Source organism: Centrocercus urophasianus, unplaced genomic scaffold (assembly GCF_019232065.1).
Source record: "Centrocercus urophasianus isolate 14NV4802_14NV808 unplaced genomic scaffold, USGS_Curo_1.0 seq_15, whole genome shotgun sequence".
Classification (NCBI taxonomy): Eukaryota; Metazoa; Chordata; class Aves; order Galliformes; family Phasianidae; genus Centrocercus; species Centrocercus urophasianus.
The window spans coordinates 11,046,429-11,301,791 of record NW_024884697.1 but is presented as its reverse complement, the minus strand read 5'-3'; the positions used below and the strand labels follow the sequence as shown (position 1 = coordinate 11,301,791).

The window sequence follows — 255,363 nt, the reverse complement described above, 5'->3', positions numbered from 1 at the left end:
TTTTTTTTTTTTTTTTTTTTTTTTTTTTTTTTTTTTTTTTTTTTTTGCTACTTAAAACTCAAAAACAGATATCTAATTTTCATCATGTGCCTAATGCCACTGAAGTCACAGGAAACTTGAATCTGTAAGCCTTTGCTAAATTGTGTATGTAGTTCTAGTGCTGTCATGCACATACAACACAGGCAGACCTGTCACCAAAAATCAACATACTTTAAGTCTTATTGATGTCATCTGTATGATTTCCACTGTTGGTGCATATGGTTTTCATGAACGTGAGGTTGGTTTATTTTGGCCAAGTCCATCAACAGAGTCCATCTGTGCTATTTTCTTACTACTGGCTCATTCAGTAACCAGTGAATTTCTGCTGTCAAATGATTCAGCCATGGGCCCCATCCAGCAGCAGTGATATCTCTCCTGAAGAACTTGGGAATCATAACACTCATACCTCTAATTTCTCAGACACTGGTGCATGTTAAGGAAGACTCTCTAATCTGAGCTCCTCTTCCAAAACAAAGCACTCAAAGGGCAACGTTTCCTCCCATAGAAGTGTAAACTCCAATAACACAGAGGGAGAGATTAATTTTTGGTACGAGAAGTAAAACGAACAAAATTTGATCTACAGGGCCACATCCTAAGTTTCTGTTTCTTAGTATGATAATATTATATGCCAAAATATTATATAAACTACCACAGTATATAAGACATATTATATAAAACATTATTATTGCATGTGTCCACACCTATCAGACTTTTCATAACTGTGAATAAGTAATTGATCAAGTTCTCAGAAAGACTGAGGTCTGCAATAGCATTTTTCTTCATTAAAAAAGATTCTGTGGTAATGTAATCTTTCTGTTAGTTCCATATGAACAATATCAACAGTAGCCCTCCTTATTTTCCAGTTTGGGAGAGAGTTGTTTCTTTCTTCTTAATCCCCAAGCCCTGTTTTTTCAACATCCAAATTGTGAGCTCAAAGTGTGTTATTCTTATTTCTCTTCTGTTTTGACTTAGAGGCACTTATCTCAAAACAAAATCTACAGCAGTTACTTATGGCTTAAAGTTATTTACAGCTATATTGGACAGTGTATGTAAATCTCTGTCACAAAATGTGGGATTCAGCTTGTAGGCTGAGACCTCAAAAGACAAAATTCTATCAATAAGCCGAGAATTAGCTGAGCAAGCACAGCCGTTGCTGTGACCTGCAAATGAGCAGTGTGGTGTAGTGGTTTTAGTCTGCCAACTGCATCTTGCTTGAAGAATAAAATTATTGTTATTAATAGCTCAAACAAGAAGGAATAGCTATTTATCATACATTGCTTGTAGTTCTTTGGAGAGGGTAATGTTGATGGTGCATTCTTTTTCTTAGGTTGCTGGGATCCTTGGTACTTGAGGACAGGGTGGAGGAGTTGGAAAGACTCAGCCATGTGTGGGTGCTGCTGCTGCAGAGAATTAGATCTCTCATAATATGTGATATCTATGCACACAAAAGCCAGAATCCACATAAAAAAATGTGAGTGATAACTATTGAGTAGTATGCAGCCATTCTTTTTGATTAATGCTACAGAGCAGCTGTAAAAGTACAAAAAATAAGATTTATCTTCTGTTTACATACAAAATTAATTTTATAGCCATTATAAATCAAAAATACTGTCAAGTGTTACCTCAGTGGCTTAGCAGAAAATGTTAATGTTTTCCACTTCTCATGCAATTCCAACTCTGAGGTCTGGATCTGAAAAGCAAGGTAGTTTGCCAGCCTAGACATTGGTCCCAACAAAGAGAATGATTTTACGTGCACTTATGAGAAGAATCAAGTAGAAGATGAAAACAATAGTGATTTTTAATAGGAAATAATAAGGCATAAGAAAAAAAGTTGAATAACTTACACAGTTTTAACCCATATTTCTGTGACCCATGTATAAAGGTGTAACTCTAGGAAGAAGAATTATTTTTGTAATTATTTAAATAGTGTTTACATATCTAAAATCCAAAAGTGATACTTATTAAAATTTTATTTCATAAAATCATAGCATCATAGAATCATTTCAGCTGGAAGGGAGCCTTAAAGGTCATCTAGTCCAACTCCACTGCAATAAATAGAAACATAAAGCAAAATTACTTCTATCGATTGAATGAATTAAGATCCAGTGATCCAGTCTCTAAATTTAAAACATATCCATACAGTGATGGTTTAGTACTGCTTAACCACGGTCAATCAAGTTTTCAGTATTCAAATTCCTCAGAATGTCAGGTTTGCTGAGGATCACGGACCTGCAACTGTAGTTGAAAGGAAACTGTCTCAGCCCTTATTGTCATTCACTCACTCTTGCCCCAGCACTATTCTCTCCTTCGTGTTCATTACAGTCATTTATATGACTTTGTAGTGATCTGCACTGGGGAACAAGTCTGTTCGATAAAATAGCCTCTTTTCTCCTTCCACTGAATCAGTTGGTTCAGTTCCTTAGTCCAGCTGCACAAGCACTTAGTTGGTAGGGGAGAAGAGATGGGGAATGAGTAGGGGGGAAATGGGTGAAGGGGTGAACCTGCATCTTAGGATAGCAGCTGCAGATTTTGCTGATGCAAAAGCGCGTGTCCTACCTGAGCTTATTGGGATCCATCACTGTGACATTTCTTAGTGATGAGGCATGCTGAGCTGTCATGGGCTGTGCTGTGATGTATGGGAGCACAGCTGTAATACATCTTTCTGAGTGTTACCCCCAAGTGAAGCTGGGACACAGGGTAAGGGAGCCAATTCTCAGAGGTTGTTTTGGTGTAGAGAGGGTTAAGGACTGGAATAAACAAATACAAAGATATGGAGGCATTCCAACTAGGGGTGTGGCCTAGATGTGACCTGGAAGTGTGAGGCATTGGGTTGCACCTCTTGCAAGTTGTCTTAAAGTACATATGGAAGGACAGGTGGAGACAGCTGTGCTGGAAGTATTTTTGCAAGTATTTTTTGTGTATGTGATACAAAATAAATGGTACAAGCTATTACATAAGTGCTCTTGAAGGTGCCTGTGCCAAAAAATAATGGCTTTATTTATGTGTAAATTGTAGAGGGAACAAAAATTATTACAGAAGAGCTGTGAGCTGCCCATATACATTGAGAACTGTTGCTGTGGAGAAAGAACATCAAATCCTAATTTAGGTGCTTCCATCTTGGATTAGAAAAGAAAATACATCTTTCTGGTTCCAGAGAAAAGTACAAACCTGTATTTCTGTCACCTAGTTATTCAGCTGTGTTTTATTCAGTGCAGTAAATACAGAAAGAACTCTTCTGTTTACTAGCAACAGTGTCCATTTGCTAAATATCTGTGACTATTTGACACTGCTGAAGGAAGGGATGCCATTCAGAGGGACCTTGACAGGCTAGAAAGGTGGGCCAGGGTGAATGTGATGAGGTTCAACACGGCAAAGTGCAGAGTTTTGCACTTGGGCCAGAGGAATCCCAGGCATCCATACAGACTGGAAGGAGCAGTCCTTGAGAGCAGCTCTGTGGAGAAGGACCTGGGGGTCCTGAAGGCTTGGAAGGCAAATGGTACCCTGGGCTGATGACAAGACAGGTGGCCAGCAGAGACAGGGAGGTGATTGTCCCCCTCTACTCTGCTCTTGTGAGGCTCCAGCTGGAGTACTGTGTCCAGGTCTGGAGTCCCCAGTACAGGAAGGACAGGGAGCTGTTGAAGAGGGTCCAGAGGAGAGCCGTGAAGATGATCAGGAGAATGGAGCAACTTCCTTGTGAAGACAAGCTGAGGGAGCTGGGCTTGTTCAGCCTGAAGAAGGCTGCGGGGTGACCTCATTGCAGCCTTTCAATACCTAAAGGGAGCCTGTAAACAGGAAGGGAATCAACTCTTTGAAAGGGTTGATAACTGCAGGACAAGGGGAAATGGTTTTTAATTGAGGGAGGGAAGATTTAGGTTGGATGTCGGGGAAATTCTTTACAGAGAGAGTGGTGAGGTGCTGGAACAGGCTGCCCAGAGATATTGTGGGTGCCCTGACCCTGGAGGTGTTCAAGGCCAGACAGGATGGGGCTCTGGCAGCCTGGTCTAAATGTGGAAGTTGGTGGCTCTGCCTGTGGCAGGGGAGTTGGAGATTCGTGATCCTTGAGGTCCCTTCCAACCCTGGCCATTCTGTGATTCTGTGATTTGCTGCAGAAAGGCAGAGAACTCTCTTTTCCTGCCTCCATAACTACTTCTGTTCACTTTTTAGTAGATCTGTTTACTAGATACAATCTCATTTAACAAGAGGTTTAAATTGGGTATCAGTTTGGATGTCTTCCTTAAAAGCAGTAGATAAGCTCCAGCAGGGGAGGAAAACAGTCAAGCTGTGACATAGTTGTTGAATTTTGATGTAAGAGCTCAGCAATTTCTATTCATATTATGACTGTCAGATCCTTTGTATTCAATAATATTTTTATTCCTTGTTCCTCTATGGTAGTTTCCATAGAATTTGTTTTTAAGCATTCACAGACTGTGTAAAATAAAGCATGCCTGAGTTTCTTGATGTTTTGGAACTTATTAGGAGACATTACTGTATCTAACACTGCAGATGTATTTGTCAGTGGATCATTTGAAAACCACAATTGTTTTAGTGATAATCTTTATTAATGTGCTGTTATTTAGTGCAAGTTTCTGTTCTGCTTTCATGAAAAAAAAAAAAAAAAAAAAAAAAAAAAGCCTTGTCAGCTTGTATTTGATGCTGGAATAAAGTCTGTGTTCAAAGCCATCTGGAAATCATTTACTTTCTAAATGTCATCGTTTTATGATACAGTTTCCTAAGAACATCACTGCTGCAACAGTACCCTAATGCTGGATTACTGACAGAAAATTATTGCACTGCTTTAGAGCTGTAATAGCGGTCTTGACTTTACGTGAAATAGATGCTTCAGTGGGCCATTTCAGAACTGAAAATTCATAAGGTTGGAAAGTACCAAATCAAAAATTTGCTTCTGTTATTAGTCAATAAAACTAAGCCCTAATAATAAATAATAATAAACAATTCATTTTCTCAAATACTTCTGTGAGCTGTATCAAAATTCCTTGGAGTTTTAAGCTACACTGACTTTTGAAGTTAGAGAAATAATCCACATGAAACAGAGGACTGTGATGGTCCAACTGTAATTGTCGTGGAATTCAAGTCTTTGAAGATATGAGGTGTACAGAAGGAATTTACTGTTCTAAAGGGGCTGCACATTTCTGGTTGTTTTTTTTTTTTTTTTTTTTTTTAGATCAAACTGTGCCTAGCTGCATTCTGAATCACATAAATATCTTGAGAATTAGTATGGCTGTATCAATCAAAAGTCTGTACTTGAATTTCTCCATGCAGAAGAAGTGACACCCACTGACATTCACTGACACTTCTGAATGTGGAGACCAAGCAATGAAGGTGAGCACAGTGAGGTGGTGAGTGGTGCGTTTCAGCAGTGGTGACAGTGATAGTGGGTCACCTCCACTGGTGCAAATGTTTACAGGTACAGCATGCGTGCTGTTGATCATCGTTGTTGAACTTGCATAACTAATAGTGGTGACCATGTTGAAAAATAGTGTTTTGATAGTAAGAATTGTCTCTATTAAATACTGTTGTTGTGCTCTTTGTATCCGTTGTAGTTTCCATGGAAATAAATAGGAGGCATTACTTTTGGAGAGACCTAGATTATTGTGTAGTTATGAAAATAATTATTTACATTACAGGCATAAAACATTCCTTACATAGAAATTGGTTTAGGAAAAATAGTGTGCATTTTTTCTTACTATGCTTCTTTTAGGTGGTTTCTTTTTTCCTACTTTCAACTAAATATTTTAAACATTGAGTTTCATTTCAGATATTGTACTGTGTTTTGGCATATGGTGTAGTACTTCAGTTCTGCAAATGATATGGGTTGTGGGAGTTTTTACTATGTAAATCATAGAATGTCTTGGGTTGGAAGGGACCTTAAGGATCATCAAGCACAACCCCCCTGTCGCATGCAGGGCCACCAACCTCCACATTTAATACCAGACCAGGCTGCCCAGAGGCCATCCAACCTGGCCTTGAACACCTCCATGGACAGGGCATCCACAGCCTCTCTGGGCAGCCTGTTCCAGCACCTCACCACTCCCTCTGTGAAGAACAACTCCCTGACATCCATTCTAAACCCTCTCTCCTGCTGTCTTATATAATATTCAGTATATGGTCTTACTCTGAGTCTTAAATGTATTTTGTATTTTCAGATGATTAGAATATACTGCATGTTTTCTTCTGTTGCAATTAAATTTTACCATATTTTCTCTCATTTTGTTTACTGAGTTTCTTCTAAACTGAAACATTAATATTGTATTGGCAGAAACACTGTATGGAATTGGCCTTAAAATGACAGGTGAAAAGCTATGGAAAAAGATTGCCAAATGCTGTTTACTTTCAGTCTCTTATGGCTTGAGCTTGTTGCATCCAGTACTATCTATCTATCAGGGCAAGATCTTTTTGGAATAAGTAGGTGCCACAATCATTTAATGTTTCAGAATGGTGGTAACAATATTTTATACGCTAAACTATCAGTATAGCTTTTACAAGTGTTGTTTTAATGTAGATGAAACAAAACAGCTGACAGTCCATGGAGAACATCAGTTTAGAAACTCATATCCATCTTTCTCCATCACAGTTTTTGATTAAAGCCATCTTTTCTTATTTTTTAAGGCTGTTCATAAGAGCAATTATTGACATTCTGCCCACGTTTAAAGGGTTTAAAGAGCTTAAGAATACTAAGAAGTATTTAATTTAAAATTAGCTCTGGTTGTTTTTCTTCTTTTTAGAATAGATGTATGTGTATCATTTACTGAAGCTGTACTTCCTAATGAATAGCTTTCAATACCATGTTTCTCTGTTTTTCTGACCTAGACTTTCCCGTTATGTAAATATTGTTGATCTAGCAAGATGTGCTCAAGTTAGTCAAGCCTGGATGCTAGTAACTCAGAACAGTTCGTTATGGAGTGAATAAGTAAGATAATAATTGTCAATATTTTATTGTAACTTTATTTACTTTTTTAAAAGAATATAAAAATGAGGCAGGTTATTTTAAGAATGCTGAAGGCCTAGGATATAAATTTGATCCCACAGTTTGACCTATTCTACTTGGCTTTATGAATAAAAATGTTTAAGCAACTGAACCAAAGTTGCTTGTGCAATGTCATTATGAAACCAGTGGAACTGAAAGGACAATTGGCTGCTAATTCTTGGCTATAGTCCACTAAATTTAGACTGTTAAGTGAAGTGTCTTAAGCTCCATCAGTCGTCTGAACAACTGCTTGCATTTCCTACTTTCTGCTTCATGGCAGCTGCCTGTTGTCTGTGTAAGGTGTTTTTGTTTTTTTTAATTGAACTTCTGATGTGTTTTATTTTTGTGTGTATTTTGCAAAGTGCCTGCTCAAATTTGAAGCACCAACACCTAAAAGACACTGCAACGTCCAGCTTCTAAGTGCATGTAGCCTTTATTTGGTCAAATCTTAAATTACTGAGATGACTTTGTAATCTTAATGAAAAATATTAAAATTCCTGTTAATTTTAATGTAAGAAGAACAAAATCCTAATAAAGAAGTGGAGAAAATTCTGAATTCCTGTCTTTCTGACCTGGTAACGTCTTCTAAGTATCATACACAAAAATAATGGTGATTAATTTATTGAAGTATTTGGTTAACAAGCATGTATTATAAAATGCACAACAAGCAGATGCAGTGTAGCTGTAGCAGATTCTACAAAAAGGGAAGAAAAAGCTTTCCTTTTTTTTTTTTTTTTTTTTTTTTTTTTTTTAATTAAAAAGAAGGCATGGAAAAGTCTCTTCCAAAAAAAGCGACATTTCTTCTTAAGCCTTTTTATGTTGTCTTTCCTATTATTATTTGAAATACTTAGTAGTAAAACAATTTTTAGCATTTTTTAAAAACTTCTTCAGCTTGAACTTTTGATAGATACTACGAAATGTAATGTTTTTTAGTCAAAGATCTAGTTATCCCTAGCCTGCAGCTTGAATCAACAAAGGACTCTTCTGCTAAAAGTGAGATAACAGGTTGCCACTTCTTGGTACCTCGATATATCAGTAGGCCAGTAATTAGGAAAAATAATCTTAAACAGCATTAGGATTTTTTTGCATCTTAAAGACGAAAGATAAAGTAACAATTCAACTTCTTATTTTTATTATTGATTTTCATACTTATGTATATTTTGCATATGCACACATATTTTTAGTACTGAATTACATATGAATTACATATGAATTGCTTAAATTTTTAGATCAATTTTTCGTCAGTAAAGCATAAGGTTAAGGACAAAATAGTAGTGAATATATTGCAGAAGAGGCGTCCTTGTGTACTGTACTTGCACCTTCAAGGTTGCTATTCTCTTCACTGGCCAAGTTTTAAAACTATCAGTAAGTACTACACACACATATACATATTTATTTATTTTCACTCTTTCTTTAAATTAAGCTAATTAAATTTCTTTAATTTGAGTGAATATTTTCACTTTAGCTCATCTCATTTTGCAGCCTGTATTGTTTTCTAGAGTTCAAGTCATAATGAAATAAATGAGTATGGGATCTGTAAAATTAATTTAAATTTGTCCCCTCACTACAGTCTGTAAGCCCAGAATTATCCAAATGGCTGAATATTGCAGAGTAGTTTCTATTATGTGTGAAATGCTGTAACATGACAAATAAGATTTAAATGCAAATGTATGCTTAAATATATCAAAGTGCCAGAATCCAGCTACACTGAGATAACAGAATTGCAGAATCTTAGGTTATCTGAGGATGGTAGGGAGCTCTGAGTCCATCTGGCCCAATCCCTACTCAAGAAGGGACACCCAGAGCAGAGTGCACAGGGCCACATCTAGCAGAGATGTTTTCAAGCTGTGTGGCCCCCAGTGTGTCCTGGTGCCTAGGATTGTTCCTCTCCAGATGCAGGACTTTGCACTTCTCCTTGCTGAACTTCATGAGATTCTTGCCAGCCTTTCTCCAGCCTGTCAAGGCCCCTCTGGATAACAGCACAATTATCTGTTGTATGCTTGGGGAGGAGTGGCTGGAAAGCTGCCTGATGGAAAGGGACCTTGATGTACTGATGAACAGTCAGCTGAATATGAACCAGCAGTGTGCCCACGTGGCCAAGAAGGCCAATGGCAACCTGGCTTGTATCAGGAATGGTGTGGTGAGCAGGATTAGGGAAGTCATCCTGCCCCTATACTTGGCACTGGTGAGGCCTCACCTTGAGTACTGTGTTCAGTTTTGGGTGCCTCAGAACAGAAGGGACACTGAGGTGCTGGAGCAGGTCCAAAGAAGGGCAACAAGGGCTTGGAGAATATGCCCTATGAGGAGTGACTGAAGGAACTGGGGCTGTTTAGTCTGAGGAAAAGGAAGCTGGGAGGAGACCTTACTGCTCTCTTCCAATACCTGAAAGGTGCTTACTGAGAGAGTGGGATTGGTCTCTTCTCCCTGGTGGCAGGTGACAGGATGAGGGGAAATGCCTCAAGTTGCAACAAAGGACGTTTAGGTTGGATATCAGGAAAAACTTCTTTACAGAAAGGTTGTTGAGCACTGAATAGGCTCCCCAGGGACAGGGAGGTGGTTGAGTCACCATCCCTGGATGTGTTTAAAAACTGGTTGGATGTGGTGCTCAGGGTAATGATTTAGCAGAAGGACGTTAGAGTTAGGGTGGTATGGTTAGGTTGTGTTTGGACTTTATGATTTGTAAGGTCTTTTCCAACCAGCAATTCCATGATTCTCTGTTTCTATGATTATTCCAAAGTTGAGATGATAGCTATGTAACTACTTAAAGTCAAAGTCAGGAGATGAAGTTCATGGAAAGTTTTGATTCCTCAATACATTCCTCTTTTTAAATCAGAAATCAGAACAGATGCATAAAGGTCCACTGAAACTGTATGGTAAGAATTCATCCTTGTGTCACTTAGAGATGATAACCGCTGAAAATCTTTTAGAGAGGTGCCTGTGGAATATTTACAGTACACTATACTTATGGCAGTTTAAGATCAAGTCAAATTTTGTCTACCCTAGATCTTCAAGTGTGTTTTTCTAGACTAAAGAAACTGAGAATCCCAGAGTTGGCCAACATATTAATGTAGTGCTTGAACCTTTGTACAGATAATAGGCACTTGGTTCTGCTGTCCAAAGAGTTCCTCTGGATGTGGAAAAATATCTTATTCCTTCCTGATAATAATCGGAGTACATATGACCATGTGATCAGAGGTTAATTCTCTTTGTGATAGCATTTTTCAATAATTTCAAGCCAGTCCTCTTTTTCCCAGGGCAGTTGATGGCTCCATTAAACAGGTAAATGGGCAGGAAAATAAAAGCCTTTATGATCAGTGCTAAAAGTTCAGTACTAGCTGTGAAACTGTGCTTGGTTCATTAGGAGTTACCTGCATCCCAACCACTATTCAACTATTTTATCATGAATAGTGTTGAAGCATCTTTATAGTGTTTCCATGAGAAAAGTAAGCCCTCTGTTGCAACTGGGCAAAACTCCAAGGGATGTTTTTGATTCCCCTTTTCTTCAGTGTTTCTCTAACAGTAGAGTATTACCAATGGACTCTTTCCTAGACTGTGCTTTAATTGAATGCGTACGTATTTAAAAAAAAAAAAAAAAAAAAAAAAAAAAAAAAAAAAAGGAAAGGAAAATGTTTTTATTTTCCAAAAAAGTATGATTTGACATTTTGAGACTACATTTGAGTGCATTTATTATTCCATCAGATAATACATTATTTAAATTGTTGATTTCAGTGTGTTTTCTTTTCCTTTAGAGAGTGATTGTGTAACTGTGGATGAGAACAGTTTGCTCTCTCGAGTGGTGATGGAAAAGAACAGTTGGCCAGGAATAAAAAAATATTTGATCATGGTTTTGGCTTTTAAATCAGAGGATAGAATAACATTCTTGATGATATCAGCATGCAAGTTACTTAGTAAACTAATTGATTTAAATATTATAATGAACTTTGGCAGATAATAAAGCCAGAAAGCCAAGATGAATTACACACAGCTACACTGTTTCCTTTCTGGGCGCTGAACTTTGAAATGTTGCATCCTTTTATGATGTTGTTTTCCCTATGCATTTGAGTACAAAACTAAACCATAGTAGGGTTTATTGTGTGACATTTCCTACACTCTAACAATGTGCTTTTCAGCGTGTCTTCTGGAAAACATGTCCAATAGTATCCTACAATAATACATTCTTTTAAATTTTATGTATCATTTCTGAGTTCTCTCTGAGTTAAAAAACATTGTTTCACACTTTGCCTGTATGAAGTTCTGGGAACTAATTATTTAGTGCCTGTCATAAGAAAGACAGATTTTATTTTATTTTCTTCAGTTAAATTTTCATGAAGAGAATAACAGAACTTCTCTTATTCTATTCCTATTTTAGGACACTGTGTTATTGCTAATAACGTGTGTGTTGATATAAATCTAGAATTTCATGGCATTAGAGTTGTTCACAAATGTATGTACTGCCAAAAAGCCATGACATGAGTAAGGAGTGACTATAAAGTGAGAGATATTTCTCTCTGCTAAGAGAGGGATTATAAAAGTCTGGTAGACAGACATGATCAGATTTTTGAGTTGAATACCTGATTGTGACTCTATACATTAATTTTGAAAATTTGCAGGTTATATATTTCATAGAGTCATAGAATCATAGAATGATTTATTTGGACTGGAAGAAACTTTTAAGATCACATAGTTCCAACCTCCTGCTGTAAGCAGGGACACCTCCCTCTAAACGAAGTTTAGATCCACCCGAGAGTGCTGAGGGAACTGGCGGAGGTGATGGCCGAGCTGCTTTCCATCATCTGTCAGCTCTCCTTGTTGACTGGTGAGGTCCCAGAAGACTGGAGGCTTGCCAATGTGACTCCCATTTATAAGAAAGGTCGTAAGGAGGATCCGGGGAACTACAGGCCTGTTAGCCTGACCTCGGTGCCAGGGAAGGTTATGGAGCAGATTGTCTTGAGGGAGATCATGCGGCATGTGTGGGGTGAGCGGGGGATCAGGCCTAGCCAGCATGGGTTCGTGAAGGGCAGGTCCTGCTTGACCAACCTGATCTCCTTCTATGATCTAGTGACCCATCTGGTGGATGAGGGAAAGGCTGTTGATGTGGTCTACCTAGACTTCAGCAAAGCCTTTGACACTGTCTCTCACAGCATTCTCCTGCAGAAGCTGGCAGCCCGAGGCTTGGATGGATACACTCTTGGCTGGGTAAGGAGCTGGTTGGAGGGCCGGGCACAGAGAGTGGTGGTGAGTGGAGTCAAATCCAGCTGACGACCGGTCGTGAGTGGTGTTCTCCAGGGGTCGGTGCTGGGGCCTGTCCTCTTCAATATCTTTATTGATGACCTGGATGAGGGCATTGAGTGCACCCTCAGTAAATTCGCAGATGACACCAAATTGGCTGGAAGTGTGGATCTGCCTGGAGGTAGCGAGGCCCTACAGAGGGATCTGGACAGGCTGGAGAGCTGGGCTGAAGCCAATGGGATGAGTTTTAACAAGGCCAAATGCCGGGTCCTGCACTTCAGCCACAGCAACCCCAGGCGACGCTACAGGCTTGGGGCGGTGTGGCTGGAGGACTGCGTAGAGGAAATGGACCTGGGGGTATTGATTGATGCTCGGCTGAACATGAGCTGACAGTGTGCCCAGGTGGCCAAGAAGGCCAATGGCATCCTGGCTTGCATCAGAAACAGCGTTGCAAGCAGGAGCAGAGAGGTGATTGTTCCCCTATATTCAGCACTGGTGAGGCCGCACCTCGAGTACTGTGTCCAGTTTTGGGCCCCTCACTGCAAGAAAGATATTGAGGCCCTGGAATCACAAGAATCACAAGGTTGGATAAGATCATCCAGTCCAACCGTCTCCTCATCACCATTGCCACCACTAGTACTAAACCATATCACGCAGCACGTCATCCAGATGCGTCTTGAACACTGCCAGGGACGGTGACTCCACCACCTCCCTGGGCAGCATATTCAAAAGAGGGCAACAAAGCTGGTGAGGGGTCTGGAACACAGACCATATGAGGAGAGGCTGAAGGAGCTGGGAATGTTCAGCCTGGAGAAGAGGAGGCTCAGGGGAGACCTCATTGCTCTCTATAACTTCCTGAAGGGAGGTTGCAGTGAGCTGGGGGTCGGCCTCTTCTCTCGTGTCATTAGTGATAGGAACAGAGGGAATGGCTTCAAGCTACGGCAGGGGAGATTCAGGCTGGACATGAGGAAGCATTACTTTTCAGAAAGGGTGGTCAGGAATGGATGCCCAGGGAGGTGGTGGAGTCACCGAGCCTGGGGGTGTTCAAGGAAAGGCTGGATGTTGTGTTGAGGGACATGGTTTAGTGGGAGCTATTGGGAATGGGTGAACGGTTGGACTGGATGATCTTTTAGGTCTTTTCCAACCTTGGTGATTCTATGATTCTATGATTCTATGATTCTAAGTTGCTCACAGCCCCATCCAGCCCAGCCTTGAACAGTGTCTCACCACCCTTGCAGTAAACAATTTCTACTGTCTAATTTAAATATGCTCTCTTCCAGTTTAAAGCCATTTCCCCTCGTCCTGTCACTACATGCACTTGTAATTGAGTTGACTGAAAATGGTCTCAAGAATAAACAAAAAAACAAAAAAAAGACTTTTTCAGCATTTTTGAAATCTGGTCTCAAATTCCTTCATCAGAATGAAAAGCACAGCTGCGTATTCTTTGCTGTTCACAGGACTGTGATCAGCCTATGTGTCAAAATGCATAAAATTATTTGCCATAAAATTGAGCTGGCACTACTCTGGGCCCTATGCCATGGCTTCAGCCCAGGTGGGGTTCATATTGCACCAATGTTTGGTTGATGCTGAGGCTCAGTCCAGGCCGCTTAGTGGGGCAGAGCTGCCATCGTGATGGCTGGGGCAAAAAGCAGCCACAGTGTGAGGCCTACTGGCCATGGGTTGGATATGCCTGCTCTAAGGTGAGGTTTGAAGATAAAGGCCTGTATTAGAAACAGCTCTCCTCAAAGCTAAATCCAGATGTTGCCATAGCATTAAACTTTATTTATGCACTGTCTTTTCTATCATGTTTTAAGTGACTCATATCTAGATAAAATTATTGACCTTAGAAACATCAGCATGTTGGATATATCAGCTGGAAAATCAGTACGGTGGTTGCCATAATATACATGGATCATTATGTACTTACATCTTTAATCAAATATTGTGTTTATTTTCTTCTACTCAATGCTGTTTATTTTAAAGTAATCATGGTAAAATAGTGTGATGGTCTGCACTTTTAGAAAACAGTGAAGTTGTTTCTTGCAACTTTGAAGATACCCAGTAATTCCTTCTAAGAACTAAAGATATTTGTGCCAGTGTACTATTGCCAATTAGAGTAATAACATATTTCTTCCATTAAAAATCATTAATATTGATCATACATTCTATCCAATGCCATTCTTTTGAAGTTCTTGTGGGTGACTTAAAGTTCCTGCAGAATGATTTCTCTGTTTCCTTTTAGTGGTTGAATATCATATTGAAATTCTCTTCCTTTGACATTTCTTCAGCTAACAAACTGCCTTGAACTGTCCGTTCAGTTATATGCTCCAGATGTTATGATCCTTTCCATTGGAGCATCCCCCAGCTACAGTTCTGACCTCATATTTCTGAATAAATCCAAGATTACACAGATTTTGGCAATGGATTTTTATTGTTAATGGTAAAATCACAACGATGTTAGCTGCTTTTTAGGTCTGTTTGTCTTGGTAATCTTGTTAATATTTTTTGTTTGTAAATTAACTGCAATTTTTAAACATCGTTTTTATTTAAAGCAACATTGTTATGTATTATATGCACGAGATGGTAATCATTATTTAATGTCTACATATGAATGTTATGTGATTCCAGCCCAGACTGTCTTTGGCAAACGAATGTGTTACTGAGCCAAAGAAAAATGAGTACATGAAATACGTGGATTATAGCTCAGCTGTTTGTGGTGTTACTCCACCCACTCAGGGATCTTAGAGAATCGTTTCACCTCCATGCATGACTGGGAACTTTGTTTAAAAACTGCCATTCATGTTCATAGTGAAGGATCTGGGATTTCCTCAGAGGGATGTGAATTGCTTTATCCCCGTTAGTGGTCATAGTATTGACATATGAATTCATTTTTCTTTCACCTTGTCATGGCCAAAAGTGATGCAAAATAATCCTTTTTGTGTTTAATGTGTGCTGTGCAGAGAAGGGCCATGCTGCTTTAGAGTAGTGTAGTTGTTCCATCTGGACAGCACTCCTAGTGTATACCACGTTTCAAGAATACAAGCAGCACTATCGTGCAACTATTCCCTGGGTATGGACAGAGAAAGAAGGGGAATCAAGAGAGATTATTGAAATTAACTTAAAAAGCATGCAAAGGAAGAGAAAGATCCTTGGGTTGCTTTTAGATACGAAAGTGATCCCAGAGCCTTTTTAATTAAAGAGTAGGGAGATAAAGACATTTCAAGATTAAATTGTGACTGTGCTGTTTCATGGAGTGTATACTTTCATTTACAGTAGATTGCAGAGAAGCTCAGAGAAATAAAAAATAAGCTTGTAATGCTGACTCGCTTACCAACTGTTAATTGCTTGTATTTTTTTTTCAAATAGATTTTTGTTTCTTACCGTGGGCTGCTTCATTCTCTACTATCTTCATAGTTCCTATATATTTTTCCTGTTCACAGTCTTTTGTCCAAGAATTTGCTACTAGGCAATGTCCAGAGTACGTACACATACTCTGCATGTGCTCTTGCTCTTCTCTAATATTTCCATTCCTCTATTCCACTAACTGTCTGACACTTCCTCAATATGAAAATGCCAGCATATGGAAAACTGCTTTTTTTTTCAGGCCCTTTGCCTCCCTCTCTCTTAGCTCTTTTTGTTTCCCCAGTGGGTTGTACTTGAAAGTGCACAAATTCTAGTTACTTGTTTGAAGCTCTAGAGGCCATCTATGTAAAATAATGGCTGTGATAGAAGTTCCACATTCAGTGCTTCAGTCCATCCTTTGATCCACTTCAGTTTGGTATAATTGCATGAGTCTTTCTTTATTATCTCCCTAGAACTTGTGGGATGACACTGATTTCAAAATTCCACACTGAAACTGTTATTTGCAAGATAGTAGTTGAACCATGATTCCTTCCTGTATGCATTGATATGTCCTTCACTTACTGCATGTGTCTGAGGCACCACTAAACATCTTGTGCAGACAGATACAGCATGTTCACTTGATCACTCTCTTGAACCAAGGATCAGCAGATGCAACATTTTCTGGTGCCAGTGTTTGAGAACTTGTTATTTCCAACTGTTACACCACTGTTTCTGGTCTTCCTTTTACTCCACTGCTTTTCCAACTGCAAACATCCTGCTGACCAAAGATCAGAGAACTCTCACTCAGCTCTCCTCCTATACTCTCTCCCTGGATTGCCTTTCCCTCCACTGACTTTGGCCTATCTCTTCTGTTTTTTCTTTTCTTTACTTTTTTTTTTTTTTTAGCACTGACTCTGTGCAGAAGTTATCCTGACATGGTTTATAAACTCATTTTTTCCTACTCAGCTTTTCTCTCTTGGCTGTGTTGCTGCTAACAGATGTTCTACTGTGGTTCCATTGTCTGTCCTTTTCAGTCATTCCCAGTAGTTCAATTCTGTACTGAAAAAATCCTCCAGAATTTGAGATGAGGAGTTTGTTAGTTAATGCTGACCGTGATAGATTTCTTTCTTTTGGCACTTTTAGAAGTTTCTAGAAAATGTCCTATTCAGTGAATATTATTGGCCAAATGGGAATTTCATCAGTGTTCTGTCTTCCTAGGATTATCCTTTAAAAATTAGGATAATGCTTAAGATATTCCCAGAAACGGAGAGAGAAGTAATATATTGTAGTATTTCCCATAAAAATTTTTAAAGGTATATGCACATATGATGTCTATATTATTCAGTTTATCTGCACCTTAAACAGATTTAATCTCAATAGTGGAGATAATGAACGAATACGGTTAATAATAGCACGTTTTTACTTAAGAATTTTTTGGAATTTCTACCATGTTTAATTTTTTTCTAAAATTTTCCTTTATGCTATGCTTTTACTTCATGCAAGCATGAAAGTGCTGAGTACTTTGCATTACACTTCTAAACCAAAACATCTGACTTTTTCGGATTGTCGCTGGAGAACCAGAGGAACCCACAAACACCACACTTGCTTTAAAAGAGCAAGATTTCTCTCTGGAGTGTTCCAGAATTTCTTCCATAATGGCCAACAGATATTTAAAGTTTTGACCCTGAGTCTCTATCCTTCACTGCATATTTATTACTTGATCTAGGATTTCCTTGAGCTAGGAATATTGAAGTTTTAATCCAGCATCCCCCTACTTGTCTGGGGAGTTACTTATCCTTTTTGTGTGTGGAAGAGTTTATAATATCTATCTTTAGCAGGCAGTAGGTCTAGTTCAACATTAAATGGTGCAGAAATTAAAAAAAGACAGAAGCATTATGTAAAAACTAGTAGGCATCTTTCAGTAAAAATAGCTCATTTTGGTAAAGGAATACATAGCAAGGAACTTCAGAGATACTGACTGGTTAGCCAGGGCATTTCTATGGCTTTATACTAGAATAATCACAGGTTTTTAAGAATATGTGTTCACATAGACAGCTGTGTAATGAACAGATACTATAATGTGCATTTTTACAAATGAGTTTTGGGAAGGGTAAGCTGTGGCAGTATCAGTCTCTTCTACGAGCACTTAGATGCATACTCACCTTCAGTTTGTGTGGGCATCAGCATGTGGGATGCAGACTGCAGCAGCCTATGTGCTCTTCTTGATCTAGAAGGGAGGTTGTGTAAGCTGATATGACGACTGAAGTGCTTCCTAGGAAGGCTTCAGCAGTGTGAGCATGTGGAACTGAGTCTTGGGAACTGACCATGCCTTGGCTACTCCTATTTTCGGGCAGCTCATATACAGAAGAGGCAGAAGCTGGTTGTTGAGTTAGGACAGAATAGGAACACAGGTAAATCAGCAAATAGAACCCAACTTCTGAGTTTGAATGTAACTTAGTATAACAACCACCATTCCTGTTCTTCTAGAACTGTAGGTAAGATTTAAGTCTTCAGGTGTTTGTTTGTTTGTGTGTTTGTTTTTTTTATATATACACAATAAGACAGGAGGCTGATACAAAATCTTAAAAATGTTTTCTGGAAATATTTTAGGAAACTGATAGATACAAAGAACTGGCAATGCATTCAAGAAAGTTGAGTGTTGGTCACAATCCTGCAGCAACTCCACGTCAACACATAACCTGCATTCATATATAATGTTCATGCACAGCTCCTCCCCACATGTCTACATTCATTTCTATCTATTTATAATGCATAGTTTTGAATTTCTACCAGAAAATTTCACAAGAGAGCGCAGAACAAACTGTCAGAAACAACTACTTATTGAAGGATTCTGTGTAACTAATGCCATTCTGTACTTATTTACTGCATTAAACAGAAATCCTTGTAGGTAAATAGTCTTGCAATCTGTATAATTAACAAACATGTAAACAGTGTGTTGGGTTCCTTTTTTTGCCAGAGTACCAAATATTTGAATTTACTTTAAAAAAAAACAGGGTTTCCTTATTAGCCTAGCACAGTGACGATTACACTGTGCTTTTTAACTGTTTGAACTGACTTTTCTTTGTGTCGTTCCCATTCCTCATCGTCTTTGTCCAGATCAAAAGTTTCTGGATAAATGGGTAGCTTGTCTTTTGGACACTCCTCGTAATAACTCCGAACATATTTTCCAACAGACCAGCCTTTGTATTCCTCAGGCATTTTGCATTCTAGGCCATTGTAGTGGACATTGTAGTGATGCTTCAACCAGTAGAAAAGATAATGAATGTTGTAATCACATCTCCAAGGATTTTCTCTCAGCCACAGAACTTTCAGAAAGTAAAGATCTTCCAATACTCCATATTCAAAATTCTGCAAGCTGTTGTTAGATAGATCCAGCTCTTCTAAGTTATTGAGCCCTGAGAAAGCAGCTTGTCAAAAGAAAGATATTTATTTGTAACTTGTAAATATGAATTAGAGAAGATATGCTTATCTGCAACAAGAAATAACTTTTTCATAACTTTGTCTGTTTTTACTAAAGGCTATAAAAAGACATTTGAAACACAGATCTTTATTAAATGGTTTGTACCCTGAGTATCGACAGATATTATCCTGAAAATGTCAACATTAGAGTGGTTGTATTGCTGATAAAGTCATAAAACACTTACGAAAATGCATGAGTGTAGTGTAGTGCCAGTGGAGATGAATGAATATTTGATTTACTCATAGAATTCTTGTATTCTTTCCATGACACAAGGTTCTGAGTCATGTTTCAGGGAGCACTTCATACTTTTTGCAAGTTTTGTTTCATGATAGAAGACTTAATTTGAATAAGTATGTTGCTAAACCTCAGAAATACCCTTCTACTGATATTAACAGTTTCTCCTATTTAACCTCTAAAATACTACTAAAGAAGGCTCAATTGCTTCATTATTTCTATCTCTCCTTGTGTCTGTTTTCATAATGAAAAATCAAATACACATATGCAATAAGCAAACTGCTAAACAAGGTCACTTGAAGTCTAATAATACATAACTTAAGAGCAACTATGTGTATCATTTTTTGATCAAAAAGAGTTTTAATTATTTTGGTTTGTCTATTACTTCATATTCATTACTATTTAAAAGCAGCATTCATTATATTACAGCTTTTTTTTTTTAAATTGGAAATCATAATTCAGGATATTCAACTATTTGGCACTTTGGTAAATGGTTAACCTTCAGAATTCTATTTTTGCATTGGCTTGCTTAGTGTTAAAGAGCTGCTGAAATCAGTCACTCTTCATTGACTTGATGATTTATATGTCTTTTGTGATGATCTATGCAACCTTTGTGAATTGAATGCTACAAAAGGTTAAATTTGCACAGACTTCTAGATTTTTAGGTCCTTTCTTTCTTGCACATTTTTATGTGACAGAGACTTTACCAAAGTTTACAGTTTATGAAACACAAATAACTGTAAAATGAATATTTAAAATTATTCTTACCAGGATCAATGTACGTTATTCCATTACTGTTTAGGTTTAATATCTTCAGTTCACTGATGTCTTCAAACTCTTTGGGTCGCAGTTGTTTAATTTTGTTGTTGGACAAATCAAGTTTAACTATATCTGGAGGTATGTTACCAGGAACTTTCTTTAAATCTTAAAAAATGGAAAAGAGAGAATTTGTATCATTTTTAGGTTATTCTTATTGCTTAGGTTTCACACTTGCAAACAGCTTTGTTGGTCTCACTTTATTTCTTTCCCTTTCTTTTCCCCCATTACTTCTATCAATGTTTTTTCAGCTTCTGACTTTGGCTGCCTTTTTCTTTTCCATCTTTATGTTTCATATGAAAGTTGCATTCTTCACTAGTGTTTACAGCAAAGCCTCATTCACTGTTTTTTATTTTTCTTTTGGTAGTACCATATTATTCATCTGTGTAGGAATGGGGGTAAAGACACTAATGAAAGGTGTGTGTGAAACTTGTAAATAGGGAAAACAGTATGACGAGTAAATAAACGCTCATTGCCATGGGAACATATTCCGTAATCAAATTACAATGTGCTCTATTACATCTTTTGTTTTATGTTGCCAAGAGGTAAAATTTCATTAGCAATAAAAGTGGTAATAATCATAGTATTTAGTAAGAGGTATAGTTATAATTGTACTTCTATAATTATAGTTGCTTATTATTTATAAAAATACGTTTTGTTACAATGCTTATTTGCCCAGGTGATATTTCTAAGTATTCTATCTATCTACTTCTCTGTCCTACTTGTATCATTGGCATTTCCAGAGCAGACAAGCATGTCTCAGTCATTATTTTTAAAAACTACTTTTAAAAGAGTTACAGAAAGAACAGCTTCTAGGTTGCTAGTAAGGGCATGTCCTTGAGAAGAGCCAGGTGTGGTCTGAATCTTCTCCGGATAAAGTCATTAAACCTTATCTCCAGGCTTTCTGTCTGCTAAATGTAGTGTTCTAATCCTGGGCTGTTAGAACAAAATGAGTGGTAGTACCCCTACTTTAACTGTCTTTAAATAAAAGTATAATCCCTGAGTCTGTGCTGAAATTGGTGTTGTCAGTACACTTCAGAATTTTGAAGATGTCTCAAGCATCAGCATTCTTGAGACTAAAGCAACACATCAGAGACTTCCTGCCTTATATTTGAATTTCAGTAGAGCTTTGGTATGATAATACCTGTATTATAAATATGTAAATATTATAAATGCTCCTGCCTGCTCTGGTTGGAATGTTTCCTGCTTGTGCAGATGTCAAAGTTTAGGGTCTAATTATTGCCAAATGAATGAAAACAATGCTTGAATTTATGGACATTTAACATACTCTTCATGTCTGTGCTCTAGAACATGGATTTTTTTCAGCTGTTTTTGTGAGTCCAAATAATTTTGCAGAAAAGCAAACAACTTTTGTGGGTTTTGTTTTTTGTTTGTTTGTTTGTTTGTTTTTCTTTTTTATAACAGTCAAGGACACAGGATGCTTTTGTTCTGAAGTGCTTCCAGTTCTGGTGTATCACTGGTCTGATGAGATCTGAATAAGAAGTTCTTCAAAAAGGAGGAGATATGTGTATTTATATATTTATTTTTAAGAAACATTTACATTTTTAAGATGTCTATTCCATGAGCTTTCTGGCATTAACTAAAAGCTCACGACCAGAAGGACAAAGTGCAGGCCTTATAATTTCTCTACAGAAATGCACAGTAATGCTATCCTGCTTGTCACTCTGTCCCCTCAATTGTAAAGAAATAATGCTTCAGCTTTTGGGGGCATCGTCTGATTTGACAGGTGATGAATTCTCTTCCTACTCTGAAATCTTGTACCTATGGATTTAGAAGAAATTTTATTTTTTGTCAGGAATTTGAGTTTATTATACTCCTCTTTCTGATGAAAATTCCAGTGAAATTGTGCATCTGCTGCACAGTAATCATATGCAGGGACAGATAAGTATGATGCTTTCATCAAAGATTACCATATGTTTAGAAATCCCAAATTTTCATTAGATATGTGCATCCAGCTGTCAAGCATATGCACAGTAGATCTGGTACTTCCTAAATGAGACTTACTCAGGGTGTGCATGCTAGACATTCAGGATGTCCAGGAGTGATAGAGATAGCTCTTGACCTGAAGGAAGGAGTCCTGTACCCCTGTACACCAGAACTGCAGTACACTCCTGTGGGTGCTGATGTAACTTTATTTCTTAGCCAGTAATTTGTTTTTCAAATCCTGTGAAGCTCCCATAAAGAGCAGACATGATTGAAGGTCACTATGGAGTTAGGGAAAAAAAACATAACATTTTTCTTGCCCCAAATTTTTGAGTATACTAAGGTATTCAGCTCATCTCTTCTACACCACCGAATAGGAAGAGATAGAAAGTCAGTATTATATCAATATTTATATTATAATAAATGTATATGTATATGTACATGTATGTATATATGTACATGTATAATATATGTATAATACATGTATATAGTGATAAATGTACATAATAATATATACCTCTTTTTGTTCAGCTTTTGTTCAACAGTTTTCTAGAATCTTGAAGTAATTGATGCAATTAAGATCATGTGAAGGATAGTTAAGATCATAATCTGTGTCTAATAACTAAGCTCTTATTCACAACGAGAGGAAAGAGAGGAATATTAAGAAATTAATAAGTGTTAGCCAATAAAAACATAATTAATAAAAAAAGACAAAGTAAAAGAGGAATTTAGCAATGAAAAGAAGGTAAAACCATCAATATTTTTTATAGCATATGTAGCAGACAAACCGTGTCATCAAATGCTGAAATCATTAGTTCTTTCTGTTTAGGTAACATCTCCAACATCAAAGTTCAAGAGTAGGAACTCACAAAGAGTTATATAAATATAAGTCACTGTTAAATAAATAGAAGTTTAGCAAACACATTGCGAGATACAAGTAGACAAAATGTTCTACAGGATATACTTTGCAAAACTTTGGAAAATAGTTCTTCCAGTTTGGGCTACTTCAGGTAATGTTTTTTAGTACAGATTGTATAATGCTAAAGGGCAACTCTCTTCAGAATTGCTTTGTTCCATGTTTTGTTTCATTGTGGTGTAAAATATGAGAAATATAAAGCATGGATAAATGTACATTTTCATTTTGACACATGCCACAGTTGGTTTACCCTTAGGGCTCAACTATGGCTTTTAGCAGACTGAGATGCACTTGGGAATGGAATGGATCCAAGAGACTGAAAAATATTTCTTAAAGTCACTTCAGCTTTAAAGTGTTTGTTGGGTACTGAGAGGAAGAACAGAGAGGAGATATTTCTTTATGAAGAAAAGTGTACAATTTCTTCCTTAAGAAGAAGAAATCATGCAAATACACGTGGGGCTCTAGTGACTCTTCTTTGCATTTAGGTTCCTATGGGGATTGTTAGCACAGCTAGCTGGTCCAATCCTGCTTCACAATTAACTTTTGTGAAATCTTTGCATTTATACATGGGGAAAAATCAATCAATAAATAAAAATGCTCCATGCTTATTTTTGTCTGTGCAGCGATTTTTGCACAGCTGCAGTATGACTGATCAGTATGCTTACCACTGTAGTATCAGACAGTTGAGGTGCTGACGGTTCCATAATTTAAGCATAGGCTTAATTTAACTACTGTTGATTTTCATTGGATGTGTTATACTAGAGAACTAAAGAATATTTGTGAGAAAATTATTTATGTTTAACAGACAAAAAATTAAAGTGTTAGTTAAAGTAAGTCAAGAAAGAACTGGTGCCATATGGATTTGTCATAAATAATATGTGCAGCAGTAAGAGGGCAAGATTATGAAAATAATTCATTCAGTTAGAAGAATAGATACAAACCTTTTCTCTTGCAGTTCAGAGTTGGTACAGGAAACACATACATGTGGCACAAAGAAGAATCAAATTCTGGTTTGGTAGCTTCAGGCTTCTGCTTTATGTTTTGGGGATCTTGCCTGTCCTCTTCACTACACAGCTGCTCAGCTTTTATCTGTTTTAGCTTCTGATTTTTCAGTTCTATTGGGTGCACACACTTGGCATAGTTTCCCAAATTTCTGTTTGTTGGAACCTGTAGCATTGTAACAAGAGTTTCTAGTTCACAATTGCAATGCCAGGGATTATCATAAAGACGAAGATAGTTTAGACTGGGCATATAAATAAAAATCTCCTCAGATAAACTCTTAATTTGGTTATGCTGGAGTAGGAGTGTGGTAAGTTTATTCAAACCAAAGAAAGCCTGGCTCTCAATTTTTGATATGTCATTCTGCTGTAAATCCAGACTTTTCAATACTTTATATTTAGAAAACATATTATTCTTCAATTTACGAATCCTGTTTCTTGCTAGCAGCATGTGCTTCAAATCCTCGGGCCAATCAGGTGCCACAAAAACCAATTTTCTTTCCTGACAATCTAGATATTTCTCATGAAGGTAAACATATATATCACATGGTTGGGCCTGGGCGTTGCGCTTAACGGTGCTAGATGCTCTTCTTACGATGTTTTCATTTTTTCTCAGATTCCTATTCCTTGTCTTCCTAAAGTCAGATGCTTTACAAAGAAGAAGTAGTATTATAATAGTAATGACTTGCATCCTGACATTCAGCTTGCCCACTTATTTTTTTGTGACAACTGGGAGAGAAGAAATTTTTGGTTGTCTTAATCAGCGTTGTCCAGATCTGAATACACACAGCTGGCGTATGTGGTATCCCTGCAGTGGAAGAAAAATAAAACATTAGAACAGATGAAATAAACTTTTTGACAGAGGCTTGTGCACAGTGTGCAGCTTTCAGTACTCAGTCATTACACTACTTAAAACTTCACTGTTACTTTGATAAAGTTGTGTCCTTTTTCATTGCTCTTACTATCTGTGATCTCCTGTCATTTATTTTGCCAAAGCATGGAAAATTAGACAAACTGCTTGATAATTGATTTTTGTCACAAAGTTCTCCAGTGTATAAGAAACACCATCGGACAGAATCTTCTTTGTATTTAAATTCATCTTGGTAGATAAGCTTGAAAAAGGAGCTTGAGGCTGGTATTTTCCAGCTTTCTGGATACTGACCTGCTGGATGTTCTAGTACGAAAAACAACCGATAGGATATAGAAATTGTCCTGCATCCAGTGTTTCTATCACTCTCACAATATAAAGTGCATTTGTTTTCTGGTTGAGTCCCATTTTATCCCAACCAGCTGTGGTACAACCAGGTGTCTCTCATGGCCCATGTCAGGTAGACAAAGTTGCATAGACTGCTCTGTGAAGGACCCAAGTGTAGTAATTTTCAAAAGCGTATGTGGCTATTGTGTCATCTGAGGGTAGACAGGATGCCAAGGAACCTGGGGAACCTGACAATGGTCTGCTTCAAACCGCTCACAGGTCTGCCCACTTGAGAAGATAGAGGATAGAGGGGTAAGCCAGGAGCTTTTATACAGGGATTACTCTTAGAGGAAGATAAGAACCACACTATGCAATCACATCCAAAATTGCGTTAGTAAGTTTTCAGCTGATGTTTGCTCCTGTATTTCTTACAGTGGTCCTAAACTTCCCTTACTGCAGTTGTTTTCAGTAAATTTTGGCCACAAAGTTGCGCTTCCTCAAAAACATTTTCACTCTTGAGATTTTTATAGTCTGAATTTCTTTTTATCTCATTAATTTCCTACTTTCTGCTCATTAGTATCATTCCTTCTAAAACTTGCTTTTTTTTTTTTTCCAACTCTTCACTGTTTGAATTGTGTACTCAGTAATTTTTGCTCTGCCTATAGACATCTTTGTGTTATGATCTATCTTTTTTGACTTTAGTACTTAAGATGTAGATCCCAATCTTGAATGCAGTTTCCCAGATGTTTTTTTTTTGAAGCAACATTGTTTGGGTCTCAAAAACCTTGTCTTTATCTGTTGGAAAGATTCTATAATAAAAAAACTGGTATTAAATAAAATTTGTCAGCAAATTGATAGTTTAAACCTATTATGGACTAAGGAGCATTCTCAGTGTTTTTGTAGTTATAGCTTATTAAAAAAAACCCACAATCCTATCTGCATGCTGCTCTATTGTATCCCAACAGCTCTGGTACTATCAGGTGTCACTCATGGCCCATGTCAGGTAGTTAAAGTGCATAGACTGCAGTTTAGAAGTGTACCTCCAAACCATGTGACCCACTGTCAATATCAACTTTGAAAACCCCTTAACTGGATTCTCCATTTTTAATGCTGTATTTGCCAGTTCTCTATCGGCATTCTGATTCTGTTAACTGGTAGTGTGCATTACTGTCAACACGTTAACTCTTTAACTCCCAGTGCACTACATGATGTTATGATGTGGAATACTGCTAGCCAAAGATCATAAAACCATGACATTTACACTGATGACTTCACATGAAAAATGGGATTGTTACTTTTCAGAAGTTATATGCTAGTTGGTAGAAGCAGTGCATTATAGTAACATCAGTCATAACTGGGATCCTCTGTGCTATTTTAAACTTTTCAGCATTTTTCAATATTAAACATTCATATCCATGAGCGCTTGGAACTAGAAAAAGATAGGAACTTGGATGATGAAAGATAATAAATAATTATGAAATATTCTTTCTTCTTCCTTTCCATCTCCTGAATCTGAATTGGCATTTATTACCAGTATTATTCTGCCATCGAATTAAATTTTACTCAGCTGTAATATCAAAACAAGCAATTCCTTTCAGTAGCATTTATAAGTTCACATATAAAATATGTCTCCCTTATTCTTAGGCCAAGAACCATATAAGAGCTGTATCATTTCTGTGGCTTAGCAGGCTTAATGATGATTTTAACTGCTTACATTATTTTGAGTTGTGCAATCCCTGTCAGGGATCTTGAGGGATCAATGTCCTACTCTTGTAGGACAGACCTCTGGTTGCACTAATGCTTGACTACAATTGAGAACTTGCATTTGCTTACCATGTGAAAGTGGTTTTTTAAAAATACTTTTTATGTACTTCTAACTCTATAAATATTTCATACTGCATTTTCCATGTTAGGTATGTGTATCAGGCCTACTTTTTATTTTCATTTTAGTTTAGTCATATTGGTTATTTTTAAAGATTGGATTAAGGTAAAAACATTATAACATAATTACTTCTGAGGATAGACTTAAAATTTGGCAAAGAGAGTGGTTGAAAGGGTGTGGAAGGGCTGCTTCTAGTGTCAAACTTCCACATTTCATTATATAGTTAAAATTGCAAAGATCTCTGCAAAATAGATGTTATAAACAAGAAATTAAATGGACACAGAAGAGAATGTCCCAACTAAATTCTCCTAAATTCCATACCTGCAGAAGACAAGCAGAGCATTTTGTATATTTAGTTACTGCTCCTCTACTTGTCCAAGGAAAAAATAGTTCATATATATAATCAAATATTGGTATCATCATGTAACAGTGGGATGGAAAAGGCACATTTTAGACAACTTTATTCCATCATTTCCTAACTCTAAATTTCTCAACTAAAGAGCTTTCTTATCCTTTGGTAATGTAAGACAAAAAGCAGCTTGATTCATAAGCCAGAGATTGATGAAGTGTTAAGAAGGCATTTTTCCTCTGGACAACTTCAGCTTTGTATACTTTTTTGTTTGTTTGTTTGTGTGTGCTTTCTTCTCAGTAATCTGACACTGCAATAGTTTCAGGTAGGATACTGGCCTCGATGGACTGAATCTGTAATAGAAATACTTAAGTTTCTCTGGCACTCAGAGAATTCAAGCTTTTAACATTCAAAATGACTGGGTTTTTTAGGTGAATGTAGGAATTTGCAAGATTTAAATCTCTCTGAATGTCAGGGGTTGAATGTAAGTAACACAATCTTTATTTACGTACCTATTACAGATGAATCTGGCAAATCAACCATCCACTGTATTTTTTTCAAATGAATTAAAAAATAAGAAACTTTACAACAAGTATCAAAATTTGACAATAATTATTTTAGGATTATGCTTTTCAGGATTATCCAATTATCCAGAGGCTAAAACTTACACTATACTAAATTAACCTTGTGAATAAATATGTTCTTGTCATGTTCAGAATGCTCATTTGGCATGGTCTTAAAATTTCTGACTATATACAGTTTGCATCTGAATTCACATAACATAGACCTCAACCATCTCCTTGATATGATTAATTTCAGCACGTCTCTTCAAAGAGCAGAAAAAAATTGCAACTCTTTTTTTCAATTTCTGTCATCTTTTTAACAGGTATTAAATGTACTTGCTTATCTGTATTACTTCAGATGTGTAGTTTGTCATAGAATTTGGACTACTTGTTCTAAAATACTGTTAGAATTTTAATTATGCCTAGTAGGGCAGTGGCTTCTTACCAACCATTACATAGTAAATTTTGAAAGAAAATAAAAAAAAAGAAAAAAAAGGAAGAAATCAACAGTAACGTCACTACCACTGTAAACTTCCTAGTACTGTATTTTGGCAAACTCAGAGGACTGGTGAAATTGGTGAACTGTTGATATTTGGAAGTGGAAGATACTTAACAATATTTGCAAGGAGGAAGATGTATTGACCCTTGAGGGATGTCAGTTGCCACAAGACACCAATGGTACTTAGCGATATTGGTGAGAATGCTTTGGCCTAGCAGTCCAGGCAAATTTTCAGTCACTTTGAAATTCACTTATCCAGCCTACATTTTATCCTTTTGACTATGAAGGATACAGCGTTGAAGGCCTTGTTGTAGTCAAGATACACACACTACTGTTCTCCTCTTATCCAAAGATTTTGTTATTTCATCATAGAAAGCTATTACATCAGCGAGGAATGCTTTGTACTCAATAAATTCTTTCTGGCTGTTCCCTGTCACCTGTTTATCTTTCATTTGCTTGGTCATGGCTTCAAGGAGGGTCTGCTAAATAAACTTCTTAGGGACTTAGGTGAGGCTGAAAGACTCATAGTTTCCTGGATCCTTCTTCCCATTCCTGAAGGTGAATGCGACATTTCCTTCCTTCCAGTCATTTGACATCTCCTGTTACTTAGACCTTTGAAAAATGAGGGAGGACTCAGTGACAGTGAATATGCAAATGTGATACGCTTCAGCAGCACGTGCTAAAAATCCCATGTGCTTGATTGAACTGCATAGTGTTAAACATTTCCTTGAACTGCAATGTTAAATTTATCAAACTTCGTGTGAATAAAAGTAGTATCATATGTTTCTTAGTATTTTGCTTAGAGATTGAAGAAAACAGCTTTCATTTGTAAAAATAAATGTGGTAATTTAAAAACACTTGTTGAGGTGGGTTTTTTTTTTTGCTATTATGTAAGGGCTGCTCTGAAAGTAATGCCTCCTACTTAATTATATTGGCATGTGACATCAGAGGCTGATGTTGATAGTATGACAAAGGAGGCTGAAAAATATCCTGACAATATCCAGTTATGTTTTATTGCCATTCTACTCCTGAAAGCAGGGGAACAATCTGGTGGAATGGGATCAAAATGCATACGAAGCAAAAGCATGTCACTGAATTCCTCCATGCAGAAACAACGGCACACACTGACATCTCTGCAACATTTTTGAATGTTTATGGAGATCAAACATCTGTGCAGTGAGTTCAGTGAGGCAGTGGGTACTGCATTTCTGCAGTGCAATATTGGCAGTGGGTCACCTCTGCTGGTGCAGGTTTTTACAATCACAGCATGCAGGCTCTTGTTCATCACTGGCAAAAATGCAAAATGCTAGTGACAATGACTGTACTGAAAACTAATTTAATACCTTCTTGTGTCACTCTTGTAAGTGAGACTTTGTTGTGTCAAATAGTGTTACTGCACTCTTTGTAAATGTAGTTTCCATGGAAATAAATAGGAGGCATTACTTTCAGAGAAATCTACATATACACAAATGTAAGATAAATTAATGCAAATATAATCTGGATTTATTTTATTATTCAGGATGAATCAATGAGACTCAAATCTGAAGGCTGCAGATCTCTATTTAAATTTGCCATATACACATATTACTAATGGAACACTACAACTTTTGTCAAGGTGAAGTTAAAAATAAATGTTATAGTCTGCTTGTTTTACTCATACAGTAAGCTTAGAGGCATGAATTGTAGTAATACCCTTTTAAAGAGATGTACAGATTCTGTCTGTTAGACAAAATTTACAAAATACTCAATACATTTGACTCAGATGACAATTCTTTTTTCTTTTTCATTTTTTATTATAATTTTATTGTAATTAATATATGCCAGGCCACTCTGTATATTTCACAGATTTCTGCAGAAACTTTTAAGAGAACGTGGTAGTTAAAAAAATTCTGTGGCATGTCCAGCTACTCCTGATGATACAAGAAGTTTACACAAAGGAATGTTCATAAAAATCCTTTTTTGTGAGAGAAGATTGTGGGTGGGTCAATGTGAGCCAAATGGCTGTGTGCCAACTGCAAGAGTTATTCTAAGATCTAATTTGGAAGATCAGCGTATGGAAGACAAACAGTTAACACTGTTAGAGGTCTGTCATTCCTGGTTAGATGTGTCCCTCTGTAAGACACAAAGATTTGGTGAATAAGAGGTTGGTTGCTGCGTTAAAAGCTGACATAGAGGAAAAGCATGAGGGTCAAGGATGTGCCTCCACAAAGATGTACATAGATTCTGAAGATAGATGTATAATGTTTCTCTTTCCCATGAATAAAATCAATGCCATCCTTTCAGCGACACCCCCACGAAGTCCAAAAATCTCTTCTTCTTTTTCACTGTCATCACAATTTCTATTCTTCCCAATTTTGTGTGCTGCATCTTTGTATTACTAAAATGTGCTTTGGCAAAAATTTCTCTTGAGTGTCTCCAGTCTTGCCAGTCACCTCTTCATCAGTATTATTCTCATCATAATCTGTGTTTTTCCACAGTGGCTGATATTTTGTCTTTTTACATTTCCACATATTTTTGTTGCAGTTTGGAAAAGTTATTCTATAGGTAATCCCAGTCTATTTTATTCTGGTTATCTAAGTATCCTATTACTACCAAGAGTCAGAACCATATATTTCTTTTGATGTGTGAATCACACTTACAAAAGAAAAATGTCTCCAGAGTAGACAAAACTTTCAATGTAATAAAATAAATAAAACCAAAAAGGCAAGTTAAATACTAGTATATATTTTGCAGTTAACTTCTACCTCATAAATAGTAAATTTTTCTTTTCACACATGAAGCTTCTGGTTTGAAAGTATAAAATACCACCCTTTCTAGAGACCATTTTTGGACAAAAATCAAGGCTCACTGTTTCCAAGTTTACAAGGAAATAGAAAATGATGCTGGCCTGAGAAAGACTTGCTACAAGACACTTCTCATAAACACTTCATGTGCCATCTGAAAAGGCACATCTCACCACAGGTCTTGTGTAATAGTGTAACTAGTACAGAGTTCTTAAAGGTGGCAGTGTTGTATTTTGTAGTTCTGCGCATGAGGTTTGCCATTGGATATCAAATGTCCATTACTGGAATAAGGAACTACTGTGGGCTGAATGTGCTGAAAGCTGTTTGGTGATTTTTGATTCTCTCTTTTCCATGCTTTTCCTCCATACTGACACTGATTATTGGGTACATTTTCCCTCTGAAAAGTGCTTCTTTATATGACAGGCATGAATATTAGTTATTAAGAATAAGCGTGAGATGGTGATTTTATCAGATCGCATGAAAGAAATGAGCCTGAGATTGTTAATACCAAATTAATTTTAAAAAAGCCAGTAGGAGAGCATTTCTGCAGATTTCACACAAAGCAAGGATTAATAAGGAGTCCATGTGCTCGAGCTTAAATTCTAAGAAAACTGTCACTTCAAAGATGGCAGAAACACTCAAGTACTAAAATTCTCAGATCATAAAAATGAGTCATATGACCTATAAGGAAAATCATTGTCTCTTCAAGAGTACTGGATGGTTTTGTTCACAGGTTTCAAAATCCAGTAAGAAAGGCTTCCCTATATCTTAAGTTATGCATCCTTGTAGCACAACCTTATTTATAGAAGTCCATTACTTTATTATCTGTTTTGTTAGATGCATTTGGAAGCATCTAATCACTTGTAGTGATTTTTGCACTAAAATGCAAAAAAAGTATGCTTCTGTCAAGAAATATATTTCTGTATTCAAGAAGAAAGAAATGTTTCTGTTTAATAAAAAACAAACAAAAAAAAAACAAAACGAACACATAACCTCATATTTTCAGATCTGGCCTTGATTTATACTGCCTGTCTTCTATAGTGTTTTCATGAAATATAATCTTACATTTATTTTTAAAAGGTTTGTTATTATCTTTTTTTTAATGTTAACATTATTTTCCAGCTTCCTGTGTACATATACATATATGTATGTATTTACAGTTCAGTTCAAGTTACCATGTTTCCCCACTCTATGTGGAAAGTATAAAGTCAGCTCTGAAAGTCAATGCCACTCCCTAGGTAGTTAACTCCTCAGTGGGTGTTCCCGTGTTTCTTCAAAATGCTAATTTTTGCTGACTTGCAGATCTGCAGCACTGTATGCCTACATCTAAATATTTACCAGAGCAGTAGGTCCTAATTCTAGGCTCTGATTTTTTATATACTTTCATTTGTGGTGCTTGTGGCAATAGTTATTTATTCCAGTTAGAAATTTAGTTCAATAAAATGAATGGTTTTCAGTGTGCTATAAACCAGATCCACAGATGGAAACTTAAATACATCCCAAGTTTAGATTCTCAGCTTTTACAGAGTGCTGCAGAAAAACATTTTCCATTTATACAGTTTACTTTCTTTTTGCTAACATTTAGTATAAAAGCAATGTTTTCCAAAAGAACTGGTTAAAACTTTAGAAAGCATTGAAAGATAAAAGATGTAGGCACTTAATTCGCTTTTGTATCTCTATCAGTTTTTCAGGTTCTTTTAGTAGTATTCTTCTAAATAACTGCAGGAGCAGAGAAGCTCTTACTGTGCGTTTTTATTGTTAATGTTCTTTGATAGAGCTCTGGCTTTCATTTCCACCAGGCGCTGCTTGTAAAATCAATGGCAACGACAGTCCAGCAAGCTTGCACTGAAAAGCCAGTTAGTTTTCAAAGTATGCATACAAGAATCACAGTTAATGAAAAAAGTATGGGTTTGTAGTTATTCAAAATAACTTTAAAATGATACTGTTTTCATACAGTGAAGTATGTCATATGATAATGCTATTCTCTAATAAACCGGAGTAGAAAGTGCAGTGGAAAGAAGAGTCTTTTACCAAGAAGAAAATTCTGTTAAATGTCTAACACAATTCCTTTACAGTAATTTTCAGAATAGTTTAGCTCTGCTATTTTGTCTTTTTCTGATTCTATAACATACTCTTGTGATAATTTTCTCTCTCTTCTATTTCATCTTGAAAAGGAGCTTTCCCAATTTGCAGTACTTCAGTTTAGCTCACTGCAGAAAATACACAGACAAAGGTTTACAGTACCTGGGCACTGGCACAGGATGTCACAGGCTCATCTACTGGATCTTTCAGGTTGCATTCAGGTTTGTACTTCACGTCTTTCTTCCATTCTGTGAAGAAGAGAATCCTTTATATGACTGGCTGCATCCTGCATTCATGGTATACTGAAGTAGAACAAGCACTGCAGAAGTCTTCCAGGGTTTTGAATTACACGACTACAGCTGTTTAAATTTTACTGAGGAATAATAGCACTATAGGTTTGGATCGCTTCCAACAAACTGTCAGATCTATAAACAGCTAGTGCTTACTGCATAATGAGAACAAGGCTTGCTTTTTGTGGCTGTAAATAACTAATTCTATGTTATGATTAGTTAGGATTTCAAATCAGGAGATTTGAAAATGCAGTTTTTACTAATGCATTAAAAATAAAGCCATCGTGCATTGGAAAAATGCAAAGTTACACTTGAATTTCTGAGAAGGAAAGTAATTCAAATGTAATCTTTTGTTACTATTTTATAACAGTTTAAAACACACTGAAGTAGTGTTTATAATGATAATCTAAAAATAGTTAATGCCTTGGGTTATTTCAGTCTCCAACTAAGATTCTAAAGATGCCCAGTGTTTTAGAATCTGGTACTATTTTAGATACTTTCAAATATATTCTGTATCTCAAAACATACTATAAAAGCGAAATGAAATACTAAACCATGAGGCAGTAAAAGCCTGCCAAGGTCTTAATAAAAGCTCCCACATACATTCTTGTTTACACTGATAGGCTTCTCCAAAGCACAAAATATGTGGAAAATGGTGAAGAGTCGGAATCTGACAAACAGAATGGTTTAGCTTCCCATTTGACAGAGTCTTTCCAGAGCCAAGGATGAGGGCAGAGGGGGCAGAAGCCTTCTTCTGACTGCTTTTTGCTCTGAGTGTCTCTTTCCTTCTTTTTCAGAAGTGCAATCATGAACTGTAAGGATCTGCCTCTAGAAAGCATGATCTAACAGTAGTCAGAGAAAAGTGGTCATCACTGAACTAGGAAAACCGCAATCTTTCCACTTTCCAGAGGAATGAAGTGGGTTTGCTCACCAGTGTATTTGAGAGCTCTGAAAGTCATTCCACAGCTTCCTCCATTTTGGGTTTCCCTCTGATTCTGGAACAGCATTTAATGATCATGACTGAGCAATTAAGTAAACAGCTAAAACTAAAAAAGAGCATCAAATTGCATCACTGTTGCTGAAAGCCTTTCAAGAGGACAGAATGGTGGGTGTTTTTTTTTACCTCATTGGATTAACTAAGCAAAAGAGAACTTCTGTGTGGATAACATTTTAGAATTAGAAATTAGACCAGAAAATATGTTCTGTAGAACCCTGTTTTTTCCTTCATTTTAATATCTCTGTTCTTTTCAAATGTGTTCTTATATTACACCTTACTATTGTAGTACTTAAACATCTGTTTGGAAAACCCATCTGTAAAATAAGTGATTATGCTAATGGTCTTAGAGGTGGCAGTTCGGGGACCTGAGCATTTAAATAACTCACTAAAGCTTAATTAGGCAGAAAAAAATAGACATTAAGCAAATATTTTCCAAACAATTGTAAAACACGACAGCCTTTGTTCTGATTGACTATTATTATAATTCATAGTAATAATATATGGTGAATTCTAGCTATGGCTTTTTTGCATAAAATTTCAGAAGTTAAGGTTGTGTCTGTATTACATGGATGGTAAACATTTCATTAAAAAGTTTAATGCCTTTGTTGTGAAACAGAGATTTCCTTATGTCCTACTCAAAAGCATCCTAATATAGCACTGATAATCTCAAAGAGAGACTCAGAAAACCTTATTGCTTTGTCCTGCTTCTGAAGCAGAACAGTATAGATGGATTATTTTCTGCTATGAGTCACAAAACTAAGATAAAAAATGTAAAGAAATTGTATATCATTTACTAACATTATACAAGTAGAAAAGTTTAGTGAGAGATACTTTCATTTATATTAGAAACATGGAGATTTTCAAAGAAATTGACTTCTTTTTGGAGCCAAGATCTATGGCTTACTGATTTCTAGATGAACAACTCTGGCCCAAAATATTTTAGAGCAGCCTATCAATTGCTGTAATTAACAACAGCTGGCTAAGAGGTTACAAGGCACTGGGGAAACATGAATTTGACCTGTTCATCTCTTGACATGCCGTAGTGTCTGTGGGGATGACAGAGAAGCTGCTAGCAAATGTAGAGGCTTCACCACATTTCACCAGGTTCTTTCTGCTCTCACATCACTGAGAGAATTCTCTTTTTGGCAGCTACTGTCAAATTTTGGCTTCTTCAGACATATCAAGCAAGAAAACAGGAGTGCTTAAGAAGAAAATCTGAGCTGTGTTTATTAATTATCAAAGAAAGAGGACTCATTGTTTATATTTCCCAATTACAACCTTGTGTAACTGAAGAGTAAGTTACACATGCACTATTCTCTATTATTGGAAACGTGATCGTTTTGGAGTACATTAATGTAAGCTATTTTGGGTAGTGGAAAATGTAAGAAAATTACATTTTCATCAATGAAAGAAACCAAACATCCGAATGTATGTCACAGTTTGTTTTATCGTTCTTGATAAATTTGAAATTTAAAAAAAAAAAAGATAGTCCCTTGTACACTGCAGGAGTACTTCCTCAGTGTGGAACACTGATTTTCAAGATTCTTCATTCACAATGTGTTGACAATACTGGAATTGCAAAATAATGATTCTTTACAATACCTTCTATGCTGCGGAGTGCATTCTGCTCTGCAGGGTGGATTCCACAAAAACAATCTTTTCAGAGTGAGAACATAGGAATTTTAAAGCAGTGATAGTGTGTGATAACAAATAAACCAAAAGCCAAATAAAATTTCTGTGTTCCCATTGTTTGGAATTAAGAAAATATTTTTTTAAAAGACTCAATGAAACGAATTTTGACATTCTCACAAATATTTTTGCATTTCACTACATTTATTTTCTAAATCTGCGGGGACAGTTTATTAGGTCTTTATATTTAGCTGTAGTTTGCTCCATGTTGGCTTTAACATATTGTTTTAGACAACAGTATATTAGCATACAGTTAAGGAAAAAAGCAAACCATTTATATATCAGACTGAGAACTCGCAGACAAGGAATTACGTTTTCTGTAGGATCATTGTGTTGACTTCTGATCCTATAAATGATAAATCTATATATATATAACATCATACTGAGTCAAGCAGCAAAATTATGTTTTGCAGGATTTTATAACATCTTAGACTCAGAATCTTCTTTGACTTTGGTGCATCACCCCTCACAGTACATTTGAAGAAAAAGGCTTAAGTAGGATTTTCTCATCTAAAACAAAAAATGCGGTATTAAATTCCATATATGTTCTAGCAATGATTCCATGGTCAAACTGTAGTTCTTAAGTGAATCTTCTAAACATTGAAATTCCAAGTGAGTTGAGAAAGCAGTTGTTCTACTAAAATGTCCATTGGATTTCACATTATTTCAACGTCTTGTTTTCAAGAATGCCTGATGTTTCTTAAATAACCCACAGTGGCTTTACAAAGGAAATTCAAGATTAATACTTAAGATATTGCAACAGCATCTGAAGGTTGAGTAATGCAATTGAATCTTATCTGAATGCAAGAGATCTGTGTTAAAAAACAGTTTGAGTGAAAAAATTAGAAGCAATCAGTACAAGAGTTTTATTCACTGCTTCAGTACAATTGTTTTTGGCTTACATGGAGGAAAACACTAAATTGCTGCTATTTGTGGTATTAAATTGCTATGTTAAGCAAGCAGTGTTTTTCCAGACAAAGAAATTAAAAATTCTTTAGACTACAGTTGACATTTTCGGTCTTTACTGAATTTCAGAAACAGATATGCTACATCTGTCCCTAAACATTGTTGAGTTTGACCTGATTATCTGCTACCTTCTATCTCTCCTTTTGAGAATGGGAATCCCACTTAATTCTAGGTACCATACAAAGGGAAAATGACCATTTTGTTATGTTTGTGAAGACACAAATAATGTATTTCTTACTCAGATTTCAGTTGATGGCTTCAGAAATATTGGCAATGGCTGCAGTGGGATTCAAGATTTGCCAATCAGTGAAATGCCACCTCTTACAGACAGATGTATTCAAGTAAGTATTTGAAATCTGAATTTTGGGGGAATATCTGATGTTAGACCTGGATTATCATCTCAAGTGATTTTGAAGAAAGTATGCAGATAAAGATGAGAATTTCTTTCCTAAAGCATTTTTGAAAGCTATTGTTTAATTGTGTTTTAAAATCTTACTAACTCTTGTTCACTAACAGAAAATTTCAATTGTCTTGTCTTCTTTTGATACACAGGTGAATAGCTGAATTAAAAACTTCTCGTTTACATGGTTTTTCAGAGTTGCACAAAGTATAAAATATGGGAACATTCTGCTGCTAACTTAGCCCATCACAAGAAGTTTTTCAGGCTTCTGCAGAAGTGGTTGTTAACTATATCACTATCTCAGGTGTTTGCCAAACTTCACATCTCCAGTTACTTCTTTGCTTTTTGTTTCCAAAGATAATAAATATATGCAAAATTTCAACTATATATACTTAGAACTCACATGTTATAAGTTACTTTTGAAATGGGTTACAACTATTTGTTCAGAATTCCAACTACCAGTATTATATGCAGAATGTTTGCTGATCTTTTGTTATGTGACCACATAAGCATGTTAATAATTTATTTCACCTTTCTCTACAAAGGCTCTGGTTGAAAAATGTCGACGAATAACATCTGCAGTGTTTCTTGACTCTCCACATCTTTCTGATACAACTTTTAAAGCCCTTACTGAATGTAAACTTGTTAAAGTCAGGATTAAAGGTTAGTACAATATTTCACAAAATTATTTTGAGTGATTTTAAAAATTAATCCACTTTAATTGATAAGAAATCAAGAAGAATCTTTCAATTGATTTTGGATCTGGCCCTTAACGTATGCCGAATGTGTAACTTTATCTTCTGTATTTCAACAGGAAATAACCAAATTACTGACCTGAGTTTCAAGATGATGAGTAAATACTGCCAATACAAGATGCACATTCATTTTGCGGGATGCCAGAAGATAACAGACGCTGGTCTTAAGATGATTTCAAAACTGAAATATACTCTTGTTTTAAATGTGGCAGACTGCGTAAGGTACTATCTCACATCCAGTTTCCTAAATCATTCTAAAGAAATTTTAATAACTTTAATTGTACTCATAATAAGTCCTGTTAACATATCTTTCAGTTTTAAAAATATATACATTCTTATACTATTTATATATATATATTAGCATTTAAATGTATTTATTTATAAGTAGTTTTTTTTGTTTCTGTGTCATGTTTTCAAAAGTCCATTCACTATTACTCCAGTTCAAGCAAAGTAATCGACTGTAAAAGCAGCATTACTTAAAAATTAAGGCCTATTTTAATGCAGCATGGCAAGTATCACAGCTCTATCAATATTTGACTATTGTTTATTTTTGTGAATATTAAAATAGTACAATATATCTATCTATTACTAATATACAAGCAAAACTGCCTGTTTTTGACAACTACCAGGACAATATAGTGTGTTATCTTGTAGAGGAACAATATAGTTGATGTGGAGACTTTTCTATTTCAAGGGAGTCATGTATCAGCAGAAAAAGGACCAGTGATAAACCTTCCGAAGTTGAACACTTATTCCCACTCTATGGCATGGTGATGGAGTTGAGGATGGGAACAGGAAAGGCAACCTAGCCAGCATTTCAAAATCAACAGACATATAAAATATTATGAATAAAATAGAATTGCTACTGCTCTTAAAAAGTCTACAATCATGTTAAGTTTTAGGGATTCTGTTTTAATGCATAAAAATATGGACAGAATCTGATAACGTTGCATGTACATGTGCTGAGAAGTGCTGAATAAAACTGTGACATCATTTTGAAAGTTCAGTTGTAAGGATGGGACAATTGCCTGAATATTCTAGTTTAGCATTTAGAAGGCTGGATTTCCAGTGTGTTTGCTCCCCGTGCTGTGATGATGCCCACACACTTGTTCACTGCTTCTAATGCCAAACATTTATTGAATTATATTAACAAAATTTTAAAAACCATTATAAAGCTATTATAAAACTGTATTTTAAAAATTATATTTGCAGTTATTTGTAAAGTTTTCACCATTAGCAGAGCTATAGATTGTAACAAATATAAACTTTGCAAAGTGTTTCTTAAGAAAAGAGAGATGAGAATATAAAAGGGAATTATTAGCATTTATTTTTCTCTTATTTGGATAGTATGTGGATATAAAAATGCACTCTGAATCAGCAACATATAAGAATTTATCACAGAAATCAAAGGGAACACCATGGTGGTGGTACAATCTTGGGAACAGATTCTGAAATATGTTGTTTTTAAGATATTAGTACTCCTAATCAGTTCCCTTTTTTCGTTGTCATTTTATTTTTGTCCAACTTTTTCTAAATTAGAAGTCACATGGAGTTATTATTGTTATTATTACTTTTTGAGGAATGAATGGGACAGAAATAGCAAATCTAACAATTCAGAATTCTTAAAATTATACTAAGTGTTTGACTACATGTAAAAATGAAGAAAAAACTTGTCATGATTATTGGAATTAAGGAAAAATAGAGATGTGAGTAAAAAGCTGACTAAAAGCACAGGCAGTGCAGTGATTCAAACTGCTGGCATATTTTCTCCACTTACATATGTTGTCTTCTTGTATGTTAATCCAAGTAAAGCAGTGTGCAATTTGTGTTCTTACATGATTACTCAACTGACAAAAAGCTTAACATGTGTTCACTGCACAGTTATTTCAGCAGTGCTGTTCTCACCCGTATGTTTCAAATACTCTGGGATTTGCTGTGATTGTTTGTGCTCCAACAAACTGTACAGGATAAAATATGATTCTGTCCCACATACATTTTGGGTATTTTGTTTGTCTACTAGGGAACATAGAAGAAAAACTGAGAGTGAGTTGGAAAGCTAAGTGTGCAAGTAGTATTATCAAAGAAAGGAGCAGTACTGGAGCACTTACCAAGTTGTAGTGTTAGCCTTCCAAGCCTCTCAAGTTGAATGATGGATTTCCTGTTTACTAATCTTTCATAACTTATTTGTATGCTAGGAACTGGAGAGTTGTGTGTCTGACATGCAGTTGATTGAGTGGGAGACTCAAAGAAATGACTCTTCAGTCAGCGTGCATATACAGAATAGCTACTATGTGTACATACAGGTACAACCTCTGTCTTCTGCTTCTGTGCTGCAAGATTATTTTTCATTTAAATGATTTCTATTATTTAAAATTTTTTAAAAAAGAACAACCAATACCAAATATTATATCAATAACAAATATTACTCAAAATAAGGGTTAAAAGGGTTCTGATATTTCCTAGATAAGTTTTTCAAGCTGTCTTTTGAGGTGCAATCATATCTGAAAGATGGCAGTAATGGAAGTCCTCGTAATTTCCAGTAGACTTCATTTCAGTAAGTTCTGTTTTTTAGCAGTCACAAAAAGCAGCTGAATCAAGACATAAATTATTCTTTTTTTTCATTTGAAAGGGTATTTAAAATTATCAATATTCTTTTTTCCTTATCTATAATGTAGGCTACTGAACTTAAATTAAACGTTGAATTGTATAGAACAGGAAAAATACTTTCTATGGATATTGTTTGCATTTCTTATTTAGAATCAGCAATGGAGGTGTATGGCCATTTGTATGAGGTTCTTCAGGAGCTGAGCTGAGAGAGCTGAATTTGGCTAACTGTATCCATGTCACTGATGCTTCTGTCAAAGAAATAGCACAAAGGTACCATTGCCCAGTACAATATTTTTCTGATGTGATTAGACTTTCAATATGTTTCTAATGTCAAAGTTCTTATTATGTTAATAAATTAATATAAATACACAACTGATCATATACAGAAGTTTGCACTAGTCCCTTGCTAGTTTGTGCTAGTTCCTCGCAGTAGCCCCTTGCTAGTCCCTTTTGTTATTGTAAGTATCTTAAAATGATCCATTATACCATGAAGAATTCATCAATATAAATATGGAAACCTGAGACATCTTAATTTTATGAAGAAAGGACTTAAGAGATTGTTGTCAGTAACAAAACTGCATTAAATGATTAGTATGTCTGTGTCTCATTTTTGTAAGCCCAATAAATAATCATGTCTGTACAAACAAAAATTATTCAGTTGTTAAAGTCCTTCATTTCCTGGTTCTCAGAAGGAGTATTAGTATTGGCAATCAAAATATAATTTCTAAATCTCAAGAGAAGTTTGGAGTCAGTCTTTCCACTCATTACTTGATGTCTCAGCAGGCTCCTTGTTTATACTTTCATAACATTAGTTGTGAACAATTATAGCATGCTTGCTTGCAAGCGAATGCCATCTCTTTTTTTTATGGAGTCTTGCCCCTAAAGCTCTGAGCAGAGACGCATTAGCAGTTTGAAGGGGTAAACTTCTTAGACCTTTTGGTTTCGTAAAGGGAACACGCAACTTAATGTAGTTATTGAGGAAGTAAAATTTCGTCTTCCATGTGTACAGATTTGCAGAACCTTGCAATGTCTTCATGGTTTGAGGTATTTGCAATACTTGTGCATTATGAATGTAGTCTCTGGAAGTACCAACATAACATAGATGTCAAGAGCATGGTACAAACCCATGGGTCTAGAGAGTCTATTTTCATAGGCACCCTTAAAAAAATCACAGGGATTATTACAAAAATGTACTTGTTATACTACATTTCTCTTTAAAGAATGGAAAGCCAACAATTATGGTTTATTTATTTATTTATTTTTAAATTTAATTTAGATGTCATCAATGACCTACCTTAATCTACATCACTGTAAAAATGTGACTGATGCTGGAATTGAAGCTTTGGGAAATATGTTGTCAGTGATATCTATTGATCTCTCTGGAACCTGCATCTCAGATATGGTACATACATATATAATAATAAAAAAAATCTGTTTACTATTTATCTAGACTTCCAGAAAAAAACAGAATCACAAATCACAGAACCATAGAATGGCTTAGTTGGAGGGGACCTTAAAAATTGTCTAGTTCCACCCCCCTGACACCCACCAGATGAGACTGCCCAGGATCCCATCCAACCTGTCCTTGAATGCTTCCAGAGATGGGGTATCCACTACCTCTCTCAGCAATACATTCCAGCACCTCACCACACTCTGAGTAAAAAACTTCTTCCTAACATCCAACCTGAATCTTCCTCTTTCAGTTTTAAGACATCCCCCCTTGTCTTGTCACTATCAGACCATAATTTATGTCTATCCATCCCCCTCCTGCTTGTAAGCTCCCTTCAAGGCTGCAATGAGGTTTCCCCAGAGCCTTCTCCAGCCTAAACAAGCCCAGCTCCCTCAACCTTTCTTCATAGGAGAGGTACTCCAGTCCTTGGATAATCTTTGGGGCCCTTCTTTGGACCTGCTCCAACAGCTCTGCATCCCTTCTGTACTGAAGGTCCCAAACTTGCACACAGCACTCTAGATGGGGCCTTACAAGAACAGAATAGAATGGGACAATCACCTCGCTCTCCCTGATGGCTACCACTCTTTTTTATGCAGCCCAGGATACTCCTGGCCTTCTGGGCTGCAGGTGCATACTGCTGATTCATATCCAGGTTCTCATCCATCAGGCTCCCCCAAGTCCTTCTCCTCATGGCTGCTCTCAGTGAGTTCTTCTCCCAGTCTGTATTTATATCTGGGATTGCCTGAACCCAAGCGCAACAGCTTGCACTTGGCCTTATGGAACCTCACTGGATTCTTGTGCACTCACTTTTCAAGCCTGTCCAGGTCCCTCTGGATGGCATCTCTTCCTTCAGTTGTAGCAACTGCACCAGTCAGGTTGGTGTCATGGCAAACTTGCTGAGGGTACACTCAATCCCACTGTCTATGTCACTGGTAAAGATGAAGAGCAAAGTTCCCAATACAGACCCCTAGGGGACACCAGTCATGACCAGCCTCCACCTGGACATTAACAACAGTCTGGCTGTGACCATCCAACCAATTCTTTATCCAGCCTTCAAATACGTCTCTTCAATTTAAAGATAAGGATGTGACGCGAAACCATGTCAAAAATGTTGCACAAGTCCAGGCAGAAAACATCAGTTGCTGTTTTTTTTCCACCAATGCCATCACTCCATCACAGAAAGCCACTTGGCTGGGCAAGATCTGCACTTGGTGAAGCCGTACTGGCTGTGTCAGACCACCTCCTCATCCCTCATGTATCTCTTCCAGCAGGATCCACTCCACAATCTTCCCGGGCAGAGATTTGAGGCTCACCAGCCTGTAGTTTCCCAGGTCTTCCTTTCTCACTTTCTTAAATATGGGTGGGAGTGATGTTTCCATTTTTCCAATCACTGGGGACCTTGCCTAATAGCAACAGTTTTTCAGATGTGATGGAGAGCAGCTTGGCAACCACATCAGCCGGTTCCTTCAGATGTGTGTCATCTGGCCTCATTGACCTGTACACATTCAGCCTTGTGAAGTGGTCTCTGTCTTGCTTTGCTCTTACACTGGGAGGGATTTTGCTCCCCCAACCCTCATTTAGAAGTTCAGGGACACGAGAGGCTTGGAAAGCCTGACTGTGAAGACAAAGGCAAAGAACCTGTTAAGTACTTCAGCTTTCTCCATGTCTGGTGAGGCCAGCTCTCCCCTCTTATTTATCAGAGACTGACATTCTCATGCCTGCCTCTTCTGCCCAATATATCTAAAGAAACCCTTGTTGTTATTCACATTCCTCAACTCCATATGCACTTTGGTGTTCCTAATCTGATCCCTGCACCAATGGACAGCATCCCTATATTCTTCCCAGGCCCCCCATCCCTGCTTCCACTGCTTATACTTTTCCTTTTTTTTTTCTGTCAGCCTGACCAGTAGGTCCTTGCTTAGCCATGCTGGTTTCCTGCCTGTGTGCCTGATTTCTTATTCTGAGGGGATCAAGAGCTCTTGTGCTCTCAGAAAGGCATCCTTAAAGCACTGCCAGCTCTGTCCTGTTCCTTTGTCCCTAAGGACAGTTTCCCAGAGGATCTCATCCAACAGTTCCTTAAACAGCCTGAATTTCGGTCTCAGGAAATTCAGTGTCCTGACTCTGCTCTTTGACAGCCTGCGTTCCTTGAGATCACAAAATTAGCCAGTTAAAAACTCACATGTATATGAAGCAGTGGAGTTCCAATATCATTAAAACATATTTTAGAAATGTGTAATACAATGTTTTCCCATACAGAGGCAGTACCTAATAAAAGGTAATTCTCACTTTGGACATCTTTCATATTTGAAAGAGAGAAAAAGAAACAAACAAAAAAGATATTTGACAGCTCTGAATCTGATCTGTAAAAAATGTTCACTAAACCGATTTTTTTTTTTCTCCAGGATGATTAGGCCTGAGGAAAGCTGAAAAGTTGGTGTTTTTAAAGGTTAAATTTTCAAAAAATGTACTTTCCGCAAGATAGATTTTATGATTAAAGTATTAGTTCTAACAGAGGGACTGCACTATGCTGTGGTCTAGAAAAATAATCTCGCGTGAAAGAATTGCAAACAAGGTGTCTTCAAACTGTCAAGTTGCTAAGACTCTGGAAAGCAATATAGCAAGTGTAGGAGCCAGGTTAAACATAGCAGGCCTCCACATAAGATGTTCTTGGCAGATCCTGCCTCGTGTGCAGGGTTTAGAGCCAGCTCTGCTGTTACTTTCGCATTTCAGGGAAACTCTTCACTGAACACTGAAATCTAGCAGAAACTTCATGAAGAAGTGAATGATTCTATGACTTCATAAGAAAACTGTTGCTATGTTCATTCAATTGCTGTTCAATCAGAATTCTGATCCAAAACTTTACTGTTAGTGCAAACAGTAAAGTCTTTTTTTTTTAAAAAAAAAAAAAGCCTTTATCCCTCACAGAGGCCTGAAAATTATTTAAAAAACAAACAAACAAACAAAAAAAGAAACAAAAACAAACAGAAAACAAACTAAGCTAAAAAAAAGAGAACTGGGAAATCCAAGGAGACTTCATTTAATGTGCTTATTTTAAATATTATAAGATATTTATGTATTAAAATTACATTGCCTTCACAGGCCTTGAATTACTGTCCCACAGTCTTTCGACACAAATGTTTTCTCTCTTTCTGCAATCCATACACAGCCTCTTAAAGTGCTGCATTGTTTCTTCCTCTAGTTTTCACATAGCACAACCCATGCCGTCGGCAATAATCCAAGCTCTTCTGCTTACACTGCATTTTTAAGGCATTCAGTTTCTTCCCTCCCACAAGACAGATAAACTAAGCTGGATATTGACCATTTATCATACTTGTCATTTCTGATCTCAGTGCCTTGCTAACTAGACATCTGTAGGTTTTCACTGTTTAATGTGCTTAACTGTATAGCTCATATTTGTAATAAATACATTTCCTAATCTTACAACATGAGTTGATGGAAAGAAATAGATCAATCTGCTTTATAAAAGAACTATTATTTGTATGTTTTGACTTACTATTATTCATTTTATTAGCATATAAATGGAGTGTATTAAGATTCTTTTTCAAGTAGTGTGTCCAAATTGCTTGAAAAATGTAGTAGAAAACAGTTATTTACGTTCAGTAATTGACGCTATTACATTATGCTGACAGAGAGAAGTTGTAAGACTTTTTTTCTTTTTTTTTTTTCTATCTTGGTTTGTGATACATGCAGTACGTACAACATAAGTCTGCAGTATGCAGAGAATGTTCATTTTTTTGTTTTTCAGATGATGGCTGAATCATTCAGCCCACCAAAGCAGAGCAGAATTTACTGTAATGATAATACCAACATGTACTTAGGGGAAGAACAGGGGAGAAAAGATGCATTAGAGTTAGATTTTCTTACAGATTTTTACCTTGTGTATGACTGACTTAATTAAGACTATAATCAAAATGGAAAGGGTTGTTTTTTTTTCCCACTGTTGGTGCCTTTCTCTTCAATAGTTTCTTTGGGACAGAAATGTTCCTGTTGAAGTCTGTCTTTCATTCAGAGAATTTGTTGCATTTGGAAGAAATATATTGGCTCAAACTTTTGCCTGACGAGAGAGCTTGTTAATACAGAAAAATACTGTAGAGTCATTGTAGACTCACAGTTATAATAAAATATACTGCTTAGGAAAAAAAAAAAAAAAGGTAGTCTCTCATGTTTGCAGAAATGTATTATATTTGTCCAGAATCTATCAGTCAGTAGTAGATAAGTCAAGAAATTTCATCACTTACTTAACTTTGTACGTGTGCCTAAGTGTCTTGGTAAGTCAAAGCCAAAGACCATTCATTCATGAAAACAAATACCATCCTCAGAAGGGGATGTCAGCTGTATGTGTGTGAGGACTGCCTATTCTATTACTGTGACGGGAACACTGTCAGTCATCTCCAAACCTATTTGGCATATAAAATCAGTCCCGGTGATTCAGTGGAAATGCTTCCATGAGATGGTGAAGCAGTTCTAGTTATAAGATTTGTTCTGTTACTCTCCATATTTTTATTAAAATGTCGTAAACTATTTCTGATGCTTGATGTGATGCAGCCTTTGCAATTTTGCTCCAGTCGTGAGTCTGAAAGCGAGCAGCTGCGCAGTGTTCATCTTAATTCTGACACAAGTTGCTAATGCACATGGTCTGGACCACCCATCTTCTTTTGATAGAAAAAATCATTAAATATTGAAATATTGGGACTTTCAAGAAGTCAAGCAGGATTTAGACAGTCAGAGGAAGCATAACAAAGAATAAAAAAGGAATGGTTAAAGTAAATCACTTGACTCCTGACATACAAATATATACTGTACAGCAAGAAAAACTGTACATGCCCATCAGGGAAACTTGTTGTCACTGGTAAATCACACTCTGTGTAATAACGAGAGGGAATAAGACAGCCTTAAGTATAAAAAACAGATAAAATACTTTAAAAATTGAAAGAACTCTGATACATTTCTAAAATTAGAAGACAAAAAGTAAGTATGGAGTTTGTGAAGAAGTTTTCTACGTTATTTCTTCATCTTCTTCCATAGTGGCTGTTATGCATGAAAGTCTCTCTCTGTAATGACCCAAGGTCCCATTCTCTCTTCTGGTTGTCATTCCTCCTCAAGAATCATATGTGACATCAAGTCACTTAATCAGTCACAGATTTTTTGCGTCCTGGCCATGTCAAATTGGTCTTCAAATTTGAGGATAATTTGTAATCCTTGGGAACTATGCAGTAGTGGCTACATGATGGCTCTATAAAAAATTAGTTCTACTTTCTTTTCCTGTGTGTTTGTACTTAATGATTTTCGGATACTGGCTGTGCCTTAAGGCCAGGCTGCAACATAATATATATATTGATATAATATATCAATAAGATGTTTCTAAACAGTTCACAGTGGGAAAAATACATCTTGGCTTTATGCAGCTATTTAGAGTAATATTTTTTTTCTTTTTTTTGCAGTCTTTGCGGGATTCAGGATTTATGGTGTCATGAATCCATAGCCTGGCTCCACATTTTGGTCTGTTAGAAAATTAGAGTATTAGGACTGAGGAAGAGCCTTGTGAAGGTTAGGAAGAAAATATTATCTATAAGCAGCAACAGACTGCAAATGAATTGGCTGCATTCGATTTCTAGATAAAGCAGGCAGAAGGAAATGATAAACATTCAAGCAAGCTCCAAATTCAAATGCTAGCAGTCCAGTTTTCTTGGGAAAGCAGAGGAAGAGAATTTGGCCTGAAGAATTAGTAACTTACTTCTGCCTAGAAATAGGAGACTACCCCAGGGAGATATTGCAGTCAATTGTTTTGGGCTCAATGTTTTGACAAAACAATTAGTCACAGTAGAAGTCCCATTGTCCGGACTCAGTATCAAGAAACAATAGCAACTGTATTTCACAAGTCAAGATTTTGTCTAGCCACAAATGGTGTTAGATACAGAAATTAAGTAATTAAGTAATAATACATTTAAGGAATGTATTATACACAAAGTCATATAGGGAGATTTCTGCTAAAAATGTGTTTACTGCTCCTCTAAACAAATCTGACTCACCTTTATATTAGCTCAGGTACTGCAGACAACACAGCTACATTTGTTACAAATTTACCAGATTTCCAGAAAGTGTTATCAGAAACAGAAGAAACAGAACTCAGTTCTGCCATCTACAAATTATTATTAGCAAAATGATACTGCAAGATCTCAGTTACGTTCTTCTCTACTAGAAAGCGCTTGAAACTGGTGCTAGAGCATGGCTGGTATGTGCAGAAATCAAAGCATTTTAGAGAATGAGCTGAGCCATTTCAAATCAAATCTCTCTCAAATGGAAGGTGGAAGCTACTTCTTAAGAGCTCTTCCAGGATAGGGGTGACTTTGAAGTCAGTCTCTTTGATTTAGGGAATGCGCAGGAAGAGACATCTGTTTGTCTCTGGAACATGAAAAGATACATTACAGATGCTGACCTTTAGGGTTACCAAGAGATATGTGAACAGAAATCTCAGAAGTTGAAAATAGCATAGCACATTCACTGCACTCTGCAGTTGGAAGGCATACACTTGCAGTTGGTGAATATAGATAATAAAGAATTGTTCTCTGGTAAGACATAGGTGACTTTCATCTCAAACAACAAAAGATCCTCACCAGATGTTGCAGTAGATTGTCATCTTTTCATTTACAAAACTTTGGTGAAATAATAACAAATGATGTTCTGCAAGTGTCTGTAGGCCTTACATGAAGTAACTGAAATAGAACAATGCAATAAAACTCAGTTGCTTGGATAAAACAGGTATTAGCAAAGGGTGAAATATTTCTTATAAAGTTGTTTTCCAAATAGAGATGGCAATAAATATGCTATACAAGAGATGTGGGACAAAATATTCCCTTTCTCTGTGGCACTGGAGCATTGATCCAAGAGACATGAGGAGATTTCTTTATGCTAAAGAATGATGGTTTTGAAAGCCTGTAGAGCAGAAGTCATATTCTTTATGCTGCATTGTGTCTGTTCTGCTGACATATGTTTCCAGGAGTTCTGATGATAATATCATAGCTCTGACCATATCTTGTAAAAATGTCTGGAGGCTTAGTATAGGAGACAGAAGTCTCAGAAATAGGTCAGTATTCCAGATGGGAATCCCTGATGTTGTTTTTCAGAGAATACTACTGACCAAATCAGGAATTCTAGAAAAACTAGGGATAATTAGCTACTCTATACCTCTGTTAGATTTAAATCTGACTTCAGACTTTAGATTTAAATTTAAACTTCATGTAGATTCTTGCACTGAACTTGCTTGAAGAGGTTTATTGTTGGAAATGTCAGTTTTGTAATTTCTCTGTGTGATTGACAGTTCATAATGACATTCCTTGTATTCCATATCTTCAGCCTTTTCCTTTCTCAAATCTACTGTTATTAAAGAAACCCCTCAGAGGAGACCTTGATTGTTATCATAAAAATAATCTTACTGTGACACAACGTTAGTATCATCACATAAAATTATTGTAGATTAGCTTTGAAGTAATAGCAGCAGTCATTGTTGTCTTTTAGCAATATTATTTCATATTTCATTTCCAAATACCATGAAGTTGGGCCACTTTTGGATAAAGAGAATTGGATGAAGAAATTTTGTTCACAAGGTCACACCTATCACTGTCAGTCTCTTCTGTAAGGAATTCAAGTTTTGAAATAAACATATTTGGGGATAAAGTACATAATCTTTTGTTGCCTTGAATAGGACTGCTCTGGTCAACAAAACTTTGAAATCTATTGATTTTCATGTTGCTGTTGAAAACAATGGTTACCATATAAATGTGTCTGCTGAGGAAAAAATGCAGATTTCTCTGTTTTCATAAGCAGCCAGGATTGGAAATCTATTTCATTGTTCCATTTTTTTGTTTTGTTGTTATTCAGCCTGTGAGATTTCAGGCATTCGTAAAATCTGAACTCCAGGCGCACTCTCCCAGCATTCTCATTGCAGTGTCCACATCTGTGTTCCAGACACTATTTACATGTGCTTAGTTTTCCAGTATGATATTTGCTCTGCGCATCGCAGTTCACTGCCTAATTAGATAATTTTTTAACCATACGGACTGAAGCGATAACTTTTGTTTTTCAGTAAAGTTTGTTTAATGCTATGAAGAACACAGACACTCTGCTGTAAATATAAAAATAAATGTTACAAAAATCAACAATTCATTTTCCTTCAGATTTAGAGCTGAAATTCAGAACAAGGTCCTGTAATCTGGTGTACAAGCAGTGAAAAAGACAAAGCAACTTCTGATCCTTTTGCACTCCTGAAGTAGGAGTTTACTGAAGTTGCCAGCTCTCAATTGTCTTTAATACGTTTTGTTGTTTGGTTGTTTGGTTGTTTGTTTTTAAGTAGAATTTACCTATGAGTGTGACGCCACCATTTCAAGTATTGTCTTCTTGTAGTCAAAATTTGTAGTTGTAATCATAGCTGTAGTCATAAAAGCCCACAGATAAGCAAATCCTAAAGGCAGCAATTTTAAGATATTTCATGGTTGCAGCAAGTAGTATTTTCTTCTTTCAACAAAAGCAAAAAAACAAACAAACAAACCTATGAAAAGTACTTTCAAACTCAAATTTCGATGGAGATCCATAAATCTATTTTGTTTTATGATTGTGCTGTGTCCCATGGAAGTATTTCTCACGTTGTACTATTATTCTCCAGTTTCTTTCTTTCTGATTTTTTTTTTTTTCTTTCTCCAGTGCATTATTTCTGTAAAGAATTCTTGACCTTTTTGTGTACTTCAGGAAAAAATCAGAAGATAAACTACATGCATTCTGCTGAAGATGCTCGCAAGAATCTAGCATTTATGTGGTCCCAATAGAAGTAGATAAAATAAGACTATCTGTTCTGTTGGATTCTGTTGGATCCATGAAAATCCTGAAGAAATGCTTCAGAATCAGAGGTTAACTAGACAACAAGAATTACTTTTATTTTGATTTAGAAAATAATTCCAGCCAATAGGAAAGTTATTTCCAATATCACAATTGAATGGATATTCAATTGAATATTAGAATGGAAATTCAGACTACAGTTCTTACCGTGCAAGGATTTCTGTGTGTAACCTCAGGCAGCTCATTTATATAACATCTCCAATCCTCTTTGTAAAAAGCTGTGAAGTTCTGTGAAGGTGCTCTGTGGGATTATTTTTTTGTGTGTGTCTTAAAAGATGCTATAATTCTTAGATAGAACATTTAATATGCAAACACTGAACGTATGAGCATGGTAAAAGCAATTATATATAATTGCATGCTTTGATTTTTATTTTTTTCTGGAATTTTTTCAGGTTTGAGAGCCCTTGGCCACCATGGAAAAATCAAGCAGCTTTCTCTATTGGAATGCAAAAACATTAGTGACACTGGGATTCAGGTAAAGCTTAATCTCTTCTCTTGATGTTTCCTGGAAGCCTCTCTATTCTTCAAATTAACCATGTCCAAACAGATGATATTTTACTCTGTGCACCTTCATTCATTCTTCATTACACTATTCTACACTTTTATACAGTCATAGAATCATAGAATGGCCTGGGTTGAAAAGGACCACAATGGTCATCTAGTTCCAACCCCCTGCTGTGTGCAGGGTCACCAACCAGCAGATCAGGCTGCCCAGAGCCACATCCATCCTGGCCTTGAATGCCTCCAGGGATGGGGCATCCACAACCCTGGGCAACCTGTTCCAGTGCGTCACCACCTTTTGTGTGATGTGATTTTCTTTTTACAGTCCTTTTCATTTTATTTTTCTTTACTTCCATGAATTTTAATGAATTTCAAATTCTGCCCTCTGCATTGACTCTGAACAATTGTAAGACAGCTTTACATTCTACTGCACTGTACTGTGCAAATTACAACCTAAACTGCTACTATTATTCTCTTCCCCTTGCTCTACAAATCCTTTACCAAATTATATTTATTATATATTTTTCCTGCTGCTAATGTGGGTTTTCAGGTAACACTTTCTGTTTATTTAGTCAGCCTTTAGTTGAATATCATACTTACATGACCAAGCATGGCTAGCTCAATGGAATAGTTAAACTTCTTTTATTCTATTACATGAGGTTCTTCAAGTGCTGCTGATATATTGCTACATGCCATTGTCTCTTAGAGGCACAACAATATGCCTCAGTGTAATTCTGAAATCTATTTCTTACCAACAGAAATCCCTAAAAATAATAACTTATGTTTCAGTGATACGCACATGTGCTTTCTCCAGACTGCAGATTTCGTAGCTGCTTTACGAAAAGAACAACACAAATTGTACTGTGTCATTTTAAAATGTCCTATGAAAACATCAACTGAGTAATTTGTTAATATCTAATGATGAAATTAATCTGTTAGAAAATGGACTACGTGTATTTTAGCTAGATATTGTCATTCTTAGGATTTCATGCTCCCAGTGGGATATCTGTTGAATCTCTGTAATTTCCTTTTTACACTGTTTTTATTATGAAAATTATATGCCTTGTTTTGAAAATTTAAACAGCGGATCTCAACAATATGAAGCCAGATGTTGTTCCTAAAATAAGAGATTAGCTTGAACTATGCATTGTTTAGTGTTCTGACCTTAAACGTAGCCTATAAACTGAGAAACTTTCCAGGTCAGTAATCAGATAGGAAATTACTTCATTTTTTAAAAGACAACATACAAATTGAAGTTGTTGCAGAGGCAATTATTTACATTGATGATAAGTTAAGAAAGTTATACAGTGAGACAAACTTTCCTCTCCTGAATAATCAGCTATTTAGAAATTTTTAATACTAATATAGTATTTGAACTCCATTTACAATGCTTGTAAATTATTTTGTATTTATGATTTACCAGCTCTTGCTTTTTTAATTAGCTGACAATGAGATTTACCATCCAAATATTTATCCTACTTACACTGTCACTACAGTGGCAACTGCATATTGAATTCTGATTCAGTAGTACTCATTATCTTGTTTTGTTACACTGGCATAGTTGTGTTACTGGAAGTCTTTTTATGGGTAAAGCATTGACTGAAGACTGGAAGAGACTTGGAGGAGAAGCAGGGATGATCAGACGTACACACTGCTTTCCATAAAAGGAGCAAATAATCAAGCACAGAACCTGTGGTCTGGAAAGGAGAAGGCTGACGGAATACAGCTGAGATCTGTACAATCACAAGTGGCGCAAAAAGCGTATATAGGGGTCAACATTTTGCTGTTTGCTTTATATATTATCCATTGGGCATGAAGTGAATCCAGTTTGAGGTCTGAGAGGAAGAAAAGGACATGTCTCCAAAATGTACTGTTAGGGTGTGAAGTTCCTTGTCAAATGTTGATTCAATATGCTTGAAGCTTACTTATACTTCAGGAGATTCAACAGATTCAGTACGATTACATAGACTTACACCTTCATGTTTCAAAAAAACAGGCATTAGTTGGTTATTTGTCAGTGGAAGAAGGAATTATCTACCTTGCTGGAAAGAAGAGAGGTAGAATTTACATTCAAATAAGAGCAATTTCTTTTCTGTAACTGAGAATTGATTCTAACCATACGGAACAAAAATAATTAAATCCCGTTGCTCAGTAGTACCAATTTCGTGCCCATAAACCCTTGCAGATTGTCAGGCAAGGTACAGTGCAATCCCTGTCTCTGGCCTCTACATTTTTTCCATTATAAGGCTCCAACACCTATCATTTTATAACCATATATTATATGCATGAGTCAGTCGTTGTTGCACCACAAGGGATGCATTTGGTTTGAATCTTCTAGAGGCATATACATCAGGCCACTAGAATTTGCTTCTTTAGGAATAAATCTGACTGACCAATCATGAATGTTCTGTGTAAAGGTCTGTATTTCCATGTTTTTGTTTCCATGAAACAATGATCAAGTACATATACCATTTCTATTTCATCAAAAGTTGGTGCAGAGCCAGCACTGCTTCTTTCAGAGGAGAATGTTCAGTTCTGTGTTCTGCTATGATCATTCAGTATCTCAGTATATATTTCAAAAAAAGAACGTGGAAAAAAAGAAGCATTAACATTATCTGTATCTGCAATATGGATTTGATGAATTTGAGTCAAACTGATCCATCAGCAGCGAGCGCATGAAGATATAGGTGTAACAGAACCATGCAGTCATGGATCTAGGAAGGGCAAGTGGAAGAAGAGATAAGAAAGCAACTCAAAGCAAAATGGCACATCTTTATTTGAAGATGGAATCTGAGTTTATGGAAAAAAAAAAACGTAGAGAGTAACCTCACTGTATGCTGTATATCATGGTTATTCTTCGATGACATAAAGTATACTTAAATTATGTGAAAAAAATGCATATGGAGAGGGCTTTAATAACACAGCTAAGGTAAAATGCTAAGGGTTATAAAATGACACAACATAATGCTGACCTCACAGTGTTAATTCATTTACTTGTTCATAGGCATTATAATAGTAAATTATAATCTGATCACATGTTTTGTAAATAGGATTTCTTCTCATTCATAGCTGAGACAATGCTCACTTTATGTGCAGCAATTCTGTTTCAGATGTTCATTAGTACTTGTGTGCTTTAAGATCTTATTTACACAGAATTAAAACAGTGCAAACAAGATAGAAAATTATATATCCTTCTTATGCTATTCATTTATTTTAATGTTTTGCAAACTTTGTTTGAAATATTTTCATAACCTCTTCTGGAGATCTTAGGTATTAGACCCAAAGATACAGAGATGAAGATAACAAACCAATCTCCATTTCCTTTGATTGAAAATTATATCCTAATTGCTATTTGCAAAAAAAATAATGTAGGGGTAGACTTTAAGAGCAAATACAAATCCTAACTCTGAAGGATATATGAAGTATGGATGTAGGCAAACTATGCCAGTATAAAGAAGATAAACATATCTCTCAGGCATTGAAATCTTGGCTTCAGCTTGTGCTGCATACCCTAGCTGAGAATGTAGTGATTAAATCAGCATGTCTGAGGCTAATTCTGAAGGGAGTTCAGTTTCTCTTACACATGGAAAAAAGATATATCAGTTTTGGTGTTTAGAATATTTCTATATTGCTGTTAACACCCTGTAAAGCTAAAATTTAAATAGGAGAGGTACAGAAGCCAATTTTTATGAATTGTGACTTGTTCACTCTAACCCGTTCTATTTTAAAATAGTCACCATCAAATATTTTGTAAGAGCCCAAACCCAAGAAGTGTTGCATTGGTACAGCCATGGTGATGGAAAAAAAAAAAAAAAAAAAGCAAACGAGTTAGAATACAGATGAAAAATGCTAAAAAATTTGGTCTGTGAAACAAATTTTAGACCTCATAAGTTTCTTCGTATCTGTTAATGAGAGGCATTAAAATTACACACCTTTTGGTCATCACAAAGCTAGCATTTGCCACTGATCAACCATAGGCTGGTGCCTGGGTTCCTGCTTAATGCAAGGACAAAATGTCAGTAGTAAAATTACAATGGACTTTTTTTCACAGTGCTAAGTAAGTGCATTTATGCAGCTGGGTGTGCATGCACGTATTTACTTGTCCATGTAGTCCTTAGTCACTTTACTTCAGAAGTAATTCTAGAAAGTTCTGAAAAGCTTCAAGCAGCCAATATTTTCTATAGAGGAAGATTCTACCTATTGAAGTAGAATCTCTATTGCAGTAAATGCCAAATTGCACTGCCTTTAGACCAGGCATGGAAGATCAGCTCAATGACAAGTTTAAGTTATCTTACCATGGTTTTCAGCTGGAAATGATAGAAGAGGAGAGATATTCACTGAAGCTAATTCCACAAAGTGTTCTGCTGCACTTACTTCATGGCACTATTAAGTGAAGAAATAGCATTTTAGGTTACTCTGTTCTTGAGGAAACAAATCTACAGGCTCATAAAACAAAGATTTCAACACACTGAATTAGAAGAAAGGAACAGAATTTTATTCTAATGACCACATAGTTCATATCAGCTCCAGCAGTGGAAATAACTTCTTAATGCAGCTCTCCTTTTTCCAGTGAAATTCCCAGTCTATGGCTGAGAGAATTCACTGCTATGAAGGCTACATAGAACAAATGAAGTGCTTAAGGTGGACCACAGGATGGATGTAAATGTGTTGTGCATTGAGAAAAGCAGAGTGGACACATTTCCAAAGAATGATTGCTCTGTTTGTTGCTCTTTCAGGTGTTCTGCAAAGGCACTAAGCAGCTGGAACATTGTCATGTGTCCTGCTGTCATCAGGTGACAGATGAAACTGTGAAAGCTTTGGCATTTCACTGCCACAAACTGACATCTGTCAGCATAGCTGATTGTCCAAAGGTGCACATGAGAATTGGGACAATAGTTCTGGGGTTGCTATTGCAAAGGAATACACAGTATTTCATTCAGGAATTTGGCCTGCTGCCGTCTATATCTTGCCACAGTTCTACAATGCATTCATTTAATTTAAAAATCAGAGCCTAAGTTCAGCTGGTTTATGTTCTGAGACTTGGTTCTTGAGTGTGTTTGGCATTCTTCTAATGGTTGCAGTTAGAACATAAAGATGCCTGCACTTTATTAGGCACAAGCCTGTCTCAAGGAGCTGATGTCTGGGAATGAATAAATAGAAGGGCTTTTAGAGATGCTTCCTGCAGATACTGTCTGAGCTTCTGGTGTTCTGGGTGCTCCCAAAGCAGGGAGTCTTTGTTTTAATGTGTATTTTCATGCTTTGTTATTCCTCCAGTGCTCTTTCTGAAGGAGATCACTAGTCTCTACCTACTTCAGCTCTTGATACTGTCCAAAACCTCCTAATGCAACGTATGAGAAAAGCTAGAAACAGAGGAGTACTTTTTAAGAACTTGGCATTTAAGTGGAGAGCAAGCTTCATAACCAGGGATGAAGCACTGTTTGTATCAGATGAGCCTGTAGAAAGTGGCTGCTGAAGCACGGTGAAATGCCTTATGGACATGTTGTTGTGTATCTTCATATCCTCTCTAGGGTGTAGGCCAGGGATGTTGCTCCATGTCTTAGAACAGCCCTCAGATTCATATCTTAGGGATATCTACTACACAACATTAATTATTATATATATAGTTCCCACTGTTCTGTATTCTTTGTTTTTTGGTAGATATTAAGCAATTTTTCCAGTAATAACAGTAATAACAGAAATTGTGAATGTTTATCTTGCCAAAGTAGTTCAAGTTATATATTTTTGCAAGCCACACATTTCATTGAAATTTTTAGGCATCCACACACACATCAAATTTAGCATAAAATATCAGTGGATGCATCTAGGCTGGAAATTGCCTAAGTTTCTGATTATCAGAGCAGTGAATTGTAAAACAGAATCCTGGAAAGGGAGACAGGGACAAAGTGTCAGCTAATGTTAGGATGGCCCTTAATAACGGAATGAACTGGGTCATATTTTGTAGTTCCTTCAAATAGGAACAAGAACTAAACTCAGTAATCTAGTAGTAATCCTTTTCTAGTGCTTCGTTCCTAGACGATATCTTCCTCGTTAAGTGGTTATTGAGCCAATCTGTTAACCACTGTATTCAGAAAAGAACATCAAGGCTTTTTCAAATAAAACTACATGTAAGTTTACAAGTCTTCTTCTGACTTGAATCCAAATTGACGCTCCATAAAATGAAACTAATGGGTCATTCAAATCCTTTGGCAACTTCTAGTACAAATTGAAGAGGTCCAGCTGCTCAGTAAGGAGACATTTTCTACTCAGAGACTATTTAAAAATGGCTGGGAGATTAAAGTAAGAATGAACCTTTTGCAAAGGGTAGATGTTAATACATCTAGATCTAGTCAGTCATGTTGTGTTGTTGTGTCTGACAGCCATGTCCTACAACAGCAGGACCCAAACCCAAATGAATTAAGAAAAATTGTAGCAAAAGAACATGAAAATACAATATAGAAGCGTGTATCCAATAAGAGTGTTTTGGCATGTGCTAGGCAGGTTACTATAAAATTAGAGTAGTTTTTCACTTCAATCATATTCTGGGGGCAAATTAATTGTTTTAAATAAACCGCACTGGCTTCAGCGAGCCTTTCTATCTTCATGCCCCCAGGAGATAAAATTTTTGCTGATAATATAAAATATTCAGCAGTGCAGTTCTGAGTCTTACTCAAGGAATGAGCCTGATTCAGAAGTAATTCTTAACTTACTTCATAGGAAAAAAATGAAGTTGCTCTGGGAAACATATCTTATACATGAAAAAATACAGAAAGAATTGAATCTGATTGAGTGATTCAGGTATTTAAATAGCAAAGTTCTGAAGACACCATTCAGTGGACAGTGAATTCAATAATTCAGTCCTGTGGCAGGATTAGCATTTGGAGTTTGATGAATGTGGATTTCCCTTAAACTCATCTGACAGTGAAGTTCAGTAGCAACTTCTGTTTATTTCAGTATTAACCTCATTAACCATTTATTAACCTCTAAATCTGTTTGTTAACCTATTTTATATCTTATCACTGAGCACATAGCCAAACTTTAATTTTCAGACACTGAAATTGCGTGCTATTAAGTGGGTTTTTTTGTTTTTTTTTTCAACTTTTTTCTAATTTCAGGGTCCCTTTTGCTTCATTTACAGATCACTGATACCTGTATCCAGTACTTGGCCACAGCTTGCAATTATCTCCACTTCTTAGACATCTCAGGTTGCATTAATCTTATTGACAAAGCACTGAAATGTCTTTGGAAAGGGTGTTAGCATCTCCAGATTCTCAAGATGCTCTACTGTAGAAATATTACCAAGTAAAGATACTTCCTAATCTTCATTTAGTTTTAACCTCAAAGCATAAGATCTTTCTTCACTGGTATTTTGCTGCTCCTTTCATCTCCATCTTTCTCCTTCATCTGAGGAGTGGGAAGGGTGGGCAATGCCCACGTGGCTGCCTTAGGATTCTTATGGCTCAGTGTAGGCATCCACATGTCCTACCATCAGCCTGAAGTGAAGGGAAATAGGGAATCCATCTATCTTTATGGCAGAAAATGCTCTGTTAGAAAAGTTTAGGCAGACATGAGGTATCACATGAAGGAAATGTGGAATGTGAGGGAGAAAACCAGGCTGGGCCTCCTGCCCTCAGCCATCATTCTGACTACATACTTGAGCTTACTCAGTGTGTTTGTAGGAGCCTGGGGGAGCCCACATCCCAACAATTAAATGTCAGTGCAGGGATGAAGTGGAAGTGAGCGTTGATGTGGGACTGTGCTCGTAATGTAGCACAGTTACAGTGAATGAATCAAGGTACCATAAGCATAGTTTCATGAAGTGGAACATACTACAATTGGAAAATAGCACGTCACCTGTCACCATGTTCCCCCTCTGTTGTAAATGGACCAGCTCTGTTGCTTCTCCATGACATTCAACACCAGTCCATTTTGGTCAGGTTTAGATTTGAGTTTTCAGCCCTGAGTCTGCAAGATGCACACTTCCATTGTGTTTAAGAGCCCTGCAGAGTAATCACCTCACAGCTAGAGCTGCAAAGTGGTGGCCAGACACACCAAAGGTACTGACACTGCTTAGAAAAGAGCTAAAATCTAAGTATGGTTGATATATATGGGTATACAATTTTTTACTTAAATAACATTAAATACACTGGATTATAGAGAGTATCCAATAAGAAGTGTTAACCTCCACATAGAACATTTACAGGACTGCTGTAGATTGAGCACTCCCAGCTAAATCATTCCAGGGTTCAACAGTCATTTCATAGATAACAAAGCTAATGCAGATCCTTAGCAATTTAAAAGATATCTAGTGTGTTTCGTGCTTTCCAAACCCTCCTTGGTTTATTTTCCTGTTTCACCACAGACAATTCTGTTCTCATTACTTTAATTTTTTTTTACTTGTCAAGCCTCATTTTTGTCTCTCTGACTTAGTTTTCTTAATGTCATCTTAGAATTTCCTTCTCAAAATCTCTACTTCTTGAATTTAATTTAATTTAATTTAATTTAATTTAATTTAATACGTGTTAACTATGAAAAGTGTCTTGAAGGATTGGTATGCAACAGTGGTGATTGAAAAAAATCATTATAAATGAATTACACTTAATTCACACACACACACACCAAAAAAAAAAAAAAAAAAAAGAGCATTTGAAATACTTTTTATTTCTTCATAAGTTTCCAATCTACAGTTTTTCCCACATTAAACCTCAGGGGGTTTTCTCCTACTCACAGATTACTGGTGACTTGCTTTTTCTCTCTCTTATACCTCTCTATGGAGCACTAAGCAATATATCAGCCCTTTGGGGCTCCGGTTGCTTCTACATCTTTTTGTACAAGCAATAAGTAATAGGAATGGAAATTCAGTGCCTCCCAATTTGTTTGGTGAGCCACAAACAAAGGGCTGACTTGATTTCTCAGAAACTCACTTGCAGCACTGTAGCTTTTGCAGGATGACGAGGACTGTGGCTCTGCCTCAGAGTCCCCCATGCCACGAATTCCCTGACCATCTTGATTAAACTCTCCTGACTCAGCCAAGGAATTTCCCAATTAGCTATTTTTACTGTAAAGAAAGCCCTAGAGAGTTACAGATTTTTACAAAACAAAAAGCAGCCATGAGACACGTATCTCCACCCAGTGTCATCTTTCTAGTTTATTTGACTTTTCAAACCAGGAAAAATACCACTTTTATTTTCTTGATCCTGATATTTTGGTGTGTGACAGCAGTTGGTTCTTTTCTCAGCTATCCTCAGTCTCCGACCCTTTGCACGTACATTCAGTGATAGGAAAGTTTTACCCTGTGCAGCTTGAGTCAGGGACAAAAGCTATCAAGAGGCTCCAGGATGTAAAATAATTCAGCACTGATGCTTCTCTGCTTGTTCTTTCTAACACAGCCAAAGAGCCTCCCTAGACCTAGGCAGGCTGCAGAATGCACTGAACCTATTGGATCGGAGTGGTTTTTCAATTGCTATTAGATGGCATGATATGCAGAAAATAGAAAGGGGATCGCAGTCAGATTTAGATATTTTCCTGTATGTGTCAGACTTTCTAAAAAATCTTTTATTGTAATTCAAGGTCAGTGTTGGGAAGAGAACACCTCTCTGCCAAAAACTACATCAGAAGCTCAGTAAAATATAACAATGATTCTGCACTGTCAGTCGTCCTGCAGCACATTTTTACTGGTGACATCAAAAGCAATGACACTACTGTCACTTACATGTCATCTTATATATTTATAAATTGTGTTTTTTAGTCACAACCAATATTGCTAATGAATTGTAAGCAACAGATTGACATAAAAATAAACAACAGATCCCTGTTCCTTGTTTTCAGACTGACTTAAAACCTTCTGCTGGCCCTGTGAGTCACAGAATCACAGAATCACCAAGGTTGGAAAAGACCTTCAAGATCATCCAGTCCAACCATCCACCCATCACCAACAGCTCTCACTAAACCATGTCCCTCAACACAAAATCCAAATGTTCCTTGAACACCTCCAGGGTCGGTGTCTCCACCACCTCCCTGGGCAGTGCATTCCAGTTCCTGACCAATCTTTCAGAAAAGTAGTATTCAGAAAAGAGTCTCACAGAAGGTGTTGGAAAAGTCTGTTTTCAGGTGTATTTTGTATTCTGTTGGTGTGAAACACACATTTCAGAGACATTTCATTCCATATTCAAGGAGACAGAAGGGATGGATCTGGAGAACCTGCTAAAGCAATAGAAGAAGTATGCTTTTAATTTGAAGCTGCTCTGCAAAATTTATAAATCATGTATACTTCATTTTGCCAAAGGAATTCCCCATTATTAAACACTACCCAGTCCTAGCAGACATCTCCTAATAGATGAGCCATGCAAGCATTGAGGCATATCTCTCGTACTGTGTCATACACTTTTTCAGAGCTTTGTTTTTACTCTTTCCTGAGATTTAAATAGAAAACATATGGATCTACTCTATATGACTCTCGAAGCTTTGCAATGCAGCTTCTTTGGAAACAGTTACGAGCACAAAGATTGTCCACTCTTGCCAGTACTAGATAGCATTTGATAGCATTCTATTTGCCAGCATACTAGTCTCTAGTGCCAAGTTTAAAAAACATCCTATGAACTGATAGCCCGCGGTGTTCTTCAGTATCTGGAGGCTAATGACCTTCTAATTAAGCCACAGAGTGTCATGGATGATCTGCCTGCAGGATGAAGTGATGATACAACTTCTTTCTTCTACTAGAGGAAAACAAAGGTAACTCACTGGTCCTTAAAAGGTGGCTTCTGTAGAAAAGGCCGTGCCAGCTTTGATGTGCTTAGGAGTAACCCTGGGAGAAGTCATTGGTGTCTAGAGAAACACCGCTCTTCATTGTAACAGTCTCCTTAAACTTCATAACTTCGCAAGTACCACAGGAAGTCAGCTAAGAGCTGAGATAGCTGTAGGTCTCTATTAACCTTTCTGAGTGCCGAATGAATGAGGAAATCTGCCACTGCCATCTGAATTTCTTGCCAGCCAGTGTAGTGCTCTGAGCAAAGGGTAGGTTGTGTGCAACAGTCTGCTTCTGATGAAGAGCAAAAATAACTGCTTCCTTCTTTCTTGTCTGCTCTAATAAGGAGCCAGTTACATTTCTTTTAAAGTCATGACCATTTTGTTAACGAATGACTCATCAACAATTACATTTTTTTGTCTTTGAAATGGAAATGGCATTGGTTCTTAATAGCTGCAATACATCTGACACTTGGAGAACATTCTGGTTTTTGTTTCGGTTTTGTTTGGTTTGGTTTCTGATGGTTGCTGTTAGTAAGCAGATTGCAAGAGCTCTATTTTCTTGAAAAAGCAAACACTTTCAAATACTATCTAAATATTCAGGTCTCAGGAAGGATTTGGGCATCTGACAGCCTTGTAATCAGAAATGAAGGCAGCCTACACATGAGTTGGTGATGGACTAAGAGTACTCTTCAGTTGAGCAAGCAAAAATTATCATAGTGCTGTCTTCTCACTCACTGTTAAGTTGGTTTTCAGCTGTGACCTGAGTAGAAACTTCACTGCTAAGTGGGGGCTCCTGGAAAGCTACATTTCAGCTTTTGTGTGCACTTGAACTGGATACTCTAAAATAACACTACAGGGTTGACATAGACTTTGGAGCACTTTGGATTGTATGTGGATTTATCATGTTGTGTAACCTGGAGGATGCTTTCTGCTTCTCTTGTCTCCATTTGCTTCTGTAGCTTCACTACACTTTGCCCCCTGTTTAGGTTTTTCTTTTCAATCACTTTTTCTTGATTGTTTTTTTAACCTTTCCTCATTACCTTGAAATCTCTGCTTTTAATTATAATGAACCTGGTAAAATCTTCTGAGTCTTGGAACAGCTTGGAATTCAGACCATGAGGAAGAACTGTATAGCTAACTCCTCTTAGTAAAAGGGATTGAAGCTTTGGGTAAGGATAGAATTACATATTCCAGTACTGCTCAAGCCATGTCTGTGGTCTGAGCTTTATACCAGGAGACACTTGCTTCCAAAGATAATTGTAATTATTCACTGAAAAGATTTTATTCATCAGTGCATTCATTTAAGACTTTATATGAATGAATAAAGAGGCTCTATCATAGTACAGCACATCTTAAGTAAATGATGTATTTTGCCATGTGTTGGTGATTAACGAGTGGCTGTTTCTGGCAAACTAATCAGCTGTAGCTCCAGGCATGGGACAGCGTAAGTTTCCAAAAAAATAGTAACAGCTCCACTCATACACGCTTCAGCCAGCCACTATACATTGCAGTTTCCATGAAAAACAGGAATTTGGACTTGCATGAGTTGATTTTGTTTTATGGCTTACGGCTTATAGCTCACATAATTTGTGCACACATTCCTCAACGGCAAAGGCCTCCTTAATAGAAAAACAGCTAGAGCCTTGTGTTCGTGGGCTAATACAGAGTGTCAGTGTTGTTTTTTAAAAAATACAAATCCTGCAATGGTGGGAAAGGAGCCCTCCCACCCCACTGCTCGTGGCCCTTTTGCAGCCCTCCTGCTTCCCCAGCCTGCTGCAGGGATGTGAGCAACACAGCTGCGCATGGCTGGGGCTGCTGTAACCAGCTTCATGGTTTTCACTTTGGAAAAAGAAATACCAGAATATTACTAATATCGTAGCAGCATTAGTCAGATAATTTTTATTATCTGTCTACTTCAATTTGGATTTTTTTTTCTAGTACTGTCTAGATGCTATGTATTATAATCTCTTATTGGGCTCAGTGGGAAGGAAGGCGGCCTTGCTGTGGCCATGACACATAGATAGGTTGAGCTGCCTGCAGGCGATGCAGGGCTGGCCCCTCCTCAGCACCACATGAGCACGTTGGGCCCCAGGGAGCTTGCTGGCACGCAGGCAGTGAGGGGGAAGCCAGGGGAGGGAGCTGGGGGGCGGCTGCTCTGTGCAGCTGGGAGCAGGCCAGGAGCCAAGCTGCAGAAGGATGGAAAGAAACGGGCTTTCAAAAGACTGCAAGCATTGGGTCGAGTTTCTTCAGCTCAGGAAGCCAGTGGAAGCTGCTGGGCCGATAGACACTGTGTCTGGAAAGGAGGGAGAGTTGCTCTTGAAGGTCTGTCAGCCAGCAGTCCTGATTTTGCCCTGTATGTGTGTCACTTTATTCACTGTCTTGGTGTTCTAACAGAACACTGCAAAGGGGCATGGCCACAGAAGGGACAGACGAGTAGGAATGAGTGACAGCTACTGGAAAGGAGGGACGTGACACAGTCTGTGCTTTTGGACACCATAAATGATTCCTTCCTGGTTCAGCTGCCACAGGCTCCCCAGCCCAGCCAGACATGGGCACGCCTGAACAAACTGAGATGAGGACCATCAGGACTGCCACAGGGCTGGAGCACAGGCTGGGAAAGGACAGGCTGAGAGTTGGGCTGGTCCAAGTCTGGGAAGACTCAGATCAGAGTGGGAGAGACCATACTGCTGTCTGTGGCACTCTGATGAGAGGATACAAAAGAGAAGACAAGGCCAGACTCTTCTCAACAGTGCACAAAAGCTGGCATATTTGAAGCTCTGATTACACAGAAGGAAACCACCTTTTAACCGCAGGCCGGTCAAACGCAAATCCCAGAGAGGCTGTGCAATCTCCAGCCGTAGAGCTATTCAGAGCTCACCTAGCAGAGCCATACCCACCTCGTCTGGTGGATCTGTTCTGAAAAAAACACAACTACCATGACTTCCATGGGCCTCTTTCAACTTGATTTATTCCATGGCTCTATGATCTAACCAACTATCTTCTTTTCTAGTTTCCACACCCAACATCAAGAGATTCGGTTGAGATAAGGAAACTTTTAGTGTTCTTTGTAGAAACAACTTCTGCAAAATATTTTTTTTTGTCTTGTTATTTTCTTCTGTTATTGCAGACAAGCTGCCTTGAAATATACTGCCAAACTGGAGCAACAAGACCAAAGGAATGCTGACCCTCCTTGGCTCAGCTATGACAGGGATGGTAACATACCTTCCCCAAAAAGCACAAGTGAGAACCTGGTTGAATGAATTCTTCAAAAGTAGAAGTGAAGAAATTATGCACCATCTAGAGTTGAAGTTTGGGTTTGTTTTTTTTTTGTCTGTTTTTCACACGAACATGAAAAGAACACTGCATAATTTTTTCTTGAAATTAATCAGACTTCAATAACAGACCACATTGGATTAATAAGGATGTTCTGTAAATTTTTCTCACAGGGGCATGCACGCCTTCAAGCAAGACAGCTGCACTGAAACAACATTGCTAACTTTCACATGTTGATTCAAGCTGTCTTCATCTTTCAATATTAAGAGGTTTTTGTAGTTTCCTGCAGAGTAAGCAATAAATAAATCTGTATGTGTTTAGGGCTTATTTGCCATCAAGGTTCTCCAGAACATAAACACTCAGACTTCCCACAGAACCTCCCCCGTGACACGGCTGGTACTCATCAGGTGCTTCGTGAACGTGCGAGAGCGATGAGGAACGGTGTCCAGGTAGCGATGACCGCTTTGCTCATACACGACTATGCACGCACATTCAAGCCCTCTTCTACTTCTCAGCAGTCAGCTGCACACTCAGAGCACTAATTCTTATGAAGGCCTCTCGTGCTATGAATTCAGCTCTCTAAGCAAGCCAGTGCCTATACTTTCAGTTCTGAACTGCAGGCTAGCTGGCAGCTGACAAAGTCAGGAGCTTCAAAGGAAGGGGAGCAGATGGGAAAAGTGCTACAGCCTCATTTTTCTCCAGTTGTAAGAACTTGTCTTCCTATCAAAAGGACAAGAAAAATGACACGTGGGGCTTGCCATTTATATCCCAATTACTGATAACCCATTAATCTTTTCTTATCTAGAGAATAAAATAAAAGTTTCACCTCATTATTAGAACAAGACATTACTCAGATGTCTTTTGGGTAATCTCCCAAACATTTATTTTTCTTCAACTCATTCTTGACCTTAATGTTAGAATTCTAGTGGTCTCAACAGTTATTCATTTAGAAAGAATACCACCACAGTGGCTCTACTGGTAGTGCAACTTTTCTAATGGCTTATTTAAGCTTCTATAAGCAAATAACTAGCTATCCTAATGTTCAATCACAGCAAGTTTTAGAATGCATTATTCTGCTTAATTTTGAACGAGAGGAAATCACATGCTTTCTCACTATGCCCTCCTTTTGATAGCCAATGCAGCAGTACCCCAAAACAAGACCTTAATCACAGATGCTAACAGGCTTTGTAATTAGGGTGAATAATAGAACCAGTAGCAGACTCAATTCTGTGAAATATCTACTACACCTTTTATTTCCAGCTACAACAATTTAGGAGCACTTCTTTCACTTTGTGTCTGCAGCTCATAAAGTATTAGTTTCAAAACTTTTTGAGGAAACCATTACGCATTTATTAACTGTATATCTTTAAACAGTATAATAATATTTAGTAATATTATATTCCTTTTAGTAGTGACATTACTGTTTCATATACTAGAGTATCAAATACATATATAATTTGCCATAGACATCAGAACAAACTGAACACACAATGGGAAACAGAATGGAATTTTTAACCACTCTCGATTAAGTGAAAAAACTGCCCTTGATTGCTGCAGAACATTAGCAAGGGGCAACTACAGCCCCTGGGGAACATCATTTTATAATGTTATGGTCTACAAACACATATACACAATTTAAAACCTGAACCAATACTCCGAACTCTTCATTTCTTCTCTCCATCCATTCAGTTGGCAGGTAGTCCTGCATTTCAGCTGTAAAACACAAACTTCAGTACTTCTGTTATAAGGGGCCATATAGAAACAGAAAGACTTTTAAAAGCCCTTTTTAGTTTACTGTGCGTTTGTAATACGGTAACAAAATCCTCCTCAAAAATCACTGTCTCTTGTGCAGGGTGTATAAACTTCCCTTGCCTTCCTTCCTCCTCTGCCTTTCTGTCTCCATGAGCTTACAGTCCTGTCATGCAAGGCTGATGATAAATGGAAATGTAGCAAGGAGATTACAGCTCTCATTTATTAGCTCAGTAGCTTTCACTTTGGGGAACACTGATATGAACTCATATCCAACATCCTGCTTGGTGGAGTGTTCCTCCTTGAAATCAGCCACACCTGTTGCACTTCAGAGTATTTATATCAAAAGCTTTTCTTTATAGAAAAACTGCAGCATACACAGAATTGCTGAATCAGACCACAAGGAAGTGATTCAGGACAACATGGAACGTTTCTGTTTCATAGAAGCAGTTTTACACATACAATGCCTGCTGACAAAGCAGAAACAGCTCAGGGGTTAAAAACAAACAGAAAAACCAGTGATGAATTACAGTTTGAAAGTGGTTTTATCCTGCCCACAATACACGTAATTTGATTGAAAAAAGAATTCTATGTTTTGCATAAACAATGAAGTCCCACAGTAGAAAGATATTTTGCTAAAAAATATAAAATAGTTGGCAGAGCGCAGCTCCTTGGAAGTAAATTTTCATGTTTCCAAAGACCAGGAGGTGAAAGTGCTTTTTTTTCCTAATTTTCTTATTTTAAATGATGACTCCAAACTTTTGTTTGAAAGTTACCAGCTTTTAAGACTGATTTGGTGAGTGGGTCAGGTCACACAAATTCTGCGTATGTAAGGCCTTGTAGTTCCTAAAAGGCACAAAAAGGAAACCAGACCCATTAATCACCAGCACTGTCACCAGCAAATCTTGGGTTAAAAAGTCCTCATTTTTAATATCGTTTCTCTCTTACATTAAGAATATGTATCAACAAAGTTTCATAATTCCAGAGAAAATGTTCCTTTACAGTTTCTTGACTTGATTGTTTTGACTATTTCGCCTTTAAGAAATCTTCAGCTTGACAGACTGAATCCAGCTTTGGCTTTTAAGATACACTTTGCCACTTTGTGTGTCAGCCTTAATCCATTTGTCTTTTTCATTTCTTTGATTCATGTGACCTGGAAAAGAGAGTCCTGCTTAGTTCAATTTGTGTACCAAAATAGTCTTTATGCAATTTTAGCTGGGGCTTCTGACATTTCCTTTTTGATACAGTTCTTTGTATTCATCCCATTTCCCTTAATTTGTTGTTACATTTTTTACTGTGTTATTTATTATAAAATATCATAGGCTAGAAAATATGTCTACATTCAAGGTAGTTTGAAGTTGACATCTCTTTTGTAAGCATGGAAGAGAGATACTGGTAGGACCCAGTGACCCAAAGGACAAAACATGTTGCCAATATCACTGCTTTCTTATGTCAATGGCTTAAAAACAAAACAAAACTGAGATGTCTGTCTTCTATGTTTCATCTAAACTCAGTAAGAAGGGTCTGAAAACACTCTGAAAACCTCACTCTGTAACAAAGAAGAAAGTTGAACTTAACCCCATTTTACAGATCAGAAACTGAGGCCAAGAGAGATTAAGTGACCTTCCAAATTTATACAGAAGGTTTGTGACCAAATTGGGAATTAAACTGAGATCTTTTAGTCCCATATCTGTGCCTTTATCAGAAGATCAACCTTCATTTTGGTTTATTTTTACAAAGTGCCTTTTATTGTTATTTCAGCGTTCGTGTAACTGAGTGAATTCTAAGTTTAGAACTAATCTGAGCTTGGAATAGCATGTGAGATGGCAGGGAAGCAGATTCTGAAGCAACTTTGCAAACATGCTCCGCTCTGACCTGTAACAGAGCTGAAGTAAAATTCTGGCCGTGTCAAAAGCAGTGGCAAACCTCCAACTTACATCACTGCATTGGTTTCTACAACTCAAGCCAACATGCAGAATTTTTCAATAATATTTCAGCTTTTTGGTACAGCTAAGTGGGATTACTTCATGGCAATGGGCCAAGGCCAATACTAGCAGGCTGAAGCACGGTTCAGCAATACAGGATTTTCAGAGGAGTCCCACGCTGACCAAGTTCTCCCACTGAATGAAGGATTTCAGTATTCTTTCCTAACAGGCTGCAATGTGCCTTCAGGGATCTCCATGAGGAGGTCCCAGTACAACTTCTGCCCTCCTGGTTGCACAAGGTAGCAGAGGCCTCAACTACACCACTTGCTTACTGCATCCTTTCTACCTGAAGGCAGTGGCAGTACGGTAGAATCCACTCCATCTAATCAGGGATTTAAAATACATCTACGATGATCACTACAAAGCCAGGCAATGCACTGTATATGAAATCTGGTAACATCTGAAACAAGGAGAGTCTCCACGTATCAAAAAAAAAAGAACCAACAAAGTAACACAAAGGAAAATTTCACCTGATCCCTTCACAGAGTTCTGCAGCACTGAAAATGCAGCTGTTTTTCTAAGAGGAGAAGACACAGCAATTACAGGACAAAGACGTTTTCTCAGAAAGCGCCCATTGGAGTGCTTGGCCACAGCCATTTCCTCTCTCGTTTTTTTGTCACATGTCATGTTGTTCTGTGGAAGGAACAAAGGCTGAAGCACAGAACCAGCCCTGTAGATGATTTCACCCTGCCACATTTCTGCTAAAATTTTAACGGAGAGTCTTGGAGAAACACAGAAACAAACTGAGTCATTTCAAAGCTCAGTTGTAGTCTGAGCTCTGTTTCTCATTTTGTATTTGCTATGTGAACTTAGAAAAATGTTCTGTTCCTTGTGCTTCTTTTGGAGATTTGCCCATGAACAAATGCAGGAATATAAAACTGCCTGCAGCAAGCTCAGTATCAAATTCCATTCCCAGCGGATGCAGATCTTCAAAGTATCTTAAGGTTATTAATCCTATTGCAGTAGCAGCTTCAAATCAAGCTTAAGATACTTAAATTGTTTTGTGTAGGAGGTGCTAATCAAGCAACAAAACTTAAGTTGGAGATTTCTTGATCGCAGTTTGATCTTAATGATACCCAACTGCCTGTACTGTGGGAACGTTAAGCGGGTTTTGAGGATGACTTTTAGCATGATTAAATCACAAAAAAAAGCATTTCAAAACCCACCAGTCAACAGCATGAACTGAGGGAAAGACAGATGCATCAATATGCTGCATGGCCACCTTCTCAGTATAAAACTTAGGAAAAAGGAAGTTTTTCCACATGTGCCCAAGGCAGAGAAGGTCTTTGCAAAACTCTATGCAGTCAAGAATTGATCACTGATCCGTATGCCTTACTGTAGGCCAGAGAAACTGAAGTAGTTCTATGTTCATATCATAACACGTACAAAAATAAGCAAGATTTTAAATGCTTTTCTCTGGTTTTCTAAACACTGTGGTGCATCCCAAAATTGCTGCATACAGCTTGAGTTAAACACAAGCTGAAACCAATAAAAATCCGTAGGATAGCATCTCATCTAATGCGTTTTTTAAAAGTTGGATGAACTTCTTATTTGACTTAAAGGAATGTAATCTTTTTCCAGATACAACCTGGGCGTTTGTTTGTTTTTTAAGATACTGCTTTAAGGATCAAGGCTTCAAAGAGGGACAGTGTTTAGAGGGACACTGTAAATCTGCAAAACAAAGCTCTTCCCACTTGGACCTAGTGGCAAAGATTCAATAGAAAGTGCTTCTAGAAAAGAAGGGAAGTATTAAGGAAGTGCCTTGAGAACAAAGAAAATAACAAAGGACACAACAGCTAATAGGGTTACTCCTGGGATCAGAACTGAAACTTCGAATACAGCAGAGACAAATCAGCTGCAAAGTGTGGAAAAGGAGCGCTGTGCTTTCACAGCTGCTAAGTTTCAGAAGAAACTTAGGTTTCAGCTGAGGGCTGTGACACATGTTCTTTCAGTTATTTCCCTTTTAGAGGCAAGTTGCTTGCCTCACATTATTCACTCCCCCTTCTACTGTGTTTGTGTTTAACTCTGGAATTCAATGCAGCAAAAAAAATTATCTTAAATAATACAAATTTCTGATAACAAAATACACCCATAAAGCTTTGCAGATGGTGTACAAAGCTCATGGAGCTCATGCAGTCAGCTCTCTCCTCGCATCCTGGATAAACCAATCCTTGAAGCAAAACTAAACGTAAGCCCACAGTACTACATAGGCAGCTCTCCCACTACTGCTGGATGAGGAGCCATTCTGTGAGAGATGAGAAGACCTACGTAGGAAACAATCTGTCTAAATCCAATAAGGCCCAGACAGGAATCCAGTCCTAACCTCAAGCAGACATGAAATCCTTATTATTTCACTGCATGCCCAGTTGCTCTGAAGGTAAAGGTGCTCCTCACCACGGTCGTGTTGGAGAACCAGGCAGGGTAGAAAGACATGAACTGTGTTATAGGAGAAACCTGAGAAGTCAGAAATAGGATGGTGGCAGTGACACCCGTTCTACCAAAGGGATCCAGTAGTTGGAGTCACTTTCTCCAGAAGCAAATGAGGAAGGCGGGTATAGAATGTGTTCCTAGTGATGAAAGAATAACTGGAGATGGGTCAACGCATACTGTAGAGGCAACATGTGTCTGGAAGCTTTTACAAGAAAAGAAGATTAGAAAACAGGAGATTCTCTCCATCACCAGGAACAGATACAGTGGGAAAGGCCTACGTTAACGTGAAGGAAAGAGTCCTGGTTACTCTTGTGCATGGTCAACAGGTGACATGGCTCAGAGAAGCAGCCTTCAGATAAGGCTCAGCAAGGTGTTAGTGCTGTAGACTGATGAGATTAGACCCCAAACTACATCCTCTGAACTCTTGCAACTGTTGTCATGTTGGCTAAAATAAGGGAGCAGATATGCTTCTTGACTTGAGAGAAGATAAGCATTCACAAAGAATATGTTTGTTATTAGTAAAATAACAGAAAAGTATGAAGGGACTGGCTTGTCAGCTTGAGGAAGTAACAGTGGGATGTGGTAACATGTAAATACAAACATCCACAGCCACTGAGGAGCACCTGTGACACTGTGGGACTTGGACCAAAGACACTTGGTGCTGAAAGCCAGATTGAGCAACTGACCACCAAAGTTAAAAGCTCACTCAGCTCCAAGTAGATGGATGGCACCATGTCAAAGGTTGCTGCTGGATATCAGCTTGGCACTAGGACTGGGCCGGGGGAGAGAAAGATCTGGAATCAGATGAGTCACTGGCACCACTGAGAGACAGAAGATTTACATGTTGTAAAAGATGGATTATATTCCAGACTATTTGATTTGGAAATTGACACCATCAAGGAATGACTGCAAGACTTTTTTTCCAGGAAACTTAAATTGTCAAAACATAAGCTTGCAATGTAAGCATGTCAATAGCTGCATTCATTTACTCCCCAGATTCATCCACACACATGCTTCATAACCTTCCCTGCAATTACTTTGAAGTTGTGGGGAGCAGATGGCCACATCAGCTTGGAAGAAGAGGAAGTAGAGATGAAAGCAGTCTCCAATGTATTTTAATCTGACATGCTTGCCTAGGTCCTTCTTCAAAACCTGCTACAGCGCAAGTACTGTGACCTCTCCAGACCATTAGTTACTACTGAAAAGTTTATCCTGCTATTTAGCTAACCTTTCTTACTGTAAAATCAAATCATAATTTCTAGTTCCATCACCAGTGGACAGAGGACATTTTGTTTCATCTCTGCAGCAATTTCTGACATAGTAGAGAAGTGCATCTTCCCTCAGATTCCTTTTCTTAAGAAGAAAATAGCACTTTTTTTTTTCTTTTTAAATCTCCCTCCCATAAATGATGTTTTTGACCTCTGAGCTTATGCTCTCTTTAGGATTCCCTACGGTTCCTCATATCCTTTTTGAAGTGGACTACTCGAAACTGAACACATTCCAGCAAAGTATTACTAATGCCAAGTAAAGCCAAAGGATTATTTTGAGTTTTACAGAACAGTCCTGTTAATATACTATTATGTTTGGGTGGTTTTGTGTTTTTTCAACTGCATAACATTATTGCTTCCTGTTTACTCAAATACTCCTCATCTTAGGAATGCATATGTTCCTACCTCCACACTTCAAACGTAAAAATGATATACTGGAAAAACGGCTTAAAATGTAAACAAATCAGGATTATTTGAATGTTGATCAGTTAATTTAACATGTTTGTAGCCTCTTTGGCTTGAGAGTCTCCTAATTACCTTATCTTCTTAAATTACAGAATCAATTACTGGTACCTCTCCCGTTACCATATGTAGTTCCGGATGCTGTTCATGGTCTCTACAGGCTTCTTAGACAAGCTGATTCCTGGATAAAAGCAAGCCTGGAGAAATGGGGAAGGCACACACATCTGCAGGAAGGGCTATGAGGTGCAAGAAGCTACAGAGCCTACTTGACAAGGACATCCTCTTTTCCTACCCTCTTTGCTGTGTGAAGGAAAAAAAAAAGTCTTGACATGATTATTATTGTAAATTACTGGATTTACTTAAACATTCTCAAACGAGGCAGGAAAAGAAATGCTTTCACAGATGGAAGTTGGACCAGTACTTAGCATGAAAAATCTGTTTTTATAACTTTCATTGTACCATACTACAAGAGTGCCTACTGATGGCAATGGAAACAGATCCTTATTCCCGCAAATTACTCTGAGGAATAAAATACCCGGCATGTTCCCTGGTTCCATCCCTTCCCTGACAAGCATGCCAGCTTTGTAAGCAAGTCCCTTACTCTTCTGAAAGAGAAAACCTTTTGATAGTTTCATCACTCTGCATCTGAAGTGCTCGCTTCTTTTATCCTTCTGCTTTGATGAAATCCACATCATTTTTCCTCAGCTGCCTTGCAAAATCCTGGATGTGATTGCTCACACAGCCTTACTGTGCCACCTTCCTCACTCCTGTGGAAGCAGGAGCCTTGAAGCAAGATGAGGACATGGGTCATACCTGCCCTAAGAGCAGGAGGGAAGGCTGTGTCACATAGTGCAGGTGACAACCCAGGTGCATATTTACTCAAGTCGCAGAGTTCTCACTGGAAAACCTCCTCTCTCATATCTCACACAACACTCCCAGAGTCAAGAACAGCTTCCTGAAAGCAGCCAGTTCCCATCTCATCCACATGAAAACTGGCTGGTTTCTGAAAATACATCTATTTTTAAATTAATCTCTGAGCTCAGAGCTGCCATGCCTCTTGAAGTTTTTGGGTTTTTTTTTCTCTAGTTGGCAAAACTCCTCTCCCTTCCCCATTTGTACTTCTTTAGTTGCAGCAGAAAGACATCCGTCATCTCTGTACCTAAAACTTCAACAATAAACAATGTTTTCATGATATAGAAACAGCATTAAATCCCTTTTAATTATTTGAGAATCTACACTTAAAAGAAAATTCTCAAATATCAGCTTCTAAAAGAATCACAGAATCACAGAATTGTAGGGGTTGGAAGGGACCTCCAGAGATCATCGAGTCCAACCCCCCTGCCAAAGCAGGTTCCCTACAGCAGGTCGCACAGGTAGGCATCCAGGCAGGTCTTGAACATCTCCAGAGAAGGAGACTCCACCACCTCCCTGGGCAGCCTGTTCCAGTGCTCCGTCACCTCACTGTAAAGAAGTTCTTGCGCACATTGGTGCAGAACTTCCTATGCTGCAGTTTCCGGCCATTTCCCCTTGTCCTGTCTCCACTCACCACTGAAGAGTCCGGCCTCGCCATTCTGCCCCCCACACCTTAGATATTTATAGACCTGGATCAGGTCCCCTCTCAGTCTCCTTTTCTCAAGGCTGAACAGACCCAGCTCACTCAGCCTTTCCTCATAGGAGAGATGCTCCAGGCCCTTCACCATCTTTGTGTCCCTCCGCTGGACTCTTTCCAAGAGATTCCCGTCTTTTTTGTACTGGGGAGCCCAGAACTGGACACAGTAAAGAGATTGTTGGGAATGAGAAGACAGGTGCTTGGCTGCAGAAAGAACGCAGCATCCCTATGACGAGAAGCAGGAAGCCTCCCCCTTGCCATGTCAAAGGAACATTACTGGCTTGTCAAAGAAACAGAAAGTACAATTTTCAAAGGAATAAGAAAAGGAACCAAGCATACCTCAAAACCAATTAATTCATCTTCCTTTAGGTTTGGTGCCTTTTACAGAGAAGAAAAGGGCAGAATAAATCTGCTAAAAATCATTGGATACATAAGAAAATATTTAAGAAAGCTAAATGCCCAGTGTAGGGCAGATGAAGATGAGTCACTTCAGCCCAGCACTATACCCTGCAGAAAATCTGTTCCAGGGTCTGTTTTCCATTTACCTGTATTCTGACAAACTTATACGTACATTTTATAGACTTCTTGTGCAACTCCTCTTTGAAAGCAATCAGTGAGCAGTGGCCAAATGCTGCTGCCTCTGCGTAATTCCTGATTATTTCTGTGGCTTTGGGATACAAATATCTGAGAATTAACTAATTGGAGCTAACCTGCCAGAATCGTTTAGATACGGTATGGTAGGCTGAAAAATTGCTTCTGCTTCAGTGTTGATGGCACTACAAAAACACTGAGTGGACTGCAAAACCAGAGAAGCCTTTGAGCTGTGTATAGCTGAAACAGTAATTTTATCTTTAATGCTGCCAGAGTAGGAGGATGATTAGCAACAAGGAAATGCATTGCTCTGCTGCTGAGGCGCTTCACCACCTAGAGCCTTGTTGGAATCAAGGGCCCTTCCACAAGTTACTGAGGAGTTTTAAACAAGGTTTTAAAAAAATTATATTTAATAATCAGTAACAAATTTAGAAGCACATTACTGTTCAGTGCAGGAGGAGATATGTTCATACATTTCAAGAGCACAAGCAGGTTACGTACTATTAACATACATTTCTAACATTTCTTACCTGTGAGAACTCAGGAGTTATTACTTTACATGGGAGAGGAAAAGAAATTTTGAAAAGATTTTCTTAGTTTTCAAACAAAAGAAAACTCAGAGCCTCACCCGTCTGTTACTGTATCAGATCACACTGACATAATGCTTTCAAAAACAAAGCTGGAGCCTTCAACACATTATATTAGCATTGCCTCTTGAGCAAACTGAGTAATTGGTAACAGTAAGAGCCTCAACTTGGAGATGGACATGTCTGGAGAAGAGGAGACGTACACACCCAGACAATGAAAAGTGTAACTGCTTTCTAACGCAGGAATCAATAAGAGTTGGGATTCCCAAATGCAATTTTAAGTCTGTTAGAAGAATGTTCCCAGTAACCGCAGACACCTTTTCACGGATCCTTTATTCTGTATTTCAACTTCTGTTCCCAGCCACCTCCCACCCATCACTTCTCAAACTACCCCACCCTGTTTAACATTCATACTGTACATTTATAAACATACCTTTTAATTCATCCTCCTACCTATGCAGAGAAAACTTTTCAGTGTATTTTTAATTGATAGTCTCTGGCAATTTATTACATGAGTTTGCTTAAGGCAACAAAGCCCTGGCTTACATCCCACAAATTCAATGGAATAATGTTGAGAGTGAGTTTAACATCTAAGATGTTAAAAAAGCAGTTGTTTGCATTCACAATCATTTACCGAACAAAATGAAAGAGCCACCTAGAAACAAGGAGAGTTCAATGGCACAAGCAAATATCTGAAATCTGAAACAGATGAAACAAGAAGAGGCCAAGAGCAACAAGCTCATAAGAAAATGTGGATGTCTTTGACTGATGCCAGACAGACGTTTAATGGTAGCCAAGCTTAGTAAGCCTTACCGCTTAAAGTTACGTGATCATCTTTGGAGGCACGCCGTGTCTCTTTTAACTCGATCTCTGAGCTCACATCCACTTTTCTTCCAGACAACTCTAAGTAGGCTTTGAGAGAGGCAGGTACCTTGACTGTTATAGAACCTGACAGATTTAAATGAAAGCTTAGATTAACATTGAGATCAAAGCATGAAACAGGCCATTATACAGCAAATTTGAGGCAAACAGTCCTTCAGACACTGTAACCTCTTTTTTTCTGTCATGAGATTAATAAAGATAACTTCATTTCTCATAATCAGAATACTGTACGTCACATTTAAAATAGAACCGCAGTATTTCTTCAGGCAGCATGAGAATTCACACTGCCATACATTACCAGAAACAGCTCTTGCTAGAGGACGTTATTGCAAGGGAGGCCTAAGGAAGCAAATAAAACAAGTGACACAAGTATTATGACTCTGGTTTCATCTTACAGTTGTGTATTTGCACTCCTGAGCATGGACACAAGGTTTGATTTAATGAGTAATCCAGCTACTGCACGCAGCACAACACAAGAATGTTAGAGAAGAACTGCTCCTCTGCAGTGATGGGATCCTGCTTGTGTACTGTTAATGCTGGCAAAAAAAAAAAAAAAAAAAAAAAGGGTCTATATGTAGGAATCCTTTTTCCTCTAAATAAGTGCTTCTGTGCAGCAGATTGAATGCAAATACTGGGCCACCAACCTGCCAATGTTCATCATATTTGGAATTATTCAATTGCAATGTTTGGAAGCTGCACACTGCACACTAAAATACTAAAACTAGCAATAATCAAAATACGCATTCTACATACATACTCCTTAGTTTCTACCCAGCTCTAACATTCACTTTGGAAAAAAATAAGACATTTTCACACTTTCTTTAATTACATTCAAAAAGCTGAAGCAGATCACAGTTACAAAACTGATGTAATAGCTGCGTAGCAGCGTGAAAGCAACCCAAGCTATGCAGTTTACATTTGCACAAATCCATTGCCTGTCACACTCCTGAAGAAAAAATAACTGCCAAGACTTTAGGCCTAAATTTTGCTGGATGCACAAAAGCAATAGGATAAAAGAGGAAAAAGTCTTTTCCTTGGTCCTCCCCTCTGGGAGCAGCTCAGTGACGTGACTCATAAAATCCAACACATGCAACTCGTTTATCACAAATAGGACATTTTCTACTCGGCAGCTGTCAGCAGTTACTCCAAAGTTACATAGTAAATGAAAACAGAACTTTATCAACTCTGCCTTAACTAAACTGTGCTGCCAGAAGAGCCATCAGGCAGTGTTTCCAAAATAACATTAACTAGCTTTTGTTAAATACACTTTTCTTTGCTACTAAATCAAAGAGACATGACTTAGTGATTCAAAATGCAACTCAGATATAATATAAAAATAAATTTACTCAGACCAATGAAGCCAGAACGGCATATAAAGAAGAATGGCATAAATGATTCTAATCCGTTTTTTTCATTATTTCCCTTGTGATTAACTGCTACATGTAATAGGGCATAAGATTATCTCTCAGATTAGCAGAGGAAACTACCAAATACCACATTCATTTAAAACTGTCTGACATCATGTTAACATAAAGAGTGCTGTAGTTTTGGATTTCTTCGCTTGTTTTGCAAAGTTAGGGCTAACAAGATATCTTTAGTGCTTAGTTATTCACAACATCATCTCTTCTGAATGGCAAAAATGATAAACTCTAGGAGTGTGCAAAGTTACAGTGAGTAGACAGGAGGGGAAGAAAGCCAGGAAGAATGGTGGAGGGCACTCTCACATTTATTGTTCTGCCTTCCTGATTCAATAACAGAACATTTCATCAACAAAAAGCAGGGAAAAGAAATGTCAGTGTATGTTGGTCATCAGTGAATATGCATGTAATATATACCAGCAGCATGGATTACGCTGTATTCAAGACAAAGATAACCCAAGTCAACTCTGCAGAATTCTACTGAATAGATCACCAAGAAAAAGTATTTAAAGAAGTAAAAAAAAAAAAAAAGAAAAAAAAAAACCTGTAATCCGTTTTAAAGCATCATTGTACCTTGTTGAGTTTACTGCATTTTAAGTATCTATATACGTTTTTTAACCATGAGGTAAAAAAGAACACAAATTACCAAAAATCATGTAATAATCATTTTAAATAGACAAAAAAAAAAAAAAACCAACAACCCTAATCTTCTTTATTTTATATCATAAATTGCCATTAAAAAAAAAAACAAAAAAAAACGTGCTGCAGTTTTCTAACCTTTCTGGGATTTCAGATCCACTTCTCTTAATTGACTGACATAAACATCTATTGCCCCATGAAGTGTAGAAGCTTTTAGACTTCCATCTGATGAATCTACAAAAGAAAAAAAAACAATGAAAGGATTTGTGTACATTTAGAAAGGTGCTACTGTTCACTTTTAGAAAAAAATTTGCAATAATCTTATTTTTGCCCTTTGAACTAACTTCATAAATTCCTGTATGTTTAATATTCGCTGTTAATTTAATGAATCCTCATAAAAAGACTTGGGTTGGAAGGGTCCTTAATGCCCACACATCCCCACCCCCTGCTGCGGGCTGGCTGCCCCCCAACAGCTCAGCTGCTCAGGGCCCTGTCCAACCCGGCCCTGAGTGCCTGCAGGGATGGGGCACCCACAGCCCTTGAGTAAAGAATTTCCTCTCAACATCAAACTGAAATCTTCCCTTTCAGTTTAAAACCATTCCCCTTTATTCTGTTGCTATCTAACCACGTAAAAGACTCCTTTGAAGCACTGAATGTCAGACTTTGCTGAGAAAAACAGGCTTCTGATCAAAACTTCTCTTTCCAAACCAGAATTATAAGCATGTCCACCTCCTAATACAAGGATAAGTTCATATTTGTATGGACTATCTGAACTATTTTAGTTGTCCACTAAAAAACTGCACTAAAAACCACTCTGGGCAGGGCAGCTTTACCCACAAAAATACCATAAGCCAAGGACCAGCAGTTGTGCGTTGCAATGTGGTGACAGAAGAATTTCTGAAGTAACTGCTGCAATTTAACACGCATAAGAAAACAACATTCATTCTTTGCCCCGGAATAAATAGGCACACACTTTCTTCTATAGCTCACTAGCTGCCATTTATGAAAGCAGAACTTTCTCAAAAGCCCTATTCTCAAACAGAAAACATTTATTAAAGGCTACTTCTCAGGTATACAAACAATGTGCAATCTATTCCAATTGGATTTACACACAGTTTTCCACAATATTACAGAGTTCACTTTTGAGCTACCAAACAGACCTACTGCTGATAAAAATTGCAAAAGAATTACAAAGCAACTCTGGAGAAGTGTGAAGAAAAATCACATAATTTAAGTGAGCAAATTAGGAAGACTGCTGGAAGTGAAAATATTAACCAAAACTATCTTGAAACACAGAAGAAGAATATTTTCCTTAGTTTCCACTAAGTAAATAACAGAACAAGAAGCACAGTCATGTTTTCAGAGGTAGCTAAAACAACAAAATCAAACCTGACTAAAATTTGTCATTTCAAAAGTGAAAATATTCACTGGGGAACTCAATTAATCACAACAAAGATGTCCACCATTAATGCCTCAATCTCACATCTGGAGCAGATGTGGAAGATCAGTGTATTACAAGAAAACATGGAAAGGGATTATTATCCCTCAGCTAGAAGTGAGTTCTTTGGAGGGAAAAGCAACAAAAAAGTGGGCAATCCTGATTTAGACAGCTGAGAAACTGACACCATCTTTGGCCAACAAGAAACCTGTAACAGCTGGAACTGGCTGTGAATGTTTTTCCCATGCAGTGGATTGTATGTAAAAGGAATACTGTTCCAGCTCTGAAAGAACAAATAAACTCTTTGTTACCCGAAATTAATTAAGTGGATAAGAGATTTTGCTTGGGTAGGTCACAATTAAGCATTTTCTTGGTAACTTTTTTAAAGTTTGTAATATTTAAGTTTGAAAATGACAGTCACAGGGAAACAGTTAATGTTTACATGAGTCAAACTTCTAATAAAAAAAACTGGTACCAGCAGATAGACATTTTCCCATAAAAAACTATTTTACTTTTTGCAATCAAATGTAGTAACAGCCTATCACTGAATATCCATGAGTACAAGGGTGAATAGCAATAGGATAAGGAAGAATGGTTTTAAACTAAGATGGGAGATGTAGGTTAGATAGTTGGAGGAGGTTTTTCACACAGAGGATGGTGATGCACTGGAACAGGTTGCCCAAGGAGGTTGTGGATGCCTTATCCCTGGAGGCATTCAAGGCCAGGCTGGATGTGGCTCTGGGCAGCCTGGTCTGGTGGTTGGCGACCCTGCACACAGCAGGGGGGGTGAAATTGGATGATCGTGGTGGTCCTTTTCAACCCAGGCCATCCTGTGATTCTATGATCCATATATCCCTGACAGAGTTTGTTGTCAACAGATACAGGAAATATCCAATCTCTAATTCTTCTTTTTTAAACAAAGCATATTATTAGTTCTTTGCTCTGTAAAGAAGCACCATCCTGTTGTGATGGGAAACAGCTACTCCAGGGGGAGCTGCTCGCAGTCTGGGCAGCACAGCTAGCTGATGGAACTTTAAAGAGATCAACAGAAACAATAGGAAACATGTTTTAGGCGAACAACCAAATGTGATTGATAGAAAAAGTTTTATGGACATCAAATCAGACACTGAAAGACGTAAAGTTGCCCATGACTTCTACAAAGCCCATCTTTTTTAATGCTGCTTAAGGTTTGCATCTCTATATGTAAATAAGTGGGAAGCAGGAAGATGGCAGAACAGGAAAAGGGGTTAAAAACAGAGATGACAAAGTTCTACAACTCAAATAGGTGAATTCAAATAAATCAAGATTTTAACAAGAAAAATTACCTTACATTAAATAAGAGAATCTAGAAGGACAGAATAGTTAATAGAGACAATATACAGTTCACAATTCAGACACAACAGAAGTGAGACAATTAGTTTTTACGTGTAAGTATACATCCATCATTAACTGGGTTTTAATGCAAATAACAGGAGTAAAAACAAGAAAAGGAGCATACTTTAAAATTCAGTTTCCTAGGGACTGACAGTTCAAGAGGAAATACAAGGATGAATTGTTCTGCAAAAAGAACAGATGATTACTCTTGAGCAACCTCAACTATTTAAGAATTTACTACTGCTACTACAAAAAGTTAGTTTTTAAGCTTTAAGAAAAATAACTCTGTTGTAGTAAACATCAGCTATGCTACATTTATAACAACAGCAAATGGAGACAAATCTGTTGCTAACAAAGCTGTCCAGAACATTTTTCAACCCCTAATTTCCACACAGATTTTATAACTGTAACCATTGCTTTTAAAGGCCATAGTCTGTTGTGAATAACCTGTTCTGCTGGCAAAAAAAAGAAAATAACTGCACTCTTCCATCCTGCACCACAATACAATGTGTCAAGTATGACTTCATCTTGATAAGCCTCTGACCTAATGTAGGTCAGGTAGGATCTTTCAGAATATCCAAACTCATGAGGGAAGAAAGCAATTAAATATATATATATATCAATTGTTTTTCCATTTGTGGCAATTATGAAAAGCTTTCAGACATTGTATCTGTATGAGGGAAAATATTGCACGTTAGAGGTTACCAGAACTGGATCATACTTGGATGCCTAGTTTTATTTTTCCTGCCTGCAATTCAGACTAGTTAACTCTGCACTGGAACAAAAGCATCCCTTTGTGGGTGAAGCAATAGGACAAGGGGGAATGGATTTAAAGTGAAAGAGGAGAGGTTTAGTTTGGATGTTAGGAAGAAATTCTTCACTCAGAGGGCAGTGAGGCACTGGCACAGCTGCCCACAGGAGTGGGTGCCCCATCCCTGGAGGTGCCCAAGGCCAGGTTTGATGGGTTCCTGAGGAGCCTGATCTGGTAGACGTTAATCCTGCCCGTGGTAGGGAGGTTGGAACTAAGTGATCTTTGACTTTGTCCCTTCCAACCCAAGCCACTCTATGATTCCATGAAGTGTGTATACTTCATTTTTCACCTATAAAGGTATGGGTATTGACAACTGTTGCAAGATGTACATTCTGCAAATACATAATCTCTCATTAAAAGTTCTAAAAAATATATTGCTTCCAATACACTAGGTATCTAAAAGTTAATATTGTAACAATATTGGGAATTTTCATTGTCATTACGTAAGAAGCAATGAATCATCACAGCATCATCAGCATGGCTTAGTGTTTGAACACATCCAAAAGAAAAAAAATTGTGGTTTTCTAAGCTGCAAGGAAAATGACACTACACCCAGACAACACCTACTTTTACTGTATTCTCAAAACCATTAACTGTTTTCTCCAATACATAAGCTCTGTCCAAAACACACTCTACGTTCAACAGGACATAAAGAAAGGGAAGAGGAAAGAGAAAACAGAGGTAATAACTCAGTAAGTATTAACACGCAGCAGACTAAGTTTTTTATTATTAATTTTTTATTTTTATTTTTATTTTTTAATAACCTGGCACCTGAGGGATGAGAAAATGCAGCTGACTCCAGTCTCTCTCTCCGGAGAGCAGGATTCTTTGTAAAAGATGGTGTAGGGGAAAGCATGGGCACAAAGGAAAAAGAATTTGCCATCAGCAGAGGCAAGGCCAAGTTCTGAGACCAAGATCTGAGATAGGAGACTGGAAGACAAAGGCTGCTTAAAATGAGGACAAATACATTAACACATTTCATGTAGGTGGCAAAGACTAGATCAACTGAAGCACTGAGACACAAGGGTGTGCATGGTTAACAAATATGTATTTTAAAGTATATATGAACACTACTGTAGGATGGTACAAAAAAAATGGCCTCAATGGAATTCTGAAATCAGACTTTTTATTTAAAAATTCCCATAGAGTACATTTTAAAAATCAAATGCTCAAGGAGAGGGGAAAAAAGAAATAATCAGATGCAACCTTGCTAAATAAGCTGTTTATTGTTTAATTTTTCAGCTGTCCAAAACAAACAAACAAACACTGTTTTTCACATTCAAAGACCTCTGAAAATAAGATTCTGGTATTCTGCCTCAATGCTAGAGAAGAGAACTACCTTATGAGAACATTCTTAAATCAGAAGTCTTAGATACTTCAGCTCACTTTCATGTGAGGATCATTCAGAAATAGTAAGGAGATACTCTGCATATTTTCAAGAAAATTGAAACTTTGCTGTAATTGCTAGGTTTCAGGTCATTTAAGACAGTGAGTCTACCATAGGAAGTCACTGAAGCCTTCTGGTCTTCCAGTATTGGTTGCTGAAGAAAGAAGCTGGCAGAATAATGCCAACGGACACTGACATCCATAAAAGAGAAAAAACAAAAAGATAAGGGATTTCTTGGATGTTTATATACATTCCTGCTTTCCAGAGTAAGCTCCTGGTGTTTATAAACCAGTGTCAATTTGCCATCAAACCTGTAAGCCATTTCCCCTGAGTTAAAGTAATACCATAAGAATTTTCTCTTTATTTTTTTGAGCTGGTAGAGGAAAATCTGGTCTGGCAGCAGAGTAGAGAATACATAGTCAGACAATAACAATAACATTGAGGAACAAACAAGTTTTAGCTGGAGTGAACACAAGTCAGCCTTGCACCCTGGCAGAAAAGAAGGCCAATGGTAACCCTGACAGTATCAGCTGCAGCATAGCCAGTATACTAAGGGAAGGGACTCACTCAGTACTTGCTAGCCACATCTAGAACACAGCATCTAGTTTTAGGGCTCCTGATAAAGGAGAGACATCAATCAACTAGAGAGAACTCAGTGGAGGAACACCAGATAGTTGGGGTCTAAAGTATTTCCCAGTCAGGAGAGGCTGAGGGCTTATGCAGCCCACAGAACAGGCAGCTTCAGAACCTGACAGTTAGCTCCCTACTATCCACGAGGAAGCAATGAAGATGTCAAAGACAGTCCTCAGAATGGGAGATGACGAGAACACAAGGGACAAAAGGCTTAAGCTGAAACATGAAGGATTTCATCTGGATGTATGGAAAATCTTTTTCATCCTGAAGGCAATTACATACTGGAACAGTTTGCCCAGGGAAGCTGTATAGTCTGCATCCTCGGAGATCTTCGAAACTACAAGATAAAGCCCTGAGCAACCTCACAGCCAGCACTGCTCGAAGCACTTGGGTTGGACAAGACAACCTCCAGAGGACCCTTCTAACACTCACCATTCTGTGCCTGACTTCCTGAAGACTCTTCCAACCTCAGTTTTTCTATGAACTTCGCAAATAAGAGTTTTAAAAGATCAAAAAAATTCTTAAAAAAAAAAAAAAAAAAAAAAAAAAAAAAAAAAAAGCTGTCCACTGTTTTTTGTCGTTTAAATTTCTAATAGTTATTTTAAGTAGTAACATGCAGTAGACTTTAAAACAGTTGCTTCAAATTAAGTCATCCAAAATCCCCAGAACATGCTAGAAGTAAAATGCTTCTAGTGAAGGGTTGGCAAACAATTTAGTTAGTGACTAACAAAGCTCATGGTATGGGAAAAGGCATTGTCGCTACTTTCATATTTTAACAGTAACAGTGTAGAACACTAACACGTGCTAGATACTTAAAATTACACTGAAGTTTGGAGAGAATCTTTAAACATATATTTACACAAATATCCCAAAATAAAAAAAAAATACATGAGCTGGATAAAACTAGTCTAAAAACAACAATAAAAATTAGAGTGAAAGACAACATTGGTTTGCTGTTTCAATATAGGAGCATACAAGAGATTCCTCAAAATTGTGTTGTTTTTTTTCCTTGAATAGTTCGAAAATAAACACAGCATTCTCAACTGTGCTTTGCCTATTAAATAAACCTTCCAGAAGGGTACATCCTCAAGATCTATAAAGGGTTGTATTTTTCAGTTATCTGATAGAATTATTACTGCAGAGAATTAAATAATTATATACATATGAAAACCCAACTGAGAATGTCAGAAGATGCAAGTATTTCTTTGTATTTCTATCAGCAAATGTCAGTTTGTTGGACAGTCAGAGTTATCTTGTGGCATTAATTCCTCACGTACAAAAATCTAGCAAATAAATTTTACATTTTCAAGTTTTCAGAGTTGAAACACTGAATCGTAAAAGCCATTTGCCTTTAGAAAAGTTCATACAAAATTAAGAGGCATAATCCTCTTCAGGAAAAGATTAACTGTAATCAGCCAGAAATAAAATCTGAGAAATAAAATTAGTTCAACAATCACAAAGCTTCTAAATGTTTAAGCTGAACCAGGTTAATTAAGGGAAAATAATCATCTGTTGGTGGAAAAAATTAGCTCCTGTGTTAAGAAACCTTTAAGCAGTCTTCATATTCTATGAGTTTATTTAACAGAAGGAAAAACAGACTAGCAAGCTTGATTTAATTCTGTGGTTTAATGACTAACTCATGAGAATGTGTACTGCATTCATTTTCCAGGAATATTAATATAGATTGTTCAGAAACATAAGAGGACTTGTAACAGGACAGCATGTCCTGCAAGATGCTTAGTAAATGACTGTAATAACCATCACTAGTCTTATTTATACCTTCTGTATTTCAGTTTAATACCAGAGAAATAACAAGAAAGTGGTCAAGAAAGTGAGAAACTCAACATACAGAACATCAGGTTCTATATATCTATATAAGATTCTATATACATATATACACACACACACACGGTTTCTTAACATAATGCAACTGATAAGGTGTAACAGTTATTAACTGAGAAGAAATTTAAGACCAACTTTCTACTTCTTGAGGGGAGAGAGAGTCATCAATGTAATAGTTTGGAATCACTAGGCTCTCACAAGCTTTTTTCCTACCTCACAATACATCAATGATTAATGTTACATGATATGAAAATTACACAAAGCAAATCACTGATAACAAACATAAGACAGAGCTAGATTAAAGGCAAAATGATTACTCTTGACGCACGCTTAATATTTTCTTATGCCCTTTTGTCCAGTCTTAATCTATAGATACTTAGATTCAGTCTAATGCCTAAAGCACAGGGAGTATAGTGGCTTGCCTGCAAAAGGCTGTTAGAGCCAAGTTTGGAAAATATCTTTCAAATACACACTAGTGAATGCTGCTCTTGAAAATAAAAGGAATGAGGGCAGAAAAATTTGAAGATAAGACTATCTACTTTCTTTTTGTGTGAATAATCATATTTGAAAAGGAAAGAGTGAGAGAAAAATTATCTTAGAGAGAAGACATAACGTACCTACTGTGACACTCCCTGTTTTTGTCTCAAGGTTGGTGTTACCTATTAAAGAAAGAAAAAATAAGATTTTAATATTAAAAGTGGATTATTTGACTGGCTTCTCAAATCTTAATAGAGATTAAATAATGTGATCTCATAGTGAGATATATGCTTTGCATATAAAAGCAAGAGTATAAGCCAGTTATATTGCTTCAATATTATTGTTTTACAAACAAAAAAATCTTAACACATGGGAAAAAAAGAACTTATCCTGGATGAAAAAAAACTGGTCTGAGTAAAGCAAAAAAGGAAGAGAGGCACAGTATTTTTCTGCATTTTTTTTTTTTTTTTTAAGTTGGTCAGACGCCCACATCAACACTATAGATTATTTTAGTAGTTTAATAGGATGAATAACAAAATAGTTTCTATTCTCCTTCTTTTCCTGTGTGTCAATATGTATGTGTCCCTCATCCTCCAACACATGAATTTTTGCTTTATATTCAAAGGTTGTTTCCTAGACAATTGCATAAAGAATCACTGAACTGTACCTACTCCCTCCAAACTTTCTCTTATTACATATATAACAACCCACTGACAATGCTTTTCATTGAATTCAGTGAGATCTGAGTGTACTGTGCAGACTGGAAAATCAAACAAGAGTGTAGAATGCCTACGACACAGAATGGTCTCTTACTGACCCTGCATTATAGAATCATAGAATTGCTCAGGTTGAAAAAGACCTTAAAGATCATCGAGTCCAACCACAACCTAACCATACTACCCTAAGAAACAGCCCTCCACTAAATCATGCCCCTGAGCACCACATCCAAACACTTTTTAAACACATGCAGGGATGGTGATTCAACCACCTCCCTGGGGAGCCTATTCCCAGTGCTTACTTTCAACTGGCCCTGGTTTGTTATCAGTAAATCTCAAAATAAACATTCCTTCCACATTAAGCACCAAGATATGTGGAAGGATGAGGGATGTACCTCATAACAGCATGGGTGGCTCTTCTGTTAAAGTCTAAAAGTTGGTAGAAGCTCTCATATTTCCATTTATGCCATGCGTACTGCACCAGAAGAAAAGCTTTAAGTGAAAAAACTGAACCGTGACAGTTCACTCTTCCTACTCCCTCATTGACCCAGAAGGATAACAAACCAAAATAAAAAGAAAAGCTGATCACATTAATTTAGTCTAATTTAACAAGGCATAGTATTCACAGAAGTTTCCAGATCCTGATCAAGTTCTGCTCCTGTCTTCTGTAATCATACAGTAATTATATAGTCATTAGGGTAAAATGCATTCCACTGTATGATCTGTAATGTTTTCTTTAGCAGCCCACGAACTGAAAGCAAGAAAAGAATCCTATCATCAATAGTCTCGAATTCATTGTTTCAAGCACATACTGCACAAAATACTGAGCTGTTCTGCAAATTACATTTGAAACATAACAATTTTTCAGTGGATTTGAAAGAGGCTTGGCTTCATTGTTGGGTTTTTACTTTGCTTTTTTTTTTTTTTTTTTTTTTTTTTTTTAGAGCACACAATAATTACCTCATCCTTCTCCCCATCTTATCATTACTAGTATTTACTTTTATACAATCTACAAAACAACCCTAGCATTTCATCAGCCAGCAACTCCCAGAGATTACACACAATCTGAATATAGCACTCATATAGGACTTGTGGATTTGCCGCTGTTTGTTTTTGCAGTTTTCTTTCTCCCTTCTGTTTTGTTAAACAGTTCCTTGAAGAACATTAAATGTTTAGAAATCAAAATCATATCAATCACAAACACATTGTCACATTGCATATGACTAAAATTGCATAATGCACACATATTAGAGTGATAGGCTGATTTCAAACACCTAGTTAGAACAGAAGTTACTTTTAAAGGAGATGGGAGTTTCCTGCTGTGTCCACAAATAGTGCAGAGAAGCGTATTTTAGTCAAACACTGAAAAGTCTAAGACCTAATAGTTTCAACAGAAAATTTATTACAGTGGCTTAGTCGTTTTTGATTTGTTTTTCTTCTTCTGAAGAGCTATCTTTTCCACCACATACGAAAAGCTTGAGACTATATAGTTTTGCAAGACAGGGTCAGTGCAAGTCCAAGGAGAAAAGAGTATATATATATTCTTTATATATAATATTCCAGCTTTGGGAATATAAATAAGGGCATCACTTTATGTTATTTCTGTTTCTGCTTCCTCTCAAGGAAGCTGGGTTATGCTGATGAAGCATGCAGAAGAGGAATTAAGAATGCCTACATGCATATCATCCTACCTCTACTGTTATGTTTCCTTGCAAGACTGATTAGATTCAACTGGGACTATTTAATCCCTTCACTTCAGTTGTGGCTTAGACTACAGAAACAAACATGTACATTCAATGATATTTCCATGCAAACTAAAATCCCCCATTCTAAGGGCATCTTAATATAGTGACATCAGCTCCAAAATATTCTATAAGAGCATATTTCTGGACACTTCATTCTAACTGTCTAATTGAATAAAAGTTAGTTAGCTCTTATGTAAAAAGGTGCAGTGACCTGCAAAATCATAGAATTATAAATTGGTTGGGGCTGGAAGGAACCTCAAAGATTGCTTAGTCCCACCTCCCCTGTCACAGGCAGAGAAACCTTCCAAAAAATCAGGCTGCTTGAAGCCCCATCCAACCTGGCCTTGTGCCTGTCCAAGAATGAGGCACCCACAGCTTCTCTGGGCAGCCTGTGCCAGTGCCTCACAACCTTCATACTGAAGCATTTCTTCCTTATATCTAATCCATACCTACGCTTCTTTACTTGAAGGCCATTACTCTTTGTCCTATCACTACAAACCCCATAAATACAGCCCCCATCCAGTTTTCCTTTGGGCTCCCTTTAGGCAGTAGAAAGCCAATACAAAACCTTCTTAGAGCCTTATTTTTTTTCCAGGCTGAACAACCCCAACTCTCAGCCAGCTTTCATAGGAGAGATGCTCCAGCCCTCTGATCATCCTCAAAGCCCTTCTCTGGGCGTGCTTCAACAGGACTACATCCTTCTCATGCTGGGAGCCCCAGAGCTGAAGGCAGTAATACAGGTGGTGGTCACACAAGAGCAGAGCAGAAAGGAAAAATCACCTCCCTCAACTTGCTGTTCACCCTTCTGATACAGCCCAGGATATGGTTCACTTTTTGGGCTGTAAACACACTGCTGGGTCATGCTGAGTTTCTCATCAACCAACACCCCCAAGCTTCTCCTCAGAGCTGCTCCTAACCCATTCTCTAGCCAGCCTGTATTTGAGTTTGGGATTGCCCTTTCCCAGCTGCAGGACCTTGCACTTGCCCATGAGCCTGGCACAGGCTCACCTCTCATGCGAGTCAAAATCCCTCTGGATGGCATCCCTTCCCTGCAGCATGTCAACCACACCACACAGCTTGGTGTTGTCAGCAAACTTGCTAAGGATGCACCCAATCCAACCATCCATCTTGTCAACCAGGATGTGAACAGCGCAGGTCACAATCCCAGCAGTGACCATTTGTCATTGGTCTTCTCCTGGACATTCAGCCACTGACCACAACTCTGAGCACAACCATCCAGCCCACTCCTTATCCACCAAATGGTCCATCTGCCTATTCTGTAATTTTGAGACAGTATCATTCACATACCTCCTAGCAAGAGTGAAAATATACACCTCTGCAGACAAGCATTTTTAATTTAACATAAAAGTTATGCTTATGGCATAACTAAGTAAAATTTGAAATTCTGTTTAGATTTTTAATAACTACAAAAGTACAAACAACAGTCTTGCACTGAGAGAAGGAATAAAATCTCACAGACATTAAGAAATCAAGCTAATAAATTAGAAGTCAGGTGCTAATACTACTTGTATTCATCCTCCTAACAGTAATACAGGTGCTCTGTAAAAAAGCAGTTTTCATTCTCTAGCAAAACCGCCAGGTAATTTCAGCATTGTAAGACTTATGTAGACATAATACACACTCAGCTTGTTTAATAAGAAAAGGCCAAGACAGACTTTTGCCTCCTGCTTCTTTGTACTACTCTGGTGGTGTACTTTGTGTGTGTGTGTGTGTGTGTGTGTGTGTGTGTGTGTGTGTGTGTCTTTTTGTGACAGGGAATTATCTTCTGACGATATGCTCATGCCTCCATAATCTGAGGCACTGGAGAGCAAAAGTACTGAAGACAGAATTACCATTATGGGATTACTTGAGGTCTATAATACACGATCACTGTAGTATTTCTTTAGAGTTGTTTCTAGTCTTTCATTTCCTAATTTTAATTCAGTTCAGGCCCTTCCAGAGCCAAGGTTTCCACTCAAGCCACTAGGATTATACAACCCAGGTTTCAACTACAGAACAGGACTCATGCAGGTCCGTGAAATTTGAGTTGTGTGTGTGAAAACCATAAACTTTTTCTTAACCATAAACTATTTCTTTTTAAAAGAAACAGCTAAAATACTGTTAGGTGTTCCAGTCCCATTTAGTAGATTGCTCATGAAAATAACTCTGAAGTAATGTTAGAAATATCTTGCATAATTTTGAAACAGTTGAACTTGCTTTCACACTGTTCCTTAGTGAAATTATAATGAAGCATTACAAAGGGGGTATGTCATTAACAACAGCTGTTATTTCATCTTTGTATCACGATAAAACAAACTTCTGGATGTGCACAGAGGCATGAACACAAACTCGTTATTCCACAAAAGCATAACTAACAGAAGTCAGAAGAAAAAGCAAAAACCTCAACAGCTTACTGGCTGGAAGTACCAGTAGCAGAACAGCCCACACGTTATACAAATACAACAAAACAATCATTATTTCTGCCTATGCATGCTGAAGTGAACTTTACTTCACAGGTTTAGAAAACAATTTTGTCTACTATAAATGGACAATGGAGAATCATTTCTGGAACAAGATAACAGAAAACCGCTAAAAATTGCAGCAAATTGCTTATAAATGTATAGCTAGAAACTTGAACTTGGATGGGCCTCAGTAATTTTCACAGCCTGTAACATCTTCCACTTTGCTTTACTTGTTAAATCATCACAATTGCATTATGGTACAGTCAGGGAACTTCATTAAGTTAGAAAAAATAAACACTAGGTTACAATGCTGACTACTGTTTATATCAAAAGACTAATAAATAAATTAATAAATTAAGTTCTAGATAAATGACAGTAAAGGGCAGATGGATGAGAGACACCCTCCTCCATCCCCCAAGATAACAAAAGCTGTTACCACTCTGTTACTATACAGTGTCCGTACACACACACAGACAGAAAGAGACTGCTTTATTTTACTCATAGGTAAGGTAGATCATACAGCTTCTATGAAGATTTGTTATAGAACTTGGCTGTATGTCAAAGATTTTAGCAAAAATAGTCTTCTTTAGTATAATTGTCATTGCTTCTTTGAAAAATATTTTGACCTCATTAGTATATGTTTTATGTTTGTTTCCTATTCCATTTGTGTGCTTACAAAATTCTTTTCAAAAATAAATACAATATATTATGTGGTAAGTTCGCCCTTCTCAATTAAGTACCTAGCAAATACAGGATTGCTTTGCTCACATATCGTGCACAGCTGACTATACAGAGATAGACTACAGCATTAGTCCTTTTGTTACTGTGAACATTATGAATACCTTCAAAGCAGCTACATTTTTGACAGAATTTCCCTAACTCAGCTCTTACCATGAATACTTCCCAGCAGAATATCACCTGCTACTGAAGAGAGAGATGAAGATTCTGCATAGAGATACTTAGTTTTCAGGAGCCCATCTTCTGTGGATATGTTGATAGATGCCCCCTGCAGCTTCTCTATGTTAACGCTCTAAGAAATAAAAATAATGGAAAACATAGTGGTTTGAAAAGGCAAAGTGAAATAACAGAATTAGGAGAAAACAAATGGATAATTGTTGGTGCAGAACAAGCAAAGCTCCTCTTTACAAATATTTTCATCTAAGAGCTCTGACAAACAAGTTGGTAGTTCTTTACAGCATTTCTATGAATTGTTGCATCCATCAGACAAGTGAATAACAGATAAATGGAAAGAAAAGCTCAATTTATTTTAAAAAAAAAAACAAAAACAAAAACAACTTTGCTTTGGAAATTAGCTCTCATTATTAAAGCTACTACTTTAATGTTCATGCATCATTAGGACACTTAAGGCACTGGGAATCAAGTTTTCTGGCACCAAATACCGAAACACCCACGGGCTTTCTTGTTAACATAAAAATCTGCACAAAGAGCTGTAATTTGTTCACCCTGTAGGCACAGCTTTGGTGAATGTTTGAGATTACAAAAGAGCCACAGCTGCCCTTAGCTGTGGCTAACAATCAGCAAAACCATTCATTTTACTGTCCTCTATATTTGGAGGTAAGCCCCAAGCTACAAAAAGCCTTAAAAACAAGTGACAGCATCTGTTTCTTTTCAGCAGAAATGGAGAAAAGGGAGAACATTTCAAAAGTTGCACTGCGGATAGATCTGGGGAATGAAAAGTGATAAGAGTTACCTACATACAATTAACTAGTTGTGATACAATCTAAGCCCATTTGAACAGAACAAGTTGCATTCTCATATGTGACTACCATGTAATTTACTTCTACTCTTCTTCAGTTAAACTTGATTCATGATTCACGTGACAGGTCATATCATACTTAAACATTTTGTTGTTACTTTGCTTATACCAAATTCAAGTGAATTGCACAAAATTATTATCATGTGGAATGACATATGGCCTTTTTAATCAAGCTGTGCCTTAAGTCAATTGAAATTCATGTTGTCAATTTAACATTATCATCTTCTGGAAAAAAAGTCAGTACAAAAAAAGCAAGTCTGCTGCCCCTTTCCTTGTTATGTTATATACAGAGCAGGAGTAAGAGAGATTCTGACAAACTAGTATTACACAGATTCCACACAATACTGTGTTACAAGAGATTAGCTAAAGAAACTGATTTGGCATGGGACCGCATCACAGCTAAATTATACTGTGATCATAGCACTCCATACATAAAAAGTTTTATGGGGCCCTTTTCCCTTAAGCAAAGTTATAGAATGGAGCCTCGCAGTAAGACATTTTACATTATATAATACTAGAATACACAGTACATCTCACATAGTGTAATAAACAGTGTTAATCCGCAAGAAATTCTGATTACACAAGTGTAGTGCTAGAATTATAGACATGTGACAGCCAGCATCTACAATCCCTGTAGATACCGCTGCTTTTATAGCAATGCTACAGAATCTAAGCATCAACAGCAAACTGAAAATGATATTAAGGTGGCATAATTTGAAGCTACAGCAACCTGTTGCTACAGAAGTGACAGCAATTTGAATTTTGACACTTGTAATCAAACTTTAACAGTAGAGACATCGAAAAAAATTAACTGCATCCTTCTCACAAAATACTCTGCTATTCCCTTAGTCATTGGCCCTGAGGATGACAAAGTATATAACAGCTGAGGCACAGGCCCAAAGCAACAAGCAAAAGAAAAGCCACTATCACATCCATGACCAACAATTTAACCTACTCTGAAGGGAGTTAAGAACAACTTGCAATGCACAGAATCACTTTTTGCAGAGCCATTCTTGCCATCAACAGGGCAAAATTAAGAGCTAGCCATGACTTTTGGAAAAAAAAATTAAATAAGTCACTCAGAAAGCAACGCCTCATATTTATTTCCCAGGAAACTACAACAAAGAGCACAACAATGCTGCTTGAGGGAGCAAATTCTCAGCTGAAGAACACTATTTTTCAGCACAGACACCACCATTAGCTATGCATTTTTGCCAGAGATGAACAAGCACCTACGTGCCTCCCTCATAAAAATCTGCACCAGCAGAGGTGACACACTGCTTCACAACTGCTAGGAAAACATTGCCATGCAGTCATCTTTCATCAGCCCAAACAGATGGAAGTCAGAAGACGCTGAATTGGACTACAGTCCAGGAAAGCCCAGTCAAGGTTGGCAGTGTGTTTCACAGCCTCAAACTGGTATGGAGCATGGCATTTTCTTACTGGAAGAGAAAGGCTGTCTTCTTCCTTGGCCTTGTTGCAGTTCAATCCAGCAGGCAGCTAAGCACCATACAGTCATTGGCTCACCCTGTCCCTTCCCAACGAGTTATCAACATTGCTGTTTTGTTTTTTTTTTTTTTCCCAAAAATATAAGCATAGCATCATACCAGGCACTACAAACTAAAACAAGTCTGCCGCAGCTGAAACTAAGACAGGGCTGACTCCAGAATTTCAAGCCTTCACCTTAGCCAGTGTCACAATGCAGTGGTCAGAGTTGATGGTTTGTCTGAGTTGCAGGAAATCCAGAAGGATCATCACTTTACTATCCCAAAAGACAGTACACATCACTTCACACACTGAGGGCTGCATTTGAAGCATTTTCTTCCATGGATAATTCACATGTCACTACTCCACACGTTGCTGTTTTGGCTCCAGCTCACAGTGGAGAAACCACATCTCATCACTGGTAATGATGCAATCCATGAAGCTGCTGCCTTCAGCCTTGTATGGTTCAGTAGGTCCTGACAAACTTGCAGGTGGTGTTCCTTTTGCTTCTTTGTGAACATTTGTGAGACCCAACACAACCTTTGTGATATTCCAACATTGCTACCATCGTTTCCAGCACACTGAAGCAGATATTCAGCTCTGTACACAGACCCCCAGTTGTAATCCAATTCACATGGATAAGCTGATTGAGACGCTCTTCATTTCACAGGGTGACAGCTGTGCATGGCCATCCAGAACATAGCTTGTCTTTCGTGGTGCTGCCATCATTGCTGAAATGCACCACCCACCACCTCATTATGTTAATTCTGTCTTTGGTCTCCTTGGCCAAAAGGGTGCAATTTTATCCACATGGAGGAATTCAATTTCACACCTTTGCTTTGCACGTACTTCCATGTCAGACACCATTTTGTCAGACTGCCCTCCGCTGCCAGCACAGCAGCAACACATAACAGAATATTGGCTGGAAGGTTCAACCTCTACTGCTATACCACCAACATCTGCCTCTGATGTTGTGGGCCAGTGTAATAAGATAGGAGTATTACTTTCAGAGCAACCCTCAGTTTGGGTGCAAATCAACTGCCTAGAGGCACCTATTGCCTAAATATTAATACAGCTAAAACAATAACATAGTAAGGTAAATACCTTATGAGGCACCTCATTATAAACAAGCTCATTGATCACTGATAGATCAGTTGCACCTATCTCTTGAAAATCCAAAGCAATAAGATAAGTAATCTAAGTACGTGATAAACAGAAGTAAATGGACAGCACTTCACTGAAAAAAGCCACCAATGCAATGAAAATTTGCTTTAAAATAAACTAAATCTGGGGAAAAAAAAAATAAGACTGCTCAAAAGACAAAATATTCTAGATAGGAAAAGCATGGGAAAAAAAAAAAAAAAGGTAGGGTTGCTTTTTACTGAGATCGAATATGTTTTCAATCTCAAATTATTCAAGTCCTGTCATTTTTTGGCAGAACACAGATGTTTGACTCTGTTAAATAAGTGATAGAGGAAAGTCCCTACAGACAGATTAGCTAACGACTCCCCAGTCAAACAGATTTGATTATTTTTGTCCATCCAGCCGCCAGGTTTTCTGGGAAATCTCCCTCCCATTGGGGTAAAGCTGCAGAGTTACAGTTACTGACCGCATGCTCAAGTTCCATCTGTTTCTTGACCTTTAAAGAAAAAAAGTCAGCCTATCATCATAAATCTGGTTGAATATGTTTTCACACCTGAACATATTTTCAAGATGAGAACTAGCACCTTGCTAAAATAAGACGAACAACTCCTTCCTCACATATTCTGTTTTCCTTGGCTTTGCTTTTTCATGCTATTCTTGGTCAAACATTTTACAAATAGCTTCTCCTTTTCCCCACCTTAAGAATACTCTCTCACATGTGTTCAATGTCTTCCACCACATCCTTCCCCTCCCCAGCTCCAGGAGGGCCTGGAAATGCTGACAGAGCCATTGCTACACAATGACCGCAACTGATGGAAGAAACATCTCATGCAATCACACATGGGAGACGTAATCTAAGCTGATTATTAACTGAAGTTGCCAAGTGAGAGAAGAAATCCTGATATCCTAAGTATGCAACAATTTTTTTTAAATGAGTTCAGTAACACTAACTTAAGTTGTTCCATAGCCACAAATTCCTGTTAAAAATTGTTTACTGCACTTAAGTTACTTCGGTTTTGCAAACAGAGGAGCAACTTCTAACAATATTACGTAGTATATAAACATTTATGCTCACAAATAAGAATTTCAGATTAATCTTCATGAAGTTTTTTATTTTTTCACGACAGGATGTCTGAGGGTGGGGAAAAAAAGCAGATGAATGATATTAAGAATTAAAAGCAAAACCATTACATGTACTTCCATGTAGCTCTAGATCTCATCTCCCTACATATTTTGATCAGCACGATTAAGCTGCTATTTGAAATGAACTGCATGGATTCCAGTGGCATAACAAACTAGTTCTGGGACAAATGACCAGGCAACATGCAACTAATTGAAAGATGACCACCATGCTAGTAGGCTGTGAGGAGCATGAGTCCATGGTGGCCAAAGCACTCTCTAAATAGCATGAAATACTTACTTACCATTGGAAAGTAAGAAGGCCCAAAGGAGTCCACTGACTTAGTAAGAAGGCCCAAAGGGACTAGTAACTGATCTGCACTGATCGGTCCAACAGTGGCAATGACAGAGCACGTTGTAGTCAGAATCTATCCATGCTGCTTTATGCTGACAGGTTTTGCTAGGATTAAATAATGTTCATAAAGAAATAGCAATAGCTCAGCTAGAGCAGCCTTAGGGTTCCTCTCTACATAACAGGAAGGCTAGCATCCACTGAAAAGAAACACAGGTAATTTAACGTTGGCAGTCTACTTTTCATCAGCAGTTCAGAACAGCTCACAGCTGGCTCTACCTAAGTGAGCATGTGACCACAGAATCTAAATGACCAGGTGTGCAACACCATCAAACAGCACCTCAGAGGCAATTTTGGACTGCAAGATCTTACCAGCTTGGTCTCAATTCTACCCTAGGCTAGAGAAGGCTACCTGAACTCTTTCTGATTCCTTCCAGCTGGTTTTAAGGGTACTCACTGATTTTGACAAGAGCTCTGCAAGCAACCAAGCTACTTCCAGAACTGACTCCATGCTTTCACATAGCAATGCTTCAGATCTAATGAATCCTAATGTAACCAGTTGCACAGATATTACAATGGCTTGAATTATAATTCAAGCTGAGCCTAAGAACCAGATCAGGAGTGAAAACATCACATGGGAATCCTAGCTCTGCATTATCCTAAATAATGAAGAATCGACCGCTAGTGGTAAGAAAACCAAATTACGGTAGTATCAGGCTTGTCTCCTGCTGCCATCTGCTGAGAAAAAAAGGTTATTTCTCTGAAACTTCCTGCTGTCAGGGTTCTTCTCACTGCAGGTCACAGCAGGATTAGATGTGATTGCTTCCTCTGATGCAAAGAAATATACAGAACTTTCTACTCTTTAGTTCTTACAAATCATATAATGCCGGAGGTGAAAAGTATGTGAACATGAATAATGACCTGATATGAGACACGACAATAAACCTAGGTGCCTACTGCAGAATCCAAGTGCCTAAACATCAGCCAACTAAAAAGCTCCAGCTTTAATTTTGTAGGCCCTCACACGTGTTGTATCTGCTAGCCCAGCCTCAAGTGGTGACAGAATGATAACATGTTCATTACTCCTCTTTCTACAGAGCCTTTTTATAGAACCTTATCCAAACAAAGCATTATATCAGGTAGTGTGGTCAGACAAATATAAGTTAACATTGAAATGACAATCAGCCAGCGATGATCATTAAACATTCCTCAGTGTATGCCCTTAAAAATGTCATCATTTTGCAACAGACAAGCTGAATAAGTGATTGGTGAGAAAGCCTCAATTCTTACTTACACCCTTCCCTGTTGCATGAATATCTGTATTTCCATAGAGCGTTCCAAGACCGATTACTTTGCCACCATTTGTTCGTATATCGATTTTATGGCTCTGAAAAAAATAATTAAATTCACATGGTTAGGACAACCACAAAGTATCTCCTTTTACAAGTTGTATCACAACTTACACTTCTATCGTCCTGTTTTCTTTTGAACTGCCAGATGTGTTGCTTGCTTCCAAAGCATTCAAACCTAAAAACATCTTGTATTCTAACCAGAAACACAGGTGAAAAAAGGCTGCCAAGTGCAACTTTATTCTCAATGCAGTGTTGCGTCTGTGTTTTTCTGTTTGTTTCTTGAGACTGGCTGCAACCCTCAGTGCTTATGCTTGGAGTAGTCTGTACAGCCATAAATCTATATGACGTAGTCCAAGTGCTAACTAACTTTAGGCCTCCAAATAGAACCAGATCCTGCTGTGTTTCACTCAAATACACAGTAAAGTTCAGTATTTTACAAATATCTGTGTTACTGCTTCAAATCTTCCATAAAGAAGCCAAGAAGTCAAAATGCAATAACCCTTATACTTCTGGCTGCTGCATAAAATCAGACAAACAAAAATACCACAAAATACCCATCCAAAAAAAAGGAAAATGTAAGCAAACTACATTCAAACAAGAGATTTACCACAAATTACAAGACTCTCAGAAAGACTACAAATAGAAAAAGTGGTCTTCAGAGCAGAAAGCAACTATTTTAAGAAGGGAAAACGAAGGAAAAAAAAAAAAAAAAAAAAAAATCAAAGTTCCCAACATGGAATTCGTGAATTCTTATTGTTTCCGTACATTCTGATGAAATAACTCTACCCACGTGGCAGAATCAGGTCTTGTACTGCACTAAAAAAATCTAGCCTGAAGCACTTTCAGAATCTTGGGGAAAAATCCCATGAGATTAAGAACTCTGTTTTTTACTACAGGATATAAATCTTAAGCCTACACCAGAAAACTGAGTTACAGCAAAACTCAGAACTATGTTTCTTAAAAATAGGTTAGACAAAATTGACTGTACACAAAAAGATGTTGTAAACAGACAATTGCTTGCACCTGCAAAAACCAAGATGGTTGGTAATTCTCATTCAAATTCTTTAACCTGCTACTTCATAGCCAAGAAACCAAGAAGACTGGCAACATCTTCAGTAGTAGAAAATGTTGAAGCAGTCACAGTGACCAGAACAACAGGTAGATCAATCAGAATCCACCCACAACTCACAAGAACTCTTAGGGTAACTAACTGAGAAAGCAGACTCTTGCAAGCTACTGAAGGTTTATTTAACAAGTACTCCAACTGAAATCCCCAGCTCACTTTCAATTCTTTGCATTTTAAATGACTTCTGCCTTCTGGGACAAGGTCGTTCCTCTCATCTGGAGCCTAAAGGAGCTAAGAAGCTTCCTGTGGTCACCAACACTGCAACACACACACAGGGAAAGGATTATACTTTCTCCTTATCGCTTTCCCTTACATTTTCCTTATTTTCCAAATCAAGCAGGCTCAGAGCTGATGGAGAAGAAACAGCAACACTAAGCTCCTCCAGACTACAGTGAGAACACAGAGGAGCAGGGCTCAGAAGCCTCATTTTGCCTACTTCACAGTGTTCTTTTCAATTCATTAACAAGCATCACTTCACTGTTGCTTGAAGTCTCTTAGAAAACCATGATTCTTCCATTTTTAAAATTCAACTTTTCTCAAATCTCTTATCTTTCAAGTATCAAAAGATGCTCGTCACATGTAATAGAACTTTGAGGGATGATAACTTTCACTCAACATTACAAAAACTCAGCAATTTTGATGATATCCTGCAATTACTATCAATAATGCTGGCTAAAATTGCTTTGTTTCTCATGGCATAATTCTCATTATGCAGTTTCTCATAGTTTTTGGTTGTGTTATTTTTTTGTTAATATACAGTCCTCATTTTTAACTAAACCTTTAGAATATCTCTTACATACAGCACTGTTAGCTTATCAAACTTCAGTTACTTTCAAAGATTAATATGGTCGATTAGAATCTGGAAGATACAGACAGACTGTAGTTCACAGGCTATGGAGTAACTCTAGCTCTATGGTACACTGAATTCCCACGTAACCTGAACTTCACACTTATGTAGCTGCACGCTACGTAACTACCTCTTATTGTACAGAAAAATGTTGAAAGGCTTTTCATATCTCAGAAATACTTAAAGGAATTACTCCAGGGGGAAAATGAAGTAAAAAAATAAAAATAGGGTGCAATCTCAATTATTCAAGTGAAATTTATTCCAAACAGCACTTACATTGGATATTCTTTGATTATTTCCACAAAAGCATGTCAGCAAAAGTGAAGTTGAAAGATCAAGAAAATCAATGTCATTCACAGCCATGTCACACACGGTGTTTATCGGTATATTCAGTTGGGTACTTCGGACATGTAATTTCCATTTCAAGTTACACATTAATCTAAGGAGTTTCAAAAGCACTGAGACATCAGAATTCAGAAAATAATATACCACAGGAAAAAAAAAAAAAGAAATGATGAAATGATGAGGCATACAGCGAGGTACCTCACAGCGCCATCTAAGCAAACATAACTATCAAGTCTGCTGTTCAAAGAAGGGAATTCCCAGCATTTTTATTTTGGAGTGAGAGTGCAGTAGGGGAGGAGCACAGCAGAAATGATGTTCACTGCTTCCACTGTTCCAGCAGCTTTCAGCTATCAAAGTTGCCCGGACTTCTTACTTCACGTTATTTAGTGTTACTGACTTAGCGTTGTAATGGTACGCAATAAATGAAGACACAGTGCTACCCACACACAGTAATACTTAGAAATACCATAGTATTTCTCACCCGTAGAGCTGGCATTCGGCACTTTGCTGTACTATACTCCATCACACAGTGCCTTTTGAAACAATGATGGCATAGACAAGGGTTCATCATACCTTTATTGACTGCAAGACACTAGTCCCCTTCTCAGTTTCTATTCTGCAGTTATCACATTCCATTTTCTGAACCTTCACACAGCCCGTTCCTGATGTTTTGATATCCAAATCTAGAATTAAAAGAGTTTTATTAGCAACAGAACAGTAAGAATCAGATCTGTTAAATACAGCACTTGATCACAATACAGAGCAACTATACAGAGTAGGATAAAGATAGTAGCTTCTCTAATATAAAGAATCTAAGAGCTAAGTTCAGCCATCCTTTCAACTGTACAACTAATTACTATCAGCAACCAATAGAGAAAATTGGCTGAACATTACAAGTGGCAGAGTGACCGGCAAGGAATCAGCAGTGTGTGGCCCATTAGTGAAGCTATAATTTCACATACATGAAAACACGCACACACAGAAGACATTCCCACACTCCACACTACTATATAGCCATGCTCATCACCATATTTACTAACAATTCTACCTGGACATGGTAGAATAGTTTGTTTGTTCCCATAGTTTGTTCCTATCCCATAGTTTTGGGGTGGAAAGGCTGACAAAGTTGTTCAAAACCATACACAGAGTAACAGAACTCAACTGCAGATGCTGTATTTGTACTGTTGGTCTTCTTAGACCCATATTGCTTCAACAGCATAACATAAAAACAGGTATAGAGGAGTTCACATGCATCATTCCCCCCTACCCTTCTGGAAGGCCTGACTTATTCTCCTGGCATGACAGAGCCTGAGTCACCTTACCTTACTAATATTCATTGGCTCTCATAAAAAAAAGTTCCTGAGTCCTGTAGATAATCTGATTATCAAGTAATTCATGGGCTCAGAATGTTCCACACATATCAGCATTTTTGCACCACTTAAGATCAAGGATGAACTCAAAGGACAGGGAGAAATGTGAGAACCTGCAGTCAGGGAATTCTGACTGTATTAACAATCATTTACATTAATGACCACCATAAACTCTGGCAAGAGTTTATTTTGTTCTATGGAAAAAGGAAGAAAAATAAGTGAGAGTTAAAAAAAAAAAAAATTAAAGATTTAATTGCCAAGGCAAGCTAAGAGGTTAAGCTTAGTGAAGGATACACACCCTATGTAAAGGCCACTGCTTCATCAGAAAGGGGCCAGCAGAGCTGGACTGGATAGGCAGGTTTCCCAGAAAGCCTTTTGTTTGTACACCTTTTTCCCTTACTCTACTCATAGAACAGGGAGATGTACAGTCCTCCAAGGTTGAGATATAGTGACTGAGATTTTATCTAATTGAATATTTCTTGAACTTCAAGCCAATTTTAAGAGGTTTTGAAGCATGTAAAAGCGTAAGATCTGACAAGTGTGATTGGTGGCAATCGTCAGAGGCTGCAGAGCCAGCACTATAATGTTTGAATGGCCAAAGCCTAGACAGTTTCACCAGACTAAAACTATCAGAGTAGTATTTGAGCAATTTTCCATCTGATCAGTGCTGATCTGCTGGTTCTCAAGTTGCCAAGGCAGGCAGATAAAACTTTTCTAGGATGCTGTATTTCCTGGGGAGCAGCTGAATTGTTTAAAGGCAGTTCCCAGAGAGACACCAACAGAAGCACTTTTCAGACACCTGAGCTTGAAACAGCATGTCGCTGCACGGCACAAACCTGAAGACAAAAAGGAAAACAAAATGGTTTTTGAAATACAAGCTGTCTTGCTCAAAATTCTCAGTTCACTCACCAGAAAACTGCACTTGGAATGGCCTATGTGCAAGACTTCTGCTACTTTGCTTTCAGCGAAGAGAGGGATTACAAAAAGTGATTTGCTTATGCAAACTTTTAAATTCTATCAGCATGGTAAGCCTCCAGCTCTCATCCCTTCTGTCAAAAAGACTGTCACAAGTCCTTGGGACCAGACAGGATCCACGTGAGGGTGCTAAGGGAGCTGGTAGAAGAGGTTGCTAAGTCCGTTTTAATAATAAAAGATTATGATTCTGCAAGGTATATTCTGGCAGTTATTTGAAAACTATATTAGAAATGTAATCCTAGATGTCCTCTTCTGGCATGGACCTTCAATACTAGTCTGAGGGTTCAAGTGTAAGTTGGCAAGAAAAACAGGATTCCTGGCCTGCAAAGACACCATCTTGATCCTTCACAGAGTCACAGTGCACTGCTAGCCTCGACCTAGGAAAAAATTAGCAGGAATGGAATGCTGCTGTCTTGTGAACAAATGACTCAAAAAAAAAAAAAAAAAAAAAAAAAAAAAAAGCAGGCTAAGAGCTGGATAATATTGCTAATGAAACCTCAAACAAGGAGGAGGATATAATTTCAGTGCCAAAGCTCCAAGTTGGCACTGACTGCCAACTTCCACCACACAAACCTTGAAGAACACATATCTCTGAGGTGCAAACAACCCACGCCTTGATGTGCGCAGGGAAAACAGACCACTAGCATGGGAACGTAGGCAGGGGTACTCAGAAACACCATCTTTAGCTTTCGTATTTAAACACTTTACCAGCCTACATCCAAGTGACTCAGCAGCACTGAACTACAGGAAGTACTTTATGGTACTGATCCAATTCTCAACTCACAGAGGAAGCTTACCATTACATGCATATACATGTTAAAATCATTCAGCTTCATTTATTGTGATAGCCTCAGTATTTGCTACTCTGAGCTTGCAAGTCTGTCACATTTAGTAAGTGTGAGCAATCTTTGCTTCCCTACTCAATGGTTGTTTACGCTTAAGAAAAGCAAGATGTGGGTAAAATGTTCATATCTGCTTTCCATTAACATTTATGAAAAAGATAAAGAATCTACATTATTTAGCTAAAACCGAAAGAGATCCTACGGGCTTTCATAAAACTAACGTGGAAGATTTGAATTCTCCAAGGAGAGAACTGACACCACAACAAAACACACCACAGTGGATTATAAGTTGGCCTAGCCCCAGAATACCCTTGAGGACAGAGTGCTGGTATTCTCAGTGAAGCCTTGCCACATTTCAAGCTTCACGGTTCTCCCACATGACTTTAGCATAGAAGCCTGCGTTGTAAGCAGGATGTAGCAGAGAAGAGCATCGGTACAGTCTGCTGAAGGAACCTGTATAATCTTCATCCCTGGAGATTTTCAAAACCTGGAACTAGAAACGTCTGAGGTCCCTTCTAACCTGAATTATCCTATGATTCTAAGAACAGAATAACTATATAGGAAGAGAAGGCAGATTGTTTACCTTAGGATACTAAATAGAAAGAGATGATTTCAAGGTTAAACAGCACATGCAATTCTAGATACCAAGACAATGAGTTCGCTTTGCATGAAGAGCAGACTCACAACCTACAGCTATATACACACACTGCCCCTGAAGTAAACAATTAAAATATAGGTAAGCTGAAGTAAAATAAATCAATACAAATTCTGCTAAAGGGAAATTAATTGCCATCTGTCATCTACGCAGGCTAAATGTGTCAGAGAGGATGATCAGATTGTGTATTATATTGAAAGACTGCCCAATACAAGACTAGACGCTGAGACAGAAACAGAGTCACTTAGTAGTCAGGCCAGTAAGGCTAAGTTGCCTCTGGGTTAAAGTACGTATTTAAACTTGTCATCTAGCACCTTCTGCACATGTTCTTTTGGTTGTATGTTGGAACTTCCTGAATAAGCTCCAACCTAAACTGCTAAAGCTGCTATGAAACACTTCCAAAACCAGAAAGCTAGCTAGAATGCTGGAAAGATACAATGTAAAAACTACTCAACTTCTTACAGTTGACAGATGGGAGCTGAGATAAAAGAGTCTGCACAGGCTGCTGTCAACATCCTCATGCACTCAAGGAAGGACGGAGATAAGCCAGAATGTTCACATGGACTGGATGACCTTGAGCATCTTTCCCAACTTCAGTGACTCTGTGAGTCTAGAGCCATCTAGGATACATTCTAGACTGAGGGACACCTTCCAAGCAGTAAGATCCTGTGCTGATGCACTGATATTTGCTTACAAAACACTTCTTTCCTAACCAAAGGAGAGGAAAAACCCAAACATAAACTCAGAGGACCCCAGAAAATCAAACCAGAACCGAGAGGACACAGAGTGGAACCTTACTGACATGCAGCAATTCCGCTTAACTGGGTACAAAAAATATTTGCATTTTAGGAAATATATCTCTGAATATCTCTGATTAACAGCATGATGAGACAACAACAGCATCATGCTAATTAAGATGTAACCAACAGCAAGTAGCAGAATTTGACTATAACCCAGACTGTATAGGACACTCGAGTTGTATGATCTTCCCACAACATTAAGCGGAACAATTAGCTCAGAGACCTAAAAGTTAATGAAGCCTATTTCAAGAACGTCAAAAGGAAAAAGACTATCATATGAGACTGCCTGCAGAGCTGGTGATGTTCCAAATATAATAAGAATATAATCTCAAAAACAGGACAAAGGCTAAATGAGTTCTTTGTATTAGAATTCAATGCTGAAAACTTTAGAAGAGGCTCCACACATTGAAACTCTTCATCAAAGCTGAGATCCTCCAGGTCTTAACACAATGAATTGTCTCCTTGCACTCCGTAAGAGAGTAACAAGGAGCAGCACGAAACTCCCCGGAGAAAATGAAGTATAGGTGAAGCCTAATCAGATGAAGGATCTTGGTTTGACTGTATTGTATTCCTGGGAGGAACCCTATCAATGAGCTATAGAGAAGTCAAAGTAATGTTTATAATTGCCAGCCAGGAGAGAGGAAAAAAAAAAAATAATAATAATAAAAAAAAAAAACAAAACAAAACAAAAAAAAAAACATAAGAACATAACAGATAGACAACTCTTAAAAAAAAAAAAAAGTAAAATCTACAGAATTCTGATAGAGAGGGCATTTCTGCCACCTAATGTTGCTGCAGTTCAGTAAAAGAGGCAATCAACAGACAACAGCTGTTCAGAAACAACCAACTTGGATTCTCAGAAGGCTTTGACAAGGCCTTTACTTCTGTACTTGTTCTCTGTTTTTTTAACTATAAATGATGAATTATCCCCAACACTTGGTGAATTTAGAAACAAGTACAAACAGCCAGGTTCATCAACTGACTTATTCAGAGTACTTAAAGCTGACTGACCAATTGTACACCTGCATGATAAAAATCAGAGGAAATTCAATGAATCTGGAGAAAAGAAGGCTGCAGAGTGACCTCATTGCGGCCTTTCAATACCTAAAGGGAGGCTACAAACAGGAGGGGAGTCAACTCTTTGAAAGGGGAGATAACAGCAGGACAAGGGGAAATGGTTTGAAGTTGAGGGAGGGAAGATTTAGGGTGGATGTCAGTGGGAAATTCTTCACAGGAGTAGTGAGGTGCTGCCCAGAGGAGTTGTGGATGCCCTGTCCCTGGAGGTGTTCAAGGCCAGATTGGATGGGGCCTTGGACAGCCTGGTCTAGCATTAAATGGGGAGGATGGTGGACCTACATGTGGTGGGGGGGTTGGAGATTCCTGATCCTTGAGGTATCTTCCAACCCTGGCCATTCTGTGATTCTCTTTGTCAGAAGACAGGAAGTTTGTCAATCAGCTTTTCACAGACAAGCACTTCTTCCCAGAGCTCCTCTGTGAGTCCATAACAGGCCATGACAGCTGACAACTGAGAGTACTCCTGGGTGAAGCATTGTTTCTGTCTGTCCAGTTCTTCTTCTGCCCTGAGTTAACTGCTGGACAAAGCAATGGGCCAGCTGTACTCATCAGAGCAACCAGTATGGCTGTCCTGAGACAAAGCAGGTAACAGTAAACAGATTAAAGGTTCAGCACATCTTTGCCATAAAAGCCTGGAGAAGTGGTGGCCAAAAAAAAAAAAAACATAACACAGCGGCCTAGAAACTCACAGGTGACACATACGAAGCTTATATCGGACGGGATTATTCACCACTCCCATAGCATGGCATAGCACGTCATCTGCTGCAGCAAGGCAGCAGATGACACAGAGCCTTGAATAACCACTCCAAACAAAACAAACGACTTTTCTTTTGGTATGCCGAGGAGTTATGGCGAACCTCAGCTCCCCGCATTAGTTACCCTTCAGGCACGACCGGCAGTCCAAAGCACGCCGCATCACAGCCCCGCCCCGGCGGAGCCCCACCGCCCCGTCACGCACCGAACTTCCCCGGCGTCCGGACGTCCACGGCAGCCTTGCCGTCCATGCCCTCGGCCGCGATGGCCAGCAGCTGCAGCGCCTCGTCGTAGCGCACGCTGACGTGCTCGAGGTGGCGGCGGGCGCTCCGCTCCACGCCGCTGACGGTGACCAACACGCGGTCCGCGCCCGGGTAGCGCTGCGGGTCGAGCGGCCGCACGCTCACCTCACACGGCAGCCGCACCCGCAGCCGCCCCCGCGGGCCGACCACCAGCGTCCACTCCTTCAGCGGCTTAGGGCCGCCGAGCTCGGCGGAGCCGCTGCAGCCGCGGCACCACCCGCCCGCCGCCCTCAGTGCAAACGGCACCCAGCGCGGGGACAGTGCCTGCATGGTGCCGGCAGCACTGCCCGTCCGGCACCGCTCGGTAAACAGGCGGCGGCCGTGGGCGAACGCCCCGCCCGCCGCGGGGCCTACTGGGAGTCGTAGTTCGCCGGCGGCTGGAAGGCGCTGCCGGTTCGCCGTGCTCATTGGCTGAGGAGAGAGGGAGGAGGGCGCAGCGCAGCCGTGTTCTTCTCGTATTGGTCAGCGGGAAGGATGCTGAGACCAATCGGCAGCCAGGATGAGAGGAAGGCAGGCAAAGGGAGCAGGAGGAGGCGGGTCCGTGTTGCCGTAGCAGCGGGACGCCGCGAGGCGGGTGCGCCGCGCAGGTAGGGTAGGCAGCAGCAATTCGCGGTCCCTGCGGGGATAATTTACTGAGTTCTCTACAAATGTGTCGTGCAACAGTTATCCCGAGAGGGCAAGCAAGTGGGGAGCCGCGGAGTTCAGTTAAAAAAGCTTTTTCAGTATTCAGTGCCTGCAGTGTAGGATAGTTACAATGGGGAGGTGGGGGTGCGGGCGTTGCTCCGTGTTTCATCTCAAAAATCGTTAAACGAAGCATAGAAAGGTCCAATCTGCCTTGTGCTGGTTTAGTATGGAGAAATAGAGCTCTGCCGAGAGGAAAATGCAGCAACAAGTATCTTGGGACGTGTGGAAGGGTATGAGTTAATTTTTCCAAGATTTGAGAAATTGCCTATCTTTGAAAAAAGGAAGAAAGGAAGAAGGAAAGGAGAAAGGAGAGGAGAGGGAAAGGGAAAATGAAAGGAAAGGGAAAGGAAAGGAGAGATAGAGAGAAAGGAAAGGAAGGGAAGGAAAGGAAGGGGAGAAAGGAAGAAAGGGAGAAAGAAAAAGTTGTACGAGTTGTCAGGGAAGCCGGGACAGAGCTGCAGTGTGCGGCACTGCCGCTAGGTGGCAGCAGACGCAACAGGTTGGCCGCCCCTTCCCGGTGGGGCGCCGCTCACATATTGCTGCTGGGAGGCAGCAGCCGCCGCCTCACCGTGCTCACCACCACTGGTTGGTCTCTATAAATGCTCAGCAAGCATCGATGAATGTCAGTGGGTGCCCTTGTTTCCACATGGAGGAATTCAGTTTTTGCTTTGTACATACTGCCATGTCAGATGCTGACAAGACTGCCCTTTGCTGCCACGTATTGCACAGCAACAAAATATGACAGAATATTGGTGGGAAGGTTCAAATTTTACTGCCATACCACCAACATCTGCCTCTGACATTATAGGCCAACATAAGAAATTAGCAGGCTCTGCTTTCAGAGCAGCCCTCGTCTATTTTGGCTGTAACACTGATTCCATTTCATATTGAATCCTCCCTGCAGGAGTATTCTTGCTGGTGTTAGCTCGTGCTGAGGTTCCTATCTACAAGAACCTGTCTTTTGACTTAACACCCGGTGCTTGGACAAGGTTAGCCTCACTTAGAGCTGGCTGTTCACTTATGTTTCTTCAGCTAAGGGTTAAGAATTTTAGTGTCAGGACATAAGTTTTTAAGCTTATTAAAAATTCCATGCATTTCCACTGTAGAATATTTGCATGGCATCATTGTAATTATTTTTTGTGGTTGGTAATTTATATTTTTCTATATGTTTCCGAACTGCCACTTTTCCTTGAGCCCTCAGAATTTTCAAATCATGAGTAGCGCTTGGTGGTTAGGCAGAGCTGGTTTTGTTTTTTTTCGCTTGGTGTTTCAATGTGTGTGTAGTGATGGAAACGGTTTCTTCTCAGGGTTGAGAGGGCAGAGGCTTAGATTTCAGGGTTGTTTTTTGTTTGTCATGCTACAAGAAATCTTCTGAGGAAATCAAGTTCCTCATGGAAACCAAGTGAAAAGGGAAGTGACAATTCTCACCATTCAAATCATCCGTATCTAACTATGGCTCCAGCAGATGAAGCCTGTGGGTGGCTCAGGGTGATTCCATCCTAAACAGCAGGGACTTGAAAACAAACAGAAATAATGGAATTCATAACAGAATTGTTAAGCAATTGAAAGTATGCAGTGTGTTAACATCTCCCCAGAATAGTTGTCTATGTAGTCACATGTCTAATCAAAGTACTCTGAATTGCATGGAATAATAAATAACCTATTGTAACTATGTAATTTTAATTTCAGCTCTTGCTTAATGTTGGTATAGCTTTGTGTTTTAAAGACACAGCCTTTAGAGCTGAAGCTTTGCCCAGTTAGTACAGAGGTCCTGCTATTTACTAGACTGTAAGCTTTAACTATAGGAAAGAAGCATTAGGAAATAAGATGTTAAGAAATGAAAAGAAAATCACTGTGCCACTGAATAAATCCCCGGTACTCCTATATTACCAATATTTTCTCGTCCCTCTCTTTGAAGAGGATATGATAGAGCTGGAACAGACTTGGAGAAGGATGACAAAGACAGCAGAAGGCAGAGAAGGACTTTATTATCAGTAGCAGCAGGGAGGTTGAGTTGTTCTGCCTAGAGAAGGGATTACCAAACAGAGAGACTGTGTTGGAAAACAAGTGGCATTGAAAGGTTGAGATTATTCAGTGACCCATCCAGTAAAAGAAATAGGAGACATCAAAGAGCCAGATTCAAAACAAACAAAAAGAACGTAGAGGTAAGATGAGAAACTCCATTCTGTCAGATTTTGCAGACGCTGACAATTTAGCATAAGTTCAGGAAAACACCACTGATGGATTCTTCTGTCTGCCCCCTGGCACCCAGTGCTGGCTGGAGGTATGATGAGCTAGACCAGCTTTGGTTTCTCTAGGTGTCATTGCTCTGGTGTTCCAGCTGAATTGAGTAACTTTTTTTCTGACTAAACACTAAGCCAGTTGTCTCATTCTCAGAGCCATGTTTCTTTTTTTAACATTTGTATGCAAAACTAAGCTACATGGAGGTGCGGATAAATATCCTGTGTCATGCCCAGTAGCTTGGCTAAGGTCCTGTTCATTGTCTCACTGCTCTGGGTGCTGCCTCTCAGCCAGCAGGACAGATGGGAATGTGCTCCTTGACTAACTTCCATCAAAATTAGCCATTTTATCTCATACCATTGGCTTAAAAATAGTAGGCTTCCTTAGCTGATTTTGTCTGAAAAATGGTCCTAAAGCCATTCCTCCAGCAGGTCAGCATTGAGAGAGAAGAAAGGTATCCCCTCCTGCAAAGGAAGGCAGTGGTACCCAGCATCCACTGGCTCAGGAAGGAGATCCATGTCTATGGCCTTGGTTCAACTTAGTGTGGATTCACACCTATTCTTTTAAACTTGCCTAAACCTTAGCTTTGTGCTCTTGTATGAAACAAGAAAACCTTTAGTGGTTTGGAGTATTTAAATGTCAGTCTACACCAATTTAACTAACTTGGCTTAACTGTAATGGATCTATTTTGTGAGATAACACAATTAAGACAAAGTGTAAAGCGTTAATGAAATGTAGTGCCCCAAGCAGAGACTTTTGTAAATTTGGTGCTTTCTTAGTAAGTCTTAAAGCTGATGCATCTTCATACATAGAGCTTTATGTCTTCACGTTCAGAATGAAATTTTACTGCTTTCACTAATGTTACTACTTTTTGCAGTTGCAATTTTAGAAAGAGCCAGTACAACTAAACATGACCCTTCTATACTCTTCTCTGGCTTTTGTATTAACACTGCTGACTGCTGGAGAGAACTGTAAGGTTGCTGGAGTTCATCATTGGAATCTGCATTCAGACTTTTATTGCTGTCCTGAAGCTATTTCACAAGATATGACCTGGATTCTAAAACAGACTTGTAATTCTCTTCCTCAGCAATTCTTTGTGCTGGTTCAAGGCCTCAGTGTTATTTGCAGTTCTTCTGTTTAAGAACATCCATGTTAATTGAACTACTCTGGAAATTTAGAAATCATTTCAGCTTTCATTTCTATTTGAATTAAACTGTTTATCAGATATGGCAAAAATACTATTTTTCCACTTTGTTTTTTTTAACTCTGTGTATGCGATTTTCTCGAATTGGATTTTAAATGTAATTATATAGTGGATAGTTGAAGAATGCTAAACTTCACGTATCTTTTGTTACAGTACTGCTTGCTAATATTTTGAAAAGGCAAATCTGTTCCCTTCCTTCTTGAAAAGCAATGGAGACTAGTGTTTATTACAGTAGCCAAGGCTGTCTAGTTGTTTTCCTCTGTCTGATGATTTGCATCTTATCGTTATATTACAAGCATTTCAGATTCAGGAGATTTTGTTGTCCTTTTGCTCAGCAAAATGGAATCTCTGGTGAAAACATTTTTGGGGTTGTCATACTGTGAAGAGCTGTTAACCTGGATATTTTTTCACACACATTAAGTCTGTTTCATGTAAATTGTAAATAAAGATGTCTGCACAGGTGAAGCTCCCAGTCTTTGGCATTGCTCTGCTTAGAGCTTTTTCCTCTTGCGTTTTTCACTCTTTCTCATTTCTTCCAGAAATTTGTGCAGAGGCACAAGTAAAGCAACAGCAGCCATAAAGGTGAAATGTGTATTCTCAAATATTCAGCAATTTTGTAGATGAGAAGCAAATCTCATTTTATAATTGTGTATATGTACAGTGCTTCAGAATTATTTCTTGGCCTTGGTGATGTTTACAGCTGTTTCACAATGTTTTGACTCCTTCAGGAGTGACCATGAAATTGCTTTTTCTTTTTTTTTCCATAAGCAAATACAACTGCTGAAATCTCTCTAAAAGTCAAACTGTTCTTGAAGGAATTCTAAACAGCGCTGAATAAAGTGTAGTTTATAGACAATTTGTGGTCCACCTTTATAGACAAGTAATTTTTCAAGAAGTGGCTATGCTAAACAAAACATTTTTATATCATTTTCTCATCACAGCTGTAAAAAGAAATCACGTTCTGCTGTCTGTTTTCTGACTTTGGAATGCAAAACTCCTGTTCTTTCATCAGGAGAAACATGATGCATACTATTAAAATACTCACAAAAAAATTCCCTCATTTTTATTGTGGATTTTTTATTTATAACAAAAAGGATTTTCTTAAAGGAGAATATTGACAAGACTAGATAATTTAATGTGAGTTCAGCATTTTATCATCTGTCAGGATCCTGTTCTATCATTACTGCAGCAGAAAATAATGTTCTCTGCAAGTGTTGCTTTACATAATAGTTACCTTAGAACTGTCAGAGTCGGGTGAACACTTGCAGTCATAATCAACCTTTCTTCCCACATTTTGAACTGAAATACCAAATTGTGATTTGTCTGTCCACTGCATCTAAGGCCAACTATAGAGAACTTGTGAAGAAATGCTTGATTTCCTCCATACATATTCTGTCTCCCCTGCCCTCTGTATTTTGCTCTACAAACAAGCTCTGTCTCTCCTGTCTTGCTATGGCACAGCAAGACTTCTGTGTGCCAGATTTCATTATACATCTGCCTCTTGTTCTCAGATATTATACCACATTTTTGCATTTTGTATGGCTTTGATGTTTTGTTTTGTCTTTTTCTTTCTTTTTTTTGTTCATTATGACCATGCAATGACTTATGAACATGAATAATGATATTACCCACACATGTCAGACCACGTCTTTTCCTCAAGAACTCTATGTTCTGCAAAGGGGCTCCTGTTCTGTGTGTTGGTACCCCACAAGATCAGGAGATGCTGCAAAGAGTGGCACGTGTGGCTGGAGATGAGGGGAGACGAGTTCTTTGTATAGTACTATGGAGACAACAGGAAACCTGCAATAATTCTACCTTGGGGTTTTCTTTATAATGCAGAAACTGAAGTCTCCAATTTAACAGATTTTCAAAACTCAGATAAAGAAAGCCGTAAAGAACTTGATTTAGTTTTGAAGTAAGCCCTGATATGCAGAGAAGACTCCTGAAGCGTTTTCCAAATTAGAGCTATTGTTCAATGACTGTCCTTTAAGAAGTATTGTTTTACACACTGTCAAATGCTTATATAAGGAGAGCTTAGCCAACTGTTTGAGGATTTTTAAAATACTCAAACAATGCTAGAGGGGTAGTGCTGTCTCCTCTCTTTCATGAACTTACAGAGAATCCCAAATTGCTATCATTCTGGTTTTAATGTGTGAGTCTCGCATGTAGACATTGTGTTCTCTACACTACATATTTATCTTTCGTGGTCACTTGTATCCCAGGACCTAATTAACCAAATTTTGGTATTTTTATTCCTAGATTTCCAGAGAATGAGTCAAGCTGGTGATGAAAGTTCCAGTTCCGATGAAAAAGAATTGGAAGTCGAAAAGGAGCAACCTATCTGTGCTTTAGCTCCAACAGTATATACCCGAGATGAAGGATCCACTGATGTAACATCAAGTCCTGCGTTTCAGTGTTTAGATGAGGTATCATGTACTCTAGTTTTCTTAGCTACAGCAGTGCGTATTATGTCGAAATCAAATAAGTGAAAATGTATATATTTTTTGTACATAGTTGAAGCACATTACCATAGGCTATCTGTAGCTTTCCTATCTTTTCTAATTTTTGTTCTAAGGCATAAGAATGTTTTATGAAGAAGGACCAAGCATATACTTCTTGCTGGAGATGGTGTGCCTAACGGATACCCATGCTGCTCCTTTCAGGGAGTGTTGCTTTAATAGATCACCACAAAGGTTGTTGCATTGATACTAGATTAAATCTTGGAATATTTCAAAATTTTTCCACACAAACTATTTTGTATCATATTTTCTCTGAATTACTAGCTAGTCATTTATACCTTTGTAGCAGTAAATACTTATCAGAAGGAACATCTTTTGATATTAAGATTTATTTGAGAACAAATATAGTCCTTCTGGCAGTAAACCTTCCAACCAAACCAGTCATGTATTTCTTGTGAAAATAGCAGAAATTTCAAAAAATCAAGCTTGCAGAACTTTCTCCTTCATTTTTAATAACACATAGTAACAGTGTTCAGTCATGTAGAGTTGGGAAAATTATTAAAAGCTGGCTAGAGGTTTGAACAAAAGCCCCTCAGTCCATCTTGACTTGCTTCTTTTCATCGAGCGTTTTTATTTATCACCAAGATGACATCAAATATAACTCAGTACTTCCACTGCTGTTGGTTACAGGACTGTCACGCATTCAAAAAATGAATTTTCCACTTCTTTTAGCCTTTGCTGTTATGTCCTTGAAATAACAACTTTTGCTCTAACACTTCTAATTGATTCTCCTGTCTCATGTATCTTAACTCATAATCCTGTTCTCTTCTAGTATATACTTTTAGAAATAAATAAATCTGTATGATGTGAATAAGTGTAAGGGAAAACTACACATTCTGGTACCTACAGTATGTAACAAATACACCACTTGGATAAATGCTACATAAAGATTCTATACACTTTGCTAGTCAATTTTGAATTTTGTGCATAATGGACTAGGTATATGCAACTGTATTCTTAAAAGCAATGCAAATATATTGAATTTTGTCATGTCCATTATCTCAATTTTAAGATATATTAACAAATTTATAAAATAAATATTCTACTAGTAACTAGCTTCATCAAAATGCTAGTCTGAAGCTAGTCTTTCTTTCTTTGCTTTCAAATTGCTTTCTTTTCCAACAGATGTTACAATTATATATTTCACCTCTACCTGCAACTCTCTTTATCCTTGTGTCATCATTGTTACATTACTTTCACTGCTATAACAACACAGGAGATACTGAAATTGCCATTTGCAGTGAAAAATCTACCAAGCATGACACAAAACTGGTATAAATGCTCAAAATGAAGAGAGCAGAGGCAATGGAAATAAATTACAAACAAATTGCTTCCTCCTACTCTCATAATTTCTCTCCTCATAATTTTGGCTCTTCCCTGTGCTGTAGCAGCATTATTTCCCACTAATTATTTTCTTTTCTTCCACTTGATCCAGACTCCTTTAATAAGAACATAAATTAATAAATGTTTGTGTGTCTGTTGTCATAATGATGCTGCTGGTATTCAGTTTGTAACCTATTATAATTTCCAAATCCTTTTCAGATACTTAGGCCTTTTTTTTGTTTGTTTGTTTTTTTAACCCAATTAAGATTAAATCCTGCATATAAAAAAGAGCTCTACTCTATACATCTTTTCAATTTGATAGTGAATAATTGACAGCTACATTCTAGGAACAATTTTCCAGCTACTATATATCTTTATAAAATTACAAAGATTTGATAAAATTGATGATCTGCTTACAAAATATGTTGTTTCATCTTTCTTATTGAAATGACTGTCCAAAACTCAGTATTCTTCAGGTTCTTTCAAGAAGAAGAAATTAGTTTGAGGGACTAGTATCTTTTTATTCTGTCTAGTTAATGCTGTTTATTTATAAATACATATAGACTACCTGAAAGGAAGTTGTGCTGAGGTGGGGGTCAGCCTCTTCTCCCATGTAACTAGCAAAAGAATGAGAGAGAATGGCTTCAAGTTGTGCCAGGGGAGATTCAGATTGGACATTAGGAAATCCTACTTCTAAAGAGTGGACAGGCAGTGACACAGATGCCCAGGGAGGTGGTGGAGTCGCTGTCCCTGCAGGTGTTCAAGAAAAGTTTAGATGTTGTACTGAGGGCCATGGGTTAGTGGGAAATACTGGTGATAGGTGGATGGTTGGACTGGATGATCTTAGAGGTCTTTTCCAACCTTGGTGATTCCATGATTCTATGGAAATCCTGTTTTTCTGGGGGAAAAAAAAAAAAAAAAAAAGATAAAGGATGAAGAAATGGCGAGAGGGTAACTTCCCCCAGCTTGGGGCCTTCTTCACTTGTCAGCAGTTCTTGTTGGGTTACGTTCAAGAGTAATGTCTCTAAGCTTTTCTACGTTGTGCTTTCTCTTCCATTTGCTGGTGTGCTCTTGGCTTAGAAAGATACTTTTTAGCTCTCTCAAAGGCATACATCGATTTTTTTAAACAATTGTAGAAGAAGTATTCTACAATATTTATCATGCATATCTTTGTAGAAGACATTACAAGAGAGTTATTCATTCTGTAAAATGCTTCTGAATAAAAATAACTTTATTATTTACCGGAGGCAGTGAATCAGTACCTTATTTGGAAGTTACCACAGTAATCCCTTTCTGCTGATGAACACAGTCCATTTATGTGCTGAATCTGAACCTGCAGAAGAACAAACTCCTTTGGGAGATTTCTCTGGTTGGTCTGATGCAGACTGGTGTACTCTGTATTGTAGAATGATAAAATGTATTTTGCACCATATTTGCAGGCAGCACCGTATCTTCCATTTGCACTGCTTTTTTTAATGGAAATTGTCATTATCATGTGGCTTTACTTTTTGCCAGTGTCCAAGCATCCTATTGCCACTATCCACCAGGAAGGAGAAAGAGCCTTCCACAATACTCTATTAGTGACTAGCAAATATTTTTCATCCCTATTTTGTATCTTTGAACTCTTTCTGAGGTTATGGAGCTGAGCAGTCAGTTACCCCTAACTGCCAAAAAAGAAGAGCTGTTATTAAAACCATTAATATCTGTTAACCAGATTCCTGGTTCTACTGGAAACATAGAGCAAAGTCTCTGTGCTTACAAAAGACGGAATAATGTAGTGACAGAGAATTCTCAAACAAGTTTCACTGCTGCTGGTGTGAGGCTAATTCATATGGGTCTGTTAGCTGGAAGAGCTTTGAAGTCACAGAAGGATGCATACGTTCAATGCTTGAGTATGCTTCTTTTTCATCTGTTATTTGAACTTCAGCTACAGCTTTCAAACATGAAAACTAAGATCTAATATTTTACATTTTTTTTTATAATATTCTAACATCTGACAATGCCACTCTATAAAATAGAGCATCTAACTTTAGTTCATTCTTAACTCAGGTTAAAAGGCAGATGTAAACAACTTTATTTTTAGATAAAAAACATTGGTATAACTTTAAATGGAACTTTTCCTATAAAAGCTAGCTTGGTAGACTAAAATAGACTTCAGAAGTATATTTCTGTAACCACAGCAGTGGCTAATTTGTTTGAGGTTTCCTCAAACGTGTATATGCTATACATATATAAAAATCTTAACACAACCATTGAATGCAAACAACACTTTATAACTTAAGCCGATCCTGGCGTATTCCACGTTACGTGCTTCAAGGGCTTCTGGCACAGCAAAAGAGCTATATAAATCTGTTGGCGCAGACAGGGAGGACAGATGTTGTCTCCACCTCCACCCACAGGAATCTAACTGTTAATTAAGCAAACATTTTTTACTTTGTTGATATGGTCACTTGGAAAGTCAGTTAGGGATGATAATGTGGCTGTAAGTTTTCAGCTGGTAAGCAGTGTTCTGCATAGTGAATGTTAAACCCTGATTAGTGACTGTGATGGGAAAACTGATTGCTCTAATTGTAATAGGTAATACCTATTAGAAGCTGTAAAGGAGTGGATTGAATTTACAGATGCCTTTAACCAACACAAGCAAGAACAGACTCAATATAGTACGCTCTCTCTATAGAGAGATTATTTTTGTCAGTTGAAATTGAGTATAAATAAACCCAGGAGGCTGTTGAATATAATGAGGTTATCACAAAGCAAGTAGTATTTCTGTTGATTATCAACAGCATGTTTGAAAGTGAGCACCCTTGTCAATGTGTTGTTATTTTTTGCTATCAAGTGCAGATCTTGTGCCACACAGAGGAAATAGCTCCTGAAGGCAGTAAGGCTGAAGGAAAGAATAATCGGTAACTGTATTCTCCTCTTGCTCTTTCACCTTTCCACTGAAATTTCTGACACTCTTGAGACTTAAAAAGACAAGTTCATTATTGTCTTTTGTTCCAAAGCTATCTCCCTCTGCCCCTGTTCTTACTCTAAATATGCATATCAGACCAGATATCCCAAACTAGGGCACCCTTGTGCTAAAATCTGTCTGGCGTTGGCTTAGACTATTGATGTCAACACAGCTGTGTTGCGAGGAAGCCAGAGCAATGCTCACTTCAGTTATGTGTCCAGCCATGGAGAGTCATCACGTTTATAGATCTGGTTACTTACAATGTTAACACGTTGATTTCTAGTTTTCTAATTAAAAAAAATCTATGTATCCAAATACTCATAAGTGAGCAGAGCCTTTAAGATCTGTGTTAAGAAGAATTAATTATCTTTTGGGTAAACTGCAGAGGTATGCACAGGGATTTTTATGCTCTGTCCAAACAGACGGATGGGAATTTCTGTTTCTCAGGGTGTATCCTATTTCTCTGTAAAAGTCATAAGTTCTGTATAATTCTTAGAAATCAGCACTTAAAACATACATACAATTTTCTGTTGTGTAATTCTGAATGCTGGCATACTGTTTGGGTAGAGGCATACCACCAGACTGACAATTTGTCTTAATTGTGTGGACATAATTAGGTAATACTGAGATCAGAAATAGTAAACAAGGACTTCAAAAATAACTGATTCACATCCTAATCTCATGACTTGTTTGAGCGTTGGATGTGACACATCATCTTAAAACATTTTCTGTTTCTGGTTAACACTGAGGCTGATGGCCAAATTCACTTCCAACAGAAATATTATAACTCCATAGCAGTTTCATGAATGCTGTGAATGCAGCCTAGCTGCTTAGCAGGTGGAGTGTTTGCATTTATCAGGGACTGTGAATGGAATTTTTCTCTTAAACATATGTCAGCGTTTTCAGGCCCATGTATACCATATTGCTTTTATTTTATCTCTTGGGAAAAAAAAAGAGGACAAAACGTATTTGTAAGAGTAGATTTATATATATATATATATTTTTTTTAAAAAAATATATATATATACATATATATATATATATATATTTTTCCCCGTAGGTCAGATTGTATTTCTTCTCTTCAATCTCTGTGAAAACTTTAACACCTTTGCTGGTTTTTTTTCTTTTATTGCTGGTGGGTTTTTTTGGTTTTTTGGTTTTTTTTTTTATGACTTGCATGACATAGAAATTAAGTTAATTCGGCACTTTTAAAACTGATCTTGCTTTAGGTCACAAACATGGGTTCTAGGTATGTGTTTGAGAACCATCTGAATTTCCTTCATAAATAATTGTACAGCTGCAAATTTATTTTCCACTGAAGTGTCAAACTATAAGTTGCTCTTAAATCTTACAGAAATATCAGCTGACTGCAGTGTTTCCCCAAAAACACAACTAAGAGAATATATTTGCATTAAAAGGACAGAAAAAAATATTTAAAAAACAATCATTTCAGATCTTCAGCTCTTCAGATGAGGTTTTGCACTTGAGTCAAGATAATCCCAGATATGTATACAAGCTGTGAGAAGAACTCCTTGAGAGTAGCCCTGAGAAGAATCTAGGGGTTCTGGTTGATGAAAAACTGAACAGGAGCCATCAGTGTGCTCCTGCAGCTCAGAAGGCCAGTGGTACCCTGGGCTCCATCACAAGAGGGATGGTCAGCAGGGACAGGGAGGTGATTGTCCATCTCTACTCCGCTCTCGTGAGGCCCCATCTGGAGTACTGTGTCCAGGTCTGGAGCCCTCAGCTCAAGAGTAGGAGAAGCTTTTGGACAGGGTTCAGAAGAGGGCCATGAGGCTTGTACAAGGGCTGAAGCATTTCTCCTATGAAGTTAGACTGAAGGAATTGGGGTTGTTCAGCCTGGAAAAGAGACAATTGCAGGGAGACCTCATTGCAGCCTTCTAGTGTTTAAAAGAAGTTTATAAACACAAGGAAAACGTGGTTTTTACATGGCTAGATAGTGCTAGGACAAGGTATTAAGCTAAAGGACAGGAGATTTAGAGTAGATTTTGGGGGGAAGTTTTTAACTGAGGAAGCTGTGAGGTGCTGGAACAGTTTGCCCAGAAAGTCTGTGGATGCTGTGTCCCTGGAGGAGTTTAAGGCCAGCCTGTCTGGGGACCTGGGCAGCCTGGTCAAGTGCTTGATCTACAGGCTGGCAATCCTGCCTTGGCAGGGACTTGGAACTTGAGGATCTTTAAGGTCCCTTCCAACCCAAACCATTCTAGGATTCTATGACGATTGATTCTTTTCAGTTCTTCTCTGTTGTTTGTTGTTGTTGCTGTTGTTGTTGTTGTTTAAACGTTGCACAGAAAACAAAGATATTACAGCCTGCTTTATTAATTATACAATTACACGATTAACAGATGGATTTATGTTTTTTTTTGGGGGGGGGAGTGGAACTCATATGAATTTTGCTAGCAAACCCGCTGTTACTAATCTTCTTTACTAATACTCACATTTTAAGTATTAGCAAGATCAAAGCCGCAAGGTTTTCTTGTGATAATCTTTGTTACATAGATGCTTTCTGTACATTAAAATACATGTTTTTATTTATAAAGTCTCAGAGACCAGTGCTCTGATTTGTATATAAAATTGTATGCTTAAATTTTGGGTATTATATCTATCTTCACACTTTCCTGAAACTTGAATGTTTTCTGAAATGTGCATAATTAAAAAAGCAGATGAGTTTCTGTCTCCTGTTTCATGACAAAGATACATGTTGTATAAACACTTGAGTAGGCAATTGGTTTTTTCTCTTGCAAAATATGTATAGCCTCAAGAAGAGCCTATGCATTACCTGGCAGCTGAATGGATCCATTAAAAATTATTGCTGACAGCAATTCTGTAACTCTCCTGTCACATGGCACGTATATCTTTGCAGACCATCTGTAGTTATCTTCCTAGACCTTTGTTTTCTGACTGCTTCAATTTTTACAAAAAATCAGTAAACCGTTTATGAGAACTTTTTTCTTAGTGCCCGTAAAAATTTATGACAACAGTATAGCTTTAATAGCATGACAATTTTATTTACAACAAAGAAAACTATAAAATAAAGCTTGCAACAAATAGATGGAGTTACACTTTGTAAAACTAATACACATTGCTGGAGATTCAGGTACAACAGTTCCAGGCAGGCTTTCTTTTTTTGTTGTTATATTTTTCCCTTTTTTTTTTTTTTTTTTTTGTTTGTTTTTTAAGAAGTTGATCAAGGTTTTGTAGGTGACATTAATCATATTTGTTTATCCTGATGAAATTTCTTTTTTACAATTTTTCCTTTTAGCACAATAAAAAAGAAACAGTTTCCCTCCCAACAAATTAGCAGGAAAAAGACATTTTCAAGTAGAAGCTTATAGGTACTGTAAATCATACAGAGCTAGTTAGCTTGTGATGAACAGGAGAAAATGGTGCATTTCGTGCAAAATTATTAAATACAATCACACACAATTAGATATTTGCTCTTCTATCCAATATTTCATAAATTGCTTTTTTGTTGTTTTTTTAGACAATCCATTTTATCAGAAAATAAATATTCTATGACTTCAAAACATTTTCAAGCACCGGTTATACATCTTACAAGTAAAATCTTCCATTAGTCTTTAAAACTGAAATACAATAAACCAAATTACTCTTCACACTGAAATATCCTTCAAAGTATTTACTCTCTCAAATATATATATTAATACTGTGCTATTTAGCAATTGCCACTTTTGCTCATGTCCGTAGCTTGTAACCATGATAGTTCTGGATATTATCTTAAAAACAATTAAAGTCTGATTTGTAAAGTTTTAGGCCAGATGTGCTCTCATAGGTTTGTTAGCACAGTTCTGTTGTTTACTGTTACCAACAAGTGGCTCTTCTAGCAAAAAATGCTATGCCAGTAAAAACCATACTTTTACCAGTAAAGAAATACAGTCTTTATATAGTTTATCTGCATCTGAGAATTGCTATTAGCTATATAGCAAAATACCTCATGCTAAGATATTTGGCATGTCCTCTCAGAATGTTAGTCACCGTAATTATAGACATGTCTTTTCTAGCATAGACAATAGGTATGTGAAGGCAAATTTGTGCTTGCTATCTACAATGTGGGATATAATAATAGTTTCTTTAAATTGCACTTCCCAAAGTGCAATCAGAAAAGTGCCCTGTTTCTTTTGTTATGTTTTAGAAGAAAAAAGCCCTCTGCATATTCTCTTTTCTGCATCTAATGGCCAGTGGATTACTCACGATTCTTTCATTGCACAAGCAGTACTCAGAAAATGGGGAGAGTGTAATCTTGTGTTACAAAATAAAATTTATGTATAATTTAAGACCTAATGATACATATAGTGAGAAGTACTTAAATAAGAGCTTGAGTCCCTACAAGTGTCATCTTGCAATGTCTGGCTCGCCTAAAAGATTCAGAAAAGAAAGCAAAGTGTATTTATTGTGTGTATTCAGAGGGATTAATACAAACACATGGATTCTTCTCGATGTGTCTTCTTCCTACCTGTCCACTCCCCTATATAAATCTGTGATCATCTACAAGAGATTTATTTCTCCCACATAAGATGGAAAGGATATTGAGGTTAAACAGAAGAAAACAAGCATGAAGGGTCTTTCATTACATTCTCTAGGCGTTATTTCCACTTGCTTTTATCCAATTCTTTCACCAGCTTGTTCGAATAGTTTTTGACAAAGGGAATAATGTTTTAGGACAAATATTCACAGTCTAAGTATTCCTCAACCTTTTTTCTGTGTGTCTTTGTGCTAATCACACGGCCTCTATTCTCTTCTCCTTTTAATATAATAAAGTATCGTACTTTTCCTAATTTATTTTGACATTCCCATAGTACGTCTTTGAGGTTGTGAAGGAAAGACAGTAGAAAGTGTTGGGCAGTATGCAAGTTATAATGTTTCATACTAAGCATTTAACAAATTAGGGTGTTATCAGAGTACCTCTGAGTTATATCCAGGTAAAAATGCAGGTGTTCATTCAGACAAAATTTGTAGAAGATGTATCACATACAGTAAAGGCACCAAAAGCAATGTTTAGAATACTTAGGTTATAATACCACAACTTAACCTATGCTAAGTTTTAGCAACAATTGTTGTCTTCCATATGTTATACGGGAAACACCATCTCTAGAAATGCATGTGGAAATATGTTACTTTGTTTAGAACTATGTTATGACAAATACAACTGAATATTTGAATTCTGAATATAATACTGAATAAGTATGATCTTGAGTGCAATCCAATGCAAATTTGTTAAGAAAAGGTTTAAAATTATGGTGCAAAACTTTTGGGTCTGATCATTATTTTTACTGATTTTAAGGACTGCTTGTATCCACTGGGAGTATCATCAGAAATACCATGCCACGTGCCCCAGAAAATTCCATTGCGAACACCTTTGTATTTCTTGTGGTAGTACTTGCCATTGAGGTTGGCTGACAAGCATGCATCGAACCACCAGCCAGAGCTGTAGAATGCACCACAGTTCCCTGATGCATACCTGTCATTGTCCTTGTCAGGAGTTGTGAAGAACTTCTGATCGTGGTTGTAATGCCTGCTGTAGTGGAGAGCATCTCCTGCTGTGCCGCTATAGCCATGAACGCTGAGACGATACTTCAGGTACTCGTTGGCCACGTAGAAATGTTGGTATTTGGCATACTCCTTGATACCATTGAAATCTTCAAGGTCAATTCTCAGCTGCATTTCCTGGCTTTTTGTCAGGAGGTGAATTTTGTCATTCCCCAGCCAAAACTCCCTGCTGAGGTTTCCAAAGCCATGTTTGTAGTCATTCCACGTTCTGTTGAAATTAGTGCTACCATCCTGACGCCGCTGCAGCACCGTCCAGCCACCTCCCTGTGTTTCCATGTCACAGTAGACTTGGAAGGTACTGTTTCTGGGGTCAGGGGTAATAGGGTAGATACCACTGCTCCTATTGCCTGCTGCATAATGATCTGCACAGTCTCTCTGCATTACTTGTATAACTGGTGGAAAAACAGAGATTGTAAGTTTAAACACAGCATCAATTTAAAAACAAGCAAAAATTTTATCCAGACTGATGCGGCCTACAGAACATATTAAATGCTGTGCAGACTCTATTGTTATCTGTTCTTTATATAGGCTCTTTTTCTTACCAAGTTCATAATTTCCACAGCTGTGGTTAAATAAGAAAAGTCAAACATTAACTAAAGTTGTTACATTGCCATGATTTTTGACTTGGATCTACTTTTAGTACATCTAATGAGTGGAGACCAATAAATCTGTTTGCAAGAGGTATAAGCATATGTTCAGTCTTTTGGATTGGAAAGACTTCTAGATAGGAAATAGTGTTGCTGCAGTTTCAGTTCTAGGAACAAACTTTTTCTCCATCAAGTTTATTCTGTAATAGATATCAGCTAGGATCTCTGCATCAAATGACTACCAGAAACCATTTAAATGATGTTGTTTGTTTTTAACTCAAAACTGGCTGTTGGGTTCCATTTTTCTCCTTTTCTCTACCCTTTTCCTCATCCTTTCATCATCTCTAATAAATTCATATTAGTTTCTTCAGTACATGTTTCTAAATCTTGCTCCTTTTTTTTTTTTTTTTTTTTTTTTGTAATATTTCACTGTACAGCATCACTCTGTGTCTATAATTCAAATCTTTATCTGGCAGTGTGTCAGAGAAAATCTTTGTTCATATGGGAATAACTTTAAGCAGGCTGTTTTTCAATAGCCACAGTTTAATTCAGAACATTGCACCATTAGGAATCTTACATGTGTTAATATTACAATAATTAAGGAAGCAGGAGAAATATTATAGAATTATCTCATCTATTGTAGTAATACTACAAATTCCTAGAAAGATGAAGCTAGAAAAGGTAAGTGCTTTCCTGTGTATGGGGCACTACTGGCCTTAAAGTAAGGAAAAAGGTTTGGCATCTGCCATTAACACAGTTTTTCCCCTTCTCAATGGTACGTTTTGTTCAGAAGAAAAACACCCCCAGATGCTTCCTGCAGAGTAAAAATCCTTTTTTGATCTACTTAGTAATGACATTGTGTTCAATAGTATTCAGAATGCATTGTACTATAATTCATTGTTCCTAAAGAAATGATAGAGATCTTTCCATCTGTCAGTTCTGAGTCAAAACCATTTAGACACTGATTCTCATTTATTTCACTTGTGTAAGGTCTTTACTGTACTAAGTTTCCGAGCAGATACTGACAGGGAGCATTCATTTCAGCTGAAATGCACTTTATAATCCAATTCAACTCCTATTTAAATAAAGCTTTGTTGCAATTTTCAGAAGAGGTAGGAAAAAAAATTTATATGGGAAAAAGTTGTAGCTAGTTTTCTATCTATAACATCAGTTGCTGTAGAATTAAAGGAACATCTACATGATTGATTGCTGTGCTGTGAATAGTACCCAACAGCTCACTAAGAAAGAGAAACATCTAAAATGAATTTAGCCCATCAAGAGTTACTGTGCCTGAATGTGATTCATTGCCTATTATCAGCAGACTAGATACCACTCATTCTTTCTGTGAATGCTTTATATCTGAATTGCAGTAATTAATTTATACTGATTTGTATCTGTTTGAAGCTGATTGTTGATACAGTCAAATTACCTTTTTTATTACTACAATTACCTACAATTTACTACATTTTTTTTTAATACTATTTTTTTTTTTAATACTAATTACAATTAATTTACTACAATTACCTTTGTTATTATTCATTTGCTCTTTTTGCTCTTTTGGGAATTTCTACTGTACACACACTGTACCAGTTTTCAGTTGTTCAGTTTTTTATGGGTAGACAGAAGAACAGTTTCATTTTGAAGTGAGAATGCTAAACCACAGGGGTTTAAAAACTGAAGTGCATTCTGTTATTTCTCTATTTTGCCTGTAGAGACCCCTGTCTTCACATGTATGATATCTAGGTGCTAGAATACAGTTATAATATTGTGGATATTTCTTGTTTGCAAAAGTTCTTATATGTTATAGAAAAACTACCTGAATTTGCAAAAAATATTTTGGTCATACTTTATGAATGGTGAACACCAGGAAGAAATACTATTCTTTATTTTAATTAGAACAGGCAAGAAGTGAAAGAAAAAGCATTTGTCAGTGTTAACACTTCATGTTTTCTATTTTATATTACTTAAATATTGGAGTCTTACTAAAGGTTACGCATTCAAATGGGGGTATATATATTACCCACTTAAAAAGTATAGTTAATAAGCTTTCTTGGTGAAGCCTTTCTGATATTTGCTGTGCCGTTAGAAAACTTAATTATCCATCTCTTAAGAACTAAACATTTTACTAGATCCACTTGATATTTAATAATGGACTTGTGGACTATTTCAGAATAGCTGCAGTTTCACATTGAAAAAAACATGCAATACTGTCAGGCATACCTAAGGAGGAAATTTGCCCCTGACAGCCAAAGAGAAAATACAGGTAGTTCACTGATATTTGATATCCTTCATGAATGGTGTAAACGAATGCCTTCATTTTTCACGATTGCTTATTAGAATGGGGGAAAAAATGTCCTTTAAAATGTTGTGATTTAGGTTCTGTAATAAGGAACAGCCACAGCAGGAACTGAACACCTGCAACTCTCAATAACCCTCTACTGGCAGGTGGAAAGTTGCACAGGAATATAAACAAACTGTAAATGGGCAAATACTTATGTTGTAAAGTTAGAAGCACAGATACTTGACTAATATATTTAATTTCTTTACCTAGTATTTGTAAAATGCACAGAAAGCTTATGTCGCAGGCAGTAAGAACAAACAGGTTACGTACCAGGGCTTGGCTGCATTGCTGGACATTGAGAAGAGCACTTGTTATCAAGACTGTTCACAACAAACGTCAAATTAGCAACTTTGCTGTCTACATAATGTTCTACATTGTTCATATTCACAAGGCTCATCTTCTCTAAACGGCCCTGCAGTGTCTGAATCTGGTTCTTTGCATTTTTTAGACTGGTTGCCATTCTGTTCACTTTGCTTTGCAGTTCCTTTACTCTGTTATCTTGGATTTCTGCTGGAGTTTCTGCATTAGGTGGAAGGAATTCATTACTTCCGTCTCTTTCTTGGTTGTCATCTGCCTGCAGCTTGCAGTCTTGGCAACACTTCTTCAGCTTGTTTACTGCTTCTTTAAGGGTCTGTACTTCCTTGAGAGTCTTCTCAATCAGTCTGAATTGTTTGGGTAGCTGGATGGTCATTGGCGGCAGATTTATCTGATACGGACAGTCCTCTCCTTCATCACAATTCCCATTAGTTTTGAGTTTTATAGGGCAAGTACTGGTAGTTTTTTCTTCCTTAGCATCCTTTTCTTCTTCTAAAATAACTGCAAACACATTTGTTAAAGCCAGGAGAGCTGTCTTAAGCAAGACTAAGTAAACAAGCTGCTTCATCTTTGCAGAGAAACTCGCAGTATGAGGAAGTATGCAAAAGTGGAACAACTTTATATGGGCAGCTTGAAGCCTGTGAGTTATCAGACTGCCTGCACTGTTCTCAGAAATGGGTGGGAGTTCTTGCATCACAAGCGATATTAATAGCAGAGCAAAGTAGGTAGTGCTTGGCAAAACTAGCATGTTTCAGTGATTACTTCTGACTCAGAACTTGTGCATGTAGGCAAAATGATGAAATGCATGTGTGCTGATCATTTGTGCAGTGTAACTTCTCGTACACAGATTTGTTTGTTTGTTTGTTTGTTTTGTTTTGTGGGATTATTAGCTATGTTATAATATTCTTTTAACATCTGCTTCTTAATATTTGAGTTTCTAAAACTGTTTTTGAAAACCAGACTCTAGTTCTACCACAGCAGGTGGAGAAGGTGAGAATCAACCTCTTTTCTAGTTTGAGCCTTATTACAACAATAGTTTCACTTACACTGAACCCCCTTCTTCCTAAACTTCTTAAAATTTGTTATTCAAGAAAATTAAGTTCCACAGCATGTTGAAACACGTATAGTTTTGGTTCCAAGTATTTTTCAAAACAGAGTCACTATGAAAAGAGGACAAGAAGCTCTTTTTTCCAGTTCTGCCTAGCATTGCCTAGAATATCTGGAATATTCATTATTTGTATGGGGCCTCAGAGTTAAAATTCATTGTTATCTGATTCTGAGAACTGCTTATTGAACATTTCTATGCAAAAGCAAGAGAATTTTAAGCCACAGCACCTCCCCGGGATCCTAAGTTTTGGCTTAGATATCCAGAAAACCCAAAGCAAAACCTGGTGATCTGAATGATACCCCAAACTCTAAAGCCAGGCTGATTGCAGAGGAAGGAGTTCATATGGGCCTGTAGATCTGGAGGATTCTTTTCTGTATTCCTGCTTTTTTTTCTCTCTCTTTTATTGCGCCTTGTATCAGCTTTAGGAGTTATCCATGTACTTTGCCTGATTAATCAAACCAAACAGAATATTTTAGCTTCAGGTGACAGCTTATATCTACTTCCTTGTTTCTGTTCTACACTGCCTTTACAAGTCTCACATGGTCCTTACTCAGTTTTAATGATTTAGATCTTTTTCCTTGTGCCTGAAATAGGGCTGAACGTACATGTCTTTGTGCTGTCAAAAGCCAAAGAACATGCATGAATAAAGGACTTTTACACCAGTTCTTGTTGAATTAGTCCAACCCAAACGATTTATTTTCCTTAATCGTATTTGCAATTACTCATACTGCAGATTAATTATTAACCAGACAGTCACACACATACTCCGGAAGTTCATGATCTCTGAAATGTTACTAGTTTTTATAGAGCCCACAAGCAAATATTGACAATATAGGAAGGAGGCTTGTTTTGTTGTTTCTTTTTAAAGCACAAAAGAACAAACAAACAAAAAAAAAACAATTAACTGTCTCACTTGCTAAAGCAATTCCTTCCATTCTCTACATAATGCAATTATCTGTGCATTCTGCTGGGAGGTGTGCTTTAAAACTGTCTTCCTCCAATTCCCCAGCAGTGAGGTCCCTAGGCAGCAATACGGATGTAAAACAGTGCCATCACACTGATTTTGTTCAAGATACATCAAATGGAAATGAAACAGAAATATATGTAGCAGCTGATGAAATTAAGGTTTCTAATTAGTGAATAAAATTTTAGAATTTTTTTTTGCCGACATCCTTATAACAAAGCTGAGGAAGTGTGGGATAGATGACTGTACAGTGAGTTGGGTTGAAAACTGGCTGACTGACAGAGCGCAGAGGGTCGTCGTTGGTGGTGCAGAATCCGGTTGGAGGCCTGTAAGTAGTGGTGTTCCTCAGGGGTCTGTGCTGGGTCCGGTCTTGTTCAACATCTTCTTCAATGACCTTGATGAGGGGATAGTGGCCACCCTCAGCAAGTTTGCTGATGATACGAAGTTGGGAGGACTGGCTGACATGCCTGGAGGCTGTGTTGCCATTCAGCAAGACCTGGACAGGCTGGAGAGCTGGGCAGAAAAAAAACGGATGAGGTTCAACAAAAGCAAGTGTAGAGTCTTGCATCTGGGGAGGAATAATTGCATGCACCGGTACAGGTTGGGGGATGAGCTGCTGGAGAGGAGCTCTGCGGAGAGGGACCTGGGTGTCCTGGTGGATGACAGGTTGGCCATGAGCCAGCAGTGTGCCCTTGTGGCCAAGAGGGCCAATGGCATCCTGGGGTGCATTAAAAAGAGCGTGGCCAGCAGGTCGAGAGAGGTGATCCTCCCCTTCTACTCTGCCCTGGTGAGGCCTCATCTGGAGTACTGCGTCCAGTTCTGGGCTCCCCAGTACAAAAAAGACAGGGATCTCTTGGAAAGAGTCCAGCAGAGGGCCACAAAGATGGTGAAGGGCCTGGAGCATCTCTCCTATGAGGAAAGGCTGAGTGAACTGGGTCTTTTCAGCCTTGAGAAAAGAAGGCTGAGAGGGGACCTGATCCAGGTCTATAAATATCTAAGGTGTGGGGGGCAGAATGGAACTGGAACAGGCTGCCCACAGAGGTGGTGGAGTCTCCTTCTCTGGAGATGTTCAAGACCTGCCTAGATGCCTACCTGTGCTACCTGCTGTAGGGAACCTGCTTTGGCAGGGGGGTTGGACTCGATGATCTCTGGAGGTCCCTTCCAACCCCTACAATTCTGTGATTCTGTGATTCTGTGATGTTTCTCTGTCAGACTAAAATCAGGTATTCATAGAGCCTTACTCTCCTGCATGGCTGCTATTGCCAAACCAAAGAAGCTATACCAGCCTTTTTTGAGGAGCATTAGAAATACAAAAGAGTTCCTAAATCCTTGTTATGTGGCATGCCATATTCCCTTTGCACATGGTTGTGCATTCAGTTTGCAGTGAGCTCCACAACCTGTTGTGTGACCTAAGATTGGACAAATGCATCTGTCTGTAAAATTAATAATAATTATGTTTGTAGACCACATCTTATGAATTGCCTTGAAAGGCTTATATAAATATTAAAGACTATTATAGGTCAATTATGCTGCACTGAATGTGTCATCAGGGCTGAATGATTTCAGGAAGGGAGAAATTTCTAGGAATGCTGAATGTCAAAGGAAAGAAAGATCAGATAGTAACATAATGGTATCAAACCCTTCAAACATTTTTATGTTAAGACATTAATTCCTTTCTCCCTTACATACCTTTATTTTGGGGTGTTTACTTCCTTCTTTGGATGAGATTTTTGTAATCCTGAGATGCTTTGCTATCACCCTCATATTACTGTTAATTTGGTGTTCTGCTGCTATACTACCAGCAGTCTGTTTGGAGTGTGAAAGACTCCTTTCCATCAGGTAATTGTATGCTTCTCCTATCTGTAAAGTTCTTGTTACTGAGGACCAAACTTTCTTCCCATTGTATGAGGGAATGTCCATTTCCAACAATCCAACTGGCCTTGATTCTTCTTTTAAGAACTTAAGAGTATTATATGAAGGCTTTTTTTTTGTGCTCCATGCCTCTTATTGTCCTTGGAATAAAAGAAACAATCTTTAAAAATTCAGATTTTCTAAGTCTTTGCCCCTAGAAGTGTTACTTAGCAATCTTACACTGCAAAGTGCTGAAATAGCTTAACTAATGGCAGAAGTAATTAATGAGAGAAATAAAGACCAGATCAAAACAGAACTGCAGAGTTTATTTATGAACAATGTTCTTCTCAGATGGGGCTTTCCTAGATCCCTGGAGTGTTCTGTATAATAACTACAGCTTCAAGTAGTTAAGTAATCACAAAATCCAAACAAGAATCTTTAAGACATTTTTTCCAGCTGTATAAGGATCCAACAGAAAAAGCTGATGATCACAAGTGAGAATTTTCTATCAAGGCTTTTTTGTCTAGTTAAAGGTCTTTCTTGTAGCTTTTAATTCCTTTTAGTCTTTCTTTCAAGAACTTATTTATCTTTCTGTGTACTGAAAAGAGTTCTTAATCTTAGTGACATCTTCCTGAAGATAAAGAAAATAAGCAAGAGATCACGATATTTTTAAATTCTACAGAAGATTTTAATTCCATTTCCAGAGCTACCCAATGGTTGTGAGATTAAAGGAGTAATATATTTTGGTTTGACAAACTTGTCTTCCTTAGGGCTGTTTATTCAATATTTACCAAAATAGAATAACCATTTCCCATGATTTTTTGGAGCAAGTTGTGTTGCATTTGCTGGCAGATCGTGGAATATAGGTCAAACAGAAAATAAGAAAGTCAAGACTGCATGCAGATATTCATTGAGCTGGTGACTAAGGCAATTTAAAACACTGCAGCTTGCCATGTGATTTCTGGCATTATTCTGGGAGCTACCATCTCCTGCAGCAGAGCCGCAAAACGCCCTGGTTTGTTTAAGCAGTGTGAGTAGTAGGTATGAACAAACCTGCAGCACATTTGAGCTCACTGACGTAAACCATTTTTGTGGCAGAGGTGAGAGGTGTTAAGATTCAAATTCTGCAGTAATTTTTTAAATTTTTTTTTAAATTTTTTTTAGATTTCAGTGGTTCTTTGTTAGCAGGATATTGATGAAGAGGCTGAAAAGTAGTTAGATTCATGTTCAGTTTTTCCCACAATGTGGAATGCATGCCAGAACTCCATGCTAGAAACAAATTCTGATTTAGGATTCTTTTAGATTGTTTTCTCTTTCAATTCAGCAGTCATTCCCTATGAAAGCAGACTACATGTTGTAAATGAAAAAGACTACATGTCCAATAAATTCTGTTACTGGCTATTCAACTTCTTCATGTATCTGGGAGAACAAATCAGAGCAGAAAAATACAAACAGTCCTATGCGTTTTTATTTTAATTTTTAATATGTTTATTCAGATGCAAGTTAGGTAGAACAAGTAGCCACATGTATTACTTACCATTTTTAATTGGTTTTCATTTTTTGTATAAATTCTGTTAACAAGCAAAAAGGTGACAGTGACATAAACATAGTAGATATTTATATATAAAAAAAGTAAATATATCACACATTACCAAAGTCATGTGGTCAGAGAACATCACTCCTTCTGTTGAGGCAAGGACCTTATAAAGAAAGAAAAATCCCTATGAAACTATGTTCCTGTGTCTTCATTCTGTACATTATGCAACATCTGCAGATGTGATTTTATTTTATCTAATTCCTCTCCCTGAAACATCCTTTCAGGGAAATTCAGTTTTGATTCCTACAAAGCCCTGCTCCAATAAAACCAGCGAGTGTTAGTGTAAGACTACCAGATAATAGGTATGCTTCTTTCAAAATTCATGGCCAAGCAGGCAAGCAAGCTGCCTTTTCTCCTAGAATGCCTATCTAAGCAGCCTGGCACCCACCCTTTTAGTGAGCCATGCAAGACACAATTGACTATCAGATGCAACGTTTTCTCATCCACTGTAGCATACTGATAGAAGGTAATTCTGATATTTTCCATGCAGAGAATGCTTTCTCCCATGAACTGGGATATAAGTTACTGTTATGAATTATGCTTTGAGAACAAATATATGGTATTATTTTTCCTAGTTGTTATGTTTCAGTTTTAGAAAGCTCTTTGGCAGTTTATTTTTCATTGAAGCATGTCCTACAGATCCATGCATAATAAAAATATTAGAATTGTAGAAGTCCTGCATGAGGAAATGTACTGCTTTACCTACCATAGCAGGGTATATTAATGTATTTAATTTATGCCTTTATATGACCTCAGCTCTCAGTGGTGTCTGGTCTATGCAGCATCATCTGCATACAGCTTTTCTGTATCTAGTACTTGTGGTAGATTACGAGCCTTTCAGTGGTATATTGCTATAAAAGACCCCATATGAAAGTAAAGAATGTAGCTGTTAATCTTTTCTTCAGGTTCATCTTTTATAGTGTTTGACTTTCGTCAACTGAGTTACTGGGTTGTTTTATGAGTAACCAATGCAATTCAGTCACTTTCTTCTAAACAAAGTTGAAAGAAACTTAAATGTTATGCATTCTCTTTACAAAATAATGATACGCCACATTTGAAAACAGCTGTATCTTATTTGTTGCATTTAAAATTTTAGAGAAATAGAAAAGGGCAAAATTTTGAACCATTTCATGAAATACAAAATTTTTTTTTCTTAAAATACTTACATTATTTCAGCTTCCAAATATGGGCAGAACCTGAAGAGAAAGCTTTGAGTCACCTAGTGTGTTGTCATGGGTCCAAGCATTTGTCTAATTTAATTGGAGGTATCAGACACAAACAAGTAAAACACCAGCAAATATCCCTAGCTCTCTTCTTCTAAAGGATGAAATTGATTCTCTGGAAACTGTTAACCAGCACTGTGGATAGAAATCCCAGAGTCACTGCATGGTTTCAGCTCTCTTGTACCTGTTCTCGCCCTGCAGTGTGGACACAGTCTCTGAAAAATCGTTAGAGACAGCTCTGCTTTCTCCCCATGTTAATACCAGCTGTGTAGTAAGTGTCCAAAGTGTGGACATAGAAGGAGTTGACAGAGATACAGAGCTTTCCTTTCAGTGTTGAACATTTGCCCTTTTTCTTCTCTAAATGTTTAAACATTTAAATATTAAAAGAACTAAGAAGAGCTCTTCAAATAAACAGCTTAAAAAATGCCAAACCTCACACAGCAGGCTGGCAAAAAGAGCCACTTGCAAAGTGGCTAATACTGTACTGAAATCCTGTGTGTACACAAACTATAAAATACCTTAATCCCTGGAATTTTTTCTGTTGTCTCATAATGTAAGACAGAATACTTGTTTGAAGAGACATTTCAGATGTTTGAAATAAGAAAAAAATAATATAAAGCACTGGATTATTTTATGCAATAAAATAACAGTAAATGTAGTCACAATGCCTTGCTATAACTAAACAACCTTCAGTTTGGAATGAAGAGGTGGAAAATGGCATTGTCTTGTTAAAGCTTGGAATACATTTTAGTTATTTTGCAGTATCTGCAAGCTTAATTAGAAACACATGCTGGCTTTATCATTCCTCTGAAATACACAGGTTTTAGGGAATATTGGAGTCTTTTCTAGGAAGCTTGCAAATAATTCCTTTTCTTTATGTTATGAGTAATTGGCATTAATCACCATTGCCTTTGTGATTGATACATTTAACCTTAATTATGTTCTTGATGTATTTTCTTCAAAAGCATGTGAGGAATTAGTTCAGTATTCAGATTGCAGAATCTTAAAGCGTGGCTTAATTTTATTTATTTATGGAGAGCTCTGAAAGAAGTTCAAAACCCTTCAAATTCAAAAATAGGAAAGTCAAAGTTCTTACAGTTCTTACTTACATCATATCAGAGTTAAAGAAAATGTGTTTTAAAATCACAGGTGAGTTTCTTGGTGTGTTGCCTTGAGATGGCTCACAAAAACATTGAATATAGTCTACTAAAACAAAGAAAGTAATTGTGGACAGAGTTTAATGAACTTAGAGATGGATTTCTCTAGTTTTGTTCACATTAAAGTGCATCTTATTTATCAAGCAGATCCTCTTCTTTCTACACTCTTATTTCCCATTCATATTCTGTTTCTTATCAACATCTTATCTGCACCCACCTACTGCCTCAGAAAAACTAGAGCAGTGCTGTATGAGGGGCTAATGAACCAGAAGTCAAGTTTAAAGCATATGAAAGGACTCCCTGAGATCCAGTGTGTTCCTGGATAGTGCTCACTTTTTCCTGGAATTTTCTGCATGAGGTTTTCAAGACAGCTCTGATGAGAAGCTGTTGTTAGAAAGCTTATTGCTAGTAAGGTTATAGGAAAGAGTTATGCAAGCGTTCAGAGCAGCTACTTAAGCACAAGTGATTTTGTTTTTTGAGCATAAGCATTCTTCTGTTTCACTCATGGATTCCTGTACCTAAAAAGTTCCTGTCCTTTTCAGCAAAATCTGCATCCACAATCTTTATCATAAGGCAGGATTATGCAGTACTGGCAGTGCATTTATTTCATGGATATAATGAAATAATTTGTTCTGTTTTGCTTCAGATAGTAAAGTAACACGAAAAACATAAAATTAAAAGATTCCAGTGCTCAGTGCTGTGTAATATGTTAATTAGTTAAAAATAAGTAAAGTAAAAGAAAGGGTAATGTAATAGTATAAAGTTAATATAACAGAAAAAATAAGTTAAAACAGAAAGGTAAAAGTAAATCCAGTAAAAAGATACATGCTTTCCTTTTTTTTTATGTAATTACTTTTATGGGAGTATGGGGAAAAAAGTAAAAAAGAATTTCCAGGCAACTATCTACAAGCAGCTGCCAAATCTTCATCCACTTTTCCAATTATTCTCTATTTAGATAAGGAAAATTTATTTTAGCTTACCCAGATTTTCTAACAAATTTGGGTGTGTTTGAAAATGTATGACGTTCTGGTGTATTGTATAATGAGAAAGAAAAGCTGAGAAAAGCAAAACACGGTTTAGAATAACTGATACAAACAGGGACTGGAAGACTCAACAGTTACAGAACTGGCTGTATGCCAGACTGCAGACTTCAGCTTCACTCTGGCCAGCATAACCAAGTGATCTCAGTTCTTTCCAGAACACTGTAGTTAACACAGAGCAGAAAAAAGACACCTTCAGTTGTCATTCACAAGCTCTTTTTCTTTCTCACTACTCCAGCTTCTCACCCATTCTTTTCCTTAATTTCAATATAGACCTTTATTAATACAGCAGAAGACAACTACTGTATTAGTTAGAAATGTGGGATCTTACAAGCAGTAAAATGAGCGGTGATTGCATCTTAGGGAATGGGAACATTGACTATCACCTCTTAAACACTGCACTTCTGTCTTGTATGCATCTTCTTGCTTTCTTTTTTTCCTTAAAGTGGCCAATACGGATCCAACAAACTCAAAGAAAGTTATCACAAACCTTTGTTTAGAAATGTTTGTATGTGTGGAGGAATGTAAATACCATTGTCTATTTTATCATCAGTTGCTTTAATTGTGTGTTGCTGAATGATGACTTTCCTTGAACAAAGTTGCAACCTTACTTCCCTAAGGTTGAAACCTGGAAACTCACCTACAGTTACACTGCAGAAGTACACTGCTGTTTTTGTTGCGTCTGTTGTTTATGGAGTCATAGAATGGTTTGGGCTGCTACTAGACCAGGTTCATTGTAAGGTGAACTATAATTTATTTAAACAAGTGATTAACTTTATTTTGCTTCCAAAATGATATATGAGAACTGTAATGTCTTTGTTCAAAGTCCATCTATACGTATATTTTTAATTTAATAGTAAGTCTTAATAAGCTTCGTTAATCATTTTATGTAAAAACTTTGCCTGCAAAATCAAATTTGGCCTGAATGAGCAGAAAAGCATCAGCAATGTGAATATTTGTTTAATCCATTTCAAATAATTTTTTAAAAATTAGTTTGTATTATGCTGTGTCTTATAACATGGTCAAGTTAATGATTGAATGATTTAGATCAGGGCAACCTGATCTAAATGTGTATGTTTGGTGGCCCTGCTAGGCAGGGGGGTTGGAACTACATGATCCTTGAGGTCCCTTCTAACCCAGGTGATTCTGTGATTCTGTGATTGTATATGCTTTTTATAATCGATATTATGGAAAAAGTATACTTTTATTTCATTGCTGATAGATATAGTATAACTTTATATAATTTTTACAAAACTTATATAATCAGATCGATATCAGATGCAGATTTTAATTATGCAGCTGAGCTGCTCTCTATTTACCCTGCCTCAGCAATGTGTCAGATTACGTGTAACAGTTGCTACTGATCAAATGAAATGGAATAGGGCCTTCTCATCTGTGTGCAGAGGCAAATTAATGAAAGTGTATATGCACTTAAGATTTGCACATACCTGTGTATTTAATGTATGTTAATTGTCTGAAACTTCTACCATGATGTAGAATCCTGGCTAGGAAAGAATAATGTCTATACTCCATCTATCCCCACAGTCAACATCAGTTTGCTATAGAAAACAACATTTTTATGCTTAAGAGTTAAGTTGTTACTTATCCTGTGTTAAAACATGCCTTGTATGATAAAAAGACAAAGGTGACCCTAATTCAAATCAGGCAGACTCTCAATGGAAAATATGAGTCATCCATTGTCCACGTTCAAAAATAGAAGTAAAAAGAAATATTTATGAATTCTAGTTCCAATTTAGCTTTCAGTGTTTAAAAAAAGACATAAAAGAAAGAAATCTAATGCTGAAGCTGAGTAATAAAGCTGCAGAAATGTTTTATATTATGGCATCTGGTTATAAAAAAGACTTTTTATATACTTCTCCGAGATCCAAATGTGAAACCTGTAGTTTAGAGGGCAGCTGGCATGCAGGAATTCAATATATGAGCTTAATATTCCTGCTTGAGATTTTAACTGTTCTGACTTAGGAAGAATTACTGTTATACATCATACGGCCTTACAGGTCCTTTAGAAATATCACCCATGTCTCTTATTTCAGAACAGAATAAGTCTGTGAGCCAAGGAAAGGAGGACTATTTATATAAAATTAACCGTCGGATTAAAGCATGTCAGGACTCATGGCAGTGTTCTAAACTCTATAAAATACAGTTACGTGGTACAAGATTTTCCTTCACAGAATAAATGTTATTCAGTTAAGAATTGCTGAGCCTTTTTCAAAGTGTACTTTCTTGCAATAAATTCCAAAAAGGTCCTTGGTACCAATGTATGTGTATCAATATAGGCTTCCTTTTTTTTTCCTTCCACAGTCATGTTTGTGCAATCCATAAAAATAAAATGGTGGAAAATTTTCTTTGTCTTTATGCAGAGATAGGTAACCATTCCTAGTACAAATAAATGGAGTTTGTGAGGCAGGGAAATCTTTCAGTTTTATTACAGTTCTTTTGGACTTTGTCTACAGTGTACTTCTTAAGGCTGTGTGCTGACTAATCGGTTCAAAGCTTTATGTTTCAGCTAAATTTGTTTAATTTATTTTTTTCTACTGTTGATATTTATATTGGTTTCACCAATATAAAGAATATAGATATAAAGAATTATATGTAATTCTTTATATATAATATAAACAATTCAGAATTTTTTGTTAAAAGGTTAAATAGAAAAAGAATGCTCATTTCATCTTATACAACATTTGGGACAAAATCCATTTTAAGCCCAAACACAGAAAATTATCGACATGACTTAAATTTCGATTCCAACAGCTTCTTTTAAAGCCAAATGAAAGTAAGCAAAAAAAGCAAGATGTAGATTTTTGTTTTATTTATGTTTTGATTTGAAGATTGTATAGTAAGAATCAGTGTTTCAACCATTAGCTATGCAAATAATGCTCACTCTTTCAAGTATCCCCATTTATGTCAATTTGTAAAAGTAAAATTTCTTCTCATGAGTACAGATTTGTTCTGGATCATTGCCCTCAGATTTTCCATGTGGTTTGTTGGTTTTGTTTTTTTTTTTGGCTAAAAATAAACTTAGATTATATTGTTCTCCACCATAAAATTTTTGCCCTTGTAAACAAAAATATACGGGAAAGATATGCGATGAGATGACCTGGAATGGAATGTCAGGGGCAGAAGCATGTCACCACAGAAGAAGATATGCAAGGTCTGCAGTTACAAGCCATGAAGGAAAAATGTCTTTGTTTCTGTACCATGGAATAACAACAAAATATTCTACGAAACTCTGGAGAAAAACAAAAGAATAGTTACTGTACTTAAAATTTGAACTTTTTGTGAATCCAAGATCATTTTCAATGTAAGTTAAACCCATGAATTGGGTTTTGACATTGGTAAATCAAGTTTTTAGCAATAGCAGTGCACATGACTGAATGCTATTGGAATAAAGAGCAATTTGAGATCAGTGCTAATGAGGAGATTTAGCAGGGAAAATACTTTCCTGAGAAAGGAAAAACAGTTTGATAGGAGTGAATAGTTTGGTAACCTGATGAAAAGTTAGTTGTTGACACCAGGTCACATGAAGGTAATCTGGCTTTGTGCTACTCCTGTGCCTCAACAGTAAATCCTGTATCTATATATATCATATAGACATATATATGTCTATATGTCTGTATGTCTTATTACAGATACATTTTTTTTGCAATTAACTCTCACTTTTCTTCCCTTCTTCTACAAATATTTTTCTCCTCAAGCTGTACTCTCTTTCCTTCCTTTCTTTCCCTTCTTCCTTCCAAAGAATTTTGGAGAAAACAATTTGCTGGGCTTCAGTAATAAATCTTTGGATCCCAGGTAACTTAATGGTAATGAGATCTGTATGGAGATGACAGTTTCCACAAGCATTGCCCCATTTTGACATGGTGGTTATGCTATCCATACAGCCTGCCTTATTGAGATTTCAAGATTAGGTGTCTCCACACAGTGTGGGAACTTTTTGGAACAGACTTTTTACCTCTGAACTGAACTGTGAAATTAAGTGTAAGACATGTAGAAAACTAACGCATATAAAGGAGAAAACACAGACTCAAGGACAAGTAAGTTTATTTCTGAGATGTTCATGACCTATGTCCACAGTGAGAAGCTAAGCGGGAAGAAAAAATAGAACTCAGAGGTATGGATGAGATGTACACGAGAAAATGACAATAGTGAGATAATACCTAATTAGAACAACAATACTTTCACAGGAGGCTAATGGGAGTAGAGTTGGGGAAACACTTTCTTTCTCACAGAAGAGTTAATCAGTGCTATGAACTCAAGTAAACAGCATCTTTAGCTTGAAAAAGATGCCAAAATAAATATCTGAGAGTTGCTTATCTTTCATCTCGCACAAAGAAATAAAAACCAGATTAGATCTTCTTTCCTTTTCTCGTAGCTACATAAAATAAAGATTGTCCTTGTTATCCTGAAATGTTTCGCAGCAAATCTTAAATAAATAAATAAGTAAAACATCTATCAATACAATATATGCTTCCCCTGGTACGTTCACATGATGGCTGCTTCCTATCTGTAGGACTAATTCTGGACAATTTCTCCTGGATATTCAAGAAAAAGGCATCTATAGAAAAGGCCACATATGAATCTCTTAAATGGTCCTCTTAAAAGCTCAAGTTGGGAAAAGGCATTTCTCTGTGGGCCTAAAGGACTAGAGGACATAAGTACTTCTGGGTTTCTTCTCTTGGTGCTGCATCAGAAGACAACTTAAGATTTGTTTCTTGTTTCAGGAGATCTGGACAAGCAAAATTTTGGCAGATTTCTGGGAAATTGCATATTTGACTTGCTGCCCCAAAAGGCTGACTGTGGCCTCATGAACTCAATACAACTTCAGTAGAGCCAGATCATGTGCCATTGTATTGCTGCTGTTTCTTCCATTGGCAAAATTGGGTCCATATTCTATTTCTATTTACATATTCTATTCTATTTACATTAAGCATTGGTTCTCTAGGCCAAATTACTGTCCTGAAGACACCTGAAGAATCTTCACAAGATATCTAAGCTGCAGCTCAGATACATGGCTTTTGTAGCTTTGGGTTACTGGAGCAGTTTGCTCTTGGAGTTTGCTGAAGGTCTGCATGGATACATAAGGCAGCACGTTCTGTGGCCTGGTGTAGTCTAGCTTGAGCCAAACTGCTTTTTTTTCATGACCAAAACCTCTTTAAATTAAGGGAGTTAATTATGGTTATAAAAATTACAGCATAATGAAAATATTAGTGCTTAGCAGATTTTGTAACTGTCTGTTTCTCTTCCCTAGCTATTTTCTGCTGGAAAACTTACTGGCTCCAGAGTAGCTGAGCTGAAGGCGAAGTACAACCTGCTGCATGAAACTGTGAGAAGGTACAATATTTACAGTTTCCTAAGTATATCCTGAAGCTTCAAAGTCTGAAGTTAGGTGTGGCAGCTGTGAGTCTGCCCTGCTCTGTTGAGACAAGGGATTGTGGTTGTAGTTTGGTGCCAGGCTTCAGCTCTTCTTTGAGTAGAAGGAAAAGAAGAGTAGATAGTATTGTGTTACTGGGCTGAATAGAGTGGCAGGACTCCAATATTTGCAAGTCTTTGTGACTAATATATTTGATCCTGAAAACACAGGATCCTAAAGTTAAAAGTCTTAGTTTCATCCTAATAAAATGGGAAGCTAGAATAAGGCTTTGGCTGTGTAAAAAGTCATTTGACTTTATTCAGAGCAGTGCACATCAAATATTTTGGAGAAACAGCATTTAAAGCAGCACTTCTAAACCAGTTCAATGCCGTAGAGGCTCCAAGGCTGATGCTCAGAGCTAAATATATGATGTGGATTTTGGGTTAATTGATTAAAAATGTTTCTAGCACACCAGTGTTCACTGAGATGAAGGAGAAATCCAGTAGCTACTAAACATGATCTACATTTAGCCAGTGTTAATTTGAAACCTGTCTTTGGATGGAAAAAATGCAATCATGTCTATACTTACTTTATTTTGTATATTTTCATAGCATTTTTTTTAATATAAAATATATTTTTTTATAATGGCAACTTTTTTTCTATAGGTAGTATAGGTGAAATATTGCCTGAGAGAAAACAAGACCAAACTCTTTTCTTTTATACATAAAATTGCTTTAAGCCATGCACCAGAAGTGTGTTGGATGATAGACTATAGCCTTCATTCTCTTCATTGTTCTCACAGAAGTATGCAATTGCTGTATTTCTGCAAGAAAGTCAATTGGAGGGAGTCACAAAGCACTCTTTACTTGGATTAGCCATGTGTTAAAGCAGAACACTTACACATGAATGCACTAATGCTAATTTCCACAGATTAATTCCTCCTACTTCTGGAAGAAAGCAAGGGAAATCAATAATCAAAAATTCATCACAATCTCTGCTATATTTGAGGACTTTCCAAACAGTAAAGGCGAGATTCATTTGCCCGAATTTCTGTAGATACACACAGCTGAATTACGTACCTAGAGGCCATTAATACTCAATATCAGGAACCATACACTTTCTTCTTTGACAGACATCTCCAGGCATCTATTTTTGTCCATTGATTATAATCAGAGTCCAGATGATAGGGTGAATACATGTTTATACGGTTGGTCTCAGTCAACTGAGGTGAAACCCTGCCCACCCTTCCAAAAAATCAGACTTCTGAAGGCAGAAAAATAATAAAAATTCTAGTGTGCTTATGACTCGTGTCACCTAAGGGAAGTTCAGACTGAATATTAGACTTGGCTAGACTAGACTAGACTAGACGAGAATAGTTCAGTTGGAAGGGACCTTCAGAGATCATTTAGCCCAATTGTCTTAACCAAAAGTTAATGAGGATATAATCCAGATGCCTCCTGAACACTGACAGGCGTGAGACACCATCCACCTCTCTAAGAAGCCTGTTCTATTGCTTGTCCAGTCTCACAGTAAAGAAAGTTTTCCTAATGTCCAATCTGACCATCTCCTGCTTCGTACCATTACTGTGCCTCCTATCATTAATTACCAGGAAATGGTAACTAAGAAACTTAAGAAGAAGTTGTTCACCATAGGGAGATGGGCTTGGAAAAGGCACCCCAGGGCAGTGGCCATGGCTTCAAGCTGTTGGTGTCCAAGAAGAATTTGGACAGTGCTCTCAGACACTGAGTTTGAATTTTGGATGATTCTGTGTGGGATCCAGGAGTTGTACTCAACAATCCTGGAGGGTCCCTTCCAACTCAGGATATTCTGTGGTTCTATGACTTTATGAATAAAATTTTGCATGCATCTATCTCAGAGGTAACAACGTGGGATTTATGCACCATGAAGAGTGTAGATCCCTGTGACAGTTCTGTCAAACTATTGCAAGTGACCTCTTGGTATATAATGCAGGTCTGTCTAATGTGATGAGTGAAATTAGTAAGCGCGCAGATTGTTTTAAGGCAGCTGATGGAGCACACACTGGTTAGCGCATACTGTGGTCCTTTTCTTAGTGGTAAATACTTCATTATTTCTTGGTTTCAGTTTTACTTAATTTGGTATTCTGAAAAGTTGAGAGATGTCACCCGGCAGTCAAGATCCTTGACACACTGTGTCAGGCTGTTACATGTTGCTGAAAGTCTGCTGCACTACTGAAGTTCTGTGAACAGGCTGCCTTCCGTTTCTGCTGTTGTCTCACCCATCTGTTTTGCAGTGAGGCTGCATCTGAAGCTTAAGTACCTTACCTCATATTTCATCTTAGAAAACCTCTTTGGCCAAACAGACATGTGGCTCAATTGTGAGTTGCACAAAATGACAGAATCATAGAATGCTTTGGGTAGGAAGGGACCTTTAGAGATCATCTAGTCCAGCTCTCCTGCCATGGGCCAGCACATCTCTCCCTAGATCAGACTGCCCAAAGCCCAGTGAGGAGCCAAATACAAATATTCTCACACAACAAGCTGTAAGAAAGTAATAATAGTTATTGATGAATTTGGAATCCTATCTTCTTAAGTCTATAAGAAATTGTTAGTCCCTTCACTAATCCAAAAGCTGCTACCTCACACACTGGGCAAACATATTTTTGCACACATGAGGATCTAAACATTTACACTGTGTAGATTTCCAATCATTTCTTCATTGGAATTTAAACCTTCACGTGAAAAAATACTGTTGGTAACTATGAGGAACAAGATCTGGTATAGATTCTGTTTTTTACTTTATTCTTTTTTTTTTTTAATTGCTTTTTCCTTTTTATTACCTTGAAAAAAAATAAATAATAAAAGTTTTGTTTTTATGGAAGAACTTTTAATGTAATTTTATATAAAATTATTATTTATATAAAATTTATGTTTAATTTATGTTTAATGGAGGAATTATTCTATAAACGAGTGTGTATTATTGCATCCAATTATATTTTCTCCCCAGATCAGTTTCATTATTTTGACTTATTTAAGTAAGATCTAAGCATTATTTAGGATCTTGCGTAGATACCTCAAACAATTTTCTCCTTGAAATATTATTATATGAATATGTCAAAGCATGATGTTCATGATAAAGACACACTCTTATATCCTGTTTCACTGTGGTTTTCTTATTTTCTGTTCTAAAAAAGGAAGTGGTTATTTAACTAGAAATGTTACACAAAACAAAACTCTTTCTTTGTTATTTCAGCATGTTCGTACCATGTAGTCGGCTGTGTATTTTATGTTTTACAGTTACCATCCTAGTTCTGTTCTTTGTTGTGATGTAATTTTGTTGTTACTTAGCTTGCAATGTACTCACAATTGTCATCTTTGAGCTAGAATTTGGTGTAGAGATTCTCAGTACAGGAGACAATAATTTTCTAAAAATAATAAATTACATTTTTTAATTAATGAAAGGCAAGTGATTGAGTTCTTTATTCTTCCTCATTACTTCTGACTAACTGTAGCATGCCACTGTATACAGCTTACAATTCAATAATATTGAGAAGGCATGTACAATGATAGCAATAGCAAGAAGACTAAGTTGGTCTATCAAACAATGTATAATAATTTTCACGCTGCAGTTCAACAAGACTCTTCCATAATTACCAGTGTATTTTAATAGCAGTTTTTAAGATCCATTATTTGGCTATCACCATGCAGGCTCACAAGCATATTGTGAGCACCAGTCTGTTAGCACTGACAGAATATTACAATTTGTTGTTTTCGTGAAGCCAAACTTTGGTGGCACAGGTGATTTCAGATGATCCCTCAGTTCCACTAATACGTTTCCAGAGAAGTCCACAAATGTAGTTGCAGCCTCAGATCATCAGGTGAGCTGCTTCAACTGCTGGTAACACTCCAGCGACAGCAACACGTGGCTCAGCACTGGGTACATGTCCAGGAGTTAGCTAAGAACATTGAGGTGTTGCACAGCCCAGGCTGGGCCCTGTACTGGTGAATACTGCCCTGATACTGGTCAGCACACTGATGTGATAAAACAGTTTGTATTGTTGATCAAATCCCTTTCCTGTGTTCTTGAGGCAGTAACTTGTGCTGAAAGGGGTGCATTTACTCTCTGTGAATGGGACTTTTACTACTGAATTTAATTGTTTAGGATTTAACCTTAATTCTGGTTTTCATCTTCATACTTGTCTGTTGTCACTGCTGGTCACGTGGGAGAAAAAGTGCATTTTTCTCATGCCAGGAAGCAAAGGTTCCAGATTTTCACTTCCGTCCTTTTCTGCACGCTGTGTAGTTACCGAAGCTAAGCAGTAAAATGTTGCTTATCCCTCTGGAGTATTTCAGTTATTCAGAATGCTTTCCATGTAATCCGTGAGTTGAACCACTACCTGATACCACACACCCCTTGGGTTAAAAAGAATTGCTGTCTCTTCATTGATTCTAGGAGGTGCTAGATGAATAACTCTGAATAACTTGGACTAAGTGACCATCTTTCATCTGGTTAAAATTAAATGAGATTAGATGCAGAAAATCCCCTTTCAACAAGTCTCACTGTTCTCAGGAGACAACACAGGTTTGAACTGACCTCAGGAGGTCTCTGGTCCAACCTCCTGTTTGATCAGGGTCAGCCATGAGATCCAACCAGATTGCACATGACTTAATCCAGTCTCATCTCCAAAACATTGCTTTATATACTACAGAAATGTAAAGAAATGTAAATATAATGCTTGTGCTTAGATCTAAGTTTTTCTACTTAATGTAGCTTACAGGAATCTGAGATCCAGCTGTTGCAGGAAGCCAAACGTCTTAGTGTAGACCTGGAACAACAGCAGCATGAACTGGAAAAAGCAGAACAGTTCCCTGAAGAATCTTCCAGTGAAGTCTGCCGATTAAGGCAACAGCTTCTTAATTGCCAAAATGAGTACAACGTTATTAAAGAAAGAGAGCATGAAATTCAGTCCAGGATAAAATGGTAGGTGATAACAATCAAATCTCTGCTTGTTTTATCATAGTTTATCTAAAAACATAATAACAGAATGTAATTCAGTCTCCTCTCCACTATACGTGGATCTATTTCTTGACAGCTATTTTTAAGCAAATTGCAACAAACTTGCCTATTAAGGACATTTCAGAGATTAATAAAATTATTCCCGTGTGTGGTTTGTAGATAATTTTTCTTTTAGAAGGTATTCTCTGAAATACAACTTTAGTTTTATCATATTGTACCATTAATGTTTGGAGAAGCAAAAAAAAAAAAAAAAAAAAATTTTTTTTGAAAGCAAAACTTTCAGCACCAGTTCTAGTCTAGGATAACTTCAATACTAAGGACACCTTCAGTGCTAATGGCTAAAGTATCTCAGAGCTCTGGTGACTGGGATTTTATGGAAACAATGTCATAAATAGACTCAACGCTATTTTTAACATCAAAAACACATTTTATTCAGGAATTTCTACTCAGCTATTTAAAATAGGAAAATCATTTCTATACTCTCACATCTGAGAAATGAGAAATTTGCTGTGAAAGATGTGAATATTGAAAATTTTATAAAAAATTATTACACAGTATTGTACTGAATCATTTGCACATCAGTGTATTGTAGTTGGTGCTTCTACAGTAAAATTACAAACAACACTATTGTACTTTTAAAAATACGTTCCTATGGAGATGAGCTCATATTTTCACTTTGTGTTCACCATTTTTACCTATCTTCAAACCAGCAATACTTCAGTTGGCACATAAGGCTAGATAAGTAATGTCAGCAAGTCAGCGGTTAAAACTAATCTTCTACAAGGAAATCAGAAGCAGTGCATGAGCTGCATGGAGTAGATTTTTCTGGCAGCTCTTCCTTGATATTTTTTGAAGAGCCAAATGTTTTCTCTAAGAGGGAAACTTGAGAAGGAAGTAAACTGGGAGTGGGAGAAATAGAGAAATCATCTGGAAAAAATTATTTGCTATGAGATAACTAAGCATCATGAGATTTCCTGACAAATTATTAAATACAGAATGTATTGAAATTTACAAGCAATCCAGAAACACACTGTTCAAAATGTCATGCTTTTTGACCCATTTCTCCTCACTCATTACAAACATTTCTCACCAATTTGTATTACATTTCCAAAGAAATGGTGGGTTTTGTATGATTAAGGGATATCTACTCATACTCTACTTTTTACCTTTAATTAAAGGGAGATTTCTATGTCCTGCAGAACCACAACTTAGATATTCAGTTACCCTTGAACATTTTCTTCATTGATCCTTAAATTTGAATTTAAAATCTTATAGCGTCAGTTAAAAATATATATGGTTTGGGTCAGCAATAGTGGGAAAAATGTTATTTCACTTTTATAAGAAGCTTGGTGATGCACTGGAACAGGTTGCCCGAGGAGGTTGTGGATGCCCCATCCCTGGAGGCATTCAAGGCCAGGCTGGATGTGGCTCTGGGCAGCCTGGACCGGTGGTTGGTGACCCTGCACACAGCAGGGGGTTGAAACTAGATGAGCATTGTGGCCCTTTTCAACCCAGGCCATTCTATGATTCTGTGATTCCATGATTCCTCTCTGTGGCCTCTTGCTTTGCATGAGATCAAACCCAGTTGTACGGTCTGATCCGAAGTCCATATGGCGCAGTACCTAAGAGCGACCAAAAGCACAGCAGTCATCCATTTGTGAGACAGAGATTTCACAAGCCAAATGCATTCCTCTTTATTTAAGAATCCTCAGCTGATCCCTCTTCCTTCAACTTTTCCTGTCTCCTCTTAAGCCAATATAAACTTCTGGCATTGCAACACTCTGGGCAATGAGTTCCGTAGATTAACTCCACAAGCACTTCCACTTATCTATTTCAAGCCTAAATCATCTGTTTTGACTCCTAGCAGCTTCATTTCATGCTGGTAGTTGTACTGCATGAGGCCAGACATCTGGACCCCTATTTGTCTTCACTGCTGCAGGATGGTTTGATGGATCTCTGTTGCGTTCCCCCTCATTTATCCACATTCTAAAGTGAAGAGCCACAGGTTTTTAAAACATTCCTTATTCAGTGTTGTGCCTCATGGCAGCACCAGGTCTCGTGCCTGTTGCGGGGTTGGTGTGAACTGAACATGCCTCAGTTACCTGTGGATTTGCGCTCTGGGAGAGAATACACTAACTTGCCAGAGATGAGAGGGATTTTTTTTTTTGCTGAAGAAGGGTAGAATGAATAGGACTGGCAGAGTAGCATATCAATGTGAGGAATGAATAAATGAATGTAGATGTGGAAACAAGAAACAAGCTATGGAGAAAAACAGACAGCAGATGTTAATATGTTTGTAAAGAAGGAATGCATTGGTTTGAGTAAAAGAAGTGGAACTGAGGTTGCAGAATAGGGTAATGAGTAGCAGGTTCTCTAAGAAAAGCATTGATGTAAAATGAAGAACTCTGTGCCTGATGGTTTTCTCCACACAATAAATTATACCTTCTGACATGTAGGTCTGCACGAGCAGTCTCACAGCCTGGGGGCAAACCTCACCAAAGATACTGTAAGGTGTCTCAGAGTCATTTTAAGGTGTTAGGTGTCTGCTTGGTTCCCTTCATTTTTCAGAAGGATAGAATCTCCTCTCGCAGTCCGATCTCTCTTGGCCATCGGTCTCTCTGGAGCACAGTTTCCCTTGCTGTCCAACTGTGTTAATATAACAGTCCCAGCTGTGCTTGGCACTTACAACAAAATTTCGGGAATTATGACTAATGGCTGTTTAGCCTGAAAACAAACATATTGCTTATTTACCTTTTTGAATGGAACGTGAAGAAGAAAAGCCTTTGAAGGGAATCCATGTCTCTTATCTATTGCTTTATCTTTATCTTAGGAGTCTCAAGTAAGATCTTGCCTGCTTAGATGGAAGCAAGTGTGAGACTCTGAAGACCTTCCATTTCCTTGTTTCTGTAGTCCCTTCTTTTTCTCTTGAAGAATGATAGTGATATAGCATAGCACTGTTGGGGTTTTTTGTCACTTAAATATTTTCTCTCTGTTCCGCTTCCATCTTTCATTTCCTGTCTTCTTGCCTCTATAAACCTTTTTTTTTTTCCAGATCATATACATTTTTCAACATCTGAAGGTGGTACTTCATCTTTTGTTTTAATTACTTATTGTTTTGTACAACTGGAAGTGCCTCAGTAAGAATATAGACTGAAAATGGATTGATATGATCAGCAAAGATGGGTTCTGTCTTGAAGAAAAAATTTATTTTACTGCCCATGTGAGGTTTGGAGCCCTGGCTTTTGAGATAAAACAAGGAAGTGCTGCTTTGCTTTATTTGATCATAGCACCAGTTATTGCTCATTACTGATAAATAATGAATTTGTCATATAAATGAATATATGACCTAAACTTTAAAAAGTAAGCAATTAATTTAAAATTAAATTATTTATACCTAGCGTCTGTGTGGTTAAGTGTGCCTGATTCTTGAAAACAATTTTCTCCCGAAGCCCCAGTCTAACCCGCAGCCCTCATAGCCAGTTACCCAGCTCACAAAATGGCTACTCACTCAAGTCCTGTGTGCTATTGCAGACAAATCAGGATTGCAAAACAGATTTTGTTCTTGTACAAGCATTACAAGTATGGAAAATTACTTCAATGCTTGCAATTATTTCAGTATTAGTCACTGAGCAATTAAAAAGGGAAAAGTTTTTATCCGTAGTTTATCTAGTAAAGAATTACAATTAATAAATAAGTTAGATTACAGTTTGAAGGTGGTACCAGCTCATCTTATGACTGCATTCTCCAGTGTGTACAAACTAAACAGCGTTAAGAGCCTTACAGGAATGCCATGCTGGCAACTTGTTAGCTCTGATATGTTCTTGTGGTCACTAGCTGGGAGGTTTGTAGTTGTGAAGTGCTGAGCACTTTCTATGGTACCTCAGCAGTCCCAACTATGTGTAAGAGCAGTTGAAGAAGTTCACTTCCTTGTGTGTTGGGATTCATGGCATTGAGAATGTTCTTTTGCTTGCGGAGGAACTGAAATGAACCTCTGTTGACAACTACCACTGCATTTCTTAATCTCTCTGACAATTTTATTTTATTTCTGCAGCAGTTTGCAGCTGTAGACATCTCTGAGGGAAAAGTCTGGAATGCATTTTCATTAATGGTCCAATTTTCCACATGCTTTTTTTTTTTTTTTTAACTCATTACTTCTGCATCCGTGATAGCTTTAAATGCATGATTCTGCTATTGAACTTCACAAAGATAAGTAGAAGGTAAGAAACACTCACAGACACTCCTTTCCTGCTCCCAGATGTATGCTCCTCTCCCTTTCCATTGCCCTAGTCCACACCCATAAGTCACTTCAACTCTGAGAGCCAGTTAAACTCACTAAAAGAGAAAAAGAAAAGTCTGATTTGGTGATTTTTAGCTGTTTTAATGACTTATGTTGGCTCACAGAGTAGTTTCTTAGGAACCCTGGAGCTGCCTTGAGGGTTCTGTGGCCAAGAGCTGAGGAGAAACCTGGAGCTTTGAGATGCTCAATATTTATTGGTGGTAATCTATTAAACTGAGTCATAACAATTCATGAAACCATATCCTCACGAGGGTAAGATAAATCACACCAATAGCACTCACTGAATGCACAGAAAGAGTTTTGTTTTAGCACCTAACTTAAGTCCAGATTTGAAACATTCATTTTAAAATTGAAATGCAATTTTTAAAGGCAGTTTTTTGAAAGGGCATCCAATGGAAACAATTTTCAGAAACTAAAATAATGTTTTGCCAAAAAACTAACAGTGTCAGGGAGAAAATACGAATTTTAGCAAAACAAAATGAAAAAAAGCAATCTGCAAAAGTGAATGTTAAGTATGTAAAACTAATGTAGTAAATTCTTTAAATGTTCACATTTTTTGAAATTATTACATTCAAAAATAGTATTTCCCTTCTTCATTTTTCTTTTCTTTTTACCCTGTCTTTCACCTCTTCCTTCCGCCCCCATTTTTTTTTATCCCTTCACTGTTTTCTGTGTAATAGAAGTCAGCATGCCAGCTCCTCTGGCAACTTCACTTGGTGCTTGCAGTGTCCTGTTGCCCTTGTTTATGTCACAGAAAACGAGGTGTTCAAATCATTTTACTTTTGATGGATGGCAGAGTCTTTGTTGTGAGGTTGGAATGGCTCCACAGGAATCTGTCCTCATGAGTGAGGAATGTGACAAAAGAAAAACAGTGTCAACTGTGTTCTCCTCCTAATTTTTTTGATTGTTCTTTTGATTGTCTGGCGCAATATAAAAGAGGGCACAATGCAGACTGATGATGACCACTGCAGTACGTCTTTAATCCATTTGAGCAGGACTTATTTAATCAGGTTCTGTGGCAGTCAGACAGTTGTGGGTATTTGTGCAGAGTGAACATTCATTACAATTAGTGTGATTATGCCAGTCCCAAGGAGTCCTGCTAGGAATCCTGCCCACACATGCTGGGAATACAAATTGTCACTGTTAACTTATTAATACACTCAGAAAACCTGTCAGTAGGTGGAAATATTGAGTTTGACCAGCACAGCATTTCAACGTAGGTCTCAGCTGTAGTTCAGAGGCATAGTACATGGGAACAAATATTCTATCACCAAATCAAAGTAGCTCAATTTTCATCACAGTTTGATCCCTTGTTGTCTATAACCAGTGGGACATAAAAGCAGTAACTCCTGAACCAACTTCAGCAAAGAAACCACCTGATGTTTCTGTCTGCTCAGTTATACTTGCACTGTACAGTGCAAGATATGCCTGTGTCTGTCTGCAATCTTGTTCTGTGCAGTTTCTCAATTTTGAAATGGAACTTTCCTTTGTAAATATTTTCATCATTTTGGGGGGGACAGTTGACCTAAAATTATTTGTTTTTCTTTGAAAAACTTTTCCTACACTCATTCTCTCTGGCATTCAAATCAGTTTTCAGACACAGCAGTTCCCATGGAGGTATTGTTGCACTCTGCGCAAACAAATATACGTACATACTGTAAATAAAAAGCTCTACTTTGTGTCTTTATTTCCTCTTTGCTCTTCATCTGAGTCAGACCTTGTTCTTCACGAACATTTGAATTGCAACACTGTCAGCTCAGCTCTCTTTTAACTGTTTTATTCCCTTGACTGAAAAGTCTTTATCTGGGGCTTATGCATAGAAGTTTTGCTCCTTTTGTTTGAAGAAAAAAAAACACAAAACATAAGAAACCAGTTACTGGGAAAAACAACAACAAACAAACAAACAAACAACAATAACAACAAAAAACACTAATAAAGAAGTGACCAAGAGATCCAAAGGATTCTCCACGAGGAGGAGGCCACCAGTCAGCTGATCTCTCCCCACCATTGCTACCACCCAAAAAGTGAACCACCGCCTTGCAAAGACTGAAGCTGCCCCTGGAAGGTGTCCAAGAAATACTGATGGGTGGCCTCTCTTCAGTGTGACCCACATTCGGAAGACCTGTAATATCTACCTGCTCTGCGCAATCAAGGCTGCTCCAGGGTTTTCTTGCCACAATTTACACCCTCGAGTGACACAACTATTTCATGAAAGCCTGTCTGCCTCTGTTAATTCTCCCTTTATTTAAAGAGTGGGATAGCAGATTCTTGCAGACAACCCTGAGGCTCCAGGTGAACTGACCAGCACATCCTCATGTTGGAGAAACAAAACACAGATTTATTGTTTGAAGTTGATTCTTTTGTATATCTGGGACAAATAGTTTTGTTTCACCTGCTCCTTAGTTGTAATCATTACTCATTTATAGCTTGAGACTCAAAAAGTGTCATCACAAATATTAATTGTATTGAGAGAACCTGCTTACTAATCCCCCACCAGTGCTACAATGACTAAAGCTCAATTTGGTTGTGCTAACATGCAAGCTGCTGTAGACCATATACCTCATTCAGGTTGTTGTTCATTGCATGCACTGGGGTTGTACTGATGTATTCCCTCACTAATTCCAAGGCTAGTTTGTGATATTTGGCAGTTTTTACCTATCTGCCATCAAGAAGCTCCTGTTTTAAGTCTAACATGCTTGCTCACTCAGCTCCATTTTTTGTTGTCACTTCAACTTTCTCAGGGCAACTTGGCTGAAAACACACCCAGAGCTCTCCTATATTTCCTTTCCTCCTTCTGCTCTCCATCATCTGTCTCTGATGCCAGACATGAAATTGCAATTGTGTTGGACATAGATGATCTTTAAGGCCCTTTTCAACCCAGGCCATTCTATGATTCTGTGGTCACCTTGGCTCTTCAGTATAGTTTGCTGCTATGTCCCATTGCCTTGGCCTATGTCCCTGGTCACTTTTCAGGAGTATTTTGTCACAGGAGCCCATTTTAGATTTGAGGAACTTTACTTTCAGCTGTTTACAGTGTGAATGTGAACAATCAAAGGAAGAAAGTTTCACACCCCCAAATGCTCTTTCATTGGCATGTGGTCTCTTTGTGGATATACTTTGCACACCTACTCTTTCCTTTTCCTCAGCTCTATGTTGAAGTGCTGTGAAGTGTGTTGAAGTGTGTAGCATGTTTCTGATTCTCTAACTTTGTTAGTGTTACCACAAGGGTGAAGGAGGAACAAAAGCAACCGTACAGGAGGTGGTAAGACTAAGAAAGTCCAGATCAAATGGTTAGATATGTGAACTAGAATAAATGCTGTTTGAGTATGACCTATCTTTTAGTAGAGAGCAATCTCTGTTTACATCTGAACACTCTTAAGCTGTCCCTGATGATAGCTCACCATATGTGTTGGTGGAGCAGAACAGAGGCTTCAGTACTTGTTCCTTGTTTGACGTATTACTAATACATCTAGCTCTGCTTTGATTCTCCTGCAGTTTGCAAGAAGAGAAAAGACTTCTGGAAAAAGACTATGAAAGAATTCCAAAGCAAGGTGTAAGTATGAAATGTGAGAAAAGACATGTTTTCTGTTCTGTCTGCTAATATACCAAAACATCTCTGAAAATATTTTCACAGTGCATGGCTATAAAGGTCTTTAACTTACGTAGAAAGATAGATAGCTGATTTTATAGGAGAGATGATAGCAAATAATTCAGGCCTGATGACTGTAGGCGAAGCAGTGCTTATTTGATTGATAAAAGATCTGGATATTCCTAAGTTTACTCAGTATTTTTTTACAGTATGCAGCAAATGGGTAAAGATAGCTACAAGTTATAGGACGTGAGTACGCAAAATACTTCTGCAGTCAAATTCTGATGAACACATGCATATTTGTTGGAAATAGAATTCTGCTAATTATCAGTAGAAGAAAAGATCATATTTTATACCTTGTAAAAAATGTTAGCATCATTCAGTGTCAATAAATTCTGTAATATCTGAAACATAAAACAATGTAAAGGGATCTCATCTCCTACTTCATTTTTAAAGGAAACAGATAAGAAAATTAAAAAAATGAAAGAAGATTGTGATGAGCTCCTCAAAGAAGTAATCCAAAGGAAAGCAGAAGTTAACGCAATGAAAGAAGACATTTTATCCAAGCAGAAGCTGACGATAATAGATAAGAAAGAAGTGGAAAAGCTTCTGGAGGTCCAGGATGGTTTAAAAGTAACACAAAATTAATTATGCACATATCTTTGTGTTTGTGCATGTATGTGTGTGTGGGTGCCTGCTCTTGTCTAAGGATGCAGTGAATCTACAGTGCAGTCTAAGGATGCAGAGGATGTTGCTTGTCATTCCAACTCATTTAATGGCATTACAGTATGGATTTTATCATTTTCCAACAAGCATGAGATATACTGCTGTCCCATATTCACTGTTATTCCTATAGGAAATAATAGAAGTCATGGTTTTGAGTAAAAGTGCTTTGCAAAATGTCGTGTTTGCTATGTTGTGTTATTGTAAGGCTCCTCTAACACATCCAACTTAGTACAGATTTGTCCAGAGAATTTTAAAAAATGCACCCAGGTCTTTGCAGCTTTCCTTTTCATGATATAGATGACATATGCAGGCATATTAATTGCATCCAAGTGGGAATCTTGTTTTTCAGACATAATGACATGGTAAATAACAGTAATTATTTTCAAAAGCAGCAGCTACAGTTCCCTGAGATAAGCTCAAATAATTTGAAAATAGGTTTCTTGCCAAGTTTCACAGCAGTTCTATATGAGTATTAATTCTGTTAAATCACCCAAGATTGTGAGGCTATGAACCTAACCTTTGTCTTTTGTTGCTAGGATGAATTAGTTAAGATCCTTGGTGTTCCAGTGCAACTTAGAAAGGAAGCTGAGAAGATGAATCAGAAAAAAATGTACGCTTTTAGTAAATAAAATAAATATATGTATGTATGTATTCCTTGTTTTCATCCATTTGTTACACAGGCATTAGAGAGTAGCTGTTGATTGAAATTAGGATCATCATTTAAAACAGTGTTGACAATCCACTCAAAATCAATGCACCCTTCTAAAAAATGTTGCTTATGCAGTGAAATACTTTCCATTTAAATACTTTCATCTCTTGGAAGATGTCCCGGTCCATGTCAGGGGACTGGAATAAGATAATCTTTAAGGTCTATTCAACCAAAACTATTCTATATTTGTATATAATTTAAGCACACAAAAAAAAATAGAGAACAAAGCTGATAATTATTTAACCATCTTACTGCACTACAGTAATTAATATATATCAGATCTGCTTAGTAGATTTTCAATGGTTAATAAGTTAAGCTGTTATGTGTAGTGTGTAACACAGCAATTCGCCTGTTTTATATGTTGTAGATCTCAGTGAGTGCACATAAGTTTATTTACATTGGCCTCAAGGGAAACTGCAGCAGTTTTCACACAGGTGGAGGTCTGACCCAAGGAAACAAGCATTTCCCTCCATGCATACACAGCGGTTTGCCAGGCAGAGGCTGTTTACTATAAGCTCCCAGTGTGAACTCTGTCAAATATTTCAGCTGGGAAAGCAAGCCAGTCAGCAGCCTTTTTTTGCTCTGTTTTCGTGGCTGTTTTGTCCTCCATCAGAGCATAATGTGCTGCTTTCTGCATGTGTAAAATCTATCTGGTACCTGCAGTGTCAGCCTGGTTGCTCCCAGCTGCTGGAAGCTAAGTGCCCATCCAGCTGAACAGAGCACATGTGCCCTGCTAGCACACAGGGATACACAGAGAGTTTTGTGTTGCCTGCCTGCAGTCCCTGTCAGAAATAAAGTTGTTGGTTGACTATGTTAAATTTCTCAATTTTAAAATTTATGTGATAGTTTTCTTTTATTTTCTCCTCAAAACTCTGCTTAATGTTTAATGTGATTCTGCTATTGTATGTACAAGAAGTTTTCCCTATTGTGGTACAGAGAAGCAGTTTTAAAGAGTGAGTGCACTTAGTAGATTATTAATGGAGTATTTAAATGAGTCCTTCTACCTGAGACAGGTCACAGACACAAACTCTGAGCTTCCAGCCTTGGAATGACAGCTGGAAGCATCACAACCCTGGATCCAGTGATGCTGACAGAGCTCCGTTACCATTTTTTAACACTGTCCTGGTGCTAAGATCCCCACGATCATTTGTAGTTTGATGCAGAACTGTCTTGCAATGTGAAGATTAGTAGCTTGCTATTGTACATTTCAAGCAGATAGCTGTGGCTTTGAAATAATTTTGTGCTCCTGTGAACACTGACAACCTAAATTTTGTCATTTAAATACACATGTAGCAATGTCAACCTCTACTCTTTTGTTAACACATATCCACAGCGATGCAGAGAATCAAAATGAAGACCTTAATAACCAAATGCAGGAGTTAAACTGTGCCCTGAAAGACATTGACAAAGCGACAGAAAATATCTTGCAAGAATCAGAAGATGTAATGAAGGAATTGGATGGAAAAAGAGCTTTGCAGGAGAGCAAAGAACAAGAATGTGCTGCTTTGATGAGATTGCTAGAAATTGGCAGAGAAAAGGAACTGGTGATCCTGGTAGAGAGGTAAGAGCCGTAGATGTAAGCTGTGTAGAGTGAGGGAGCACTTTGTTCTGAAACATCTCTTTTGGTATTGCTTTGCTTATGTTTTCAAGTTCTATGTGGAAACCATGATGGAGCAGAAATACCAGAGTTGGTTTTGTCTTCAGGAATGTTTCTATAAACTGCTGGTCTCTGGGATCTGGCTCAGAAAAGAACATCAAGAAGTAGAAACATTTGACAAAATCCTGGGAGAGTGAAGCTCTGCATTTTGCTCTGAAAGGGAAAATGGTTCTCCCTGCAGTGACAATATATTTTTCTCTGTGTAGACCACAGAAAGCAAACTGAGCAAAAAAAGTTCAGCTGTTTCATTTTCAGATGAGACTCACAGATTTCTGCCCCATACTCCATAATTTCAATGGGAATTGGCCACTCATAGCTTTCATATTCTCTTTGAAATTTTGATCTTATATGTACTTGGTAAACTAAAATAAGCTGTTAGGTCAGTCATAAGCTTCAACTGACTCCTGAGGACAAAGTACAGGTATAATCATGGTCGTATTCTCAGCACAAATGCTTTTGCCTTTGAAGTTTTATGTTAAAGGATAGCGGCACTGTGAATTGAAATATTTGAGGGTCATGACCACGTAAACATACTAAAAAACCATGTCTTCTTCCTATAATAATTCATCTTCTACAGACTTGTAGCAGATTTAGAACAGGTTGTGAGACCTCAGTGACATAATTAGGAATATTATCATTTCTTAAAGTTATAAAATTGTTACCGGCTAATTGTAAGGTGACTTGTGGCAGTACATCATGATTTTGTCTTCCTGCTTGGAGATAATTACTTTGCACTCAAACCCCATTAAAATGATTGTGCCTGATGCAAACACATCTTGCTCAAATTACCTGTCTCTGAAATTCTCTGTTTATCTCCATAGAGACTCTCTGAACCATGCATTAAAGGAACAAATCCTTGAGAAAAAACAACAACGGGAAACTCTCATTCACATGCAAGTAGAGAAATATAAAGACCTGAGAAATCTGAAAAAGATGGAGCTACAGCTGAACACGATTTATGAGTCCTTGGAACAAGACAAGTCACAGCACAAAACACTGAAATTAGAGGTCTGTATGAACACATTGATCATAAGAATTCTAAACTTTCTTGCAGAAAATTCATGTATGATATACTTGGACTAATCCTAACAGAGGGAGTAGGATAAGACTTTTCTATGTCTTATGCACAGAGAAGTGTTAAGAGTGCCACAGCTACTGACTAAGGATGCTCTCAGTTTTTATAGCTGTAGTGAGAATACTGTGTGAACCCATACTGGGGCTCTTATTAAGAAACAGTAATTGAAGGAGCATCCTAGTCAGCGCTGGCATTGATTATATTGGCACTGTGGCATATGTCCTCCTTTGAGGCACTGTATCATATTCTATGTGCAGTAGCGCAGCGGCTTGCTTGCTGGCATCAAAGAAGTTTGTATCAGGCAAATAAGGCCACATAGCCACATATTACCCAGGTCCTGGGTTTCACATCAGATAACAAACAAAGATCATCTTTATTAAGTTTGAAGATTGCTTGAACATTGCTGCAAATAATTTATGATGTGTTTAACATTATTCTGGGGGCAGGAAATTAGCACTCTATATAGTCTGGTAAAATATATATATATATATTTCCTTATGTTTCCTTCATTTCCACTGAACTTTCTCTTTTCTCAGCTTCCTCCTTGTTTTAGTGTATCACCCATTACTCTTCTCATACCGATTTACTCTATTTTTTGTGCCTTCTATTACCTTGCTATTAAAGAGCAGTTTAGTTTGCTTGTCTACTTGAAGCATTTCCTTTCTTTTCTTCTTCCCATTCTTTCTTAAAACATTGTTTTGTCTGCTTTTTCCCAATAACTTCCTCTCATCACTGGTTCTTCTAATCCCTTTTTCTTAAGCTTTTTTCCTACATTTCTTTCTAGACTGTAAGTCACTCATAAAATTCGTCATGCTTAGTCGGTATTTTTTTTTGCAGGATAATAATATATCAATTATCTGATTTGAAAGTACAAGGAGTTGATGTTTCTTAACATGACATTGTGTCAGCACCATTTTTCTTGGTCCTTCTAAGCAGAAAAAGAAACTCTTTGTTGCATCACTATAAAATTCTTTACTTTATGGTATCAGAACCCACGTATACTTGGCTTTGCTATTTTTTCCAACTCTAAACATTACTCAGTAATATTTAATCTTTGTCAATCAGACTTTTTTTTTAATGTCTTCTTCTATACATGAAGATGACATTTTCTCCTGAATTCACACGTGCATTTATTACTTGGTAGCACTCTTGGGAAGAGGAAAATCTCTGTATAACTACACCTAAACTTTTAACCTGAATTTCCTGAGCTATTGGTTAAAGGGATGCACATATTCCAGACTTGGATCTTAAAGATCATGCTGCGTTTCTATTGGGTATCAGCTCAGAGAATCTGGGAAGCTGAATTTTGTCCTGTGTTGCTGTTGAAGAAAGAATTCTGGAGGGAGGATCACAATTGTTCAAAGTCACGCGATATTAAAACCAAACCCCGTCATTCACTGATAGAGATGTGGTTAAAGTTCACTGAGCTGGGTGAGATCCCAACCCAACCCCTTTACACTGTGTGAAAGGGCCAGAGACCTGCAATGGAACCATACAGGTTTAGCTGCATTGCAGGGGATTCCCTCAGTGCTAACACCGGGTTATACTGCAGGCTTGAATTTGTGTTGCAAGTTGCAGCACCACGAGGTGTGCGGGAGAGGGAATGCCAGCAGAGATAAAGGTGGAGCTCAGAGTAGAATCATTCTCCAGAAGCTGCAGGATGCTGCTGTGTGACAACGTGAACAGGCCAGGACAATACAGTCTTTTCAGCTCATCTGTCCCATTGTCTGTGTTTTCTCTGATTGCATTCTTGGCTCTTTTAGATGAGAAAATGTGAAATCACCTCTGCCCTGCAGCACAGTCAGCTCACATGCAGGACTGGAATGAGAACTGCAGTTCAAGCTCAATTCTGCTTTCATTTGCTATCTTGAGATGATTTTCATTTGAAAGATTTGGGAGCACAAAAGTTGACGTATTTTAATATTCAAGGTGATGCCAAGCAAAAAACTCACCAGGAATAATAGCTAATATAACAGTGTGATTGCAGAGGCAGCAGTCCATCAACATGCTTCCCCAGATTTCTCCTAGTTTAAGTGATGTGCTAAGTGCAGAGCAATTGGTTTGTAGAATAAGGAAATCACATGAACACTTCCTTCAACTTTTTTTCTTCTCAGTAAGTTGTGAAAGGTCAGCTATTGCTAAAGTGACATTCTGTGTGAAAGAGAACTGGCGGCCCTGGCTGCCTCCAGCCCCGGGCAGGGCTGCTGCTCCTCTCCCTGGCCTGGTCTCCTGCCAAAAGCTTGAGTCTTGTCTGATGCCAACAGAAGCCTTTGATGGATGAAAGATGTTGGTAGGAGCTTTCTGCTTCCATACACAGGGGCCTGACGGCACCTTTAGAATCCCATTTTGGAAATGTGTGTCCACATCCGCCACAGCCAGAAGTGCACAGCAGAAGTGGTAACAGCACAGCAGAAGTGGTAACTGATGCACACTGCAGAAATGCTGTGTTCACTCCCTCCATGAGAGCGAAAGCAATTTGTTTAGCATGGATTATGTCGACCTTTTAGCAAATCTAAGTCAGATCTGACCTGTCCCAGAGCTGGAATCAAATAGCAAATAACCTCAGAGCTTGACCTTTACCATGCCATGTTATCCTTTCTTTAAGTGCAAGTGAATACCAGAGTGCTGTGAGGCCAAAAAAACCTGGTGCCTCACAAGATCTATCACACAAATGGTTTCAGTTGGATTGTTCAGATTTAATCAGAAAGTAATTTCTTCCTTCTCGCATTTCTTTCTAAAATCTGGCTGAATAAACAGGTTCTCCCATAATGTACAAGAAAAAGTTGTACATAGCTATGCTGTTTGCTTGGACTTCCTGGAGCCTCAGGGAGAAACAGGAAAATCCTTCACAATTTAAACCAATAACATAACACTTATACATTCCATCACTTAAACTGGGCTTTGTAATGTTTAAGAAAACCTTCAGAAACTTGGGCATGGTGCTGAGGAATTCTGCTCAGCCACCAGTAACTCTTGGATTAAGAGTTGCAACAAGACAGAAAAATAATAATTTCATCATGTGTATAAGTAATTGAAATAGATTTTCTGCATTTTTCACACCTCTTGTTGCCATCATTGAGAATGCCTGATTTATTTTTGCAGGCAGAAGCTATCCCTAAAATTAATGGAGTATTACTAGAAAGAAGACGAGAACTGCAGAAGGAAATTGAAATGAAAAAGAGATGTTTAGCTAAACAGGTGATGAGTTCTTCATTCTCATATTAATTCCCAGTAATGATTGGTTTTCTGTCATGAGAATAAAGGAACCATTTTTTTTTTTTTTTTTTAATGGCGATAGTTTCTGACTGATCTGTATGGAAAGGACCTTAACGATCCTCTAGTTACAGTTCCCTGCCACAGGTGCAGACATCTTCCTCTAGATGTGTGGATGTCTGTCGATATTCACCGGGGTCAAATGTGCTGGAAATGCAGATGTCTCATTCACAAGAGTATTACTACTTGCCACTTTCTGGATGACTTTATAATAAGCAATAAATTTTAGACATACTTTCTTCCCAAGTTCGTATTCTCTTATCTTTTTCTCATATTTCTTTTGTGCTGTCTTTGAAGTCATTAGAATTGTCAGGTGAGATTCAGCTTGTGTTTGGATATGCATAGGTACATACATGTCACTGTTTGTGTCCTTAATGGTCTGCCATAGCTGGCGGAGCTCAGAAATTCATCCATTCACCTCATCCTGAAATAAGCAGATTTGAAGGTTGCATAAGGAACCATTCTGGATATTTGAACTGATCACCAGTACAATACAGATCATAGAAGTTCCCTGAATAAACTCTCCTTTGAACTACAGCAAAGACTTAGGGAAAGTCCAAATCTTGATTTCAAAATTACACTGGGAGAGAAAGGACCAGTTCCTGCCAAATTGTGTCAAGGGTTAATCCATGTTAAAAATGTCTGGTTGCTGTCATCAGAGTTTGACTAGTTTCAGCTTTCAGTCACTCTACTTTTTAAGTGTTTGACCTTTGATTTGAGGAGTTTGTTATCAAACTTCTGTTCACTGTACGGCTACAAAAAAAAAATCCAATCTCGATATACAGTTATTTTGCTTTAAGGAGACAAAGCTCTTTGAGATTCTTAGCATAGAAAGTGTTTTCCAAGCCTTTTGCAGCACAGTTTACTGCATGCCCTGATTCTTTGCTTTTATATTCAGCAGCTGGAAGTGCTGCTGGACGGAGGAACAGAAACTTTGTAAGTGCTAAAAAATTTTGATGTTACCACAGGATTGTGCGTGGTGCTTCAGATGGTACTTTTAAGTCAGTTTTGTTATTCATTTATTTTTAAATCCATGTATGGTATGCTTTGTAAATAAAGCCAAAGTGTTTCAAACACTGGTAATACGTCAGGGCATAAGAACTGACTTTGATTTCCTCAGGAGCTGGTATCGGGTATGGATGCCCGCACGTTAGAGGAATGTATTGCTGAAGAAGGCCGGCTGTTCAAGGAGCAGGACAGATGCCGCAGTGAGTTATCCAGACTTGCACAGCTGACTTGGCTGAAAGTTGAAGAGAAGGAACAGAAATCTAGGGAAGTTCAGAAAGTCCAGGTATCAAAATATCTCATATGATTGAAGGTCTGCTCTAAAGCAAAAGCTGCTATATGAAGAAATTAAGTCACTAATGAGAAAAACCTTATAGGCTCTCATTTCCCGCTTTACCTTGAAGTTCCATTGGAAATGTTCATCACAACTATCCCTGTTCATTGCAGGGGAGTTGGACCAGATGACATTTAAAGGTTCCTTCCAACTCTAAGGATTCCATGATTAACACAGGCAGCTCATAGTACTCCGTTAGTTGGTAGCAATTTATGGTGCAGTACAACAGTGCACTAAAATATCATGCTACAGTAGAAATAAGGTGTTTGAAAGGATGTTTTCTTTCAAGGCTACAGAATAAAATGAACAGTTACGGAAGAGGCAGAAAAGCAGATAGCCCCAACTGAGATCCTTGGAAGTACAAGAAGGTTGTTTTGTTTTGCAAATGTGTGGACATCAGAAGATACCCAGAACTACTATTCACTCCAAGGAGAGACACCAGTTCTTATTTTCCTGATACACTTCCATATGCAAATAATTCTATTAATTTGAAGGAAGAGGGAAAAATCCCCCATTCTTCTGGCTAAATACCAGGAACAAACTGTTTACACTTCCACAGTGTATGTCCATATTAAAATAAATCGGGTAGGCTATCCTTACAGCACATTGTGAATTTTTGACTGTCTAAAGAAATAGAGTCAAAGGAGCAGTTCAGGCTTTGCAAATTGAATAAAAATAAGTCCATAAATGGACCAAATCATTAAGAATATAATTTTGCTAGTAAACACTCCTGTTCAGAACTGCAACCAGACATCCACCAGCTTTTTCTAATACCTATATCATCCTCTTGATATCAATGGGTGAGAGAAGGTCTGTCCACTGAATGTTAAGGACACAAACTAGTAAGGACTGAATGGAACTGAAATCAGATGTGCAGAGCCTTTATGGAATGTAAGTGTGCCATGCTACTCAATCACCAGTGACTACTGAGAAGGCAGAAAAGTAAAGAAAGAATTTTTCTTTAAAAAAAGTGCATCATAAATTCAAGGTAAAACTTCAACGGTGCAAATGCACAGCTACACTGAGATGGAACTGCAGGCTGTTCAATAAAAACAGTAGAACTACAGGTAGCAGGGATCATTCATTTCAAAATGAGCATGAAATAAATTATCTACATTTTCAGCAGACATTGTAAGACTTATAGTATACATAGAGAGACTGGGTTGCTTAGTGTTATTACAATAAAGGCATTTCATTGTAATCAAAACAAATTCTTGGAAGAATTCTGCCTATATTTTCCTCATCTAGGAGAGCTGTTCTGTTTCTTTTTGAAAAATCTAAAGCACTTACTGAATTCTATTTAAATTTCAGATGCAACTTCAAAATATTATTAAAGAAATAAAAAGAAAGGATCTTGAAATAGAACAGTATAAAAAGTGTAAAAGAAGAGTCCAGAAAGAGTAAGAAAACAATTACACATTAGATAAAGTAATTTTTATCCAGATAATGTATGCCTAAACTTATAAAAATTATTTCTGTCACACTTCTCAGACTCCAAGGAGTTGCTAAAATGTGTGATATAATCCAAAGTGAAAGGAATAAATGTATACATTTGGTGCATGTTGCTCAGCAGAAAACAACTGAAATTAAAGACCGGATAAAAGTAAAAGCAAGTGAAAGAGAAACTTTAAGGAATACTCTTATAACCCAAGAAAGGTGAGTTTTAAATAAGCTGTAAATCACAGATGTAGAAATGGAAAATGTTTCTTAGAAAGAATCCTATTCTCAGTTATTACCCTGACTTTTAGTACCTGATCCAAAAAAAGAAATATTGCAACACCCTTATAGAATCTGCTCCAATCCTAACAATTTACAATTAGTTTGGGCATTACTGCATGGGAAGGAAACCTTTTTGAAGTTTGTCTGCCTTCTTTCTCATTTTCCTATCCTTTCAAGTGAAAAACTGCATTTATACTTTCTTCGTATATCTGTTCTCAAGCCTCTAGCATATGAGTATGAACAATTCTGTTGTGCTCATCTTTTGGCAAAAGGAGGTCCATACACAATTCACAATAGACTGGATGGTACCAGTAAATGAGTCACTAGCTAGTAACATGGCCAGTTAATTATTAAATTAGAAGTGAGCTTCTTGTTTCAAAGTCATACTGTAGTCTATTGGATAATATTTCAGATCAAACAAAACATGGCTTCAACTTCTAGGCAAGCCTGATCAAAATGAAAGCTTACACTGACAGCTGAGGAGGAGCAGCTGGTATGTGTGTGATTCTGTTTTTTCGTCAATCAGTGCTTGGTGGAGATGTCTTTTTGCCATCTTTTTGTCATCCAAGTGGTGATTTTCTGCTTGGTGCTATACAGACAATGACAGCATCTCTGAAATCAATAGCCAGGAAAGCAGGGAGCTGGGAAAGGGTCAATTCTGTAAGCAAAACAGCACAGCCAAAACTAAGTTTAGAAATAATTCATTTTGCCCAAAACTTTGTTTTCTGGCATCAAAAAAAAAATTGCACAGCCATGCCTAAGAATGCATTCAGGATAAATTCAATCTATATATGTAGTTAATCTCCATGTTCCTTGACTTCAAAGCCATGCTGAAGCAAGATGAAAAGAAGTGGCACTTAGTGGACTGAAGGGATTCCGATGACATATGCAAGCTGATGTTTTGTGCTAAATTTTTTTAGGCCTTCCCAATAAACTACTTGTGAGAGGAAGAGGAGAAAGAAGGATAAAAATCCATCATGGTATCCCTGACTTAACTGCAAGCTGCTCAATTTAGAAGACAGAGTATCAGTCCAAAAATATAGTTTTTTTCATATTCTATTAAGTAATTCACTGCATTTCTCCAATACTGTCAATCTGGAAGTTGATTTGCAAAAGCAGAAATGAACCAGAAAGAATCTCACAGCTTTGCACAGAGTAATTCAGCAGCTACATGACGGAACTGAGAATAAGAGGCAGGGCATTTCATCTGCAGTTCTATATTTTAATAGGAGACAGTGCTTCTTCTTTCACTACCTCTTTTGTATGTTAACAAATATCTTCCCAGTGTACACAAAGTAGCCTCAGTCCAGAAGTGACACTTAGTGCAGTTTAAATGCAATAAGTCTGAATCCCTGTTGTTACCAAAGCAATGCTCCACGTGGCAACAAGAAGCTGTCTTCTGAGCAAAGGCACCATCATCCAGTGACTGGCAGTCCCCAGAAACAATGCCTTTTCTTCAATTTCATGCATGGTTGTGATTTATCCCTAATCTTTTGTTATGATGTTTTTCCCACATCTTTCAGATAGGAGGATTGATAACATTCCATCTCGTGTGAATGTTGGGATACAGTGTATTATAAGCTTGGAGACCTCAGAGTCACAACCGTGTTATTTAAATATCGAACTGTAAATGAGGAGGACAGGCTTACTGCACATTAAGAACTTGCAGTCCACACTTCTACTCTTTAAGTTTTTTCCCAGGGCAGAAGAGCTGTGGTGAAGGCTCCAGTTACAGCATTTCACTGGGCCATAGTCCAGATCTGCTCAAGTTGGAAAGAGCTCATACAGAGGCGATTCTCAGAAAAGGATTCTACCTCTTGTCATGCTTCCTTGAAGCAGGGTGACATAGAAGATTCTTTGTGCAATTGAGCAATTATTTTAAGCTCTGCTTTTTTGTGCTGCAATTGCTTTCAAATTGAAAGGACTCAAAACTTTCCTACTTCTCTGTTACCTTAAAGAGAACTGCAGAAACAACACATGAAGAATAAAAATAACGTAGCAATTACAGAGAGTCTCAAAAATGATTGCTCCAAAGTCCTACAAGTCATGTATGAAATGAACGAAAAGAAAAAGCAGCAGGTTTTGGATCTTGACAGACTGACCAATAATGTTATCCGCGTTGAAGAGGAAATTGCACAACTGCACAGAAAGTACGAAAGAGCCATTGAGGAACAAAACGAGAGGTACGTGTGTAAATGTGATGCAATGAAGTGGGTCATTCTGAAATTCATGAAGCGATACTTTTCGATTTCTGAGCCAGTCTAACCAAGAATACCAAAGACACCTTCACCAAGGTGCCTCGCAAGCAGCCTGCGACGCCTGTGCTGCTGTGTGTCTTGGATGTGTGTGCTGGTTCTCCACTGCTGGAGCCATTCATTCTTCAGAACTCTTACAGGACAGCACAGTACCTTGTCTGCTGAATGCCTTGAGAGCTTGTAGCCTCTGCTCTCTGTGCTTTGTACACTGCTCTCATATGGAAGAGTAGAGAAAAGCTTTCCAATCACATTACTCCACTTTCCAAATGAATGCTGTAGAGGGCAAAAAAAGCTTGTAGCACCAAAGCAATCTTGGTAGGTGTGTTCTCCGATTTTCAGCTTGTAATTCTGTTCTCTTTTTAAAGTGCTATGGTGATATTAAAATAGCATCTGTGAAATCTTGCTATATTTCCCAGATTATTGCTATCATTTTTTAAATTTACCTTTTATGTTCTTGAATGAAATATGAGGAATATCAACCAAAATTTTAAAAAAACCTACCTTTTCCTTTTGGGCTTATTGCAGTGGCCTTCTGCTTAGAAGTCGAGAAGAAGAAATATGTATTTTATATGAAAAAATAAATGTACAAGAGTTTTTGTGTAGAAAAGGAGATATTGAGATGCAAGCTATGGATGAAAAAATCAGTTTTCTGAAGATGAAGGTGGCTGAGAAAGAGAGACAGATTAAATTCTGGCTCAAAGCACTCCCAATGAAGAGAGCCCTGGACGCAGAGTTGGTCATACTTCAGATACAGGTTGGTGAGAAAGAAGCCCCTTTTTTCCCCTTTTGTTTTCTCTAATTCTGTATTTAAAAACAATTATCATATAAAATATAAGTCAGCATGTACAAGGCTTATTAAAAGAGAAAGTTTGTTAATACACCAGTCCAGGAAAGCACCGATGTGTATTTGTAACTTGAAATATGTCAGCTCCTCGCTCGTGTATAACTGACGCCGTTTGCCATGTGCATACCCTCCATCCCAGCTAGCACTCCCAGGGCCGTAAATGTCAAGATGACTAAGCTGGAGAATGGCAGTCATGGGGAAAATATGGGAACAGAGATAAAAATTGTTAAAGCTGCATTGATGGGGTAGGTGGAGGGCTGGGGAATATACTTAGCTCTTCACATTTCTAAAATAACAGCCCAATTCAACCTTGACCCTGAGCCTACTCTGGAAACTGCTGCCCACAGTGATGCCGCATACATTTCCTTCTATACAAAAACAGAGTAAGTTTTAGTTCTAGTTACAACATGACATTAAACAATTAACAAACTGCAGTGTTGGTCATTGTTCTGGGCATTCTTTCCCCGCTTTCTGAAATGGCCCATTTACTTTTGACCTTATCTCCAGATGGTAATTTTTTCCACACGTACTCTGTTAATGTCTACACAAAATTATGGTGTACCATTGCCATCTGTAATTTCATGGATGGAGCTGTGCCTCGCTGTTAAATAGTGCTTGCACTGTTCTCTTATTTCTGGTCTTTTAAAGAGATTGTATGCTCAGCTGATAAAATACAGTTTTGTGCAATACCTTATGCAAATCATACCTCAAAGAGCTTCACAGTGCAATTACAGACTTAAACGATGAATTAAAAAGAACATAAAAAGAGATGATAGACTGAAGAAAATAAGAAATGCTTCCAGTTAAGACTTAGAAAGAGACTGAGAGTCACAAACGCAGCAACAAAGCGCAGATGATTTCTGTGTTTTCTGTTCTGCATTCCTGAAACTTTCTCCTTTGTGATGATGGTCTGTGTTAAGAGCTGAAGGGAGGCTGCTGTTACAGGCTTTTTAAATCTTTTAGCATGAAGTAAAACAGAATGAAAATAGTGTTGTGATGTGGTCTCTACGCATGTTCCCAAGTCAGGGATTTTTGAGCAAACAGTGGCAAATAATCAGTTGTCACTAGATATTGTGGTTATGGAACATTACGTGGTTCAAGCTGGCTGCCAGCCCAGCCATCTCCCTGTGCTGTTAGGTATTCTAGCATTAATACTCTTCCTTCTACTGGTAATAACCATTATGACTACTAAGAAATCGCTCTAAATCATTTGGCTTTATCATCTTGATTTAAATAAAAGTCATAAGCCTAAACTTAATTCTGGCATTGGTCAGATCATTAACTCCTGCCCTGATTACAGATCTGGCCCCATGTTGACGTCCAACAGCATCACTTGGTTACAGTGTGCAAAGCCTTTTACAGCAATGCTCATTTGCACACGACCTTGACTTGATGTGGTCAGTACAGGTCTAAATCCATCCTTCCTGTGAACCCAACCTCTGATGCCAAGCTGAAGCCTAAAGAGGTGGTAACAGGCACTCTGACCTGAAGTTAGAGCCCACTGGGCAAATTATACGGATCAATGGTAAGGGCTCTGTATTAACAAAAAGAGTTAGGTGTCTTTGCCTTTGGAGGAGATCCTAACAACTCTTGGAGGTCTTTGTCCTCAGGGCACCTACCTCTCCTTGTGGACTGCACAGGGATCCTTGAATCGTGTAGGAAAGGTATTTCAGAAGGCATTTACTTTTGAAATACAGTTTAGACTATCTGCATTAGGCAGGACAAATCCTGTCTCTGCACCTTTCACATTTTCTTTTTTCCTCTTTTCCTACACTGCACATCTCCTTAAATCTCGGGTATTTTCCAAACTTTGTCATCTTATTCTTTTCTGTACTGCTTTTCTTCTCTCCCGCATTTCCCAGCTTCCCCATTACCCCAGAACTGTGTCCCCTTTTCTCACTCTAGGTGTGAATTGAACTTTCTGGCACTGAATGCAGAACAATCTTCCATCCACAGATACATTAGAGGTAACACTTCAAACACAGGGATTGTGTTCGAAGGAAAAGAAAACAAGCTGGAAGGAAATGTTTTTGATTTATTTTTTTTTTGAAACATCATTTGAATCTAAGCCTCCCATATTCCCACCAGATCCTTTCATCATCAGTAAGTTAAATATTCTAAGATGCATTATCTACTTCCTTAGAGATGCACCTCTGACCAGAAGGTGAATGAATGCATCTATTCAATAGACTACAGTTGCTGACCCCATGCCTGGTGGCTGTGGTACCCACTCAGAGGTGGGGAAGCACAGACTGGGGCTGCGTGGCAAGACAGGAAGAACAAAAATGTAACATGCTCCTCCTGTGTTTCACACAAGTTGCTCGATCATCAAACCATGGATATTCCATTCTTACACTTTCCATCAAATGCCATTTAGTTTCTCAAAAGAATGACAGCTGTTGATAGATTTTTATCTCAAGCAACACTAGATCGGTTCTAAGCAAAAGCACTGCCAAGACGGAGTAGGTATTTTTGTTACATTCAGTGTAAAGCAATAAAATCAGAAATATTTAGAAGCACTTCCTCTATCTGACACAATAAATACCTGACAAGATTTTAAGCTGGGCATCAAACTATACAGCTTTTACTTGTGACTGCACATCACGTTCCTGCTGACTGAAACAACCCATGAGGACTAATCTACCTTCAACAGTGAGAAATACCTGGCACTAATCGTTAATTAGTCCAACAAACAGACCTGCTGAGCTCACAGCGCTCCAGGTGGCACTTTCATGCCTCTGAGCTAAACTAATGCACAGGGGCTGATAATTGCACAGAAGCATTTGGCATCAGTTTATCCAAGTTTTAATACAGCCTCTGAAAATCTATGGACCACAGCATCAGTTGTAGAAAACCAAGGCTAGCAGAGAGAAGAGCTTCGTGGCAGTCCTGCTTGTGCCCCAAGTGGGGCTGCCTGCCATTCATGAGGGCACAGCTGCTCTTTCCTGGTGGAAGCTCCTATTCCCCAGGCAAGCTGCCCCAGCACTTCCATAACACAGGAATAATTTTCTTAACCTTTAGCTGAGCCGCTCTTGATGCAGTGTAGGCCTTTAGATTTCTTTTCCATCCACCAGGGACACAACAAACAGATCATTCTCTTCCTCCCTGAGGCAACGTTTCACGTTCCTGGAATAAAGTCAGCCACATTCGTCTCCCATGCTTTTGTTGGGCTGCACAGCCCCACTCCTTTGCATCAGCCCTTAGAGCTAGCACTGCTTCAATCCTTCTTTTCTACTTCCCTTTCTTTCTGCCTTCAAGTGCAGCACCTAATGGCAGCGGCTGAGAGCAAAAGGATTCATTCAGGCAGGTGGCATTTCTGCTTACACGTCCTGGTATGTTGGTAGTCCTTCTTGCAACAGCATGATGTACTGATTCACATTTGCTTTGTGAGTACACTTCCTGATGTAGTCCTTACCTTACATTTTCATCCAGAACCTGTTTCCTTATCTTGTTTATGATGAGATCATAGGAAACAATACTGAACTTCTGTAAAGATCGAACTGTATGATACCTACCATTTCTCATCCATGCTCAGGTTAAATAATAGGAGATCGAACTGTTTGGCACAACTACGTTAGCAATTATTCATAGTCTTTTATTTTCCAGCTATTTACAAAGAAAGCTTCATGATTTTTTTCCATATTTATTATTCAGAAAGTGATTTATTAATTATATCTCTATATATTACATCCATAAATACTAATAACATCTATATTCAGCAGCTCCGTTTCCCCCCACTTTAAAAACCAGATGTGATATTTGCTCTTTTCTAGTGCAAGAGATACCCCCCTACATCCCCTGAAGTTTACAGAATCAACACGAGCCCTGCCCTCTCGGAGCAGCCCTCTATCTGCTCCGTGTTCCTTCTCATCTTTTCATTCTTCAGCAGTTCTTGTTATCTACATCAAGCACAGCAAAGCCATTCTTGTAGGGCCTTTTCCCATTCCCTGTATCAAACACACTCCAAGAAAGGTCTTTTCTGGTTTTAAGACTTACCTATCCTTACATTGTTTAAGCACACACATGATGTCACGGTTATTTCCAAATGTGCTTTGCTTTCCATATTTTTGGTTTAGCTTCTATTTAATTCCCATCATCTGTAAAAGTAAGCCAAGCATTTATCAGGAAACATGGATTTTTTTTTTCTTGGTTCAGACAGTGTTTGTTCTGCATCAGTCCTTCTCTGAAGTAACAACTCAAACCTGTATAACACAGGAAGCTGTACTAATCCCACAGAGGTACCACCACCTCCAGCAATGTGCCTGCAGCTGTGCTGCTGCTGGAGCCCATTGGCCCCAGATCTCTGGCACCAGCACTGCATCCTGTTGTTTGTGCTCACCCTGTTCTTGCATTCTTCCGCTTGTAGTTCTCAGATACTGCCGGGTTCCATTTTCAGCTGTTTAAAATTAAAATAAACCTTTAAGTAAGCCTGAAATGAGTTGCATGCAGAAGGGCATGCATTTTATATCAAACCACAAGGAAGCTGCTCAGCACAGATATTGAGGGCTTTTACTCTGTCTGTTCTTAGACAAAGTGTAAAGGAAAGATTTGCATGAACCTTTTTCCCAGAAAAGAGCTGCTTAGAGCAAGTACAGTGCTGACATTTCATTATCACCTGCAAATAACTGTCAGTTTTCCCATTTGCAGTTGAACATGAATTGTTCTCTTCCAGTGAATAAACCCTGTCCCTATAGCAATGGCAAAACAGTCACTTTATATTTGTGATGACCCTTTCCAGAGCTATGAGCATCATTTCCTCAACAATGTCACCACCCCTAGCTGCAGGTTAGCACTAACAGGGAAGTCACCATGCTTGCGTTCCAACAAATGCAGAGGGCGTGACGGTGTGCTGACAGATAGCCAGGTGCACATCAGGCACACAGCCATTGTGGCCTGCCCCGTGAGTCCAGACATGAGGAAATGTTCCCAGTCACTCCTTCAGCAAGCAACTGAGAAGACATGGAGTTCCATCTGTGTACTCTGGGAATCATAGAATGGCCTGGGTTGAAAAGGACCATAAGGATCATCTAGTTTGAACCCTCCTGCTATGTGCAGGGTTGCCAACCACCAGAGCAGGCTGCCCAGAGCCACATCCAGCCTGGGATGGGGCACCTAGCACTTCTCTGGGCAGCGCCTCACCACCCTCTGAGTAAATAGCTTCTTCCCAGCATCTAAACTAAATTTCCCCTCTTTTCTTTTAAAACCACTCGCCTGAAAGGACCCTTCTGTGGCACAAGCTCTCACATTCACTACCAATAGGACAAGACAATGCCATTTCTGACAGTGTAGGGAAATGTTCTCAGAGTTGGACCAGCACAGACTGACACAGGCCTGTGCTGCCAGAGCACCTCAGGCACTCCCAACAAGGCTGCAGTCCTGCTTCTGAGCTCAGGCAGTGCAGCATGGCCATGAGCTGTGCACCTGAGCACCCTGATTGCGGAGGCACAGCACCAGGCACACCACGACCTTCCCTTACTGCAATAACGGGGCTTTTTGCTTCTAGTCAGAAAAGTAACCCTTGCGTGTTTTTGTTTGCCAGTATTCCCAGTGCAAGGACAGGATTAAAGAGATGGAGGAAATGTTTGTTGACCCCATGAATGAGAGCAGAAAGCGAGACCTGGGAGGGAAGGACCCGTCTCCACCTGAACTGCAGAAGAAGATCGAACAGGTAGCGTCAGGTCTCACTGCACAGCCCCTAACACTGCAGATTGAGTTCTTTTAGAAAAAGCAAAGGGTGTACAAAATAATAAACCATTAATGCATGTGAACCAAAGGCAGGCCCACCATCCTCTCAACATAACACCTGTACATGTGACATAGGGTTAAACCAGCATTCTCCACAGTGATTGGCTTTTCTGCTTTATCCCCACTCCAAACAGAGACCCAGAAGAGATTGGTACCCAAAGGCTCCCAGGCCAGCTGCACCCCTGTGGTGCTTTCCCCCTGGGGCTGCATAGGAAAACATTAAGTCCAATACAAAAGCCAATTTCAGGGCACCTCCTGCATTGCACAAAGTCAGAAAGGAAAAGGGACAGAAGGAGCAGCCATGTTTTTAGTTATTGTCTATCTTACTTACAGGGGAAAAAAACAAAACAAAACACACGTGCTCTATTCTGTGCTTCAGGTGGGTCTGAAAATCCCAGTGCACTATCCCCTCTGCTCTGCAGGTATTCAGGTACCTGCAAGCACAATGCAGTTCTCACCCACATCCTCCTACTGAAGGGCTGACTGCAGTGATTCAACATGAACACTTCCTGGGGCCCCTTGCATTGCTCCAACCTTTTGCTTAACTTCCTCGTGTCCCTTGGCAGGGGAGGGATCCCAACAGGGCTGGGTGGGCACAGGGTCATAGCTCACCTGTACCAACCTCACCAACTTTAGAAAACTGGATTTTGTGAATGCAGAACATAGATTTAATGTTCCCATTCAACCTCTCCTTATGCTTTTAAGTCCTTTCAGTTGCACAGTACTTTCTTCGTATTTGGAGCTCACTTTTAACAGCAAGCTGTCAGGGGAAGATTACTGCAAGCAAGAGCTGAAACTTATAATGCCTGTAACTCAACCAGAAATTTAAAAACAAAACAAAACAAAAAAAATCACTAGAAAAAAAAATCATGGTTTTCACTAAAATCATGGCAAAGCAGTAGTAATGCTGATGTAATTTGGGAAAACTATTGGTGAAAAATATTGCTGCTTAAGTACATTAATTCCGAAGGTGTCTCCAAGCAGCCACAGGAACACCTTCCATTTCACTTTCCCCCAGCATTTACCTGTGCTGTGCATATTCCTCCCACTGCAGCTGGAGGTGGAGCTGGTACAGAAGGAGGAGAAGCTGCTGGAGACAGACCTGATCTACGAACACGTTGCCCGGCTCACAGACAAGATCCGTGCCACAGCAGAGAACGGGAAGCAGGGCACGCTGCTGTTAGCAACAAGGGTAAGGAGGGCACGCTCTGCTCACTGGCTCCTAGGAAGCAAAATTCTATCTGGGCAGCAGGCGAGATGACTTGCTTGCAAATTACTAGCAGGTGGAATTAGTGACAGGCAGGTTGTACATTAGTCTGAAGAAATGACAGACATTTAGTAATAATAGTAATAAAGGCACAGCAAGAGCATTAGGAATGGACTGAATGGACTCTCTTTTTGAAAGAAAATTGCAGCATCAATTGATCTTTTATCAAAATGTGCACTAAGTTATTTCTCATATCAAGTGCTTCCAGACACGAGATACAAAGCAGGAAGGGAAGCTATGCAGTTGGCATATACTTCCTTAAAACAAGCTAATCCAGATATTAAACAAAAACTGCAAAAAATGGAAGGACAGGAGGCCTGATCCTTAAGTAAATTACTTGAGGTTGCTTAGGAAGTGTATAACACAGTAGAAGCAAAAAAAAAAAAAAAAAAAAGAAAAAAAGAAATCTTCCCACCTCCACCTCCTTGATGAAAAAGCTCCAAATAGCTCCAAACCCAGTGAGAGAGAAAAAAAAACCAAACAACAGTGATGTAATTAACGTACAACAAGGCCAGGGCTGATGTTCTTTTCTTTGTTATTATCTCTGGCACTCAGGCTTAAAATCTCTAGAGGAAACCTTTCATTTTCTACAGAAAGAAATAACATGGCTGCCATTTGCCTTTGTGAAATTACAGCCATTGGCCAACAAATTACTGTACAAATGGCAGCGTGCCAGACGTTTATGCTCTGGCTCTACCAATTCCCTATGTTACTTTAAAAACAGCATTTCAGCTCTTTTAACGTCTCTGCAGTCAGAATCACAGATTCCCACTCTGTTCCCTTTCTGTATAATAACAGAATAATAAAGAATAATTCAACACCTCACAAAACACCCATGTCACGTTGTCACTACCTTGTGAGGACTGGACTTAACACACTTGTTAATAATGCAGCAATTGTGCACAGGCTCAATGAGAATCCAGGCTTAATAGCTTCCTTTGAGGTAAATGGAAATTTTGTTCATCATCTGTGAAGAACAGGATAGCATTACAAAGTTGATATTTTCTAACCTTACATTGGAGTAAATGTGGCTTTTTATGCTGTATGATTGCATGGTTCCAAGTATAGACAGGAAACAGACAGTGTTTCATTATTTTCAAGAATAGAGTTAATTTTTGAAACACAGTTGATTTCACCAACCTTACTTTCACTTACCTGAGTACCACATCCAGTAAGTGTCTACAGTTGTAGTTGTTACTAAATATCCAAAATGTAATTGGTTTCTGATTCCAGATAAATGAACTACAGAAGAAGATAAAAGACAGGACCCAGAAGATGATGGCTCTTGTGGCAGAGTTATCCATGAAGCAAGCACTTGCCATTAAACTCCAGCAGGAAATGAGAGACAGAGAAGAGTTTTTGATGATTGTTTCATCAAGGATAGATCAAGGCCTTCCTCCTCCTAAAGAGACAGAGATTGAATGGTTGAAGGTTTTACGCGATGAGAAGATGCACAAAGAAGCAGCAGAGGCCAGAGCTAGAGTAAGTTTTTGCTCTGTGTTATGCTTTGGCTCTTCCTTTTTTTCTGCTCTAGCTTGTCCTTCTGAAAGTGCAGCACTAACTCAATGCACAGCTGCTCACTGACAACCATGGGCTCCAGGAGCTGGTGGAGATGATGGGACAGACAGAGGCCACTACAAAACCAGCACACTGTGGATTTCTGGAATTACAAACTGCAGTATGGCACACTGCTCAGATAGAGCAGGTCATAAAACCTTAAGCAGAGGATATGTTACACTCAAATTATTTTAATAATCAAAAGTAGATCTTGCTTTATGTGATAGTGTTTTGAGTTAACTGATAAGATAGCCAAATACAACTGAGATTCAATAATTGAGAGAACACCTGCAGGTAGGAACTGGCTTTGCTATACAATCCCTTCTCCAAAGAAATCTGAAATGAACACAAAGCTGGGAGAGGAACACATAGTACCTACATTTAAAGAGCCTGAAGGCATGAAGAACTGTTGCAGGTCACCTGGTTTAGAATAAGAAACCTCTGTCACTCACTCTTTTCATATTATGACCCAGTTTCCTTTCAGTACAGTGACAGTATTCAAGAACAGCTGCTGTCAGCATAAATGCAAACTGAGCTTTGAAGCATCTCAACTATTATCATCTTAACCATTATCTTGTTCCTGAGATGGTCTGTGCACACTTATTGCAATTACTGCAAGTTCATCTAATTTTCTTTCTCAACAACAGCAATATGGCCCAAACTACACAGTATTTAAAAGGACAAACTCATACCTACATGGTCAATAAATCATGCTTTCCTTTCAATGAACACTTAAATACACATCTGTGTTTTCTTGTTTCTTGATTTGCTAAGAATTAGACTCATTTTATTTCCTCATTGGGCATCTTCTACTTTGGCTCAGAAGAGTACTGACTGCAGCCTTAAAACAAGCAGGCATGATGTGCTCACAATGCATTTCTTTTACAGCAGGCTGCAGAAGAGGAACAAGCTGCAGTGCCCGGCCATGTCCTCACAACAGCTGAACCACGGCCAACTGCTTATGTCCCAGACGATGCATACAGCCTGCCAGTGCCACGGCCCTATGGCGCTTTGGCTCCTTTCAAGCCAAGCGAACCCGGTTCAAATATGAGACATTTCAGAAAACCAATTATAAAGCCAATTGAAATCTGAGAAGACAGCACCAGGAGGAAGAGAAACCCTTACCAGTTGCTGAGTATCACAAGTCAATAGCATTCAGACTACATGAAATGCCCATTAGAGTATAGCCAACTTCCACACGGTAAACAAAGTAGTACTTAATGCCAGAAGCACAGCTAAATACTCAGTGATACAAGTTCCTTCCTTCTGACTAGGTGGAGCCTGGTATGCCAAATGCACTGCAGTATTTTAAAATGAGTAATTATCATACCACACTTTTGTTTTTTCAGGTCAAGTTTTATTGCATCTATTTTACAGCACATTTCATTAAAAAGAATAAGGTAGAAGATCTTCTCTGGTTATCAATAGCACACGAATGAAGTCTCCACATATTACACAAATACACCACCACAGCTTTCCACAGTCCAAGACTGAAAAAAATTATTCAACTGACAAAAATTTATGTCACTGTTCAAAATAGGAAAAAGTGCACACCAAAAACTAAACCCACTTCAATTATTCATAAATAATAGTTGAAAATGAGGAGAAAACAACCTCCAGCAGTTCTTCCTGAAGCTGAGTTTTGAACCATAATACTAAAAGTTAGAAGAAAAAAATTCAGTAAAACTCATTCCATGCTGCTGTGAAGATACATTTCCAAAGAATTTTCTTCTTGTCCTGCATTGCATTCAATATATTATAAGCATCTTAAAAAAAAAAAAACAAAAAAAACAAACAAAAAAAAAACATAAAATCCCTCTCCCATATAATTTAAGGAGACTACATTTTGTGCTAATTACTATAGCTCAATATATTAGAATCCCACTCCAAAGGCAGAAGTACCGTAAGACAATACATGACCACCACAAGGAATGAGTATCATTATTGATGATTATATACAAAGACTGATGCCTCATTTGTTATTCTTACCTATTTTACATCATCACATCAAGAAATGCCTTTATTAGTCTAAGTGAGTAAACAGTGGCCAATTTTTTGTTACTGTACAGCTGGACTACCCTTTCCAGCACTGTCTGTCTCATTAAAACTGTTGAGAGTAATATTTTTTCACAGCATGTTTTGGTACCCACTAGTTCCACTGATTTGACCACTTCAGACCTGAAACCCGAGATGTGTTGGAAACCCAGGTCTGCGTCAGATGCATTTCTCTGCAATTTACCTAGAGGTCAGTAATTTCAGCCTTAGTGCACTGGACAATTGCTACTTTGAGTAGCTGATGTCAGTAATGGTGGCCTACTCAAAACTGCAGATTAATTAGCAAACATGACATTTAAGTTTAAAAAAAAAAATCACAGTTGGCTGCACACTTGTATGTGAATGATTTTGAGTACCACAATTTACACGCAGTTGAAGAAAGCCATTTCAGGAATATCTGAGGCCCAAGAGCATCATCGTGTGTTTCAGCGCTGCTTCCTCCACAAACCTGACATCAATATGATCTTGTTTTTCATACGAATGCACACCTAGAAAAACACCATTAGAAAATCAGTATTTGCAAATCTAAGTGTTGTTGTACAGTAAGTCCTGCAGTCTACTAAACATCCTGACCCACAATACCAAAAGGTAAGGCGTTAGATGGAACTGTGTTTTCATCTAAATAAAATACCTACAGCTTTCAGTGCAGTTGTCTGATGCTCACCCATGGCATATGCTTTCCTGTTAGTGGGATATCAGTAAATTATGCCCCATGTGGAAGAAAGCTAGACTATCTCTGGAGGCTGCTAGGAATTTCCATACTAATTTTACCTTGGAAAGTGAAATAAGATTTAAGCATAGCAGCTGTTTGTGCTAGTACGTTCTTTTATGCATCAGTATGGTTTAACTTTTTCCTCCTCCAAATAGGCTGATATCCATACATGAGAATATTGTATTAATACTCAGGTCCCTATCACACCTTTACTTCATTTATTAGTAAAAGTATAGCCAACTGCACTAAGCAGTGTAATGCTTCCTTAGGGCATTTTGCTTTTTCAGTGGAATTCAAAATCTTTGGATGCATCTGTTTCACTGCATGAAGCAAGTACTGTGACTAACGTGAATTTCATTTCACAAAAAGGAACAGCTTAGAAATGCACCCCCCACTGGAGCATTCTTCTCTGAAGTGGAAGATTTGATTTGATCTACCTCTACTTACTGGACAAAAGGCAATGCTTTAGCTACCATGCTGCAAAAGTAATGTACAAGCCCTTCTCCCCATTTAAACACAGAATAACAGCTACCACCACTCTGTATGCCAGTTTGGCAACTGCATTCAACACAGAGAGGATTCTGAATGAGAAAATACACAGTCAAGAAGCACTCTGATTCCCATCAACAACTAAACCTACATGTTCAGACATCACTAGAGTTTTATAGCAGTGTGAGCATTAAAGGGCAGCAATTACCAATCTTCCAAAGTACAGAATTAAAGTTACCTTGATTCTCTATCTCTGCCAGCACATTAGTCAGGTAGTTAAGAGGCAAAAATTCTACAGGGACTGGGTATCTCTCAGGGACAGGCTTGCTACACTGTAAATGAGAACAGTTCAGATTAGTTTGCACGCTACCAAGTTTCAGTGTTACCTTCAGTGCCTTATGGCAGACAGCAAGGTCAGGAATCTGAACGTCTTACCTGCCTGGTCCCCAGCTTTTCAAGCAAAAGTTTCACATACTTCCGTGCAAGGAAATTAGCATTTGTTGGATGATCCCAGAACTGACGGGCCTTTAGACCAAGAGCCTAGTAAGTAAAATCCCCAAAAGATCAGTAACAAAACAGAACAGTGGAAATATAGTGGGAAAAAATAGGAGGGGAGAAAAAAAAAAAAATGAAATCTAGGCTTTAACACAGACTACTTTGCCAGTAACTAAGAGATTATCATAAACCCCCAGAACATGGGGAATGATCAAATCCTTGCTACTCAGCGCCCACTGAGCTACTCACTAAGTTTCAATCAATCAATCAGTATTAAATCTGTCCCACTTTGCATGTGTACTGAAATATCAACTGGGGCATAAAATGACTATTTTTTACTGTGACTGTGGTTTAGAATCATTCTTCTCACAGAGAAGAGCAATAATGCCCAACTTATCAATGTTGTGTTCAGAATAGGCTCAGTGGCAGAAAGCTTACAAAAACAGAATGCCAACAAGGAAAGATACTGGGAACAGAATTTATATCCCATTACTTAGGGCACTGTCTGGGAAATGGCAAAATTGATTCTGAAGGCAAGAAATCGAAACTGAATTGTTCCAAAGCTTCCAATCCTAATTAGTAAGAAAGCAAACATGAACACATTGTGAAATTAGCTTTTCCTGCTATTCTCCCAGTCTCAATTCTTTTTCCTCTCACTTCCAATTGTAATGAAATACAGACTATTGAAAGAGTTCATTTAAGAAACACTGAAGGGTTTTCAGCGTTGCTGAAATACTTGCTTCTGAAGTCATCTAGTGAATGTAACCTGAACTCAAAATAGTCCAAGTCACCCCAAAGTGTCCTTTTAAGCAAACAAACTATTCTCTGCATTTTTTCCCAAAGCTGTAAATAGACACAATAAGGCACTGAGCCGACTGTGTGTAACTAGCAGTGCATTTCCCCTGAAGCACAAGTCAGAGCACTTGGAATGGTGTTCCCCACCCACCAGGCCTGGGGCTGACAGCTCAGAGTCCCCACAATGACCTCAACTCACCAACCCCTGCCCAAAACAAGATACAGAGGACAAAGAACACTTTGTAAAGCTCTCCTTCCCTACCCCTTCTCAAAACTACTGCCAAATAAAGAAGCCCTTGTTAGAGGAAAACTTTAGCAGCACTTCTGGCCATTTGAACTACACATAACAGTCCATAATGAACAACAATAAGCAATTTATGGCCAGAAAAGCCTTTTCTATAGCAAGGCACTCCCAAAGGGGAATCCCTGATTTTCTTTCACTCACTCACAGACGTTGTGCTTCCTCTGTAGTATTGAAAAAGGAAAAGAAAGAAGCAATCTCCCATTGTTGTAACTTTCAAAGGAGCATCAAGAGCATGTGCCCAAACACCTTACCAAGGGGCGAGGCCAAGATTTTGTAATTCAATCACCACAGATCTCTGATTTGATCAGAATTTCTACTGTACCAGCTTTTGAAAGCATTTGATAAAATGAACAAACAATGCACAAGAAGGTTACAAATGAGAAAGACATTTGTGGATACTAAAAATACAAACAAAAATATTTAGAAAGTCTCTCTAAACCCTTATTACTATTTTATGTGTGAGTACTCAGAACAGCATCAGTCTTGTCTGTTTGATTGCTGCAAGACAGTGGACACACTGAAAACTATGGACAAACCTAAAATTTAAGTTACCAAGGTACCCTACAGGTTATGAACAGCAGATGGAGAAACTTTGGAGGTTCAGTCTGTTTCTGTGTCCTCTGTGAGTCACAGCTAAGTCTTCTGTTGACTGGATCCTATGCACAGGGAGGAATTTCATTACCCATTTCCAAATTCCAAGAATAACAACCAAAGTCACCTCAGGAAGCCTTGTCACAATACTGAATTTCAGCTTTTCATTCTTCTCATTGTCATCCAGATCTGCAAGAGAAAGGTGAAAAAAACCTCAAACTCTTTAGTAGCAAACACGTAACTTCCAAATTCCGCTGAAGACATACAAAAAAAATACTATTTCTGTGACAAAAATTTTTATTTCACATAAAGGTTAGTAGGAGTGTTACTTTTACAGTTTATATGAATATTATTCTGGACATCTGCATACAGCTTCACTATTTTAAGTAATGATTTGTACAATAATTCAAATTATATTTATCAAAATAAGGCATAGATTAATACAAACATTGTGTCCATTGTGATTCTAACTGCACCTACAACTGCTACTTTGTACCACTCCCCATTTTGTTCCAGTGCTTCATGCCCCAATTATTCCTATTGTATGCTAGTTTGCTTCTAAGCCTCCTTTGTGGAAACACACTGCTTACCTCCTGCTGAGGGGAAAGTCACAAACAACTGCTCCTGATGATACAGAACTGGTTTTAACCCCTGCCTTTAGTTAACATATTGATACATTTAGAATAGATTCATGTTTAGAGTACAATAAACTTGCAATTTACTAAATTTACTAAAAACACTGGGATGCTAATTCAGGTTATCCTTTGTTTGCTTATTTTGCTATTTAACTTCCTAATATAGGGCTTCTAGTTATAAATGACCACAGAAATCCTCCAATATTTCTTTGTTTACTACAGTAAGGGTCAATCATAGAGTATGACTCTTAATTTTCTCCTTTCAGCCAAGCAACACAGTTACACTCCTCACTGTAACAGCACTCATAAAGAAGAAGCTGAGTCTCCTGATCAGGATATATTGTGGCTGTATCTGAATGGCTGAAAGGACATCACACCCAACAAGTTGTCTGTTAAGCAAATGAAACATAACAAGTATGTTCACAGTACCTTTCAGCAGTTTCCTGACACAGGTTTCTGTCAAACGTAGAACCCCATTATCAATATAGTGCAGGAGAGTATGAAGGGGAAGACATCGAACACCAAGCCCCAAATGTAGAGTATGAAAACCTATGAAGGAAAGACAAATTTGTTTGGGAAAAGGAAATATCTTTCAAAGTTTGTAGCATTGACTAGCATTACTGTAGCTAAAGCCAACGCTATCCTCAACTTCTAAGCATTTCAAGTTAGTAAGGAAATGAGTTTATCTTTAAGTCTTGTCAAGCACAACCCTATCAGAAAGAGGAAGGCTAACGACCCGAAAACAATCATTAAACTTCTCCAAGCTTATTGTTGGCTTACATCCGAGTTGTGTCATTAATTTGCCTCCCTCTTTCTTCCCAATTTATCAAAGCTGAGGCCTCGCCACACGCAGTATATGGCTGCTACCCACACATTCCCACAGACCATGTTCAGACTTCAGTTTCTCACTGAGCATCAGCCAGATGGTCTTGAACCACAAGACACCATCACATAGCAGCATTTGCCCCTCACACAGTGTAAGTTCGAGGCACGGCCTCATACCAAAACCAGATTGAAGCCAAATCCAAAAACACTACCTAGAAAGAGATTCAAAGAGAATCAGAAAGCAAAAGCTATTTTTTTCTAATAAAATTCAGAACACTCTTCTGTTTCTGTCGTTCTGTAGTTACAGGCAGGCCAGGCCTTGGTCCGACAGCTTAACAGCAGGACAGCAAGCTCAATGTTTCTGTAAGAGCATTCTTAAAAGGATTAGAATCCAGTCCAAATCTACAGCTTGGCTGTACATTCCCTGTCTGTACTGGCAAATTCAGCCACAGAAAACCTAAGCACTCAATGCTAAAAAGCCTTGTCCTAACAAAAATAACCGAGTGCTTTGAAAAGACTGTAAGCAATTACAGATCATCTCCTTCAGAAAGACCAGGGGCAATTCATTCAGGATAAAACTGAAAAACATTTGCAGAGCAACAGCATGAGAAAAAACACTCTGGTTTTGCTCCAGGACAGGATTTTCCCCTCTCGCCCTTGACATTTGAATCTAGCTGTCTTATAAAATCTAAGGGAAAGTCATCTAAATCTTAGTTGTGAGCTATAGCTGTACCCACATTCTCCACTGGAAACTGAAAACAGCAAACTAAACCTCTGATTTGTTGTCTCAATTTGTATCAAATATTCAGTTACGCTTCACTTCACTTGCACACATTTATGGAGGACCTTTCCCTCCACAAATGTCTTGAAGAGATTTAAATACTGCCAGAGCTAACCTGACATACATGCTACAACTTGTATTCTCCTGGGAGGAATTGATATGCGTTACAACAGTAAAACATAGCACTTACCAGGAGGTAAAGGCATACACATGCCATTTGCAGCTTCCAGAATTCGACTCATGATGTGAAACACCCTGAACTCTGCTTCACTTCCTCTCTCATCACTATTTAACATAACAGGAGCATATTAGGAATTGAAATGCCCACATACCAGAGTACTGTGGTCAAACAATATGTGCAGTAAATGTGCATTTGCATTTAATCACTATGGAATGCTATCTTTCTTTCTTCAGCATCTGTCACCCTGCAGCACTAGATGTTCTTCTAAATGTTCACACACAAAGTCTCTGTGATGCCCTCTCCTCCATCCCCTACTACTGCATACCTGCAAGGCTCTAGCAATACCCGGTATCAACAGGTGAAATATTCTGGGTGCTGCTGTGAGTGACCTGGCTTTCATAGCTGTTCAACAGCCACTATCCAGCTGGAGAGCATTGTGAACCCAGCAGCTTTGAACTCTAGTCATAAAACTGCCTGTATGATTAATATCCACGTTGGCTTCAATAGGGCCAGCAGGTCCATTAGCAAGACTAAATTACAGCCATAGTGACATTCACAGCACTGACTGTTCAAGGCCAAAATTATTATGAGCACATTTTAAAATGTTAAAAGAAAAAAAAAAAAAAGACTTGCTTACAAGCAGAAGATGCAGGAATGAAGCTGATATAGCTTCCAAACTTCTTTCATTATTCGATGTACCAGATTCAGCTAGAACAAAAAAAAATCAAACATTTCTAGAAGCCTGTATATAGCAGGTCCCCAGCTTTCATTTATTTCACTACTAGTTTAGATTGTGAACTTATCATAGGACTACTCCCACTAAAACTTCAGCATTTATATTTTTATTTTTCTATGGGGCTTAAAATGATAAACTGCTACATTTGAACTGTAGCTGGATTGCTCCATTCCTGAAGTTTACAGTAAGTGCTCTCAGTTCATCCAAGCATTATGCAAGACATACAGCACATTCTCACACATTCTGCTTCTCAGGAATCAACCGATCTCACGCTCTTGCATCAAATTCTTAAGGACCAATTTGCCATGGAACTGAAAACCACACATCCAACTGACTGAGCAATTGGCAAGAAAAGGTGCCTGTGGCTCTGTCAGCATTGGATGCTGCTGAAGGTGATAGAATATTCAGTCTGCTGAAAAAAAAGTCTACAGGGTGAATCACAGATCTAGCCCAGGCAAGGAGGAAACATGAGACAAGCAAATGCTTATCTGGCTCTACTGAGTTCCCTTCTTGTCTATAGTGAATTAAAACAATCTCTTGGCCCACACTGTTGATCCTTGTGCTCCCAGGCTGGCTTCCAGAGCAATGTCAGCATGCAAAAGCTACAAACTTGGATTTTCTAGCATTCAGCAGCTGAAAGAGAGAAACCATGCATGAAAGAGTTGAAATAACTCCCTCCAGCCAGTCCTTATGGCTGTCATATGTAATGACTTCCACATCTCATTTCCACACAGCTGAGACACTTCCTCTATGCCTTTTATCTCTGGGCCTCAAACTGCAATAAATCAACCCCAGGAAGCTCTCAGGAAACAAGGCTGATCCTTGTTTTGCAGACAGGTGTCACAAGAAGTAACAAACCTTCTCCCTTCAAGATGGCCAGAATCCAGGAATGCCTTTTCCCATTCTTTTTTCTCTTTCTAGAGAATTTTTGTTTGTTTGTTTGTTTTGCTTTGTTTTGTTTTCCTTCTAACTTGTCTCTAACTTGTCACAGGCTCTGACCAAGATGGTGCGCAGACACATAAGAGAAGTCAGTATCAGAGTAGGAACACTGCTCTTCACTACCACTTTCAAGTGCTCTCCTCTGCAGCACTGGCCAGAAAACTCAGCACCTTTTCCCTCCACCCTTCAGGACTTCATCTAGCCTTGCACAGCAGGTAACGAGGTGGCTGTCTTAGAACAAACACCTGATACTTTCCGTACTTGGTTTCTGGAGGCCATGGAAAGCTTCCATTTAATATCCCTGGAGAACAGCAGGTTCTCTCCACTCATTTTCCAGGAAATAAGTGATTTCCACTTTTCAGACAAGGATCATCAGAACCACACCTGCTGCCAAAATGACTTGCCTCTCCAGCCAGCACAGAGTGCAGCAAAGGCCTCTGTTGCATTTTCAAATGGATCTGAAGATAAATATCTGAGGTGGAGGAAAAGCTTCTTAAACACCAGACTCATTCATTATTTGTGTAACAAAATTATTTTCACCGTTTGCTTTAGGACACAGCCAATCACCTAGCTTTTGCAGTGTACAGAAAGAAAGCATCTTTTAAAATCATAGCCAACCTTCTTATTACATTTATTACTTAAATCTTAAGCACTAAGAACTTGTGACATGACAACCTCACCAAGAGCACAGCTCACAAGAAGGCATATCCTGAACAGTTTTCAGCATACTACCCACAAGCACATACGAGAAAGGAAACGTCTCTTTTAAATAAGGAATGCAGGCAACCTCCTGTTGAGAGCCAGCAGCAAGTCTCTGGAGGAACAAAATGAAGCTAAACCAAAGCCTTCATGGCAAAACCATTTTTCATTCAGTAAGGAGGTACAACAAGAGCCAAGTATCAGAAGCCATTTCCCTTTATCTACTCAAAACTAGCAAGAGAAACCACGATCAACAATGAGACTGGGCACACAGCAGGCCCTTAGCTGACATTTGCAAAGTACTTTGCTATCTTGAACGTTTACATTTTCAGGTAAAGGTGCTGAGTGAAGGGAAGTTTCACTGAAGTCATTTGAAAAAAACAAATCCTCAACTCTTTTTCTCTCAACTCTGTTTCTACAGAAAAGACATGGTGACTAAAAGAGAAGGATCAGGAGCAAAGGAGAAAAGGGAGAAAAATAAGGTCTTGCTGTTTTCTAGATCCCCTTTCCTGGGAAGGGAATACGAAGCAGATGTTCTTCAGAGAACAATCAAATACAAATGTCTTCCTATTATTTGTCTGCAGTTGAGAACACATCTGATGTCTGTGGCTGCTTATCTACTAAAGAGGTGTACCCACTGCAAAGACTTACAGAGACAGAGTTTATCCTGATCCATTTTTTCCGTGTCAGTAGGCTGTCTGATCACTATGCTTCCTTTGCGAAAGCAAACAGATGAGTAAATCTTTTTTCACATCTCTTCCTGCGTCCTTGGCTCAGCTACACACTGCTGAGGTTATAGAAAACTAGAAAGAATCAAAATAATCCATTTCCCAAAAGAACTTCCCAAAAGGTAGGATACAGTTTCACCCTTGGGTGTGAGGAACAATTAAATGATTTTTAAAGATGTCAAAAGAGCACCCAGCAACACGTACCCACCAAAGGCCAGAAGTAATTTTGAGAGACATATGATCTTTGTTTATAGCAGTTTTTCTAAGGATAAGTAGTCTGTAATGGAAATGAAAGAATTCTTGCTGTAAGAGAAATTTAAAAGAAAAGAAAAAATATTAATCCTAAGATTTTAATGATGGTGGGGGTGTGAAGGGCTGAGATTTGTTTTGACTGTAAGATTCAGTCTACAATAATTTTGTCTAGCAGATCAAGGTTGTTAAAGTATTTCAGTAGGTTCTGTGCTTTTTATTTTATTTTACTTTAGATAAATAACAAACAAATGATAACTGAAAACCAAATGAAAGGAGAATAAGCATTTCAGTTCTGCTTCTTTCAGCACCGCTATCAGCCACGAAGCTTTTGTTCAAGCTGCCCTGTTCCTATTTTTACCAGTCACTAGGTTTTTCTTTTTTCCTATAAAGACAGGGAAAATATATTCTGGTGATTGGAAAGCTCTAGAGCAAGGCCTGAATAAAAAAAAGCCAGTAATCCCAGCAGAACTTGCTGCGGTTCAGAGAACATTCACAACAGAACTGATCTGCAAAGGACTTCACAAAAGATGCAGGCACCACATCCTGAAAGTTTCCTGAGCTGCATGGATCAAATTCTGAATCTGGTGACGGGACTAGCAAGAAGACAAAGAACATGATTTCCCTGCTGCCAGATGAACTCTTACGGATTCTGCATTGCGTACTTAAGGGATTTGATGCTGAGACAGATAAAAACAGGTATGATAATTTCTATGCACAACAGTTTTTACACCTTTTTTTCTTAAGTTTCTCTTAACATAATGAAAAACAGAGAATCTGGAAAGGAAGTTTTCAACATAATTCTTATGGATTCAGGCAAAATGGATCTGCTACACAAAAAGCCCAATGAAGCCAATAGGCAGGAACAGCAATAATTAACTCTCATTTCATATCAAAATGAAACTTTTTTCCTAATTTCTATTTCCCTTGATCACATTTTAATTTCTTAAAGTATGCATCAATGTACTGCCTAAGAACTGAAAAGAATCCAAAGACCATTCTTCCAACTTTCAGGATGAATTCAGATTTTCACTTCCAGGAGCAAACCGTATTTCTACAATCCGTAAAGGAAATTTTCTTTCGTATCCTGAGAGTCCAAAACAACTCTTTTTTAGTTTTAAGTATTATTTACCTTATCAACATACACATTACTGAGCAAAAAAAAAAAATATGGTTTAACATCTTTAGAAACAACCCTCTCCCACTAAAACATACAAAACACACACAGCACATATCCAACACCACACTTCCCCACCCAGCAATATGTTTGCTCACACCAATAACAGCAAAATAAAACTAACCAGGTTTGAAACATAATCCAGCACTATTTGGTCAATCTTCTTTTTTCCTACATACTGCAGATGTCTCATAAGATGATCCTTTAGCTGAGCAAACATCTAGGAAAAGAAGCCAACAATTCAGTGTCCTTGTGGTCTCTTCAAAAAGATGCAAAAGCTCCACCATTTGCAGGGCCTTACCAGCAGCAACGTGCACAACCCTCTTCCTGTGACAAAATTCCAGCTTGGACTGGCAAGATTGTGTGAGAATTTGGGGTTTCAAAGTCAATAGCAGATCTAAATATTCAATACGGTTACTTGGTGTAAATTCAGGAAAATGGGTGCTACTGTCAATGATGCTGAAGAGAGAAAGCTAACACTTCTTAAATCTCTCTGAATCAAACCAAGGAAACAGGGTGAAATAAAGATTTTAACACCAACATTGACTTGTATTTATTACATATGAGTAAATCTGAGGGATTTTACAATAGAGAAAGCCAGCACAAGTAAAATTTGTGCTAGCAGTGATGGAACATGACTTAGAACATGAGTGAATAATGACAACTTCAGGTTAAATATTCATTGCAAAGTGTTTAAAATCAGCTACTTGCTACCATACAGTCCATGCCACTACCTACCCTGTCCTTTCTGAAATCCTCTGACCTCACACAGCCTGTTCATTATGCAGTTCTTTGCTGAGAATTACAACAAAGTGCTTTCCCGCCCCGCCCCCCCCAAAGCTCAGAGAAAAACTGAGGTAAATAAAATCTCAGACTTCAGGAATTTTCAAGTAGATTAATCTCCACATGTCAAGAAAACAATACAGTTGGCAGGAAAGCACAAAGGACAGCGATGATCTGCTTTTTTGGATCTCACTGAATTTACTTAAGGTAAGAGATGTAGAGAAATTTCAGAAGATGAGAGGCAAAACTTGGGAAAAAAAGATAGCAAGACTGCAAAGAATGAGAACTTGCCTTAGATTTGGACTGACAGAACAGTGTTGATACACTCTTCATATGTGAAGACTTTCCAATGCAAGCTGAGGAGCTGTATTTAGATCTGACAGCAAGAGATAAGAAAAGATGCATATTTAAACAGAGGGAGGATAGGTGGCGATGTAAGAAAGGATTTAGTACCAGAAGCATAAAGATAGTAGATACTCAGTGAAGATCAGCAGGGGGGAAAAAAAAGAACATCAAAAGAGGAGTGACCTCGGAATAGCCATAGCAGTCCTATAGTGAGGCAGAAGGAAAGGGAGACAGTTAAAAGGTGTCGAGAAGCAAGGTCTGTCTATTTTTGAGGGAAGTAGAAGGTGGAGAAAGTTAGAATGATGTGAAGTAGTCCCAAAATAATTGACAGATTAAGATGAAATTCAGGGGTACTGAAAAACAGTTTAAAAAAAAAAGTTGTAGTGGAGAAAACCACTTGGACAGATCAACTTTCCATTCCTGTTATTCCCTTATGCCTAATGATACCAGGACCTATTAAGATCACATTGTGATATCACGATGAAGAACTCCAGAACTTAGGAAACACTGCTTTTGTCCCCTTGCTGCTCTGAGTGAGCTTCCACTCAGCACTGGAACTGATTATCTCACTCTTTACACTTTTTGAGGTTGTGCGTCCCCTAGTGCACACTGTGACAAAAGCACATACCAATCCCATTAGTAATTGCTGCTGATAATCTTCCTCTTGAAAGAGAGGTACCAGTCTTTCCTCTGAAATAAACAGAGCAACAGTCATTCAAGGGCACAATGCTGAGAAATGCAAATCTCCACCTTCTATTAACATATCTACTCACATACAGAACTAACACAGTGACAGAATCAAGGACTTCATAAGAGAAAACCAAGCAATGGAACATAACCCTTTATTTGCCATCTTTGCACTTAACAATGAGCATGGAGGAACACAAGCTGTCAAACTGTTTTACACTTCATTGTCATTACTCTTTTCTTTGATATTTATGGGAGACGCATTATACTGTGGTGATTTTGTATAGAAGGAATACAAAGAGAATCTCCCAGCCACACAGTGCAAATGCATACATTGTTTAGACCTTGTCATTTACTAATAAAAGGCAAAAGAGCTGCATAGGTTTTCTAAGGAAAGGGATAGACAGAAAGTAGAAACACCACAGAATCACCTCCCACTTGCCTGGTTCTCTCCCACAGTTGCTTTCGTTACTCAGATTTCACAGAATCAGAATCACAGAATGGCCCAGGTTGGAAGGAGCTCAAGGATCATGAATCTCCAACCCCCCCGCTACATGCAGGGCCACCAATCTTCACATTTAATACCAGACCAGGCTGCCCAGGGCCCCATCCTGTCTGGCCTTGAACACCTCCAGGGACGGGGCATCCACAGCCTCTCTGGGCAGCCTGTGCCTGCACCTCACCACTCTCTCTGTAAAGAACTTCCCCCTGACATCCAACCTAAATCTTCCCTCCCTCAACTTCAAACCATTTCCCCTTGTCCTGCAGTTATCAACCCTTTCAAAGAGTTGATTCCCCTCCTGTTTATAGGCTCTCTTTAAGTACTGAAAGACTGCAGTGAGGTCGCCCTGCAGCCTTCTTTTCTCCAGGCTGAACAAGCCCAGCTCCCTCAGCCTGTTTTTGTAGGGAAGGTGCTCCAGCCCTCTGACCATCTTTGTGGCCCTCTTCTAGACTCTAACAGCTCCCTGTCTTTCTTGTACTGAGGGCTCCAGACCTGGACACAGTACTCCAGATGGGGCCTCACAAGAGCAGAGTAGAGGGGGACAACCACCTCCCTGTCCCTGCTGGCCACCCCTCTTCTGATGGAGCCCAGGATACCACTTGCTTTCTGAGCTGCAAGAGCACACTGCTGGCTCATGTTAAGCTTTTCATCCATCAGGACCCCCAGGTCCTTCTCCACAAGGCTGCTCTCAAGGACGCTCCTTTCAGTCTGTATGGATGCCTGGGATTCCTCCAGCCCAAGTGCAAAACCTTGCATTTCGCTGTGTTGAACCTCCTTAGGTTTACCCAGGCCCATCTTTTAAGTCTGTTGAGATTCTCCTTTTGCAGACCACTAAGGAACACAACCCTCCAACTACACAGAAGGAGATTATAATAACTACTGAAATTTAATACTCTAGATTTCCTCATCAGCTCTTCCTGTACTGAAAGCAAAGGAAGAGAAACAAACTCCTATTTCACCACATAACATAAAATCAAGTCAGTATTTTAGAGAACAGCTAAATTTTATAAAGCCCTTTCTACTTATCTCTGCTCACCCTGAAAGACATTTATTTCACTTTAAAAGACTTCCATTGCTTTATTTTTAAAGGACCTGAAGGATGATCTACACGCAAGATGCACTACACTGATGCTTATTACTTGTTGGCAACTACCTAGAAATTCTTTATAAACAGCTGAACATCATTATCAATATGCACCTTTAGAAAACATGCCAGTAGTTTCAACATGTTGATACAGGGCCCTAAAAATCAGAGCTCACTGCAATAATCAGCAGCAGCACAAATGACAAGTGCTAGGGGCTGGCAATGAACACAGTGAAAATTCTTTGCAATAAAATATTTGATCAACACTTAGATCAGTAACATGATTTGCCACTAAATTTAGTTTTCCTCATTTGTGATAGAGGAATTGAATATCACTTATAATCTCAGTTGTTCCTGGCCTAGGCAAGTCCATTACATGCCTCCATTCTTCACATTGTGACTTTCACCAGCCACATTTTCCTACCATACACAAATTCCATATTTGTGAAGGCAGCTTTAAGTGGACAAGATACAACAGTAACATCGTATCACTGATACTCGCAGAAAAATTCTGGAGAAGAAATTCTTAGACAAACAAGGGCTTACTGCTTATATTAAGCTAGATTCACTATGAAAGAAGAACCTAACTAGAAAGGTTTTCTAGATAGTACACAACCTTAGAGGAAAGCTTTATAGTAATGTTTATTTAACAGCTGCTCATACTAATGGCTCAAACTCTGGCAACACACACTATTTACTTTTAGCTGACAACAGCTAGATGGAAATATCCTAACAAACACTAGAGCTAAGGCCTACAAAAGTTTTACTTACCAGAGTCCCAAGCATCCAGATGAGAAAGCACCCTGGGGTTTGAAACAAAAATCAGTTTATTTCACAACCATTACTCTAAAGTGTTTTGTAAGGACATTAAAAAGCTTAAACAACCCTTTGGTCATTCAAAGGTAGCTAATGAAATTAAAGAAATCTACATTTGGTCACATTTACAGTAAATTCCTGAGCTCTAAAAGCCTATCTAAAAGCCTAGATATTTCAGATTATCCTGCAGCAACTACAAGGACTGTTATAAATGATCTTCAGCTGGACACTCATCTTCGGAGCAAGATATCTGATCAGATACCAGATCAGCTATTTAAATGACACATCTAAACCCTTCACTACATTTCAACAAAGTAAGAAGGAGTAAATATACAAAACAATACCTACTTTTTGGCGTTTTCAAATATATTCCTTAAATATGCTGAGGCTCTTCTCTCTTCTGGCTGTTTTATAAATAAATAAAAATCCCAAAACAAATTAAGTAGGTCAATTAAAATATTTCCTGATAAAATGCACACAAGAAATGACGCTGTCATTTTAAATGGAAATAACAGTTAGTGATTCTTCAGCCCACCTCCCAAATACCGATGCCCACAGACACACATAACTGACCCACCTAACAACACAGGTATTCTAGGTTCTGCTTTGGTTTACTTTCTCGCATTGATTTCACAAAGTCAGAGCTACAGGCAACCACCTTATAAGTAAATGATTGCAAGTCTTTGCACTTCTCATGATCAGATTTCCATAACTTTATCCCTGCAGTAAAAAACAAAAAACCTTTCCGTCTTTGGGTTTAAAACATCCACTCTTCAGCAGCAGCTCTGGAGACTGCTTCAGTGCACACGTATTTACCTCTTCTGAGAGACTACGCCATTCCCTCCTGAGCACATTATTGCGGTAATGCAAGTGTGGCTCTGCATACTTCACACTCTCCAAGTTTGAGTCGAGTTTTTCCCAGAAGCCTTTAGAGTTTTGGATCTGCAAAATATTGCAGGGAAAACATAAATACATGCACTGTTAGAAATATCTGTTAGAAATATTTGAAATTATTACAAATATCTAATGGCTATCCCACAAAGTAATGGGAAAGAACTGCAATAAATGTAGCTTCACTGCAACTGAAATGAAAAAAAAATTAAAAACAAAATCAGCTGCATTATTTTTTTCCAATAGTTTTATTTCCTTAATTTGACAGCACAAGTAGTACTTATCTACTTGAGCTCATGCCTGCAATGCACATATTTGTGCAATGCCTTAGAATTCTATTAAGTTCCTGGGAAGACATGGGTACTTCTAGGTCCGATTTCATCTGACATACTTCTGATGGCTGGTTTTGGGTGGGAAGAACTGCACCACAGATTACATTGGCTCTACTGTCCAGAGTTTCACTTGACTGTAAAAGGAGCCTTAGGCACCTGACTCAGAACAGGAGTGTTTACATTTGGTCAAATAAGCCCCACTCTGGGTTTCTGTTCCATGACTCTGGCATCTGGATGGAGGCTTCCACTGTCTTCAGTTTGCTCAAATACTTCAATTGCCAACTCCCATTCGCCAGCCTCAAGTAACAGAGCCTTATCCTCAGAAAAGAAACAAAATCCCAACATTTCCACAGCAATTCCAAAGCCTTTGACAATAAGGCTGGAATTAATTTAAACTGTAAACAAAGAGGAGGAAAAAAAAAAAAAAAAAAAAAACCCTAAATAAACCCACACTGTCTTCCTGAGCCAGTTACTGACTGGGCATAAAGATTGAGGCCACTGTTTATTAAGCAAGAGCAATGTGGTCATCACTGAGGAAGAGATGAGATTAAGGCACTTCTTTGTGGCAGTTTTTTAAAACAACTGATCATACCAACAGTTCTTGCCCCTTTTAAACACATTTATCTCCTCAATACACATATTACAGTATTGACATTTGAAGGCAGAAAGGTTTTTAAAACTACATAGTCCTCAATATTCATCTGACTTGAGATAGCATACTGGATTTTGCTCTCTCCTCCAGTTTTCAGCAATTACAATAACCTTAGAAAAAAACCTCAAAAGCCCTTCAAACCACTTCCTACTATGAAACACAATTAGCCAAGGAAAATTAAATGCAGAGATTCAATTCTGCTAGCTGCTTCTCTCTTGCTGCCACAGAGCTAACTGTTGTTTTATTGTTGTAAATGCAGCAGAAAAATAAATGTACTTTTTGCTCTATGTTATACTAAGCAGCTGAAAACTGGGCATGCATATGGCACCACGTGTTCACCGTGATGGAGGCAACTATCAGCTCTTCAACCTCCTACAGCAGCATCTTGCCTGTGCTACCTCTCAAAATTAGACAAACATCAAGAATACAGTGTAAGGATATCATCTAGTGACCAATTCATGCAATTGCAACAGCAGCACCACAGCAAAACTGCTTTCAGACCACGGTGAATTTTATTTGATGTGTGATGGGGGCGGGAAGTAATACAGTGTATTTCTTTAATACACTGACTCTGCAACAGGAAGTGGTAAACTTTGGAATTAAAAACAGACACCACTGAAAACCTACACTGTATTAGATCTTATTAAAGAGACAAAAAGTTTAAAATACAAGATTATTTTAAATCTGTTCGTTCTTGAGGATCATCAGTCCAGAAGCTGGAAAGAGAAGGTCCCCCCCCTTTGTCTTGGATGGTACTTATTTTGCAGACATCTCAAGAGTCTGAGTTAATACCTATGAACACCTTGAAGACACTGTACTATCAGAAGTTAGTCAGGTCTTTCCAGTTTGCAATCCATGAAAAACTTCCATGAAGCCTTTTTATAAGCAGTGCTGCTTCAGCTGGAGACAGCAGTCTACTGTACATCAGTGAAGGGCTGAAAGATACCAATGACCTCTACGAGGCACATGTGTTCTCCTGAGGAACTGCATGGACACTTCTGGCTAGCAGCAAAGGCACTCCGAGCCACATAACTTATCATTTAACTGCACAGACAGCTACACTACGAAGCTTCACTCTTAGCCTCTGTGGCTCAGCTCAGCCTGCTCTGATCTCTGTGACAACTGCTTGCACAATACATCTGTATTCTTCTAGACTTCCTCCATTTTCTTCCCTTCTTTCTCCCACCCATTTCTTTCCCCCTTCTCATAAAGCCTACTTGCACTCCTTTAAGCGTGGTTTCTGTGCTCAAAGTTAAATATCAGGCTTGTATTAATTATAATCCTTATGTAAAGCTTTCTGACAATCTTATTCTGACTGTCACCCCATTAGAATCACAGAATCATTTGTGTTGGAAGAGACCATAAAAGGTCACCTACTCCAACTCCCCTGATCTCCTTATCACTCGCTGAACAGGAACTTAGTGATAAAAAACACCTTCATCCAAATAACAAAACTTTTTTGTTGTGAATATTAACATAAACCACCCAAAGGCTCTCAACAATTCATGGGCTTGAGGACGCTAAAGAGCTTTTCAGGTCAATAATTCATCACTGTTTCTCTGCAATACCAGAAGACCTGCTATGAAAGAAATAATACTTGTATAGAACCAGATTCATCAGCAACACCTGACTTCTGACAATGACTAAGTGAACCCACCAGCTATGGTGGCTCTGGAATACAATGCAGCCAAAGCATTAAGCCTTGTCGTGTGTACTACCATACTTGGACTTAGTAGACAGAGCAATTTGCAGTCAGAAATAGCAGGAAATATCTGTCTTTAGTTCAACTCTGACCTTTTAAATCTGTTTAGGTTTCAGACACATAGGAAATGAGTTCCACAATCAGGAAGTATAGCTGCTAAAGGCATTTGCCCCCAGGGGCTTGAGGTTCAATCTCAGGCAAATTAAACACATACTAACTTTGGCCTCAGCAACTGACAGGGATTATCTAGAAACAAAATTTCCCAAGATCTGATTCCCCCAGGTGACCCACCTCTCAGGGCAGCCTTCTCAAGCAAAGCACACAATGCCCAATTCCCTGATAGCAGTCACAGGAATCTGCAGCAGGATCTCTGTGGCACTGTTGAAGAGTGAGTGAGTAGGGGGGTAATTTCACCAATTTTAAAAGATATTATGAAAATTTAAGCTTTTTGAGCTAATTGCAAGAGCACTTAAGAAGATTTCAAATGTTTCTCCAAAATGGATCTGAGGGAGTGGAATGGAAGACAGGAAGAATCATTCATCTTGTTTTCAATGGAAAATAGAGTTTCCTACACTTACAGCATGTGCTCTCCCCATCCAGCTCAGCACCATTTCCACACAGTGCAGGAATTTGTTTAGATTCAGATAGCCAAAGCCCTGACATCACTGCAATCACAGGATGCTTTGGACAAAAAGTCAGGTCATGAACCACTGGTACCAACAGCAGCGCTATGAATTAACCCTCCAGCATATCAAAGTGGGGCTATGTAATCCTACAAACTCATGGTGTCAAGGTTGCCTCAATCTAATGAAGTCACAAATGAAGAGGTATCAATTAAATTTAAAAAGGACTAGTTTTTGGAGAACCTTCCCCGGGGAATGGAAAATTTTTATTTAGAATAGGCATGTAAAAAAACCCCACCATTTTGAGCCAGCAAAGGTCAGTAAGGCTAACCAACATCTTAGTAAACATATAAGCCATTTCAAACAGCAAGATTCTGCTCACCTCTGTTTTTGCACAGGGCTGTGGTGACACTACTTCATTAGTGTTTAGCCTACACCCACCACCACCACCATCATCCGTTTTTCCTCCCCACCCCCCAGAAAAGCAGCTCATAACCTGCAAATACGAGCAACTGTGGTTTTGTACTAGAATTTACCTCTAGCACAGGTAGAGAAATAATGTCTGTTGCACATGCTACTCCAGGGATAACCTACCAATAGAAATGATAAAATATAAATAATTTCACACAATACATACAGTTGTAAAGGTATACAAGTGAATATCCAAATACTTGTTTTCTTTGCAAAATCATCTAGTTAGCAAAAACTGTACGTTCAGTTTGCCAAAAAGAAGAAAGGAAGATATGTCTCTCATTCATCCCATCTAGAAAAAGATAAAACTAGAACAGTTATAGACCAAAAAAAAATCAAGTTTTTTTATTTGTTGTGTCATTTGCTCTTGCCTAAAGTTACGAATCTTAACTCTAGCAATGCTGGTTGCCTTGGAAGCAACTTCAGGATTTTGCTGGTCAAGCATGTTTTGTATTCATTATAAACTTAACAAAATCATCCCTAAATTAGTATTTCATTACGAAAACTGATACATTTAATTATCCATTCCATTACGGCAGCTCCTCTCATTTCATAAATGCTGTTTTTTGTTGACAAAATACAGGATTCATGGAAAACATCACTGGGGTTAAGACTTGACAATATAAAATGTGCATAAAACACAGGTGTGAATTCAGACCACGTCTAAGAAAAGGTGATGTATACAAGTAAATTACAGGCTTTATTAAAGCAGGAAAAAAACAAACTTCCTCTAGTTATTATAGCACCAGCTGTTGTCTTACCCCAGTCCAGTCAAGCAGTGATGTGTAGGGCAAGAGTTTATCCAGGTTGCTGGTTTCTGGACACATTCTGCAGTACAGGGAGGCTGAACGCAACGTAAAAAGATATAGAAGGGTGAAGATTTGTATGAACTACCAGTTATCAAGAAGAGGCTTCATAGTCAGTTCCTTATCTATGTAACACTTGTTTAGGGACAAATCCTGCTGCCGTCTCTGAAACAGTTTCCTTCACGGTGGAACTCATCCCACTCTGCACAAAAGGAGGAAGGGAAGTCCAGATGGCTGCAGGGCCCAGTCAGCTGCTTGGCTACAGCTCAGCACTGCAGGGGTTCTTTTCATGTAGGCTCAAGGCACACAGTGTACACACTAGATAGGCTGACAAATCAGCTATTACAGGAGAACGCCATGATATGCCAAGTCCTTATGAAAAAAAACGGTTTGGGCTGGGCTGGAAGAGATTTATTCCTCCTCTCCAATCCCAGTTATTTACACCCCAGATATCAGACATAAGCCAGATGGAGAATTTGCTCTCCAGTAACCTTAAATTTTGATAAATCTATTTGCATCACTAGACAGAAAAATGCACTTTATAAGTCATACTACCATTCTCATTTTGAGAGAATGTATAACCTTCTAGACTACTGAAATTGCCTCCAACGCCACAATATGCAGGTCAGCTAATGTAGATCATAACAAACAAGTTCAAAGAGAGTCAGTTTATGGCACTGTGGCTTCTCCTTAAGTCATAATTAGGTTATGCAGGAAAAGTTAACATACAGGAAAAGGAATACCTTACCAATGATAAATTCCTGAATAGGATCAAAAGAATGACACGTTGATAGGTTCTCAGAAAGCCACCAAATAATCTGTCAGAATGAGAACAAAGGAAATTTTCACATTTCTCTGTTAAGCCAAGTAAGGGACTTAAAATGGACTGCAGAAACCTTGGTTTCATTACTAACACTTTGCATGAAGTCATGACATAAAGACGAACGTTTTATGTCAGCTTTGACTAATAAAGCACCTTGGGTAGCCTGGGTGATGAGCCTTTGCCACCAGCAAAAAGCACATACGAATCAGAATTTTTCTTCTTTCACTGATATCGTAACCCTGACCAAGCTCAGTATGAGACCATCAGTCACTACGAGAACTCAGCAAAAATTCTTTTCCCACCTTCATTTCCAAGTTTGTCGTACTTCTGACACATAGAAGAGCACAATGCAGAGCTGCCAACCTCTCACTGTCTCGTTTGCTGTTCTGCAGGAACTTCATTAAGGCACTGTCACTGATGCTCACTGCATACATTCTTCCTACGTCGCAATCCAAGACTGTTGACACAAGTGGGGACTGGATGGAGCAGTTTGGCAACATGTCAATTCTTGCATCCTCACCTGTATAACATAGGTTTGAGAAGAAAAAGGACTAAGAATATAAAATGTGCCTGCTCCCACTATTTCTCTCAAGACTCCCAGATCCCCAACAGTAAGAAACAGTTTGCTTCTTGCTCCAATTGCCTGATATTGCTCTAGAGAGAAGATGGAATAGTTCTGGCTCGGTAAAGGAACTAAATCAAGAGCCCAGTCCACATTTAATTGCTGAAGTGGAGATGCACAGATTTGAGGCTCAGAACCCAGTCATAACACAAATCAGAGTACACAGAACGGAACAGAGCACAGGGTTACTAACAGGGATACAGTAGAACTGGCACTTAAGCACAGTTCAGAACTGCCTAAATTCAGAATCATAATATAACCTTGTGCTGGTGGACTGCTTACCATGTCTCCCAATGGCCAGAACTGAAAAGTTCTGCACTACAATTACTTAATGAACCATCAGACAAAGCCACTTCACTTATGCCAGCTCCAAGGTTCACCAACACAGCACTATAAAGTACGTTTACAGGCCTTGTTCATCAGAGGAAGTGGGCCCACCACACAATTGTCATGCTTTGTACTCATCTCTAGCAGAATAGTTTTTAATCAGGTATTTACAAGTATTAGCTCCATGTGATACCCCTGTGCCAGTCCCCATTACTTACCTTTCCTTCACCCAACTAGAAGAAAGGGCTTCTGTTTCCAAACAAAAGTCCTCCATTTCCAAAAATAACCCACTTCCCATAAAGATTTGTTTATTGGAAATGAAATAACATGCCTCAGATGAGACTCTAAATCCAATTGCATCAGCCTGATCAGGTGAAGGAAACACAGATTTCCTTTCCCCACATCCTCCAAACACACACATTTAGAGCAACTCAATTGGAGGAAGGAAATGTAAAATCAAATTTACATCTCCATGTGAAATTTGAGAACAGCAGAGGACTGAGAAGCATGTACAAAGATGGGGGAAGGGAAACTGCGCAACTAAAGCAAAGAATTTCTAATTCAGTGAAAGGTCTCCTTCCATTTCATAATAAGCAAGAAGTATGTAATCCATGAAGTATGAAGTGTCTTTTCACAAACACTTTTTAAAATGGAAAGTGGCAAAACATCTCTCAGTCGTTTTCCAGTCTCCCTCTTTCAGAACTGTGCAATAAAGCAAGCCTTGACCAAATGCAACTTCACTATAAAGAGATTTTAATAAGTTTCCTCTAATGCAATAAAACTTCACGTAGCAGTCGTACTATACCTGTCAGAAATAAACTATAGCACAGCAGGTCAGGATGCTGAATATTCAGAAGGTGCAGGAACTGTCCAGGTAAATAAGCAGCCACATAATAGTCTATTTAAAGAAATCACAGTGGTCAATTTAGCACTTAGCTTCTTAAAGCAAATAAGTGAATGTTTCACTTGATTCTCATCTTAGCCCATTTCTCCTTTATGGATTGATTACATCTAGGAAATACAAAAGAAATTAATTAGAAGCTGCTGTTGTATTAACACAGGAAATGCTAGCAATACATTCAGACTTCCAAGGGAGGTTTCAAGAGGCTGAAGACACTCAAGAACTCAGCAGCTGATCTCCTGAGCAGAGGTTGCATCAGTTTCAAAGGAAGTTGCTAACTAACAGTAAGGTAGAGCAATATCAAATGCCGAGTAATGTAACTACTTCAGAAAGAAAGAAAAATCCTTCTAGAAAAAGTTTACTCCTTTGTCTCCACTACTGGGGACAGACAATAACAAGCAGGGAAGTAACATGAGTAGCTTACCAAGATTCAAAAAGGCCACTTCCTTCAATTGAGGAGTTTCTGGTCTTTCTAAAGAAACTGTAAAAGTTTTGCTAAACCCTGTGAAAAATAAATAAATAAATGGAAACAAGAAACACCATCTGTTACCAGCCAAGTACATAGAACTTCATAGATCAAAATTTCAGCAGTCAATATACCCAGACAGCGATATTTTAAGACTGTTCTACAGGCTTCTCTGCACAGATGGATTTACTTCATACTAAACAGAGTTGCTGTATTCTTAGTAGACATTCACCCACACAACACAGTTCTCTGGAGCGAGGAAACTGGCCACACAATGCACAGCCTATACTCATGCTTGAAGAACCATCCCAACACAGAGCAAACCCGAGTAAGGATACCACCCTCAGCAAACAAAGAAAACCCAACAACAATAAAAACACCACCAAATACTTCAAATAGTTGAGCTTCACATTTTGGTGACCTTTCAATTGCTTTTAAAAATTTCCAGCTCAATCATGTTTTATTGCTATAGTTTACTTCAAGATTTGTTTAAACATATGCAAATTTCAGACTCTCCTTGATTGCATGGGTTTTTCATCAGCACAACCATTTATTTTATTCCAGGCTTGCACCAAACTTCCTCTGGCATCCAGTAGGAATGACATACATCTCTTCAATTTTCTCAGTCTCTCAAAAAAGTTCGAGATTAAAACGGCTAAAGAGAAAATGACTGATCTCCATGCTGTGACATCCTAAACGCTGAATCATGTCATGATCAGGATGCTACTTAATACTGTGTGAAAGTTAAAGGTAATGTATGTCCACAGTCACAGAACCATCAAGAAAAAATATGAAAATTATCAAGGAGATAGATTTCTATTCCTGACCATAGCACAGAAATATGCTTTCTCTCTGATGAAGAAAAAAGAAAGTGAGATCTCCAAGACCAACACTGATGCTAAAGGTGAAGGGTTTTCTAAGAAAAATAGCTTTTCATACAAGATGCCAACTGAAGTTTGCTTGAAATGAATCGGCATACCTCACCACCCTGTTCTGCTGCTTGCCAGCCTGAACACACATGCAAACCAATACCACCACTGCAGAACCCATGGCATCACTTCTGTTTTTACAACAAGAAACTGAGGGGACTCCTGTGGGGGCAGCATCCTCCCCCCAGCCCTCCCTGACCTTTCACTCATCACCCTGCTCAGACGACAATCATCAGCAGTGTCTGCGATGGAGGTGTCTGGTCGTGACTGCTGAACCAGGCTCAGACAGCACACACTCACCACACATGGCTGGTATGCAGATAGAACCGGTAGTCAGACATCAGACTCCCTGAACAAGGGACAGCCCAGAGCTTATTAAGCAATCCCTGCACATCCGCACACCAGGATCTTCCCCTGGAGGCAGGGATGCCTCTCAAGGTTACTCCTCAAGGTCAAAAGATTCCTTACTTGTCACATATGGATGAGTAATAGCCAGCTTCTTGAAACTTTAATCTTGGAAGACTTAAAGACTTATCTGCTAATAGCTTGCTACCTTACTATTCAGTACTGAGTGATATGAAGGAGTTATTGCACGTATAATGGGAGGTGATTCTTCACCTCTACTTAGCCCTGATGAGATCACATCTGGAGTACTCTGTCCAGTTTTGGTCTCCCCAGTTCAAAAAAGACAAGAATTTCCTAGAAGGAGTCCACAAAGATGACCAAGGGCCTGGAGCATCTCCCTCATGAGGAATGACTGAGTAACCTGGGTATATGCAGCCTAGGGAAAAGAAGACGGAGGGGGGATCTGATTAGTGTTTATAAATATCTAACGGGAGGTGGGAGACGAATGAATGAAGGGAGGATCTCCTCAGTGCTGCACAGCAATAGGACAAGTAGGAATGGCCTAAAACTTGAAGATATAATGCTTTAGACATAAACAATTGGCCAGATGGTCCATCCTCAACCTCAAGTCTCAACAGGAGGGTTCTCCTTACAGTTTTGTCTTGTTCTCTGTTCAGTACATAATCAAGTAACCTTGTTATCACAAATTTGTTAAGTTAAAAAAGCTGCTTTGTTAAATCACTACTTAGGGCAACATTCATCAGCACATTGCTGCGTCTCTCCTATGAGTGCACAGCCTCACCTGCAACACCTCCTCCAGGTGAAAGAGGAAAGCTTCCAGAACAGACTAAAATAACTTATGTCTTCAAAATGCTCTAGTATTCTGCTGCTTGTACACATCACCTCAAGGGCAGTCTTATAAATCCCATCCATGAACGGTGATTCTTACATGAATCTACAAACAACTACACCAACTCCATCTCATGAAGATCACTTCAGATGCAGCTGGTCAGCAGTTATTTAACCTCACTCTGTTCCTGATACAAATACAGGCCATGATTGACTCCAAGCAGTGCGGTGCCCCTTCAGCTACATGTGAAGGACACACACCTGAAGAGGCCAGTCCTTCACTGGAGATAAGCAGCAACAATAATGCAGAGTACTGGCACACAAAAAATGGACTGTTCCATTTGTTAATGCCTTCAAGAACCAAAAAATGCAGTTTGCCCAATCCCACAACATTCCAGCAGCAAAGTGACGTGTTAGAGCAACCAACTCACGGAAAGTTTCCTCACACAAGAGAGCAAAAACTTAAAGTAAAGCAGAAGAAGCATGTTTTCACTTGAACGTAGTTACCCCATACTATGCAGCTTCTCACTCGAGATATAATTCACCTCTGTCCTCCACGTATCAAATGAGAAAGAAATCTTGCCAATCGGAAGTTTCATGCTCTGATCAGAATAATGTTATTATTTACAAGGAAAAAGGCAGATTTTAAAATTTTGAGCTGAAACACCACTTACATAGCTACCGTTCTTAAAACCAATGGGTCTTGCACCTCTTGCTGTGAAAATGACATGCTGAACTGGAACTCTAAACCCACTTTCAAGCTAAGAGCTGCTGGTTCTGTTTCCCATACAAATGCCTCAAGGCATCAGCACAACACACCTGCAGCTCCCACAGACTTCACTGATGTTGTCTGTGCTCAGCATGTCAAAAAATCTGGCTAGAAGTAAGGGATCCAACTAATAACCACTCATGAAGTCACTGGTTTGAAGCTATTAGCTCAGCATCAGGCAGGAAATCTGTAGCAGGAAAGATGAGTCTGCAGACAAACGCAGCTGCAGTCTTTAAAACATCAGCTACAGCAGTTTATTGTCTGCAGATTTCAGCGGTCGTTTCACAAGGCATTCCGCCACTCTTCCAGCAAAATGTCATTCTCTAAAACAAAGGAAGTATAAATTAACAAGTCAATTTTACCTTTATGTAAAAAATATATGGAGTATGTTATTTCCCCAGGAATATCCAAAGCAAGACTCCAACACACACACAGTCCTCCTAAAAATACAAAAAGGAAAAGGAAGTTGACTGATCCACTGTCCACAATGCACAAAATTAAAGCAAGACTGTTTCAATTTAAAACCTAATAACAACCTCTCAAAAAAAAAAACAGTTACAGTAACATAGACCACATATCTCGAAGCATCATTTACCTAGTGAAACACAGTAAGGGAGAAGAGAGGAGGCAGAGTGGCACAATGGAATTCAGAGTTCTGACATGACCAGTTCTTTTTAGAAGTGGCACATTTTTAGACCTTGTCAGTAGAAGCCTTGCTTGCAGCCACAACACTGACCAAGCCTTTCTCTCCACAGCCTGTTTTAATATCTAAATATTTTCTGTTAAGAGACTGTCAAATGTGCATGGAACACAGCAAAACACAGTTGGTTTACTTTCCAATCGGTAGTTCGATATTGGCAGCAGCATGGCATGTTAGTAGAGCTTTCTGACTAAAAATCACTGGCACTCTTCCCTTTCCAGTTCAAAGAGCTATCACCTCTTTTTTTTCTTTTTACTTTCTTTTTATTTATTTACTTCTTTTTTTAGGGAAAAAGTCAAAATTTGTCTCAATTTTATTTCAGTCAGTATTTCAGTACAGTACTCCGTGCAAGACCGGCTCCCTCTACTCCATCCACCTTAATTCCAAATCAGACTGACAGACTGTTTTGATTCCATTGGCTGGTAGCCCTTCATCCATCTCTTACAAAAACTTTAATCAGCTTTCACCAATGCTTGGCAAGCTGCTTTAGCATTCATACCAGAAACAGCTTCTTAACCACATTATCCCAATATAGTTGGGAAAGAGAACTGTAACTGTTGGCTCTTTTACCTTTCCTGAAAGTTTATCACTTAGGACAAAATAAATAAATAAAATTAACAACAAACAAATACAATTTTGCGAAAAATAAAGGCCTGTATATACAAGGAATACACACATACACACAAAAAAAGCACAAGAAAGAAAAAGTACAAATACAGAAGCGCAGTTACCAAGGTATGCTATTAGTTAAATGCCTAGTACTTCAGACCACAGCTTTGGTACAGCTGCAGAAACACACCACACTTCTGGAGAAGGTAAATCCTCTCCTGAGGTGTCCTTTTTTTATTCTTACCTGACTGAATGTTGTTAGGAAGCTTGATACAGTTTTGCTTGGATATTTGAGTCATTTAAATGGACAGGGCATGCTGCCAGAGCACTTGGCATCTCTCAGAGAATGCATAATTTTTAAAATAGCAGCATCAGGACTCATGAGGAAAAATGGAAAAGCTCCAGCAATCCACAGTGCTGATTTATTACCAACAGCTCCCTTCCAACTGCAAATGTCTTTCTTCCATGCAGGAGGCTACTGTATACATCGCTCTCTAAATTGTACAGCAGTTGTGCAAGTCAATTTGTTCACACTGAAGTGTCAGCGAGTGTACATGCAAGTTGATCACAAAGAACAGTGGCTAAGGACTACTGTTAATGAGATGTATATATTCAACACTAGGATACTGGTGAAATATCAGTAAGCTGAACTACAAACAATAGGAAATACCAAATGGTGCTTTATTAACACAGATGAAAACACTCAGATCAGCAACTGTCCAAGCATTATTACATCTGATACTGTCCTGACAGTCCTATTAGTGCAGTCAAAGACTGAGAACATGAGAGAAATTCCTTTCTTATCCTTACCACTGATCTCCGCAAATGAGAGTTGGGGCGGGCTTGTATTGTTATCCTATTGCATCTCTATGGTTAAAGCTTTCTGCCTTTGCATAACCAAGTCTCCTATACTATCAACTTCAAAATCCCTTACAAACAGATGAGCCACAATATCAGAAGACTCACGTCTTCTCTAAAATAACAGGAGGAAAATAACCACAACAAAGGGAAAAAAAAGCAGCGTTTAAAACTAACGCTTTAGGCAGCAGCTAGTTACTGCACTTGCAGTAAGAAAACAACAATTACAGCTCTGCCATTTCAGAAGCAAACATCATACCACTGAAACAGCAAGTCTCACACAAAGAACACATGAAGACAAATAGTATCCTGTAGGAACCTTAACTTCAAATTTGTGATTCTGGTTAATGCAGAACAGATGTAAGGCTGTAAAAATTTCTCAGCATGGCAATCGAGCTCCACAAGTTGAAGATGACGCTGTACTTGCGCATTGCTTACTCGTACTGGCACAGGAGTGCCTTGCTTTGACTAACTTCAGCCATCCTTCAGCTTTCATCTAGACTTCCACTACACAGCTAATGAAGAAACATGGATAGAAGCAACCATCCTCTGGAGAGCCTATTTTTCTCCTGAATTATAGTCCAGATGTTTAGCTTTTAGGCAGGTACATTTTGGTGAGAGTAATTCTCAGTTTATGCCATCTTACTTCTTGCATTTTTTTCAGAACCAAACAAATTCAACTGAAAGGTACTTCTAAAGTGTTAAAAGAAAACTTTACAGTCCAGTGCTGTTTAAATAACAATTGAACTCTTAACATACAAGGGTAATTTTGAGACCAGAATTGCCTTATCTCAGCTAATCTGGAAATACACAGGAGATCTTATCTGGAGACATTTTGTCTTGTGAGTGTTAAGGAACAGAGCTACTTTTCTGTTACTGCAGAAGTTTGAGAAAGAATGATTTCATTCAGAGGTCAGGTTGGTGGTGCTCAATAACAACCAAAAGGGAAATTACATTGAGTATTTAATTATGAAGCTATGCCAATTATTTTGTGCCAGGGATATCTAAACGATACAAATAGGGATATCAGCATTAACAGTTGAAGCATGCTAGCAGCTCCACAGAAGGCACAATTCGTGCCTCAAAGACCTTGCAGTCATCTTGTAAGCTACCAGAATTGCGAAATGCAAAAGGGAACTTCAGTGTGACTACCCACACTGTCCTTCAACAACTGCATATGGTCTGAGCATCAAAATCATTTTTTTTTCAAACTGTCATTACTCAAAATGAATTGTACAATGTAATCCTCACTTTCAAACAACATTCAGCGAAGAGCCAAATACAATGAAGTGATTCAGTAAGTGTAACTGTCAAATTATGTTTTACATTAAGCACAATGTTCAGCCTGTGAAAGGTTGCACAAAACTTGAATACGGCGTTGTCTGATGGAACAAAAACCTTTTACTTCAGGGTAATCAAATAATAGACTAGAGGGAGGAAGACTGAATCTCATCCTGATCTAAAAGGTAGTGCCTGAATCTAAAATAACCTTAGCAAACCGCAGTTTGAAAAGGAAACTCGTACACACAAATCAATAACTTCTTCCATTACTGTACGTGCAGTCTGTGTATGAAATGCAACTGAAAAAGACGTTGTCTTGCTAACAGAACAAAATTAACCTAACCTGTATTTGGTAAATGGAAATGTGGTTTTCTCTTACCTCTGATTCCTTCTCTCTAATCTTTTTAACCGTATCATCTGCTTTTGTATGAAAAAAGGAAACCGTATTTCACTTTATTTGCATTAACAGGCACTTCAGTACAGCCTCAGCAATTCACCTACATGCATAAAAGCATCCTTAAAAAGCAAGATGTGAAAGCATCTCTGCAACAAATCGTGCCTCTAGATGACTCTGCAGACCATTTAAAGGTTAATCATATACCTTCTCTGCTTGGCCATATGGTCTAATTTAGAAATTGAAATTGCAGGCATCTGTGATGAACGGATGTCTCTTGAGTCCAGTATTTAAGAAAAGAAACAAAACACCAACTCATAACATGCATTAGGATGTAGGCAGAGTCCTAAATCCTAAAGGCTTCAGGAACACCACAACATTCACATATTAAACCATTAAGCATAATGTCCTTAGTATCACATGCTCGGACCTGTTTTGCTGCATGGACACACTACATCACTTTTTTGGAGCTAGGCTACCAGAACATTTCTGGCTGACAGCTTTATTATTAGAGCTAATATATAAAACCCAAGTTAGTCTCCAGCTCAACTTGCCATGAAGCTTTCAGAGGATAAATAAACTCAACAACAACAAAGTAGTGCACAATTGCTGCCTTCTCCCCAGTTTTCCGTCAGGCACAATCTAAGGAATACACAAGTCTCACACTTGCAAAAAAACAAAAAACAAAAAAGGAAAAATGAGTATAATGCCTTACAAAGGAATTTGTAGTTATCAATTATGATTTCACTATATAACAATTACATGTGGAGATGACTGTAATATCACAAAATTTGCTCTCATTCATTACCTGCTTTACTTGTAAAAACCTGAAGATTCAAAGACTTGGATGCAACATCTGGGTCTTCACAGTCATTGTATCCAAAATTCACAAATCTAGGAGCAAATACAAATCTAGGAGCAAAAGATGACTACATAAAACAGTCCTTCATCCACAGGGATTTATCACAACAGAAAGACCATGAGAACAGTCATAACATAATGAAAACGTATTAATTGAATTATAATCAAATATTGTCTAATGAAAGTTAAATCAGGCTTCAACCAACGATCTCAATGTTGCCAAAAATGAGAATTGTAAGGCTGCACTGTTATTAGAAATTTTTTTTTAATACAACTGCATGATTTCATATTCATTTATTGCAGTATAATCCAGCCATTCCTATGCTTGAAATGTGAGTTAGTTCTGATGAAGCATGTAAAATCCAGTAACTCAGAGTGCCTGAGAACTCAGAAGGTTTTGCAGCCCAACTGCACCACTCTTGTACCTCTCAAGCTACATCTAAATCTGCAAGTAAGCACACCAATTTCAGTGGGTGTACTTGAAAAGGAAAGGATAAAATCATCCTCACATGGATCCTACATTACCACAACATCCTTTTTCAATCTTGTGCTGGCTGTACTTTAATGGTTTTTCATGGAGTAATAGAAAATCCCAAGTTGGAAGAGACCCACAAAGATCATCAAGCCAAATTTCTGGCTTCACACAGACCTACCTAAATCAAACCCTATATTTGTGAGGGTAATCCAAACACCCCCTGAACTCCAGCAGCTTGGGGCCATGACTACTGCCCTGGAAAGCCCATTCCAGAGCCTGAACACCCACTGGAGAACTTTTTCCAAATATCCAGTCTGAACCTCCTCCCCTACTGCAGTTCCATGATGTTCCCATCTTCATATCTTTGAAAGAAACAAGTATCATGTTTCCCATGTGGAACATGCAATAGAAAACTGCAGTCCATCTGCTTTGTTCGTGATTTGGGGTTTTTTTTATTGGTTTGGTTTCCCACTGCCCCTCCCAAAATGATTTTGCTTCTATATGGATATTTATACCTTTCTGCAAGAATTTAAACATATATATATGTGTGTGTGTATATATATATGCATTTACCTATTAAAATATATGCATGTACATAGTACTGAAGCTCTTACAAGACTCAAATTTTTTTCAGTACTAATTGCAAAATACACAGTACTCATTCAGGGCAACCTACAACTGCAGCAGCACTGTACTGAGCTTTCTGAGATGCTCTGTCCAGGATGTAAGACCTTCAATTACTGACATCTGAACTTGTAGCTTTTACCTCCGTTTTTATTGATGAAGAAATACAGGCCCTTCTGAAACATAAATTCAACTGCGTGTAGAAAGGTGAGAATGAGATGAAAATGACTGACTATTCTGACTAGATTCTTCTTCACTTCAAAGGAAGCTTCAAGGAGACCAGCTCAGATGCACCCATGTGCACCACAGTCACAGACAGAATCAGAAGTGTCTTTAGCCTTTGAAACTGCAGGCTGCTTGGAAATAGCATACTGGAGAATAAAAAGAACACAGGCACTGCTTCATGGACAACAAAAAGGAGCTACCAATCAGTAAAACATGTAACACAACAATTAAAATAGAGAGCTTCCCTTGACAGGAATCTCAACATCACTAATACAGCATGTCCAAGAATGAAGCAAATCCCTTTAAATAGGCACCAAATACTCAGAGAAAGGACTCTTTAGCCTATGGCTAACTCTCCAGGAAAATTATTCTCAAAAATAGTACCAAAAAAACAGACAAGGGCAGAATTACATTTTACTGCTATCCTTGAGGAAAATACGAGGTTTGGAGGTTTGGACAGTGTTCCTATAATTGTTATGTACCAGTCCCACACAGGTAACTCCAAACACAGATACATGGTTCTAACAGTAAATTTACCAAGGTTTATAAAGTATCAGACCCTACATTAAAAAGAAACAAAACAAAAAAACCCTTACTTTACTCGTTTGTCATTTACAGAAATATCCAGTTGCGATTCCAGCTGTTAAAAAAAGAAAATTGTCATTTACTGAGGTCAGTATAATTACTGAGCATGATTAATACTTCATCCTAGTGAAATGTGTCACACACATTTCAACAGATTGAACATTTTAACAAAGAAGTTTATGTATCCTCTAATCACCATCACAAAAAAATCAATCTGAAAAGAGATTATTTAAAAACATATATATCAACTGCAAGTAATTCAGCTGCTGGGATGGAAGTATATTAACAATTTTATGTTCAGTAATTTTTATGTTCTGCTCTTCGGGTAGCTAAAACTGTCACAGTAATCCAGCTTTTGTCTAGTGAGTTTGATAACCCCACTTTCAACACTTGAGTACCGTATCAGCATGATGTCATGAACGTCACTTACTTGTAGGTCAATAGCTGTCTAGTGGCACAAAAATTACCTTACTATGGCATAACCTGAATCTGAATGTATTTTTGTAAATAATATAAAACAAGGACAAACATCCTGCCTCCCAAAAGGCAAATCCAAAACCAGTCTCCCTCTGCAAAACATCTACTATCAGAGATTATACAAACACTGAGATTGATCTCATTATTAGTGTTTGGAAGACAAAATTAACCCAAAACTATCATATAAAAAAATACTAACGACTTACTGTTGAGTTAAAATTTTCATCAGGGTAGAACTGGACACATTTTAAAGTACTCCTTGATTCCTGCAATTAAGAGGATACATTTTGTAGCTAATAAAAAATTAAGTGTATTTCTCAGACTGAAAAGTGACCAGACAACGCACTGTTCCACACACACGCTTCTTTGCTAACAAATATGTAGAAATTAGGGGACAAAAGAAGACATTAAAAACCACATATACCCCCCCACAATAGCACTCTGACAAACTTCCTTCCTGTCCTAGATCATTATCTACCAATCACCTCTAATTGCGTGGGCCTTCACTTGAAGCATACCTCACACAAGCTCTCTCTCCTTCTCCACTAGGTTAAAAATACTTTTCCACAGCTACCTATGAGGAAAAAGGAACCATATCTGGCTTTAGCCAGTTCAAAAAGGGTATCTCAGAAACAAAACCAGGAATATGTTTCACAATCACAGTTTGCTTCCTGTTATTTCCTAACACATATTTGGTGGCTAAGAGGTGAGAAAAGCAGATTTTCATGTATGCAGAATACATCAAGTGCAAACAGTCCTTCAGTCAAATTGAAAAGAAAAAAGATGTGAAGAACTTGGGTATTTCTAGCCATGAACTTGTCCTCATTTGGACTCAACAAGTCCGTGTACAACATTCTTTCTGAATACGAACTCTGTAGAAAAGAGGGAATATACTCACTGCTTTTCAGTAGATTTAGATCTTTTTGAACAAAAGACTTCTTTAAAGCAAAGAAAACTACCAAATTCACCAATCTTTATAGGAACCACTGAGCCTATCTGACTTCATGTATGCACACAAATGGCAGTCAAGACAAGTGTTGCTTTTGATCTGGGTTCTTCGAGACACTGACAATAAAGACTGCTATAATGGAAACCCAACTAGCTCTATTATTACCCCATACACTCAAAACTATGTTGCCATGAGACAGGAAAAAAAACTGAATGACATTTAGTTCACCTTTGGAACAATGTAGAAGAGTCTTTGTTCTGTCATATCCCACTGTGCCCAAATGAGATCATCTGCAACTCTGGCTCTTGGAAGCTGACCTGAGTTCTGAATCACCTAAAAGGAAAGAAAGAACATTAGAGGTCATCAAGCACGGTTCTATACTGATGATTACACACAGCGTTTGTGCAACAACAGAAGGGCTCAAATACTATGGTACTTGAAGGGAGCATGTCCCTTGTTAGTAGCAGCAGAACCACCTTTGCTGTGTGCAAGATGCTCAAGCTCAAGATCAGTTTTCAGGGTATTCCAACTGTCAAATATTCTGAGATATCCTTGACTACAAGAAATTCACCATTTTTGCTGCGCAAAGTATATGAAGAAAAACAGATGTCAGCCTTCATCAAAGGCAAGAGAAGGGGTGAAGAGTGAAATACCACAGCTAGTTTAGAACCAGCTACAGTAACTATTTAGGGAAGATAGCTTAGCTCTGAAAAGGATTTCAAACTAAAATCTCACTCGTGGCAGAGAGGAGTACTGGTAGCAGAGTACAAGCCAGAATTCTGGACAATTTTTAGCATGAATGCTTTCTTGAAAGATGGAGAGAGATTTCATGTCATCACAGCACAGACTTGTTATTCCACTGTCAACCACCACGCAAAATCCATCGCCTCTAAAAGCAATGACACACTTTTAGAATACCATGAAAGACTTCAAAATGATGACAAATCAGGAATTTAATATTTTGCCATCCAAAGACTAGTTTTTCTCCATACAATGAAACACTGGATTTTATGATGCAATCTGTCACTATACTAGAAGTATGCTGATTAATAATTTAAGCAGAATATCCACAATCAGTTTGCTGAACACTAACTAATGTTTAAAATGTGAAAAAAAAGACTACAGGGGAAAAAAAAAGGTTGAAACACTCACAGTACTGAGAGCACTGTGTTCTAAGGGTTTGTTTTAAATAAATTATTTCCTGGGATACGTGGGCATTCAGAAGGAAAAATTAGGAAGGTGATTTTACAAATATATTGAAAGATTTAATAAGAAATATATACAATTTCTTCTTCCAAATTGTAACATCCAGACAAGTTTAGATCAACAGCAACAAAAAACCCTAACTTTCCTCACAAATTACTTGTTAAATAGTTTTTTTTTTTTAATCAGCTTTGTGGTTAGAGGAATACATTGTCAAATTACAAAAATAATCAGCTAGAATTACAGAACAGACCCTTGAACTATCAATTAAAGCAAAATAACAACCCTCAAACCCCAAGATTTTTCAAGACTTACCACTCTGTGTTCCTCTTCTGCGACAACACGGATAACAAATTGTTCAATGTCTTTAAAACAACACAAAACATTTAAAGTTAAAGCCATTCATTTTCAAATGCTTTTATATAGTTATTTAATCTAATCTCTAGGAACCTATAGATGACATCTAGGTTAGCAGCAAAGGTGGGTTTCTCCAAAAAGATGGGAAAAGCCTCTCATTCTTTGACATGAGGGGAAGGTAAGAGGGATGAACTGCCTTTTGCAAGTGTCCCCCTCTATCCACTCACTCTCACCAGAGTGAAGATCCCACCAGATTAGGCTGAACACACACAGTTAGCTGGATCCAAGGTGCTTTTGTCCCTTTCTTATCCCTCCCGTTATGCTATTAAATCATAAACCATCTGTCATAATGAACTGGGCTGCTCTGAATTTATACAAACAGCTACAAAAGTCTAATTCAGCTTTTCTAAAAGTTAAGATGATCAATGAATGCATGAACAAAAGGGAAAACAATGCAAAGTCGGCCATTCTGCTAACACTGGAAAAAAGCCTCAGTGAAGCACACCATTTTTGAAAGACATTCAGGACACCGAGAATGGTTTTCTTCTCGTTGTTTTCTTTCCCCACAGTAAAAGGTTACGACAAAATAATCCATGACGATCAGATTGAAGTAAAAAAATGACAACGTATTCACAAAATATCAACTCACATTTATCTTCTGAAACGAGCAAAAGATGACTTTTTGTAGAAGTATTTCTGCCTTCCACTGGATAAAGAAACTACACAGGAATTTTTACAGAAGTAAATAACCAACGTTGTTTACAACACTCATCTACAGTATCTATTTAGCCAAATAGTTACATATGTTTAAATAAAGCCAAGCACATGCATGATATTCAATTAATAAGAACATCTAGTATTACAGACTATAAGTTATCAATCATTATTATTGTAGGAGTAGGTGAATTGCAGAGATTAAAAAAAAGAAGTAGGCTTCATGTTAAGAGAAATGTTTGAAATATAACATTTTATGATGTTTCTCATCTTTTCAAATTTATGAAAACATTGGCACATAATCTCTGTAACAGTTCCAAGAAACATGAGACATTTCTGCACTCAATCACTTTTGCACAGCAAATTATTAAAGTTTGTATTTAGATTGTTTGAATGATTTACCTGCACTCGAACGCAGCTATCCACAGCCTTTAGGACTCTCACATTATTAACGGGATGAATTTCAATCAGCAAGGTTAAATACTTGGACACTGCAAAAAGGACATGTTTTAGGTAACCGTCTTTTCTTACAGTACAAAGTTGTATTGCTAAGGGAGAAAAAAAAGGAAAAAAAATTACTTCTAACAGTTTAAAACAATGCACTTGCAGTACCTGACTGTAACAGCTGGGTCACTCTTTCTTCCTCTGTATACTGACGGAAGCTGACTGCTAAGCAAGAGAAAAAACACAGCATATTTGCTATTAATCTCATTGAGCATTCCTGGAGAATAAATATCCCAAAACTTCTACAAAAAAAAAAAAAATCCATATTTTAAGGACCAGCAGGAGCTGCACTACATGTAGGAGGCATATACAAATGCAAGTGACAGAAATAAGCAAACCAAATTTTTCTTTCAATAAGACAACAAAAACAACAGCTGTACTGATTGTACATCAATTACATTCTTTGGTGATGCATCCATTCAAATGCACAGACTGCTGTGAGCAACATATGGCTCAGAACAGACTGAAGTAATTCAAGACACAAATACAACATACTCCTAAACTAAATTATCTTTGCCATGACAAAAAAAATTGATGAAACATATTTACCCAGTAACGTCCTTTCACTGTTGATTGAACAACTGATTATGCGTAGATCTTTCTCAAACGTATAGAGATGCTACAGAGAAGTACATTTATGATAAATTATATTTTAATTTTATCAAGAAAATCTTTTAATTACTCCTCCCTAGGAAAACACTGCTGACCAGTTCTTGTTTTTTTTTTTTTTTTTAATTTCAAAACCAAATAATTCCAAGGCCAGAAAAACCATACTTTAAGCCTCAATTGTACTACTACTTCTTCTCATGTGTTTGTTTCTTATTAGCTTTTCTGAGCTCCATGTTGCCCCTGGAGCTGCACGGCAAACTTTTACAGCAATATGAAATTTCACCCATTTGCAAAGGACCTTCATCATGGTTCCAGCCACAGAACTGTGGGACCTTCCATTTTAGAACCATAAGCAGAAGCACCAGACTGAAGAGGTCCACATAACAAAACAGAAGAACATTTATTTTTAAGGACGTGCTCAGAGAGAAAAGAGGTCTTCAATTAGTTGTACAGAAACAAAGACTCAAGGCACAACACAGTGCTGCTCCCAAGTCATCCAGAGGTTCTTTACTCTTAACAGCACTGAGTGAAATTTCAGAACCTTCCCGTTCTCTCCTCTGTTTCAAACACACCCATAATTCCTTATGGACATAACATACTGTGTTGTAAGGCATCAAAACCTAAAATTCTACAGCATTGTCCTTACCAAGCAGAAGTATTGGACTCACCTCATTCTCTTTAGTTTGAAGGTCATACAATCCAATATGGGTACTTTTCTGATTTCCCTATGGATGAAAACAAATCAACACTGACAATGCATATACACATTTAAACACAACCTTTGGTAATTTTTTTTTCCTACTCCTCTCTCCTCTTTTTTCTCCTCTTTCACTGACACACATCCACTTACACTTCCCTTGGTACTTAATTATCCCATTCCAAGAAGAGGAGGCAAGAACACTTTTTTTTTCCTGGTTGAGAATTAACACACAGGGCAAAGCTGAAACACAGTCAACAAGCTGTGCTATATGCCATGTGCCCCTCTCTGACTTTGGTTCTCAGCTGTTTTTAGTTATAGGCAGTATGGGAAGGAAAAGATAACTCTAAGAACAAAAGGGGATCACAGAATGCACGGCGTTAGAAGTGAACTTAAAGATGACCACATCTGGTGAGGTGTGACCCATGTTGTGTCAACATGCTTGGTCTTTAAAAGGGGCACCTGAGATCACAGAACCCAAAGCCCTGAGAGCAGCACCAATCACACAGGCAACCATTCACCTGAAACTATGCTGGCCCAGGAAGCCTGCAGGCTGGGAATCCAAACCTCACTGCTCCAAAACGGAGCACAGAAACATCATCACACAACAGCTTCCAGTGACCTCGCTGCAGGTTGGAAAAAGGATTTCAGCTCTACCTTAAGACACAATTATTTGAAAGTCAAACATATTTCATGAGTGCAAATTACACCGTTAGCCTGCTGCTTATTGATAAAAACCATACAATGATTTTCTTTTGTTTTGGATACTCCTAAGGCTTTACAGAAGACAACTTTCTTCCTGGCATTTTACCACACTTTAAATTTTCAAAGTACATTTTAATTTTAAAAAATTCAATTCTGCCCTACAGTATACATTTCATTTCAAATGAAGCTGAAATTCACTTGCATACTGTAAGTACATGTGCTAAATTGAAATTACATCCATCTACATAGCCTTGTACTCAAACAGTAAACATCTTTGTTTTTAACTGCTGCTTGAGGGGTGGGGGGAGAGTGTAGAAATCTATGGTTATTTACCAAGCATCTTGCTTTGTGATGTTAAAACAAAAGTGTGAGTATTCTCTTTCTCAAAGGTCTATTTGCAAGTATCTCATTATTGCTGTGGCAATGACAAAATTCTTCTAATTTAAACAAGGAAAACAAAATGTCTTTATGTTAAGATGCAAGCCTCAGGCCTACTAACTTAATATCAAGCAAATGATTTCACAAACAGCCATTCTTTCCAAAAGTGTCTGAAACTCTTACCCACAGTACTTAGCTACTGAAAAATACAGTTTACAAGATTGGTAGCAGCACTGCCAGTGCCCATTTCTGTACATAAGCTAATACACTTGCCATCAGCTTCTCTGCAAAGATTCTTCCTACAGTTTTGCAAAACAGAAGCATACCTGTTAAAAATATCTTCCTTTAAGCCAACCCTCAGTGTAAGAAAAGACAGACACTTTAAATCTACGGTATTGTGCAATACTCCAAAACATGTTTGACATAAAGCTCATTCTCCACCTATTCCTGGCTTTAGGGGAATGCACTTGGTTTTCTTCTATTTGGTAAAGGCTGTTTTCCATTTGCATTTATTAGGGGACAAGCCAGCTTTGCTTAGTTTACATCCTTGCTTGTGCACTGTCCTCACCAACAGTGTCACTGATAAAGTTTGCTGAGGAAAGAATCACATATAGCTGTTCTTGCAACAGTCGTAGCTCATGAGTTATAAATAGCTTATAGAGAAAGGGGGAAGAGAGAGAAAAAGAGAGAGGTTGAACTTCATTCAGGAACTGAGTAAGATCTGTAGTTGGTTGTAGTTGTATTTACAGTAATCGTGATTTCTCCAAAGTAAGTTTAAGTAAACAGACGGATAGTAAAGGCAGTCTGTTTTCTCCGAGTAAGCATTCTAGTTTGCTGACACTCATTAACAGAACAAAATAGCCAAGTGCAATCAATAGTCATCACTTAGAACAAGCCTGCAACAATCTAAAAGAAGTGTCAAACTGGGGCCTGACACTACTCCTTGTTCACAAAGACACATACACTTTTTTCCTTTCTTTATAAATATGAACAGATACTCCTGAAAGGTTAACTCCAGAAGCACAGAAGTGTATGCACACATCATCAATGGACTGTGTCAGTAAAGAAAACAATTGCATTGAATCCTTGCTAATAGCGAAGAGTAAAAAGACAAATGTGGACACACAGCCCCACCAACACCTGTCTTTTTTTTCTCATGAAGAGACTCTTTACAAATACCATTCTAATCTTCAGACAAAAAAATCAGCCCCAGTATTTCAGTACTGCTTTAAAGTATCACCATCCCAAGGTATTTCTGCAGCTCATTTAACAGAGCACAGAAGGCTCAGCGTTAATAACTCAGGTCCCTGTCTGTTCCACTCCCAGCTCCCTCTCAGTAGAGGAAGAACCAAGGTGCTGGTTCTTGTGCCAGCTGATTCACCCAAGAAGAGAAAGATCTGACTACTTTGTAGCAGTAAAAGAACAGGAAAAGAAGCAACAGTGGCATCTCCTTAGGGCTGATATGTGAGCGGTAACAACTGCAGCACAGCCCTGCACTTTGCTACCTTCAGCTCTGTGACTTTCTCATCCAACCATATACATCACACCAGCTGCAGAGATCCCTTTATTCCTCAGATCAGGAAGCCACAGCAAACATGTCTGTAACTCCTTGGGTGAACTTCACTTCCAGATTCAGGGAGCTAAGTTTACACATTTGAATCCTCCTCCACAGCATCTCTGGCACTTCAGTCAACAGAGCCTAGTGAATATTTGTCTGCCTCCTCCACTTTGTACAGCTTCTCCCAAAGGCTGTGGGAGATGGGATGCTACAGGTGGCCATTTCTCTAAATTCCAGCTTCTGTCACATCTGCACCAACTACAACGGCAGCTCAAACACTTAGCATGCAAGCAGACACCCACACTGAGATGGGGTGTCCAGCTACATCTCACCCCTTTCACCAGCTGCAAAAGCCCAAACAACACTCAAGGCAGTTGGACTCTTCTATCAAAAGCCCAAGAAAGGAAGGAGTCACTCAAAGCTTAGCGTGAGATTCCACTGGCACTGGAAAGCAGCAACATCACACATATGCAGGTCTCCTGTAGAGAACTAGATGGATCTGTTTCGTTAAATCTTGATAGAACTTCAAGCAATGCAAAACTTGACACTTTCTTCAGTATCGTTTTTATGATTACTGTTGTCTTACAGATTCTCCTCCCTAGGCACATACTAAAGGAAATAGCCACCCACAGTTAAAGTCTGTTATACCTTGATGAAGGCCTCACCTCTTCCCTTAACCCTAGGTAAGCTGGAGAGTTGAGAGAGAGGGGAATGAAAAGCAGCTCTTTTCTGCTGGAGCCTGCCATCTCCACTTTGTGCTTTCCAAGAGCCAAGACCCTCCAGAACCCACCCGAGTTTTCAGATTGCTCTGAGCTGCACGGCAAAGAATGACAGCTTGTCTCAAGGGGAAACCTTCCCAAACCATTCAGAAATTTCTTGGAACTACATGAATTTCAACCTGATATGAAAAGGATAGCTCTAGTACTTCAGTACATTGAATAAGCTAAGGTGACTTGAGACTACACACCATGAAGTGCTACAGATGCATCTTAAAGCAACAAAAAGGTAGTAGCAGAGTTAGAGTTACAAATATGGCATCTTAACATACACACTGGTAGGACTGAATATTTAATTGAAGCAGCGCATATGAATCTAGCAGTCAGATTTCCCTAAAAAAACCTCAGGGTGAAAGAACATGCTGCTTATGAAGATTTTATCTGTTATGGAAATAGTTTTTCATTCAAGGAGAGATTCTGGCCCCCAGAAATCAATTGCTTTACTCTCCACTTCATTCCTCTTAATGTTTGTCTGAAGTGGAGATGGGTATTTTCCCATTGCTCAAATGTCCAAGCTGCAACCTAAGTTTTTATGTTCTAGTTCTTCTTGCAAGAAAAATAAATAAATTCATGCAAGGACTTCAGGAAATACAGGCAAACACACAGTAATATTCTCAGGAATACTTTCACAAAGCCCCGAGACAGACTTACCTTCCAGGTATAAATAATTTTTCCATTTCTTTCAACATTTACAATGTAAAGTGTTGATGAATTCTCTGAAGTATCTGAAATGATAACAAAAGGCACAAGATTTTCACTTTAGTTCCTCATACACAGCCACATTTTAAACAAAGATACCAGGTACGTTTTACATATATGTATTTGTACATGCCAGAAATGACTACCTTTTGAAAAAAAAACAGATCAAATATTTCTTATGCTGTCATTTAACTCTCAAACTTCAAAACAAAAGGTCCTCAGAACACTACACAGAGATAGATGGAGCATGAGGAAAAGTGTCAGCTGCCCCAGCTCCCTAAGGAATGCTTAGAAATAAATGATGCCTTCAGAGATCAGCTCTACAACAAAAACAAGAGCCACAACACCAAACTGTATATACATGCAATATATTTACAGGTAGAAGAGAATTAAGCAATGCAGGACAAGAGAAAGGAAAACACTGGGGGCAAATGAAAAGAAAAAGTAAGATACCATAGCACAGATAACAAAAGTGCATCTCTTCTCAATTCTTTGTATTCTAATCACAGTAATCACCAAAAGTGTATTTATCTTGGATGGAACTTATATTTAAAGAAGAAATTTTGCTCTTAGTAAGCTTGAGAGCTGCATGACTGGCCTCGATTTTAAGATAAAGGTAGCGTAAATACGTACAAGTAAATATGAACAAGAAGAATTCTCTGCAACTCCAGGCAAGCATTACTTTGCAGTTACCACAAAGCCTTAACTGGATAAAGCACTGTGAAACTTAGTTTCACAAGCCTGATACTGTGAACATTGCTAGTGCAGATTGTGGTGGTAAGAAAAAAACCGTTCAGAAACATTAGCAGAGGTGAAAAATTTTGATGTGGGAGGACAGAGAAAATCCTCAGCCAATATTTAACAATACATCACTTTCTACCGGCTTGGTGTTTGATACAAATTACATGTCGCCATATGCTGTCTGTGGGAATATGTAACCAAAGGAGAAGTGGCAAATTCCCTGGCTAGGGAAAGTCCTGCAGTAAAGCTTTGCATGCAGGATCACAACTTCTTCCTCATCTCACGGCTTCACCAAGCAGATGAAGGGCTGCAAACAAATCCAATCCAACCTGCCTGCCCAGCAAACAAGTCTTATCAACGTGCTCAAGACAACGTGTTTTGATTTCCTGAAAGCCATTATATGGAAATCACACAAAAATGAGTGGAATTAAGAGAGCTGGGCTGGTTCTCTTCACCTACCACTCCCCTCCCTTGATCGCATCTACTCCCAGCTCTCACGCCATTAGGAATTCTCACATGCTATCACAGGGCTTTCAAATCTTCAGAAAATAAAACAGTAAATGCAGAGAACTGAAATATCTGAAATCACTGACCAGAGGCACCAGGACACCTAAAAATGACTTGCTTTCTGCAAATTTATTTATCTGATTATTATAATTATATATTACTTCTCTGATGTTTAAAGTAATCTTTAAAGATTCCAACCTCCCATGTACACATTCCTAATACATCAGCATCACATTCAGAGGAAACAAAGAGTATACACAAACAGAAGCTAACATGCAATGCAGAAACGTTAGTATTGTGTCAGACATCCTTTCCAATCCAAATTCTGATTCTGTATTATCAGAATTATTGAATAAAACGTCTGTCACTCTCCCAAGCACAGGTGAATGCCTTCCTGCCATCTCCACAATGAACACAGAGATTAACTGATTACACGAGTTTTCAGAATTTTACCTCAAAACCCTTTGGGGGAAACCCTACGCCTCACAGCTCCTCTGTGTACTTCTTGGTGTACGTGAAATAAATGTTAACAGATTTTGTCACTGGCACCATAGGAAGCACCTTGGTTTATGAAGCCAAAGGAGCTGATATGCTTTGACTTAGAGCCACACAGGCTTTCCGTGGGACAGCAAACCTTTAAAGAGGGAAGTAGGTTAGTTAACTAAAAGCAACCAGGGGACCTGGACACAGTGCAGAACCAGCCTGTGTTCCTACTACAGCCGCGGTTATCGTGCTGTTCAAATCGATGTTCAGACGAAGGCTTTCAGCAGTTTCAGAAAAGCAGAACTCTACCGGCTTCCTTGCAGACAGATGAGAACTACCACGAGCACAACAGCGATACCACAGGGCCACCAACACGGCACACTCACTGCCCCCAACCACCTGCTCTCGCCCGATTTTAATTAGCACTTATTTACCACACACACAGAAGGGGAGTTTCGGTTGCTTTATTTTCGGCTAAGCCTTTTTTTTTTTTTGTGTTGCTGGTTTTGTGTTTGTTTTTCTTTCCCAAGAAAGGGCTGTGGGGCAGAAGAAAGAGGGACGTTAAAATTCCTTTTGGAACAAAAGGGAATAAAGGGCTACGCGTGAAGAACCAAACGATGTGCGAGGAGCACAAGTTCCTTCGGACGTGAGAAGTGCCTCAAGGGCACCGGCTGCGCCACCCTGGGCCGCACTGACGGAGGGCAAAGCCCCCCCCCCACACACACACACAGACACGGCGGCAGGCTCAGCCCACGGAGCTCGGGGCGGCACAGCCCCGCACAGCAGCGGGACAGGCGTGCTCAGCCCACGCAGTTCGGGTCGGCCGCCCGCCCCGCCGCCATTTCCCGTCCCCCTGTGGCCTCGAGGCGGCCCGGCCCGGACGGAAGGAGCGGTGAGGCCGCGCCGGGAGCGGCTCGCGGGGACTCCCGCCAGGCCCGGTTTCTCCGCCCGCCGGAGAACAGCGGCTAGAAGCGGTGAAAGGGAGGGAAGGAAAGAGCGGGCTCTGCTCGGCGCTGCCCCGCGCCCGCCAGCGCAGCGTTACCTAGAGCCGCGGCCCAGCCCTGCGCCGCCAGCCAGGGCACCACGTCCCTCTGCAGGTCAAACTCGGCCGCCAGGCGAAGCAGCATGGCAGCCCCACGGCCCAACCCGGCCACTCTCCGGCCGCCGCCGCCACCTCTCACCGCGCCGGCTGCCGCGGGGTGGCCTCCGCCACGGGCCGGTCCCTACGGCCCGCTCGGCGCCTATTGGCAGGTGTGAATGTCAATCAACCGGCGGCCACGCGGAGTGGCCGAGCGCGGTCCCGCCCCCCTCAGTCGAGGCGGTGGTGCGGGTCCCGCTAGCGGTCCGGGTGCTGCCCGGAGCCCGGCGGCTCCCATTGCCACCTGCGGGACGTTGGCGCCGGGAGCCGCGCTTGTGAGTCCCCGCGCGCTGTCTGCAGCCGGCTGGTGGCTTCAGGTGGTCTGTTTTGTCCGTTAGAGATGAGGGGCCGAAGGAGATGTTTCTCCTGAGATGTGCTGCGAGGAATATTGATGTCTCAGGCTTTCCTCGAAGAAAGATTCAGAGCACTTTAAGCAGTTGCCTGTGGTTTAGGGCTGGTGTCAGAGATGAATGTGGAAGCAGTGACTGACAGAACGCCCTGCTTGTGGGTCTGCAGCCCCACGTTTGGCTGAGCAGCGTTCAGCAGTTCCCGTCCCTGCACAGTCCCTGTTTTCTGTCATTACACACCCTGCAGGTGTGTGCTGGGCACATTGAGCCTCTCAGCACAGATGGCTTTGACAGAGCAGCTCGGAATGTGGGATGCACCCTGAGACCAGGCCTGGCTGGATCCTTCCTTCCATCCAACTCAAAACAGCAGAGGGGGAAAAGCTTGGTGAGATCCTCAGGGTCTTCAGGCTGAGTTACTGGGTTTTTGTTTGCTTAGGTGGGTTTTTGTGGTGTTTTTTGGTTTTTTTTTTGTTTGTTTGTTTGTTTTTAGCATTTGAAAATACTTGTAGCACTGATAAGATGCTGTTCATGGCTATCTATAGTCTGCCTGTAATTACCATTTCCCTTCTGGCACGCGCTGATGTCAGCAGCTAAAAGTGGCACAAATGTGGACAGGCTGTAGTAGCACGTACCAAACCACTGCACTGCAAGGACAGAGCAGCTTCAGCCAGTTCTAACAGCCAGTACTGAGTTTTTGCCCTCCTTGCTAAGCTTGGGCTATATAAAGACCAGGCCAGAATCAGGTACGTTAGCTGAGTGCAGACGAGAAGCACGTTGTCACTCAAATGCAAAGCAGACTTGCTTTCTCTCAAACTATTGATAACTTTTACAATTCTATCACAAGTTTCAGGATGAGTATTTTTCTTAAAGAAAATTGGATCAAGTGATTGTGCAAGAATTTTCAGCTGATGTTTTCTCTGTTTTGAAATAGGTCTTGACTGGTATATTTATTTTAAAGGTAGAAGCAGAGAACAGAGATAAGATCCCTAACTGATGCTTTTTCTAAGAGATGAGGCAGGGATAATTCATGGTTATGACTATTTGGAGTTAATGCAAAAATTTTTGGAGTTGATTCAAAAAGAGAAGAAAGCAAAGGAGGGAAGCCAAGCTCAAGAAATGACTGATTCTCTAACTATGTGCAAAAAGGAAAATTTTCACATGGAGAAAATCTCCTGTGCCATGAGCTGTAGAGTTCAGCTAAGGCTAGGATGAGGCCCAATAGCAGGATTTTACATTGTCCTACTATAAAGCAGAAAACATGGAGGATAAAAGCCTGCTCTCCAAATGCAAAAGGGGAAAAAAAAAAAAGAAAAAAAAAAGAAAATTAGACAGAACTCCCCAGTTTGATGGTTTGTTGTTGTCATTTGTTTGTTTGTTTGGCTTTGTTTTTAAGGAAAGAAAGAACAACCGTCACTGTGCTTTTGTTTCAAAATCAATCCTGACAGTACAGTTCTCAAAAGGCAGCCCACAAAGCTGATGAATAAATTATTCTCTAACATTCACAGACTGAGAATCAAACGATGATGCTGTTCTTTTAAGGTATGTTGTGCAATATGTGAAAGGCCTTCAAGCACGAGGCAGGAGTTAGCCACAGTAACTGCTGAGTGTGCCATGGAACTTAAGCTAGTCAACATAATAAAAGAAAAAGAAAAATATTCTCATATGATATAAGCAGGTGAATAGGTATACAAACAATTGGGTATAGAAGAGATCCATTCATTCACTTGTGGCTCATGCTTGGGATCCATTCCACAGTCCTTACTCAGTAAAACTGCGGTAAAAGTTTGTACAAGGCTTCACAGCCAGGTGTGAAAGGAAAAGCCTTTCCTGTTCACAGATTTAAAACTAAATTTCTGCTGAGTCTGCGTTCCCACTGCAAAGGATTTGCTCTTCATTCTTTTTGTACTACCAATATTTGTATTATCTCCCTAAAGTTAACACGCACTTTTTCTTGAGACTGCTGGGATAGAGTGGGACTTCACTTCCTTTGCACTGTCTTGGGAACTTGGAAGCATCTCTGATGTTTGTCTCTGAACCCAAGAGATGTGCTCTCAGAACTTACCGGTCTTTGCAGTGAGACATAGGAGGAAATGGTAGCTTAACAGATGAAAAGATTTGAGAAACAGGAAGGGATGACTGTCAAGACTTCAGAGATACAGAAACACAGGAAAAGCAACAAAGTAGAGCTGGGGAAGATGGGATCCACAGGAGCTGAAGGAATCGAAAGGAGCAAGGAGCCAGAACAGAAGAGAAGAAAGAATCTGAAAAAACAAGACATAGGCTTATAACCTGTTTAGAACTAAAGTCACACAGTCCTCCCAGAAATTAAGTTGGAATTCCTGAGTTTCTCTGTTGAACAGCAGACTATTTGAAAACCACTATTTCCAGTGGCTTATCCATATAAAAAGGCACGATATTACTTCTCCCTGTTTTGTTTTTTGTTCCAGTGATAGAAGCTTCCTTGTGACTCTTCAAGATCCAACACTGCTGATGAACCTTGGGAGCTTAGGAATGTAATTTTGATTCCATGGCGTAATTAGCTGTTCTTTTTGTTCTTCCTCAAAAAAATTACACAACTGTATATGAAAAATATGACAATTTTTTGGTTCAGAAAACACTTCCATTTGTTATATCTTTTTTCATTCCTAAAACATAATCCACTCTATTAAAAAATAAAAGTGAAATCTGAAGGAGCAAGAATTGTATACTACAAAATGAATGATATTTCAAAGAGTTATCTAGTATGAACAATGTTTTTTGGCAATTTCTTATTTTTGAATTTTAACTTTGTCATTATAATTTACAGTAATGGTGTACATTGGGACTATCTATCTCTGCATTCAGTTCCTGAAAACGTATTTAGGAGAACACATGTGGTTTGCCTGCCTGTTCATGTGTTTATCTAGCACAGATAATACCAGAAATACTTCAAATAAACGAGCTTTGCAGTAAATTCAGAAAGTAATGCAGTTTCTGATTTAATTTTTTTTTTAATTTTTGTAGGAAAGATCATAAAATGCTGAGAACTCATGTCAGCGTTAACCTGAAAGTGAAACTCAGAGTGCCTGATTACTAACATGTAAAAGATAGCCCATCTTTCAAGAAACAGCAGACCGTTGCAGATTTGGGATTTTTTGTACAGTCTAACATGTAAGGTGGGGCAGAGCAAGCAAGCTGTCTTGCATGAGAATTTGTAGTGCCACAAAGGAAGCTACATTTGCTCTTTCTCCTCAGGATAATCCCTAAGTGTTCACTACAGCAGCTGTCACCTGAATAGTGCCAAATACTTTTAACTGAGATGGAGTTTCTTCTTTCTCTTCCAGTGTTCCCCTTGTTATCTGATGCTTTTTTCCCCTCACTTCCACCTTTAATGTTCAAAGCAAATATCTATTTCCTTTACAACTGTAAAAGATAATTCACAGCTTTAGATCTCATTATATAAAACTTGTGATTTCCTGAACTGGCAATCTGGTTATACGTGTTATAGGCCGTATCTGTGGGACCAAATATCCAGACTGAATTCCTAGAAGCACAACACATTCTTTGGAAACCACAAGACTGACTCATTCAGTGTACTTCAAGTAACAGTGCAGAGTGTGATACCAATTCAGTCCACATACAGAAAATTAAAAGTTTGACAAAAAACCATAAACATCTAAAAAAATAACCCTTAACATTCTCTTCTGTGAGCTTTGCATTAAGGCAGGGATCCTGATATAATCCTAGTAAGGTCAGCTTTGCTAGATAGAGGAAGAAGCTTTTGTTTTTAAGAAAGAATGCTTATTCTTGTCTCTGCCAAGTGAAATTAGTGCTATAATCCATTTCTGACTTTTTCTTCCTTTTTCTTTGCATTGTGAAACCAAACCAGGAATTTCACTTTCTATTTCTATTCTGTTTCTCTTAGAAAAAGTTCTTAGAAAAAGATGACAGATTACATTTTTCTACTTTTTTTTTTTTTTTTTTTAATCAGGAATCTGTTCCTTTCCTATTAATGGGAGGACCTCCCTGGAGTTTTTAGCCGAAGTGGTTCTTGAACAAAGTCAGCATTAATAGGCACAGCTATCATCAAGGGACAGTGGCCCTACTGATTGCACTGCAACCTGCATCAAGATTTTCTGCCGCTGGCAAAAGTTGTTGTGCTAATTGCACATGTGCCTATCATCACTTTACAAACAGATCATGAGGCAGGAATTACAAAATCATACCTTTAAGCAAGAGTGAGGCTGATATGATTGACTGCCAACTTGGCATTAACCAGTCTAACATGCCTTTCAGCTCTCAACAGAATAAAGACTCGTTCATGCCTATCAATGAGAAGGAAAAAACTGTATACAGAGCCATAAATCATTGATGTGTTCCACATCAGGAAATTATACTTAAGACTTCTTATCTTAGTGGGAACCGACAGAATGAATATCTGAAATAATTATTTAAACTCATGACAGCCTGGCAAACAGCTCATAACTTCTTTTGAAAGTACTGCTTACCAAGGCCACCCTCTTTTCCCACCGCTTGTGCAACAGAGGATTTATTGTGATCTTGTCTGCACAGTTGTTTCCTTGAAGAACATTTTAAAGCAGTTGAACACAAAATGTAAGTCAGTTGGTTTCCTCAAGGAGATGGCCAATATGTTTACTAAATCCTCTAGAAAAAAAAAAACAAATAAGATACCATTAGTATTTTGTAGTAAGAATTAAAGCTGTGATTCAAGAGTGGTAGAGTAAAAAATCCTTATCTCAGCATATGAAAAATGTCTCATTCATTATCTTTCACCACAAATTGTCAACATAAAACAGAGTAGATTCATGGAAGTCAGTCAGTATCCATTACAGATCCAGTGCTCCGTGGACATGTTTTTCTATGCTTTGTTTAATAATTAATCATAGGATATAATCTTCTAACTACTAATGATAACATTTCTGTTGTGCTATTCATGCTCTATTGAACAATACCTTATTCTTTAAATAGTTCAACTGAAGTCCATGACATTCTCGAGCCAATAACGTGTTTCAAGTTGAGGAGACTTTGCAAACAATTAAGGTATTCCTCAAAGTGAGGGAGGGAAACAGACCAGGGCCTAACACAATCTGTGGCCATATCCCAAGTGGCCTTTTTTTCCCCACCAGTTCTCTCCTCATGGCCCAGGCACTAAGACTCCTTTGTTCTTCACACAGAATAACCCCTACTAACACTGATGAAAGCTCTGTGAACACACATGGTCTCGACAGCTGTTGAAGGAACTCTTTGCTCTGTTTAATCTTCCAGCTACAGCCTTATTAGGTCTGGTCAGTAGTGTTTTTTGAAGCTTGCTGTTTTTTTCCTTTCTAATCTTTCAGTTCTGACTTCATTTTGCTTTGTAAGAGAACACTGTCAATACTCTGTAACAGATTCATCACTGTTAAGGAATAGATGTAATAATGCATTTATCAGCATATTAATTCCAATTAGCTTTTAGATATGCTTTTATTTTCAGTGTTGTGTTCATTTTAAAATATAGAAGAAACATTTAACACGCTCTTTCAAAAGACAAGATACACTGGGGACTATAAACATGGACAGCACAGGATGAACATATTGGTTGAATTTACCCTCACTGAGCTTCACCTTCTTGAAAATAGGATTCCGGTGTGACTACTTTTTCTCATCTACTACTAGTTAATGAAGAAAGATAAGAACCCCAGAGAGCAATTGATACAGCCCAAGACTAGCACTTATTTTAGGGCACATCTTGTAAATCCAACCCAAAAGCGGATGGGCGTCCCACTCCCTCCACCTGCAGTCATACCTACCAGCCACATGCAGCTGGAGGAAAGCAGGGCTGCAATTAGAAAATGTCTGCAATTAGATCACACAGTGTAATTTGAAAAGAGTCCCTGAGGGTGTGGTTTGATGAGCAGCTGATCTAACCACTCATGGCCTCGAAAGGAGGTGTCCTATTCTCCCCCATCTTGCTTGCTTGCTTGCTTTTTTTTTTTTCCTCTTTCCCTCATCCACAGGTCATCCTGCCTCTGTTTACCAGCCCTGCTGCACATCTGGTGCTCCTGTGATCCAACTCTATTTGTTAACTCACGAAGTCTATTGATTTTTATTTAATGATTTAGTTTTCTGCCATGTCATTAAGGTGTCTCAGGTCACAGAAGGCTTTTACAAGTGCAGTTATTGTAAAAGGAAGTACAGTTAATGTGCAGCTGGCAGCAGGGAAGGGAACAGAAGAATAGGAGACCTCCCCGTACTGGCAGCAGTGAAGTGGCAGAGCTGCACAGCACATTCAGAGCCTTTGCTGGAGGTTTTCTAACATTTTCTTTTTGCTTCTGGTGTGAAAGAAACAGTCGTTTTCACCCAGCATTGCTCTTGGCCGTTGCCTGGCCACCACCACTGGCATGGCTTCCAGACCAGAGAAGTGATCCAACTGAAAAAGAACCCTGAGAGAAGAAAGCAGAAGGTGGTCTTTGTAATATCACCTACCCATCAATTTTCCTCCTTGATGGAGGAAACCTTTATACCCACAAAAATATTGTACAGAAGTGGGAACGAACCACTGGTGCTGGGCAAAGGGCCTTGAGGCAGTGCAGGTTTCAGTGCTGCAGCACAGTTAGGACCTCTTCCATTTCTGCCAAACCACAATCTGGGGATTGGGTTAGTTGTCCAGGGGGCCTGTGCTTCTTCCCACTTTCAATAAGCACAGTCCAGGTATGCCCTGTTAGCTGATGTGAGTTAGATGACAAAATCCCATACTTCTATCATTTGCCTCATTTCCTGTTTCCACTGGAATCCGTAGAAACTAGTTTTTAATACCTTATTTGTATCATAACAACCTTTCCTTTGATACAGTACAGCAATTCAAATATATTCAGATTAGTCTCTCAAATCTGAATGCATTTCCCTGGCACATGCTAAAAATATCTTTAATTTATTATACACATTAGTTTCAATAAGTGCCACATTAACAAACAAAGAGGGTGTACTTCATTAGTCACGCGGCGATTTCTTTTTCCAAAATACATTCAGAATTCTATCATCTGACCTCCTTTAATAATGAGGTATTTATAGGATCCGTAAGGGCCTTATCCTCCAACCATGACTCAGCCAAAACTCACGACTGACCTTATCACCTCCTGCTGCCTGTTCTTATAGCCTTGCTCATGTGAAGAGCTTTTGTTCACTGACCTGGCATGGGGAGCATATTCTCATCAGTATGATGTTGCAGGCTTGATGCCCAGTTCATCTGCACTTGGTAAATGTCATAGAATCAAGTCCTAAGCATGCATATATTATTTTCACAATGTTATATATACAAAAACAAGGGAAAAATATGCAGCCAATTTCAGCTTCCAGTACCACGGGGATAAACTGAGCCTGCGTACTTTAGATTTTCACAGCTACAAACGAAACAATTGAATTCTCCTTATTTTGGAAGAGAGTGCATTTATCTTTAGAAAAAGCAGTTACCAAGTTTCTGAATCATAACAATTATTACTAAATAAAACAGTGATGTTTTTCAATGATATATAATCATTTTAAAGTAAAATACCGTTGCAGTGTGAGGTGACTGCACAAGCTCAACATGACAACAGTAAATTGTATCATTTAATGTCATAATTATGCCAATATTCCTATGTTAGAAGAGCCAAACCTTCTGAAAAAAAACCCAGAAGATTAAATTTTGATGATGCATAACAGCAAATGATTGTAACTGCTTAAAAACAGTGTATCATACGATCATGAATTAGCCAGTAAATCATACATAACATCGTTAGAACATTTCTGCCACACTGGGTTAGCTCAGTTATCTATATACACCGGTATCACAGACGTGGATACTACTAGATGTTAAAGTAAAAGATGCAAAGAGTCCATAGCAAACAGAAAAAAAAAACCCTCATGATCTATAACTACTATTGTTGTTCCTAATAATTATTTTTCTTTATGATATACAATGATTACCTTTCTTAGAAGCTAATATCTCATCATTAATGAAGCTGAATAGAAAGGTGGGTCTGTATTAAAAACACTCTCAACAGTCTACTATCCTTCAGTTTGTCTGAATGATTCTTCCATTTATAAAGGTTCTAAATAGATAAAGTTCAGATACCATCTTTCCAAAATATATTGTTACATTCCTATCTCATTTTCCTATTTTGTCCTTTTGAAGTGGAAGAATCCAACATTTCAGGTGCTTTTCTAAGTCCCTAGTGCTTTTTTTGACTCAGATCTCAAACAATTCTGTTTCCCTGCATTGAATTATACTCATGGCAAATCTACATTTATTAAATATATGAATCATAATTATACGAAGGTGGTTTGTAGCTCCTGTATTTTACTTGTTCTTTTGAAAATGAATGAGCAGTATAGCAGAGTCTTCAGTTAGCTGTCTGTTAAAATGCCTAGGCCTTTTTCTTGAGTAGTTACAGTAAAGGTAGAATCAGTTGTGTTTATGACGAGTTAAAGCAGTTCCTTCAATCAGCACTGTCATGCATTGATCAGCATTTGACATCATCTCTTGATATTGCCAGTTGGGATACTTTCACAAGCCTTTGGAGCTTTTTTGTTTTCTTTTATATTTCTAATTTCAGCTCTTTTATTCATTCCAGCTCTCTTATATAGTCCTCCTGTTTAATGACAAAGGTCACTGAGCCTGATGTCTGAAAGGAGCAGTCTTTATGCCTTGTCTTTTTTTTTTTCCCCTAAGGTCTCCAGGTTCACTTCCTTACCTCCAAAGCACTGCTGCTTTAGATTGCTTTAGGTCAATTTCCCTACAAGCATGGACCAGCCAGCTTCCTCCTTCATCTATTCTTCTGCACTCCACTCCTTGTGCCTTCAGAAAAGTTCAGTTCCAGATGCTGCACGGAAAGTTGCAAGAAGCACTGTGGTTGTCAACTAAAGATATTCTGCAACTGTCTTTGGAGTTGAGTTTCGTTCTGATCTCTAAATTGTCAGATTTTCCCAGAAATAGACAGATATGTGGTACAAAGATGAACATTTAATATTACAGGATGTTCTGATTAATTAGAACTCTGTGTCTTCTTGTAGTCCATAAAAATGTATAATTCCTTTTTAAATTTTGGCCTCAGTGATCTTTTTTATCTAAGGCCTAATTGGTGAGTACATGAGAAGTAAGAGAGAGGTACAAAAGAGAATTACTTAAGAAATGTTCTTGTCTTCATTTAATTGCTTTGAGTTAAATTCAAACTCCTGCCCTATCTTTCTTATATAGCACTTTTTAGTTGTCTAGTGCTCTTTTCAATCTTTTCTAAGTTAAATACAGTCTTTTAAATTTGTCTTCTGACTAGAGGCTTTTTATTTGTATAGTCTTTCCTGGATAACTTCTGAATAAACGTTTTGGAATGCTTTCTTTAGAAGACAGAAATAAGGTAGCTGCATTTGATTTTCCATTTCATCATCACACTCTGATGATAAAGAGCGTAGTTCTTTATAGAGATAGAGCTGCTGTCCCATCACGCTGTCTTTAGGCTTATTTAAGTCTGTCATCAGAGACCATCAACAACTTGACCTTGTCCTAAAAAACTCTGGCTGTATAATTCCTAGAAATCTCTTTAGTGTTAATTTTGTAGATACATACACATGCTGCACAGCAGACTTATGATACTATTAGAAAACTAAATAGAACGTTATCTCATTAATTTTTTCATTCTTAAAAGTGAAGTTAAATGTACTGTGCCTGTTTCTCATTTTTAATTGATCAGTTTATATTAACTTCTGTGTTATTTACTTTGCAATCCTTCTGCTGTTGCCTTATTTGTATTACAAGAAAAATGTGAGTTTAGCCATTGCTCTCTCCTGGGGAGAAAAAAAAAAAAAAAAGGCAAAATGGAAGTGATTATTTGTGCTGCATAAAACTTCAGATTAACTGAATCTGATGGTGTTGGATTAGATCTAATTCCATCTAAGCAGCATCTTGCTTCTGAGAGGGGTCAGTGTCCACTGCTAAGAGATAGCTATGCAAAACATGAAAGGCTGTGTCTACTACTTCTGATTCTGAAAGGATCAAAACAGTTTGGAAACTACTGATTATTTTAGCATCCAGAAATTCCTGTGACAATTAGTTTCATGATGTGGTAAAAATGCAGAAGTACATCTGTCTGTTTAATTCTCCCATCTGATAATATTGTTCACTGTGCCCTATTTTTCATTTTAAGAAAAATAGTGCATAATTACACTTTAATCAGGATTTTAAATATATTTATCACAATTTCTTTACTTCTCATCTTTATTTTAAGGCAAGGAATTTGTTTAATGTCTCTTTACAAAACCTATCCTCTACTTCTTATCCTCATTACTCTTAGTGCTTTTCTATGACTGCATATTATACAGAGGTTTAATCCTTTGTAGTTGTTGTTCTTTATTTTGCTGGGAAACTCGTGGATCCAAAATTTGTATCTCTTCCATTGTAATAAGATTCCCTGTGACTTGTTTTTATAACACTGCCTATTTGCTTGTCAAATTCTTTCCTAAGACTTCTAATTTCCATTTACTACTTTACTTTCCATAAGTATCTTTTATGAAGGCATGTAAATGAGCCATTTGTTTTTCACAGGCACAGAACCCATCTAAAGTTAATTACCAATTAGAGATCACACACTGCATTTGTGCTGCAGTTCCTGTGTCAGGAGCTGGCAGGAACTGAAAGGCAGCTCTTGCTAGGGCAGCAGGCTGGTGTGAACGGCCAAACCGCTGTAGAAGCAGGCTGCGCTTGGTGCTCTCCACACCGAAGGCTTCAGAACGGTGACATGAATCGATTTCATCAGTTCCAGTAGGAAGCTGTATAGCATCACTGCTTGCCAAACCCATTTTCTTGCCTGCTTGTGGCCCATGAGGAAGAGTGGCCACTACACAGACCAATCGTGCCTGGCAGTTTCAATAGAGTCACAGAATATCCTGAGCTGGAAGGAACCCACAAGATAACTGAGTCCAAATTCTGTCTCTACAAAGCACCACCCAAAAATCAGATCCTGAGAGCGGTACCCAAACGCTCCTTGAACTCCAGCAGCTCCGCGCCGTGCCCACAGCCCTGGGCAGCCCGTTCCGCGCCCACCGCCCCCTGGTGCAGAGCCTTTCCCGAGCCCCTTTTCCCGCCCCTCCCCTGACGCAGCTCCATGCCGTTCCCTCGGGCCCTGTCGCTGTCACACAGAGCAGAGCTCAGCGCTGCCCCTCCGCTCCCTGTGAGGAGCTGCAGCCGCCATCAGGCCTCCCCTCGGCTCCTCTGCTCTGGGCTGAGCAAACACAGGGTCCTCAGCCGCTCCTCACACCTTGCCCTCAGAGCCTTCTCCATATTTACAGCCCTTCTTGGAAGCTCTCTAATAGTTTTATGTCCTTATATTGCGGTGTTCACACGTTTGCATGTCCTGGTGGTGCTGTGCAGAGAGCTGTGCAGGGAGGTGCTGGGCACACAGGGAGTGGATCCTGCTGTGGGGAGCAAGATGATCACCCAGCGTTTGTCTTCTGCATTATTCAAGGGCTTCAGATGTGTTGCTCTGAATTGCTTCTGCACTGAGCCCAAAGAGAGTGCTGCTGTGCAATACTGTGCAGGGTGAATGTTTCTTCACAATTTTTATTCGTAAGGACTCCATGAATAATAGCTTCAAGCTGTGTTCTCGGCTAGGAAAAAAATTACATCCAAAAGTAAATACAACATTAATTTTTATTTTTTTTTTTACTTATTTAGGAGCTAAAACACCAAAGAATGTTCTAATTCTAATGAGTTGATTGTTGAGTGACTTCATGCTAAAGTGAGGTTACAGTCATTAGGGTACCTTAAATACATATTGCTATTTTTTATTATTATCGTTATTGTTATTTCTAATGTACCTAACCTGAACTCTGAATGTTCTGGGCTCCAGAAAGCTTTCCTTTTTCGTAATGACACAGTCTTTTCCTTTATTCTAGATATCAATTCTTTATTCAATTTCTTTATTCTAGATATCAATGTCATCACTGACATTCCTTCTTTCAAATAAACCAAGCTATGATAGTTTAAAAAAAAAATTATTGAAAAAAAACAAGCAAACGTGATCAATATTAATCTCCTTTGCTGAAAATTCTGAAATGCTATTATTGACTCTTGATGTTAAGATCCGATTCATAGGTCATTTTAAAAGTCAGCACATCCCCATTTACCTGAACTAAAGCCAGTGAAGTCAGTGGAAAGTAATTCAGCCCACTGCTGGTATACTGTTTGTCATTTCTGGAAAGGTTCAAAGTTGTTTGATGTATGGAAAGTTTGTAGAGGAGTAACTGTTCTTAAAAACAAGATGAAAGTAGAAGATGCGCTGTTGTCCCCACAGTACAGTGTGATGAAGCCACTCTGAAGTTAGGCAGCGTCCTGCAGAGCCGCACTGCCAACAGGTTGGGCTTTGCTCATGCAACTGAGGGTGACCTGAGAGCACTGAGTGAACACACAACGTGCAGACCAGAGTTTTATCCTATGTCTACTGATCTAAAGATGGGATTCCCAGGGCATCACGTTCCCCAGGCCATAGAGATCCCCCCAGTGCTTCATTTTAAGATGTGGAGGTCTGTAACGCCATACCTTCTCCAGCAAGCAAACAGGCTCACAGGGTGAGCACTGTATACTTCTCATTTTCAAACCACCAGTGTAAGAATAGCTTTCAGTAGACTAAAAACACCACATGAGTATATTTGCTTGTGCCTGCTAGCTTCAGTTTTGTCCAGTTCTGCAGTTCTGTTGTAATGATTTCTCTTTGAGCACAGTTTTGATAACAGCCATGTTATGTGCAGGGGAAGCAAGGAGTTTTTAAACACACTGCTGTTCCTGGAAGACCAGTTTTATCAGAGCAGACTGGCTCTTTCAGGTGAAATGCCATGAATTTACTTGTGAATTTTGGACACACAGTTTGCAATAGCTATGTGACTGCTTCAGAAAGCAAAGTAAGAAGCAGTCTGTGGTTAAGGGGGAGGAAGAGCCTTGTGGTTAATGTGAGGAGGAAGGCTTTGTCTTCTCCAGGCTACAAAGGGAATTTTCAAGAAGCAGCTGAAGGCTAATGAAAGCATCCAAGCAATTGAGAATTACCTAGGAAACGAAACCTCTGAAGCTGTTTAGCCAATAGAGCAGGAAGGGAGAGAGTTATTCCCTCACAGCAGCTTTATGACCAGCAATTTCATAATGTGAAGCCATGCAAGCAATTTGTGCAAATAATGAACTAGCAAAACTTGCAGCCGTGAGTGGGGACTGCTGCTGAGCTAAACTGGGCTCAGGCTCGGTAGTTTGCTGAGGGAGTTGTGTTTGTAAAGGTGAAGGGGATCTCATTCTGCCTAGTTCATTAGGATTGGACTAGATGGGGGTATAAGTGGTGCTAAAGCAAACAAGCATAGGAATTACTACTGGCTTGATGGATAAATCTGCAAGTTTTAGCACAAACTTGTGTGTAAGGCATGTATCAGTTTTGCTTAAAGCAGGCATATTTGAACAGTAAGGTGTAGCTGTGTTAGGATCTGCAAATACCACACATCATCTTCTATTTTTATCTGTCCAACAGTGAATCCGATGTCATAGTAATTTTGTTGGCTTATTGGTCTCAGACTGTCCCAAATGCTGCTGTCCCACAAGTACGTAGCTGCAGCTACAAGAACTTAGATTTTACAGCATGAATTTTAAATACCATAATCAGATCTTTCTTTAGATTTTCATGTTTAAGAACTCACATAGAATACAAAATAAATGCAGAGAGAATTAGAAGCAGGTATTAAAGTCTTGGAAATACAACTAATAAATATAAAGGCTGGAAAAAATTGTATGCAACAAGAATAATTTAACATGATTAGTGCAGTATATGCAGGCTTTTTCTTTTTTTTTAATGGAAACAATGCCTGAATTAAAGTCACTTACAGCTTGTCTTCAGGCCAGACTGACTGGAAAATGCTTCAACTTCAATAAAATGCTATTTGGTTTAGTCTAAAACTAGTAGGACATGAAAAACCTCAACAAAATCTCATTTAAATATAGTAATGTCCAATTTCGGTAATGTAACATGTATAAACAAGTTGTCCATCAATTTGGTTGGCAATTTTGAAAGATTTCCACTAGATGCTCTGCAATCCTCTGAAGCATGTGAGATCTACAAATACTATGCACTTATTCTGTCTGCTATTTAGAGAATAAACGTAGCTTACTTTTGCTGCTTTTTGTGCCAGTGTATTTTAGTCCTGCTTCGGTGCAGTTGGTGCAGCAAGCTTTTGCTCAAAGCTCAGCTAGAGTTTTCTATGCTCATGGCTACTGCTTGTGCTTTTGACCTGCACTGGGGATTTTCTGGTGTGAAACTGGAACATAATTCAGTTTTGATGTGGATTAAAATTTTGATGTATTGTTTGCATTCCTTTTGCATATTTACAGGTTGTACTTATGGCTAAAGTATGGATGCACATTTAAAATCAGCTGTTAGTTACCCAGAGCCTAGATAGAGAGGTATTTTCCTGGTGGCAATACAATCATATTTTAAGGGGAAGATGTCTGAAATTTATCCACTGGTTCCTTTTTTTTTTTTTTTGTGGTTGGGTTTTTTGTTGATGGCTTTCCTTATTGGTGTTGGTAAGTAATTCATCTAACTTAGAATAACTGAGTATTTTCAAATATGTCATTTCAACTTTCAGTTTCTAATTTTGCCATATGTAACAGTCAAGACTATATTTAACTCAAGATTTGGGATTTTTACCAAAAAAAAGTTGTAAATTTGTGAAAGCTGAAGAGAGCAAAAGTCAGGTTTACGCACAGCAAAGGAGTACCACCAGTGAAGACTTTGACTGAGAGGCCGAGCTGAACCAAACCGTTTAATGGGTTTGTCCTGCCTAAAGGGTGATGCAGACAAAATAGCTGCAGTAGGGCGGCTGTTTTCGGTTTTGTTCATTTCAACCATGTATTTACCAGAGCTGTAGGCAGTTAGCCATAAGAATGGACAAAACAGGAGTGTATTGTTCGAATGTTTCCACAATCAAAGAAAACAAGCAGAAACCCAAGCTGGCTTGTCCCACTTTGTGAAAGTCCCCTCAAGTCTCGCAAAGATGGGGTGGTGTGAAATGCGTTGAATTTATGATAAAGCATTCCCTGAGAAAATTCTGAGGGCATAAGTCACATTTCTGAAAATTGCAATGACTCGAATGACCTCGTGTTCTGACAACTGCAATTTTAAGCCTCTGAGGCTCAGATCTGTAATCAAGATAGGGGGAAAAGAAACAGTGATGTGGGTAGCACAGGCAGAACTGGATTGCATCAGAATATGGTATTTGTTTTCTTGGCTGACCCAATATAATATGCAACCTTGAGATAATGAGTAAGAACGAATCTGTAAGGGCATTTCCTTTCTCTTAAATTTATTCACTTATATAATCATTTTGAATTAGTCATTTAATTCCAGGATTGATTGCAGCGCTGCTGTCTGTGGACAGTCCTCCCCCCGTGCAACTACAGCACAAAAAAGCTGAGTGGGATTTCAAGGATCAGTCCTTGTCTGTCCCCCCATACTGCACTGGTCAGCTCTATCCTAGACTATCTTCAATAAAAGTGTGCCCAACCATTCTTAAAACTTCTGGTTCTTAAATCCTTTCTCATCTGTAGCCTCTTGAGGTAACCTATTTTGGTAGAATTTATGTTGGAATTACTTTCCTACTGCCTATAATAAATCTCCCAGTCTATAAATTAAGTCAGTTGCTACTTGTTTTTCCTTTTGTGAACAGAAATAGTATTTCTTGTTAGTGGCAAAAACAGAACCCAAGGTCTGGTCTCACCATGACATGAACGGTGGCTCTTCCCACTGGCAGTAGTTGTACTGCAGTTTGTTGTGGGGATATGACATGGGCATTCAGGAGAGGAATTGCCCAAAGCAACTCAGCAGGGGCAAAACTAGCAAAGTGTGAGTATTCCTGCCTTTCTTTAAGCCTCCTTTGTAACACTCCAGTAGCAGTGCTGGATAACTGTTTAGATGCTTGGCTTGATCACTGTACAAATCCTCCTCCAGTATTACCTGAGATGAGACTTGTACAGCTGCGAAGTACAGACTTGCAAATTCTGCGTTCTCTTAACCTTTCTTCAGCTCCAAACCTCCCTGCTGAGATGAAACATCATATTCCTGAATGTGAATTGGTGATGGCACCTTCCCTGAAAGGAGACAGGCAACAGAGTCTTCTCTGTTTACCACAGACCTAAGTATTCTGTTTAAAATATAGTGGGACTTTTACAGAAAATTCAAATTAAGTGCATATTTTCACATGGGTTGGAAGAACAGGAACAAATAAAAAATGTTAATGACTCTACATCTTGCATTCAGTGCTCTAATGGAAAACCCAAGCGCTCTGTTTCCCAGCAAAATTTCTTGGTGCTAATTTTCCTGCAGACAAATTAGTACTTGGAGTGCTAATGTGTGTTTTGCTGTGACTTGTGAGACATATTTAACTGTTTTATAATATTCTTTTGTAGGTGCAGTAGCAATGTATTGCCTACATAAGATAAGCATTTTCAAAATGTAGATTTTTTTTTTGTTTATGCATCATTATTCCTGTAATTTGAATTGCATACAGAAATTAGGATGGACTTTTGCATTGTAAATTGGCTCCTAATATGCAAATTATAGTTCATACATGAAAGTTTTTAGTTAAAGCATTGGGAAAATAGACACATAAGGTGCATTTTTTCGAATGAATCGATAAGGAGTTATGTGAAATATGCAAAAATATGTTGAGGTAGATAAAGTGTTGGCCTTGACATTTTTGACACTGATCATTTACATTTTCCAGAAATGAAATGAAGTTCAATAAAATGCCAGACGTGCTTTTCCTTACTTTGAAGAAATATTTCTTATGGTTAAACAACACTTTAAATAGTTAAGCTCATGCATTTACTTTCTGGAGAAGAATGGTCTTCTGTGGTCCTAACTTTAAGCAGTAACTTTCAGTGAAATCTTTCCAGAGTGAAGACTTGGAGATTTGGTTCCCCTAAAACAAAACGTGACATAGAATTCATAGAAAAATTCTTACTGCTTGGAATGGGCTTTCCTTCTCAAAACAAACAAGCAATGGGATGATACATCTGTGCTCTGTGCCCACTAGAGTCATTAGAAAATCTGACATTAAGAAAAGGGAGTATTATAACCAGTAATTAGCATTTTCTACAGCCCAGCCTGGACTGCAAATATTTCTTTGCATCAAACGCACAGTCACCTGAAGATCTAAATGCATTACGGCTCTTTGGAGTTGAAAGAAAACCTCACACATAGGCTGTGAGTTAGTTCCAAGCAGCCTCCAAGCCTATCTCTACAATTAAACATTTGGAGCTCTGCAAATGCATTTTATTATTTTTTTAATTAAAATTATCTTGAGTCAGTATGCACACAATGCAAAAGATTAAAAGATAATTCAGTAAACAGATGAATAAATGATAATCAAATATTAATAATCTTTCTTCTGTTATTGATAGAGGCTACAGAAGACAAGTCTTCAGGTGGTGTTCTAAAACACAGGAAGGCCATATGTGGAGATTGGTAGAAGGTACACAAAATAATACAAAAAAAGCAAACACCTACTTAAGATACGTTGGAGAAAAATCAACAAAACCTCTGTAGGTAATGTGCTGTTTCACAAAGTTATTAGAGATCCCAGAAGACAAGGGTGGCCCAGTGTTTCTAGTATCTCACAGAATCACAAGGTTGGAAATGATCTGCAAGATCATCCAGTCCAACCACCCTCCCATTCCTGTTAGGACCACAAGCTACTAAACCATCTCTCGTAGCTCCTCATCCAGGCGCCTCTTGAACACTGCCAGGGACAGCGACTCCACCACCTCCCTGGGCAGCCATTCCAGTGCCTGACCACCCTTTGAGAGAAAAAGTTTCTCCTAATGTCCAACCTAAACCTCCTGTGGTACAACTGGCCGTTTCCTTGGGTCCTACTATTTGCCTGGGAGAAGAGGCCAGACCCTTTTGCACCACAGCCTCCCTTCAGGAAGTTGTAGAGTGCAATGAGGTCTCCCCTGAGCCTCCTCTTCTCCAGACTGAACAATCCCAGCTCCCTCAGCCTCTCCTCATAAGACTTTGCTCCAGACCCCTCACCAATTTCGTTGCCCTTCTCTGGACACGCTCCAGGGCCTCAATGTCTTTCTTGTAGTGAGGGGCCCAAAACTGAACACAGCACTCGAGGTGCGGCCTCACCAGTGCTGAGTACAGGGGGATGATCACCTCCCTGCTCCTGCTGGCCACACCATTTCTAATGCAGAGCAGGATGCCGTAGCCCTCCTGGCCATCTGGGCACACTGTCGGCTCATGTTCAGCCGAGCATCAACCAACACCCCCAGGTCCCTTTCTTCTTCACAGTCATCCAACCACTCATCCCCAAGCCTGTAACGCTGCATGGGGTTACTGTGGCCAAAATGCAGAACCTGACACTTGACCTTGTTAAACCTCATCCCATTCACCTCAGCCCAGTGATCCAGCTTATCTAGATCCCTCTGCAGGGCCTCCCTGCCCTCAGGCAGATTGACACCACCTCCCAACTTGGTGTCATCTGCAAACTTACTCAGGGTACACTCAATCCCTTCATCTAAGTCGTCAATGAAGATATTAAACAGGATGGGCCCCAGTACCGACCCCTGGGGGACACCACTTGTAACAGGTCTCCAGCTAGACTTCACTCCATTGACCATCACCCATTAAGCACGGCTGTCCAGCCAGTTCCTTATCCAACGGAGGGTAAAACTGTCCAAGCCACAGGCAGCCAGTTTCCGCAGAAGGATACTGTGAGAGACCATGTCAAAGGCTTTGCTGAAGTCTAAGTAGACTACATCAACAGCCCTTCCCTCATCTACCAGTCTACTATGGTCACCCAGTTGTAGAAGGAGATGAGGTTGGTCAAACACAACCTGCCTTTCATGAACCCATGCTGGCTGGGCCTGATCCTGTGGACATCGCGCACGAGCCGAGTGATCTCTCCCAGGAGGATTTGCTCCATGACCTTCCCTGGCACTGATGTCAGGCTGACAGGCCTGTAGTTCCCCTATGGCCCTTCTTGTAGATAGGAGTCACATCGGCAACCTCTCCTGTCAACCATGAGCGCTGGTAGATAGCCAAGAGCGGCTTAGCAATCACCCCCACCAACTCCCTCAGCACCCTGGGATGAAGCCCATCCAGTCCCATGGACATGTGACTGTCCAGATGGAGGAGGAGCTCCCTAACAGCCTCCACCTCAATCTCCGGGGAGACATTCTGCGTGTCAGCCCAGATATCCATATCTTTATGTTTTAAGATTTTAAAATCTGAGACCCCCCACCAAGTCTTTAAAATGAGGTATCATATAATAAAAGAAAATATTCTCTTCAGGGTTCTCAGCTTCATAATGAAGGATATTATTCTATGAAATGGAGGTGGATACTACTCATTAACAGTCATAAAATCTGTACGAAAAAATCACGGCTCGCAGGACTGAAAATGGTGAAAAATTATTAAAGATAGCCAGAGATGACAGCTATAACTACAAATACTGAACAGCTAGGATATCTTCTATATGAAGAAAGAGAAAATAGATTTGGACTCTCCAGCTTACAAAAGAAAATTTAAGAAGGGATTTGAGAGAACTCTGAATTTGTGAATGCAGAAGAGTCTGGTCACCATTTGCTGTTATGGAGGGAAGGAAATCAAATCGTATCATATCAGGAAACAGATTTTAATTGAATAAAGTTCATTTTACTTTTTTGCATAACATGATTACACCATGGAACTCAGATTTTGGATATGAAATAGTGTCAAGAGCAGAAGCTGGCCAGTTCTCAGATGCTGTTTGGTAACCACAGCGTAGGATGGTCATAGAGCAGGATCCCCTTCAGCTGCAGTGTACCAGTGGCTGTGGAGGAGTGCTCCATGGAGGTTTCTCAATGGACTGGGATCTGACCAGCTGTGGCTGTAACTACAGAAATGTTCCATTTTCTTTACTGAAATTTTAGAAAGAAACACAATTAAATTTAATGTTTGAGTTGCTGAAATCTTTCCTTTGATCTCTGTGTCAACCAAATACCATTACAAAAAATAATGAGGGGGCATAAAAATAAACAAGTTGATGATTTTAGTTGATAAGGCTTTTAGTGAATATCATTAGTAGACTGTTACCTAACCATTGTGCTGGGGCACCATTATCTGTAGCATGTCCCACCTGTTGAATTTGAGAGGAGAAGGAAATGGGGAAGAGGATCAGTGGACATCACCTGTAGTTACACATACACTGATTTGTATCGAGTGCATTCAGCAAAGCTATACTTTCTGTACTTAAACTGAATTCCTAATCCTAATTTTATCCTATTCCAACTGACATCACTGGAAAAACTCTCTCTCTGTTAACTGCTTCTCCTGGTAGAAAAATTGACCAGACGATATTCCTCTCTGCCTGTTTCGTGAACAGCTATTTCAAGCTTATAAAGTAAGACCCAAGCTTTTTAAAGCTTGGCTCTTGAATCTTATTCAACTTGTAGGCATGAAAGCTCTTAGTGAGTAAAAGACTACGTTTAGTTACCATCTACCATAATCCATTATGAATGACCAACTCAAAAAGTGGCAAGAAAATAGTAACAGAAAGTGTATTATCATAAGCATTGCTAAAAAATCAGCTTTACCTGTGAAAAAGCACCTGAGATCACTGTCAGGGTGGAACAAAGAAGTTTGCAGTAGACAGGTTTGTGATGAATAATGCACACAAAAGAAGTGAGAGGATGAAATCCTTAGTGTTCATAGGCCATAACATGCACCCAACCAAATGAAGTAATAACATTCAAAAATACTCAAAATAATTACACAAAAATAATTACCTTCAGAAAAGGCCTTAAACACTATCCCCACACTGCCCTGGTGGGGCCTTGGCTGTGCAAAAGACCTGGCACAAATAGGAGGGGCTGTTAGCAGCACGTTTGTCATTTGGGATATTTGTCCGTCTAAAACATGATTCTTCGTAAACTATGAATTAGTCTGTTCAGTATTGATGAACTATATTTGTTAGGCTGTCAGCGATGAAATGAAAGGAATCTGCAATGAAAGTGTATTCACAAGTATAATGCTTCCTTTCAGAGAAGTCAAGCATTTGAAACCAATGCAGGCCCAGCTTTTTAGTGTTGGAATTCTTACACAGGGCTGACTGCTGAAAGCAGAGGGTATGCAGGAAAGCTTGCTCGCTCCTGGGCACGTGGAACCAGGAGAAATGCTGCAGGCATCTGGGCTGCCTCATAAGCAGCCCTGGGAGCAGCCTTGTGGCAGGAATGGAGCAAATGGAGGGCACCAGTGCTGAGGGAGCAGAACTGTGCTTGAGCAGAGAAAGATTTGGTTCACCTTGTCCCCAGAAGGCTTATCTGTTGTCATGCAGCAGCTGGCAAAAGCATCAACCTCCTCACAAAAGTAGGAAGTCATATTAGGAACAGTAAGGAAACTTTCCATGTTTGGTTGTGAGATGCATGAAAATCACAGTGCATCTGCAAAAAGCTTAAAGTCAGACAGAATGAGAGTGACAGCAAAGGCAACAGTCTAGGCCAGCCCTGGATAGGTGAATTGTGAAACAAACACCTCAAAAATATTCTGGAGAAAGGTTTGTTTTCTCTGCTGCCAAGTTCTCAGGGAGAAAGCTTAAAAGATGAGAAAGTACAGCATGTAACCTTATGGAGGCCTAGAAAAGAACTTTGAGAAACAGGCCTCCCTTACTCAACTGCAAATGTAGAAGATATGCAGACAAGAGACAACGCAGTTACCTTGATCTACAAATGACCTCTAAGGAATAGACACAAATATTGCTAGGATTTAAATGAAGAAAAAGGCCCAAGTTTCTGGATGGCTGGTAGAAAACTCATCAGTTCTTACAGACATTTGAGAGAAGAAAGAATGAGCTGTAGGAAGTGGACCAGGCCTAAGAGAAAAAAAATACTTTTTCCTGAGGAAAATGCACATATCTGGAGAAAATCCCACAGAACTCATGTTGGTATTGCGTTGATGAAAGAACATACAAGAATAATTAAGAGAAAATACGTGAGGCAGAAAGAAAAAGATTCCTTCACTCTACAGAGAATGCTAAAGTCCCAGTAAGTTTATGCTGATGTGTGAGGCTAGTAGAGCCTGGAAGTGTTTGGTAGTGAAATTGAGCACACTTGTGACCAGGAACTGCTCGGAGTGGAGTACTGCACTGCTCTTATTGAAGAAATTCAGCTAAGTAACTTGTTAGTCAGCAAGGAAATGAATCACAACAGGACAGCGTTAGCAAATGACATCCATGATAAATGTATTTCTGATAACAGGACACATTAAATACCTCAGGAATTGCAAATATTTGAAAGGTATGGAGATTTCATAGACACACTTGCAAGCCTGTATTATTCAGAGGTCAGCGGACTTTGAAAACTGTGTCGAAATAAAAAGCAAACACTAACTAAGCCAAATGAAGATGATTAAGACCCTATGTATCTTGGTTTACTTCACTACCAAGCCACACCTCTACCCTTCGTGAGCCTTGTTCACATGTATAACACAGACCAGAAAGATGAGTTTGGCAAAAAATGCAGATGTATAAGCCTGTTCTCATGACCTGAACCACCTAAAATTGGCAAGGTAAAGAAAAGAAACCAAACTAAACCCTAGGAACCTACCACCAAGCAGAGAAAAGACAGCTCATTTGCAGACAATGAAAACAACCACTAAATGATATAAAACCAGTCTTTCAAGTCAGAGAAGCCTCATTCACTCCAGATTAAAGTGATATTCTGAGTACAACTACCATCCTTCTGTTTTCTCATGAATATATCATCTTTCTCACTTGGAAATCTCGTCTGGTCAGATGCAGAGATACACTCATCTCGGATTTTTAGGTGTGCAGCAGCTCATTTCCCTGTATATCTGATGACAAGCATGCAGTTGAGCATGTAGGGTTGACATGGACATTCACAGAATATTGGAGATGTTGGGTCCAGGTGCACAGCAGGTTTGATGTTTCTCTGAAAACAGCAGCCATGCCAGCAGCTTGGTTACACGTGCACAGAAGGGATGGCACAACCCAGAAATTCCAGGAGCATTCCACAGGAAGCTCTTAGTTTATAATCCTAATTCAAACTATAGCAATATATATTGATCATATATGTGTATTATCTATATATATTATCTATACAGATAATATATATAGATCAGATATTTACCTGGCCCTGTGCTTTGTTTCCAAGAGCAAGCACCGAGTGTCCCAAAAAGGTTATAAGAATCCTGCACAGAGCCTTTCCAAAATATTTTCTGAGCTTCTGGTGAAGAGTCATTCTAGGGTTTCCTAAACCAAATGCTGTGGTTTCGTATTGAATAAACCTTGGTGTCCTTTCTTTCAAACTTTTTTTTTTTTTAAATTGAGGTACATTTTCAGCATCCACAATGTCTCAAATTCTACCAGTTAACTGGTCAATTACATGAATTAAGACTTTGCTCTTTATTATTATTTCTCAGAAGCTAGCATCTCATTTTTATTTGATTTTTCATATTTTATACTGAAAAAAAATTTCCTACTCACCTTTCCAGAACAATCCTTATTTTCTCATGGGTTTTTTTTTTTTTTTTTTTTTTTAGTGCTTTTACTGACAAAAGCCTTCATCTATTCAATTGTTCTGTTTACTGCAACTGTTTCGTATCAGTAACCACACTTGCTAATGCACATGCTTGCACTAATTTGTGTGTATTTTACCATACTTCTCTATCTTTCTTCAGATGAATGCATAACTACGAACGCTCTGGAAGTTGCAGGCATGTCATGTGTTTATACAACAGCAAAGGGATATTTTTCTCACATATTCTTGATTCCTTCTCTAGTGATTGCTGGCATCTTGTCTGCATTCCCTTTGCATCTCCTGACAGGGAACTTTTGTTGCCTAGTCATTAAGTGACTGGGTCAGAAGTTCTGAGTCTGCAATCATCTATAGTCTATATCACTGACTAATTCACTGTTATCAGCAAACATTTTCATTCCTTTTCTACAGTTTTCTGATCATTGTGACCTGTGTTGAGCAATGCAGACTTCAGCATAGAGCCATGTGGAACACAACATGTGATTCTTTCTACTGTGAAAGGCAATTGTTTGTTCCTCTCCCTCATTCCCATCCTCTGGACATTTCTTCACATCTGATTATCTTCTTCTGTAGCCTCTAGGGAGGCAACTGTTCCAATGCCTTCTGAAAATCCAGGCAGATGGTATCAAGCAGAAAGATCTATGTTGCCAGCATGGCTTATTAACTATCTGAAGACTTGGGTAGATTTGTGATGCATGACCACTCCTTACAAACACCACAGTACCTTTTCTTCACTGTAACAAGCTTATCCTGGTGTCTGCTAATGCTGTTTTTTTTGGATGTCCATTTCTGTGAGAATCTAAGAGACCATTCAAATTTCATTTAGAAGGAAACAAAGGAGAACAAAAGATCAGGCAGCATGCAGATATGAGAATATGAACTTAGCCATAGATCAGGCTTTTCAGGATCTGCAATTCTACAGAGCTTATTAAAAGGCAGTTTATTTTGTTCTACTAGTTTTACAATACCACGAGTCCGTTGACTTCCCTGTCTTTCTATGATGGAAATAAAGGATAAAATTAAAAGCATGTTAAAGCCATTAAGCAGTACAACCATCCTCTTTAACATTCTGTTTTAGGAGTTCCTTGTGGATCTGAGAGTACTTTGGTTCTCTGTAGCTTGATATTTAGCATTCAAAGCATTCAGGCACTATATTACCTATTCATTGCCTCTGCCAGACAAAGAAAAAAAAAAAATTGGATTATTATGTTACAGGCTCTCAGGTTCTTACTTATTTGGGAGCAAAAGAACATACTCCAAAGAGATTTTAATGGATTCTGCAGGTATCTCCAATAGGACAGTCTGTACACATTTATAACAGATTTGATCTGTGAAATGTTTGTCAATTATGCGGCTTATTGCAGGAGATTTCCTTGCCACTTCTTCTGTACATACATCCCTCCAAAACACAAAACCCATGGCCACTTGCAAAAAAATAGCACATTTCAGGCAGTGCATCTATCACAGGGCACGTGCTGAAACTTCAGAAAAATATTGATGGAAAAGATCTGCTTCATATATTGTGTATTGCTTGCAAATATTGCCATCATTAAGAAGTACTCAGGTGTGTTCTCTATTGTGCACACCTTTGAATTGGGTTTGTTGTTTCTTTAACATGTGACAAGATGCTGACTGCACCAAAGCATAACTTTGTTTGCTGCTCTGCCCCCCTGCTAATGCTGAAATGTAGCAGCTGCACTGAATTCTACCCTCATCCTTTGTGCAAGTATTCTTTTATCACAGCTGAATCATTGTTTTCTTCCTCTTTCTATTTTAGTTCATAAATTTATGGATTTTAGTATCTATTTTAGTTACTGTAAAACAAAGAAGCCCAAAGTCTCTATACTCAGAAAATGAAATTACGTTATCTACTGGATGTTATATAGATCATGCTAATATTTTTGATTCTACTAATTACTTAATTCCATCACATTTAGTGCAAACATCAATAGAATTGCCAGCAGACTTGCTTTTTTGAAAGGATGTTCCATCATCATAGCCTGCTTGCAGAAGCTGAAATTTCATGACTTTTTTAATGGTCATGTATTTTATTATGCAGCCTCAGTCAAGGGTGATTAGTTCAAGGAATGTAAGGTAAATATGAAAATCTCTAAAACAAAGAAAGCAGTGGGCTGTCCTTAGGAGGTGATCTCCTGGGATGCTGCTTACAAGGGGAATCTCTCAAAATGCAGTCTTGGGCACAGCACCATTCAATAGTTCTGTTCACTAACAAACAAAGGTAATAATGCACTAATGACATTTTTTTATGGTAGAACATGAAAGACATATTTAAACCAATAGTAGAACAAGAATGAAGAAAGGAAGTCCTTGACACTGAGAATACAAACAGGCTGGAATTTCAATCGAACTGCATTGTCATGGAGCCTGCATCTTACCATCATCTAGGCTGTGTAAAAACCCTTACCCTCTGTGCTTCCATATCCTGTTATGTTGTGATTGCTCTTTATCATGGCTTCTGCTCACATTCTGCCCATGCCACTGAAGATGCCCATCTTGGAGCCTCAAATGAGCCAGGCCCCGCCTGTCTCCTCAAAGCAGCTTCAGAACAATGGTTCCAGAACCAAGATCTTCAGCTCACAGCCAAGACCGTGTCTGTGTTCCTCATCCCACAGGCTCTGTCTTCCTAAAAAAGCACTCCTGGACTTCAGGGGGAGAAAACACAGGGTGACATGTACTTACCCAGCACTCCCACTGGGTCTGAGGAGCCAGGATTGAATCAGACTTTCTGAAGAAAGACACCTCCTCAAATGCTGGGTCAGTTGGCTTCCTTGGCTGCATGTCCTACACCAGTGTCACAAAACTCACATCACAGAATCACAGAATCACAGAATCACCCGGGTTGGAAGGGACCTCAAGGATCATGTAGTTCCAACCCCCCTGCCTAGCAGGGCCACCAAACACACACATTCAGATCAGGTTGCCCAGGACCCTGTCCAACCTGGCCTTAAACACATCCAAGGACGGGGCATCCACAACCTCCCTGGGCAGCCCGTTCCAGGGCCTAACCACTCTCCTTGTATAGAACTTCCCCCTAACATCCAACCTAAATCTTCCCTCCTTCAACTTCGATCCATTTCCCCTAGTCCTGCTGTTGTCAGCCCTTTTGAAGAGTTTACTCCCCTCGTGGGTGTAGGTTCATGTTTTTCCCCCCTCCCCCCTAACAGTAACATCAATGATTACCTGTTATTGGAATGTGCCAGGAATGTCTGCGGTTAACTGATGGCTGCTCCATATTGCTGTTGCAATACAGGTTTTATGGTGGGGATACCGGTGGCTATCAGGATAATTCACTCCTGTGACCATTCCTTGCTGCTGTTCTCAGGCATCAAGAATTGTCCTTCAGGGCCATGTCAGTCTACTCTTACTTACTATTAAGCAGACAGACTCTAACCTTCCTCCTGCGTTCTCTTCTTTTCCATCAACATTGCAGCTATTCGTTATCTTTTAACTTTCATCCCTGGCAAACAGACACAGATAGTAGGAAAATATTTCAATAAAACATAATCTGAAACTTAGCACATACCTAATCACCCTTATTCAAGAAAGAGTGATTCAGCTTAACAATTTAATTCAATTCTCCAAATAACGAGGTAGTTAGGCTAAACTAGTTACCACATCAAAGAAGAATGGATGGAAAGCTTACCATCATCCTGGGCTCTCTAAGAAAACTCCAAGAGAAGCCATCTCCAAAAGAGATCCTTCCCTACTGGTAGTCAGCTCTTAAATGGGGTCAGGAGAGGCGCAGTCGGGCCCCACCCCTTCTGGTAGGGAGGTGAATTGCCTTCACCTGTGCTCCCAGGGCTGACATTGCTCACCTCAGGTGGTCCATCAGAGGTTCAGGCCGTGATTCAGCAGTTCCCATACAGCTGCTTAAATACATGCTGCAGAGTCACTCCTTTTCTGAAAGACTTGTTTTCTGAGAGAGGCACAGTCAGAAATCAGAAAACTCATAAGGAAATGAAGAGTGTGGGGGGTGCCATGAGAAATGTGTGATGCCGTTCTGCATGGGCTGCTTTAGAACTCCTCATTCTTCTTGGAATAAGATACCTAACCATTTCTAGATTTCATTCTCAATGAATTTATTTATTCTCATGACAACGTTGTCTAATAGCTGAAGTAGAATCCTCTCTCTCTTTTTTTTTTTTTTCTTTTTAAAAATACCTTGATGTGTGTATAGGGCAGTCATGCCCATCTTTAACTTCTGTCCCCAGGGCCTTATTTTTCTCTGAAAGAAAAGGCTTTCTCTTCTCCATTTCATGCAAGCCCCTCTGGATATAAGTGCAATCTCATCACAGAAATATTCATAAGTCAACATTAAGACTTTTTAAAAATATAATCTGAAACGTTCTGTCAGATCTTGAAAACTGTCATTTTAAAAATGAGTTCACAGAGAGAATTGGCTTTCTTACCTCTATTCAAGCTGTTTATTTTTAGCTGAGCATTACTGAATATGGAAGCAGTCCAGTTTACATCCTGGTTTGATTTCCTGTTTACTGGAGCCAGCATGGTGTCACCACTGTATTTCTGGACCACTCTGGAAGCCTGAGTGCAGCCTTCTTTCTGCATCTGAGCAGTGCTGTGCTGCACAATGGAGCTATTGTTGTGCTCTCAGATAAAGAAATATGAATATAAATGAATGTGGAATATGTTAGGTTTATGTCATTTGGTTAAAATATATATATATATATATGTAACTGTAAACCTCTTCTTGAAATGTGTGGGAAAACAAAATCAGAACCATACCTGTATTTGTCTGAAGTTATCATAAAAATAAAAATAGATCTGATTGCACATAGGGTGGCTCCCTATAGCACAGTTTTAATGGGCTGACAGAGGAGGTGTGTCTTTAGCCTTCTTTTTCTTTTTTTTTTTTTTTTTTTTTTTTTACTATAGTCTGCTATTGTTTCTTGAATTGTAGAGCTCACTGCTTCCCTTAAGAGAGTATTAAAAATATATATATTTTTAAATCTCCAGACTAGATGAGAATCTGAGCTGGCCAATATAACCACTAATGGTCACAACGACAGGCAGCTCACTCAAGGAACTCTTGGGGAGCTCAATCTCCTCAGCGATTCTGATGCATTGGTAGCAGCAGCCTCAGACCTTGCTATTGTTTTATTAGGATTGTCAGAATGAAATGGCATTAAAAATATAATCTGAAATGTTTTGTCAGATCTTGAAAACTGTAATTTTAAAAATGAGTTCACAGAGAGAATCGGCTTTAAAATTCTCTGTCCAGGGAATGCCAATGCCAGGTAAAAGAGCAGAGTCTTGTCATTATGGCTCAGGTACTGTCTAATCAGTTCTACTTTTGTTTTAGTAAAGACAAGTTTTAAAGAAGTGAAAATATTTTAATTTCTATCATTTAATCTAAAAGGATAGAGACAGTCATTAGCCTGAACTGTATTTAAGGACAATACAAATCTTGTTACACCAATGGACAAGAACCTTGAAAGAGAACTGATAAAAAAAAAAAACAAACACATTAATTCTGTTGTTGCTGAAGTTGACAAAAAGAAAAACAAAAACAAAACAAACTAAGCAACAAATGATGTAAAGCATATTAGCTTTTACACATCTTTCAGATTCACTTAAGCGAGATTTTTGGATTGTTTTTAAAGAGGCGCTTAAAAGCTGTTTTTTGTTTAAATAACCCTTTTCAAAACCAATTTCTGAGTGAGTGCCTCTGATTAGAACACCCAGAGCCTTTCCCTTTATCTTCCTAAACATGCTGATTCTGTTAATGCTTATTTCTGATTCCTGTAGGTAAAGCTTTGGGAGCACTAACATCTACCATGCCCTGTGCGCAGGCTTTCCTTCTGCTGCCGGTATTTCCATTTCAGATTTGCTGCTGCACCTGGGGAATACCCTTTACAAAGGCTTTGTCAGAAGCAGGCAAATGAGGTTCCCCTGGAGCAGCCCCAGAGCAGCCTACAACAGCGTACAGCTGCTGGAGCAGAACGGACCTGTGTCAGGCGGGCAGCGTCATCCAAGGACAGCACTGTTCCTCTTTTAGACATGTTTTGCCCAATTTGAATACGGTCAAAAGGTACAGATGGAAAATAGCTGCTCATTTTTCCTCTCATGTTCAATACTGCCGATCAGGTCTGCCGCTGATTACAGTGTTCCTACGTGAGGGTGAAATGTAAATAACAGTCACACCTATCTGAAATACAACAAAACCATTGAAAAAATAGTCATCAAAAAGGCACACAGCAATTTATTTGTGTCCCATGCGCTCTTTATTCCCACATGGTTAAAATCTTGCAGAAAATATTAATTGCATTCTGAAATGAACTTTTTTATTTTCCTTTTTTTTTCTGTTTTTTTTTTTTTTTTTTTTTTTTTTTTTTTT

The 255,363-nt window shown here is 38.5% G+C and overlaps 5 protein-coding genes and 1 long non-coding RNA gene across 11 annotated transcripts; 1 reads left to right on the top strand and 5 right to left on the bottom strand.

Moving 5' to 3' along the window:
* Positions 1–18,197: 18,197 nt before the first annotated feature.
* LRRC17 (leucine rich repeat containing 17) lies at positions 18,198–34,615 on the bottom strand. 2 transcript variants are annotated; one of them, XM_042815780.1, is made up of 5 exons: positions 34,559–34,615; positions 33,500–33,585; positions 23,928–24,792; positions 20,079–20,234; positions 18,198–19,023 (listed from the first exon to the last, which is right to left on the bottom strand). In XM_042815780.1, the coding sequence occupies exons 3-5, from the start codon at positions 24,673–24,675 to the stop codon at positions 18,620–18,622; spliced, it is 1,308 nt and encodes a 435-aa protein (XP_042671714.1). In that variant the 5' UTR covers positions 24,676–24,792; positions 33,500–33,585; positions 34,559–34,615; the 3' UTR covers positions 18,198–18,619. The 2 variants fall into 2 exon arrangements, with proteins under 2 accessions (XP_042671714.1, XP_042671713.1); XM_042815779.1 differs by lacking the exon at positions 34,559–34,615 and having other exon boundaries at positions 33,500–33,658.
* A 33,578-nt stretch (positions 34,616–68,193) lies between these two features.
* On the bottom strand, positions 68,194–109,010 carry FAM185A (family with sequence similarity 185 member A). Its single transcript, XM_042815781.1, has 8 exons — positions 108,644–109,010; positions 102,543–102,652; positions 99,594–99,686; positions 93,315–93,453; positions 87,641–87,682; positions 79,677–79,772; positions 77,413–77,547; positions 68,194–68,820 (listed from the first exon to the last, which is right to left on the bottom strand). The coding sequence occupies exons 1-8, from the start codon at positions 109,008–109,010 to the stop codon at positions 68,705–68,707; spliced, it is 1,098 nt and encodes a 365-aa protein (XP_042671715.1). The 3' UTR covers positions 68,194–68,704.
* A 204-nt stretch (positions 109,011–109,214) lies between these two features.
* On the top strand, positions 109,215–179,618 carry CCDC146 (coiled-coil domain containing 146). Its single transcript, XM_042815810.1, has 19 exons — positions 109,215–109,314; positions 115,129–115,295; positions 142,694–142,776; positions 147,545–147,754; positions 155,583–155,640; positions 156,133–156,309; positions 156,939–157,012; positions 158,445–158,672; positions 159,590–159,776; positions 162,946–163,041; positions 164,237–164,407; positions 165,767–165,855; positions 165,947–166,111; positions 168,133–168,357; positions 168,955–169,183; positions 174,813–174,941; positions 176,073–176,210; positions 177,519–177,767; positions 178,731–179,618. Exons 1-19 carry the CDS (start codon positions 109,215–109,217, stop codon positions 178,932–178,934), a joined length of 2,979 nt encoding a protein of 992 aa, XP_042671744.1. The 3' UTR covers positions 178,935–179,618.
* Positions 122,660–129,144, bottom strand: FGL2 (fibrinogen like 2). The gene is made up of 2 exons (XM_042816236.1): positions 128,440–129,144; positions 122,660–125,633 (listed from the first exon to the last, which is right to left on the bottom strand). The coding sequence occupies exons 1-2, from the start codon at positions 129,050–129,052 to the stop codon at positions 124,927–124,929; spliced, it is 1,320 nt and encodes a 439-aa protein (XP_042672170.1). The 5' UTR covers positions 129,053–129,144; the 3' UTR covers positions 122,660–124,926.
* On the bottom strand, positions 179,178–225,079 carry LOC122159062 (gamma-secretase activating protein). Of its 4 annotated transcripts, none has more exons than XM_042816233.1 (31): positions 224,970–225,079; positions 222,149–222,222; positions 218,052–218,108; positions 217,324–217,393; positions 216,883–216,939; positions 216,673–216,761; positions 216,206–216,275; positions 215,515–215,564; positions 214,225–214,329; positions 213,254–213,313; positions 212,582–212,625; positions 210,609–210,694; positions 206,321–206,398; positions 203,025–203,102; positions 202,505–202,597; positions 201,053–201,270; positions 200,676–200,745; positions 199,883–199,965; positions 199,187–199,240; positions 195,267–195,392; positions 194,799–194,854; positions 194,406–194,437; positions 191,990–192,051; positions 190,358–190,453; positions 186,343–186,413; positions 185,715–185,809; positions 184,348–184,467; positions 183,411–183,472; positions 181,534–181,638; positions 181,337–181,430; positions 179,178–180,385 (listed from the first exon to the last, which is right to left on the bottom strand). In XM_042816233.1, the coding sequence occupies exons 1-31, from the start codon at positions 225,052–225,054 to the stop codon at positions 180,285–180,287; spliced, it is 2,541 nt and encodes an 846-aa protein (XP_042672167.1). In that variant the 5' UTR covers positions 225,055–225,079; the 3' UTR covers positions 179,178–180,284. The 4 variants fall into 4 exon arrangements, 3 of the variants coding, with proteins under 3 accessions (XP_042672167.1, XP_042672169.1, XP_042672168.1); XM_042816235.1 differs by having other exon boundaries at positions 216,883–216,936; XM_042816234.1 differs by lacking the exon at positions 216,883–216,939 and having other exon boundaries at positions 216,673–216,818.
* Positions 225,080–250,913: 25,834 nt separating this feature from the next.
* Positions 250,914–252,718, bottom strand: LOC122158887. Of its 2 annotated transcripts, XR_006168340.1 has the most exons (4): positions 252,652–252,718; positions 252,400–252,465; positions 252,189–252,320; positions 250,914–251,789 (listed from the first exon to the last, which is right to left on the bottom strand). It is a non-coding gene; the product is annotated as an uncharacterized LOC122158887 (long non-coding RNA). The 2 variants fall into 2 exon arrangements; XR_006168339.1 differs by having other exon boundaries at positions 252,189–252,465.
* Positions 252,719–255,363: the final 2,645 nt, after the last annotated feature.

Bases quoted from the DNA above. Each gene is read 5' to 3' on its own strand.
- LRRC17 (XM_042815780.1), bottom strand. From the start codon at position 24,675: ATGCAAGTCATTACTATTATAATACTACTTCTTCTTTGTAAAGCATCT. The intron at 20,235-23,927 runs GTTTGTATCTAT...CCATTTTTTAAG, and splicing joins TCTGAACTGCAAGAGAAAAG to ATTTAAAGAAAGTTCCTGGT. The intron at 19,024-20,078 runs GTAAGAATAATT...TCTTTTGACAAG, and splicing joins AATAACGTACATTGATCCTG to CTGCTTTCTCAGGGCTCAAT.
- FAM185A (XM_042815781.1), bottom strand. From the start codon at position 109,010: ATGCAGGCACTGTCCCCGCGCTGGGTGCCGTTTGCACTGAGGGCGGCG. The intron at 79,773-87,640 runs GTACGTTATGTC...TTTCTTTTGTAG, and splicing joins AACAGGGAGTGTCACAGTAG to ATTCATCAGATGGAAGTCTA. The intron at 68,821-77,412 runs GTAAGGCTTACT...TCTCTTTTCCAG, and splicing joins TGATCACGTAACTTTAAGCG to GTCACATGAATCAAAGAAAT.
- CCDC146 (XM_042815810.1), top strand. From the start codon at position 109,215: ATGCTGAGACCAATCGGCAGCCAGGATGAGAGGAAGGCAGGCAAAGGG. The intron at 156,310-156,938 runs GTAACACAAAAT...TTTTGTTGCTAG, and splicing joins AGGTCCAGGATGGTTTAAAA to GATGAATTAGTTAAGATCCT. The intron at 168,358-168,954 runs GTACGTGTGTAA...GGCTTATTGCAG, and splicing joins ATTGAGGAACAAAACGAGAG to TGGCCTTCTGCTTAGAAGTC.
- FGL2 (XM_042816236.1), bottom strand. From the start codon at position 129,052: ATGAAGCAGCTTGTTTACTTAGTCTTGCTTAAGACAGCTCTCCTGGCT. The intron at 125,634-128,439 runs GTACGTAACCTG...TTTTTCCACCAG, and splicing joins AGCAATGCAGCCAAGCCCTG to TTATACAAGTAATGCAGAGA.
- LOC122159062 (XM_042816233.1), bottom strand. From the start codon at position 225,054: ATGCTGCTTCGCCTGGCGGCCGAGTTTGACCTGCAGAGGGACGTGGTG. The intron at 200,746-201,052 runs GTGGGAAAAGAA...TCATTCTGACAG, and splicing joins CGACAAACTTGGAAATGAAG to ATTATTTGGTGGCTTTCTGA. The intron at 194,855-195,266 runs GTAAATACGTGT...TTTATAAAACAG, and splicing joins GGCGTAGTCTCTCAGAAGAG to CCAGAAGAGAGAAGAGCCTC.